The 286,774-nt window shown below is 44.9% G+C and overlaps 13 protein-coding genes and 1 long non-coding RNA gene across 30 annotated transcripts in view; 4 read left to right on the forward strand and 10 right to left on the reverse strand.

Annotated features, from left to right (window-relative positions):
- Positions 1 to 3,287, reverse strand: part of ZBTB45 (zinc finger and BTB domain containing 45) — a 15,221-nt gene extending 11,934 nt beyond the window's left edge. For 2 of the 5 annotated variants that reach the window (XR_008310379.1, XM_053265270.1), the window contains exons 1-3: positions 3,126 to 3,287; positions 1,933 to 2,073; positions 1 to 483 (exon numbers count right to left, since the gene is read on the reverse strand). The exon at positions 1 to 483 is cut by the window's left edge and continues 1,143 nt beyond it. Coding sequence is in view for 4 of the 5 variants with exons in the window: in XM_053265270.1 (XP_053121245.1) it covers positions 1 to 379 (379 nt within the window). In the remaining variant the exon portion in view is untranslated. Of the gene's footprint in view, positions 484 to 1,602; positions 1,752 to 1,822; positions 2,074 to 3,125 lie in introns of those variants that run through there. The other 3 variants (XM_053265274.1, XM_053265272.1, XM_053265273.1) reach the window with 3 other exon arrangements.
- Positions 3,288 to 39,150: 35,863 nt separating this feature from the next.
- On the forward strand, positions 39,151 to 75,802 carry LOC128330097 (long-chain fatty acid transport protein 2-like). 2 transcript variants are annotated; one of them, XM_053262407.1, is made up of 10 exons: positions 39,151 to 39,822; positions 47,865 to 48,074; positions 49,800 to 49,958; positions 51,034 to 51,158; positions 55,227 to 55,421; positions 58,857 to 58,947; positions 68,529 to 68,727; positions 71,241 to 71,338; positions 71,684 to 71,814; positions 72,817 to 75,802. In XM_053262407.1, exons 1-10 carry the CDS (start codon positions 39,345 to 39,347, stop codon positions 72,991 to 72,993), a joined length of 1,863 nt encoding a protein of 620 aa, XP_053118382.1. In that variant the 5' UTR covers positions 39,151 to 39,344; the 3' UTR covers positions 72,994 to 75,802. The 2 variants fall into 2 exon arrangements, with proteins under 2 accessions (XP_053118382.1, XP_053118383.1); XM_053262408.1 differs by lacking the exon at positions 39,151 to 39,822 and adding an exon at positions 46,286 to 46,304.
- Positions 75,803 to 80,769: 4,967 nt separating this feature from the next.
- LOC128330098 (long-chain fatty acid transport protein 2-like) lies at positions 80,770 to 117,780 on the forward strand. The gene is made up of 10 exons (XM_053262409.1): positions 80,770 to 81,247; positions 90,945 to 91,154; positions 91,645 to 91,800; positions 94,119 to 94,243; positions 99,544 to 99,738; positions 104,587 to 104,677; positions 109,431 to 109,629; positions 110,726 to 110,823; positions 115,336 to 115,466; positions 116,038 to 117,780. The coding sequence occupies exons 1-10, from the start codon at positions 80,770 to 80,772 to the stop codon at positions 116,212 to 116,214; spliced, it is 1,860 nt and encodes a 619-aa protein (XP_053118384.1). The 3' UTR covers positions 116,215 to 117,780.
- Positions 117,781 to 119,052: 1,272 nt separating this feature from the next.
- On the reverse strand, positions 119,053 to 134,326 carry LOC128330102 (olfactory receptor 6N2-like). 4 transcript variants are annotated; one of them, XM_053262414.1, is made up of 4 exons: positions 127,125 to 127,180; positions 125,095 to 125,141; positions 120,804 to 120,834; positions 119,053 to 120,624 (listed from the first exon to the last, which is right to left on the reverse strand). In XM_053262414.1, exon 4 carries the CDS (start codon positions 120,609 to 120,611, stop codon positions 119,700 to 119,702), a length of 912 nt encoding a protein of 303 aa, XP_053118389.1. In that variant the 5' UTR covers positions 120,612 to 120,624; positions 120,804 to 120,834; positions 125,095 to 125,141; positions 127,125 to 127,180; the 3' UTR covers positions 119,053 to 119,699. The 4 variants fall into 4 exon arrangements, with proteins under 4 accessions (XP_053118389.1, XP_053118391.1, XP_053118390.1 ...); XM_053262416.1 differs by lacking the exons at positions 120,804 to 120,834; positions 125,095 to 125,141; positions 127,125 to 127,180 and adding an exon at positions 134,247 to 134,326; XM_053262415.1 differs by lacking the exons at positions 120,804 to 120,834; positions 125,095 to 125,141; positions 127,125 to 127,180 and adding an exon at positions 131,872 to 131,991.
- On the reverse strand, positions 123,874 to 127,232 carry LOC128330099 (olfactory receptor 6N2-like). Its single transcript, XM_053262410.1, has 2 exons — positions 127,125 to 127,232; positions 123,874 to 125,141 (listed from the first exon to the last, which is right to left on the reverse strand). Exon 2 carries the CDS (start codon positions 125,116 to 125,118, stop codon positions 124,156 to 124,158), a length of 963 nt encoding a protein of 320 aa, XP_053118385.1. The 5' UTR covers positions 125,119 to 125,141; positions 127,125 to 127,232; the 3' UTR covers positions 123,874 to 124,155.
- A 337-nt stretch (positions 134,327 to 134,663) lies between the features above and the next one.
- LOC128330105 (uncharacterized) lies at positions 134,664 to 135,882 on the forward strand. Its single transcript, XR_008309954.1, has 2 exons — positions 134,664 to 134,770; positions 135,197 to 135,882. It is a non-coding gene; the product is annotated as an uncharacterized LOC128330105 (long non-coding RNA).
- Positions 135,883 to 138,227: 2,345 nt separating this feature from the next.
- LOC128330100 (olfactory receptor 5V1-like) lies at positions 138,228 to 139,242 on the reverse strand. Its single transcript, XM_053262411.1, has one exon. The coding sequence runs from the start codon at positions 139,240 to 139,242 to the stop codon at positions 138,301 to 138,303; it is 942 nt and encodes a 313-aa protein (XP_053118386.1). The 3' UTR covers positions 138,228 to 138,300.
- An 8,183-nt stretch (positions 139,243 to 147,425) lies between these two features.
- On the reverse strand, positions 147,426 to 148,361 carry LOC128330101 (olfactory receptor 5V1-like). The gene has a single exon (XM_053262412.1). The coding sequence runs from the start codon at positions 148,359 to 148,361 to the stop codon at positions 147,426 to 147,428; it is 936 nt and encodes a 311-aa protein (XP_053118387.1).
- A 10,320-nt stretch (positions 148,362 to 158,681) lies between these two features.
- LOC128330104 (olfactory receptor 2B2-like) lies at positions 158,682 to 159,278 on the forward strand. The gene has a single exon (XM_053262417.1). The coding sequence runs from the start codon at positions 158,682 to 158,684 to the stop codon at positions 159,276 to 159,278; it is 597 nt and encodes a 198-aa protein (XP_053118392.1).
- Positions 159,279 to 162,697: 3,419 nt separating this feature from the next.
- Positions 162,698 to 163,633, reverse strand: LOC128331306 (olfactory receptor 13H1-like). Its single transcript, XM_053264656.1, has one exon. The coding sequence runs from the start codon at positions 163,631 to 163,633 to the stop codon at positions 162,698 to 162,700; it is 936 nt and encodes a 311-aa protein (XP_053120631.1).
- Positions 163,634 to 174,544: 10,911 nt separating this feature from the next.
- On the reverse strand, positions 174,545 to 184,593 carry LOC128332088 (E3 ubiquitin-protein ligase TRIM39-like). Its single transcript, XM_053266355.1, has 4 exons — positions 184,496 to 184,593; positions 179,889 to 180,186; positions 177,234 to 177,287; positions 174,545 to 176,678 (listed from the first exon to the last, which is right to left on the reverse strand). Exons 1-4 carry the CDS (start codon positions 184,520 to 184,522, stop codon positions 176,158 to 176,160), a joined length of 900 nt encoding a protein of 299 aa, XP_053122330.1. The 5' UTR covers positions 184,523 to 184,593; the 3' UTR covers positions 174,545 to 176,157.
- Positions 184,594 to 188,761: 4,168 nt separating this feature from the next.
- LOC128331307 (olfactory receptor-like protein OLF3) lies at positions 188,762 to 189,691 on the reverse strand. Its single transcript, XM_053264657.1, has one exon. It carries the CDS (start codon positions 189,689 to 189,691, stop codon positions 188,762 to 188,764), a length of 930 nt encoding a protein of 309 aa, XP_053120632.1.
- An 8,841-nt stretch (positions 189,692 to 198,532) lies between these two features.
- Positions 198,533 to 276,551, reverse strand: LOC128328981 (RNA binding protein fox-1 homolog 1-like). Of its 5 annotated transcripts, none has more exons than XR_008309488.1 (13): positions 276,409 to 276,551; positions 262,084 to 262,305; positions 244,905 to 245,048; positions 244,021 to 244,074; positions 243,180 to 243,272; positions 242,866 to 242,926; positions 240,800 to 240,853; positions 237,033 to 237,168; positions 233,412 to 233,451; positions 232,576 to 232,646; positions 232,408 to 232,480; positions 229,314 to 229,417; positions 198,533 to 198,767 (listed from the first exon to the last, which is right to left on the reverse strand). XR_008309488.1 is itself a non-coding variant. In XM_053259299.1 (12 exons), exons 1-12 carry the CDS (start codon positions 276,493 to 276,495, stop codon positions 229,373 to 229,375), a joined length of 1,080 nt encoding a protein of 359 aa, XP_053115274.1. In that variant the 5' UTR covers positions 276,496 to 276,550; the 3' UTR covers positions 226,714 to 229,372. The 5 variants fall into 5 exon arrangements, 3 of the variants coding, with proteins under 3 accessions (XP_053115274.1, XP_053115275.1, XP_053115276.1); XR_008309489.1 differs by lacking the exon at positions 198,533 to 198,767 and adding an exon at positions 226,714 to 228,021; XM_053259299.1 differs by lacking the exon at positions 198,533 to 198,767 and having other exon boundaries at positions 226,714 to 229,417; positions 276,409 to 276,550.
- Positions 276,552 to 284,449: 7,898 nt separating this feature from the next.
- Positions 284,450 to 286,774, reverse strand: part of JOSD2 (Josephin domain containing 2) — a 16,201-nt gene continuing 13,876 nt past the window's right edge. For all 5 annotated transcript variants that reach the window (XM_053265553.1, XM_053265552.1, XM_053265557.1 and 2 more), the window contains one exon: positions 284,450 to 286,327. In XM_053265553.1, the coding sequence (XP_053121528.1) occupies positions 286,239 to 286,327 (89 nt within the window). In that variant the 3' untranslated portion in view covers positions 284,450 to 286,238. The remainder of the gene's footprint in view (positions 286,328 to 286,774) is intronic.

Consider the following 286,774-nt stretch of genomic DNA (forward strand, 5'->3'; position numbering starts at 1 on the left):
TGGGGCTGCGGCTCTGAGAGATGATCTGGGTGCATTCGTCAATCACGGTCTTGATCTGAAGGATGGAGGCAGCCGTCAGGATCTGGAGCGCCTCGGACTGTGCGACCACCAGCGAGCCGCTATACATGAACTCCACCAGCTGCCGCACCACCTGGCTAGGCACCACGGGCGGCACCTCGATCTCCGAATAGCCCAGCAGCAGCTTGTCGTGAAAGAAGGGACTGCCGGCTGCCAGCACGCACCGGTGGGCACGCAAGGTGGCCTCCTGGATATGCACCGTCACATCGCAGAAATGTCCCCCCAGGCGCTGCCCGTTCAGAGTCTCCAGAAGGGACTTGCTAAAGTTCTGCAGGTGGATGTAATGGACAGCTTCGGCCATGCTGTCCTTTGTCCAACACTAGGCTGTCCAGGATCCTGTATCTTCTAAAGGGTAATGTGCATCATGGGTTGGGTAGTCACGCAAGGAGCTCTGTTGCAGAAATGCTGAAACACAATGTTAGATGCATTTATTAGAGGGGGGAAATGCACAACCTGCCCAATCAGCGTGACTCTTGGGGAATCTATCAATTTGAAGCAATTAAAAAACAATAATAAAGCTAATGAAAGAAGAATCATCCACAGCATCATCAGCAGGGAAGATAAAACAGATAAGTGTGGTCCCCTGCTAACTTGGCAAAGAGGCAACTTTTAACATGGTGATTCTCTTTGTTTAGCAGGGGGAGAGTAACTGGCCCTACTCACCCCCAGCACAGTACCTCCAGTGACTGTTGATGGTGTCTATCTTACGATTCTTTTTAGACTGTGAGCCCTTTGGGGACAGGGAGCCATCTTATTTATTTATTATTTCTCTGTGTAAACCGCCCTGAGCCATTTTTGGAAGGGCGGTATAGAAATCGAATAAATAAATAAATAAATAAGTAATACAAGCCAAATTTCTCAAATGCCTGCTAGTGCCTGGAAAATACATCTTTTGTTTGTTTTTTTAAGATACTGCAACCACTTAGAAAAATGCAGAGACACACCACTTGATTCTGGTAGCAAAAAAGAGACAACCAAGTATTGTGCGTGCTGCATCCAATATTATATACTTCATGATATTGGATGCGACAATAATGGTTGGTGGGTGTCACAGAGAATGGACCCAGGGGTCTGCAGTCCAGTAAAAAGATCCTGAATTATTTGTCCACAGAAGGTTCTGGCTTTGGAAACTGCAGCTGGGCCTACCATCCTGTTTTATGGGATGCCACTTATCATAGCAATAAAATGCCTTTTCACTCAGTGGAATAGAACCCTACTACTATGAATATTTATATACCACATTTCAACAGAGGTTCCCAAAGCGGTTTACATAGATATGTGTGAACCCAAAGGGCTCATAATCTAAAAAAGAAACACAAGATAGACACCAGGAACAGCCACTGGAGGAATGCTATGCTGGGGTTGGATACGGCCAGTTGCTCTCCCCCTGCTCAATAAAGACAATCACCACTTTTAAAAGGTGCCTTTTGCGCCGTCAGCAGGGGAGCTTTCGGAGTAGAATCCTGAAGTTCTGATGTTCCGTGCCAGAGATTACTTCCCAAAAAGGAAGGGGCTTAGCCACACCTTTTGACCAGAAAGCCTTAATCCCAGGTACGCAGAGACTAGCGGCAGTGAAATATGGTCAGCACATGCGCAGAGGCACGCACTGTATATAAGTGCTGGATATATTGCTGAGCTGAGCCGCGCCCTTCCTCCTCCATAAGGAGCCCAATTACACTCTTGCACGCCCCCGCCTCCCGGGGCTCCTCAGGGAACCCTGTAGTCCCAGCCAGCCTCCACTTACCTGTACCGCATTGGACCCAACTACATACGGGAATCAGGCAGTCAAAGGGGCGTGACTAGGACGGGGTGGGCGTGGCTTATGTCCGGGGGGCGGGCCCCCCTCTCACCTACCTCCTCGGTTGCCCGTCAGGACTACCCACTGTTCCTGTGTCCCTCCCAGGCTGTGACCTCCTTCCGCACACGTTTCCTTCCGCCTGTCAGCTGAAGTCACTTCCGCACCCTGCTGCCACAGAAAGTCTCTAGAGTCACCTCCTAGCGATAACAAAATTTTAAAAAATGCTCTGGCCCCATAGACACAGGAAGTCTAGAGTCACCTCCTAGCTGACACCTGGAGGTGACTCTGAATCACAAAGGACAAAGCTCTGCGTCCGCACATCAAGACAGCCAACTACACAAGGCACTCTGGCAGGGTTCGAGACCTCTCTTTTACACTGATGGCGGGGAAAATGTTCAGTGTGTCTGCACGGAAGAGGAATGTAGTTGTCAATGCAGAAAAATTGTGCACAATAGAAGAAGAAAAAAGTTAAACATGCTCAGAGCAGATGAAACCCATACTTTAAAGAGCGAGCAAAATGGAATATATATATAAATATATAAAGTATGAAAAGAATGCATTACATATTATAAAAGAAAAGCCATCGCTCGGGAAGTTGCTCAAGGCACGTCTGCGTTCAGCTGAGCGCTGTTTTGGAGAGGGAGCTTTTGAGCGGACAATGATAGAGATGACATTTTAGAAAGAACCACTTTTGCTGCAACCTCTCGTTAGACTTGTGTGGGGAATTCCAGAAACCCACCACGGCCATTGACAGAAAGTGTCTGGCGGCTGATGGAGGAGGTGGTGAATGCTATAGCTCCCACTGCAGGGTTTTTGAGCACCATTTAACAACCTTGACTGGTGTATAAAAGGGTGGCTACGGTGCTTTAATCGATACTAAATAAATAATAGCACTGAGCTACATTGCAGGGTTGTTATAATGGTATCCCCTACCCCACATCTCTCCACATCTGCAATATGGGAATAACAACAGTGAACTGCAATATTGGGATAGCGCTGGACCAACTTGCAAGGGCTTCATGAATCGTTCTAAGTCTGAAATCTGGAAATAGTAACACTGGACTATATTGCGGAGTTGCTCTGAGCTACTTTCAGCCGCCCCCACCATAAGACCTGAGTTAGAAATATAATGAAGTCTTCGCTTCTACCTTGGTGAGGGCAGGGAGGAAGTTGCTAATGCTCCAGTAACAGCTATAATATCCCTGGTTTTCCTAACTGTTTTGCATAAAAAGCCATTACTTTTACCAACCTAACACGGGGAGATATAGCTTCAAAAATAACCCGGAAGTTCTGTCAGGAGACAAAAGAATAAGTCCTCTATTACTTTTAAAAGTCCACGTGCTCTCCTGCCACAGCCGTCTGGATTCGCCTAGCAAGAAAGCGACAGCATGTAAAATGGGACGGTCTCTCAGAGAAACCGGCTGGCACCGCCCAGAAGCGGAAGGACATAACCATAGAGAAAGAACGCCAGGAGGTTGTTTCATCAGCCTCTTCTAATCCTAGAAGGTAGAAACAAATACAGTAGACTCAAATGCAGTGGTAGAAAGACCAACTCCAATCGGTGGGGACGGGGGGCTTTAAAAACATGGACATACAAGGAAGGATGATAAAATTCAGTTTCTAATAGCTGAAGTGTGTGTTTGAGGTGGGGAATACAGAGACAGGAGGAGAGAGTGACACAAACTCAGGGTTTGTAGCCCAGACCTCATTTTCTCTCTTTATTGAGTGGGCGGGGAGTCTTAGGATAGCCCTACAGTCTATTTCTTAACCGTAAATGGTGCAGCTTAGAGATGGGCCTGACGCTAGTTTGGATTTCCAACCTAAACTCATCCTATAACACATCCTTCAGGTTGCAACAAATATCAGTCTTCTTAAATTGCTCCTTCCAGTCCCTTCCTTCCAGGCCAAACTCGGCATGAAGCTGCATGCAGGAGGAGATTCGTGCATTGATTCTGGAGCTGCGTTGTGTTTAAAAAAGAACACCCTTTCCTGTCTCGGAATTGACCTGCGTTAGAAAGAGCAGAAACTTCTGTCTTGTTTCTGGATGAATACGCGATTCCTCAATCACACACACACACACGCTTAAGTTGTGGGTTTCTCCGTTCATGTTTGTGAGCAGCTCTTGCTTCCTCATTGAGGAAAGGAAAAGGTTCTATTAACCCGGAAGTTGAGTACCTCTGTGAGTCTAGTAATTTCAAGTCTATTCATTAAAAGAGGGGTTGTTTTAGCGGCGGTATGGAGGAAAACCATAGAGTTTAAGACGTCTTTGAAACCACAGAGAGTATCTGCTAGATGATATTTGTGACTAGAGTGACATGATTGCTAAGCTTTCTTACAGGTGAAACTCGGAAAATTAGAATATCGTGCAAAAGTCCATTAATTTCAGTAATGCAAATTAAAAGGTGAAACTGATATATGAGACAGACGCATTACATGCAAAGCGAGATAAGTCAAGCCTTAATTTGTTATAATTGTGATGATCATGGCGTACAGCTCATGAAAACCCCAAATCCACAATCTCAGAAAATTAGAATATTACATGGAACCAAGAAGACAAGGATTGAAGAATAGAACAATATCAGACCTCTGAAAAGTATAAGCATGCATATGTATTCAGTACTTGGTTTGAGCCCCTTTTGCAGCAATTACTGCCTCAATGCGGCGTGGCATGGATGCTATCAGCCTGTGGCACTGATGAGGTGTTATGGAAGACCAGGATGCTTCATTAGCGGCCTTCAGCTCTTCTGCATTGTTTGGTCTCATGTCTCTCATCCTTCTCTTGGCAATGCCCCATAGATTCGCTATGGGGTCAGGTCAGGCGAGTTTGCTGGCCAGTCAAGCACAGTACACTGTATACTTTTCAGAGGTCCGATATTGTTCTATTCTTCAATCCTTGTCTTCTTGGTTCCATGTAATATTCTAATTTTCTGAGATTGTGGATTTGGGGTTTTCATGAGCTGTACGCCATGATCATCACAATTATAACAAATTAAGGCTTGACTTATCTCGTTTTGCATGTAATGCGTCTGTCTCATATCAGTTTCACCTTTTAATTTGCATTACTGAAATTAATGGACTTTTGCACGATATTCTAATTTTCCGAGTTTCACCTGTAGTTGTGTGTGTATCTTTCGGAAGAGTTTGTTTTTATATATTGAGGAATGTTCGGCCTTATTCTCAATAACATTTTAGCAAATTAAACAGAAACACTTTATGACAATAATAATACATTTTTCACTCTAACACAGCACTTTCATAGATTCCATATAATAAAACATTTAGTTGCTTTAGCAGAAGTGTACTATTAGATTTAAAAAAATCTACAAATACATTTCATTAAAAAAATTAAAATATGAGCGTTTTGGTCTTGGGAAGTTTGGACTGAGCTTGAGAACGTAACATTTGTGAGGAAAAGCTTGAAGCTAGGTGAAGGAAGTGATGGAGGAGAAAGCTGTTGAAAGTTTATTGGTTGTGTAGAAGAGGAATGAATCTATCACAGAAGCAGTTCATGATACAGGAGTGAGGAAAGCGGCACAAATACATTTTTCTACTATATAAATTATTAGTAGGTAAGGCCCAGACAGCACTGAACAGCGAAGTCATTTTTGTGTAAACTGCATATACAGGAAGGTTCAAGAAATTAAATATATAATAGAATTCTATCTAATAGAATATTTATTATTTATTTTTCTATGTAAATGGTTTTGAGGACTTGTTGAAAAGTGCAGGGGTGTCAGGAGGGGAGGGGAGGGGATGTGGGGGAGGGTAGTGGCTGTGAAAGAGGAGAGCTGGTCTTCTGGTAGCAAGCATGACTTGTTCCCCTAGCTGAGCAGGGTCCGCCCTGGTTGCATTTGAATGGGTGACTTGATGTGTGAACACTGTAAGATATTCCCCTCAGGGGATGGAGCCGACCAGGGGCGTAGCAAGGTTGGAGTGGGCCCAGAGACAAGATTTTAAAATGGCCCCCCCTCACTGAAGCTCAGCTCATGAAGTAAAGAAAACTTAAATGAGGCTGAATAGTGGTAATAAAAAGCATATATATATATATATATATATATATATATATATATATATATATATATACACACACACACACACACACACACAACAATAGAACATCATCCTAAATTTTTTAAAAAAAGGTTTTGTACTGTGGACGATGCAAGTCATTTAATGGTACTAGAGAAAGATGGTACACTGTTCTGGTGGCTCCAGGTCTTAACACTCACATCAATTCTGGAGGATGAATACAACTGAAGGAAGCCTGGGTGGGTGTGTGGCTGGGGGAGTCAGTCATGTGACTTGCCTCTGCCCCCCACCCCCCCAAGGCAGTGGGTGCCCAGGCAACTGTCTTCCCTTGCCCTATTATAGTTATGACCCTGGAGCCGGCGGGAAGAGCAGAAGGTTCCAAGTTCCCTCCCTGGCTGAGAGAGATTCCTGCCTCCAACCTTGGAGAAGCTGCTGCCAGTCTGTGAAGACAATACTGAGCTAGATGGACCAATGTCTGACTCAGGATATGGCAGCTTCTTATGTTCCTGTGTTCGCCCTTCTACCCAGTGGCCCCTCAGAGTGAGGGAGATAAAGAAAATAGGGAGGGGTGGAGCTGGGGGCCCCTCAGTGTTACCCAAAACCCGGGTCTAAGCCTGGCAGTGCTAAGCCAATTGTTGACACAACCAGAGGGAGAGCATTTTAAAAAGATCTATTTTCTCTGCAGAGAAAAGACGCCTTCAGGAATAGGCTCACAAAGTAAAGTTGCTCTGAGCAAAAAGGCTTAGGGCTTATATACATCCAGTATTGTTCCAACAACCAACAAACAATCATGACCAGAGGCGTATCTAGGGAAAATAGCGCCTAGGGCAAGCACTGAAATTGCCGCCCCCTGTCCAAACATCTGACACCCATCTTTCAGACAACTTTACCATAATATCAGCTGAAAAATACAAGTCAAGCTCGTTAATCTTTTAATAGTTCAAAAACTATTTAGCAGTGGATGTAGACAGATGAAAAAATGCTGGAAAACTACAAATTTCAGTATGCTGGGGCTCATGAAATACCCAAATACTATGTGGAGGTGTACTTGGAAAACTAAACAGAACTGCCTGTCTAATTCTCTACTATGCATTGTCGCATCACTATTACATACGTTTTAAAAATGAGTGGAGAATTTGACTTTTCTCAGATCCTCTGAAAATAATTAAAGGATATGCAGAGTAAACTGTTGCACTGCTTGGAATATATTCTAGTATTTCAGAAAGACAGTTAAAATGAGAGAAAGAGAGCAAGAAACTCCCAGTGGGCCTTAATACAAAGGATTTCACAGATTCAAAGACAAACTCACCATTAATAGCCATATTATTAAGACATCACATTTAACTCACTTATCACAAGAAGCAAAGTAAGAGCAAATGAATACAATCCTAGCTTATAAGCTTCAGCTCAGTATTCACAGTGACTTATATTAATTTTTTTTACCTGTAGCCCCTTCGGGGGGCTTCCTAAAGGCCGTGGAGGGGTCTGCAAAGATTCCCCCTCCCCCCGCTGGCCTCTAGGGCCTCGCAGGGACCAATTGTGCATGTGCGGTGGCCATTTTAAAAAATATATTTTTTAAAATGTCTGCTGAAAACAAAATGGCTGCCGCGCATGCTCAAATGGCTTCTGTGTGGCCTGGCATGGCCTAGGGCCTCACATAGGCCATTTGAGCATGCACAGTGGCAATTTTTTTTTTTGGTGGCCATTTTTTAAATTTTTTAATTTAAAAAAACGGTACCCCCCTTCATGTGGCACCTGGGGCACGTGCCCTGTCCGCCCCACCCTAGATACGCCCCTGATAATGACAGGTAGGTCTTGCCTAATTAGCAACTTCAGAGACTTGAATTATTGCCACCATAAAATACTTTGGTCCTCCTTATCTATGCTCTCCTTGAAGCAGTCCAGCTTATTAGCTTGGTTTCTGCATCTGGGGGAGATTGTGTATGCATTCAGTAACTCAAGGTCTCCAGAAAGGGTGTAAGTAAGTTCAGGCTAAAAAGGGCCTCTAATACTATGATTCTACAAAATGGAATAACTTTAACTTTGGTTCATTAGTTAGATATATAAAATGGTGCTGCTTTGGTTAACATCAGCAGCTGGCTCTTTGAATCCTTCTGCTCAATTATAGCTATGCTCTTGGAAAAGCAGTATATAAATAGTAGTAGTAGTATAATTGATGTCCTTGCAAAAGGCAAATAACAGTTTGAAATTTGTAGGATTTCAACATTATTATTTTTTAAATAATGGACATATATGGTAAATTTAAATCATGTAATCTGAGAAAGATCTGTTTTTCTTGTGCATGTTGTCGTTTTGGAATGATTGATTATTGAGTGTTAAAAATCTGTTGAGAACAATAACAGTTAACATATGTTGATTATATTTAGAATTCTAAAAAAATTCAAAAATTCAAAAAAACAAATCTTTCCCCAAGCACGTTCCAGTGTAAAAAAAGTAGTGCATTCAGCTAACTTAAGGGGTAGGAGTGTTCATGCAAAATTTGGTGTTTGTAGGTAATTGGGAAGTAGGATATCCAGAAATTCTTCAAAAACTGCAATAATAATAATAATAATAATAATTTTCCCTAAGCACATTCTAGTGTTAAAAGTAGTGCATTCAGCTAATTGCCAGGACATGATCGTGTATATAAAATTTGGTATCTGTAGGTCATTGGGAAGTATGACCTTATTTTGCACAAATTCTTCAAAGTATATAATAGATAGCAATATCAAAGAAAAAAACATGGTGTTGATCTAGTCCTACTGCATGTGCAGTATCTACATCTGGAGGGATCCCAAAGGGTATGAGTCCTGTGAAATCCTCCCCTACCCCCTTTGATGTGCATATATGGGCCCTCAGTGAAAGTTGTTATGGGGAATGTGAGGTCTATTCCCACTTCCAATATTCCCATTCAGCCTTCCTTCCTCATCTTCTTGATCAACGAACAGAAGGCATCCCTCCACCACCATTCCCTATGATGGCCTGACCTGCTGAGTGCCCATGTACGTATAGGGTAGGAGGCCAGAGAGAACAGGACTCTGTTTGGCCTTATGGATTCTCTCCAGCCCCAGGATCTTCACTTGTGGTGAACTGGATAGAACACTGTGTCTAAGTGATGCAGGAGAGACCTTTTTTGTGGTGACCAGGAGACTTTGTGGTGCCACAGGAGGCATATTGAACAGCCAATCTGCTTACCTACTAATGTTTAATGGCTTTTCCAGCAGACCTTTAATGAGTTTCTAAACTTGATTTGCTGGCTCTTGCTTGTGATGTAGGTTTCTGTACTACTTTATGCAGTTTAATTTTTGTTTTAAACGGTTGGTGAATTTATGATGACATTAATTCGTAAGCTGCCTGGGGCTTTTGAATAATTGGAAAGATGGGATATAACACTTTCTTAAATGAACAAATTAATGATTCTGTACAAAGACGGGATTTTAAGAGACAACACCTTCAGATTTAAAAATGTGCAGCTGCTTTCATATACAAAGTTTTTATATATACAAAGCATTTTTCTGGCAATTGCCCTTCAGCAGTTTTATGTACATTCCAGACTCATAATTATCATCTTACAACTCTATGGATATGTAGACAAAATTTTAAAGAGTCTGTTCCCCACAGCAAAACTACTGTGTTTTTTGTAGTTTTAATGTAGTTTTTTAAAGTGGCTGTCAGTGCAGCCACTGCGGTGTCAAAACACAGGAAGTGTGGAAGCACACTTAGTGGACCCATAGTGACAATGTTGCAGAGGGTAATCTGGAAAGCACCCTGGCCCTGCCTGTGAGGTCTTTTATTAGTTTACGGCAGACAGGAATTGCAAAAGGCTTCCTGTCTGAAGCAGCTCTTGTCTCAGTTTTAGGGTCTCCTTGTTGCTGGTGGCCTTTTCTTGTCTGCCTTGTAGTTCTAAATATAAAACTTATCACATACAAGTTGTTTGCTGCTGCTTCTTTGATCTTGTGTTATTTTAACTCAAATTTACTATCAGTCTCTTTCATGTAGGTTTAACTCTCTTCCCTAATCCTTTTCCTGTTTGGGAAACAGGAGCAAACTTAGATTAGCTTAACTTGAAGGTTTGGTTTACAAAATCTGCAACACAGACATGAAGTTTCAGGTGAAGAGGTAAATAAATAGAGATAAATAGGCCATCATTTTTCTACGCCAGAGCTGAATCAAATGAAATAAGGAAAGAAGGGGTGACTTTATTTCTAGTATCCATGGCACATGATCAGATTAGATCTTCTTTTCAGCTCCTGTACAAAGTCATTAAAGTACATTTTACTAAACTTGAAATATTAGATAGCTTAGTTCTAATGTCCTGCAAGTAGATGTTGGAAGACCTTAGCTCCTTAATCATCAAGCTAAACAGGACATGCCTAGGTTAGGGGCCTAAATAAAGAAATTCTCCTTTATGTAAAGACATACATTGGTTGATTAAATGCCGTCAAGTCAGTGTCGACTCTTAGCGACCACATAGATTGATTCTCTCCAGGATGATCTGTCTTCAACTTGGCCTTTAAGGTCTCTCAGTGGTGCATTCATTGCTGTCATAATTGAGTCCATCTACCTTGCTGCTGGTCATTTCCTTCTCTTTCTCTTATGTATGTTTTAAAGACATACATACATACAATAATAAAGATTTAAATAATCCATCTTCAAGTGTAAGAGTACAAAGCATCATTTTAGCATACCTTAGTCGTATGATCTGAATTCATGCAAATATTAAAATTAGTCCTCGTTTCTTTAATCCTGAATCAAATACTGGGGACAGAAGGTGAAGTTTTAAGAGTCAGTGGCAGAGACCCAAATCTTTCTGTTGGATTTTAAAATGTCATCCGGTATGGAGGTGGGTTGTGATGGAACTGGTTATGGTAAGTCCCCTCCTTCACCCCCCTTCCACTTTTTCAGGAAGCAGAGCAGTGGATGTGACCATCCATAAAGTCGGTTACACTTCTAGCAGACCTTTTAACTGTGCCCTGTTTCCTTGTCACATTTTGACCCACTCTAACCAAATACTAAATCCCTCCATCGCAACCTTGCTACCTCTCTGCCGCTTGATGTGTGACATACTTTATATGGATAGTCCTGGTGGTTTGATTCCAGGTTATGTCCTGTCTTGAACCCCAGAAGAAGTTTCTTTTATGCTTCTGCCTATTCACACTTCCTGCTTTCTGGCAGCAGCTATTTCCAAACCCTTTTCGTCCTGGAGCCTCTGACAAACAAAGGCACTCTGAGAGATTAATTGGGTTTTGGCACATGCTCCTTCCAGAGCCTTCCGGCCAAGCTCATTGAAACAAGAAGCCTGCTGTGCACACTCTTTAGAAGCCGGTGTGAGAAATAAAGATGACCCTTACAGGGCTGTATAAGGATATTTTGGAACTGATGGGGTGGGGATTCGGTCAGCTGGGACAACTTCTAGATCATTCATCTTGTCTTCTGGTTATCACCTGCTCTGTTGTTAAATTTTTCAAAGGCAGAGTTTCAGATTTTTCTTTCTCCCTCGTCTTCGGTGTATTTTACAATATTTGTATATTGCTTTTCACCTAGTTCTCAAAGTAGTTCACAATCATAAAATCAGATTTATATGTGGATGATATTACCCTCCCAGTGTCAGATTATTTGGTGGTGTTTTAGAGGGCTGCAGCAGCATGGATAAGCAGGACCACCTGTGGTATGCTGTGAGGCATGTTGACTACTTACTTTTATGCCCCCTTCAAATGGCTTTTGAGGAAATGAGTATCCAGTCCTGGAAGGGGTTGGTGGTGTCCTCCTTAGTGATGAATTTGGGTTTCTAAAGAGTCTGGAGACAGAGTCTGCCAAAACATTACGTAGGCAGCACCTGTAGGATTTGTCTTTTCTAACTAATAGGGCAGCTTCTCTAGGATATCACCATTTCATACCTGGTTTTCTTATGCTCCCTTGCTGTGCTATGTTGTTTTATATGGATTCAAAATTATAGAGAATGGATAGCTATAAGGTTCCACCTCCTCCTGTGTTCTAGACAGCCTCAGAATTATGGCCACTGAGGGAGTGCTATTCCACCACCTGGCAATCAGTTTCTTTCACAGACTGTCCCAGGGAATTGCTGCCTCCAGCTCTCCAAGGGAGTCACAGAGCACCTTCTCCTGGCAGCTCTCCTCCTGGACTGGCCCCTCATCACTGGCCAGCTCTGGTTTATATAACCCTTGGCAGGTGGGGCAAGTCTTGTGAGAACTCAGGCCAATATCTCACGTGAGTTGCCCCGATCCTGCGGTGACTTGTCATCTTCAAGTGACGGTGAGCTTCTACCCTATGGGGGCTAGGCAGACCATTATTTTCATTTTATGGTAGTTAAAATAATGGTCTTCACCAAACAGCCCAAAATTCACTCTTGGCTGCTAGATGGACACATGGTTGAGCAGGTCCCATGTTTTAAATATATGGGGGTAGATTTTCACTCTGGCAGCAATAGCACACGGGGAACATGTGGTGCAAAATGCCCAGAGGAGCTCCGCCACCATAATCAAATCCCTGCATACAAAAGGAGGACATTATGTGCCCGTGGCCCTCGACCTGTTCATTGCCAAACCACTAGCCCAGCTTCTTTATGGCGCACAATCAGGTCCCTTCCACAGCTTTGCCCCACTGGAATGTGTGCAATCCAAATTCCTGCGGGCAGTCCTTCAAGTTCCAAGTTGTGTCTCTAACACCACCCTGCGCTTGGAGACAGGCCTGACCGAATTGGAGGCCAGGGTGTGGGTAGCCATTCTCAGCTATTGGCTCAGACTATCCTTTCACCCCATTGGTTTTGCTCCCTTAACCTTATGTGACAACTACCGATCTAAATGGAAATGGTCAATTGAGACAAAAATAGCGTCCTTGGGCCTTTCCCCCTTGATTATACTTAATATGGGCTATGATCAGGCCAAAGCTTTTATCAAACAGCTTATAATGAATATAGAGTGCCAAACCAATTTAAACAAGGTCCCAAATTTTCTCATCCGTGGAAGTCTTACATATTTACCCTCCTTGGCATCATATCTTACTCAATTGGAAGTCCCCAACACAGGAAGGTATTCACCTTGGCATGTTGTCACTCCCTCCCTTCAGCTGTGCTTCAAGGCCATTTCAGAAAGATCCCACTCGCAGAGTGACAATGCCTCTGTGGTTCCGGGCTGATTGAAACAATTGAGCATGTACATTGCTATGCAAGTATCCAGGGCGTTTGAGCCATATCTGTGTCTCTATTCTGCTTTCTGACTCTGAGCCCACTATTACCTATAGCGTTGCCAGGTTCTGTGCAACAGCATCCAAAATCCATCGGACACTGGTAAGCGGTGTGTCCAAGCAGCCCTAGTCTGACCTTCTGCTGGCTCTTGCATGCTATAATGCATTCATCCAACAAAGCGCACCATCTGAAAGACTTCTGCTCCTCCCACATTTTTGCACTATAGCTTTGCACTTTTTATATATTTATATAGTCTCACTGTATTTATCACTTAGGCTTTTATGCAATTACACCTTTTTGAACCTTTTATCCTTTTTTATACCTTTATGTATTGTATGCCTTATGTTGTTTTATGCCCTTTTATGCATTTAAATGCTTTTTGATGTTTTCTTTTAACGTATTGTTAAGCATTATACCTTGTACTGTGTAATCATCCCTGCATTTTATGCTGGTCTATGATCGTAATAAAGATAATTGATTGATAGTAATACTTAATCCAATATCCGGTGGTGTGTCTGTCATATTTGCAGGGTAGCGTGCTTTGGTGGATCTCCTCGCAGGGACAAGGCATGAAGGCAGGGAAAAGAAGAGGCAAGCGTGTTACTCACAAGCCAGGAAACCAGGATAGCATCTGGTTTTAAGAAAAGTCCAATGGTGTCAGGTCTCTAGGGCCCAATTCTCTAGAGCAGACAAGTGTGGTGTGTGGTTTGGGTCTGGAGACAGGTCCAAATTGGAGGTGGGATCTGAGCTGGAATCAAGGCTGGAGCAAAGGCTGGAGCTGATGGTATAGCTAAAGCAAAAGCACAACATTGGTAGGCGTTTGGGCTAGAAATAGTCAAAATCATGCCTTCAGGTCACACCTCCTTGCTGTTGGGGCTGACAAAATAATTCATACTAGCTGGGCTGGGTGCAGAGCATCTGCGCCTCTAGTTTGCCCACCGCAGCTTTCTTCCCCCACCCCTGCAGATTTTTTGCCCACCCACCAGTCCCCCCACTAGCAGTCTTCTTCACTCGCCATCTGCCGTCTGTCTGCCATCTGTCTTCTTCCCCCCACACCCCATCGCTGTCACCTTCCCTCCCACCTGTCCCCGCTGCCGTTTGCTTTGGCCGACTGGTTGCCTGCTGGCATTTGCCGCTGTTTTGTTTGCCTGCCTGCCGGCCAGCTGCCACCACCACCATTTTCTCCTCTGTTCCCATCGCTATCTGGGCAGCTGCTCGTGAACTCTTGCAGGAGCTGCCACGTATGGGATTAGCGATAGGTATGCCATATATATATATATATATATGATTGCTGGATTCAATCACGGGTAGTTGTGATCTTGATGCACAATAAAGTGAAATGGTTTGAACAAATTGTATGGGCTGGAGTGAATGGGCGAGCTCAAGGCTTACCTGGCACACCAGGTACATGCCAGGTACACACATGCCAGACCTTCTAGGTGAGGAGATTATTATTCTTTTGATTCCAGCAACTGTTCCTCTTGGTCTATGCCAGGCCATTAGTGCAGTGATAGCGGGGTGGGAGTGCGCAGCCTTATCCAAGTTCCTGTGAAGACGATTAGTGAAACTAATCCTTTATGCCCAAAAGTTTTTCTATTCCCTTGAGAAATAGTCTCTCTCCTTAACTCGTGTTTGCTCAGCCATCTTCCTTCCCTGAATAGAGAGGGTCATAGGGTTATACCTTGCAGTCACTTGTTATACTGACCTTGGGTGGTAGTTACCCCCTGTTTGCTTGTGCAAAGTGATCAACTTGATAGTTATGCCAAATATGGGCATGTGCAGAGATCATGGTTCCATGAGCTCATAGCCAAGATAGAGACTGCAAACCTGCAGTTCCAAAGCACATAGTCGGGTACTCTTTGTAGCCCCCAAACAGGCTGTTCTAGGAGCAGCAGCCACCACTTTAGTGTAGGAGATCAGTCAGGTGATAAACCCTGATCATGCAGGTTTTTACTTTTCTCTCTCCCATGAAATGAGTTACATGTGTGATATGTCTGAAAAATTAATATGAGATTATCTTGATAGCTGTATTCTGGCACTCATTTTGTTAATGAGCAGATAATCACTCTGAGGGCTTGTCCCACTACCTGCCTGGACAGATCTTTGGAACAGTCAACAACAGGTGAAGACAACAGAAAGTTATTAAGTTCTCAGTTGTTTGGGGTGGCTTAGGGCAAAACTGCATGTGGCACTCAGTTATGTGCAGTCTACCTCCCTCAATATTTCTCATTTACAAAATGCAGCCAAGAGAACTACAATCCCCAGTGGAACACTGAAGGCGGGGGGAGGCTTCTTAACCCTCCCTCTCCCGTGTTTTGTTGGGAATACTCTCTGGTAAGAGATACCCTTCTATTACAGCAGAGTGCACAGAGGCAAAACACAGCGGAGTCTGCCCAGGCATGCGTGTCTGCTAAGAGCCAAAAGAAACTTGGAGCCAGTTCATAGTTTCAAATCAATATGAGGAGTCTTTATTGGTGAACTCCATTCTAGATAGGAAAGTGGAGAGATAGTATCTCTAATCTAATCTAGCTGGCTGGATGCAGACAGATGCTGTCTGTGCACACATGGTGCAGAGAGAGGCAAGTGTGTGTGTGTTAGGGAGAAGAAGAAGGAGGAGAGGAAGGCAGGCAGGCAGGCAGGCAGTCCCTGAGAGTAGCAATCTACTTACCAAAGGGATAGTGTCAGAGCAGTAGAGAGGAGGAATGACCGATGTCTTGACCCTTCTAGCCCTCTGACTTACTAGTCTGTCCCCCTCTGTCATTGAGACATGAGACAGTGCAGAGTCCTTCACTTCCCACATGTTTTACCACTAAAAACCACTCCTCCCAAAGCTGCTTTTCCCTCTGTGGTGGGAAGGGCCATTAAAATATATATATATTGCAGTGGGGGCAGGGGAACTGCATGATTGACCATCATGTATTCTTAGCTTTCAAAACACAAAAGCTGAAATTGTATGATTGAAGACTCTGGTAACTACTCTCAAGCAGATAACTGAGGGACCTCAGAAGGAGCATTTATGACATCAGTGCAAGGTGCAGTCTTGCTCAGAAGGATATTGTCCTAGCTGGCCCCAAATGTTGTCAAAATACCCCGAATAAAGGAGCAATAGACTGTCAGGTTGACGCCTCAGAAGAATAGAGGTCTCTGGGTATTTCCAAATAGCAGGCTCTTTTCTGTCCTGGCTTCTGTAGCTATTCAAACTGAAGTGTGTGTGTGTGTGTGTGTGTGTGTGTGTGTGTGTGTGAGAGAGAGAGAGAGAGCGAGAGAGAGCGCTTCCACACATAGCAATTCTTGTGAGCTTTTTTTGGTGTGCTCATGTTGCTATTTTTCATCCACACCAGGAGGCAGACCATCATCAGTTGCCTGTCTGTACTTTCTCTGTCTCCACTTTCTCACTGAGACAGTTTTTTGTTTTAAAAATTGTTGCACACTTCCAGTTCAGTGTCCTCCTGCAGCATTTCCCCTCCCCACTTCTGCTGAAGGTGGAATGAAAGAAACAATATTTGTGCTTTGAAGTGTCTCCTGGTTTTCTGGGCATTATTGCTGCTCACTTCATAAATCACGCCCTGAAATTGCACTGGGTTATTTATTTCCCTTGCCTCCTGCCTAGCCATCCGCTTTCAATCCCTTGGCTGCAATCCTATGCACATTTTCCTGGGTGTAAGACTAGTTGAACTTAGTGAAACTTACTTCTGAGTAAACATGGATATATTGTGCTATTGAGACTACTCAGCTGCCACTCTTCAGCTCTTTTGATTTCTTTGGGGGGTGAGGTGAGGAGAATAAGCAAAGTAGTGTAATTATATTGCTAATTATTTTTTCCAGAATTGAAATGTTTGGAGAACACAATAGGAGAGTGGAGGAGGAGGAGGATCAGTTAGGTATTGCAGTTTGAGGAGAAGGGTGCAAAGAGTGCCATCAGTGGCTGTGGCTGCTGTTGCTCTTAACTGTCTTTGCCTCTTTTCCTAATGCTTGAGCCATTGACTATAAAGGAAAATAACTAATATGCTTATAATTAGTCTGTTTCTTGTCAGAATGGAATGAAAATTGTTCACAGTAGACCCTTGTGGGGCCATTGTACCAGATGGATTTCATGCAGATTGGTGCAGGGATTGCTGTACGCACACAATGGAATTTTAAGGCTGGACATTTAACAATTTAAATTGCTGCAATGGGAGCAGTTGGAACAGGAATGTAGTGGATTAAAGCCTTTGTCTCAGAGGAAGCTCACCTGAGGGAAAGAAATGCGGAAACTTCCCTGTGGAGCTGCCTGGCTAGGCTTTTCCTAAAACTATTCTGTATTCCTGGTAGGTTCAAAAGGCTGCCGCCACCACCCCTCTTATTGACAGAGCTTGAACCTCTCTGGGCTTGGGGTTGAATCTCAGAGGAAACTCTATTTTGATATTGGATAAGTACAAAAATCTTCCATGTGCAAGTCTATATGTGGTGAGAAAACTGATAGCTGCTGAACACCCGAAGATGTGTTTGCACCAGATAAATCCCCCTTGCACCAGATAAAATCCCCCTTTTCTTGAGTTAAAAACCAACTCAGAGAGGCTTGTAAAAAGAAAAGAACTAAAAAAACCAGTTTTATTCAGTTACTACAGACTGCTTCTACATGAGGCTTTCTCAGCTTTTCGATACAGTTAAGAATACTTGGCAAGATTACAAAAATAGGTTGTCTTAATGCATGCTTAAAGGTTTATAGAGTCTTTTGCAATGCCCTAGGTAGGATGGGCATGGGCTATTGTTTCTTATTTTAGTTCTGTTACAGGTAAGCAATAATAGAACAGTATCAGGAATATGCAAAAGCATACACCAAGAAACAGAAATTCTAACGCAAACTCTTACTAAACCACTTTCTCCTGCCCTAAACTTCCAAAGCCACTAGCCTTGGCTTCCTTGTTCCTTGAACTCACCAAACTCTGGTTGAGAATCAAGCCCCTGCAGTTCTGTCTTCTAAGAGCTGCAGTTATCCTCCTGTGGCCAACCTCCATGACATGTCCTCCTCTGCACCTTCCCACCTAGCTTCTTCTAACAAAGAAGTCCCTTCTTCCTGGCAACAGCTTTCTAGGTCTCACCCACCTAGTATGCTGAGGGCTGATTGGCTGAGCCCTGGAGTTCATTAGCCTGTCAGTCAAGACAGGGTTCACTTCCAGTTAACTCTTTAAAGGGAAGGGAGGCTGGTCACTACAAGGAACATTTTTTCTGATGCCCCTTTGATGTGCTTTAGTGTGGCTCTTAGTTTTCTACAGCACTGAATAGGGAATAGCAACAATCATTTGAAGGGGCACACAGAGAGAGTGGAAGGTGAGGAAAGGAGAAGGTTTCTTTCCTTAAAGGTTAAATTTTTTAAAAAGAGAAAAATTGCTGGCTGTGAATGTTAATGTTTATTTTGAAGAGGTTATAGGCATTTTAGCGATTTCTTATTGCAGGCCTGCTCAACTTTGGCCCTCCTGCAAATGTTGGCCTACAACTCCCATAATCCCTGGCTAATGGCCACTGTGACTGGGGATTATGGGAGTTTTAGTCCAAAAACAGCTGGTGGGCCTAAGTTGAGCAGGCCTGCTCTAGAGAATATTTTTAATGGTGGTTTTATCACTATTATGATCACTCATTCTCTCCACCTCCCTGTAGTTGAAAGAGTGAACTCTTAGTCCTCTCACACCATAGTGCGAGCAAAGAAGGACAGGGGGAGTTGCGTGAAGGGTGCTGCCCCATTCTCGCAGACCCCACTTATATAGGAAGGAGAACTGGTCTTGTGGTAGCAAGCATGACTTGTCCCCTTAGCTAAGCAGGGTCTGCCCTGGTTGCATATGAATGGGAGACCAGAAGTGTGAGCACTGTAAGATATTCCCTTCAGGGGGGAGATATTCCCTTCAGGGGGAAGATATTCCCTTCAGGGGGGATGGAGCTGCTCAGGGAAGAGCAGAAAGTTCCAAGTTCCCTCCCTGGCAGCATCTCCAAGACAGGGCTGGGAGAGACTACTGCCTGTAACCTTGGAGAAGCCGCTGCCAGTCTGTGTAGACAATACTGAGCTTGATGGACCCATGATCTGACTCAGTATATGGCAGCTTCCTAGGAACATAGGAAACTGCCATATACTGAGTCAGACCATTGGTCTATCTAGCTCAGTATTGTCTTCTCAGACTGGTAGCAGCTTCTCCAAGGTTGCAGGCAGGAATCTCTCTCAGCCCTATCTTGGAGAAGTCAGGGAGGGAACTTGGAACCTAGATGCAATTCTCAGAGCAGTGGCTCCATCCCCTGAGGGGAATCTCTTACAGTGCTCACACATCAAGTCTCCCATTCATATGCAACCAGGGCAGACCCTGCTTAGCTATGGGGACAAGTCATGCTTGCTACCACAAGACCAGCTCTCCTCCTTCCTATGTTCCTATATGCACTTTGTTGGTTAAGATGTCAGCCATTGTTCTTACAAATGCCCTGTTCAAGCTAAAATTTGCCTGAGTGTAATATGAGAATTGACTCAGTATGCACATTAGGCTTAATGACCTTAGGAATTGCCCTCTAGTTCTACAATCCCAGTAGACAGCTTGTGGCTCTGATTGTTTCAGAGGGGATCCTACTGGTATTGTTCAGCGGCCATCAAATAGCAGCTCCTTGAGAGAGAGGAAGGCTGGTGTAGTCTTAACAGGGACAGGTAGGAAAGAAAGAAAGGAGAGAGAGGCTTCTGTCACTGCCATTTTCTCTACTCTTAACTGTCCCCTTCCAAATTGGCTTTTTCATAGAAGGCAGAGACATCAGGGTTCTGCTATTCACATTTGCATGTCATGTGATTTGGCCCTGGTTATTTATTTATTATTTATTTTATAGATTTACATTTCTGCACCAACCAACCCAGATGGCTCTAGGCAGTTCACATCAACAGTGGACTAGATGGACCAAAGGTTTGATTTGACGCAGCTTCATATAATTCAAAAGTGCTGAAGCGCAAATACAAGTTAAAGGGGAGAAATGTAGCATGTTTGAGAAGAAGCAGCGGAGCTTGGAATGCTTTTCTTTGTTTGCACAGAACACAGATCCTGGCGTTATGATTCACTTTGAGATTTTTTTGCCTCTGGATTCTCAGCCAGTTGCAGAGCCATAGAGCTGTAGAAGCCACTTAGTTGTGGATTTGTGTACATTCACTTAGAAATGTAGGTCAGGCGTGCTGTACAAGACAAAGAGTCCTGTGTGTTTGGTTCCCCTGGCGGTCCATACTGAATGGAAGTGAGACAGGCACACGGCAAAGAAGAAAGGCAGTCTATAATTTATCTTGGGAAAACTGGAACAATTTGTGCGCTGGCTCTGAAAAGCTTGGGAAGGGAGACGAAGCCCTGTTGTGGGGTGTGTGTATGTGCGCGTGCGTGCGTGCGTGCCTGGATTCACTTTTGAGCCCGGAGACAGCTTTCTTCTGAAAACACATTTCACAGTCAGGAGCTAGACTTCCTCCAAGAACTGCATTCCCCTCTGGGTACTGCAGTAAACAGGGCATGTTTCCCAAGAAGTACTTCTAATTGCAAACAATTGAAGGTTCTCGCCCCTTTGGGGAAACACAGCCCAGTGATATGTGTGCTTTGTGAAAACATCTCTGTACACAGAAACAGTTAGTCGGATGTTACATTAAACATAGCTGCAGTAGTTATCTATCTATCTATCTATCTATCTATCTATCTATCTATCTATCGTATTTCTATACCACCTGATATCAAAATCTCCAGGCAACGTACAAGTTAAAACACAGTTAAAATTCATTAAACAGATAAAAATCTCAATGAATAAAAACACATTCAAATTTCAAATTCAATTAAAAGCCTTGGAAAACAGGTATGTCTTCAGGGTCCTCCTGGCCCGTGTGGTAGCATTTAAGGAGGTTGAGCGGGGAGGCCTAGCCCTACCTGCCCTGCAACTGTATTTTGTAACTGAATTCATGTCCTACAATTTTGGAAACTGGATTTTCATGAATGTCCATAATATGTCCAACCTCCTGCAAAAAACCTGGGTCTCGCTTTTCGCTCTGCGTTGGCGCAAGTCAGCATGGGGCATAGCATGGTGGGGGAAAGGATCTTTCAATGGTAATATCACACAAGTATTAAAAAGAGAACACCCGGACTACTTGAGAGATTTGTTATTCACACTTAAAAAATGGAAGGTTGAACCGGATCTATTTAAAGGATCCTCCTCAATTAAGCAGCTAAGGAAAACAATTTATGGAGAGATTCTAGAAGTGGGTTTCTTAAAACCTGATTTAGAATGTAAACGCTACAAACACCGCACTTCACAGTACTTGTTGCAACCCAATCACCCTATCGCTCTCTTTAAAGAGAAAAAAGTCCCTTTCCATTTATGGGAAACAAGGTGGCGCTTATACCATCAAGTACTACCACTTAATGCGGCTAAGCCATGGCTCCCAGAGGACCAGCAAGAGTGCCCTAAAATCACCTGCAAACAGAAAGCTAGTGAGCTAGGCAAAACATTCAGGGAAACCCACTCACATTTCTTAAAAGAGTGTGTGGTAGCCAAAAGCGTGTGGCAGGGAGTAAGCAAGCTGTTAGAGTGGCCTGATTTGGAAAAACAGACTTGGGAAGAACTAACCTTGGGTTTGAGCGATAGAACCTCCTTTCGAGGTCCCAGAAAGAAACCTTCAAGGAAACGGGACGGAACGGGTGCCCCCATACTAGGGAATTGGAACGTTCCCCTTCTCGTAATCAGGTTAGTAAACTTGTATGTCATTTATGCAATGCTCGTGCATAGGAATAGGGAGGGAAGACGTGACCAAGAGGTTCACGCAGCTGAGACAGTAAATCTCTTCTGGAAAAGTTTGTATGGTTATGTGCAAAAAGACAAGAGTATCTCTTCTAAACAGCAATGGGACAAATTGTGGAAATGGATGTCGGACGTAAACCCCCCTCCCCGATCACCTGATGTGCCTTGTAATCCCCCACCCCCGAATTACAGTACTACCTGCATATACTTCATAACCTTGTGGGTTTCCAAATCCTTGTGTGTAAATCTTTTTAGATATATCATGTACAAACAACTACTTTGTATATAATTGTGCTTTGGCAACGTACTGTATGCTTTGGTAGTTTGTTGGTTCAATTAAAAAAAAATCTTGTCCTAAAAAAAATCTTGTCCTAAAAGCAAACAGAGAGGGAGAAGCTCTTATTTCAGCAGGAAGTGCATTCCAAAGCCCCAGGGTAACCACAGAGAAGGGACATATGCTCAGGTTCACCTTTAAAATGAAAGTAGATACAGTTATTCACACAAAAACATGTACAAGTGTACACATCTGAACACTTGTACAACATAATCTCTGAATAGGGGCTTTAGTCCCGTGGATTTGCTGCAACCCTCAAAAGACAGCAGCAGGGCCATCTGGGGGCTGGGGTGGAGACTTCTGTCAGCTTTGTCTCTTTTGCCTTTGTTTCACATTACTATTGTAATTCTTTTGCAAACATTGTTTTTATAAAACTTTGTAAGCTGCGAGCATCACTACTGGCTGAAAGATGGGATGTCAGTATTAATGAATTGACAGATGGGGTTGCAACCAGGGGTGTAGTTAGAAGAGAGGGGCCCCGTGTTCATCCCTCTCTCTGGTGGCCCCCAGAGTGCGGGAGATAATGAAGAAAATAGGGAGGGATCGAACTGGAGGGCCCTCAGGAGCTGGGGGCCCGTGTTCTTTGAACCCTTTTGCTCAATTATAGCTACGCCCCTGGTTGTAACCAAAGAAAGTGAATCCTCACTAAGGTAAAGGTAAAGGTGTGCGGTCAAGTTGGTGTCAGCTCCTGGCGATCACAGAGCCATGTGGTTTTCTTTGCTAGAATACAAAGGATGTATTCCAGGAGGGGTTTAGGATGCATTTCCTTTGCATACAACTCCTCTTTTTTCAAGGATGAAGGCAAATGTAACATATAACCCCTGCTATCTTGGTAAAGAGGCACCTTTTAATGTGGTGATTCTCTTTATGTAGCAGGGGGAGAATAACTGGCCCTATCCACCCCCAGCACAGTACCTCCAGTGACTGTTGCTGGTGTCTATCATGTTTCTTTATAGATTGTGAGCCCTTTGGGGACAGGGATCCTTATTTATTCATTCATTCATTCATTCATTCATTCATTCATTCTCTGTGTAAACTGCCCTGAGCCATTTTTGGAAGGGTTGTATAGAAATCGAATGAATTAATACAATACAATACAATACAATACAATACAATACAATACAATACAATACAATACAATACAATACAATACATGTGTTGAGACCATCACTGCTTTTAAAACTTTGTGTGTGTGCCCTAAGGTGAGCTAAGACTTTTTTCTCAGGAAAATGTTGTTGTTCTGCAGGTTTTTTTCATGCAGTTCAGGTTGAAATGAGGAAAAGGTGATTTTCAGGAAGAGATATAAATACTGATTCTGTTATGGCCATGGTAGAATCCGAGAATGTCAGAGGTGGATAGGACCTCAAAGGTATTCTAGTCCTATCCTGTAGTGGTTAGAGTGTTGGACTCGGACAGCAGAGAGCTGAGTTCAAATCCCCATTAAGCCATGGAACCCACTGGGTGACTCTGGGCCAGGCACGTGTATCTCAGCCTAACCTACCTCACGGGGTTGCTGTGAGGATAAACATAACCATGTATACTGCTCTGGGTTCCTTGGAGGAAGAGTGGGATATAAATGTAAAAATAATAAATAAATAAATCCCTGAGAGATGGCTTTTGTCTAGCTTCTGTTTGAAAACGTCTAGAGAAGGAGAGCCCACCATTGCATGAGGCAGGCTGTTCCACCGTTAAACAGCTGGTCAGGAAATTCCTCCTAATGTCTAGCCTGAATATGTTTCCTTGTCATTCCATTCCATTTTCCCAGTTCTGCTCTCAGGAACTAGGGCAGAACAAGTTAGAGAACAAATCCACTCCTCCTTCTATAGCGCTGCTCAGGCATTAGGCAAATTGGAGATACTGTGCTTGTGTACAGGAATGGGCTTGAAAGCCCCACTCCCAGTTTTTCTGCAGAAACAAATGCTGTGCTCATGGGGATATCTTCCCAGGAATCAGAACCCTGGGGCGCCCCAGCATTCCACATCATGAAGAAGAGCTTTGCACAACATCTCTGCTCTTCACAGTTGTAGCATTTGTCTGCAGAGGGGCAGGTTTTCACATGCATCATCATGTTGGGAGTGGGTGGGACTTCCAATCATGGTCTCGGGGATGCTGTACATGAGAGCAGGGGCCACAGTTTGTGTAATGGCTGACAGGGCTTACGTATGTGGCAGCTTTTCTAGCTATCTGAAAATGTTTGCTCCAGATTTAATAAGCATCTCCTCTACACCCTCCTCCATACAATTTATTAAAATGTTGAACAGGACAGGGCCCAGGACAGGGCTCAGCACCTCCCTCCAGGCTGATGTGGAGCCATTAATGAGCTTCTGGGTATGGTTGTTTAACCAGTTGTGAATCCACAACTGACTGAACAACCATTCTACCAGGTAGTGTTATTGCTTAGCAAGTGTGTCATTGCCCACATACACACCCTGGCATAATCCCCCAAGCAGTTTTGTAACAGGTTGAAAAGGGCTTTTGATTGTTGATAAGGTGAAGGCTGAGCTTATACATGCATTAAGACATGCCACTTTAAAAAAGAAAGAGGAAGTGGAATAAAGCTACCTATCTGGCCTCCCAGCATTGCTGCAGTATTTAAAGATTTAATGTTGCAAAAGGCAACATTAAACCCAAGAACAGATAGAATGAAATCAAAGTTCAACCGCTGGTGTAGAGGTTCCCAAGATTGGGTCTCCAGATGTTCTTACGTCCCCCAAACACGTAATTCAAGAGTAATCTGTGTTGTTATATGTATGTTATGTTGCCTTTAAAATGATGATGATGATTATTTTTTGAAGACATAGGCATTAGGGAAGGGCCAAACATGACACCAGGAGCATTTCCAAACGGAGACTGAATGCAGCTTAGTAACACTTAGGCTGGGCAGCAGTTCCTATGAGGGCACAATTTGCAGCATAGTTGAGATAGCAACAGGTGTCGTTCATACAGCTAACGGCATTGTTCAGCTTTGCTCCTGATGATTTGCAGCTATTGCGCATTATATGCATCCTAAAAAAGTAGCACTTTGGTGCGGTGTTCAAAATGGCTTAACTCTAGGGTACTTCCTGCCACAGTAAAGCTACCCATCTGGGAAAGCTCCAGGTGGGAGTTCTGTGAATAGAATTCTTTGCTCCCATGTCAGTTTCCCAATTTAAATTGATTCCTCTTTGTAGAACTTCCAAGAACAATTGACACTGAGAACCAGTGTGGTGTAGTGGTTAGAGTGTTGGACTGGGGAGACCTGAGTTCAAATCCCTATTCAACCATGAAACTCACTGGGTGTCTCTGGGCCAGTCATGTTTCCCTCAGCCTAACCTAACTCCCAGGGTTGTTGTGAGGATAAACATAACCATGTGCACCACTCTGGGCTCCTTGGAGGAAGAGCAGGATAGAAATGTTTTTGTTTTTAAAGTTCGTATCCTGGCTCTGTTAGAGAATGGAACTCTGCTCTGCTCTCATAAAGCTGTGGAGAATGCAAGCTACTAATCAATACCTGAACAAATAAAAATCCACAGTGCAATAAAAACAAAACCGCAGCATAAAATCACAGAGCCAGTAAAACAAACACACTCAAAAGCCAGGGAGAACTCTTAACATGTAAGGTAAAGCTTGTGTTACCCCCTCACACACACACACACCCCGCACACTGCAAAATGCACTTGCCTCTTTTGTACCTCCCCCCCTCCAGTTTTTCCTCTGGGACTGTCAGCGTGGATCTTGTTGCTCATTATCGCAAAGAAAGCAAGGTAAGCTGGAGGGAAGGTCAATGTATAACCAGAACATAAATAACCAGCACATAATTCAACCATAAAATAAATAATTTGGACTTTGGTTGAAGCCTGCTTGTAAAGTACTGGGTAGGCTTCAGGGAAGAGAATCTATCTACAAACTTCCCAGTCAGAAAACTATATTCACTTGCAGGCTGGAACAAGCCTTGGATTAAAACTCTCTAAGGCAGTCTGAGGGTATGTCTGCAGTTCATTACTGTCTTGGAACTTTGGAAGCTGCTGCCTACTTTTTGGTGATGCTACATCAAAGTGGTTAGCAGGATGCAACACGGGGCATTGCTTCATGGGTGCAGATCTATAAATCCAGTCCCATTTCAGGAAAAAATGGAAAACCTTGAATTCATGATCCTCAAAATAGGCAGTGTGTGGATGTTGGAGATGCTTGAAGATTAATACTAAAATGTAAAGAGAAATAAAATGAAAGACTGTCTGAGGGGATCGTATGTAGATGGGGACAGGGATCCATCTTATTTATTTGTTATTTCTCTCTGTAGACCACACCAAACCATTTTTGGAAGGGTGGTGCAGAAATCGAATTAATAATAATTCATTACTGTCTTCTGTTTTACACAGTACAGTACTATACTATAATTAAGTACAGTATTGTAGTGTAATGAGCTACCCCAAGCAGTAGTGTACTGGAGGGATGGGGTATAAATATTTTAAATGAATTAATAAAATAAATTATCAAGATTAATATTGAATTTTTAATTTGGATGTTTAATTAAAAAACAAAACTACATCAAAATTGAAATTAAATTTATTAAAGTGATAACCACATCCTACCAGGGTGGCGCAATGCAGCAGGAGGCTCCTCCAGAAAGCACCCCAGGAATGGCTCACCAAAGAACAGCTCCCAAAGGCTTCCAAGGGCTCCCACAGGCTTGCAAAGGCTCCACAGAAATCTCTCCAAAAAGGCTCCAAAAGCTATAGAGCAATGGCTCCTAAAGACTCCCAATGGCTCTCCAAGGAGACCAAACGCTACCCAAGGCTGCCAAATGCTCTTTAAAATGTCTTTTTGAGGCCCCCCAAACTATAAAAATGCAGACCAAAGCATTCCTCCGACCTCCTCCAAACTCCTCTCACAACCCACAAGCATGTGCAGGAAGAGCTCGACCAGATACGGCTGGAACCTGGAGAAGCCGCTGCCAGTCTGTGAAGACAATACTGGGCTAGATGGACCAAGGGTCTGACTCGGCTTCCTATGTTCCTAACCGCGTGTCACATACTGCGAATACACGAAACCGTGGATAACGGAACTGCCGATAATGAGGGCCACCTGTATATAAAATACATTTCCCCAATTATAATACCACCCACCCACCCCGCTCCAAGATATGTATAATACATAGAGAAATACATTTTATGGGGGCAGTGGACAAAAGAGGCAGGCGGTACATTCTCCAACCTGGAGATGCTAGGAATCTAACCGTCATACAAACAGATGCCATATTATTATTTCTTGTTTACACAGTCAGACAGGTGCTATTGACTGGTTTGTTTTATCCAGACATCGAGTCCTTCCCAAGGACCTGGGATGCCAGAATTTTATTGTCAATTGTTATAGATATCGTCGCAGAATATAGGCTGTTCCCAGTAAAGCTGCTTTTTGTAATTGGCTGAGGGTGATTTCTGTGGCCCCTATGGTGTTGAGGTGCTCTTCAAGGTCTTTTGGAACTGCACCCAGGGCGCCAATTACCACTGGGATTATTTTGGTCTTTTTATGCCACAGCCTTTCAATTTCAATTTGTAGATCATTGTATTTGGTGATTTTTTCTATTTCTTTTTCTTCTATTCTGCTATCCCCTGGTATTGCTATGTCGATTATTTTGACTTGTTTTTCTTTCTTCTCGACTACAGTTATATCTGGTGTATTGTGTGGCAGATGTTTGTCTGTTTGTAGTCGGAAGTCCCATAATATTTTTACATCATCATTTTCTTCAACTTTTTCAATTTTATGGTCCCACCAATTTTTGGCTACAGGTAGCTTGTATTTTTTGCAGATGTTCCAGTGTATCATCCCTGCTACTTTGTCATGCCTTTGTTTGTAGTCAGTCTGTGCGATCTTTTTACAACAGCTGATTAGATGGTCCACGGTTTCATCTGCTTCTTTACAAAGGTGGCACTTGCTGTTTGTGGTAGATTTTTCGACTTTTGCTCTTATTGCATTTGTCCTTAGTGCCTGTTCTTGTGCAGCCAGTATTAAACTCTCTGTTTCTTTCTTCAATTTGCCATTCTTAAGCCATTGCCAGGTCTTGGTGATGTCTGATTTCCCACTTATATTGTGCAAATATTGACCATGCAGTGGCTTATTATTATTATTATTATTATTATTATTATTATTATTAATTCAATTTCTATACCGCCCTTCCAAAAATGGCTCAGGGCGGTTTACACAGAGAAATAATAAATAAATAAATAAATAAGATGGATCCCTATCCCCAAAGGGCTCACAATCTAAAAGAAACATAAGATAGACAACAGTCACAGGAAGTATTGTGCTGGGGGTAGACAGGGCCAGTTACTCTCACCCTGCTAAATAAAGAGAATCACCACCTTAAAAGGTGCCTCTTTGCAAAATTAGCATGGGATTAGGGTTAGGGTTATTCTGGCAGGTTAACCAAGTGCAGCTGGGAGGGCAGGCTAATGGGAGATGACAAAGACCCGCTGGGAAACAAGCATGCTCTTTCTTCAGCTACTAATGTAGCATGCAGCCATAGCTAGACCACAGTAAAGTGTAAAGTGTGCTGTCAGGTTGTTATCGACTCATGGTACCCACAGAGCCCTGTGGTTGTCTTTGGTAGAATACAGGAGGGGTATACCACTGTAATCTCCTGCGCAGTATGAGATGATGCCTTTCAGCATTTTCCTGTACCACTGTACTGAGTGCATATTAGGCAAAAGTGAGTATTAAGAGTAGTAAAAGACAGTAGTACTTCTATCCTTCTATTTAGCAGGGGGAGAGTAACTGGCCCTATCCACCCCCAGCACAGTGCCTCCAGTGACTGTTGCTGGTGTCTATCTGATGTTTCTTTTTAGATTGTGAGCCCTTTGGGGACAGGGATCCATCTTATTTATTTATTGTTTCTCTGTGTAAACCACCCCAAGCCATTTTTGGAAGAGCTTGGAATTTATTATTATTATTATTATTATTATTATTATTATTATTATTATTATTATTAATAATAATAATAATAATATAAATTAATAATCCTCCTTATGCATATAATAATCTATTACACACAAGCACTGGAGTGCTGACTGTAATAATTATAGCCTCTTCCTTATAAGCTAAAATGCTCTTTCTTATATTTCTTATTTTATACAGCAAACTCTCATGAGTTCATTAAAAAGAAGTTAACATGTTAAACAAACAAAAAAAAGATGTCTATTTTATCTGAACTTTACATGAGCAGCACCTTACACAGTACTATTTCAGAGAAAGGGACTTATAAAAGAGCCTAGGGGAAACCTACATTTTTTTTCCTTGTTGGAGAAATGGGCCAAAAGGCACATTTGCCTATAATTACGAAATGAAAGGGTGGGGAGTAACAACTATGTACTGCCTAGAAAGGAAAGGATTAAAAAAAACAGTAACACTGTTTCTGGTGATGCCCTCCTCCTGGCCTCATGTGCTGGCACATTATCTGCAATGCTGAACATGCAGTTACTTCAGGGGTGGCACAAGGCTGTACCTTCGGCCATGTAACATTTCAGTGGTTTTTTATGGTTTTGTAACTTTCATGGACTTTCAACCAGCATCCAGCCACTCATTGGAGCAAGATACAGGCATGTACTTAATCTACTTGAACCTTTCCCCACTTCCCTGATTTTATTCTGTTATTTAATCAACCTTCAACAAAGATGGGAAGAGAGCCATGGCCATGGGAGTATCATGGAACAAACATACCCCAAGGTAGCGAGCTGTTGCAAGCAGGAATGGGCTGACCTAGCCTCTTGGATGCTAAAGGAGAACTTTTGCACAAGCAGAATTGCCACAGAGAAGCAGCCACATTTGGTATGAGAGATAGTGGAACAGGGTGCAGTTAAGTATGAGACACCAAGATCACACAAACAAAACCTTAACAAGAAAAAGAAAACCCCAAGTAGCATGTAGTAGCATGTACTGAAAATATTATTATTTTTTCCTTTGTAAAGAAAGCAACACAAATATGCTTTCCTACACATTTGTTAAGCTTGTTGGAAAGCTAACAATGTTTCGGTTCTTCAGGAAAAGAACTCCAAAGAACTCCAAACTTCAGTGTGAAACCACAAAGTAGAATTTAACAGTATGTTTGACTGTATTGGTTTAGGAATCAATCAAGACAATGGTTCGTTCTCCCACTAGAAGCATTAAATGGACACAGCAAAGCTAGGAAGATTGTGTCATAGCTAATAACTACTGTTGTGAATGGTCAGTGTGCTTTGTTTTGGCCCGTTTACATTTTCTTTCATTATGCCCCTTGGTATGTGTATATGTATATCTATATCTGCATTGTATTTATATAGTTGTATCTGCCAATTGAGGACAATGTCATGCATCTGAAGTGGACTCTAGTCCAATGTTTCTCAACGTTTTTGGTGTCATGGACTGGTACATTATTCATGCGCTGTTTCCTGGACCAGCAGTTAGTAAGGGGGTTGCCCCCCCCAGGCACCCCCACCCCAAACGATTTCAGGCAGCTCTCTGGAGCACATTTCCAGGCAGCCCATATAAAGAGAATCCCTGCTCTAGTCCATGGAAGCTAATGCTTCAATAACTCTGTCTTGAAGGTGCTACAAGACTCTTTGTTGTTTATGTGCATAGTGAGAAATGGCCACATTAATACTGTTCGATGCAATCATTTATTTTGTAATACTCATTTTAGTAATTTTATCAGAACAGAAATGATCATTTCTAAATCTTGCTATAGCACTTCTAAAATGTGAAGCATTTTAGTTTCTACATTTTGCAACCCTGTGATGACCCATCCTCTCATCATGACATGGTGTTGGTAACCATCTATCTTTATATTTTTCTTTCTTTCTTTCTTGCAATGAGATTACAAGAGTGCATAAACATGATCGAGGATAGTAATAATGTATGTGAGTATAACTGGAAAAGAAAAGAAAAATCCTTTAAACATAACTTAAACATAATAAGATACAACCAACTAGGGATGTGCACAGAACTAGTTTGTCCAGTTCATTTTCAATCTGGACTGGATTTAACCAACCCAGCCCGCTCCGGCTCCAGGCTTGGATGAACTGGGTCCGATCTGGCTTGGCCATTGAATTGGGGCAAACTAGTTTGCAGACTGGTTTGGGGGTATATTTGTGAAGGGAAATTCAGTAAAGGGGGGTTCCCTAACATAAGGCAAGGGGTGAACAAAAGTACCTTTAATTTAAAGCCCGTGGTGGCAGAGAGTCTCTGGAGGTGGTGGGCCCTGATGTGTAGAAGCAGCTGCAGCAGCTGCTGTGCAGGATACCGGACAGGGCACCTCTGCTTGCAGGTGCTGGCAGTATCACAGACAGTGACTTTTTAAAGGATACCTCTCGCCGCCCTCACCTCTAGAGAGAAGTTAGGCTGAGAGAGACGTGACTGGCCCAGAGTCACCCAGTGAGTTTCAGAGCTGAACAGACATTTGAACTCAGGCATTCCCAGTATTAGTCACTACACCACACTGGTTCTACAACACCATTGTAATTCTGAATATCCTACAACTGTTTAAAAAATTTATCAAATATAATGCAAACCACTGCATTATACTATAAAGTGTTCATTAGAACCAACACTAAATGTAACATTGGGAAGGGTACTGGATTGCCCACTCTGTAAAGATAAATTTCCTTTTCACAAACCACGGAAACTGGATAGTCAAAAAATCTGTCAGTTTAAGACCAGAGTTAAAGCTATCTCTCATGTTGGTTCAAGCTCTACAAAGCAGAGAAATTGGAACCTAAGTTCGATGCCTTTACAGACGTGCCATGTGACCACCATTGCTGTTGTACAATGTCACAAATTCTGCTCACTCACAACTTGCCTTTGATGCCTCCACATGGGCATCATAGGGCATCTTTGCTGGTGCCAGGCACTTCTTCCTCCCCATCTTGAGTTGGACCTCAAAGGCCAAGGAAAAATGGGATGCATGGAGGGAATTTGTAAGTGAGCACAATTTATGACATTGTGCAACATCAGTACTGATCACGTGGCACATCTGTTAAGGCATCAGCCTTTGGTTCCAATTTCCCCACTTTGTGAAGCATCAGCCAAAATGAGAGAGAGTCTTAAGTCTCGTCTTAAACTGGCAGGGTTTTTGGACTATCTAATACCATGTGGTTTCAGCGTTCTTCTGGGTAAAAGAAAAGACCAATTGTCTGCTACATGGCATGCTGCAAAAACTTTAAGGATTGGGTGACATCTGAGTCCTTCTCTTGACCTCAGAGCTGAGTTCAGAAGCAGGAATTCACCTATGAGGTCAAGAATTCACCTGCAGCTAGCTTGGATGCAGGAGATTACCAGAAGGTGTACAAACTCTCTGCCTACTATTTGCTGTCCAGTTGTGTATTTCTTGGTCAGGGTGTGTTTTCTTAGCTTTTCTCTTTCTCAAGATTAACCTGTGGTTGTGGGGGTCGTGGGGGGGGGGAATAGGCCTCTTTCTGGCCCCCCAGGTTCTGCTGCTGACCTGAAAGTCATCATTCATTCTGCAAAGGAGAGATTATCTTTCAAAGGGAAACTCCAACGTGAAACTACAGAACTAGAATTTATCAACATGTTTGATTGAGAGTCGCTACCAGCTATTTTCGGGAGCTGTAGTTGCCCCAATGTCCCCTACAATACACTGCACTAACTCACCCACTGTTAAAAAGTATTGCCTTACACTGAGATATTTTAGTTTTTAAAATATACAGCGGATTTCCTCAAAAACAGGATGGGCCAGATTAATGTAATTTTCTTGAATTTCAGAAACCACAAAAAGAAAGGAAGAAAGGAAGGAAGAGAAAGAAAGAAAATTAGGTGATGGTTGTGCAAATCTGGTCACAACCAGGTGAAAGCTGCAAAGGGTAATTTTAAAAGTGTTGTCTAAATTTCTGCCTGATCTTTTTGAAGTGTGGTCATCTTATTTACTAGAGACACGCTATGTAAAATTTCATAATTTGGGGGCACACTGTCTTGATTTAACTTTTATAATGGTAGAATATTGTTCGCTGTGCCTTAACTATACAAACACTCCCATGCCTGCCAGTTGAAACTAACCATGTATTTGATGAAGCTGGCTCTATTTCCAAAAGCATATGCTATAATAAATATCATCGTCTTTATGGTGCCTCAGCACCAGGTTTTGTGAGTGTTTGTTGTAACAGACTGATATGGCAGCTACTCTAGAATTAGATTAACAAGTATCTTTTATCTCTTAGGTAGAAAAGGCACCTCATCCTTTTCCTTCGTTCAATTTGAAGTAACCCATAACTGTTTTTCATGATAAAAAGAAGCCCTCAGGAAAAACAACCACAGAACTAGTTCTGCTTTTGGTCTTGATACAGATAAGAACAGCCCTGCTGGATCAGGCCCACAGCCTATCTAGTCCAGCATCCCATTTTACACAGTGGCCCACCAGATGCCTCTGAGAAGCCCACAGGCAAGAGGTGGGGGCATGGCCTCTCTTCTGCTGTTGCTCCCCTGCAACTGGTATTTAGAGGCATTTTGCCTCGGAGGCTGGAGGTGGCCTATAGCCCTCAAACAAGTATCCATTGACAGACTTGTCCTCCATGAATTTATCTAAGTCCTTGTTAAAACCATCCAAGCTGGAGGCTGTCACCACATCTTGTGACAGAGAATTCCATAGGTTAATTATGTGTTGTGTGAAAAAGTACTTCCTTTTGTTGGTCCTAAATTTCTTGGCAGTCAATTTCATGGGATGACTCCTGGTTCTAGTGTTATGCGAGATGGAGAAATTTCTCTCTCTATCAACTCTCCCAGGTCCCTCCAGATCCCTTTTTGAAAATTGGTGTTACATTGGCTATTTTCCAGTCCTCTAGTACAGAGCCTGATTGTAGGGATAAGTTACATATTTCTGCAAAGGGATCGGCAATTTCATGTTTGAGTTCTTTAAGGACTCTCAGGTGGATGCCATCTGGCCCAAGCAATTTGTTAATTTTTAATTTTTCCAGAGTTAAGAATGCCACCTTTTATCACCTCTGTCTGACTCAGTTCTTTAGCCTTTGTCCCTGAGAAGCTCAGTCCAGACACAGGTGTACGCTCAGTATCCTCTGCCATGAAGACAGATGCAAAGAACTCATTTAGCTTATCTGCAACCTCCATATCCTCCTTAATAATCCCTTTCACTCCCTCATCATCTAATGGACCAACCGCCTCCCTGGCAGGTTTCTGCTTCTGATGCATTTAAAGAAGTTTTTGTTATTCCTCTTTATGCCTTTAGCTACATGTTCCTCAAACTCTCTTTCTGCCTGCCTTATTGCCTTCTTGCATTTCTTTTGCCAGAGTTTGTGTTCCTTTGTGTTCTCTTCATTTGGGCAGGCCTTCCAGTTTCTGAAGGAATTCTTCTTCCCCTTTATAGCTTCCTTGATTTTTTTGTTGTTAACCATGCTGGCATCCTCCTGGACTTGGTGGTACCTTACCTCCCTTTGGGTATACATTCTAACTGGGCTTCTATTATTGTGGTTTTAAATAAACTCCACGTATTCTGGAACCAAGTGACTCAATTTTCTGGAACCAAATGACTCAACCAAGTGAACCAATTTTCCCTTTCAGTTTTCTTTTCACCAAACTCCTCATTTTAGAGAAGTTTCCTCTTCTGAAGTCCAAAGTATCTGTATTAGTCTTCCTTGGCGATTCTCTCCTCGTATATATGCTGAATTTGATGACACTATGGCCACACTTCCCTAAAGGTTCCACGATTCTGACATCTTGCACCAGGTCGTAAGCACCACTCAGGATTAAGTGCAAGGTCACCTCTTCTCTGATTGGTTCCATGACCCAGTTTTCTGGGGCACAATCATTCAGCGTATCTGGAAATGTGGCCTCTTTGACGTTATTTGAACGTGAATTTACACATACTGTGTGGGAGATGGCAATGGTAAAACCCTCCTGTATTCTAACAAAGACAACCACAGGGCTCTGTGGTCACCAAGAGCTGACACCGACTCACTGGCACACTTTACCTTTACCTATGTGTGGGTAATTGAAGTCACCAATTGTTACAGTGCTCTCTCTTTGACACCTCCCTGATCTTATTTTGCTACTCCCAGTCACTGTCCCTGTTTTGATCAGGAGGGCGATAGCACATTCCTAGAAGCACATACATTTCTTTTCAGGCCTTGTATTGTCACCTGCAGAGTTTCTGTGGAGGACTCCGGTCCTCCTAGGTTTTCCAGCTTGTTAGATTCTATCCTTCTTTAACATATAGTGCTACGCCACCCCAGTTCGCCCCTCCCTGTCCTTTCTATAAACTTTATATCTAGGAACTACAGTGTCCAACTGGTTCTCACTGTTCCACTATGTTTCCATTACGCCCACTATATCTATATTTTCATTCGCAACTGAGCACTCCAGCTTGCCCATCTTGGCTCAAAGGCTTCAGGCATTGGCGTATAAGCACCTCTATTCTGAGTCTCTTACCTGGTGTGTGCTACCTTTCTTATGGCCATTTGATCTCTCTGTCTGTCCCCTTTTGGTTTATCTGAATTTAAGATTCAGGATCTTCACAGACCTAAATTTTCTTGTCTTCCTCAAGGTATATATTCTTTGCACGAAGGGTGGGGGAAGTGGGTCAGAGATGCCCATCCCATATGAAGGGACAGCAAAGCTGCTGTTTGTTCTGTTCTTAACAAAATTTTAGTTAATTTGAGTTTTGCCATATCATTCCTTCTTTTGGGGGGCGGGGGGAGGCATACATCAACTGAATAAAGGCATGTGCTTCGTTCTTCCATAGAAATCCATGGGGTTTGAAAAAAATGGTCTGGACTGTGACCTAGGGGCTTTGTCCACACTAGGGTTGCCACATTAGTCAGACAGAATTCTTGGACACAACCGTCAAAGGTTGTATGTGCGAATTTTAGAACTCTACATTTTGACTCAGACTGGAAAGAGTGCTTGACAGTGGAGCTTGTCAGCTGTTTTGAGCATTCCTCCCTGTTGCATTCTTTGCACAGGAGGAGCGTTTCATTTCAACAGACCCAATCAAACACAATGCCAGTAAAGAACAACTTTTTCTGGTAAGAATGAGTCTGCCTGCTTTCCTTTCACTATAATCTTAATTGATAATTACCATCCTCACAAGTTAGTCCACGTCAGCCTTAAACGTTCACACGTCTGCCATCTTGAATTAGGGTGGATGACATAATCACAAACTATGCCATTGAGGTGTCCCTATGTGTCCCTACAACTGTACCAAATTTGGTCCATGATCCACAAGTTAGCCCACTTGCGTCTTAAACATTAATATGTCAGCCATTTTGAATTGGGGTAGATAACATCATTACAAACTACACCACTGAGGTGTCCCTTACACCTCCCACAGCTGTAGCAAATTTTGTTCAGATTGGTTAGTCCACTTGCGCTAACCAACATTTATTCAAACATTTACTCGTCCGCCATCTTGAATCGGGTGGATGACATCATCAAAAACTATGCCGTTGAAGTGCCCCTACGTATCCCTACAACTGTTCTGTATACTTCACAACTAAACCTAGAGGCCCTCACTAACTCTAGAGATGAGCTGGAAAGGTGAGGAAGGTGTTTATTGAGCCAGATAGAGAGAGCCATCCAACCTAGCCAGTCAATCGCACTGGTGCCAGCAAAAGAGTAAAAATATGGGGCTTTAAGATATTGACACTCTCTTGGTACATGTCTGGAGAGAAGCACCAGAAAGACTGGTAGAATTTGTTAAAGCAATCTTCCTGCTCAAATTCCTCAAAACCTTATATTCAGGCTTAGACTTTTCTTGCATCTTGGAAAGGACACATCTGATGCTTGGTCTATCCAGGCCAATCCTGGACATGTGGCAATCCTTGAACCCAGTTAGCAGAGAACACTAGTATAGTGGGTAAAGCTTCAGATAATACACAATTACTAGGGAGTAAAGCCCACTGAACCATTGAAGGCTGGGGCAGGGGGCATGGAGTGGAAGTGGAGTATACCTTTTACCTTAAAACTGGTGGCTTTACAGGCAGGGCTTCTACCCTGATTCTCCTTCAGAAGAGAGTGTGTGCATTCACACAACAGCCCAACTTACCCCGAAGTCCCTTCGAAATCCTTGGAAGCACTTCACACACAAATTGGGCTTTGTCTTGAAAACTCTAGCTTATCTGGACCTGAGACTGGTTTGGGGCGGTATAAAAATCCATTAAATAAATAATATCTGTGTATTTCTGGGTTTTTAAAATACTGGCTTTAAGCTACATTTTTTGAAAATACTGGCTTTAAGCTACATTTTCTGAAAACGCCAGAGCAAATAGGGAGAGTCACTGACGTAGAATCTTTAGCATGATAAGAGGAATACTCTCTTTAGAAATGCAGATATAGCTCTTTAGTAATCTCTCCATCTCTCTCTCTCTCCCCCGCCCCATTGGCTAGAAGGAAAACACGGAGGCATGCCATGTGAACTTGCATCAAAACAAAACCGGAGAGCAGAGGGGGGGGCTGCTTCCCTCAATGCCGCGAGTGTGATTCGAAGTGGCTTCGCTCAACATGTACCCTGCAGCATGAAGCCCTGTGCGAATAACTTCCTGGCAGCCTGAGAGGACATTGAGCTGCTCCCCCTCCCCCTGCTGCTTAGCCGGCTGATGCACCTGCATGGTGGCCATTTGAGGGGTCAGCATGGCAAAAGGCTTTCCGCATGCTCCAGACCAAAGTACTACACTGATGACTCCTGCCAGAGAAAAAAAAATCATGTAATATATGTATGAGGAGCTAAAGGCCTTTCTTGGGGGTCCTATAGGGTGACATTGAGGACCACAGCCCCATGTTTACTGTATTAAACAAGCCTCACCTACAATAGGGAGATATAATCTGACCCTGACCCACCAACGTTTCACAGATGAAAAGACAGAGTGTTAACAGCCAATTTCCACATCCACGATTACTGCCCAAGCTTGCATTAGGCTCTACTCCTCCTTCTAGATCTGCTCACTCTTGCTTGTTTACTTCCTATGCTGCTTCCAAGCAGTGTGTTTATTCTTTTGGTTAAAGATATACTAGAAAAGCACCACCCTACAATCTGTTAGCTAGAGTTCAAAATACTGTACACCTCAGCAGTTACAGTGGGTGAAAATGACCAGCTATGCATCGCCTATGCATGAGAGACAAAACTGCATTAAACTCCACTCCCTCTTCAGAGTTTTAGCATCTAGAGACATAGGAAGATAGGAACATAGAAAGCTGACATATTCTGAGTCAGATTATTGGTTGCTCAGTATTGTCTACACAGACTGGCATCGGCTTCTCCAAGGCTGCAGGCAGGAATCTCTCTCAGCCCTATCTTGGAGCTGCCAGGGAGCGACCTTGGAAACTTCTGCATGCAGATGCTCTTCCCAGAGCGGCCCCATCCCCTAAGGGGAATCTTACAGTGCTCACACATGTAGTCTCCCATTCATATGCAAACCAGGGCAGATCCTGTTTAGCAAAGGGGACAATTCATGCTTGCTACCACAAGACCAGCTCTTGTCCCAATGAAACCCTGAAAAGTATTACTGTTGCCATTTTATAACTGAGAAAAGCAACCCCGAAGCAAATAGGAGAAGGGATATGATTCTATTTTCCCAATTGCCCTTTGCTCTTCTGACACGACATCAGTTGATTATCTAGGCAGAACCCTAACTCATTCACAGCATCAGTGCTGAAACCTTTTCACAGGAGGGCATTTCAAGCATTTCCTTTGCTCCTTTATAGTCTCTTCTCTCAAGCAAAACTAATTTTTGGAACTCCCCAAACGGCCTTTCCCCTAGGGTCAGTGGCTTTCCTGATCATTCATTTTCAAGTTTTTCAAGCCAGCAATACTTTGAGTTGTGAACTTTGCGACTCCGCATGGAATGCCTCGGCTCATGAGTTGGCTGTGCCGTGTGCAAACTGCCTCCTCCTGCAGGCAACAGAGCCAATGTCACAGATGTGGGAGGCAGTGAAAGAAGAGAGCCTGGCAACTATCTCATGCCAGTTAAAGTTTACTCACACGGAGCCAAGAGCTGCCTCAAATCCGTCTGCAGGACGAATGGGAGGAGGGAGAGAGCATTCCATCCCATTTATTCTTGTTCTTTGATTTTTGCCTCCCACACTACACAGCGGTGCTTCAACGGAGCCTGAAACAAGTGGTGTGCCTGATCCCAGGGCAGTGGGTCTGAAGCCAGATCCCAGCCATGCCGGACCTGTACACAATTTTGCTGGGACTGCTGATCCTTCTGCCCCTCCTGGGAAATCTCTTCTTCCCCTATGCGTGGCAGGACCTGACCTTTTTTTTCTTCAGTGTGCGTTTGGGATACAGAAGCAAGAAGTGTCTTGAACGCAGGCCACCCTTTATTTTCCTGGATGTCTTCTTGGAAAAAGTCCAGAAACACCCAGAGAAGCCCCTGGTGCTCTTTGAAGATGAGGTCTATTCCTACCGGGACATTGACAGGCTCAGCAGCCAGGCGGCCAGAGTGTTCCAGAGCCACCTAGGGCTGAAAGAGGGGCAAACAGTGGCGGTTTTCTTGAAGAACATTCCTGCCTATCTCTGGATCTGGATGGGGCTAGAGAAGATTGGTTGTGCCATGGCTTGTGTCAACTATAACATCCGCTCGAAGTCTCTTTTGCATGTGCTCAGCTCCTGTGAGGTCAAAGTGCTTCTGACAACTCCAGGTGAGGAGCATCTTGCTGCTAAATCTAATGCAGAAACAGAGACATGCTTATTCTGTAGGCTTTATCCTGTTCGGTCAGCCGGAGCAAGGAGTCCTGTGGTCCTGACCCTCTCTGTTTTTTCAGAGCATCAAAGAGTGGGAGGGGGCTTTGTAGGTATCTAGCCCAACCTCCTGCTCAATGCAGGAAATCCAGAGTTAGAGCATCCTCAACAGATGGCCGTCCAGCCTCTGCTTGAGGACTTCCAATGAGGGGACCGCCCTGCCCCCAATGGAGGTAATTGGCTTCATTGTCAAACTGCTGTTACTATTAGGAGCAAGAAGTTGTTCCTAATATTCAATCAAAATGGATATTTTGAAACATATCCAGTTCCTTCAGCTGTAGGAATTTTGTCGGGGTTACCCCCCCTCCCCAAGAGGAGGAGGAATATCAAAGGAATGACAGGTCCTGCCATGCCTTTGGGCCATCAAGGAAAGGCAGGAGGAAGCATTGCATTGCATAAGAAAAACAATGCACCACCAGCTAACAAACCAATGCAATGTCTTTTTCAGCAGATGGTATCCTGGTTCGTGGTGTCACCCCACTATGGTCTTTCCCTTTTGACTGACTTGTTAGTTCATGACTGGGCACACCTTTGTTATCCTTGGCTTCCCATTTCCTGAGTGCACAGAGGTGTAATTCACCTAAATGTGGGAATTCATGTAATTACAGGCCCTTCCTCTCCTAACCACTCTGGGTCGGTTAGCTTCAGCAGATACAGTACCTGCAGCCTATACAGGTGACTCAGGCTGTCCCTCACCTTCATGCCCTCTGCCCGCAACGTCCCTGTGGTAGGTGTGCTGTCATGACATTGGGATAGTGTGAGAGTCTGCCAGTTCCCGCTGCCTGAGAACTTCCAATGCTGGGGCTGGTAACTGCAAGTACCCAGATGCTCCTCTCAACATTGGCACAGGGCTTACTGGCTTGTTTCCATCTTTGTAGCAGCCTCTGTGCCAATTTGTTCACACCCTTCTTAAAATGTGGCTCACAGTACTGAACACAGTGCTCCAGATGAGGTCTGACTTGTGCAAAATAAGATGGAGCGGTTACTTCTCATGACTTGCAAATGATGTCCTCTTAATGCAGCTTCAAATCACATTTGCCTTTTTTGCAGCTGCATTACACTGCTGACTCATGGTTCAGCTAGTGAACAAGTCACTGCAGTCTTCCGTGAATCAGAAAGAGAGTATTGAGAGCAGCTAAATCTCGCTGGTTAATTGCTCCTTTCCCCCAAAGTAAAACAAAAACAAAAAAACACACCTGTCAGGATTAAGGCTGCATATAGACCTTCTGCCACTTCTTCTCAGTCATTTTTCAGTTTTTGTTTTGAAGAAATGGGAACTGGTGTGAAAGCTTGGCTCTCTGCCTGACAGGAGACCCTGCTCCTTCCCTGGCAATGCTAGATGTTGGGGGTTGACAGAAGAGAGAAGCGGGGGAGATGGAGAGAGAAATGCTTGGTTAACTGGGGGTAGAAAAGGGACAAGAGTCATTAAGAGGGAGAGGAGGCTTCCTTCCCAATTTCCAGTTTCTTGGAGAAAGCAATGTAACTTATGCAGAACTGTTGTTACACATACACACCCCTGGTTGTGAGAGCAGGAAGGATGAATGACCTTATACTCTACCATCAGCCCTTCCCATCAGGTGGAGGATCCAGGCCATCTTGCAAGACTCTTATGACTTCCCCTTCCTGGATGACCTCTCAATCACTAGCTCTCATTAACCCTTGTTGGAAAACAGGGTCGAATGTACCCCATTTGAGAAGTTAAAAAATAATAATCTGCTCGGCAACCCCACAAAAGTCGTGCCGTCGAGTTGGTATTGACTGCTGGCGACCACAGAGCCCTGTGGTTGTCTTTGGTAGAATACAGGAGGGGTTTACCGTTGCCATCTCTTGCGCAGTATGAGATGTTGCCTTTCAGCATCTTCCTATATCGCTGCTGCCTTATATAGGTGTTTCCCATAGTCTGGGAAACACCTATATTGGGCAGCAGCAATATAGGTGTTTCTCATATTCCGGGAAACATACCAGTGGGGATTCAAACTGGCAACCTCTTGCTTGCTAGGCAAGTTACTTCCCCGCTACACCATTAGGTGGCCTACAGGCAACCCCACAACTCCCCCAATTTCTGCTCTAGTCCACGTCTCCATCTTCAGTCTCCTTTGGGCTTTTGTTTCCCAGCTTTCCCAGCAATCTGGATTCAGGTTGGATATTAATCCACAACATCAGACCCAAACCAAACACTCTGACTGTACTAATGATTAGTATCGGGAACAAAGGAAGTGCCTTTCTCTTCTCTTCTACCAGGCTGCTAGCCCTGATCCAACATTAGTAACTTGATAACAGCATAATAGTGGGCTGAGATAGCCTTACTATGGGACAGAAACAGAAAGCTTGTTCATTTTGTTTTCCTAATTGCACCTGCCCCTCTGATCCCATAGCAGTGAAATTCACTATAACAGAATGTAAGTAGCTTCTGGACTTGGCAGTTTGACTTTTTCTTTTTAAAGGGCTACATGAATGCTTGTGAGGATATTTGGATAAGCACTTCCCATCATGAAGTTAAAAATGCAAAAAACCCAAAACAAAAATAAAAAGATCCAAGCCCCAGAACAGAACAAAAACCCTTTGAAAACAGACCCAGAACTGGTCTAGACACAGGAACTGATAGGATGGGGGAAGCTGTGTTGATTGACAGAGCTGCTATGCAATAGGTGCCTGCAACAACAACAACGATCACACCAAAATGTGTAGATAATTATTGCAGCAAAGCTGGCCACACTTCTGGGATCTAGTTTCAGGATCTTTGATCTACAACATGCGAAGCACCACTGAAATCTGCAAAACTAGTTTAACAAGACCACAGCAGAATATTAGGTAGCAGAGGCAGTGACTTACTGCCTCTAAAGCTAGATGAGAAGTGATGGTGCAATCCGGTGCTCTTCCGAAAGGTGATTGAACACAGCTTCATGACACTTAGGCTGGTGGCAAGTTCATACGAAGGAACCAATACAGCAACACCAGAACAGTGACAGAAGGTGCCATTCATATAGCCATTGGCACTATTGAGCTTTGTTCCTGATGACTTGCAGTTACTGTGCATTATATGCATCCTAAAAAGGTAGCCGCCACCTAATGGCACAGCGGGGAAGTGAATTGCCTAGTGAGCAAGATGTTGCTGGTTCGAATCCCCACTGGTATATCAGGCAGCAGTGATATAGGAAGGCGCTGAAAGGCATCAACTCATACTGCATGGGAGGAAGCAATGGTAAACCCCTCCTGTAGTCTACCAAAGCAAACCACATGGCTTTGTGGTTGCCAGGAGTTGACATCCAGTCAAGGGCACAAGTAAACCTTTTACTTTACTTTTAAAAGGTAGCATGTTGGTACAGTGCTCAGAATGGCTTAACTTTAGGCACTTCCTGCCACAGTAAAACCACCCATCTGAGAAAACTCCAGGGCTGTTTTCAGCTGGAGAAACCCTTTCTTTTAAAACATAAGTTTTTAGTTCCTGTTTATTTGGGATCCAGATTTTCATTGTGGGTTGGCAGCAAATAGCCAGCAGATGGAGCTGTGAAATTGTGCAACAGCCAAGAACATCACCTGGATTCTGAGTAGAAAAATGGCAAGACATTCCATTTTAAAATGGAGTATTTCTACATATGGAAACACCTGAGGTGTATTTTATCCATGTGTCTAATGCATTCACATATAATATTTATATATATTTTTAATCTGATCAGTTATCTACAATAACCACTGTTTCGGCCATTGGCCGTAAATAAAGTATCTATCTATCTACAATACCCAGTAAAGTAAGATATTTTGCTACATAATAAAGACCGTTTAGTATAAAGCAGGGTTGGGAGGGGTCTAAATGCAAATGAGCATGTGGTGAAGGGAGCCACCCTCTCTTCTGCTTTACCTCTCTATGCTTTGTTACTTTAAGCCATTTTATCCCAGCCTGATTCACTTGCAGTCTTGGATATGATTAGCATCTGATCAAGATAGAGTGACAGTTGTTCCACAGCAGCCTGACAGCTCTAATTGCCTGCACTTGTATACAGCTGAAAAGATATTCTCTCTTCACAGCCCAGCCTACGGGACTAGGGGTGTGCGCAGACAGCCTGCATGGTTCGGTCCAAATTCAGACCGGATCACAGTTCGTGGACAGGTTCGTTTGAACCGGCCAGCGGGTCCAGTCCGTCTGTCTGAACTGACTCGCTAGTTCTTACTTTACTTTATTAAATTTATGGTCATGGACCAAGACGTACAGCATAAAATCTAATAAACAATAAAACATACAATTTAAAAACGCATAGATCTTCTACAACTGATAATGATATAACAGAATTTAGCTGTAACATAAGATACTACATCATCCAGATCCAACAAAAGAAAATTTACAAGAGCCTCATCAGATGACCCACCCAATCAGTGTATCAACGGAGAGATCAATCGTTGTCTAACCTCATGATAGAGCTTGCAGTGGAGCAAAATATGCACTCTAGTTTCTATGTCACCGCAGGGACATTTTCTATCTTGTAAAGAGCTGAAGGAATAGCATTAAAGCGAGCTCTCAAAAAGGTCCACGTATATTTATTAACAGATATAGAATAAAAATAACAAGCTGGGGCAAACCCTTCTCTCATTTTTAACGGTGAATAATAGTTAGGCAAAAAAGCCTTTTCAGATTGCAGTTCAATATCTTCAAATCTTCTCCGTACTGCCTTCTTAGACTCGCTAGTTTGAGTGCCAGGAAAGAGGAATCTGGTGAGGATTCCCCTTTGCTTCCAAAGGTAATAAAAGGCGGTGGGTGGGGGCAGCGGCAGTGAGAGAGAGGTCCCTTGAAAACAGAAAGAAAAGGCACTTACTGGCAGGCCTGCCCAGTGCTCCTGCCACCCTCTCAGCGGCAGTGTTGGCATGCAAATGGCCTCTGCACATGCGTGGAGACCATTTGTGTGGTCAGCATGTTGCTTCCCCACTTCTCCAGCATGTCGCTTTCTCACTGCTTCCCCACTAGGGGTATGCATAAACCATTTGATATTGACACAGTTCGCATCTAACTGGGCTGGCTTGGTGGATCGATTTTGAACCGAACCAGGGTTGGTTTGGTCCGCGATTGAACCGAACCAAGCCCAGTTTGAGTGGCCTGGTTAGACTTCGAAGGACGGTGAGGGGCCAGTGAGAAAGGTAATTTAAGGTGCTTAGTAGCCAGAGTGGCTGCCGGCACCGCTGTTTGCTGCCCCCCTATGCAGCCCAAGCACCAGGGATCCATTTTTAAGCAGGACACCTACCTGGATGCATGGAGGCTGGAACTGTGTTGCTGAAGCACAGGCAGCCCGCTTAAAGAGAGATAGCTGGCACTTGGGCTACACTGGGGGACAGGGTGGTGATCGGTGGTGCTGGCAGCCACACCAGGCCAGCTGAGCCAGTAAGCACGTTAAACTACTTTTCTTGCCCTCCTGCCACCCTTCTGTGGATTCTCCCACCCCTTTATTCTTCGGATTCCCCTTTACAAGTATTGCTGCTTGAACGCTGACAGTGAGTTGAAGAAGGAAATCAGGGCGGCGTCAAGGAGAGGCAGGGCAGTAATAATGAGTGACTTCAATTACCCACACATAGACTAGGTAAATTCACAGTCAGGTAAAGACAAAGAGGACAAATTTCTAGATATGCTGAATGACTGTGCCGTAGAACAGTTGGTCATGGAACCAACCAGAGAGAAGATGACCTTGGACTTAATCCTGAATGGTACACAGGACCTGGTGTGTGATGTCAGTGTCCTGGACCCCTTAGGGAACAATGACCATAGTGTGATCAAATTCAGCCTACGTGCGGGGAGAGAATCAGCAAGGAAGTCTAACACAGATACTTTGAATTTCAGAAGAAGAAACTCCTCCAAAATGGGGAGTAAGGTGAAAAGAAAGCTGAAAGAGAAAATCAGGAGAGTCACTTCGCTCCAGAATGCATGGAGTTTACTCAAAACCACAATACTAGAAGCCCAATTAGAGTGTATACGCAAAAGGAGGAAAGGTACCACTAAGTCCAGAAGGATTCCAGCATGGCTAACAGAAGTCAAGAAAGCCATAAAGGGGAAGAAGACTTCTTTCCAAAATTGGAAGGCCTGCCCAAATGAGGAGAACAGAAAGGAACACAAACTCTGGCAAAAGAAATGCAAGGTGATAATAAGGGAGGTGAAAAGAGAGTTTGAAGAACATTTAGCTAAAAGCATCAAGGGGAATAACAAAAACTTCTTTAAATACATCAGAAGCAGGAAACCTGCCAGGGAGACGGTTGGACCATTAGACAATGAGTATACCTGGACTTCCAAAAACCTTTCGACAAAGTTCTTCATCAAAGACTCTTGAGAAAACTTAGCAGTCATGGGATAAGGGGACAAGTACATGTTTGGATTGCTAACTGGTTGAAAGACAGGAAACAGAGGGTAGGTATAAAAAGAGAGTTTTCACAACGGAGGGAAGTAAGAAGTGGATCTGTACTGGTGCTTTTTAACTATTTAGGGTAGTGAAATCCAAAACAGATTGTGAGGAGCTCCAAAAGGAGCTTACTCTGCAAACTGGGTGAGTGGGTGACAAAATGGCAAATGCAGTTCATTTTGGCAAGTGTAAAGTGATGCACATTGGGATGAAAACCCCCAACTTCAAGTATACACTGATGGGACCTGAGCTGTCAGTGACTGACCAGGGGAGGGATCTTTGGTTTGTGGTGGACAGCTTGTTGAAAGTGTCAACTCTATGTGCAGCAGCTGTGAAAAAGGCCAATTCCATGCTAGGGATCATTAGGAAGGGGATTGAAAATAAAACTGCAATTATTATAATAATGCCCTTATACAAAACTATGGTGTGGCCACCACCTGGAGTACTGCATACGATTCTGGTCACCACATCTAAAAAAGGACATTGTAGAACTGGAAAGGGTGCAGAAGAGGTCAGCCAAGATGATCAGGGGCCTAGAGCACTTTCCTTATGAGGCAAGGCTACAACTCCTGATGCTTTTTAGTTTAGAAAAAAGACAACTGCAGGAAGACATGATAGAGATCTATAAATTCATGCATGGTGTGGAGAAAGTGGATAGAGAGAAATTTCTCTCTCACACACATAACACTAGAACCAGGGATCATCCCATGAAATTGATTGCCAAGAAATTTAGGACCAACAAACAGAAGTACTTTTTCACACAACGCCTAATCAACTTGTGAATCAGAATCAGAATCATTTTATTTGCAACCATAAGCCAAACAAAATCAACTTGTGGAATTCTCTGCCACAAGATGTGGTGTTGGCTTCTAGTTTGGATGTCTTTAAGAGGGGTTTGGATAACTTCATGGAGGAGAGGTCTATCAATGGATACTAGTCTGAGGGCTACAGGCCGCCTCCAGCCTCAGAGGCAGGATGCCTCTGAATACCAGTTGCAGGGGAGTAACAGCAGGAAAGAGGGCATGCCCGCAGCTCCTGCCTGTAGGCTTCCAGCGGCATCTGGTAGGCCACTGTGTGAAACAGGATGCTGGATTAGATGGGCTTGGGCCTGATCCAGCAGGGCTGTTCTTATATTCTTATGTTAACTGCTTAACTGGTTCGGTCAAGTGGACAAGACTGGTTGGTCGAGTCAACTGAACCAGTTAGGTTTCATGTGGTCTGGTTCAAATTTGATCCGAATTCAAACTGTGCTGTGATTTTGGGTTCATGCACACCCCATTCCCCACCACCTTTTATAAGCTTTGGAAGCAGGTGATCAAACTGGTGAACTGGTCCATGGACAAATTTTGTTCAGTCCAGTTCGATCGTGGACCGGACCCTTTCGCCCAGTTCATTGCAGACTGGTTTGGTATATACTGGACTGCCCTGGCTGATTGTTCACAATCAAGCTGCATCATTTTCGATTGTGGAATTTAAGGGGTTGCCTTGCAGTACAATGGGGTTCCCAAAAATAAGATAAAGAAGTAAGGTTCAGTCCAGGATTTTACCTCTTTCTTCCTCTCTTTAAGATTTCAAAGCTGCTATTGAGGATATCCTGCCCACACTAATGAATGAAGGAGTACGGGTTTTCTACCTCAGTGACAACTCCCCAACTGAAGGTGTGGAAGCTTTGCTAGGAAAGATCAAATCCAGCTCAGCTGAACCGGTGCCTGTTTCCTTCAGAGCCAATGTAACTACCAAATCCACATCTCTGTATATTTTCACCTCTGGGACCACAGGTAAGGAGGAAGGATTTTGTAGTGAGTGAGGGGAGAAAATGAGGAACATGCTGTTCTGCCTGCAAATCTATTTCTGCCTGCCCTCTCCCTGGTCAGTTCTGGGAAGGAACAGATATTCAGGAAGAGTCATAGCTTAGTGACTGAGATATGGTTGACATACAGAAGGCCCCAAGTTCAGTCTGTGGCACCTGCAGTTGAAAAAGGATCTTGGGTAGCAAAATTGCAATTGAACATCATAGAAAGTACTGGGCTTAACTGACCAATGGTCTGACTCAGCACAAGACAGCGTCACATCTAAGCTGGATTCAGCCCTCACTGTCCACACAAGCTTGGGCTGGTTCCCAACCTGCTCCCTCCCAGGGGCACTGCACATGGTGGTGACTGTGGCCATTATTTCTTATTCAGCCTGCTAGCAACAACCAGTTTTACAACCTGCAATTCAGTGTGCCTGTTGGTCCTAGGCCACACAATCAAGCTCCTGGGATACGTGATTCTTCTAGCTCTGTACAGCCTAAGGAGTAGGCTGTAGGTTACAGATGTTCAAAATGATTTGAGCTTGAATCGATTTGAGCTAAAAATGGACCATTTTGAGTGTTTCAAGCTCAAAATAAAGTACTGTTAAAATAAAGCTCGAGCTCGAGATGAAACAGCCCCATGTTGGCTTGAAACATTTTGAGTGTTTCAAGCGCCATTTTGAGGCCCGGTTTTTGGGGGAGAGCAGGTTTACTAATTGGGGTTAGCATTTAGACCAGTCCTCTGAGGCGGGCCAATGCACTAAGTCTAGGGTGGAAGCCTTGTCTATCTACCTCATGTGGCGGGTAGACCAGGACTCCACCTAGTCAGGGCATCAGCCCACCTCGGAGGACTGGTCTGTCCACCAACTCCAATTTGTAGACCAGCTCTTCCTGGAAAAACAGGCCTCAAAATGTGTTGAGGTTGATTTGTTGAAACAGCCAACTTGGCTGGTGTTTCAACAAATCAATTTGAGGATTTTGCGATTCATTTAGAGTTCAAAATAAATCACAACATACATCTTGTGCAGATCTCTACTGTAGGTTTCATCTAAAACATGATAGAAATAGACTTTTCAGATCTCCTGTGTATAGTTATAGCTCTGTGAATATTGCTGTATTTGTGGGTATGAGGAAAAAAGGAAAGCAACATCTGGGAGTTATGTGCACATGGCTTCATGCTTCGGGGTAAATGTTGAGTGAAACCACTTTGAACTACACTCGCGGCATTGAGGGAAGCAACCCCTCCCCTCTGCTCTTGGGTTTTTGTTTTTCACATGGCATGCTTCTGTGTTTTCCTTCTAGCCGATGGGGGCGGGGGGGGGGGAGCTTCCTAGAGAGCTACATCTGCATTTGTAAAGAGAGCATTCCTCTTATCATGCTAATGATTCTGCTTCAGTGCCTCTCCCTATTTGTTCTGGCATTTTCAGAAAAAGTAGCTTAAAACCAGCATTTTAAAAATCCAGAAATACTTCAAGATAAGCTAGAATTCTCAACACAAGGCCTGATTTGTGCTGTGGACTCACTTGGGTCCAAGAATCTTGAAGGGACTTCCGGGTAAGTTTGGCTGGTGTGTGAACGCACATAGTCTCTTCTGAAGGAGATTCGAGGCAGAAGCCCTGTGTGTAAAGTCTCCAGCTAATTCTTGTTTCTTACTAGAGGGAGTCACTTACGGTTGTTAAATGAGCCCTTTCCTTTCTCTACCTGTCTCAAGGGTTACCAAAAGCTGCTGTCATCACCCAGAGGAGGATGTTTCTCGTTTCCAACATGTTCCGCTTGTGTGGGGCCCTTGCCAAGGACATCATCTACATCCCACTTCCTCTGTACCACTCAGCAGCTCTTCTCCTTGGGATTGGAGGATGCTTGGAGGTTGGTATGTATAGAATGCTCATGAGAATCTAAACACACATCCACTGTAGGTGTGTGATAGACAGACAGAAGGGTTAAAATACTGATATTTTGGATAGACTGATAAGCACAGTGACCATGTTTTCAGTGAACTGATATTGCTTTTAATAGCCTGTTCAAATATTCCTATTCCAAATATTGCTATGTTTCCATTCCAAATATTGCTTTCCAAACTTTGATGGTTCTCTCATTCTTCAAAATCACCTAAAAACTTTCAACCAAAAAACACAAAACAAGTAGTTCTAAGAAGAAATAATGAGCCTACTTTTCACTTAAAAAAAAAAAAAGACAATTCTTACATAGGACTCCCTCCCATGTGATGTGAATTGGGTTTGTATCTGGCCTTCAGCACATGGGTTACATAGAAGTGTTGTCTATATTTTGTGTGGCCACATAATGAAACAACATGGTGGACTGGCCAAAAAACAACAACAACAACAACAACAACACCCCTGTCAGAGTCCTCTAGGATCAGTTTCCATACGCTGTGAATTTGGTTTGCATCCAACGGTCAGCATGTGAGCTACAAACGGGTGTTGTCTGTACTTTGAGTGGCCACCATTTTGAACCACCATGGCAGATCGGCAAAAGAATATCCTGCCAGGCTCCCTTGGACCCTCTCTCATGTTCTATGAGTTTGGTTTGCATTTGACTTGTAAGCCAGCTATGCCCAGAGTTGATTGGCTGGAACCCCTCGTTGAGTTACCAAAACACAACCCCAACCACTGCTCCAGAAGCAGCTTATTCTTTTTTTAAAAAAGTTTTTTAAATTAATAAGACAATCAGTGGACAGTGAATACTCATATGGTACTTTGAAAAGTAATAAGAGGAAGCCAGCTTTCCTAACACATGGGGATAGGGTGGGAGAAAAGCTGATGGCTGAACAAGTGTTTAACTGGATGGTATTTGATTTAGTTGCCAAGCTTGGAACATCTCAATGCTGAAGAATGTGCTACAAACACTACTTTTTTAATTGCATCCTACCAATCTTCACCATTGCACCACTCCAATGCAACTTTCCGTCTCTTTATTTTTATAAGGAGCTACATGTGTCTTGAGGTCTAAGTTCTCTGTTACCCAGTTCTGGGATGATTGCAGGCGATACCACATTTCTGTGATTCAGTATGTGGGAGAAATGATGCGCTACCTCTGTAATGCACCAAAGGTAACTATTATTATTATTATTATTATTATTATTATTATTATTATTATTATATCATTTTTCAACAAAAGTTCCCCAAACCATTTATATAACAAGGTACGAGAAAATGATTCCTTGCTTGAATGGGTTCACAATCTAAACAAAAAACTACAACAGAGACAGCAGCAACAACAGCTACTGGGGAGATTTTGTCCTGGGCTGAAAAGGGATAATTGCTTCTGCCTGCTAAATATGTGAGCCCCCACTTTATAAAGTACATCATTGCCCAGTTAGCAGTGAGATAGCAGGGAATAGTAGAGTCAAAGTATGTTGGGGATAACATGTTGCAAATAACTTAAATAGGCTCCATTTGCACACAACGGGAAACCAGAGTTGAAGGGTTGAATTTTTAGTAAGTTCTAATGTGTGCAACCATGGTTCAGACAGAAAAGCGACCCAAGGTTTCCCTCCTGGAACTCCAGTTTTAACCTTCGGGTTGTAGTGGGTTTCGCCACTCCTACCTGAGGTTGCAAAGTCCAAGCATTACATACAAACAGTTCACTTAGCTGAAACCAGAATTAAGGGAGGAAGCTCCTCCTTTGCTCCATCTGTGATTGGCTGCTGAGGCTTTCCTTCTTCCCAGAAGGAACCCCTCACAGCCAGTTCCTCCTCCCTCTGCAGTCTCCCTGACTGCAGTAGGGGTCCTGCTGGTTACGTCTGAATGTGGACAGTTAACAGAGCCAGGGGTGGGTGGGAAGGGTTTAACCGCGGGTCCATTGGACCCATGGTTCCATGTTATGTGCGAATGTGACCATAGATTGTTCTACTGAATTTTTCACAACAGAGTCCAAGAAAAATAGACAGGGGACTTAGAAAACTACAGGACCTAGATTATGCTATGACAATGTTCTTCATTACGAGGCCTGGGAACTAGTGATGGCTCCCATCAAACCCAAGTGCAGCTCCCTAACTCATTGTAAAGCAGAATACTCAGTGCAGCCCGCTGGCACAGTGCGGAAGTGACTGTTCCCAGTGAGCACTGCTATGCTTTGCCTACCACTGGTAGGGCTCCTTTAAGGGAAATGGAGCCCTCTCAAACCCCAGTGCCATCTTGGAAGGCTCACATTGGACACTGGGAAGTGAAGTTCTTTCCAGCATTCTCCCCACAGACCCATAGCACTGGGAAGGATTACACTTATCACAGAGCTCCAGGTGTATTTTCCAAGATGGTGCTGGGGTTTGACCGGGCTTTATTTCTCTTCAAGCTCTCCCCCACCCTGGTGCAAATGGGTGGATGTTAGCACAGCATGGATGTTAGCTTGGTGGAGATGGTTCTCACATTGGAAGGTTTTGCCAAAGCGGCCCCCACCTGAAAAATAGTGAGGATCACTGTGCTATGGAGTCATAAGCCTGGTTCTGGCAAAATGGCCAAACCATGGTACATCCAGGCTAAGGGTGGGAACAGATTGGGTGTGGCCCAACATACTACAGCACCCAAGGTAAAGTGCCAACAACTGCCTTGCCCCACAGCGCTGGTGAAGGCCAGTCCCCTTTCAAAACTGACCTAGGCCATAGGGCTGGGGAGGAGGGACGGTTGCCAGCAGTCTCCTCTTCTCTCCCCCTGCTGTTTGCAAACTTTGTGAGGAGCGGCATTTCGGCCCCAAAGAGTTGCTCCAATGGTACTGGCAGCAGCAGATATCTTGCCAGAATATAAAAAAAAGAATCCAAATATTATATACGAATATTTTAACAGAATAGTAATAAAACTGTAGGGTGTGAAAAACTGCCCAACTATGCAAGATATAATAAACCTGAATCAATTAAAAAAATATAAATATATGTCTCAATAAGACTATTACAAAATGAGTATCGAGAGAGTATCTGTTTCCAACGGGAAAGTCCAATAGTTCCGAGGCGTAGCTAGGGGAGACGAGGCATGTGTTGGCCCCTCTCCCCAGTGGCCCCTCGGAGTGAGGGAGATAATGAAGGAAATAGGGAGGGGTGGAGCTGGGGGGCCCCTCCGGAGCTGGGGGCCTTGGGTTCTTTGAACCCATACGCTTAATTATAGCTGCACCCCTGCAATAGTTCACTTCAAAATTGCCGATGAAATGGGAGCACAGATGAATGTTTCCAGTATCATGTTTTAATTAGAAGATGAAGTATCATGTCGTAGTTTTGCCCAGATCTGATCAATCTTGTGTTGTTGCCAGACACATTTTGACTATTCCAAGTCTTTGTATATAATATTTGGATTCTTTCTTTCTTTTTTTTTTTGATGTTCTGATATCCTGCCTCCTTACTGGCGCCCCAGGATTCTGCTGCCTAAGGCAACTGCTTCAGCTGGCCTCTGCCCAAGGCCAAGCCCTTGGGCAGAGGAGGAGGCACAGCTTGGGAGGATGCCTCCCTCTTCCTCCTCCTCACAGCAACTCTCAAGCGAAGAAACTGCTGCTGGAGCTTTGCATCTTTGAATCCCCCGAGAGTGACCACCTAATGGCTCAGCGGGGAAATGACTTGACTAGCAAGCCAGAGGTTGCCGGTTTGAATCCCCGCTGGTATGTTTCCCAGACTATGGGAAACACCTGTATTGGGCGGCAGCGATATAGGAAGGTGCTGAAAGGCATCATCTCATAATGCACGGGAGGAGGCAATGGCAAACCCCTCCTGTATTCTTCCAAAGACAACCACGGGACTCTGTGGTCGCCAGGAGTCGACACCGACTCGATGGCACACTTTACCTTAATCTCCAGAGAATGCTGCCCCTGCATCAGCCCACTGCCCTCAGTCTGTCAGTCTGTCTTCCTTCCTTCCTTTTCTTCACAGGGTTTGAACTCTAGCAGGTCAGGTTGCAAGAAGACTGGGGACCACATCAGTCATACTGTGTCTGGGCATTAAGGGCCCTGCAGGAGCTCTTCCCTCTCCCAGCTCCGTGGCCAGCGGTGGCGTACCCGTGACTAGGCATGGGAATGCCTTAGAGAATTAAATATATAGATTGAAATATCAGCCAGCAGCAGTGCAAGAGCTCCACTTGCACGGCTGATGCCTAGAAGCCATCAAAGTAGGCACCTGGAGGTTTTCCACACATGGCTCTGTACCTCGGTACCGCCATCAGCATCTCCTTCACATAGCCATCAGCACCTCCATCAACACCTTCAGAGAAAACAGAAGCCCTGGAGTCTCCCCCCCACCCAAAAGCTGCTGGAAATGGAGGATTTTTTTTACCCTGGACATAACTTGGGCTAGCCAGAATTTGCAGCCTCCCTTTGGAGAAAAACAAAGCCCTGTCTGCCCTGGTCCCTGATAGCCCGCAGGGAGGTTGGGTTAAATCCAGCAAATATGTGGACTGGCACACTCCAATCAGGAGTGGATTTGGCGGGGTGGGGTGGGGTGGGGGGAAGCCCTGTCTGTAAAACCTCCAGGTGAGCAGAGAGAGGAAGGTGTTATGCATAGAAACCTCCTCTATTTCCAGCAGCTTTTGGGGAAAAAATCCGGGGCCTTCTGCTTTCTCCGAGGGTGTTGATGGAGGTGCTGATGGCTATGTGAAGGAGGTGCTGATGGCGATGCGAATGGTCCATCTAATCCCTTGAATTAAAATGCTTCGAATCTGCTGTGAAGCATATTCGCTCTTCAGATACTCCCGAGGCATAGAGCCATGTGTGAAAAACCTCCAGCTGAGCAGAGATAGGAAGGTGTTATGCATAGAGAAGGTGTTATCTCTGGTAGCCACTCATCTCATCTCAGGAGGTGAAGGCAATTGAGCCTCCAATAAAGATCCTAACACTGGGACAGGTTCATGTGGGAGCAAGTAGTCCTTCAGATACCCCAGACCCATACTGATTAGGGCTTTATTGATCACTATGTCCCCCGCAAAAGCCAACAGCTTCACAGCTGAATTCTCAACTAGCTGAAGTTTCTAAAACGTCTCCACTGCAATAATCTAACTTGGATGTGTTATCTGAGCATGCATAACTTTTGTAAAAGTTTTCTGCCTGATCACTGGGAGTTGACTTTTATTCAGCACAGCTGACCAGGTGTTTAGCTTTTAATAAAACTTCTTTAGTAGAGCAATAATCATCTCGATATGTTGTCTTGCAGAAGGACAGTGACCGTGACCACAGTGTACGGCTGGCAATAGGTAATGGCATGCGTATGGAGGTCTGGAAACAGTTCCTGCACCGATTTGGACTCATCCAAATCTATGAGTTCTATGGAGCCACCGAAGGGAATATTGGGTTTATTAACTACATAGGAAAAATTGGAGCTGTGGGAAGGACCAACTTCCTCTTCAAGGTAATGAGTGCCCCCAGGCATCAGCAGTCAGAGTCCGATTGTCCTCCCTGGATATATGATAGCTACACCCCCCGTACAATTGCGTCAAGTTCACTCTTGGGGTGAGTGTTCATACATGCATACAAGTGAACATGTACATTGATAAAACACTGTGCAAAAAGTACAAAAAGGCATCGTGAAACAGTCCAGAATGTTGTTGTTGCTGGGTTTTGGGGGCAATGTTTTATCAAGCTACACAGAGAGGGAGAAAAGACATAAAGGAACTGAAAGAACTGAAAGTTTGAGCAAACCCTGCACAAGGTGTACAAAATGCAGATATAAACAAGCAGTTCAGGTAAGACCTAATCTGCCTATTTTCCGTTTGGCACCAACTTGGATCAGGGTGCATGGAATCACTGAGCACGCCGTTCAGGTGTCCCTATCTGGCGCAAGATCTATACCGAATGTGGCACAAATCAGTGCAGGCATTGTGAAGTTGATGCGGGTACACATACAGACGGACAGACGCACAGACACAGACATAGATAGCATGGCTATCTCATAAGGATACTTTCCATGCAGAAAGAAGGCTAAAAACAGAATAATTGGGAAACCTAATGGTGCAGCAGGGAAGTAATTTGCCTAGGGAGCAAGAGGTTGCTGGTTCGAATCCCCGCTGGTATGCTCCTATATCGGGCAGCAGCGATATAAGAAGATGCTGAAAGGCATCATCTCATACTGCGTGGAAGATGGCAATGGTAAACTCTTCCTGTATTCTACCAAGAAAACCACATGGCTCTGTGGTCACCAGAAGTCAACACCGACTTGACGGCACAACTTTAATTTACTTTTACTTTACTTTTACTTTACTTTTACTTTACTTTTACTTTACTTTTACTTTACTTTTACTTTACGTAATACATTCCTAATTCAATTTTGGAAACAAGGCCAGGTAATTAGGATCTCTAGAATCTAGGGAGAAGTTAGGATGAGAAAAATTTCAGAAACATCCCTGCTGTTGAACTACCAAAGACTCTTGAATTACCAACTACTCTTAAAGGGTTTTTTGCCTTTAAAAGCTATGTGAGAAGCAGAAATTCTGGATGTGAAGCTTTCTCCTGGCATTCAGAAGTGATGGGGAAAGGTTCGTCTGCTGAAATATACTAACCTAAATCATTGGGACCTGGATATCTGAAAGCATGTCTCCTCCCACATGAACCTGCCTGTATGCTGTAGTCATCAGGAAATGCATTCCTCCACTCTGTGAGTGGGTTCCAACGGCTGCCTGTAAGTACTTACCAAGTAGGAAGAAGAGGAACTGGAGGGTACGGGGAGCACGTGTTCCCATCGGGCATGTCCAAATCTGTGCAAATTTGGTTACTGAAATTCTCCACCAACATTTTACCAACTTCTGTCACCCAAGATCTGGAAGGTGGGTGGAGAATCTCCGTAAAATTTTGAGCATAAAATCTCGATAATTGAGTTTGGCAGGTCCAGACAGCATTTATGACAGGAGCACATGCTCCCCTCAAGCTCCAGTTCCTCTTCTTCCTACTTCTATTCTCTACTTGGAAAGTACTTACAGGTGATTGTTGGAACCCACTCTGTGAAATGGGGTCCCTGTCCCTGGAGGATGGGAGGATGGGGTTGGGCTGTTTTAGCAAGAGCACCCAGGTTCCAGAAATCTGTCCCCCAGAAAACCCAGTCATTCACTTCTTTGGGCATAATCAGATGGTAACATAAATGTAAAGTTGCGCCATCGAGTCGGTGTTGACTCCTGGTGACCAAAGAGCCATGTGATTGTCTTTGGTAGAATACAGGAAGGTTTCACCCTTGCCATCTTCCATGCAGTATGAGATGATGCTTTTGAGCATCTTCCTATATTTCTGCTGCCTGATATAGGAGTTTCCCATAGTCTGGGAAACAAACATACCAGAGGGGATTCGAACCAGTAACCTCTTGCTCCCTAGGCAAGTTATTTCTCTGTTTACTTCCTAGCCATTAGGTGGCTAGCTAATCAAATAGTATTATAGGTTAAAAACAACTCTCTTTGAGTGCCCATTTTATGGTATTGCTCACTAATGCTTTTGCTGCTGGGTGGATGCTGTTGCTGTGGAGTGTTGTTGATTTATTGTTTTAATACTGTTTTATGATGTTAGTTGTAAATTGTTCTGAGGGCCTATTTGGGAAGAAGATATGGGAGACAAGCCATTTCATAAGCAAACAGATCTCTGCCAATTCAGGTCAAGTCAGGAAACAGAGAGCACGCAAGTTGAAGTCCTCTCTCCTGTTTACTCAAAGCAAAAAGCAGGTTCTAAAATTCAGGATAAATGACAAAGAATCTGCTGACACCCACAAAAAAGGCATATAAAACTAAGGAAGGCAACACAAGTGTTGCTCCAGAGTGGGAGGTGTCAGTCTGCCCTGAACTTTAAACTATTTTCAACTGAAAGTTACAAACCTTGTGCATATTTACTCAGAAGAGAGCCCGACTATTTTCAATGGGACTGATGCCAAATAAGTGAGTAAAAGGCTTTAACCTTAAATTGGTTTAACAATCACCCCTCACTTCTGGGAACTATAGTTTTGTTTTGTTTTTTAACTATAGTTTTGTGAGGGGTCAAGGAATATCTAACAGAAAATTTTCAGCATGCTTACCAAACTACATTTCCCAAGAGGTAGGAAAGTCATGGTAGTTAAATATGTATAGGTTTGTAGTGCAGAAAGAGCAAAGAGCTTGTCTATGAGTCTGGCTTGACTAGTTATGGAGGTCATCCACACAATCAAAAAACGTGTTCTACTCGGGTTTGGGGGCTGTGTGTGCTCCCAATTTTTGGTTGTGTGGAAGCAAGGTAGGAGGAAAACCTGGGTAGAAGTGATTGTGTGGAAGCAAGGCAGGAGGAAAAGCTACCCAGGTTTTGTCCGACTTGGCTTCCACCCAATCACGTCTTCCCAGGTTTTCCTCCTACCTTGCTTTCACACAACTGAAAATTGAGAGCACATACAGCTCCCAAACCCGGGTAGAACACTTTTTTTGTTGTTGTTGTTTTAACTGTGTGAATGATCTCATGGTTTAGGTGATCTTTGAAAGCAATGGGAAAGTGCCAATTGTGTTCATACTTGAAGGTTTTCTCCAAGAGGAGAATATGCTGCTGCTAAATGTGGTTTTGTTGGGCAGAGCTCCTAGACAAAAACTACAAGCCTCCAGTTCCTCTAGGGCAGGGATTCTCAACCTTGGGTCCCCAGATGTTATTGGACTTCAGCTCCCATAATCCTCAGCCCCAATGGCCTTTGGTTGGGGATTATGGGAGTTGAAGTCCATCAACATCTGGGGACCCAAGGTTGAGAATCCCTGCTCTAGGGTATTCATACAATCTGATCCATGTACAATTCAGCTGCATTGTACATGTCTGCCTTTTGGGCTCACTTTTCCACTTCTCATCTGTTCCTTTTCAGAAAGTGGCACAGTTTGAGCTTATTCAATATGATATTGACCAGGATGAGCCCATCAGGAATGAGAAAGGGTATTGCATCCCGGTGGCTCCAGGTAAGCTACAGATTAAACATTCAGACACAGAGTGGGCTTTGCATCATCAGGATTTAGATTTCTTTTCCGGTATTCTTGGATGCAGTATGGTATTTGAGTACTGATTGTGAGTAGGGATGAGCCCAAATCATTTCAGCTCCTCTCGGTGCGGGACACAGGTTTTAACAGGAGGCAGGCAGGTCCTACCTGCCCCTCCTAGAAGCCTCCAATGCCCTGCCCTGCCCTCTCATACAGTGTCAGCACACCGAAGCCATTTGCATGCTGACGCTACACAAGAGATGCTGAGGGAAGCATCCTGTTGGCGTGGCGGTTTAAAGGAGATAGCACAGGCTGCTGCTTTCACAGGATGCTTTTCAGAGAACAGCGCCACAATGGGGCAGCGTGGGGAAGTGGATGCCGGTAGGATCTGCCGCCTCTTTTAAAAGGAACCCCTCACTGCCCTTGGGATGGTGCTGAAGTAATTCGGTGCACATCCATAATGGTGAGTTCAGATGCCCCAGGGACTTTTACACACAGCAGGCTTTACCGCAAGTTTACTGGGTAGCTTTACTGTGAACTCAAAGTTGTCCCCAAACCCCGACATAAATCGTGGATTTTTAAACACCAGAATTAAATTGGGCTACACTCTAACGCGCAGTGAGAAACCTGAATTGTTTGTGGAGTGCTCCCCGATAACTTGCAGGGACTTTGGGGTAAATCTGGACAATATGTGAATGCACCCCCTCCATTCTGGAGGAGATGCGAGTTAAAGGGCTTTAAAAGCCCTGTGTGAAAAATGTCCAGGGCATGTTGGTACATTATAGATAATTTATTACTTTTTTAGTATAATATATATTGAATTTCCAGGCTCACTTTTCAGCTGTATAGCATTCAAGCGGCCTTTTTCAGATTTCATAAGATCTAAAAAAAAGAAAGAAAGAAAAAAGTATTTTGGAGAGAGTGATGGCATCATATTGATGGGCTCTGCCCCAATATATACATTTATTAGAATGTGTACCGATGGAGACCTCCAGCAAAAATGTTAGACTTTATTCCCAGCCCCTAAACAACCTGCAAAAGGGACGTTGTAGCATTTTTGTAGAACCTTCATGAAACCTTTTCCCATTGTCTACAGGAGTGCTAAAGTTCTCAAGAACACCGGAACATAGGAAGCTGCCATATGCTTAGTCATAGCATAGGTCCATCTCGCTCAGTATTGTCTACACAGACTGGCAGTGGCTTCTCCGAGGTTGCAGGCAGGAATCTCTCTCAGCCCTATCTTGATGCCAAGGGAAAAACTTGGAACCTCTTCCCAGAGCGGCTCCGTCCCCTAAGGGAAATATCTAGCCTGAATACCAGCCCTGAATGCAAATTGCTTTATTGCTATATCATTTATTAATATACTAGTATTTTTAAGCCCGTTAAAATAATGGGCGCTAGTTGCTGCCGCACCACCACGGAGACCACCCGCCCTCGCTGTGGCTGCGGCCGCCGGCTCCCCTTCCCCGCTTCGTCCGCTGGCTCGCCTCGTCCGCTAGCTGGCCTGCACCGCCGATGCGGCCGTCAGCTCGTCTCCGCCGCCGCTGCAGCCGCCGGCTCGCCTCTGCCGACTTCCCCTCCTGGCCCCTCCTGGCCCCCTCCCGGTTCCCACATGTTGGCATTTGAGCTTCTTGCGGCCACTTCAGTGGCAGGGCCGGCCCCACCGCTGCTGCATCCGCCCTCCCCGGTCCTCGCTTCTCCTCCTTTCGTGCGGAGAGGCAACATGGCCGCCTGGTGCCTGCTGCAGTATCTTTCTCGGACGTTCTGGGCATGCGCTCTGTGCATGCCCAGAACGGCCGAGAAAGACACGGGCGCAGAGACACGGGCGCACACCCAAGCTTTTATTAGAGAGAATAAAATATATATTTCCCCAGGGGAAAGCCCTGAGAGGAACTACAGTCCCCAGGCATCTCCGCGATCCTTCCCAGACTCCCCTGCATGTCTCACTCCCTTCCCCACGTACCCTCCTGGCATTCTCTCCAGGGGCTCAGCCTCCCTTGCACCAGTGCTGGGTCAGAAATTAAAGGCTCCCCTGCTCTGCAACCAGCACCACTACCTGGCAATGATTGCCCTGGAAAAGGTCTGATAGCTCAGGTCTGTCTTTTACCACCTTATGAAGACGCATGTGGTCAGAGATGGGGACCACTATTCAGGAATTGGCAGTGGGCCATCAGTAGCTGTCCAAAGATGCCAATCCCTCGATGTTGGGCTTATCTCTGTGCCCTCAAAATTTTGTAGGTCTTGGAAGCTCATGCTGCCATTTAAAAAATTTTAATTTACAAACTTTACTTTTACCTAGGGAGTTATCTGAATCTGTAGAAAACACTGCCTTCTTTATGGATAGCCATGTTTCACTTCAAATTATAGCCCACTAAAAAACCGGTCTGGTGGAGCAGCAGCGTATATCCCTGCCGCCCCGTCCTCTCCTTGGACTGGAAGTAAGCAGAAATAGCCTGTGCATATGTGCATGTCAGTGCGCCTGCGTGCACGCCATGCATGCCCAATGTGTGCGAAAGCCAGACCAAAGTGCACGTGCACACTCCCAACATGCATATACTGTACACACGAGCAACTTCCGCTTACTTCTGGTCCAAGGAGAGGATGGGGCGGCAGGGTCTGCGAAGAGAGGGGTCATGAGGGAGGAAAGAGCCCCTTCAGGAGAAGGAGGATGCCGTTGTGTGAATTAGATGAGAAAACAAGATGAACAAGATCAGTTAACTCAGGAAGGGAGAGACAGAGAGAGAGAGAGAAAGACAGAGAGAGAAAAGGGGGAGGGGAAGAAAGACAGAGGGGAACAGCAAGTGGAGGAGAGAGAAAGAAAGAAAAAGAAGGGGGGGGAGAGAAAAAGAAGGAAGGGCGAGGGATGGGCCTGAGCCTGTCAGTGGCCTGAGGGGAATGAGCAGTCATGGCCGCACCTACTGGCAGCAAGGAAGGGCCCAGTCAACCACTGCTGCTGTTTGGGGCTACCAAGGCCATTGGTGGAGGGAGGCAGGCAAGGGACAGGCCCGGGCCTGTCAGCAGCCTGAGGGGAACGAGCTGACATGGCAGTAGCAGCAGAGAGCAGGGCCTGGCCAACCGCTGCTGCTGCTGCTGCTCCTGAGGGGAGGAGGAGGAGTGGGGCTTGGGTGAGGGTGGGGAGGTCTCTGGGGATAGGGGGCTGCAGCGTGGCCAATAGGCACCAGCAACGCTGCAGCCACGACCATGAAGGGTGAGGGGGATGGAGTAAAGGGATGGAGGAGTGATGAAGAGGGGTGAGGGGGGTGGAAGCAACCGGAAGGAGGAGCAGGAGTGTGGCTCAGGTGAGGGTGGAGAGTTCTCTTGAGGTGAAGTGGGTTTTGGCAGGGGATGAGGGGAGTAATCGAGTACTAGCACGCAGATGCTCTGCACGCGTTAAGCTAGTTGTTTTTTTAAAACACCAAGGGAAGGCGCTTGGCAGAGCTCTTCGGGTAGAGCATTCCAAAGTTCAGTGGCCACAACCGAAAAGCACCTTTAATGAATGTTTAAGACCTGACCAGACCTGAGCTCTTCTTCTCAGCCCTACCTGGAGGTGCCAGGGATTGAACCTGGGACCTTTTGCATGCAGAGTAGATGCTTTACCACCGAACTACGGCCCCATCCCCAGTTACATTTCTAGCAACGGCAAGGAATGTATGATATAACAATCATGGAGTAAAAGCACTAATCAGAAACAGGGGTATTTTGTGAGACCTTAGAGACTAACACAATTATTGTGCATATGGTTTTGTGGGACAGGGCCCAATTCATCAGATGCATCTTTGGCCCATGGGCGCTTATGCCACAATACTTTGTCAGTCTTTTCAGGTGCCACACAACTTTGTTTGGGTTGCTGCAACAGGCGAACACAGCTACCTTTCTAGAATCTATATTTCAGCTGTCCTCATATACCCTGCCAACAATTGGGCAAAGAGGCACACTTTAAAAAAGTGGTTCTTGTATAAGTGGCTCTCTTAAATGGCGCAGTGGGAAATGACTTGACTAGCAAGCCAGTGGTTGCCGGTTTGAATCTCTGCTGAACACCTATATCAGGCAGCAGCAATATAGGTAGATGCTGAAAGGGATCATCTCATACTTCCAGGGGGCGGGGGTGAGTAGGTTCCCCCTAGGCTGTTTTACAAGTTCCTTTCTCCGAAATAGTACTGTGTAAGGTGCTGCTCAGGTAAAGTTCAGGTAAAATAAAGATCTTTTTTTGTTTAACGTGTTAACTTCTTTTTAATGAACTCATGGGAGTTAGCTGTATAAAATAAGAGCAATAAGAAAGAGCATTTTAGCTTATAAGGAAGAGGCTATAATGATTACAGTCAGTGCTCGTGTGTGTGTGTGTGTGTGTGTGAGTGTGTGTGATAGATTGTTATATGCGTAAGGAGGATAGAAGTGCTACTGTCTTTTACTAATTTTAATACTTTTGCATAATATGCACTTAGGAAGATGCTGAAAGGCATCATCTCACACTGCACGGGAGATGGCAATGGTAAATCCATCCTGTATTTTGCCAAAGACAACCACAGGATTCTGTGGTCACCAGGAGTCAACACTGACTCGACAGTACACTTTACCTCTTAAATTTAGGAGGGGGAAGCCACTGTCCCTTTTCATCCCAACAGAGTGTCCTTCCCAGTGGCTGTTACAGGTGTATCCTTTGTGTTTCTTTTTAGATTGTGAGCAGTTTAAATTGGGACAGGCAATCACTTTATCATTCATTTCCCTGTGTAACTCACCATGAGAACTGTTGGGTTGAAAAGCAGTATATAAATATTATTATTATTATTATTATTATTATTATTATTATTGAAAAATTCCTATAACAACCAATCAATTTATTTATTATTTTATTATTATTTTATTTATTATTAAAACTTTTATACCGCCCTTCCAAAAGGCTCAGGGCGGTTTACATTAAAACACCATTAAAATCAGTTAATAATTAAAACAAAAATTATAAAGCATAAAACAATGATTAACCATTAAAAACATAATAAAACAACAATTAAATAATCAGAACAATTTAAAAACAAGTATTAAAAAGCTGAGAAAGCCTGGTTGAAGAGATGTGTTTTCAGGTGTTTTGAAAATTGCCAGAGATGGGGAGGATCGTATCTCAGCAGAGGCGCATTCCACAGTCTCGGGGCAGCAACCGAGAAGGCCCGTCTCTGTGTAGCCACCAAACGAGTTGGTGGCAACTGGAGACGGACCTCCTCAAGTGACCTCAACGGATGGTGGGGCTCATAGCGAAGAAGACACTCTCTTAAATACCCAGGGCCTAAGCCATTTAGGGCTTTATAAGTTATAACTAGCACTTTGTATTTTGCCTGGAAACCTACTGGCAGCCAGTGTAACTCCATCAACAAAGGAGTAATGTGGTCTCTCTGAGATGACCCAGAGACCAACCTGGCTGCCGCATTCTGAACCAACTGAAGTTTCCGGACTACATACAAAGGCAGCCCCACGTAGAGCGCATTACAGAAGTCCAGTCTGGAGGTTACCAACAAATGTACCACTGTTTTGAGGTCATTGATCTCGAGAAACGGACGCAGCTGGCGTATCAGCCGGAGCTGATAGAAAGCACCCCTGGCCACTGCCTCAACCTGAGAAACCAAGGAGAGACGTTGATCCAGAAGTACTCCCAGACTGCGAACCTGTTCCTTTTGGGGAAGTGTGACCCCATCTAGAACAGGTAGATCAAAATCGTCTCTAGAGTTCCGACCCCGCACAATAAGTACCTCCGTCTTATCTGGATTCAGCTTCAGTTTATTCTCCCTCATCCAGCCCATTACTGCTTCCAGGTAGGCATTTAGGGAGGATATGCCAACTCCTGAAGAAGTTGACATGGAGAAGTAGATCTGGGTGTCATCAGCATACTGGTAACACCAAGCTCCAAATCCCCTGATGATCTCTCCCAGCGGTTTCATGTAGATATTAAAAAGCATTGGAGAGAGTATGGAGCCTTGAGGAACACCATACTTAAGCTCAGATTTTGAAGAGCAACAATCTCCAATCGACACCATCTGGAATCTGTCCGAGAGGTAGGAGCGGAACCACTGTAAAACAGTGCCTCCCACCCCCAACCCCCTCAGACGTTCCAGAAGGATACTATGGTCGATAGTATCGAAAGCCGCTGAGAGATCCAAGAGGACCAACAGAGTCACACTTCCTCTGTCCATTGCCAATTGGAGATCATCCATCAGGCCGACCAAGGCAGTCTCCACCCCATAGCCCGCTCGAAAACCAGTTTGAAATGGGTCTAGACAATCAGTTTCCTCCAAGACCGCCTGGAGCTGAGAGGCCACCACCCTCTCAATTACCTTGCAAAGCCATGGGAGATTGGAAACTGGCCTATAATTGCTCAACTCTGAGGGATCTAACGCAGGCTTCTTTAGAAGAGGTCTAATAATTGCCTCCTTAAAACAAGGAGGCATCCTGCCCTCCCTCAGAGAAGCATTTATGATTTCTACCAGGCCACCTACAACAGCCTCCCTGCTAGATAAAACAAGCCACGTTGGACAAGGATCAAGAGGACAAGTGGTAGGCCTCACCGCTCCAAGCAGCTTGTCCACATCATGAGGAGTCACAAACTGAAATTGATCCAGTCGAATCGTATAAGAGGAGTTGTCGGACACCTCCAGTATTATGTATTTTTTAAAATCCTTGTTCCTTGATTCTAGACCTTCTCTTGGGACTATGAATGATTTAAAAAAATTCTCTCCCTTTGGAGGCTAGTTGTATTAATTGGTCATCCTTCCTAGTTTTCCTGGGATATGATTTTCCTCAGGAAAACATGGGACTTGATGATGAACCTCTGCCCCCCTCTGGTGGACTATACATGACATCACAGGTGAACTAGAGATGTATAAAGGGTGCCGTTGTGTCGATTTCGATTCCTGGCACCCACAGAGTCCTGTGGTTGTCTTTGGTAGAATACAGGAGGGTTTTACCATTGCCTCCTTCCGCAAAGTATGAGATGATGCCTTTCAGCATCTTCCTATATCGCTGCTGCCCGATATACCACCAGTGGGGATTCGAACCGGCAACCTTCTCCTTGTTAGTCAAGTACATTTGCCTATATTTTTTGCCCCAGTTGTCTGGAGCTAACCGACAGAAAATTGACAAAAAAAATTTCCACTCTGGTAACCAAGATACTTGACCAAGACATCTAGTCCTTTCTCCAAATACAAAATTTTGTTTGCCCCCAAATTCAACTGCATAGCTTTCATTAGATGATTGTGAGAAATTAATTTCTCAAAACCTTTTTAATTCTAGGAACGTGATGACAAGTCATAGAGATTAACTCACTTCTATCATTTCAACAGCAGGATGTTTTAAGGAATTATCTCCTATAGGAAAACTGGAAAGCTATAGGTCTTGCATGCTTAATAACAAAAGAAAAAGTGTGACCTATGCTTTTCTCATGCCCCTGCAGAGAGATTCAGGAACAACTTTTACCTCAGACTCATGGAAGAAACAGAAGTCATTGCAGTAAAAGAACTTATCAGTAATTATTTTAGGACTGAACACTGAACAGATGTTATCTTATTAACCAGTAATCTCCACAACATATTAATAACAACAAAATGGAAAGCTTGAGATTAAAAACTACTGAAAAGTCACTTTTTCTATCTTCTCCCCTGCCGCCCCACTAACTACCCTTTCTCCCCATACTGCTTCTCATTGGCCTTATTTGCACATAATGGCAAACTGCGGGTAGACAAACCTGAGGGTAATTTTTGAAACTGTGAATCGCATTGCAGACGTTTGTCCAATCATAGCCCGGCAACCTCCGGTTTCAGTGTAAGGGAGCCACTCCCTCTTCGTGGTCTGCTGAGTCCACATCCCAGCAAGCTCCATAGCGCTCACCTTGCCAGACTGTGGGCCAGGCGTCAGAATGTCTGCAGGGTGGCAGCCACTGGCCACAATCTTCAAGGGAGTGTGCTGAGCACAATTGTGTCTTTTCGGAATGGACCGCCTGCCTTTGGCAGGGAAAGGGCATTTAAGTCCCTTCAAATGGCATTTAAGCCCTTATTCTGACTGCAATTGCACCTCTGCCCTCATAAGAGTCCCGGACCAAAACAGTCTCACACAAGCACAATTTCTGGCAGCGGGGGGATGCTAAGGGGCACTATTTTTCTGTTACGCCAGGAAAGAGATTATGATGAGTTCCTAGGAGGGTACATGTATATGAAGGACGGCAAAGGATCCTGGGTCTGGTCCACTGTCACCAAGGATGCTCTTATTTATTTATTGATTTATTTATTTGATTTCTATACTGCCCTTCCAAAAATGGCTCAGGGCAGTTTACATAGGGAAATAATAAATAAATAAGAGGGATCCCTGTCTCCAAACGGCTCACAATCGAAAAAGGAACACAAGATAGACACCAGTAACAGTCACTGGAGGTACTGTGCTGGGGGTGGATAGGGCCAGTTACTCTCCCCCTGCTAAATAAAGAGAATCACCACATTAAAAGTTTTAGTGGCTTGTTTTAATTGTAAACCGCCCTGAGCCATTTTGGAAGGGCGGTATATAAATCAAATAAATAAATAAATAAATAAAATAAAAGGTGCCTCTTTGCCAAGTTAGCAGGGGTTCAATCTCTTGCGATGGCAGACCCCAGCAAAGCGGTTCAGGAACACCTGTGCACACTCCTGCCCCTGTGCCGGCTTGCTGCCCAGGGATTAATTATGATGATGATTATTAATATTATTATTATTTACATTTTATATCCCACTCTTCCTCCAAGGAGCCCAGAGCGGTGTACTACATACTTAGGTTTCTCCTCACAACAACCCTGTGAAGTAGGTTAGGCTGAGAGAGAAGTGACTGGCCCAGAGTCACCCAGCAAGTCTCATGGCTGAATGGGGATTTGAACTCGGGTTTCCCCAGTCCTAGTCCAGCACTCTAACCACTACACCACGCTGATTAATCCGGGTAGAATAAAAGCCTGATTAAGCAGGTATATCTTCAAATTTTTCTTTTAAAAATCCAGAGAAGGGGAGGCCCCCGATTTTCTTCTGGAGTGCATTCCAAAGTTCTGGGGTGCTCCTAGAAAAGGCCTAATTTTGAGTTGCCACCAATCGAGCTGTTGGAATCCACAACTGGATCTCCTTTGATGATCTTAATACAAAATATACAATGTTAATTATGTGTTGGTTGCTTTCGCTGGTCATTCCTGACAAAACTGCTCATCGATTTCATTGGGTGACCCAGTTGTGTTCAGAGTTCTGCCATGACTGTACAGACACTACTGAAGAGGTCAGATGTTCTAATATGCTTCAGGTGATCAAGGCTTTCTATGCTGAGAGAGCGTATCTGAATTCTGAATTAGAGCTCTTCCAGAATACTGTGCATTCTGGAAAGCTGGTAGGGGCAGCAAGTATGCTGGTCATGACAGCTGGAAAGGATAGTGGTGCCAGCGATAGGGGGAATGATTCCCATTGATACTGATCTACTCCCACTTGAAGCACTGGAGTTGGCAGTCATGCCCTTGGGCTCTTTGCTGGAGGACATGTGCTAGTTGATCAATTCCATTTCCTTTTGCTTTCGCTTCCCAGGTGAGACAGGTTTGCTGGTATGCCGGATCACAGAGAACTCCCCATTCAGTGGCTATGCTGGAGACCGCCAGAAGTCGGAGAAGAAGATTCTCCGAGATGTCCTCAAGAAAGGTGACTACTACTTCAACAGTGGTGACCTCCTGATGCAAGACCACGAGGGCTTTTTATACTTCCGGGACCGTGTGGGAGACACTTTCCGGTGAGTCCCACCACATTATGTTTCCGCTGCTTTGTCCTTGGCAAGTGAGATGTTTGGGGTTGATTGCTGCACACTGCTCTGAAAGCAACATACAAAAGAGTGATATATAAGTCTAATCAGTAAAACAAAATAAAAGTTGTTGTTGCTGTTTCGATACATATCAGATGTACAGCCAGGAATCTGAATTCAATGGAACTGCCTTGTATTCATAAATGTAGGCTGCTATTAGTGATCACGCAGAGAGCTAGTGTAGCAAAGGGACTCTGAAAATTTCCCTGATTTGAAAATGTTCCCTGTCATGAATTCTCTGGGCAAGTCACAATCCTTCTACCTCAGCTTGCAAAATGGGGACAGTAATACTGTCCTGCCTTACAAGGCTGCTGTAAGGATTACAACAACATACTAAGGCTATTCATACAGATTGCAAAAATCAGGCTAAGGGAGCCTGGCCTCATGAGGAGACCTCCGACTGGGAGACTTAAAAGCAGCTTAGCTCTCCCCGCAAACCCTATAGAGGCGGGTCTCTGTGATCGTGAGACCCGCCTCACTGTATGGGAGTACCTTACAACAAGATACACCTATACAGTATCCGAGAGTCCCAACCATGTGCTTAACTTTTGAATACTGCTTTTGAAAAAAGTGAACACTAAACACACACACACACACACCACACAAAAACTGAACACTCAAAAGCACTGAAATAAAAATAATTAAAAAAAAAACAAAACCTCAAAAATTAAGCACTGAACTGGCCACTCACTATCGGGTGTGGTGAGGCAGCAGATTGCTGGAGGCAGTGATGGCAGGCACTCTGCTGGGCACCTCACTGCTCTGTGAGCCAGCTGGTTGCCTCCTACCCCACCCTACCCTACCCACCCACCCGTACCGTACTGTATCTAGACCACCACTCTACACTTCCACAATTCCTTCTGCTCTGTTGTACACCTTCTGCCTTTAGAAAGGGCAGGGAGCAGGATGAGTAGGAGTAGGAGAAGCAACAGTGACAACCAGGCAAGTGGAGATGTGGGGAGATCAGCATGCACCGGGGGCAGGGGGGGATTGTGTGTGTGAGAGGTGGGAGGATCAGTATGGAGTAAGCTCTATGGGTGGGGAACTTTGACATATAGAGTGAACCACAGGGGTGAGGGGTGGGGTTCACTATGATACATCAGATGCTGGAAGGGTTTGGGCCAGGACTAAGTAATATTACTTAGGCTGCAATCTTTAAGCTACAGACTTATTTTTAGCCTACTTTCCTCATGGAAAGTAACCTTATGAGATCAGCTTGCTGTCCGAGTGTCTGCCCATCCAACCTTGTATGTGTGTCCCCCAACAAGTTTGCAATGCCTGGACCGATTTGGACCAAATTTGGTACAGTTGTAGTGCCCCACAGGGAGACCTCGAGGGCGTGTTTTGTGATGACACCATCCACCCCAGTTCAAGTGTATGAACATTTGAGGCAGAAGTGAGCTAATTTGTGAACCACTGAACTGATTCGCAGCAAACTTGGTATACATGTTAAGATGTACAGAGGACATTAACCCGTGATATTCCATACATGGTTTCCAGAACCCATTTCAAGATGGCACTGCCTGTGTTTTCCCCCTTAACAACTTTGCAATGTCTGCAGCACTTTGCAACAAAGTTAGTACAGTTGTAGTGCCCCATAGGGACATTTCCATGGCATGTTTTTAGCTTACTTTCCTCATGGAAAATAGCTCTATGAGATCACCGTGCTGTCTGTTTGTGTGTGTCCATGTGTGTTTTCCCCCTTTGCAATGACTAGACCACTTTGCAACAAAGTTAGTACAGTTGTAGTGCCACATACGGACATTTCAATGGCATGTTTTTCAGAATGACATCATTATCTCATTACCACCCTCCACCTATGTGTGGTCACCATGTTCTTACAGACTGGGCTCTGGTGGCCACTGTTTTACTGTACTCTGCATATTGTATTTGGTATTTAACAACAAAAAGTGCATGAAGATGGTAATTATCAAAGAAAGATGGTAAAGATAAATAAAAAAAATTGTGAAAGGTAGGTAGGTGGATTAGTTCTTACCAGACATTCTTGTTGAAACTTCTGGTTGACTAAGTAGGTGCCCTGACTAATCAGGTAGCAGATTTCCATGCTCTGCTACAAGTAAAAGTATTATTTTTAATACTTGCACTTAACAGAGCTGCAGAAGAGAAGCTCTTTTGTAAAAGAGGCGTTCTCTCTACTCTCTCATGTAGAAGGAAAAGTCTCTTCTGTGATGACGCCTTCTATAATACACACGCATCACAGAAAAATAAATAAATCATTCTTTTTGTTTGGGAACAATTGCTTTTACTCATAAACAAATTTGTGTAAATTACATTGCTTAATGAATCAGTTCATCAACTAAAACTCATGTGATTAATTAACGGAGATATCTTTGATTGGATGATTAGCAAAATAATGGACATTCACTCCTACCAAATCCAACACAGAAAGTGACCCACTGGGAATAATGCATCTCTCATTGCAGCTGGAAAGGGGAAAACGTGGCCACTACAGAGGTTGAGGCAACCTTGTCAACACTGGAATTTATTCAGGAAATCAACGTATATGGGGTACCTGTGCCAGGTGGGTCTGTAATGCTCTTTTAGCTAATTCAAAAAACCCTCCAACTGCTTTCTCCCATGTGGGTTTTGAGATGCGTTTACCTCAAAGAATGCCATTTGGACCTCCATGGGGGAAAGGACTTTGTGAGTAGGAAGTTACAAGGGAAAAGCGAGGCGGGGGGAGAGGGCTAAGCATCCGCTCCCTCCCCTTTTCTGCTTCTGCAGTTCTCGGTTCTGGCTGCTTCTGCAATTCTCCCGCCCCTGATGCTGTTTGCTGCTTGAAGCAGCAGCCATCAGGATTCCATTATGCTTGTTTCTGCTTAATGTGTCATTTCACCCTTAAGGACCATATTTTGGATTGTTCCAGGGCATGAAGGAAAGATCGGGATGGCAGCCCTGTGTCTGAAGAAGGGGCTGCCCTTCAATGGAGGGAAGCTGTACACCCATGCCAAGAATTACTTGCCAAGCTATGCCATTCCTCGTTTCGTCCGCATCCGGGTGAGATCCCCCTCTCTGTGGCTTTGTTTTTCCCTCCCTGAGCTGCACATCTTGGGGAACAAGTTGGGCCAACCTTTGCCTAGGAAGCATTAGGAGACATTTGGGCTCCTGGCAGAAAAGGGAGCGTTGGAAGGAATAAAGGAATAAAGCCATGGCTTCAAAGGGGATTTGGGGATGAGGAACAGTAGAGGCTGGTGGAGGCCCTTTAATCAGGCCTTAAAACTGGAACTTATTTGAGGACCAAGGCTCAGCCCTGGGATAAGTAATAAAGTAGGACTTCTGAGCATAAGCAGAGTGCCTTTTTATTCCAGCAGTACTTCTCCCAAGTAGAAGGCTTAATTCACACCTTTGTTGCTGAGACACTTTCTGTGATGTGCCAGCTTCTCCCTGTGGTTGTTTGTTTGTATAAAAGGAGTTCAGTTTTTTCCCCATACAGCTGAAGACGTTTGTTCCTTCCAGATGAAAGAGAAATTGTTTTAGAGCAGGGCTGCACAACATTGGTCCTCCTGCAGATGTTGGTCTACAACTCACATAGACCAACTGGGACATGACTGTGGATGATGGGAGTTCTAGTCCCCAAACCAGCATATGGCTGTAGATTATGGGAGTTGTAGTCCCCAAACAGCATGTGACTGAGGATAATGGGAGTTGTAGTCCTAAAACAGCTGGAGGGCCAAATTTGTGCAGCCCTATTTTAGGGGCTCCCTTTTGCCCAAAGGCCATGCCATTCTTCCATGACGGTTCATGGTATGTTTTGCCACTAGATGCTGATATTGTGCAAGAACTGCTAGATGTGGAATGGGTGCTCAGGAATAACCCTCTCAAACAGTTCTTCTTGCACAAGCCCAGTGACCCTCCCACCCTCAACCCTTTGGAGTCACACAGCAATCCATTCCCAAGAAAGCTCACCGCCCTGACTCTTAGCTTGCTCTCACTTTTATGTCGGAATGACTCAAGCTCATTCTCGCTGCTGTACTCACTGCCATGTTGTTTCTCATGCAGGAGGCCCTGGAGATCACAGGAACTTTCAAGCAATGCAAAAGTCAGCTGGTGAAGGAAGGATTTGATCTAGCTGCCGTCAGTGACCCCCTCTTCTTCCTGGAAGATTCAGAGAAATCTTATATACCAATGACTCAGCAAATCTACAACTCCATTGCAGAGATGAAAATGAAGCTCTGAAGGGGCTGCAAGGCACATCCCACAATTGTCTTCTTAATGCTGTTAATGGCACAGAAAACCCAAAGACACCTGTAGCTTTGAGGTTCTTGGCTAGGGATTACCTCACATTCATTCCTAATCTGGGGCCAGTCTGGGGCATCTATTTGTGTGTGTGTTCTAGAGTCCTGCAGAACAAGTTGGCAGATTTTATTTGGAAAAAAGTGTCTTTTGTTTTGCATTTTTCCTGTTCACCCAGGATGGGTGCTCTTGTGCAACATCACTGGAATGCCTTTGCTTCCTATCTCACATGTGTTCATGGTTGTGCCCAGATGTACAGATGTGGTCATGGGAGCTGGAAGGCAAAGTGGGAAGAAAGGAGAGCTGGATTTTATTTTCAGGAAATAGTGGGGGCCTGATTCTTTCGTGATCATCATGTTCATGTTTACTGCACAGAGACCCAGCCATTTATTTCAGGGAGAATGAGGAAAGGTTCTGTCATTCACAACTGATGGCACTGCCTGTGAATTTTGCCACTTTAAACCCAGATGGAGTTGCTTCCAATCTTAGAAAAAACATAGTGGGATATGCAGGAACCTAGTCAAGTACCTCCTGAGCTCCCACTAGATTATCCTGTGTGTGGGGAAATATAACATTAGTGAGCAGAAGCAGCTGGTGGTTCCTGGGAGTGGCGGGGGGGGGGGGGGCGTGCTAGGCAGGGAGGCGATGGGTGGAGCCACAGGTAGTGAGAGGTAGAGCCAATTGTGGGCAGTTGCGGAGTTGGGGCCAGGACTAGGCGGGTGCCTTAGCAATATCTGGCAAAGTGCTCTTGTGCAACAGCTAGCGAGTGGGATCAAAACACAATCACACACACCAGCACGCAAATCTCAATTGCTCACCAGCAGATACAGAGATTTCTTTATTTATTGAATGAATATACCGCCCAATATCGAAATGTCTAGGCGGTGTACAGAATTAAAACAGAATATAAAATATAAAACATTTAAAATTCATAAAAAGATAAAAATAATCAGAGATAAAAACACATTAAAAATTAGATTTTGGTTAAAAGCCTACAAAATTAGGTATGTCTTCAGGGTCCTCCTAAAAACAAACAGAGAAGGAGATGCTCTTATTTCAGCAGGGAGCGAGTTCCAAAGCCCTGGGGCAGCCACAGAGAAGGCTCAGTCCCGAGTTCCCACCAAATGAGTTGGTGGCAACCATGTGTAAATAACTCCCAGATGATCTTAATAGGTGACAGGGTTCATGATAGAGAAGACAGAATATGAAAAACATCAGTTGCTTTATAGTGCTTAACAGGCCTACAGTAGTGTGTAGATCTGTATCTAACACAGTAGGATCAAACACCACACACAGGGAAAAGAAAAACAAACAAACAAGTAAAGCCCAGACCAGCTACAAAAGGCTGCTTCTGTGGAGAGCAAATGCATTCCAAAGACATCAGGGCAGCTCTGTCTGCCTGATTATTTAAATAATGAATACTACTAATAATAGATAACAACAACAAGAAAGAACACTGAGCCAGAGTGGTACAGCGGTTAGTGTGCTGGACTAGACTGGGGAAATCCAAGTTCAAATCTCCATTCAGCCATGAAACTCACTGGGTGATTCTGAGACAGTCACTTATCTCTCAGCATAATCTTCCTCATAGGGCTATTGGGAGGATAAATGTAACCACTCTGGACTACTTGAAGGAAGCACGGGCTATGCCTGTAAAAGCAAATAAATCTATATAAGCCACAGGTAAATCAGAGACCAGCTACAAAAGTGAAGAAGAAATGCATTTATAGCACTGCCTGCCTGTTTCAAAAATGCAGACATAATAGAAAAATCACAGGTTTTTCAATCATTCTTGCTGCAGCTATAAACCATCTCCTGTAAGTTCAGAGGACACCTTGGGAAGCAAAGATGCACGGGGACACCCTCTCCTTACTTCATGCCTGCTGAACAGCTGCGTGCCACTTTCTGCCCACCTCAAGTGCCCACCATTTAGTCTGGGTGTCCATCCTAGCAAGAAACAAATGTTATTTTTAGTAGAGATAACTTCCTTAATTCTTGCCCAATGACCCATAACCTCCAGTGGACATATTAATATTACAGATACTGGACACAATCCAGAGGAAACTATGGTGAGCTCTCTGCATAGCAAATTGATTTTTAAAATTATTTTCCTTCCAACAGAATCCATTCCTTCTCTATAACACTTCCACATAGAAAACAACTTCTACAATTATTTTAAAGCAGTTTGGGCTCAAAATTCCATACATATGCCCTAAGAGAACTTTCTCAGTTTCTAATCTAATTAGTCCAGTCTTACGTTCCTTCCAATGTTTTATGGCATGTCATTTTGGGAATGGGCCATAATGCTTTGCATACAGATCATGTCAGAGAATAAGGGACAGAAAGCAGAAGTTGCACTCCTCTCTGCCAAACAAACACAAGCAAAGGAGCTAGCAAAATATCAGACTTACCAACAGCTAGCCAGGCTGCCTGCTCTCTAACAAAAATGGTGATTAGATTCTTCTGAGTAGCTAAAAGAAAAAGGCTTCCCCACCCTCTGGGCACACTGATGGGCTGCCTGAGGAGTCAATTGATAATGATGAATATATACCACTTTTCATCAAAAGCTCCCAAAGCGGTTTACATAGAGAAATAAAAACAAAGATGGATCCCTATCCCCAAAGGGCTCACAGCGACCTAGTCCCTCTCTGATTGGTTTATAGAATGGTCTTAGGACTGCCCACTTTGCAAAAACAAAAGTGAGCATGCTTATTGGCTCCTGCCTTATCAATATTAATAATTTTTAAAACCTGGTGCTTTTCATTTGTTCTTTGCTACCATTGTGCACCTCACAACTCTTAAAGCAGCAGCAGGCTGCAGGCAAGAGCAGCTGGGAACAAATGAGGGAGGCAGTAGGCACACAAAATGGAGGCAGAGACAACATGGCTGACTGAGAAACTTAAGGTGAGCACCACACACTTTGCCCATAGATAAAAGATCCACCCCTGTTAGTGAGGTTGATATGGCCAGGGTATATTTTTACAGTTAGAACATTAGATCCAGAGACTGGGTTCTTCCACATGCTGATATAGTTCAACATCTGCTCAAATTAACAAGAAAAATTAAACCGGGAATCCACGCTAGGAAGGAGGAGGTCACGTTATATTCTTAGTGCCATCTGCTGGCAATATGTGGCAGTCAGGAAAACAATCATCTTTTTTTCACACACCTTTTATTCTAACTTGAAATAAGATGGTTGTTTCCCTGATTCTCACATATTGTCAGCAGATGGCGCTAAGAATATAATGTGACCTCCTCCTTCCTAGTATGGACCCCTGTTTTAGTTTTCACAGTAATTTGAGCAGACATTGGCGTATATTAACATCTGGAAGAACCCCCTGTGATTAATTTCATCAGGGGTTTCTAATTTTTGCCCCAGATCTGACTGACCCAGCAAAAATGGTGGTTAGCATCATTGAACACCTAATGAGGCCCATGTCCCAGTAGAGATGTGTGAGTCAGCTTGAGGTTGAGCCCAACTCACACTCGAACCAGCCTGCTCTGAGGGCTTGTCTTTGAGCTGGACTGGGCCTGGTTCGGCTTGGGGTCAAGCCTGATCCTCCGGGCTTGTTTGGGGCTGTTACGGGGCTGGTTCAGGGTTTTTAAAAATCGAGGTCTTACCACCTCCAAGGGCTTCTGCAGCCATGGGGGGGGGCGTATCTTAAGTGGTTCCCCTTCCCCCCGCTGGCCTCCCTCTGTTCTCCCAAAGGCCATTTGGACCATTTCAAGGCCATTTGGGCTCTCTCTGAGTTTGTGGTGGCCATTTTGGAGGCAGCCACACATGCACATGGCCCCCTTCCACGGCCAGTGGGGGATGGGAGAACCACTGGAGATCACCTGTGCCTGCAGCAGCACCCCCTGTTCCATGGAAGCCCTCAGAGGCGTTATGTACAGTCCCCCCCTGATTTGGATGTCCCTGGCACCCCCGAACCAGGCCCAAACCAGTTCAAATTCAAACTGGGCCAGGCCCCTCATTCAGGGAGCCAAAACCGAATACCGAACATGCCTGGTCCTGTTTGAGTCTGGATCAGACGTGAAACAAACTGGTTTTGTGTACATCTCTATGTCCCACCATGTGGTCTGTGGCCAAACAGAAATGCTGCAATATATCACTTAGGGCTACTTCCCAGGTAAGTGCACAATGACTGCAGCCCCATCTAGTGACTAGAGCACACCAGCAATCAGTGGAAGGAGGAGCAGGAGGAAAAGAGGGAGACATTGCCCTAAGGGGAATGTTTTTTTCTATGAATAGGGATGGAGCAGTAGCCCTGGCCAACACACCTGCTGTGATAGAAACACTGCCACCTGAAGAAGCTTCTTCCAGGCCCCATGAACAGGAGGGTCTAGCAAGGCAAGGAAGGGCAGTTAGCAGGACCTTTAAGCAGAATGACATGAAGTGTGGCCTTCTGTTTTAGCAAAATGTTTTAGGTGGGTATAGCAAAAGATGGTAGGGGATCTACCAAGATATTTCTGGGAACATCGCAAGATCTGACTAACACGATATGGCCAGGGTTTACATCAAGATATGGGGGTGGGGGTGGTAACATGCAGGGCTGTCTCCAGCTTTTGTGTGGTCCAGGGTGAGAATAGTTTGTGTAGCTCCTCTATGATGAAGCAATATTGTTATTTTAACATATGCCAGCCCACCTTGACAATGTTTGGGTTGACTTAGAAACAACAACTACATATCCAGATCCAGACAAAGAACCGTGTTACTGGCTAGAGACAACAAGAATGCTAGTGAATTGGTGGTTCATGACAGCAAGGCAGTCAGAAAATCATTTATTTTGTTTTGGTAATGTACCATTTAATAGGGGTGTGCATGGGACCGGTTTGGTCGGTTTGGTTCTGTGTCTGGCTGAACCAGGTCCAGTCCGGTTCGACCACTGAACTGGGCTGAGCCAGTTTGGGGGATATACTTGTAAAGGGGAATCTGGCGAGAATGCCCCTTTACAAGTAAAGAGGTGGCAGCGGTGGCGGGGGGGAGGGGAAAGCTGCTAACTCCAGCCACTCATTGCTGCTCGCCCTGCTGGCGTGGCACGCACCCCCCCCCCCTTTATCAGGCCAGTGGCTCGGCGGGAGCTTGGTAAAGGAGTGGGGAGCACATTTGCCAGGCTGGGAGTGTAAGCGGTGGTGATTGGCCAGGGTAAGTAGCTTCTCGCCACCCCCATTACCTGCACCACCTTGGGAATGCGACTTACTGTCTCAAACACTTACTGTCTCTATCCGGGTCCGGTTCAATCAGTAAAGAAAAATATTTTCTCTCATGCATCTAACTAACTTGGTCCTAACTTATAGGCCTTTCCATCTCCCCAGCAGTTCTCAGCCTGCCTGCTGCTTCCTCAGGGCCCTCCTGGGACAGAGTAAACAGCAGACAAAAGCTTTCTCCTCTCCAGTAGGTGGCTGAGTGTGTATTTCCCATCCAGTCCTCTAGATTGGTCCCTTTGACTTGAACTTCCCGGGCTTTTTAGCCTACTTTCCAGTAGGTTTATGAAATTACCCGACATGCTGTGTGTGTGTGTGTCCATGTGCTTGTTCCCACCACAACTTCACAGTGTCTGGACCAATATGAACCAAATCGGGTACAATTGTAGGGATACATACGAACACCTTAATGGTGTATGTGATTATGTCATCCACCCAATTCAAGATGGCAGTTTGAGGCACGTGGGCTAACTTGTGAACTGCCTAACCGATTTGAACCAAATTTGCTATAGCTGTAGGGACACACAGGGATGCCCCAATGGCGTAGTTTGTGGTGATGTCATACACCACAATTCAAGATGGTGGACGCATGAACATTTGATGTGCAAGTGGGCTAACTTGTGGACTGCATAACTGATTTTAACCAAATTAGGTACAGTTGTAGTGAGTAACACACAGGGACATTTCAATAGTGTAGGTTGTGATGACGTCTTCCAACCCAATTCAAGATGGCAGACATGTAAACTGTTGAGGCACAAGTGGGCTTACTTGTGAACCTTCTAGCCAATTTGAACCAAATTTGCTACAGCTGTAGGGACACAAAGGGATGCCGCAATGGCGTAGTTTCTGATGATGTCATCCACCCCTTTCCAAGATGGCAGATGTGTGAAATTTTGAGGAGCAAATGGGCTAATCTGTAGATTGTCTTAACTGATTTGAAGCAAATTTGGTACAGTTGTAGGGATAGTGAAAGGAAAGTAGGCAGATATGTTCTTACTAGAACAACTTGTTTGCTTTTTAGGAAAGGCCCACCCGCCCAGCAGTTGCCCTAAGAGAGGCCTAGTCTTCCCTCCAAACCTTATTATCACTACACATTCAAAAGCTGTGTTAGTGATTTGGTCGCTACCTCAGAATATCCATAATAATGGATGCTGCAAAATTGAGGGGAACTGGAGATACTCTAGTGAAAAACTGTTGTTTGGTGCCAGAGAATGGGGACACACTAACCCTCACTTAGCCCTAGAAAGTAATGCTGTGACTACCTTAGAACTGAGAAATCGCATGGTGGACAGCTATGCAAAACTGGAGAAAACAAGCAGAAAAGGGTCACAGATCCACCCTCCCAGTTAGCTGTTCTACTTTGCCAGGGATTGTAATAAAAACTAATTTGCCAGGGATTGTAATTTGCCAGGGATTGTAATAAAAACTGCTAATATAGATGTCAGGAGGCCCCAGGCCCCCTCTTCTACTGGCGAGTCTAAGGCAGCTCAGCTGGAAGACTTCAACCAGCCTTCCTGGAGCACGTTCTGCCACCAGAACCGTGTGGAGGTCAAATGTGGCAGAGTGGAGGTCAAATGTGGCAGCAGAAGGGGACAGGCAGGAGGCCAGCATGACTGGTAGGCAGGGCCAGGGAGGAGAGACAGTGAAAGCTCAGCGGAAGGGGCCGGGGAGCATGTCCAAGGAAGGCACGAAGAAGCCTGCAGGCAACAGCACAGCTGGACAGAGAAGGGGAAATAAACAGTTAACAGGGTAACGAGGGACTGAAATAAGGGAGGAAGCAGGAAGGGAGGGACAGAAACAGGAAGAGCAGGAGAAGGAACAAGGAGGTGGGGTCTTGAATGGTACCTTGTGAGCAATGGGTTCTAAACTAATCCATTCCATTGTTTTGGCAAAACTAACCCATCCATCCTCCCTGCAGCTCTGAGGCCAAGACACTGAGCAATAATACACTGACTAGACAGAGACATAACTTGTTCACACCAGTGGTGCTGCCTGAAACTGTTTCCAAGGTCCCAAATATGATGGGCATTCAAAGAATTTCTTTTGCTTGTTCATGCTCCCTTAACCGAAGCAAGACTAATTTAGAGATCTCAAAGGTCATCTGTTCCACAAGGCCTTTCTCGATTTCCCTTCTGTATGTTTTAAAGTCAGCACTGCTGATGAAAGTGGCATGGGTTCAATGGTTTACACTTAAATGTAAACTCTGAGGTCACGAGTGGGCTCTGCTGGGTGTGTGAATCTCGCCTCTTGCTGCAGGCAAAAGCCAGTTTCACAGATGAGGGAGACAGTGAGAGGAGAGAGCCGGGCATCTAACTACCTGTAACTCTAGCTGGTTAAAGATTATTGATACTGAACCAAGGCTTCCACAAATCAGCCTGCAGGGCAAAATGGGAGGAGACAGTGGCAGTGTCATTCTGTGCATTTTGGTCTTTGCTTTTCACCTTCCATGCAACACAAAAGTGCTTGGACCAGAGGCTGCTCCCAAGGCACTGGGTCTGAAGCCAAATCCCAGCCATGCTCAGCCTGTACACCGTTCTGCTGGGACTGCTGATCCTTCTGCCCCTCCTGGGAAACCTCTTCTTCCCCTATGCTTGGCAGGACCTGACCTTTATTTTCCTCAATGTGCGTTTGGGATACAGAAGCAAGAAGTGTCTCGAACGCAGCCCACCCTTTATTTTCCTGGATGTCTTCTTGGAAAAAGTCCAGAAACACCCAGAGAAGCCCCTGGTGCTCTTTGAAGATGAGGTCTATTCCTACCGGGACATTGACAGGCTCAGCAGCCAGGCGGCCAGAGTGTTCCAGAGCCACCTAGGGCTGAAAGAGGGGCAAACAGTGGCGGTTTTCTTGAAGAACATCCCTGCCTATCTCTGGGTCTGGATGGGACTAGAGAAGATTGGTTGTGCCATGGCATGCATCAACTATAACATCCGCTCGAAGTCTCTTTTGCATGTGCTCAGCTCTTGTGAGGCCAAAGTGCTACTGACAACTCCAGGTAAGGAAGACCCTGTACAAGTGGGTAGTGATCGCACTAGGGCATTTTCCAGATTAAACGCTGCCACAGATTCGCAACGTGCCCCATAAGTGCCCCTCCATATTGCTAGTGTTTTGACTTCGCACTCGCTGTGCTGTCAGCAGGGTGCCATTCATATTTCCCAGGCCCTGTTTTGGATTTTATTGCTGCATTGCACCCCCCCAACGCTGTAAATGCATTGCAGGAAAGTAGCTGTATTTTTCTCCCTTGTAGAAGGCTTGCCCCATTTTTTAATGTGTTGCAATGAAGTGTTGTTTGGATGGTTCAAAGATCAGGTAGTAGAGAGGAAGAGGGGAAACAGCAACCTGGAAAACTGGCAAGAGAAAGTGGGACCGCTTGGGACACCCACTCGGATCTCCACACAGACAAAAACACCAAAACATCTGTCTCTGGGGGGAACCACCTGTCTGATCCTGCACCTGTTCCATGTGCCAGTTTGCGAGGGAGAGGGAAAGAGCTGCCTGCGAGGGGGGAGTCCCAGTGTACTACAAAGCCAGCTTCCTATTAGTGGCACTGAAAAGGGGTGAGGGTGGAGATTGTCCCAGTTCTTTTGCCCAAGGGGTCTGTGGAGGCTCGGCACAGAGAAGATCAGACCTTGCCGAGGCCGTTTGAGAGACGCTGGGGAAACCCACAAGTCTGCAATGGGGTGCAGGGGGAGGGGCGAGGCTGAGGCTGTGCTCCCTGCAGGCTTAACTGGGAATCAAGCCTGCTGGCTCCAAAAGGACTTACTCATGAGTAAAGCGAAGAGCCAGGAACCAGGCTAGGAGTCTTATGGCAAGTTGGAGAGCTGAGACCTCTGCTTTAAATCACCACCTTCACTCACAGTAAAGCTGTGGGCAGCTACTGGGGGGGGGGATGAAAAAGGGGGATGCGATGTGGGGGGAGAGGAGAAGCAGATCCTTTCATGCTCCCCAGCATGAAACCCCCTTTTGTCCCACCCCCCTTTTGTCCCTCCACATGTCTGAAAGAGCCATTTTAGGGAAAGCAAACAAGGGATTCTCTAAAGGCACAGCGATTGTCTTTTGCACATTCGCAAGCCACATGAAGCGCTCTCTCTCTCTCTCTCTCTCTCTCTCTCTCGTAGTCCCATTGACCGTTACTGGGGCATTCTGGAAGCTGTAGTTTGCAGCTTACACACCACATGCACTCCATTGAGATCCCCGCTTTAGATTTATTTGGTTCTTTACTCCTTAATGATGTGCAATTCAGGGGGCTCTGCCAGGAAGGGCATCATTGCCAAGACACCTTCCTCTGGTGCTTCTCTGTCCAGTGGGAGGCCTGCTTGGTTGTCAGCCTGCCTCCTTACCTGCAGAGGAGGACGGAGACGGACCAATGAGGATTTGGGTGTGTTTGTGAACGCTTCCCCCACTTCCGCAGGTATTGATCAGGGGATTAAACCCTGCCCTGGAGGGTCCAGCCTCAGTCCTTCTGAGCGTCTGATCACTCCCCGCCATTTTTTAATTTTTCCACGGTTAATGTTTGCACAAAACTGTAATGGTACAAGACAAAGATAGATTTTTGTTTTGGAATGGCCCTTCCCTCTGCTGGCGGATTGGCGCAAGTTACCAAAAAACTTTTCACGTCACCCCCCTGCGACCCCATTGGCCCAAACAGAGCAGGAGGAGGGGCAGATAAATGCGTTTCAAGGAGAATATGGACAGTCCTGCCTTGAAAACACATTGCAATGGACAGAAAATATGAATGGCCACAAGCCTACAACGAAGCATTGAATAACGCTTTACTCTTGGTTTTAAACTGTTTCACTATTCCGTCACACTTTGCAATGCTTTACCTGTTGCAAATCTTGTAGTCTGGAAAACTCCCTAAGGAGGGAATCAAGGCATGCTTAAACCACTTTTTGTCATCTCTCTCCTCACTTCAAGGAGACCTGGGGAATCCTGTTTTCCCACCTCCCCCTTTTTATGAGTCTCAGCACATCTTTCTAAGCCCTGAGAAGAAGCCTTGATCACAAGCTTTTGTACACTGCAAAAAATAGAGACTATTTAACCATTTCCCATGTGTACAACGTCCTCCTGTATTTCAAATTGTATTGAAAGCTTGCAGATTAATTTGATATCCCAGTGCCCCTTCACCTGTTCTGATTTTGTATGATCTTCATTACCTGCTGATTTGTTCTGGTGCTAAAGTCAATATGCTAATGCTTACCTTTAAAGGTCTTTACAGTTTTGATCCTGAATATCTGTGTCCTCTTTCATGTAAAGAATTATGTTTCTCTTTGAAAGGTTTATTTTCAGGGTTGGGGCTCAGTCTAGGGATGTTCATGAACCTGTTCAGAGGCACTTTTACAGGCCTTCGAACAGGTTCGAAAGACCAGCGTTTTGGCCAGTGTGAAGGCGGGGGGATACATTTAAGGGTCCTTCGATGTGCACGCAAGCAAGTGCGACATGCATGCACATGTGCCCAAAATACGCACAAGTGCCGGATACTTCCAGTCACTTCCGGTCCAACGAGGTAGCGGGGCATCAGGGAGATACGCTGCCGCCCTGCTGGACCCATTTTAAGGTGCAGTGCTGGCAGGGGAAACACGGAGGGAGGGTTTAGAGCACTCTCCCCTGAACTTAAAGGTACCCCCCCCGCCTTCAAACCGCCCCCTGCCAGTTCCATGCATATCCCTAGCTCAGACACAGTGCCTTCTCAGGTGGTACTGCTGGCCTTTCTGGTCAAACTAGATTCTTCTCCTCAGCCTTTGAGTTGTGCTGCCCCTCAAGGCAAGGTCATGAGATTAATCTTTCCTTTTAGGGAAGATGCACCAGCCTGCTGATGATTTTGGTCGCCGTATACTGCACTTTTCTAGATTTATAATGGGATGATCAGAATTGGGCATAATAGCTGTTGCTTTTTGGAAAACGGGGGTCTGTGTAGCAGAATGCACTTAATTCCTACAATTTTGATTTCTCTATCAGTGTGATGTATGCTTTGCTTCTACAGTTCTCCTACTTTGTTGAGCTGAACTCAGCGAGGGTTACTTAAGTTCTAAGTGAATATATACAGGATCATTTCTTATATTGATATTTTGTACATTAGCAAGGGCATAGCAATATTGTATACATAAAATAGATAATTTCGACTTTTTTTGCAAGTGAATAGGAAGCATTCCCAAACACAAGATTACAGTTTAAAAGCTTTATTGAAGGATAATGATTACATCTAAGCAATTAAGCAACAAGCAAAACCAATCATATTTTTCATTATAGTGTAGAGGTCCAACAGCAGTTAAAATCATTTCTTTCACCAAGACCGAATAGCATTAGGAAGCAAACTCTCTCTTTTCTCTGACCAGAACTCAGCTAACAGCCTTTTCCCCCTCTCTGGCTACAAATGAACACATTCCTATCTCACTTAAGTCTGCTGGCAAGCTCTGTTGCCTAGGGCAACGTTTAACTGTTATCTCTTTTCCCCAGCATAGAATGAAAATATTGCAGCTAACATTCTCAGTCAAAGTTCACAGGGGTGCAACTATAATAGGGCAAGGGGAGACAGTTGTTTGGGGCCCCACTGCCTTGGGGGGCCCCCCAAGGCAAGTCACATGACCAACTCCCCCAGCCGTGCACCCGCCCGGGCTTCTTTCAGTTGTATTCATCCTCCAAAATTGATGTGAGTGTTAAGACCTGGAGCTATCAGAACAGCATGTCTTTCTCTAGTACCATTCAATGACTTGCATCGTCCACAATTTACAAAACCTTTAAAAAAATAATTTAGGATGATGTAGTGAGGGGGAGGCATTTTAAAATCTTGTCTCTGGGCACACTACAACCTTGCTACGCCCCTGCATGAGCGCAGGAAGGAGGGAGAGAGAGAAATAGAGCCCAGCCCATCGTTTATGGAGTGAAACGGGAAGGGCTGAGAGATGGAATGGGGAGGGAGGCTGGTTACGTATTAGATGAGCCAAAATAAAGGGGATGAGAGGAGTAGGGAATGGAGGGGGAGGAAAAATGGCGACCCTGATAGCAAGCCGAGGCAGGATGTTGCTAGGCCAGCTAACAGAGGCAGAGAGCAACCCTGCTAGGAAGCAGAGAAAGAAGAGATGGAAAGAAGGCGAGAGAAGATGAAGAAGGTAAATTTGTTCTGGAGGAAGACATTGTTGTTGATCATATTTACTGGTCAGCACTGGCTGTATCTCCAGGAAGCCTTGGGATCCACAGTAGAAACATTCCTGTATATGCCTGGGCTCGACCGGCTTGTGGTTAGCTCTCAGACCCTGATTGTCGCCTTCAGTTCTAAGAAATGTTATTTAGACATAGCATGCAAAGAATTGTTATTAGGAAATAGCATATAAGAAATGTTATCGGGAGATATCATGTAAAAGCAATTCAGCAGTTACTGTGTGAAAATATTTATTTATTTATTTATTAGAGACATTTAATATACCGCCCACTTGGAAGACTCTGGGCGTTGTACAACAACAGGCAAACAGGCAACAATCAAAAATTACATTACATTAATAATTAAAAATTATTAAAGAACTAAAGTAACTACCAAAGAACAGAAAAATAAACTACAGGGCAAAAGCCTAGCAAAAAAGAAAAGTCTTCAATAGAGATTTGAAGATCGGTAATGAAGGGGCTAGCTGGATCTGTAGGGGAAGAGAGTTCCAGAGGAGCAGGGCAGCAACTGAAAAGGCTCTTTCATGGGTCCTAGAGCCCCAAACATCTCGGAAATCAGGGACCGACAGAAGGGCCACCTGAGATGATCTAACCGGATGGGATGTAAGTGGATGGGAGAGGCGGGTCTGTAGGTAGACAGGCGCCAGGCCCCACAAGGCTTTGAAGGTCAGAACCAGGACCTTAAATTGAGCTTGGAAGCAAATAGGCAACCAGTGCAATGACTGTAGGAGAGGTGTTAGCCTGTCATATTTTCTGGCACCCATGAGTAGGCGAGCCACTGCATTCTGGACCTGCTGCAGCTTCCCAATTGTCCTCAAAGGTAATCCTAGATAGAGAGTGTTACAATAATCTAAACGGGAGATAACAAGGGCATGGGTCACTGTCAGTAATGCCTGCCGATCAAGGTAAGGGCATAATTGGTGAACCAGATGAAGCTCGACAAAAGCACTTCTGGCCGCAGCCTCCACCTGCTGCTCAAATATGTACTCCAGTACATACATGTACTGATATCTAAAATGTGGTTTTCTAAGACCTTCTAAATATGATAAACATAGCAAGTTTCAAGCTAGTTCTCATGACTGGCATCAGCGTAGCACAATGCATAAACAAAATACAAGGCAGAACGGAGTAAATTTCTCTTCTCCTCAGGCTTTGACTACTGAATAAACAATCAGTTTCAGTTACTTTGGCTCACAGAACCAAAGTTCACACTTCAGTTTCTTGCAAACCAACCACCCCAGAGACAGGCTTGAGCTTCGCTTTTTGAGCCAGCAAGGCTGGTGGTCCCAATCCCCATGCGCTCACCACAGGGACATTTCCGGTGTTGAAAGAACTACACTGGCTGCCGATACGTTTCCAGGCAAAATACAAGGTGCTGGTCATTACCTATAAAGTCCTAAACAGCTTAGGCCCTGGGTATTTAAGAGAACGTCTTCTTCACCATGAGCCCCACCGCCTGTTAAGTTAACCTGGAGAGGTTTGTCTGAAGCTGCCGCCAACTCGCTTGGTGGCTATTCTGGAACGGGCCTTCTCTGTTGCTGCCCCTGGACTTTGGAATGCGTTCCCTGTTGAAATAAGAGCTTCCCCACCTCTGGCAACTTTTTAAAAGGCACTGAGGACACATTTATTCACCCAGGCTTTTAATTAGATGTATGGTTTTATATTTCATAAATCCATTCATAAATCTGTATGATCATAAATCAGATCATAAATCTGTATGATCCCTGCCGTACGTTAAGGTCATATGAGGAGGTCCGTCTCCAGTTACCACTGGTACGTCTGGTGGCAACTCAGAGGCAGGCCTTCTTGGTAGCCGCTCCTGGGCTGTGGAATGCGCTCCTGCAGAAATCCGTAATTTGAACTCTTTATTGACCTTCAGGAGAGCCCTTAAGACTTATCTGTTTGGCCTGGCCTTCCAGGGTTTTTAAATTGTTGTAAGGGGTTTTTAATGTACTGGGTTTTTTTTAGGGTTTTAAAATTGTTTTTAAATTGATTGTTTTATGGTATTTTAAGATTTTTGTTTTTATTGCTGACTGATTTTAACAGTTTTTTGTTTTGCTTGTAAACCACTATGAGCCAAATTAGGAAGGGTGGTATAAAAAATTCAACAAACAAACAAACAAACAAACAAACAAATAAAGTTGGTTTTTAAAGGATTTTAATGTTAATGGTTTTAATGTTTAAATGATTTTAATTGTTTAGTTGGTTTAGTTTTGATTTTAATTGATTTTAATTGATTTTGTTTTGATGTAAACTACCCTGAACCATTTTTGGAAGGGCAGTATATCAACCAACCAACCGACCAACCATCCAACCAACCAACCAATCAAATAATAAATAAATAAAAATTTGCAATGTGTATATTACCCCATATTTATCAAATCTTCTGGGCTGTTCTGATGATTTTTATATAAGTTCCCTTTAACAGACCATGGTGATATGATTTCTTATGTAGTCGCCAAGGTCTGCCTAATTGTCATTAGAATTTATAAGATTATGTTATGTAGTTGAATAATTGAGTATTATTATCTGCTGAAGACAGTTATAAACTGAGTTGAAGGGTTTTTTCTTTTTCTTTTTTTTAATGTTTTTATGAATCTTATGTATTTGTCTCTCTATTTTTGCTGGCCAGTGATCAAAAATAAACTACTCCTACTACAACTACAATTCACAAGAAAAAAAATGATCATGTGATTACTGTCAGACTAAAGATATGAGATGTGTTCCCCAACTGGATTCCATAAGGGTTCTAGGGTTTTTAATTTGATGGGGCCATAGCTCAGTGGTAGAGTATCTGCTTTGCATGCAGAAGGTCCCAGGTTCAATCCTCAGCATCTTCTTGTAGGACTGGGAAAGACTCCTGCCTGCAGCATTGGAGAGCCGCTGCCAGTCAGTGTAGACAATCCTGAGCGAGATTATTTGATTTGATTGACTGATTGATTGATTGTATTTTTACACTTATATCCTGTTCTTCTTCCGAGGAGCAAAGGGCAGTGTTTCATTCATTCATTCATTTGATTTCTATACCGCCCTTCCAAAAATGGCTCAGGGCAGTTTACACAGAGAAACAATAAATATATAAGATGGATCCCTGTCCCCAAAGGGCACACAATCTAAAAAGAAACACAAGATAGACACCAGCAACAGTCACTGGAGATACTGTGCTGTGGGTGGATAAGACCAGTTATTCTCCCTCGCTAAATAAAGAGAATCATCACGTTAAAAGGTGCCTCTTTGCCAAGTTAGCAGGGTTTGCTGATTCAGTTCAAGATGGCAGATGCGTAAACTGTTGAATTAAAGTGGATATTTAAACTTTACACCCCTCAAATCAGCCTGCATGCAGGGGCGTAACTATAATAGGGCAGGGGGAGACAGTTGTCTGGGGGCCCACTGCCTTGGGGGGGGGCCCCAGAGGCAAGTCACATGACTGACTCCCCCAGCCGCACACCCACCCGGGCTTCCTTCAGATGTATTCATCCTCCGAAATTGATTTGAGTGTTAAGACCTGGAGCTACTAGAACAGCAGGGGGGGCCCATTTTAAAATCTTGTCTCTGGGCCCACTCCAACCTTGCTACGCCCCTGCCTGCACGCTTCTCAGTGTGTGCACATGCTGCTCCAGGAGGTTTAAATTTTAAATACCCAGCCCCCCACCAGCTGAGAAGAAACCTAACTCTGTTTTTTGGGTTAGGTGTGATACTTGAATCTTGCGGTTTCTATATTCACGGAACTTGCCTTGAATGTTATCCCTCTGATATTCAAAGGTCTTCTGTATACTGCTTTTCAACAAAAAATTCTCAAAGCAGTTTACATAGCAAAAGAAAATAGAAGACACCTGCATTGGGCGACAAAGTGGGGTGCTTGTACTTGCCACCCAGTGGTGCTTTTGCTGCATGAGACCATCACCTCACCTTTCCTCAGGGGAGATCTGTCTCTTCAAGGGGTTAAAAGGATTGCTGAAGGCAGGTAGAGGTCTTGCAGAGCAGCTGAATGAATTCTCTGTGCTTTTCTTCACCGTAGAAAATGTAAAACAAATACCTGTATCTCAACTTTTTCCAGAGGGACTGTGAATAATTTAGTCCATAGAAATGATAGGTACTTGGCACCATTCAGGATCAGGTCTAGAGTCATTTCCCCTTTCGTTCTATGAACAGCAAGATCATTCATTCATTCATTCGATTTCTATACCGCCCTTCCAGAAATGGCTCAGGGAAGTAGACACGGAGAAATAACAAATAAATAAGATGGAACCCTGTCCCCAAAGGGCTCACAATCTAAAAAGAAACATAAGATAGACACCAGCAATAGTCACGGGAAGTACTGTGCTGGGGGTGAACAGGGCCAGTTACTCTCCCCCTGCTAAATTAAGAGAATCGCCACGTTAAAAGGTGCCTCTTTGCCAAGTAAGCAGGGGTTGCATTATCTGCGTAAGCATTTGTTCAGCTCTCTGAATTTTTTAAAAAATTCTTTCTTTTTTGATCCTCTGAGGAGAGGAGGGGTGGAAGCATTATCTTACAAGCTTCCAGCCCACCTAGCTTCGCTACTTTTAAAGTGGGAGCCACATTGGCAAGGATTTGAATGTGAGAGCCACCATGTCAGAGACCTCAGTGCTGTGCTATTTCCAGTACCAGGGGAGGGGTGCTTTAAGAGAAATGGAGCCTCATCAGTCCTCAGCACCTTCTTGGAAGGCACACATGGAGTGCTGGGAAGTGTAGTCCTTCCACCCATAGAATGTTATGGAGAAAGCACTGGGAAGGATGACATTGCCTAGTGCTTTGTGCACACATTCCAAGATGGCGCTGCAGCTTAATGGGGCTCTGTTTCTCAAAGGAGACCCACCAGTGCTGGGAAAAGCACAGCATTGCACAGTGGGAATAGTTGTCTCCAAGCAGTGCTGGCAGGGCTACTCAACTTCGGCCCCCCCTTGCAGATGTTGGCCTACAACTCCCATAATCCCTGACTATTGGCCACTGTGGCTGGGGATTATGGGAGTTGTAGTCCAAAACCAGGGGCAGGGGATCTGAGCAGGTCTGGTCTTCAGATTTGGCTGAAGCTCACACAGACCTTATAAACAATTAGTCAGGGAGCTGCAATTAGGGTCAATGGGGGACACCACTGTCTTTTGGCCTTGCAAATGAAGAACACTGCCCTTGTCAATCAGCATTGGGTATAGCTGCATCCACTGGGACTATCAAAATCCGTTTCCCCTGAACTCAGTGTTGGCAACTATCTTGTACGTCTGATGAAACAAGGTAACAGCAGTTCCATAGCAGCTTAACAGATGTAATTATGAACTGATCAATGGTCGTAATAAAGCTACTCAGATGTAATTATGTATACATACATATGCAGCTCAGAAGCCATTATCTGTTCACAGCCCCTGCCTACTAAACTACACTGGTTGTTCACAGCTGACTCACACCTTTCTTCATGACTCACAACACCTTGGGGTGTTGTCTTAGCATAGTGAATTTTCCAGAAATAAGGTTAGGCAGTAAGATTCAGCCAAAGAAGTTATCTCTTTTCTTTATTTAAGATTTCAAAGCTGCCCTTGAGGATATCCTGCCCACCCTAAAGAATGAAGGAGTACAAGTTTTCTACCTCAGTGATGACTCCCCCACTAAGGGTACGGAAGCTTTGCTAGAGAAGATCAAGTCCAGTTCTGCTGAACCAGTGCCTGTTTCCTTCAGAGCCAATGTAACCTCCAAATCCACATCCCTGTATATTTTCACCTCTGGAACCACAGGTGAGCAGGAAGAATTTCAGGACAGTAGGCAAGGGCATGAAACGAAGAAACAGTTGTGACTGCAGATCTCTATTTCTGCCTGCCATCCACTTGGACAGTTTTGGGAAGGGATGGAGGTGCATTTAGAAAGGGCCTTAGCTCAGTATATTAAAAAAGGAAAGATTGTGCCATCAAGTCGGTGTCGACTCCTAGCGATCACATTCCATGTGATTTTCTTTGTAGAATACAAGAGTGGTTTACCATTGTGTCCTCCTACGCAGTATGAGTTGATGCCTTTCAGCACCTCCCTTTATTGCTGCTGCCCAATATAGGTGACTAGAGTCCCAAAAATCACAGATCTGCTGCATTTACTCTTAGCAATTCAGTTATGAGTATGTGAATAGCTACATTTGGGAAGGAGAGGAAAAAGAGATCTGCCAATTTCTATTTCTTGCTTGGATGCACTTACGATTGTTAAATAAGCTTCCTCCTGTACTCTGCTTGCCTCAAGGGCTACCAAAAGCTGCTGTCATCACCCAGATGAAAGTGTTCAGTGGGCCTATTTTGTTCAACTGGTGTAGAGTCCATTCCAAGGATATCGTTTACATCCCACTCCCGCTATACCATGCGGCTGCGCTTCTTGGGGTTGTAGGATGCATGGATATTGGTATGTATGTGATGTCCATGAGGATCTAAACACATATTACCTGTAATTGTGTGATAGTCAGAGACCATTTTGTATACTAATATTATAGCTCACAAATGGTTATTTTTATTTTTGTTTGTTGGTTTAAGACTATAATAAAATTAATCTAATCTAATCTAATAGATCAGGGCTACTCAACTGCCCTCCAGTTGTTTTTGGATTACCACTCCCAGCATCCCAAGCCACAGTGGCCAATAGTCAGGGATGATGGGAGTTGTAGGCCAACATCTGCAGGAAGGCTAAAGTTGAGTAGCCCTTTTATAGATTGATACATATATACAGTGAGGTGTTTTCCGTGAATTGATATGCATTTAACTACAGCCTTAAGAACAGCTTATTTCTCCAGGGCTGAGCTAAGGAAAAAACGATTCTGCACATTTGAAGCAGAAGTTGGCTGTGCACATTGCTGATCTGCTGGTTCTCGAAGCTTGGCAGAGCATTCTTTGCTCCCCAAGCAGCTTTGGTGGTTTCTGAACTCCAGTCAGTCTTGGAAGAAGTAGATTATCTGGACCTATTTCAAACTGGCTTTCGGGCAGGCTATGGGTTGGAGAGAGTGTTCATAGTGTTCCCTCTAACACGGATCCCCAGATGTTGTTCACTACAACTCCCAACATCCCCAGCGGCAATGGCCTTTGGCTGGGGATTATGGGAGTTGTAGTCAACAACATCTGGGAATCCCTGTTAGAGGAAACACTGGTTGGAGACTGCCTTGGTTGGCCTGATGGATGATCTCCACTTGAGAATCAAAAGGGGAAGCGTAACCCTTTTGGTCCTCTTCAATCTCTTGGCAGCTTTCAATACCATTGACCAGGATATGCTTCCAGACGGCATGAGGGGAATGGGTTTAGGAGGCACCACTATGCAGTGGTTCCACTCCCACCTCTCGGGTAGATTCCAGATGGTGACGCTTGGAGACTGTTGCTCTTCAAATTGAGAGCTACCATATGGAATCCCACAGGGCTCCATTCTATCTCCGATGCTTTTTAACATCTACATGAAACTGCTAGGAGAGATCATTAGGAGATTTGGTGCTGGGTGCTATTAATATGCTGATGTCACCCAGTTCTATTTCTCCATATCAACAGTCAGGAGGTGGCTTAACCTCTCTAAATGCCTGCTTGGAATCCATAATGGGCTTGATGAGGGAGAACAAACTGAAGCTGAATCCAAACAAGACAGAGGTGCTTGTGGGAGGCTGGAAGTGGTTTAGATCTGCTTGTTCTGGATGGGGTTACACTCCCTCTGAAAAATCTGGTACGTAGCTTTGGAGTACTTCTCGACCCAAACCTCTCCCTGATATCTCAGGTTGTAGCAATGGTCAGGAGTCCTTTTTATCAGCTTTGGCTGATACTCCAGCTACGTCCATTGGTTTCCAATTAGTTGTCAATTAGTTTATTGCCATTAGCTGCCATTTAGTTTCCAGGCAAAATACAAAGTGCTAGTACTTACCTATAAAGCCCTGAATGGCTTGGGAGGAGGGTATTTAAGACAGCGCCTTCATGAACTGCCTATTAAGATAATCAGGGGAGGTCTGGTTATGGTTGCCACCGGCATGCTAGGTGGCGACCCCAAACCAGACCCCAAACCAAGGCAAACCAAGTTGCCTTGAGGCTCTGGAACACACTCCCAAATGAAATGAGAATCTCCCCATCTCTGGTTGTTTTTAAACAACTTTTGAAAACATACCTGCTTCATCAGGCCATTAGTTTATGATGTTTTATTTATTTTATTATTTATTTCTTACATTTCTATACCACCCCATACAAAAAAGTCCCATGGTGGTTGACAAGTATTAAAGTTTTATTTATGGTAATTTTAATCTGTTTTATATGATTTTTAGGTTTTAGCTGCTGTTTGTTTAAACTGTAAACCATCCTGAGACTTTCTATAGGGCGGTATATAAATGCGTCAAACAAACAAACAAACAAAATTTTTAATTAATAACAAATGTATTGATAAATGCATTAATGTTCATATGGTGTTTTGAGGAATAAAAAAGGAGGGGGTTATTCTTGAGACATCATGGGGTGGGGTGGAGGGAAGGGAAGTGGCAGAACTGATGGCTGAGACAGTGTTCTTTTTGGTGGTGGTCATATCTTTGTTTTGAGGCTGGGCTCAGCACATAGCTAAAACCATCTTAGGAGCAGTATTTTTCTCTTGCCATTGTTTTCACCCTATTTATGTATATCTATTTATTTATCATATTTATATACCACCTGATATATGTATCTCTACACAACGACATCACCCCTAAGCAATCTTCTCTCTGTTTTCATAAGGAGCCACATTTGTCCTGAAGTCCAAGTTCTCTGTTTCCCAGTTCTGGGATGATTGCAGGCGATACCACGTCTCTGTGATTCAGTATGTGGGAGAAATGATGCGCTACCTCTGTAATGCACCAAAGGTAACTGATAGGAGAGGCCAAAAATGTGGAAACAGAAAGCTGCTGTTTTTTTAGTTTTTTAAAAGTATTTATAATCTTACAGGATAACAATAAAATAAAACGAAAGCAATACACAAAAGGATCTAATATGCATGCACAGCATAACAGGAGAGATTGCAACTGCCAAAACAATCACTGAAGACAATCTAAATACGAATACCATGAATATTTATATCCCACTTTTCAACAAAAGTTCCCAAAGTGGTTTACATAGATATAAGTAAATAAATAAATAAATAAAATGGCTCCCTGTCCCCAAAGGACTCATAATCTAAAAAAGAAGCATAAGATAGACACCAGCAACAGATACTGAAGAGATGCTGTGCTGGGGTTGGATAGGGCCAGCTGCTCTCCCCCTGCTAAATAAAGATCACCACCACTTTAAAAAGGGGCCTCTTTGCTCAGTTAGCAGGGACCTCAGGTAGCATGTCAGCCACTATTTAAAGACAGTGGCTGACATGATGTGCAACGTTATAGAGACCCTATGTGCTGCTGATAGGGGCTGCTGCTGCAGACACTGTAGAAAACATGCGGTTGCACAAGCAGCACTGCACAAGGTTTCTCCCATGGTTATGAATGGGAGAAACTGCAGCAACCCTGCTTATGCCCCCGTGCATTCTCTACAATGCCAGGGCTGACTTACAGGTCTGCAGCAGTCTTGACACAGTGTGCAGCATCTCTGGAACTCTGTGCATGGCTCCAGCCGCTAGGTTAAACAGGCTCAGGTCATCCAAGGACACTGTTGGTTAGCCCATGGGCAAAGAAGGCCCTCATGGTTATTAATGAAGTTAACAAAATTATATTGATTTTTATTTATTTATTTATTTAACATATGTATACCAAGTGATTTACAACAAAACAATAAAAACAACAAATAAAAAGGTTAAAACATTACAACAATTTTAAATTTAAAACGTTAAAGCTATTAAAAACCATCAAACTATTAAAACAGTATCTAATTATCCCTGCTAACTTGGCAAAGAGGCACATTTTAATGTGGTGATTCTCTTTATTTAGCAGGGGGAGAGTAACTGGCCCTATCCACCCCCAGCACAGTACTTCCAGTGACTGTTGCTGGTGTCTATCTTATGTTTCCTTTTAGATTGTGAACCCTTTGGGGACAGAGATCCATCTTATTTATTTATTATTTCTCTGTGTAAACTGCCCTGAGCCATTTTAATCAAATCAAATCAAATCAATCAATCAAACAAACAAACAATAAATAAATAAATGCCTGGGTGAACAAATGTGTCTGGACTGCCTTTTTAAAAGCTGTAAGAGATGGGAAGGCTCTTATTTCAGCAGGGAATGTATTCCAAAGCCTCGGGGCAGCAATGGAGAAGGCCTGTCCCCGAGTAGCCACCAGACAAGTTGGTAGAAACTGCAGACAAAACTCTCCTGATTATCTTAGTGGGCGGTGTGGTTCATAGTGAAGAAGACATTCTCTTAAAGACCCAGGGCCCAATCTGTTTGGGCTTTATAGGTTATAACCAAGAACTTGAGTTTTGCCTGGAAACTTATCAGCAACCAGTGTAGATCTTTTAAGATAGGAGTGATATGGTCTCTCTGAGATGACCCAGAGACCAACCTGGCTGCAGCATTCTGGACCAACTGCAGTTTCCGGTCTACGTACAAAGGCAGCCCCACATAGAATGCATTGCAGTAGTCAGGTCTGGAGGTGACCAGCAGATATACTACTATTCTGAGGTCATTTATCTCAAGAAACAGATGCAGCCGGCATATCAGCTGCAGCTGATAGAAAGCACCTCTGGCCATTGCCTCAACCAGGGAGAGATGTATGTCCCCTAAAGCAGGGATCCTCAATGTTGGGCCCCCAGATGTTATTGGATTTCAACTCCCATAATCCCCAGGCCCAGTGGCCTTTGGCTGGGGATTATGGGAGTTGAAGTCCAAGAACATCTGGGGGCCCAACGTTGAGGATCCCTGCCCTAAAGAATGAACCAGAATTGTACCCTGTCCTGACTGACAGGCTAGTGATCAACCAATCAGCCACCAGGTGGGTGGGACCTTGAGGGCCATGAGGCAGGAAGAGAGGGGTTTCTTTGTTCAGTTGAAGCCAGCCATGGAGTTGGCTATAAAAGAACTGCAGATCTTTGAGACAGGATTGCAGGATGCTTGAATCTCAACAGGTGAGGGAAGAGTTTTCAAGGAAAAGGGGATCAGCCTAGGGAACAGTTTGCTAGTCAGTTTGCGTCAGAAACTTATCTTTCTTTTGTATGCTCTGCATTTCCCTGATATTGTTCTAAGTTTGTCTATCAGTAATGCAACAAAGCTAAGAAACAATAGCCTGCACACAACTCTGCAACTAGTGAGTTGTAAAAGTCTCTGTAAACTCTTAAAGGTGCTTTTTTGTATTTTCTTACATCTATGTTCTTTGCAACTGGGTAACCACGATTTTTAAAGTGTGCTGCCCCAATATCATCTGAGGGTGCTTTTTGATGTATTCTTTTAGCTACTGAGTGTTCCTTTTACCTGTAAGTAAAAGCTGAGAAAGCCTTAGATGGAAGCTGTCTGTAGTATTTTGAAAAAAGTTTATTTTTATTTTTGTTCTTTGCAAGTTTAACCAGCCTCCTGAGTGGATTTTTAACTCAGGAAAGGGGGGCTGGGAAAGGGCTTGCTCTGGTGTAACACATACAGGTGAAACCAAGAAGACAAGGATTGTAGAATAGAACAATATCGGACCTCTGAAAAGTATAAGCATGCATATGTATTCAGTACTTGGTTTGGGCCCCTTTTGCAGCAATTACTGCCTCAATGCGGCATGGCATGGATGCTATCAGCCTGTGGCACTGATGAGGTATTATGGAAGACTAGGATGCTTCATTAGCAGCCTTCAGCTCTTCTGCATTGTTTGGTCTCATGTCTCTCATCCTTCTCTTGGCAATGCCCCATAGATTCTCTATGGGGTCAGGTCAGGCGAGTTTGCTGGCCAATCAAGCACAGTACACTGTATACTTTTCAGAGGTCTGATATTGTTCTATTCTACAATCCTTGTCTTCTTGGTTCCATGTAATATTCTAATTTTCTGGGATTGTGGATTTGGGGTTTTCATGAGCTGTATGCCATGATCATCACAATTATAACAAATTAAGGCTTGACTTATCTCGCTTTGCATGTAATGCGTCTGTCTCATATATCAGTTTCACCTTTTAATTTGCATTACTGAAATTAATGGACTTTTGCACAATATTCTATTTTTCCGAGTTTCACCTGTATCTCAATTTGATTGTTCAGCAACTCGCCCAAGTTTCTCACCACGTTTATGCTGCACATGGAAGGTTTTTGTATTTTTCCAATAGTAAGAGAACGAGAGTTTCCCTGGAAATTCACCCAAGCCGGGGGGCGAGGGAGAAACCCTTGATAGGTGGGTGTGGTGGCAGCATATTATCTACCAGGAAAGTTTTGGGGAACAGCCTTTGTGGGTGAAAGCATAGAGAGGTGATTCAGCATTTTTCCTTCGCCTCATGTGAGCTTGCTTTGAAACAAAGGCTGGGTTAAATCTGCTACAAGCCCATAGTTGTCATGGCTGCTGTGAACCCCTGAGCCACCCCAGACAAATTAGTCCCAAAGTGGACATTGAAGTCCCCCAACACCACAAGCACCACAAAGTGGACATGGAAGTCTCCCAGCACCCCCAGCATAACAATCCAATGCCAAAGCTGAGACCAAGTCCATCAAATCATTTAGGGAATCCATTGGGCAGTGGGGCGATCGGTACACCAACAGAAGTCCCAGTCTATCTCTGGTCCCCATACTTAGGTACACACATTCAGTATGGTCAGACACTTCAATAGGGATTCAGATATTATGTTGCAAAGGCAGTGTCTTCTTTACATACCCTTTTCATGTCTACTTAGCGAAGTAAGTTTTTCATTTAATGCATTTAGCCAAACTATCAAATCTCTCATAGTTGAGTCCAAACAATGTGGACAGGGGATCTAGAAAACAATAGGGCCAAGATCAAACCATAGGTCCAGAGTCAGAAACTGGCTTTATGCTCATGTGACCCAATTCTCTCCCTCATTTCCTTAATTGTAGTGACTACAGTTTACTGTGACTTCCAGATCAGGTAAACCATGGCTGGCACAAATCATAAGCCCCATTCATACATTTTGTTCAACACTCGGCCATTCTTTGTATAATGTATAGCCAGTGATTTTGTGCTGAGGAGGACTTTTTGGATTTTATTGGGTGCTACTGATCCCATAGAATGCTGATTATCTTCTCTTTTATATTTGTTCTGACTTCACGCTGGTCTCCGACCGAAACAAAGTGTCTGACTGTGTCCTTTTTAGCTTATATGTATTTTAGCTACTCTGTTTGTGCTTTATAGCATATTTTAAACATTTTGTAATTTTTAGATTCCTCCCTTCTCAGCCTTATTTGCTATATCAATCTTATTCTCCGTAATACTGTAACATTCCCCCCCCCCTTTTATATAGCATTTATTGTATAATATTACTGTTTTATAACCTGTGCTGGTCTATGACCGTAATAAAGATTGAGTGAGTATAGTGTATAGAGCTACAGCTCTGTATGCAGGTACAGTTATTCATTTGTTATGTTGAATGCTGGCACAGCAGTACACTTTGTACCTGTATCCTGTATTTTCAGAAGGCTTGTATGCAGGTTCAGTTTTAAAATGAACGCAGGTACAGTCATTCACACAAACACATCTACATGTGTACAAACATCTGAACACAGATACAACATAATATCTGAATAGGGCTAGAATTTGTCTCAAAATCTGTATTGGAAGTTGCAGGTTGGAAACCACTGATGAGGCATGTTCTTTCCTACCTTTACTGATTAACAGCCTTGCAGCTTTAGTTTCGGAACAGTCTTCATAGGCAGCCCTTCATAATAATTAGCAGTAATCTAACTTGAATGTTATCAGCCCTGGCCCTATTCAATCACAGCACAGTGTCCTTTCAGTGGCTGTTGCTGGTGTCCACTTTGTGTGCCCTTTTAAACTGTGAGCCCACTGGGGACAAAGAATCATCTTATTAAAAAAAAAATCTATATAAACCACTTTGAGAACTTTTTGTTGTTGAAAAGTGGAATAACAATGCTGTGAACCCCTGAGCCATAACAATAATAATCAGGGCATAAATGTTTGCAACAGTTCCTTGCCTGAACATCTGGAGATGATTCTTATTCACCTACAAGTGACCAGGTGAGTGCCTATTTTTGAAGCATCTTTAATACAGCAGTGTTCCTCTTGATATGTTGCTTTGCAGAAGGACAGTGACCGTGATCACAGTGTGCGACTGGCATTGGGCAATGGCATGCGAGTGGAGGTTTGGAAGCAGTTCCTATGCCGATTTGGATCCATAAAAATCTGGGAGTTCTATGGAGCTACAGAGGCGAACATTGGGTTCATTAACTACACAGGAAAACTTGGAGCTGTGGGAAAGACCAGCTTCCTCCACAAGGTGAAGAGCGTTAAACTGGAAGGGATGTGTGTTCATGAATGGCAAAGGCTTCATGAAGGTATGAATGGTTTTGGCAGTGACTGACATACTACACAATGTTCTGCCTGCCTTGTAACTGGAAAATTGGAAATAATGGCCGTTCATAGTGCAACTGTATTGCAGTTCTTGAGTCTTGTGCATGAGCTCTCTTGCACAGCATTCCATTACAGATGGAACATTGTGCAGTATGTCAGCTGGTGAGCCCACTGTGGAAAAGTTATCACCAGTGGTGAAGCTAATCAGGTGGAACTGGGGAGGCAGAAAATTAAAATTATGTAGGAAAAACAAATCAGAAAAAAGGCAAATCACCTTAAACTTTCTGGAAGACTTGTAATCCTCTTGATGTAGTGAATAGCTAGCATTTATAAGCAAACAGTGTAAAAATAATGAAAATAGTTTTTTCCCCCAGAGCTGGAGTGTGGGTATGACAGTAGATCTGTATCTGATGACATTTAGGCAATACTGCAGGCCACAATACATTTGATGTTTTTAATCCAAAATTACACAATTTGGTTAAGCCATTTTTGGAAGGGTGGTATATAATTTAAATAAATAAAATAAAATAAAATCCTGATTTACCTGCACTATTGCTGGTCACTGACTGTAGTAATGACATTCATTCATTCATTTTGTACCACTCTTTGTGGTACATCTGAGGTTTAGCTTAGTCTGATGACCAGCCACTGACTACCAAGGCAATGCTTTGGGCTGTGAGAGTCTTGCCTGACCCTGCCCAGTTATTCATGCCAAAGGTGTCCCAAATGTCCTAATAATCTGATATGTTAACATATAGCAGCTTCGTTGCATCATCTGGCAAAAGGGAAAGCTTGAGCGGAAATGGACGTTATGAGCACTGTTGGGGTTTAGCGCCTAACAGAGGCTAGCCTCAGATTGTGCTAGGCTAAAGTAGTCCCGCTTCAACCCTACCCTACCCTTTCCCAGAGCGTGCCACGCTGTCGCTGTATGGAGTCAAAGAGGCTCGATTTCTTCAGCCTCTCATGAGCGAGCACACGGCAGTGTTAGATGAACTGGGAAATATAATGAACATATTTCGTGATTGGTTGTTGGCTTCTAGGACTGGGAGATGATTTATTTTATTTTATTTTATTTATTTTGGCATAGGCTCAGCATACACTACTCTCAGCCTCAAAGCCTCATAGGATACTTCGCTACTGGTTCTCACCACTGTTAGGACACACGGACAGCTTTCGCTCTTGGACTGGGCCAGGGGCATAACAAGGCTGGAGTGGGCCCAGAGACAAAATTTTAAAATGGGCCCCTCACTGATACACACACACTCACTGCACATGTGACTTGCCTCTGGGGGGGCCCCGAGGCGTGGGGGCCCCCAGGCAGCCGCCTCCCCTTGCCTAATGGTAGTTACACCCCTGGACTGGGCTCAAAGGGAAACTTGTTCTTTGAATTATCAGCAAAAGCAAGTTACACACCACTGACTGGCCAGCCCTTATGTCTATCACTAAGTTACATCCCCCAGCCTTTTCAGAGCAGGGCTCTGCACAGTGCCGATTGACCAGCTCAAAAGTTAGTTATGAAGACAAATTCCTCCCGTCTCCAAACTGTTTCTAAAATATTTGATAGGAGAGTGAGAAAATACAAGCAGTGGTTGATATCCAGACAAATGTGTTGCGCCAGCACAAGAATGTTGCACTTGCTAGTTCTGCTGTGAAGTCTGTACTCCAGGCTAATGTTGCATTAGCACAAACAACTGAAGTGCACAACCTGTGGTGTGCCTCCTGCTAGGCAACTTCTTCCTCCACCTGCTAACAATGCAGGGAACTTTTGTGCAATAGTGCAAGAGCTCAATGTTGGGATTTTGGACAGTTTTGTAATTTTCTTGCACATGTGCAACTTTGCTGTACATGCACTTGGTTAGTCGGGATGTCCGCTGATATATAATGGTGAGGTCTGTTGGGGTTTGTGATTATTTAGTAAAGCACCAAGGAAACTACCACTCCAGTTAGAGTGCTGAGTTTAGTTGTTGCAGCTATTTCAGGAACACTCATGGAGATCACTGTAGAGTCTAAACTAAATTGATTTACTGGTGAAGTACATTTGAGATAGGAAAAACTTATCCTATCTATCAGCTACATAATGAATAGGTAGGTAGAGAGAGAGAGAGAGAGATGTTTCCATCTTCTGTCTAGGAGGAAAGGAAGCGGACTGACTCACTACAGGAAGTACCTGAGGAGTCAAGGCAGGGGTCATAAAGTAGAGGCAAGCAGGGACAGGTAAGGAGACCCTCACTAGTACGTTTATTGTGGTTACAGACCAGATTAACAATTAATAACATTAATAAGAAAATTCAAGAAATTTCAAAGTTTACAAAATCACAAACTGTTCAAATTACTAATACAGTCTTTACGGAGCTTCGACGCCATGAACCAGAACTTTGCCACATTATCTGAAATTACAGGTTTAAAACTGGTCAGCATAATTTCCAAATAAAATTGGTCTGGGTGACCAGGATAAATGGCTAAAATAGGAGCAATAAATTTGGTGTGAGCGTCCTTATAAAAATGTCAATTAAAAATAACATGGGTGATAGACTCTGTATCCCTGAGCTGCAGGGGCAACAGCGCCGATCATAAGGAAGTTGTTTGAATTTATCATCAAGTACTGCCGAAGGGAGAACGTTCAATCGCACAAGGGTCAAAAATCTCCTAAAGAGACCCTCACTAACTACCTCTATTCCCAATGCCCCTAGTGGTCATTAGGATAGTTGGTGCAAAAGGTCGATGCACTGGAATTCCATCTCCAAGTTCAATATAATTTATGGGTAAAATTAAGAAGCAGATTCAAAGTAAAGAAATAAGTGGTCCCAAAAGTACAATGTAAACAAATTAAACAGTGACCTACATGAATTTGGTTTCCCCCATTTCCAGAGGTGCCTCTGCCCATAGTCCTACAAAACCCCTTTGCAACTGCAGTCAGATCTGACTCTTTAAACGCTGATCTCTGCTGCTCAGGATTGTCTCTCTCGTTCAAGAGAGGAGAGCTGTTCTTGTGGTAGCAAGCATGACTTGAACCCTTAGCTAAGCAGGGTCCACCCTGGTTGCATCAGAATGGGGGACTAAAAGTGTGAGCACTGAAAAATATTCCCCTCGGGATGGAGCTGCTCTGGGAAGAGCAGAAGGTTCCAAGTTGCCTCCCTGACGGCATCTCCAAGATAGGGCTGAGAGAGATTCCTGCTGTAATCTTGGAGAAGCCACTGCCAGTCTGTGTAGACCATACTGAGCTAGATAGAATAATAGTATACAGCAGCTTCCTATGTTCCTATGTAAGTCTTTGCTTCTTCTCTTCTTTTGTAGCCTATTCTTCTCCTTAGCAGCTCTCTTCTGTCTTCCCTCTTCTAGTTCCTTGTTTTTAATAAATACTTTATTCTATTGTTTTTATTGTCATTTATTTTAATTTAAATATTTTAAATTTTAATTTAAAATTAAAGTATACATACTAGTATACTTTATACTGCCTGATGTATACTAGAGATGTATACATCAGGCAGTATAAAACTATGATAGATAGATAGATAGATAGATAGATAGATAGAAAGTTTCTCTCTCACACTATTAGCTCTAGCAGCAACAGGTCAAGTCCTCCTTCTGGTTACCTAAGTAACTTGCCTCCACCCCCACTGCTTTCTCCTAGGCCAAGGCTGCACAACTTTGGCCCTCCTGTTGTTTTAGGACTACAACTCCCATCACCCCTAACCATAGTGGCCAATAATCAGGGATTATGGGAGTTGTAGTCCAACATCTGCAAAAGGGCTGAAGTTGAGCAGCTCTGTCCTAGGCATTGCATGCTAGACTACACTATTTCCTCTAAAAACAATATCACACAAGAGAGACAATGTGGCATAGTAGCTAGAGTTTGGGCAATATACAGGGGAGATCTGGGTTCAAATCTCTCTGCAAATCTCAGCTGCAAAGGGTGGCCAGTCACTGTGGGACATCCAGACTAAATTACTCATGAGTAGTTCCATTGAAATTGGAACAAGCTAGTCATGACTAACTTGTTCTATTCATGTCAATGGAACTACTTGTATAATTTAGTCTGACTGTCAGCCACTGGCTCTCAGCTCAGGCTCTCAACTCAGCCTACCTCCAAGGGGCTTGTGAGGATCTTAAGCTCTTTGGAGTAATGGTGGGATGAAAATGAACTTTAAAATAGTCAGGCAGCCCAATCCCATGCATATTTATTCAGGAGAGAAGCCCACTGAGTTCAATGGGGCGGACTTCCAAACAAGTGAGTATAGGGCTATAACCTTAAATTGGTTTAATGCTCATTCCTCATCTCTGGGAACTCTGGGATCTATAGTTCTGTGAGGGGAGGCTAGGAATCTTTAACAGAACTCTCAGCATCCTTACCAAACTACAGTTCCCAGGGAGGTGGGGAAACCATGAGAGTGAAACTGACACGTAGCATAGAAAAAGAGTCCAGAGCTTACCTGCGCTACTATGGTTTGGGTGATGTTTCAGGGAAATGGGGAAAATGCAAATTGTGTTCATACTTGAAGGTTCATACATTGAAGCAGTATGCTTCTGCTAAATGTGTTTTGTTGGGCAGATATGTCACTGTGTAAAGCCTGGGAAGGTTTGCTACAGGTCCTAGACAAGAACGTCAAACCTCCCTTTGGAGCATTCACTCAATCTGAACCATGTACAATACAGCTGCATTGTATATGCCTGCCTTTTGGACTCATTCATTTATTTATCATATCTATATACCACCTGATATGTGTATCTCTAGGCATTGTACACACTGTCTCACTTCCCATCTGTTTTTCTTCAGAAAATGACACAGTTTGAACTTCTTCAATATGATGTTGACCAGGATGAGCCCATGAGGAATGAGAAAGGGTATTGCATCCCAGTGGCTGCAGGTAAGCTAACACACTAAGCATTCAGAAACAGAGTGGACTTTGCATCATCAGGGTCTGGATTTCACTTTAGTGAGGTTCTTGGATCCAGTGTGATATTTGAACACTGACTATAAATGCTATGCTCTGAACCTCAAACCCTTTTTGTACATTTGATACCTGCTAACTGTACTGATCATGCCAAGAGGCACCTTTTGAGGTGTTGGTTGTCTTGTAATTAGTGGGGAAAGAGCAACTGCCCCTATTCATCCTAGCGTAGTGTTCCCCATTGAGTTTTGCTGATGTTTTTCCTTTTAGACTGTGAGCCCGTCTTCTAGTTTCCTATTTAAACTGCTTTGAGAATCTTTTTGTAGTATATACATGATTGATTGATTGATTAAGTGCCATCAAGTCAGTGTCGACTCTTAGCAACCACATAGATAGATTATCTCCAGGATGATGTGTCTTCAACTTGGCATCTCAGTGGTGCATTTATTGCTGTCGTAATTGAGTCCATCCACCTTGCTTCTTCTTATCTTTCCTTCAACTTTCTCCAGCATTATGGAGACTACTCAAGGGAGCTGGGTTTTCACATAATGTGTCCGAAGTATGATAGTTTGAGCCTGGTCATTTGTGCCTTGAGTAAAAATTCTGGATTGATTTGTTCAATGATCCATTTGTTTGTTTTGTTGGCTGTCCATGGTATCCTCAAAAATCTTCTCCAGCACCAGAGTTCAAAAGCGTCAATGCTTTTTCTTTCTTGCTTCTTCAAAGACCAGCTTTGCATCCATAGAGCATCATGGGAAAAACCATGGTCCAAACGATTCTAATCTTTGTAGGTGTAGACATGTCATGGCATCTAAATATCCTTTCCAAGGCCTTCATTGCCTTATATATTGGGCAGCAGTGATATAGGAAGGTGCTGGAGGCAGACGATCACTTCAGTGACAACGACAAAGGCATCATTTCATACTGTGCAGAAGAAGGCAATGGTAAACCACTCCTCTATTTTACCAAGAAAACCACATGGAAAACCACAGTATATACATATTTCCCCATTAAAAACTTATAGGCAGATTAGTATTGCTTTCCTATCCTAACCACATTTAGTAGAACAAATATAAAGTCCCCAAACATTCTGCTGTACTCCAGGCTCAGTGCCCAAACCAAGATGTGTTTAGGTGCTCTAGATGTAAACTGACATAACTGGGTAATCTTTGTGGATAAAATAAGGCAAGGAGGAGATGTTGTGAGACACTAGAACATTTAAAAGTCAGCATCGAGAAAGATGGCATTAGAACTGGTGCATGCTGTGATGGTTCCTCAATCTGCTGCCTCAGTCTGCTGTATGCTCTTCAACTGTTTTCTTCCATTATATTATTATTTAAAATAATATTTTAAAGATATATAATATATTTCTTTATATACTATATGTTTATATTTTAAAGATAAATAGGGATGTGCCTGAATCGTTTTGGGCAGATGTGGAGGTGGGGGTGGGTAGGAGTGGCAGCAGAGAGTGATAGCTTTAAGAATGAGGCAGGCAGGTGCTTACCTGCTCCTCCACCTACTGTTCTGGTCACAGTGTAGGGTTGCACATTTTGTATTTTTTCTGTTTCAATTTGTACCAAATCCGAATCAACCTCATTTTGTATTTTGTCCAAAATTAAGCCTTCTGAATCACCCAAGTTTTGCTTTGTATCCAAATTAATTCGGATTTAAAAATGGGTCACATGGCCAAAAGAGTGGGTGGGGTTATAGTGCCCAATGAGTGGAAGCGACCACAAAAATTTCAAAGGAATTGGGCAAACGGCTGATTTTTGGTGAATTTTTCAAGTTTGCGCATCTTTCAGATTTTCCCCATGGGGTATAATGAGGTTTCAGGAAAAATATATCTTCACACGGCAGGGAAAAGGGTGGCCCATAGTGGAGGGTGGTTGGTGGTAGTGCCCAGTTGGTGCAAGGAAGCTACCACATTTTTTCCAGAGGAATTTGGCAATGGGCTGATTTTTAAAGAATTAATGAAGTTACGCATCTTTCAGATTTTCCTCATAGGGTATAATGGAGGTTTCTGCAGTTCCATAACTCCACTTGAGGGGCACTGGGGTGGCCCAGAGCAAATGGTGGTGTAGTGCACATAGGGTGCCAACCACCCACATGGGTTGCCAACCTATGAAGTACAAAGTTTTGTTGTTTTAGAGGTGTTCTGAGAGTAGATTCTCTGGTAGCATATAAGACTGGATTCACGAGTTTTAATTAAAAATCTCATTTGTTACCAGAGAATCTAAACTCAACACCTCAGAAACAACAAAGCCCGGTACCCCAATGGGTTAGCAATCCAGGGGGCTGGTTAGCACCCTCTGTGCACTACACCACCACTCACTCAGCACCACACCAGTGCCCCCCAAGTGCAGTTATGGGGCTGCTGAAACCACCATTATTCCCTATGGGGGAAAAGCTTAAAGACACTCAAATGTCCCCAAATCACAAAAAATCAACCCTTTGATCAATTTCTTTGAAATCTGGGTGGTGGCAGGCACCACCTTGGAGCACTTCCTCCCAACCCACTGTTTTGCCCCAGCAGACCTCTTTCTGCCCCAAATCTGCCACAAACACACACACTTAAAAATCAGCCCTTAGGCCAATTCCATTGGAGTCTGGGGTGTGGCAGGCACCCCTTGGGGCACTTCCACACAACCCACTGTTCTGCCCCAGCAGACCCCTTTCTGCCCCAAATCTGCCCCAAAGACACTGCAACTTCGACAATACCTAAGAAAGCAGCCCTTAGGCCAATTCCATGGGAGTCTGGGAGATGCAGCAGGCTGGTCAGCGAGGCTAAGCAAGGGCATAAATCCTGGAGAATGGCAGCTCCCCTGGGAAAGTGGAGTCAATGGTGGAGGATAGGGGCAAAGGATGATGGAACAGGCAATGAATGGAGCTCTCTCTTCACCCACACATGCAGCAGAAAGGAGGAAATGGTGCCCTACACCAGCATATATATTCCTGGTGCAAACTCAGTTCTCTCTTTCTGGAAACGGGAAATAGAACCATCAATTCAATAAAGGCAGCTCAGTCTAAACTCCAACTAGTTTCCTTTCCAATGCAAATCTGAAATTTAAAAATCTGCCAATTGGGATGTCTTCCTGTATCATGTTATCTCCCAAACCCTTCCCCTCCCCATATTCCACTTATAAACCAGTGTGTTAATAATAACCCAGCAAGTGTATGCTTTTTGCTTTAACCAAGCACAATAGCTTGTGCCTTCCATATACCTTGAAAGAGGCTTGCAGGCAGTGTCCTTGCAGGCATTTTGTTTTGTTTTCTGCAAGGGCTTAAATATTTTAAATGCAAACAGGACAGGGCATGTGGAGTCTTAATCATTACACATAAAATAATAAAGAGGGAGGAAAGGGAGGGCAAAGCTATAAGAAGTCTCAGCAAGAAGTCTTACAGCAAATCTGTAAGAAGTCTCTCCAGGCGCTCCCAGGAGCCCCCTAGACAGAGTGGGAAGCACTGGACATTGTTACTTAGAGTTGACAATGGATTGGCTGCTCTCAGCTTAATCATTTCATTCTCAGCACACAATCGCACCACAACACATCTCATTTTCTTAACTAAATATCATTCATGCCATTGCCCAAGGAAATGTCATCAGAAGCTGTGTCCCTTTTTGCATATCTTATCTTCTGCTATGCTAATCCTTCTGACAAACACACAGTCAGTTGCTGCTGGAGTGTGAAGAGACAAAAAGGACAATTTGCTATGCAGTGCTGATGGAGCTCCGAAGTGTTTTCCGAAGTAAACAAAATTCGGATCTGAGAGGAGGTCATTTCGGATTGTAAACGAAAATTATCGGAGGTCTAATTCTGGTTTCGATTTGTAGACAAATCATCCGAAATTGCCATTTTCGGGCACAAACTGATTTGTGCCCAAATCGAAATGCACAAGCCTATCACAGTGCTGTCCTTCTCAAAAGGCTGTGTGCAGCTGTGTCATGGTGGTGGCCATTTGCGTGGTCAGCAACATCAGGCTGACCACACTAATGGCCACCACACATGCATGGTAGTCATGTGCATGCTGCTGCCATGACACAGCCATGTGTGGCTTTTTGGGAAGGACAATGCCATGAAAGGAACAGAGGTGAGGCAGTGGAGGAGCAGGTAAGGACCTGCATGCCCCATTCTTAAAGCTATCATTCCACTCTGCCCCCCAAGGCTTCCCAAAATGATTCAGATGCAGCTGCCCAAATTATTTTGGTGCCTCTCTGAGGAGCCGAAATGATTCGAGCACATCCCTAAAGATAGAGATCTATTGTTTCAAAAGTTGTAAGAGCCATGCGTGTGGAAATGTTGTTGTAATATGTCCAACCAGTAGGTGGCGCTAGCATTTGCTAGTAGTGATCTCAGTTAGAGGCAGAATCCCTTCTTTCTTCCTGCCTGTACTTCTGGTTGAACTTGTCTCTTCCTGTAACACAATAAAGTAGTCTTAGCCTATAATGGCTGCCTTCCTCTGAGCTCTCATGACACCATGTACACAGTAAGAGCCATGTACATGGGCAATGGCCCCTTTTCATTTGGTCCTTCTAGTAATTCTGGCTCTTACCATCACCCCACTCCGTTGGGCCCGCAGCAGCCAGGGCAGGCAAAACCCTAGCTCTCATTGTAACTGAAGTATTCATTCCCACAAGAAGTATTGGAGCTGGCAACTCTGACCTTGACTCTTTGACAGAAGAAGATATGCATTTGTTCATTCCACTTGATTCCCTTTCATTTCTCAGGTGAGACAGGCTTGCTGGTGGGCAAGATCACAAAGGGCAGCCCATTCTGTGGCTATGCTGGAGACCCCCAGAAGACAGAGAAAAAGATTCTCCGGGATGTCCTGAAGAAAGGAGACTGCTACTTCAATAGTGGTGACCTCCTGATGAAAGACCATGAGGGCTTTATATACTTCCAGGACCGTGTGGGAGACACTTTCCGGTGAGTTCTGCCACATTATGTTTTTGCTGCCTTGCCCTTTCGGAGTGAGATGCTGTGGATGACTGCTGGTTTTGGTGGTACTGTAAATATAAGACATATAGAGCTCTTCCAGATGGTGATGTATTCCAACTTCTAGCAAATTATAAAAGGAAATAAAATGAGGAATCAACATGAGGTAAAGAATGTCGATAATATTCTCAGCGCCATCTGCTGGCAATCTGCAGCAATCCATGAAAAAAGTTTGTCTTTGCAAAGTCCTTTTATTCTAACTTGGACAGGGGTGGGGATGGGGAAGGAAGCAAGGATTTTTCACAGAATGCCACAGATTGCCAGCACTTTGTGCTAAGAACACTGTATGATAGTCCTTATACATTGTATGTATTCCTCGTATTATTCCACATCATAATTTGTCCTGAAGTTGAAGTATATGACCATCTGGAAGAGCCTGCAGGAATCTAGGTTACACTGACTCAGAAACCTTCACAAATGTTAAATACCTGCCTCTGCTAACTTGGCAAAGAGGCACCTTTTAACGTGGTGATTCTCTTTATTTAGCAGGGGGAGAGTAACTGGCCCTATCCACCCCCAGCACAGTACCTCAATGACTGTTGCTGGTGTCTATCTTATGTTTCTTTTAGATTGTGAGCCCTTTGGGGACAGGGATCCATCTTATTTATTTATTATTTCTCTGTGTAAATTGCCCTGAGCCATTTTTGGAAGGGCGGTATAGAAATAGAATAAATCGAATAAATAGATCCTGGTGATCACTCAGAGATCTAGTGCAGCATAGTGCCTAAGAGAATGAGTTAGGCAACAGAAAAGCCTCTGGGTTGAATCATTGCTCTGTTCTGAAGTCACTGGGTTGTCTTAGGCAAGCCTCAGTTTCAGTTCCCCATCTTTCATATGGGGACAATAATATTAAACAAAATATTGTTGTAAGAACTGCAACAAGATAATGTATGTGAAGTGCTTTGAACATTCGATACTGGTATACAAATGCTAAATATTATTATTTTTAACGCATGTGCGTTTATTCACTTCTACCAAATCCAATACAGAAAATGATCCAGTGGGAATAATTCACCTCTCATTGCAGCTGGAAAGGAGAGAATGTGGCCACTACGGAAGTTGAAACAACCCTGACAACACTTGAGTTTATCCAGGAAATCAATGTATATGGGGTACCAGTGCCAGGTTAGTCTGAAATATTCTTTTTAGCTCATCATTGTTATACCACTCTTAAGTACAATATTATCTTAAAAGAAGAGCTTCTCAGTATTCACTATCTGTCATGCTGTCATCTGATGTGCCATTTCTAGGCACAATTTGAAGGACATGTTTAGAGATGAACATGAATGAATGAATAAATGGATTTTATTATTACAGTCAGTGACCAGCAATCAAAAAATAAAATTGAAAATAAAAGTAGAGTAAAATCAAATCAAAAACAGGGTTGGGCGATAGAGTATCAAAACATATACATACAGAGGTCTCAATTACAATTAATCGATTGCTCCCGTCTCAGTTTGCATGCTGTGGCACAGAATTTTTCTACACCAGCTGTAACTGCTGTATACTGGTTTGCCAGAAGAAAGGAAGTGTAATACTCTTCTAATTGACCACACGTGCTTTTTATAAGTGGTTCAGTCGAGGCAATATGAATGTCCCTGTAATATAAATAATATAAAAACATATGTGAGATGGACTCAATATTGCCCCAACCGCATGGACATAGCTGGTTCCTTAAATCTGCCATCCAGAATGACAGAAGGCAGGGCATTAAACCACGCCAGCAAGAACGCTCTCCTCTGGTTTAGAGTGGTCAAATTGGTAAGGTATGCAGCTGGCCGAGGGGAGTATGAGAAGCCACCTGGAATGCTACTAAGGTTAACAAGACTTACATCAGATTGCTTCTCCATAGCCATAATATGTTGTTTAATAATTTTTTTGGTGGCATCATGTCCCAGTGAAGGTAGATATTGTGGAAAGAGGCCATCTCTGCCCAATTTGTCATGAAGGCTCTTACACCAGTTGGAATGGAACTCATCTTTCACTACCCGGGGGGCCATGTCCTGATGGCAAAAAAATATAATTTGAGCCAGTAATTAAATGTGTGAAGCTACCCCTGAGCCTTGACTCTGGTTAGACCCACCTTTAAGCATAGGATGGCATTTGAAACACATCTAGGCACCTGGAATATGGCATGAAGGAATCTAGAATGAATGACTTCCATGGGTTTGAAGTTGCAGGTGGAATAGATCTGGACCCTGTATACTATTTGTGCCAATGTTTTGCCATCTATACCTTGGCAGCTGCTGGGATAAAATAGCCCCGCTCTAATATGGAAGAATTTTAATATAGCAGATGCACTCTTCTGTGCACTTCCTACAGCATGTTCGCATCGTGTACCCGTTGTACCATTTGCGTGCCCAAGAACTTATAGCTCCTAACCTGCTCAACCCTACATCTGTTAATTTGCTGTTTGTGTTCTTTCGGTTTTTTGGCAAATACCACAACCTTAGTCTTTTGGGTATTTATTACTAGGGACTTATCTTTGCAGAACTGTGTAAGTCATTGTAGTGTCCTCCTCATGCCAACCAATGACCTCGATAGTATAGCTGCATCATCGGCATAAAGTAGGATTGAGATGGGTCTGCCTGCTAGTTTAGGCGGGTGAAGGTTGGGATTATCCAGAAGGGGAATTAAAAAATCAATATAGAAATTAAACAGAATTATATTTTTATTAATATAGAAATTTAATATAGAAATTAAACAGAAATAAAACATATACAGCCTTGCTTAACCCCCTTCAGCGTGGCTACAGGTTTGGACAGATGACCTTTATTATTGCACTTCACTCTCAGTGAGGTGTTTTCATATAGCATACGAATGAGCAGGAGTAATCATGGCTCTATAGAGGTGTTGGCCAGTTTGCTCCAGAGTTGCAATCTAGGGATGGAGTCGAAAGTGACATTAAAATCAATAAATGCCACATATAGAGAGGAGGAGGGTTTACCAGCATACTTTTGAGTTAGATGCCGTAAAACCAAGGCATGGTCCAATGTGGACTGCCCAACTCAGAACCCAGCCTGTCCATCCCTAAGGATATTCTCCTGCTCCTCCCAATCAATACGCTTGTTACAGAGCTGTCTGGTATACATTTTACTAACTGTGCTCAGGAAGCTTATTGGGCGATAGTTAGATGGATTGGAGGGTTGACCTTTCTTATAGATAGGGACAATAACTGCAGTACCCCATTCTTCCGGTATGCAAGCTACCCGCTCAATATAAGAGAAAAGATTTGCCAGTACTGGGGCCCACCACTCAATGTTTGCTTTTAATAGCTGCACAGGGATCAGATCTAGTCCAGGTGCTTTGCCTGGTTTTAACTGGGACACTAAGCTAACAATTTCTTGGGTGGTGACAGGAGACCAAGCAGGGAGAGAGTCTAAATGAAGCAAAAGGGATGTATCCCTGGTATAATCGGCCAAGTAAAGGGTCTTAAAATGTGCCACCTATTGTAACACCCCAGCCTGGAGGAGTTCCCACTAGAACTGGCCAACACAATAGTCCAGAATGCTCTTGAGTCTTTCACTCTGGAGGCTGCATATAGCCATTCCCAGGATTCCCTAATTGCAATTCTCTTTTTCTTTCTTATTAATAGTTTATATTGCTTCCTCTGTTCTAATATTTCTTGGGCTTTCACTACATCCATGTTAGCCCTGTACATTTTGAATTTTGTGGCCAGGTCCTTTTTTGCTGCAATGCAATCTTGGTCAAACCAACTATAGGATTTACATCTCCCACTGGGGCCAGTTTTAGTGCCTTGACCTAGACGTTGCTGGATCTTCTGGACAAGGGTTTGACAGTGAGTGAGGACACCCACATTCAGGGGCTCTGACAAGAGGAGTGCACCAAGTTGCAAGAATTCATCTGTGGACAGAAGATCCCTGACTTGCTTTTCTAATTGTGAAGACCATTTGGCCCTTATTGATCTAGAACTTTCACAAAGGTCAAACTGAGGAGGGGGGGCTCTTCAATTCTCTCCCCTAGGATCTCTAGGATAAGGGACAGTGGGAGATGGTCACTGACCATTCGTCCTTCTATGTTAAATTAAATCAGAGAGCACAGTACATTTCATGAAACAAATAATATATAATCCAAAACACTTGGTCTTAGCCCAGACCAGCAGGTGAACTCGCCCACAGTATCCTTATCCATTGCCCCATTTAGCCCAATGCATTCATTGTACAAGCCAAGTAAAGGCCTGTTAGGCTGCAGACTTGATCTTTAGACTGATATCTCTGGAGTGGGGGTGGACAGTCCCTTTCCGGTGGGTAACTTTGATAAGTTCTGTACAAGTGATCACCATTTGGACCCATTCTAGCATTAAAGTCATTTCCTATTATGATATTAAATGTGGGAATTGTACCAAAAGTTTGTCAATATAATTTTTAAGGCCATCCCAAATCATCCTTATGCTAGCATGAGATTTCTGGGGCGATATATACACATTTATGACCAGCATATTATATTCTTCCAACTTGATTGATTGATTGATTATGTGCCGTCAAGTCAGTGTTGACTCTTAGTGACCACATAGATAGATTCTCTCCAGGATGATCTGTCTTCAACTTGGCCTTTCAGGTCTCTCAGTGGTGCATTCATGGCTGCAGTAATCGAGTCCATCCACCTTGCTGCTGGTCATCCTCTTCTTCTCTTTCCTTCAACTTTCCCCAGCATTATGGATTTCTCAAGGGAGCTGGGTTTTCACATAATGTGTCCAAAATATGATAGTTTGAGCCTGGTCATTTGTGCCTCCAACTTGATGACAACTGATTTAGCGAAATGAAGAAAAAGGGTCAGCTCATCCATCTCCACCCGCAGTTTAGTGGAAATAAATAATCCCAACCCCCCTTTGACTCTGCCCTGATAAGTCCCAAAATTGGCTTTCAGTCCATAAAAACATAGCCCTCGAGTTGTATATCCGCCATCATCCAGGTCTCTTGAATCAATATAATGTCAAATTTAGACAAGTAATCTAAGAAGGAGCCACCATTCTTCTTCGCAGTCCATCCAGCCACATTCCAGGACAGGATTTTGATGTTTGGATGATTTAAGAGTCATTTGGGGTCCTCATCCACCAGTGATCCCTTGGGAATGGCCTCTAGATTAGGGCTGTGTTGCAATCGGGGTGATGTCTGCTCCTTCCCCACTGTTGTGTCCCGTTGGGCTTTCTCCCCATGCCCAGAGGTTTCTGATGCTAACATGGGGGATATATGCCCAGGAATTTCAAATATGGACGGGGAGGTGCTGACATGACTATTATTTTCATTCATAAGTGGCACTGCCGGGGCACTAACCTCTTACATGGCATCATGAAATTCCTGCTCCAGGAATTTCAGAAACATCCTCCTCAGGGGTGCTAGCCTGACTCTATCCTCAATGAACTTTAGGTTGCCAATTTAAGCCTTTGTAGTTGTACTTTTTATTATTCTGGTTTCTTTTTTAATAGCTATTAATTTTTCTTCTTGTTGTGTTTTATTGTAAGCCAATGCCATTTTTAATTCACTTCTCCACTCCAGACCTCCCTTTCTTCAAGCTGTTTTGCCCAGAATGAGTGGTTTTACAGGTTTTATTACATTTCTTTGTATGTGACGCATAACTCCAGCTTTAAATACTCCATTCTGGTCTGGTTTGTTCCAGGTCATGAAGGAAAGATCGGGATGGCAGCCATAAGTCTGATGAAAGGGTTATCCTTTGATGGAAGGCAGCTGTACAGACATGCCAAGGATTACTTGCCCAACTATGCCATACCTCACTTCATCCGCATCCGGGTGAGAAATCTCTCTATTGCTTTGTTCTGTTTTCTGCTTCTGCTTGCATGAGCTAAACATCTTATAGAAAAACATGGAGTCTCCATAAGTGAATCCGTCTCTACCTCTTAAGCTGAACAAGAAATTGGGTGGCTGATACAAAAAGAAACTGAAAGAGGAAAAGGATTAATAGACTCATAAGCTGTGACCAAGTTTATAAAAAGCACCTAGTGGCAGAATTAAAGAATTGCAACACAGCAGTGTAATGTACCAGCTGAAAGGGAGGAGATGTAATGTTTTAGGGGACCACAAATATAGACAAGAGGAATGTTGGTGTCAGTGGAAGCTTGCATAGCAGGGCTTATAGCAGGTTTAGGAGAGGCCATTTTCATCAGAATCATGGCACACGGGCAAAGAGTTAAATGCCACTGTGTGTACTGTAGTCCTGATCTTGACTGAAGCTTCCTGCAGCTGCTAGTTGACTTAAGAAAAAGGAAGATGGACACTCTGATGACATGTTTACCATCTGTCCGGTTGGACGCTTAGGCTCATTCCTGCTGCTGTACTCACTGTCATAGTGTTTCTCACACAGGAGGCCTTGGAGATCACAGAAACTTTCAAGCAGTGCAAAAGCCAACTGGTGAAAGAAGGCTTCGATCCTGCTGCCATCAGTGATCCCCTCTTCTTCCTGGATGACTCAGAAAAATGTTACATACCGATGACTCTGCAGATTTACAATGCCATCGCAGAGATGAAAGTGAAACTGTAAAGGGGACTTCCAGGCATGGTGGTTCTCCTTAATTATTCTTAGGGACACCCAGGAGACCCCAAGGACACCTACAGTTTGTTTGGTTTTTTGCTTCTTGACTCCTGACTGGGAATGGAGGAATCACTTCAAATTATTATTTGATTTTTTAAAATAGTGTATAAGAAGAAATTATATTAATTTTAAAAATAACCAGATACAGATCATCACAATAAAACTATATTTTTTCATTAAATTAAGGAGGAGAGCTCCTTAATGTAAATTAAATTTAAATTAAGGAGAGGAGATTTGGTCTTGTGGTAGCAAGCATGACTTGTCCCCTTAGCTAAGCAGGGTCCACCCTTTTGCATATGAATGGAAGACTTGATGTCTGCACACTGTAAGATATTCCCCTTGAGGATGGGCCAGCTCTGGGAAGGGCATCCCTCCCTGGCATCTCCAAGATAGGGCTGAGAGAGACTTCTGCCTGCAACCTTGGAGAAGCTGCTGCCAGTCTATTTAGACAATACTGAGCTAGATGGACCTATAGTCTGACTCAGTATATGGCAGCTTCCTATGTTCTTAAATCTCTGCATGACAGAGTGTATTTAGCAATAAAGATAAAAGGAGACAAAAAAGAATTTGAACACATGATAAATCTATTAACTGCCTAAAGAGTTAATATTGTAAATGGTATTGGTTAAAGTGCACATTTCGTAAACAAATCAGTGCATTCCAGTTTTTATAATGAGTTTTAACATTACTTATCCCTTCCTTTCCGGTACCTCAACAAATGAGTAAGTTTTACCAAGTATAAAGTATGCCAGAGCCAGTGCAGCCAATCTGGTATACTTGGATTCTCAGTCTCTTTCCATTTGCTAATAACCTCAGCTCCTACAGCTACTTAAAGATTAACTACTACTTCTGTGATATTCTCCTTGTGTATCCTAAAAGATATATTGTTTGAGTGGGATTTTAAATGAGGACACAAGTCTTACAATAACAGGTGCCCTGGTTATAAATTGTCTTTTTTGGGTGGCTTCTCCATGAAGCTGGGTGAGGCAATGGCCTGGTTCATACATAACCTGTGGTTCCATGACCCTACCCCACTCTTCTGCCTGTGTTTGGATGTACTGGAGAGCAGTCTCTCTGCAGTCAGCGAGACTGCAGAGAGGTGAGGGAGCTTCCTTCTTGACAGAAGGACAGCCTGCACAGCCAATCGGGTCAGAGTTCCTCCCTCAGCTGTGACGAGCACAAACTGTGGTGCCAGCGTTTCTACATAACGCTGGCACTGCAGAAATGGAGTTTGCGGTGGTCAAAATCCACTCTGACTGAAGGTTCAGAGTGGAGTTTGGCGAGGGAAAACGCAGGACGCTTTCCCCCAGTTCAGGCATTCAGATTTGGGAACTGGAGGTGAAGGGACCTATGGTTTCCCATTACGTATGAATGGGGCTAATGTCACACAGGACCAGGTTTAACTGAGGTTCTGAAGTACCTCTCTGCATCAGTTCAGTATTGAAATTTAATAAATAAATGAATAAAATAAATTAATAAAAAACAAATTGAAATAAATAAATAATGTACAGTATATATTTGTGTGTGTTCTTCAGAATCCTGCGTGAGAAGTTGGTTTGTATAACAAAAAAGAAATACATTGGCTGATATCCAGACAAATACTGCAATGAACAAAGATGCGCGCGCGCGCGTGCACACACACACACACACACACACACACGGTTCAGGCAGATGCCCAGGGTTGCATCATTGCATGAGCCAGTGGTGTAGCCAGGTTGAAGGTGGCCTGGCTGCAAAATCTGGAGCATGCCCACCTCCCCTTCACTCACTGCTCCCCGCCGTGACTCACCACCCATGATTTGTTTCTCGCTGCACTGCAAAACCAAGCTGAGTTTTCCTTCTTTCCTGTGGCTTCCTGGCATCCCATGTGGCTGCCCCACTACTGGCCTTCGTGCACACACAGCACCATGTGAACACCATGGCAAAAACCTGCTGATCCCTTCAAATGGGGTCTTGCCTGCTGTCTCCTCAAATGGCTCTGCATGTGCACATTTGCCAGCTCGTGCTGAGAGGGGGCTAGTGTGGCAGTGGAAGGGGCATGAAGGTTGGGGGTGAGCAGGTGCAGTCCTCCACAGCCCTGTGGCCTGTGTTCCGTGCATACACTTGCCCAATGGTGGCCACGTCTCTGTTATGAGCTCTCACTCCAGAGCAAGTGTCGCAAAAAGGATGATAGCTTTGTACAATGGCCTGCAGCTCCCTGCAACATATATAAGGACGGAGGTTTCACACCACTGGTTGTGCAAGCCCATCCAGCACAACACTAGTCTAGAATGCAAGCTTCTGACTTAGCAGAACTGGCTAGCACAACACACTTGCAGACAGTAGCTCAATAGGTTCACACTAGCACAACATTCGTCTGCATTTCAGCCACTGATTTTTTTAAAACCTTTCTGGTTTTAAGCTTGATAGATTTTCTTTCATTACGTTAGTGAAAGTAGCTTTCAATGGCAGGAGAGTCAGGAGGGAAAACTGCTTAAAATAAATCCATCAGTTTTAAAATGTGGGTCTTCTGAATGCTTACAATTGCTGGAACATTGCTCTAAGAAGGCATATCATTTGTCACCATGGATGCTTTAAAAAAATGTACAAGATGGGAGATCCAAGATGCTTCCCCCCACCCTTGGTAGCTATGTAAGAGAGCTATGGGATTTTGGAGGATGCTAATATCCAGCATACTCTGAATGAGATGTTCCTGTAGCAGCTGCTTCCCGAGTCAAGACTAGGCCTATCGAATTAAGTAAAAATTGAAAAAAACCTAAAACATACAAAACAAACAAGCAAGCAATATTCATGAGCCACAATTTTATTTGTGTACAGCAACCAGTCAAGTATTTGGTGAATATCAGGAAGCATTGACAGCTATTACAAAGACTGAATAGTTAAGAAGGAGGGAGAATTTGATTAAGCCTGATCAATTAACCACCTATTTAAGAACAAATAATGAATTCTGGAAGTACACACTGCTTGGAATCCTGTAATTAATTATATTTCAAGAACCTCTGTTAACATAATTATGAATTATGACTCACGTAGCACAATCCTAAATAAGTTCCACTGTGTTTAGTGAGGCTTATTCTGTAGTATTTTTGTTTATTTTTACGTTTATATCCTGCTCTTCCTCCAAGAAGCCCAGAGTGTTGTACATTCTCACAACAACCCTGTGTGGTAGATTAGGCTGACTGGCTCAGTTTCACCCAGTGAGTTTCATGGCTGAATGAGGATTTCATCTTGGATGTCCAACATAGTAAATCTGATTGGTGTCTCAATGGGAGACCATTGGGTGCTTTTCAGAGATTTCTAAAGGAAGGGTGAGATAATAAATCATAACTGTGTGAGCAGGACCTTTGTTAACTGAACAACAGCTGTGTTTCAAGAAGTTCAACAGCCAGAGCATCTCATGTCCCGACGTGCCAGACCAGAGGAACAAATTTTTTTTAAATCACATCCCTGATGTCTTTGTTTCTCAAGCTATAGATCACAGGATTGAACAGAGGGATAAGGAAGGCATAGACAACGGCTATGATCCGATCACAATGCAGTGATCCAATCCATGTCAAGCGCATGTACATGAAAGTAATGGTTCCAAAAAAGGCAAGAACCACAATGAGGTGTGAAGCACAGGTGGAAAAAGCCTTCTGGCGGCCTTCTGAGCTCTTGATCTTCATAACAACCGTCAATATCTTTGTGTATGAGAGAAGGATAAGAAAGATGGGGCAGAGGATGACCACAGAGTGGAGCGAGAAGTCTATCATAATGTTGGTTTTTATGTCTGTACAGGCAAGGCTGATCAGTGGGGGGAAATCACAGAAAATATGATTTATACGACCTTGCTGACAGAACGGTAATCTGGAAGTCAGGATGATTTCTGGCAAGGGAAGCACAAAGCCACAAGCACAGCATCCAAACACCAGCTGGAAGCACAGTTTGGTCGTCATAACAGTTGTATAATTTAATGGAGTACAGATGACTAAGTATCGGTCATAAGCCATTGCTGTGAGCAAACAGGCCTCGGTGATCCCTAGGCTGTGGAAGAAATAGATTTGCAGAAGACAGCCATGGAAGGAGATGGATTTCTTGCTTCCCAGAAGGTCCACCAGCATCTTGGGCATAGTGACTGTGGTGTAGAAGACCTCCAGGACAGCCAATATGGCAATAAAGAAATACATGGGGATGTGAAGGCGGGGGGTGGCACAGATGATGGTGAAGATGGTGATATTGGCACTCAGGATCAGCAGGTAGATCACAAGCAAGATCACAAAGAGGAGGGTGTGGTAGTTCTGCAGGTCCAGGAATCCAAGCAGCTCAAAGTCAGGTGCCAGTGTATAATTGGTGGACTCCATGACCATCTCCCCAGACTGGCTGATTTAGAAAAGAAGAAAGAAATAGATCGGCAATGATGGAAAACTGGTAAATGACAGACATTAATTTCATGCGTTCATCTCATTTTTCAAACATTGTCATTTATTCTGGACTGAGTATATATGTATGCAGTTTATTCTTTGTGGCAAAATATTGGATATTTGGAAAGATTGTCTTACCAACAAGGGTTGCCAGATCCTTCTCATAAGACTGTAAATACAGAGGAAAATAAATCATGCAAAGCCTTCAGAATTATCCCTCTTTTGTCTACACTGGCACTCCATATCTGTGACTGAAATGGATTATTTTTTCTATCTCTCCATTCTTCAAAAGGGGATTTGGTACCTGGGATGGAAATGAATTAATGTTTCTCCTTCTTCCAATGAAGAATTGAACCCTTTCATCTAAGAAGGGAGAATAAAGCTTCTTTCCCTCATGGGAACATAATTTTTTCAGCTCTATTGCTCACCAGTGGGAGTTTGCCTCAGAGAGAAAGCAAAACAACAACCTTGATCCTCAGGGGAAATGAAATAGCTGATTTTCAATTTAAACAGGTTTGTGGAGCTTTTCTAGAAGGAACATAATCCCAGCTTGTTTGTAAATGATGACATTTCTGTTACAGGCTGGGAAAGATTGCACTGGAAAATCAGGATCTTGAAGTGAGTTGCTTGCAACATGGCCTTCCACTTTGTCTGGTTTACAGGTAATACAGAACAGGAAGGCAGCAATAACTTTCCCAAGCCTAGAAAGGTTCTGCGTAACTCAAAAGCTTGCTTAACCCTCATGCTGCATGAATTAAAAATACCATTTAATCTGTTTTGCCTAACAGTCTTACGGAATTAATATAGCAGCAACTATTGATATGTAAAACTGGACTCTTACATGACCAGGATACATTCAGGGACCATCAGTACAACCTCTTTTGGACTTTAAAACAACACTTTTTTTTGTCCCCGCCCTCACCCAAATAACAAGATACAGATCTAAACGGAGTCTCCAAAACCAATGATTACGAAAAGACAAATGAAGCAAAAGTGGTACATAGTTCCGAGACACTGTTTGTTTGTTTGTTTGTTTGTTTATTATTCTGTGTAAGCCAGTGTTCTACATTATAAGGCCCAGCTCCCATCAATCCTATATGTGGCTCTCTGACTAATGGTTTATGGGGCCGGTGTGAAGCACCAGCTGAATGCTCTGCACAGCCCCCTCTAACCATGTGGAAGTGAACATTCCCACTGTGCAGTGCTGCACTTTGCCCAGCAGCAGTGGGGCTCCTTTAAGGGAAGTGGAGCCCTTCTGAGGCCCTGCACCATCTTGGAAGCCATACATGGAATGCTGGGAAATGTAGTGCTTCCCAGTGCTTTCCCCATAGAGCTCTTAAGAGAGGGCTCTGTTGCTCTTAAAGGGCCCTCCCAGCACTGAGAAAAGCACTGTGCAGTGCAGAGGTCAGGACAGTGGGAAATGGCTCTCACATCAAAGGGTGTTTTGTTTTTGTTTTGCTAAAGTGGCCCCCCACTAGAAAAAAGTGAAGACTACCAGTATAAGTAAAGATCAACATCCAGTCTAATGCTGTGCTTGCACAAAAAGCAAAGTTGTACACCATAAAAATATTGTGTAACTGTGCAAAATCCCAAAGTCCCTTGCATTCATGTTCCCTGCAATGTATACAGCCTGAGCAACAGGTTGCCCAGCAGGAGGCACACTGCAGGTTTTGCATGTTGTGCAAGCACAAGGACTTTTGCACTATCACTCTGCTAGTCTGGAATGGAAGCTCCCAATGCAGTGGAATAAGCTAGTGCAATATCCTTACGCTTTCACGATAGGTTTTGTTAAAGCTAGCACTCCGACTCACAAAGTGGCAACATGGCTGGTTCTTTATTAGAATGTTCAAACAAGCAAGAGAGGACAGCAAGTGAACTCACTGTTCAATTCTGAGTAGCATCTACAAGACAACATTATATAGGGCAAAACTACACACATCTCTTTATATAAAAGGCTTAGGTGGTCCGTGGCAAACGGTGTGTGGCAAGCCCCACCCACACAGTGCTTAACCAATCAGAGGTAACAGAGCAGGAGCACTGTAATGATTGGGCAGAGGGAATTCCATATGCAGATAGGGAAGAGGAGCCTGTGACGGTTAAAATTGGTTGGAATGCAGCTGTTACTGGTGGTAGGATTGTAGCGGAGAGAAGAATCTCTCTCTATAAAAGGATAGTGGGCAGTGGTCTGCAAAGAGAGGGGATGTGAGGGAGGAAAGAGCCCCTTCGTGGAGCAATCAAGTACTAGCACAGAGATGCTCTGCGTGGGTTAAGCTAGTTCTATAGATTCCTTTTACCATACTTGTTTTTCACTTTGTTACTCCTCTCTCCTTACTCAGTAATGCTTTAGACACAGATATAAAGAATACATTTTGAGAATGTAAGTAATATATCTGTCACACATTCCAAGGGGCAATAAAACCATGAACAACTGCACCAGCTGTACCAAGGGGAGAAACAAGACAACAAAACAATAAACATTCCAGGGCTGCATCTTGCTGGTCAATTTTCCCAGAGCCTAACCAGTTCACTACAAGTTCAATACATCTTGGATTCAGGAATCTCTTGCTGGTAACTTAGCATAGAAGCTATGGCAAAAAGACATAGAAAAGACAATTCACACAATTCTAATTAGAGTAGGTGGAATCTCCTACTTTAGCCCAGGAGCTGTGTGCACACCTGTTCTGTGAGTTAAAGACAAAGTTGGAGGCACTGGCAATTATCTTGTGCTAAACAGCACCTGTGTCAGAGGACTTTTTCTCCTGTTAAAGACCTAGGTGTAACTGCTGGGTTGGAGGGACCCTCTGACCTAGCTGCTGCTTAGCACATGATCACTGCCGACATCTCTGACCTTGTTTCTAATTCAAATACAATCACAAACAGAATCATGCACAGCCCCTGAACCAGGGTAGGAGGCTACCTGTGTGAACTGCCTTCTCGCCTATTAGCAATCCTGGTGCTCATAGTGTTTAATGTAACTTCCTTTGCAAAAGCACCCACAACGGTGACCATACAGTCATCCCTCACCAACCGTGGGTTTCCCAATCATGGTTTTAAGTATCTCCATGACTGGGAAATTGTAGCAGGTCTTGCCAACTATGACCTGAGTATCCATGGTTGGTGATATTTTTTAACAATTTGGGTTCCCCCCCCCTGCAATTTCCGGGAGTCAGGGGATGATTTCTGGGGGTCAGGGGATGATTTCCAGGGGTTCAGTTTTGGGGGATCAGGGGATAATTTCCGGGGTTCCCCTTCACTCCTCTTACTGACGCATGGCAATTTGGAGGGATCATTTCCTATTTTTAACTGTATTTTGCAGTCTTTTAACGACTGCGATTCCCCTAACCCCATTTGCCATTGATTTCAATGGCTCGCCAACTGCTAATTCACCAACTGCGAGGTTTTCCTGGGACAGAACCCTCTCAGTTTGTGAGGGATGACTGTACTTTAAAAAACCCAAAAAACCTATGATGAATCTAGTGGTCAAAATGCATCAGTATCCAATATGTCTCCAAGCCTGCAATGGCACATCTGGAAGTTTAATCATTTTTCTAATCTCTTCTTGAATGTCTTTGTTTCTCAAAGTATAGACAATGGGGTTGAAGAGTGGGGTGAGGACAGCATAGATCACAGCTATGATCCTCTCATAAAATAATGACCTGGCTTGAGACAAGCGGACATACATGAACCCTGTGGTTCCAAAAAAGGCAAAGACCACAATGAGATGGGAAGCACAAGTTGAAAAAGCCTTCTGACGCCCTTCAAGGCTCTGGATCTTGGATACCACAGCCAATATCTTTATGTAAGAGAGGACTATAAGAAATACTGGGCCAAGGATGACAAAGGAATGGATGATGAAGTCTATCATGATGATGGTGGATGTGTCGAAGCATATGAGACTAAATACAGGAGGGAAATCACAGAATATATGCTTGATGTGAGTGGTCCCACAGAATGGCAGTCTGGAAAGCAGGATGATTTCTGGCAAGGGACAGGCAAATCCACAAGCATAACATCCAACCACCAGCTTGAAGCAGTGTTTGGTGGTCATGGTGGTTGGATAATTTAATGGAGTACAGATGGCTAAGTACCGATCATAAGCCATGACTGTGAGCAAGCAGGCTTCTGTAATTCCCAGGGCATGGAAGAAATAGATTTGCAGAAGGCAGCCACTGAAGGAGATGCGGTTCTTCCTTTGCAGCACGTCTGCCAACATCTTGGGGATGGTGACAGTGGTGTAGCACATTTCTAGAACAGCCAACACAGCAATAAAAAAATACATGGGGATGTGAAAACGAGGGCAGGTCTGAATTAGGCTGAGGATGATGGTGTTGCCACTAAGAATGAACAAGTAAATTAGTAACAAAATGACAAACAGCAATGTGTGGAAATTCTGCAGGTCTCGGAACCCAACTAATTCAAATTCAGTCACCATAGTCTCATTGGTGGCTTCCATCTCTCCTGGATTGGACTAATGGGCTAGAAAAACAAAAGAATGAATGATGCATTAACAAGGGAAGATTGAAAAAGGAGTGTTCCATGTGTACAACATATTTTGATTAACAGGGAAAACGATAGAAGAAAGAATTGGATTAGCAGAATGCTATCGGCAGAGCTGGGCACAATCAATTGTTGGCCTCCAGATCAATATTTAGCAATAAGTTGCCCAACCTTAGTTTTCACGGCCACAGCTCGACCCAAAAGCTTAACCTAGCTTCCCATTCCAGCCACAACCTACACAGCAATTGCTTAAGAAGACCTGAAATAAAAAGTCCTTTAGCAAACACCACCACACCGAAAATAACAATAACAACAAAAACCAGCCTTCCTGAAAGTGAGCTTATTATCAAATCATTTTAAAAAGTTTTGGTTAAGAAATGGACACTGAAAAGGGCTCAGAAACACTGGCCCCTGAGTTATGTGGAAACATTTCCATTGGGTTTTCCCACTGGAAGCTGTCAATTTCTTTCTTACAGGTTTGCAATTAAAGACAGTTTGGTTTGTGTAACTGAGGGGTTGCTGATCAGATTCTAAATCATTTTCACACCTCTTGACAAGCTTAATTCATCATTGTGCAGGCAACATCCTTTGAATTGAGTGAAAGGGCTCTTAATGGGTTCTTTGAAAATAAAATCTCCTGCAGTGTTAGGTTGGATCAGTTTCAATCTGTGACTCTTGAGGATGTGGACAAGCTGCTTGGAGTGGTGTGGCCTACCACTTGTTCTCTGGATCCTTGCCCGACTTGGCTGCTTCTATCTAGCAGGGAGATTGTTGGAGGTGGCCTAGTTAATATCATGATTGCATTGCTTAGGGAAGGAAGGATGCCCCCATGTTTGAAGGAGGCAATGGTTAGACCTCTCCTTAAGAAGCCTTCACTGGATCCCTTAGCGATGGATGAGTTATAGGCCAATCTCCAATCTCCCTTGGTTGGGCAAGGTGATCGAGGTGGTGGCGACCAACCAGCTCCAGGTGGTTGAAGAGGAAACTGATTATCTAGACCCATTTCAAACTGGTTTTAGAACTGGCTATGGGGTTGAGACAGTCTTGGTCGGCCTGAGGGATGACCTCTACCGGAGAATCAGTGGAGGGAGTGTGACTCTGTTGGTTCTTTTGGATCTCTCGGAGGCGTTCGATACCATCAACCATGGTATCCTTCTGGATCGCCTGGGGGAGTTGGGGATAGGGGGCACTGCTTTGCATCTGGAATCTACTTGAGTGGCTCTTGGGTAGATTCCAGATGGTGGAGCTTGATGACAGTTGCTCCTCAAAACAGGAGCTGTTATATGGAGTCCCTCAGGGCTCCATTCTGTCACCAATGCTTTTTAATATCTGCATGAAACCGCTGGTTGAGGTCATCAGGAGGTTTTGTGCTGGGTGTTATCAGTATGCTGATGACACCCAAATCTACTTCTCCTTTGCATCCGCATTGTCAGGAAATTGTGTTCATTCCCTAAATGCCTGCCTACAGACAGTAATGGGCTGGATGAGGGATAACAAACTGAGAATGAATCCAAGCAAGATGGAGGTGCTCATTGTAGGGACTCAGAATCTGAGGGATGAGTTAGATCTCCCTGTGCTGGATGGGGTTACACTCCCCTGGAAGGAGCAGATGTGCAGCTTGCGAGTACCCCTGGACCCAGGCCTCACCCCGGTATCTCAGGTGGAGGCTATGGCCAGGAGTGCTTTCTATCAGCTTCGGCTGATTCAACAGCTGCATCCATTTCTTGAGGACTATGACCTCAAAACAGTGGTGCACCAGCTGGTGACCTCCAGGCTTGACTATTGCAATGCATTGTATACGGGGCTGCCTTTGTACGTAGTTCGGAAACTTCAGTTAGTTCAAAATGCAGCAGCCAGATTGGTCTCTGTGCTAACCTGGAGAGACCATATTATGCCTGTTTTGAAACAGCTACACTGGCTGCTGATATGTTTCCGGGCAAAATACGAAGTGCTGGTTATTACCTTTAAAGCCCTGAACAGCTTAGGTTCAGGTTACCTCAGAGAGTGCCTTCTTCTGCTTGATCCCCACTGCATGTTAAGGTCATCTGAAGAGGTCCATATCCAGCTACCACCGGTGCGTCTGGTGGTGACTCAGAGGCGGGCCTTCTCTGTAGCTGCTCCTGGACTGTGGAATGCATTCCCTGCAGAAACCCGCAATTTGAATTCTCTATTCGCCTTCAGGAGAGCCCTCAAAACCTATCTGTTTGGCCTGGCCTTCCAGGGTTTTTAAACAGTTGTAATTGGTGTTAATATTGTAACCTGGTTTCAGGGTTTTTAAATTGTTCTGATTGTTTAATTGATGTTTTATGATGTTTTAATTGTTAATTGTTGTTGTTTTATGCTGTTTTATAATTTCTGTTTTAATTGTTAACTGATTTTAATAGGCTTGTTTTAATTGTAGACCGCCCTGAGCCATTTTGGAAGGGTGGTATAAAAACTGAATGAATGAATGAAAGGTGAGCAATAGTGGGATGGTGCCGCCCCAGGAAATCCACTCAGTTAAAGAAATGAGCATCTTATTCAGCAAATAGGAACACAGGAAGCTGCCTTATGCTGAGTCAGTCCATTGGTCTATCTAGCTCAGTATTATTTATACAGACTGGCAGCGGTGTCTCCAAGGTTGCTCTCTCAGCCCTATCCTGGAGATGTTAGAGAGGGAACTTGAAACCTAGATCCTCTTCCCAGAGCAGCCTCATCCCCTGAGGGGAATATCTTACAGTGCTCACATGTAGTCTCCCATTGAAATGCAATCAGGGCGTACCCTGCTTAGCTAAGGGGACAAGTCATGCTTGCTACCACAAGACCAGCTCTCCTCGACTAGATCAGTTTAAATGATCAGTTCAGAAAATCAGAAATGATTTTCGCTTTGGAAAGAAAATGTGCTAAAGCTTCTCATACTAACAAACAAGCAAATAACACCTCCCTTCAAATCACATTCCATTTCTGTAGAAGCAGTCTGGATTTCAGCATTCCTTGGATGTTTCCTTGGATGACGAAATGTTAGTACACGCGCTGGGACTGACAATGTGGAGGACCAGAACAAAGTCCTTTATTTGTCTGTTCAGTTCAGTGCTCAGTATCTAATACCAAATAACACAGTAGTGGAGATGGCCACTTGTTGGCCCACAAGATCATTGTTCATTTCTTGAGGGGCAAAGTACATACTATCCACAAATAGGTGTGAAGAAGCTCAGGGGTGTAGTAGAGAGGGATACACAGGGACGGAGTGCTGGTAAGTCTTGCCTTCTCTGGCTGTCAGGGTGGACATGGCCATGGAGCCTATCATGGAGAGTGCCTGCACTTCTGAATTTGCAACTACATTGCTACACACACACACACACACACACACACACACACACACACACACACACACACACTGTTGATTAACTAAGTAGAAATATAATGGGCAAGACATTTTGGCTTCCGCCTTCTTCAGTTGCTTTGATGTTATAGGCAAGGTGCAGCAGCAGCAGCAGCAGCAGCAGCAACAGTTATGGGATGTCTGTGATGTAGTGTTCAGCAGTCTAGGATTGGCAGCTGCTGAGATGCCATATAACTGTCTAAAACGGTTACTGCAACTATTCTTAGGGCAACACCTGACAGCTCAGAAGCAGCCAATCCTAGACTGCTGAACACTACATCACAGACATTCCATCACTGTTGCTGCAGCCACCGAACTTTGCCTCTATCTGAGCAACTGAAGAAGGAGGAAGCCAAAACATCTTGCCCATTATATTCCTGTTCAGTCCATCAACAATGCATATGTACACAGACACTCTCAAGAAGCAAAAGGAAGAGCAATATGCCTTTGCCTTTCCATCTAGCTACACATACCTGCGATAAAAAGGAGATCTTTTCTTGGAGTTTTCAGAAGATATATCAACGGCCTCATCAAGGAAGAGAGAATATATTTCTTTCCCAAATTCCCAATGCATATCCATTTGTTAATTATTTCGGAGACTATTGTTGTTCAGAGCAAAATGTTTCCCCAGGGAAACAGCCTATACTACTGAGTGTAAAAATAGACCTTTTATAATCCAAATACGCTGAAGGATCTTTATTTGGAAGAAACTGGATCCAAGTCAGCAAGCACTAAATATTAAGGTGACCATCTATTTCACATCATAAATACATTTAACACTGATATAAGAACATTGTGTTAAGAGAGGATCTTCCATCACAAAAGACTGTTCACATAAAAAGCATGGGGGAGGAGGGTTTGATATCTGTTCACAGGCTAACCTGAAAGACTGGGTTAAAAACCGTAGAAAACAACCATGAACAGAATATCAGCTCTGAATAATACAACCAGATTTCAAAAGAGAAAGATTGCAACTAACTTCCTCATGCCACAACATATAGTACAGATCCACAGGTATGGCCCCTCACCAGTTATGATATTTATGTTGTTAATAAAAATATGACATAGGGTAGAAAACTACCCCAAAATGAATGGACTTTCTATGGTGGAGTAGTTTCTATCCTCTGCCTGTGTTAAGCCTTTTGGGATGGGGAAGAACACCCCCTTTCCCTTTGGAAACTTCAGTTTTGGATTATTACATGGAATTTGTCAGTTATGGAATCATGTTATTTGCAAGATAAAACCGGGTTTCAGATAACAAAAAAACCTATCAAATACCGGGATTAACCTAACTGGTAATAATAAAGATCTGTTTAAGAACAACTATTTGCCAGCATGGAAATCTGTTTTAACAGACCTAGACAGGTGGAAAAAATTAAATATTTCTTGGTTAGGAAAGATAGCATCAGTTAAAATGAATATTCTACCAAAAATGAAATTTCTATTTCAAATGATTCTGGACAGAATTGAAGACAAAATGCTGAATTTATGGCAGAGATACCTAAATTCTTTTATCTGGGCTTATAAGAAACAAAGAGTTAAATTCAAGATCATGCAAGATGTTAAGAAACAGGGAGGATTGGCCATTCCCAACCTGAAATTATACTACCATGCTAGCTGCCTGACATGGATTTCAGATTGGATTACAATACCATATGGTTCGTTCATGGACATGGAGGGATCAGATCTATCAGAAGGGTTACATAAATATTTAGGGATAAATACGATAAGGAATAATCCAGAGATAAAATCCCACTCAATTAGAAACAGTTTGCTGTATGTTTGGAATAAACACAAGAAAAGGATCAGCCCGAATATATTGCCTCTTGCATCTATTCCAAATATTTTTTTTCATGAAGAAGAAAATTCTAACAAATATGATCCTTGGAAAGAGAAAGCATACAGCTTGCAAAACTTAACCATTGGGAATCTGAAACCTAAATCATTTCAAACTCTTACACAAGAACAGTCTGAGGAACCTCCATAGTTCCAATATTTACAAATTAGCTCGACTGTGAAGACAATGATAAAAAAACAAGGGGGTGGGGGAATCTTAGAGATTTAATAGAATTTGAGGTATTAATAACTAAAAGTGTTGACCACTTACTGGGGCGAATATACAAGCTGTTGTTAAAATACGATACAGAAAGAGAACAGGTTAAAGACTGTATGATTAAATGGATGTGAAACCTGAATAAAACAACTGATATGCAAAACTGGGAATACCAGTGGAAAGTGAATATTAAATTCACCGCAAATAGTCTTTTAAGAGAAAACTGGTATAAGATGTATTTCCATTGGTATATTACTTCTATAACTATTAGTAAGATTCGATAGTAATTATCCAGGGAATTGTTGGAAATGTAAGCAGCATCCTGGGGACATTTTCTCATATGTGGTGGACCTGCACTAAGGCAGAATTCTGCGGGGGGGGGGGGAATCCACCTTAAGATGCAGCAAATTCTAAACATAAATTTCCCCTATTCACCTTAACTCTTTTTGTTAAATATGATTAAGTCCAGTATACCTACTAAATATACGGAGCTATCATTATATATGATTACTACTGCCAGGATTCTCTATGCTGTTAACTGGCGATTACAGGAAATTCCGACTTTGGATGATTGGTTATTAAAACTATGGGAATTTGCTTCAATGGCCAAGGTGACAGTTTATTTGTGGAATAACTTGGAAGAATCATTTACATTAGCTTGGGAACCTTTTATAAACTTTAACATAACACGAGGTTTGCATCCAGCCCAAAGGTTTGGCTTTTCTTAACAATGAGGGTGAGTTTATTCATTACTTACATTGGTTTGTAATTTTTATTACAGGACGAGAAGGGTGGAAGGGGAATTTTGGATTGTTATTTTTATTAATTCATACTAGCTGAACCCGCACAAAGCATCTGTGCGGTAGTACACTGAGCATCCCCCCTCTCCGCCCCCCAACTTGCCCTCTCGCTCGCGCTCTCCCTCCACTTGCCCTCTCGCTTGTGCTCTCCACCCCCGACTTGCCCTCTCGCTCACGCTCTCCCCCCAACTTGCCCTCTCGCTCTCCCCCAACTTGCCCTCTCGCTCATGCTCCCCCGACTTGCCCTCTCGCTCGCGCTTCCCCCCACATCCCTCCTGATCCCACTCTCCCCCCACATCCCTCTCGCTCCCGTTCTCCCCCCACATCCCTCTTGCTCCCGCTTTCCCCCCACAACTCAGCCCTCAGCCTTGGCCCATCGGTGGCCACTTCCACCCCACATCCCTCTTGCTCCCGCTCTCCCCCACATCCCTCTCGCTCGTACTCTCCCCCCCACAACTTGCTTCACTTGCTCCCCCGCCACAACTCGGCTCTCACCCTTGGCCCGCTGGCGGCCGCTTTCCTTCAGTATTCTGGCAGCCACTCCCCTTCAGCCCGCTGGTGGCCCAGCAGCAGCCGCTTCTCCTCAGGCCACCGGCTGGCTTGGCAACAGCTGCCTCCTTAACCAGGGCCTGCCACTGCCTCCTCCCACCTCCTCCTCCTAAGCCCATTGTCTGTCCCGGCCTGAGCAGCAGCTCCACCCCCGCCTTTTCATTGGTCGTGGCTCCAGAGGGGCGGGGCTTGCCAAACATCCCCACGAATCCCCACATAGTTCTCTCCTCGGTCGGCCGTAAGAGAATTAAATATATAGATATAATTATTATATTGGGAAGCTCAAGAGATGATTATGTAATCATTTTCTTTCTTTTTTAAAATGTTAAATAAAATTGAATAAACACTAAAAAAGAGAGAAAAAAGAGGAAACTTCAGTTTTGTTTCCCCTGATGATGATAGTGTGGCCAAATTCAGATATAACGTGAAACCAGAGCTAAAACAAGGCAGCGATTGGAACTCCATTACGTCCAAATTCATGCAATTGCGGTTTGACGGCAAAAGCAACCTGCAGTTTGCCTCGCCAAACTCCAATTGAACCTTCGATTTGCAGTACGGTTTGCTGCTGAGTCCTGAGGTTTGGCTGCCGACGCATTATGTCCAAAAGCGGACGCCACCATAACTGTAGTTTCATGCTGTTTTAGAAACTGAAATCATAGAGATGGCAGCAAAGACCCCATTAGAGTGCTGGGGCAGAAAAATATAGCGTGTGTTGGTTGGTTCCTGGGATCAGGATTAAAAGGCAGCCCCAACCAGGGATTCTGGAACAGCCAGTTTCTATTTTTTTGTACAATGATGTTGGGGAAGAGGGGTCCAGCCTCTTCTCCTTGTGGGACCATGTGCGGTCCCTAGGCTTACTCATGAAAAGGGCTGGGCAGCAGGATCAGCACTGCCTCAGTAAAAGGAATGATTCCTCATATGTGACGAGGGTGGATGCTGTTCCCGAGCAGACTGCTCACTCATGAAAGTGTGAGTCCATGGCGATACCCCTTCAACTCATGAGAAGAACTGTCTGTGGGGACAGGAGTCTCAGGCAGAATAGCTGGTCTTGTGGTAGCAAGCATGACTTGTCCCCTTAGCTTATCAGAGTCCACCCTGGTTGCATATGAATGGGAGACTAGAAGTGTGAGCACTGTAAGATATTCCCCTTAGGGGATGGAGCCACTCTGGGAACAGCAGAAGGTTCTGAGTTCCCTCCCTGGCAGCATCTCCAAGATAGGGGTGAGAGAGATTCCTGCCTGCAACCTTGGAGAAGCTGCTGCCAGTCTGTGAAGACAATACTGAGCTTGATAGACCAATGGTCTGACTCAGTATATGGCAGCTTCCTAAGTTCTTATGAGTGATGTCATCTCATCTCCCACGGACCGCTCTCTCATGAGAGTGTCAAGCCATGGCTGCTAGAAAGCAAATGCTGGTCAGCCAGGTTGCTCTATACAAGCAAGCTGCAATAGCTCCCCCTGTCTTGGTGACTGCCTCGAAGAAGCTGTCAAGGCTTGCCCTCTGCCATCCCATCTGCCCATCTGAACTTGTCTATCTTTATTTTTTCCTAGGACAGCATCCTCACCCTCCTGGGTTCGCTGGAAATCAGGGCTCCCCTCTCCCACAGTTCCCCATGGCAGCAGATCTCCATACGGTGCAACGTCTGTCTGAACCCTGGAAATTTGAATGAGAGGAAAGGTCTGTCCCCGGTCCTGGTGTTTCCTCAGTCTGCTCAACCGGCTAAGCCCAGACACACAGAGCATCAAAATCTCCTTTGGGTGTGTGAAAGGAGAGGAGCGGGTCACTATGCAAAAGTTTTATCATTAGCCAGAGAGCGCGGTGGTCCCACACAAGCAGGGCCCCCTTTGTTGGGTTAGCTCAATGCATGAGCGCACAGTCCAGCAGTAGACCAAATGTTTTTGTAAACCTAAGGTCCTCCCTCGTAGACTGGCCCTCTCAGGAGAGTGCTAGTCCCCTGGAGGCAAGCTGCCACGGGGACAGGTGTGTGGTTTGTGCTCCATGGACTGCTTTGCTGGGGTGAGCCCTCGCAAAAGCATCCTTGATCACAGCAGGCCAGACTCCAGGATCCTTTGCCCTCCCTCATATACATATCCCCTCCTAGGAAGTAATCATATTCCCTTCCCTTTCCTGAGCAACAGGAAAATAGTGCTCCCCCCAAGATCCCCCCCCCCGCCAGAAATAGTGCTTGTGCGAGACAGTTTTGTTTTGGGGCTCTTAAAGGGGAAGAAGGGCTTGCATTAGGGGTGTGCACGGAACCGCGGAGCTGCGGTCCGGCACTGGGGTGGGGGGTTCCATTAAGGGCGGGGGGGGGCTTTACTTACCCCTCCCGCGCTTTCCACACACTGCCGCCGTAATTATTGAAGAAATTGCTCCTCCGATGGCTGTTCCTATTTTAAAAAATGGCTGCCCCCTTGAAGCCCTGGCCCCCTGCTGCTGCCTTGAAGCCCCCTCCCACCCCCTTAAATCTCGCCCCGGGCCCTTAAATCATGCCCCGATAACATTAAGAGGCGGGCGGCAGGGAGATGTCCTCCCGCCCCCTTCCCTGCTAGGCTGCAAAAGACTTTAGGAAGGCTTCTGCGCGCACACGCGCAGAAGCCTTCCTAAAGTCTTTTGCAGCCTAGCAGGGAAGGGGGCGGGAGGACATCTCCCTGCCGCCCGCCTCTTAATGTTATCGGGGCATGATTTAAGGGCCCGGGGCGAGATTTAAGGGGGTGGGAGGGCGCTTCAAGGCAGCAGCAGGGGGCCAGGGCTTCAAGGGGGCAGCCATTTTTTAAAATAGGAACAGCCATCGGAGGAGCAATTTCTTCAATAATTACGGCGGCAGTGTGTGGAAAGCGCGGGAGGGGTAAGTAAAGCCCCCCCCCGCCCTTAATGGAAGCCCCCAAACTCCCCACCCGAACCAAAACCACCCAGTGACCGGACCGGTCTGGAGGCCTTTAGAATGGCCTCCGAACCGGTCTGTGCACATTCCTAGCTTGCATGGCATGGCATTTAAAGGGATTTAAATGCCTTTTCTCTGCTAAGGGCGGGCGGCGGACCATTCCAAAAAGGCACAATTGTGCTTGAAGATTGTGGCTAATGGCTGCCGCCCTGGAGATGTGCTGATGCCATGCCTACAGTCTAGCCACACAAGTGTTACAGAACTTGCTAGGATGCAGCCTCAGCAGACCAGGAAGAGGGAGGGGTTCCCCTGCCCTGAAAACGGAGGTTGCCAGACCATGGTTGGATGAACGTTTGCGATGTGATTCATGCTTTGAAAAATTAATTGCAGGTCTGGCAACCTCTGGTTTCACATTACGTGTGAATGCAGCCTATATGTGACTATCTCTGGTGAAGATAGAAGGCAGGAGGACTGAGAGTTACCTCAGAAGGAGCAGCCTAGGAGAGCAGGAAGCTCCAAAGTGGCAGCTGACTGGGACTGCTAGATGGTGAGAGGGAGAAGAAGCTCCTAGATCAAGAAAGGCTGTGCTTAATCCTAACCAAGACCCAGAAGGAACAGCTAGAGGAAGAGTGTGGAAGGCCCTCAAGAAATGCAAACCTTCAGCTGTGTCCTGTGAGGGGAGTGTCATATTGTGAATGACCTCTAGGGGCATTATTCCATAGACTTTGTTTATTGTTAATTTTGTCCTGTTGGGACTTTCTTAGTTTGTTCAGAAGTGTACTACCTTACCATGACTCAACCAAAAACTGTGTTCTACCCAGGTTTGGGAGCTGTGTGTACTCCCAATTTTTGATTGTGTGAAAGCAAGGTAGGAGGAAAATCTGGGTAGCTTTTCCTCCTACCTTGCTTCCACACAATCACTTCTACCCAGATTTTCCTTCTACCTTGCTTCCACACAATTGAAAATTGGGAGCACACTCACTCCCAAACCCGGGAAGAACACAGTTTTTGATTGTGTGAATAACCTCCGTGTCTTTTGCGTTGGGTGCTTGGAGAATAAAGCTTGTTCTGTGGAACCTTGTTTGCAGTTCTCTTTGCTAAGATATCACAGGGGTCAGTTCAAGAAGGCTGTGGGAGAGAAATCCTTAAGGTTCTGTGAGCTGAACTGAGGTAAAGTCCTAGAACTCCCACCCCACCCTTGCAAACACACACACACACACACACACACACACACACACACACACACACTTACTTCAATACCAGGGTTAAAAAATATATATTATTTTTCTTTCTGTCCTAAGATAGGTAGAGGATGGCAGCAAGTTATTGGAGAGAGATCTTGTAATGATCAAGTGGCAGGGGTGGAGTAGGGTGGGGTGGAATACAAAATCTCTAGCTGTCCTAGCTAGGCTATCAATATCCACTTTTTAATAGGAGCAGATTCACCTTTCCAAGGGAATATTCTGGGAGATTAAAGTGGAAAACACCTCCCTTCACGAAAGGCTTGAGCAGTCTTAGTCCTTAAAGAGTGGGTGACTAGGGCAGGACTCAAAAAAGAGGGACACACTATAACAACAACAAGGATTTATTGATAATTGTATGATAAGGAAAACTATAGAGGCATCAACAATCGCTGCGTCCATTCAAGTGAAACCCTTCCCCAGGAACTACAAGAACCATGCAGTTGGATCCAAGCACTTAAACAAAAATAAATTCCATGATGTGTCTAAATTGGTCCCTATCCTTCCTACTTACAGTACTTCCAGATAAGGAACTCCCAGTTGATTTCTAACCCAAGGCTGTTAGACTCCCTTTGTCCCACAGTAGTTGCTGATCAGACCTCCTTCAGAGGCTTCTAGGGGAGAACTGAACTCTCCACATCTTTCCCCTACTTCTCTATAAGCTGGTGTCCAGTAAACCCTGCCCCTCACTCTGGATTCGGCCACAAAGGTTCAGTTTTTCCAGGTTTTCTTCCTTATTTGGGAAGGTGCACCTTTCAAGCAGTTACTATAATTGAGGCCTAGTCCTCCCTCAAGCCTGACCATCACTACTGGTCTTTTAGGGAATGATTGCCCCACAATAGTCATAGGACCGGGTCTCACGATCAGTGAGACCCAGTTCCTAGTGGTGAGTGGGCTAAGCTCGCTCTCCCCGCTCACGAGCGGGCAGGGAGCCCTGGGTGGCTGGATTGGCTGCCCACACGATGGTCGGCTCCGAGATGGAGCCAGCGGGGGCTGGGGGGCTGCGCAGCCCCCGGAAGCCCCAGTAAGCCCTGTGTGAGCACGCAGGGCATACTGGGGAGACCCCTGAGCCGGGAGGCTGCTTTTAAGCCTCCCGGCCGGGGGTCTACTCATGAGTAGCCGCAGCGCGGAGCCACGCCGCAGCTACTCATGAGCAGATAGCCCGGGTTTGCGGAGTGCTCGCTCCGCAAACCCGGGCTAAGGGGCGGGCTACAGTAGCGGGTTAGCTGCTCCAGAACCACTGGGCTCGGCTGCAAGCCCGGTGGTTCTGACGGTCACAAAAATCGGGCTAGGATTTTCCTAGCCCAATTTTTGTGATCGTAACAATAGCCCCATATTTTGGTAGGGAAAAGGAGGTTCCTAAAGGCCATCCATCACAAAGTTCTAATGTAAATCGCCCTGAGCCTTTTGGAAGGGCAGTATAAAAGTTTTAATAATAAATAATAAATAAATAATAATTACATAATTGTCTGGTATTTAGTAGGACAGTGTTGTTTGACTGGCAAGGGGCTTTCAGAGAGAGAAAACCTCACACCACATTCTGGGAGAACTTGGTAGGAACATGTCTGTCAAAAGGGAAATGATTCCGTAACTGATTCCCTTGGTCCTGATGTAACATCTCAACAGGAGTGTTTGGCACATCCCTTGTAAAAGGTGAGAGGAGAAATTCTGTCTTTTCTCAACATGATCAAGACATTCCTGAAAGACTCTTCCTGTCCATAGCGCTCTCTGTCCTCAGTGGGATTGTGCTGTCTGGTTGGGATGTGAATTTTTCGTTAATTTTTTTAAAAAAACAATTTCACCTCTTCTTCACATAGTTTGGTGTTCATCTCCTTCCAATGAAAACAAGGTGGAATATCTATGCAGAATGACACTTTCAGAGGTGCCTGCTGTGATATATCCTGCCTCCACACCTTTATTTAGACAACTGCTGGAATCTGTTGCAATTTCTGGGAACAACCAGCTAAGTAACCAGCATCCAGAGAAGGGATGCTATCTGGTAATTTATATTGTGAACTGTCCAGGGACTTTTTGGTATGGGGTCGTATATAAATGTATCAACTAACTAAATAAATAAATTAATTTCAACGAACACAGTGTAGTATGGTTTGAAGTATTTCAGCTTGGTTAAATTTGTTTGACTTGGCTGAAATATAGGCACTTGAAGTCTTTTTGGTGGAGACCTCAGGTGTCTATAAATTGTTCCTGAGATGTAAGCTTGAGACCTTTTGTGTGTGATGGCCAGTTCCAGGGCTAAAGGGAGGATGGTACCTTAGGGTTGAGAACACGTTTCAAGGCATCCTTCATCTCTTTGTTCCTCAGGCAATATATGATGGGGTTCAACATTGGAGTCACAGCATTGTAGAGTACCGATGCCAGGGTATCTATGTACACAGGGTGTTTGGAGCTGGGCCTGTTATAGTTGAACATGCAGGTTGTGTAGAACAAGGTGACTACTATGAGGTGTGAGGCACAGGTGGAGAATGCTTTGTGGCGGCCATGGGTGGTGCGGATCCTCAAGATTGCCGCTACAATATGGACATAGGAAACTAGGATGCAAAGGAAAGGACTGACACCAAGCAGCAGAGTTACCACCAAGAGTGTCATCTGGTTGGGGAAGGTATCCATGCAAGCCAGCTTGAGTAGCTGGGGGACATCGCAGAACAAATGGTCAAGGCTGCGAGAGGCACAGAAGGGCAGTAGGGCAGTCATGGTGGTGTGCATTATTGAGTTGAGGAGGCCACAGGCCCAGGATGCTGCCACCAGCTGTGTGCAGACCTTCCTGTTCATGAAGAGGGAGTACGAAAGTGGATGGCAGATGGCAACGTATCGGTCATATGCCATCACGGCCAGTAGAAGGCATTCGATCCCAACAAATGCCACTAGAAAGTAAATCTGGATGAGACAGCCATGGAAGGAAATAGTCTTTGTTTCTGCCATCAGGTTCCTAAGCATGTGGGGCAGCGTGACTGATGTATAGCAGATGTCCAGGAATGACAGGTGCCGGATGAAATAGTACATGGGCATGTGGAGGCCAGAATCCAGCCATGCAGTGGCCAGGATAAGCCCATTTCCAAGTACGGTGGTGATGTACATAGTCAGGAACAGGAGAAAGAAGAGCGAGTGGGGCTCAGGGAAGCTGGAGAAGCCCAGGAAGACAAATTCTGTGTCTGCACTTTGATTTCCCATCAGCATTCACAATGACTATGTCCTGTATCTGAAATGTGGAAGCAGAAGAAAACAGAGGGACAATTCCCATGAATGAAACTTGAATTAATTTCAGCCTATGCAATTGCTTGGGGTTACCCACCGGGTTGAATCTGGATTGGGTCTTTGGCCTGGGAGGAGGACCCGACTGTCCCTTCCCTAACTGCTGTTGTCCCAGATGGAAAAGGTATGGGTACCCAAAGCTTCATCTGTACATTTCTTCCATCGGGAAATGACAACTTATGATGACGAGGAATATGATTATGATCTCACTGCCTTCAGGTGTGAGATGCAATGTTAGTGAGGGGGAAGGGGAAGTCAAACTTCTCTTCCCCGAGCCACAGTCGTGATCCAGGTCAGGGCTCCTGCTGCTTCTCTTAGTGAAAGAAAAAGAGTCACCAGGAGGCTTTACAGACAGGGCTTCTATCCCGAATCTCCTTCTGGAGAGAGAGTGTGCATTCATACACCAGCCAAACTTACCCCCAAGTCCCTTCAAGATCCTTGGACCCACTCCACACACAAGTCGGGGTTTGTCCTGCGAATTCTAGCTTCTCTCAAGGTATTTCCGGGTTTTAAAAATGTTGGTTTTAAGCTACTTTTTCTGAAAATGCCAGAGTAAATAGGGAGAGGCACTGACGTAGAATCATTAGCATGATAAGAAGGTTACTCTTTTTACAAATGCAGATGTAGCTCTTCAGTACTCTCTCCCCACCCACCCCCAAAATTGGCTAGAAGCAAAACACAAAGGAAAACACCTGAACTTGCATCAAAAACAAACCCGAGAGCAGAGGGGAGGGGCTGCTTCCCTCAATGCCGCGAGTGTACTTCGAAGTGGCTTCGCTCAACATTTACCCCACAGCATGAAGCCATGTGCGAATAACTCCCAGGAGCCCTAAAGGGAGAACAGTGAGAACTCTCTCTCTCTCTCTCTCTCTCTCTCTCTCTCTCTCTCTCTCTCTCTCATATGACATCTCTAGAGGGCAGGACCACTTAAATGAGGCAAACCTTTAAGAGCCCATTCCCAGTTCTTCTGGACTTTTAAGTGAAAGAGGCAGCCTGAAACACAGAGACTCTGAGCATCAAGAAGAAATACACCACAGAAAATGTAGCCCAGCCCCGGGTGATGAGACAGACATATGACACGTATGAAGTGCCCTGGATGATTTTCTAGTCCTGGGTAGTTCACAAAAAAATCAAAAATAAACACTGTAAAAGATCTTCAAATACAACAGTCACAAAAAGGGAACTGGGGGTAATTCACTAGCCAAAAGTCTGCATGAAAATGGCAGTCTTAAGCTTAGCCCCATTGACTTGACTGGTTTCTCTTTATTTAACAGTGGGAGAGCAACTGGCCCTATCCATCCCCTGCACAGCATCCCTCCAGTGGCTGTTGCTGGTGTTTACCTTATGTTTCTTTTTTTAGATTGTGAGCCCGTTGGGGACAGGGAGCCATGTTATGTATTTACTTATATCTATGTAAACTGCTTTGGGAACTTTTATTCAAAAGTGTTATATAAATATTTGTCATATTCAACTGGTTCCAACTGTCTTCTAGTTAATAAGCACACTAAAATGTGAAGCTGCCTTATACCATTGGTCAGACCATTGGTCCACCTCAGCCTAATATTGTCTACTCAGCTGTCTCAGGCAGGGAGGGATCCTTCCCAGCTCTGCTTCTTGAAATCTCTTTAAATGGAAGCACTAGGGACAGAACCTGGGACCTTCTGCATTCAAGGCTGCTGAACAAAGTTTGCAATACCCTGTGATAAACGTATGAGTGATAGCAGCACTGCTATAGCTCTGTCCAATAACATGTAAGGGATAGGTAGGCTAGAAGTTCATCACACCCATCTACAGGATATTTACGAGACTCAAAACATTGCGATAGCAATGCCACTTTAAATTATTGTGGTCAGAAGTGGCATAACACTAGGATTTTATTCTAGCATACCTGTACATGCATTTTAAGCATGTGAAGAGAGCCCTCACACACAGAGCTGTATGCACAGGGCCCTCTACGCATGTTTTAATAAAGATTTATCGGTTGAGGGGAGGAGGAGCCTGCTGCCACAAATGCCCCATCCCCAATGCACATTCATTTAAGGCTGCGTTAATGTCTGAAAGTAGCTAACATTATGCTCCCATTCTAAGCATTTCTGCTAGCATACCCACTGGTGCTGTGACTCTTTGTTTTATTTATCGTTAAATTCCTATACCTCCTTTCATTAAAATAATCTCAAGGCAGTTCACACAAAAGTTAAAACAAGACTATAAAAATTACACAATTAAAACATTAAGCTAAAATATAAAGATATAAATCTGATTACAAGATTAAAAACAAGCATAATATAACCATAAAAAATACAAAGCAGCAGCAACAGGAACAATTATATAAAAGCCTGGGTAAAAGCCAAGATTTCACTCACTTTCTAAAAACTGTGATGGAGACTGAGGAGCGGATGTCCACCAGGAGAGCATTCCAGAGTATGGGGGCAACAACTGAGAAGGCCCTGTCCCGCGTTCACGACCGCTGAGGCTCCCTCATTGTCGGCACACGGAGCAGAGTCCACCCCCCATGACCTCGTCAAGTGGGCAGCAATCCTTGGGAGCAGTCCCTCAGATATCCAGGGCCCAAACTATTAAGGGCTTTAAAGGTCAAAACCAGCACCTTGAATTGGACCCGGAAACAGTTTGGCAGCATAGTCAGGTTTTGAGGCTGTGCATGCAGAGATGTCAGTGCATTCCATCTTAAACAGAGACAGCAAAACAAAGATGCAAAGTGAGAGAGAGCAAGAGGATGAGGAATAGGTAGCTAGACAGACAGACATGGGGAAGGAAAGTAAGTTGCGTAAGTATATTTTCCAGCAGTGCTTCACAGTGACGGCCACAAGTATCCCTTTTATATTTTCTACAATTCATATCCAAGACACTGAATCACAATGAATGAATACACCCATATGTATTTCAATTTTTATTTTGTATCCAAATTGCTACAAAACCTTTTTTAAAAAAAAAAATGTTTTCCCACGTGTTTGCTGAAGATCTGAATATATGCCCTTGGGACTGATTCACACTTAGGGATCATTGTTCTTATAGAATTCCCAACCCAGTAATTAGTTTTGCTTTGTTTTTAAAGATGAATTTCCTTGACTAGACCCAGAAGAGTCAGCCAAGCCCAGCTCAGCCATATTATGTACACTGATGGACTCTACCCAGGTTCAACTCACAGAACCTGGAAGATTCTTCTCCCACACAGTTTCTTGAGCTCACCCCCTCATAGGAACATAGGAAACTGCCATATACTGAGTCAGACCAGTGGTCTATCTAGCTCAGTATTGTCTTCACAGACTGGCAGCGGCTTCTCCAAGGTTGCAGGCAGGAATCTCTCTCAGCCCTATCTTGGAGAAGCCAGGGAGGGAACTTGAGACCTTATGCTGTTCCCAGAGCGGCTTCATCCCCTGAGGGGAATATCTTGCAGTGCTCACACATCAAGTCTCCCATTCATATGCAATCAGGGCAGACCCTGCTTAGCTATGGGGACAAGTCATGCTTGCTACCACAAGACCAGCTCTCCTCACAGCTCACAGGACATAGCTGAAGGGAGCTGGCTAGGAGTGGCTCATTCTGTCCAGCAGCTGTATCCAGCTGCTGATTGAGGTAGGACGGAAACCTCTCCTACTTGGCCTCATCTTACTACATGATCACTTCCTCCTCCTCTGATCTTGGTTTGAAGTTGCAGACGATCGGCAAATGGGAATACGCTCAGCTCGCAGATTAGAATAGGAGACTTCTCCTATCCTAGTTATAATTGTGTGAGCTGCCCTCCATGCTACCAAATGTCCAGTTGGTGGAGACCTCTCTTTTCTGGTGAGCGTGTGCAGCACAAACTGGTACATTAGCTCATTTCATGTTGTCTCAACTCAACAACCTCCACTTCCCAAGCACCACTTCCTCCATCACCTGACATCAAATGTGGGTTACAAGTTTGGGTCGTAGAGGGAAGTAATGCTCAGGAAGTGGAGGTTGGTGAGTTTGGATGACACAAAATGAGCAGCAGGACCAGCTTGCACCAGAAATGCACGCTTATTGGGAACCAGAGGTTCCCAACAACCAGACTTCCTGGCAGTTGTGTGAAGCCACTCTTACTGAAGTAACATCTCAACAGGAACGCTTGCTAGACCAATCTAATGTGGAAATACTCCTTACCCCTCTTGTAAAGGGGGAGGAGAAATTCTGGCTTTTCTCAAAGTGATCATTCCTGAAAGACACAGCCTAACCATAGCACTCTATGGTCTTCAGTGCAATAATGCTGTCTGGTTGAGATGTGACTTTTGCAGGGCAGGGGGAGACATCTCGTTTCACATAGTTTGGTGTGCACTTTCTTCCAAACAAACCTAGGGGAAATGTCTATCCAGAAATATACATTCAGAGGTGCCTGCACTGATATATCCTGCCCCCCCCCCCCCACACGTGGACAACTGCTGGGACCTATTTCACTTTTCAGGAACAACCAGCTAAGTAACAGCATACAAACAGGGAGTGTTCTCTGGTAATGCCACAGTGGGCCAGTTGCCTTGATACTTTTAAACACAAAATTAGTATATCCATGGTTTTTTATACTCACTTGGAAAACAGATTCAAATGAACAGACCAACGTGGGTAGACTATATTCTTCCAATCACATGTTTAGAGCCTTTCTTTCACAGATGTAGGCCTAGCTCTGCCCTCTCTCTATGGGTCCCAAGGTTTCCTTTGCTGTATTTCCAGTTTCAAACACAGCCCCCCCCCTTCCCATAGATATAAGTACAACAACTGGAAGAGTCATGCACAGTGATCAGCTGTTGAGATGAAATTCTTTTCCAAAGCAGAATTGAGAACTTTGGCTTCTTTGTCTTCTATGGAGACAAACCTACCTGCCTCTTAGCTTGTAGTACACTAATTAAATTGGCATGTTTGGCGATCTCAGGGAGCACTCCAGCAGGGGAGGCTCATCACTAAGGGCAGAGTGGGTGGCACCCTCCTAAAATATCAGCTCAGCCACCATTTTAAATTGCTCACTGCCTTCCTGTGTATGGCTGCCCTTCCCTGCCTGCAGATTGCATGTTTACACAGACTGGGCACCAGTAGCACTCTTCTTTTGAAAACACTGAACAAGGTTTCTCCCTTAATTTAAATATTAATGAGGCAGCACCCAATTAGAAGGCTTGGTTTTATTTTCAAAAGGTGGGCAGAGCTTGGAACGCCCAGAGAACCAATGGAACCAATGAGAATTCAGCATTTTGATTGACAGCTTTGCCAGCCAATCAGAGTGGCCAGAGTGGGGGGATCGTTTATGTTGAGAGGGAAGGAAAACAGAAAGGGGATCACTATTTTGGTTAGCAGTGCTTGGATGCTGGAGCAGCAGCTCAATCACACACTGTCTGTGTGAATATTAAAAAATAAAAAATAAAAACTTATATACTTTTTCAAATACGAGCTTCAGTTTTCAGGAGAAACAGAATATTGGACTCCATCCTGCTGCTGCAGCCATTGTTGTGCCAGCCCGCTTGCTCTGCTTTAAGGAAGCCCATTTCCAAAGCTGCCCCTGCAGCTGGTAACAACTCTAGCAAGGCAGCAAGAGCAGCTGAGTGTTGTGTTGCTGCCAGCTCCGGAGACTGGTTGCAGGGGACTCTCTCAAGCATATTTGAGGGTTTTTCTTATGTTCGGGAAGCAACATAAGGCAGTGGCTGTGATTCCAATATGTTCCTAAAGTAAACATCAATTTAAACATCAATTGCATTAATCCTTTTCAAAACCTCCTTCTGTCCCTATGAATAAATATGCCAGCTTCTAACAGCTTCAAGTCTGTATGTTGCTTTCCCCCACCCCCAATGAATCATTTCCATCTTCTTAAAATGGTGGGTGGCTAGCTTTTATTTTATTTTAATAACTGCAATCAAAGTATATATCATTTAGCAACTGTTGGTCTTGAGACTGCAGCTTTTCAAGAAGATGTAAGGGACATATGACATCTTATCTCTCTCTGTGGCTCTAGTCTTTCCTATCTCTGAGGCTATTCACACGATTGAAGAAAATTGGGCTAGCCTCCACTAGCCTGATTTTCTTCAGTCGTGAGAACCACCGGGCTTGGCTGCAAGCCCAGTGGTTCTTGAACGGCTAACCCGCTCAAGTAGCCCGCCCCTTAGCCCGGGTTTGCGGAGCGAGTGCTCTGCAAACCCAGGCTATCGGATCGTGAGTAGCTGCAGTGCAGCTCCGTGCCATGGCTACTCGTGAGGAGACCCCCGGAGGGGAGGCGAAAAGCCACCTCCCAGCTCCGGGTGTCTCACCAGCCCCCGCCGGCTCCGTCACGGAGCCGGCAATCGTGTGGGCAGCTGATCCGGCCGCCCAGGGCTCCCTCCCTGCTCACCGCCCCAAACCTTGAGACCTGGCTCACTATGATCGTGAGACCTGGCTCACTATGTGGTTTCATTCGCCATGCCTTTCAATGGGAGAGTTTCCCCACATTTTTGGGAAATCAATGTATCTTTGTGGGATTTGGGATTTTTTGGGTAGTTTGGGCGAGATCTGGAACCTACCTGCAAAAATGAGATAGATGTTTCTATCTTTTGTGCATTGTTCTGGGAGTTTCATGTCATTGTCTGAGTGAGGCCCAAGTAGCTTTAGATAGATAGATAGATAGATAGATAGATAGATAGATAGATAGATAGATAGATAGATAGATGATAGTGAGCAATATAGTGAGCTCCAAGCTGGGAAAACCCCTTCTACAGGAAAGGAGCCTCACAGTTTTCAAGCCCACAACCCCAGATTTCTGCTGAAGAATGAAAAGACACAGTTTTACAGCTGTGAGGTGGGATTCTGGAAGAGAAGGCAAGGGACCAGGAATGACCCCAATACCTTAAGGGACCTGCCTGGGGGTCTGGCTTCCCCCACCCTACCTTGGGCTCTCTCCTCTTGCTACCGCTCTGTATCAATCCTTCACCCCCAACCTAATTGATATCTTCCCGGACACAATGTTCTGTCAGATCCTAGCAGGAAAAAATGCGGGGGTGGGAGGCAGAGGAGTGACTGAAGAGACTGTAAGTGGGGCTCTGAAAGTTGAGGGAATGAAGTCAAGGGACCAGGAGTGACCCTTAAGGCTTTTTCTTGGTGGGTATGATTGCACATTTTTTTCCTGTTACGAGAGGGGGAGGATCATGTTTGAAATGGAAACATAGGCTCACATACAGTTTTCCACATTTATTTCATACCAGAAAGTGGGTGAAACTTGTAAACAGCACACTTGTCTTGTTAAACAGCATACTTCCCACCCAGGGATGGAGGGAGGCCAGTGGTGGCCCGGGACCAGCCCACTGCCATGGCCTCCTGGCCCCACCCGCTGCATCTGCCGCCAGACGCTAAGCCCTGTCCCCTGCATCTGATGTCAGATGCAGGGGGTGGGGCTTGCTTGCCAATGGGGCTGTGCAGCCCCGCGGCCCTGCTTGCAAGCAAAATCCCCCGGCCAGCGCCGCGTTCACAGCGGGAGAGTCACTCACAGCCATGCTGCAAATGCGGCACTGGTTTGGCTCGCAAATGGGGCCATGCGGCCCCGTTTGCGAGCACAATCCCCATCCAGTGCTGGGTTTGCAGCGTGGCCGGGAGCAACTCTCCCTGCTTTTAGGTGGCTCCGCCCCTGCTCCCAACTGTGTCAGAGATTTAAAGAACTCTCTCACAAGTCCCCACCTCAGGCAGGGAGAAAAATATTGTGCCAAAACTAAGCCCCGCCTAAATAACTGGATGATCCTTCCCTGGGCTCTGTCCTGTTTACAATTTAAAATCTGTGGTTATGGGGGGGAAACACCATATTGCGATACGGATGATAAGCTAATCACATGATAGTGACCACCCCACATTCTAAATCCTACATTACCTCTAGTATTTAAATTGAGTAGAGAATGTACAGTTTTTCATTCAGATGATCATTTGTACACAGGTAGAGGAATCTAATCACATGTTGAAAGTATCATCTGAACTGTCCCAGTGTCACATAGTTTGAATGGTATTGCTTGATGGACAGTTCAGGTTCCTACAAATTGTTCTTGAGGTTGTGAGCTTGAAACCTCTGGCATGTGACTGCAGCAAGCATAGATGGCTATTCTCCAAGAAACTGGGTATTTGGGCAATTGCAGGTGCTAAAGGGAAGATGGTACTTTAAGAGTGAGCAGACGTTTCAGGACTTCCTTCATCTCTTTGTTCCTCAGGCAATATATGATGGGGTTCAACATTGGAGTCACAGTGTTGAAGAGTACGGATGCCAGGGTATCTATGTACACAGGGTACTTGGAGTTGGGCCTGTTATAACTGAACATGCCTGTGGTATAGAACAAGGTGACCACTGTGAGGTGTGATGCACAAGTGGAGAATGCTTTGTGGCGGCCATGGGTGGTGCGGATCCTCAAGATTGCCGCTACAATATGGACATAGGAAACTAGGATGCAAAGGAAAGGACTGACGCCAAGCAGCAGAGTTACCACCAAGAGTGTCATCTGGTTGGGGAAGGTATCCGTGCAAGCCAGCTTGAGTAGCTGGGGGACATCGCAGAACAAATGGTCAAGGCTGCGAGAGGCACAGAAGGGCAGAAGGGCAGTCATGGTGGTGTGCATTACTGAGTTGAGGAGGCCACAGGCCCAGGATGCTGCCACCAGCTGTGTGCAGACCTTCCTGTTCATGAAGAGGGAGTACGAAAGTGGATGGCAGATGGCAACGTATCGGTCATATGCCATCACTGCCAGTAGGAGGCACTCAACCCCAACAAACACCACTAAAAAGTAAAGCTGGATGAGACAGCCATGGAAGGAAATAGTCTTTGTTTCTGCCATCAGGTTCCTAAGCATGTGGGGCAGCGTGACTGATGTATAGCAGATGTCCAGGAATGACAGGTGCCGGATGAAATAGTACATGGGCATGTGGAGGCCAGAATCCAGCCATGCAGTGGCCAGGATAAGCCCATTTCCAAGTATGGTGGTGATGTACATAGTCAGGAACAGGAGAAAGAAGAGCGAGTGGGGATCAGGGAAGCTGGAGAAGCCCAGGAAGACAAATTCTGTGTATGCAGTTTGATTTTCCATCAGCGTTCACAATGACTATGTCCTGTATCTGAAATGTGGAAGAAGTTTAGAAGAAAACAGGGGGACAATTCACACGAATGAAACATTAATTACAGCCTATGCAATTGATTGGGGTTACCAACCCCATTCCACTCTTCGCCTGCTTATTTTTATCTTATTTGTGATTTTGGTCTTGTGAATTGGTCACCTGTGACTTTTACATACAGTAGGCTTTACCGCAAGTTTACTGCGAACTCAAAGTTGTCCCCCAAACCTCACACAAATAGTGGATTTTTTAAACTCTGGATAAAAATCGGGCTACACTCTAATGCTCTGTAAAAAACCCGGATTGTGTGTGTACTGCTCACCGATAACTCACAGGAACTTCGGGGTAAATCTGGCCGATATGTAAACGCACTCCCTCCATTAAAGGGCTTTAAAAGCCCTGTGTGAAAACCTTCCAGGGCATGATTCTCTCCAACCACCTCACAGTACTGGTGGGGAATTTAATCAATCTCATTTGATTCATATACATAACATCCTCCTTGTGGTTGTATAAGGCTGCTCAAAACACATTGTGTAATGTCATTAGCACTAGTAACAATAGCATGTAATGCTTTTCATTGCACCACATGTTATTTCAAATATCATTAAAACAGCCTAGAAAAATAGGTAAATATTACTATAATCTATAATATTACTATAATCAGCAATGTGTGGCGTGGAGGGATCAATTGAATCAAGATTGGCTTGCCTAAATATGTGAACCAGGAGAGACATGAAACGGAGATTTCTTGGCTCACCGCTCTCTTAGCTCCTATGTTGTATTAGCTCCAGCATGCTAGTGGGCAAGTCAAAACAGATGTGGCACCATTGTTTTCTTTCATTGGTCCAGTTCTTTACCTAAAACATAAGAACGGCCCCGATGGATCAGGCTCAAGGCCCATCAAGTTCAGCATCCTGTTGCACACTGTGGCCTACCAGATGAAGGCATGCCCTCTCTCCTACTGTTGCTCCCCTGCAAATGGTATCCAGAGGCAACCTGCCTCCAAGCCTAGAGGTATCCTATAACCATCAGGACTAGTAGCTATTGATAGACCTGTCCTCCATTAATTTGTCTAAGCCCCTTTTAAAGGCATCCAAGTTGGTGGCCATCTCCACATCCCATGGCAGAGAATCCCATAGTTTCATTGTGCACTGTGTGAAAAAGTCCTTCCCTTTGTCGGCCCTAAATTTCCTGGCAGTCAAATTCATGGGATGACACCTGGTTCTAGTGCTGTGAGAGAGGGAGAAAAATTTCCACACCATGCATAATTTTACAGACCTGTATCATGTCTCCCCTTAATTGTCTTTATTCTGAACTAAAACATGTTTAGAAAAACATTTCTAAATGTTTCTAGATGTTGTAGCCTTGCCTCATAAGGGAGGTACTCTAGGCCCCTGATCATTGTGGTTGCCCTCTTCTGAACCCTTTCCAGTTCTATAACATCCTTTTTGAGATATGGTGACCAAAACTGTACAGAACTCTCTAAATATGACTGCACCACAGATTTGTATAAGGACATTATAATATTAGCAGTTTTATTTTTAGTCCCTAATGATCCCAAGCATGGAATTTGCCTTTTTCACAGCTGCTGCACACTAAGTTGGCACTTGCAATGAGCTGTCCACCACAGCCCCAAGTTCCCTGTCCTGGTCCGTCACTGACAGCTCAGATCCCACCAGTGTATATGTGAGGTTGGGTTATTTTGCCCAAATATGCATCACTTTACACTTGCTAACATTGAACCACATTTGCCATTTTGTTGCCCACTCACCTAGTCTGCTAACTGAGCAAAGAGGCACCTTTATTAAAGTGGTGATTCTCTTTATTTAGCGGGGGAGAGCAACTGGCCCTATCCACCCCCAGCACAGCATTCCTCCAGTGGCTGTTGCTGGTGAAACCTTTATGTTTCCTTTATGCTTCTTTGGTTGAAGAGTGGTATATAAATATTTGTTGTTGTAGTAGTAGTAGTAGTAGTAAGTTGGAGAGATCCTTCTGGAGTTTCTCACAGTCTATTTTGGATTTCACTACCCTAAATAGTTTAGTGTCATCTGCAATTGTGACCATCTTGCTGCTTACACTAATATCTAGATCATTTGTGAATAAATTAAAAAGCACTGGTCCAGTGGGGACCCTACTTCTTACTTCCCTAGATTGTGAAAACTGTCCATTTATTCTTACCCTCTGTTCCCTGTCCTTCAACCAGTTACCAGTCCACACACAAACCTGCTCCCTTGTCTCATGGCTGCTAAGTTTGCTCAAGAGGGTTTGATGAGGAACTTTGTCAAAAGCATCTTCCTTTGACAAACTCTTGCACACAACATCTACTGTGGTTCACATTCTGAAATCACTTCACTGGCCCGATTATGATCCATATGAAGTGCCCTGGATGGATAATCTTCTGGTACTAGTGATTCAAAGTGATTCAGTGGGCTCTTCCAGACAGTGATAAATTCCAACTTCAGCACATATTATGACAAGTAAAATGAGAAATCCACACTTCATACAAGGACATCATGTATTATTATGATTGTAATGTCCTGGCAGTCTACAGCAATCTTTGAATAAACTATGTTTCCCCCAACACCTTTGTTTCTAATCTGAAAAAGCAGGTTTTTCACAGATTGCCAGCAGATGCTGCTGAGAATATTATGCAATGGTCTCATACTTAGTTAGTGTGGATCTCTTACTCTATTTGTCATTGTGATGTGCACTGAATTTGGAATGTATCAGGAACTGGAATAGCCCAATGTCTGCTCATCCCAAAACCACTTAAGCTGAAAGTTTTATATATAAGCTTAGGCCCACTGACTTGACTGGTTTCAACTGCCTTCAGGCGGATATGCAAAGAGACATGCAAAGCTGCTTTAGACTGAGTCAGACCATTGTTCCACTTTAGTCTTATATTGTCTACTCTGAATGGAAAGCTTTCTGAGGTCTCAGGCAGGGAAGGATCTTTCCCAGCCCTGCTGCCTCACACTGTTTTAATTGGAAGTGCCAGGGACAAAATCTGGGATTCTAAATTCAAGACATGTACACTGCTGCTGAGCTAAGTTTGTATTACTCAGGGGCAAACCTATGGGCAATAATAGCACTTGTACAACTCTGCCTAAGACATGATTAAATGACAGAAAGGTTAGAAGAAGCTCACCATGCCCACCTACAGGATATTTATGAGTCTCAAAATGATCAGATGTCAATGCCACATTAAATTATCATTTCTGAATAACTGGATTACCCTTTCAGAAATTGTCATTTCTGAATTACTGATGTGTTTCGCACATTTTGGACACTATTTGTAATATTTAAAGGTTTTGTAAGAAATATGGTCTTATATATCTTTCTAGTACGTATATATAATATGAGCTTGAAAGTTTCCTTAAAGCTACAATCATTGAAAGAGTGGTAACAACCCTGATCCTGTTACCCTTGGAATTTCCCAATGGCAACATAGTTAGGTTTTGCAACTGTGCATGCAGTAATGACCATACATTTCATCTTAAGATAACAAAATGAAGATGCAAAATGAGAGAGAACAAGAGGGTGAGGGCTAAGTGGCTAAATGAATAGAAGGAAAGTATATTGCATATTTACCAGTGAAGCTCACAATGATACTCACATCCCTCCCTGCCCCATAGTTCCTATCCAAGAAACTGAATCACACTGTGAATATATCCATATATATATCAATTATTATTTTCTATCCAAATTGCTGCAAAGCATTTTACACACACACACACACACACACACACACACACACACACACACACAATATACCCATGAGTTTATTAAAGACTTGAATAGAAACATGGATTTCACCACCCTAAATAATTTAGTGTCTTCTGCAAATGTGACCAACTTGCTGCTTCCATCTAGATCATTTATGAATAAATAAAAAGCACTGGTCCCAGTACAACACCCTGGGGTACTCCACTTTTTACTTCCCTACACTGTGAAAACTATCCATTTATTCTTACCCTCTGTTTCCTGTCCTTCAACCAGTTACCAATCCATATATGAACCTGTTCCCTTGTCCCATGGCTGCTAAGTTTGCTCAAGAGGCTTTGAAGAGGAACTTTGTCAATAGCATCTTCTTTTGACAAACATTTACATAAAACATCTACTTTGCTTCAAATTCTGGAAATCACTTCACTGGTCCAGTAACAATCCATATGAAGTGCCCTGGATTGCCTCTGGGATTATTGGTTCACGCAGGAGGATAATTACTCTCATAGAATTTCCAACCCAGAAATTAGTTTTGTTTTTAAAGATGAATTTCCTTGACTGGACCCTGAAGAGTCAGCCAAGCCTAGCTCAGCCTGGTCTCCCAGGGATTCATATTATGTATGTTGATAGATGTAATGAGTTGTTTTGTAGCAATAGCCCCTCCAAAGAGTTGGTTTGAGGACTAATTTATGTTGTTGGAAACTTTCTAGCCCAGTCTTGAATATGTTTAGGCAGAAGCTAAGTCCCATTGAGTTCAAGGGGACTTACTTCTTGGGAAGCATTCTGAGGGTAAACTAGATATGATGAGAAATCAGTGCATTTCCACTTTTATTATTTTTATTATTTAAAAAAAATCAGGAGTCTTAATCTGAGTTGGAACCATGCCACGGTGTGGGGGAAGACAAGGTGTTTAACCATTGTCCGTGATGGTGTTCTCTCAACAAAATTTGCTCCCCACCCCTGCTGAAGCTGCTATTTGCACCCATATTTCACCCCCACCCTGTAAGGGCAGATCATAGTGCAGAGAGGATGGAAGAGAAGGATTACCCCTCTGCCATATTCCCAATTGGGGGCCCCTGAAGCTGCTTTTAAAAGGCAGTGGAGGGGGATAGAATAATGTATTTTTGATCATATATACTTTGACTCTTGGATTGCAATGTCTGAGATTTGTTACAATCATTTTAGACATGTTATTCACACATTGTACACTACAATAGTATAGTAGAATGATTGTATCTGGCATTACTGCAGTCACAAATTTGTGTTGTGAATGCACCAAAAGTAGCCTAGGTATTCTGAAGACCTGGAAGATATTCACCTGGAAATCAAAATCCATAAGTCTGGTGATCCATTTGGCTATTCTTGGAGCTGCTCGACTTGATCCCCAAGTAGAGTTTATAGTCTGACAGTAAAATGAATTTTCTGCCTGACAAGTAAGTCCTGAAGTACCTCACCACCCAGAAACATGCTAGAGCTTATTTTTCAGTGACAGAATACAACTTCTCTGGTACAGTAAGAACTCTGGAAACAAAGGCAACTGTTATGTACCTGTTCCCTTTTTGCTGGGTTGAGACAGCACCTAAACATATTCAGAAGCATCAATGGTTACAACAGTGTACCTGCTGGAATCAAAAGAAGTAAGAGCAGGGCTTTCAGCAATGGCCGATCTGATAGTCTCAAAACTAACCTTGCAGGATGCACCCCAGTTCAATCAACCATTCTTTTAAAAAAGAAGATGCAATGGAGCATCTTTTGAGACAAATTGTCTAACAAATTTAGAGTAACACAGAATCCTAAAAATGACCAAAATGCATTCTTGTTGTGTGGCTCTGGTGCTTCCTGAATAGCTTTCACCAAGTCTGTTTTGGGATGTATACCACCCTGAGATATCATGTGTCCCAAGTACGTCACCAAGTGTGTGCAAAACTGACACTTCTCTGCAGATATAGTAAGTCCATGTTGTCGGAGTTTTCTTAAGATTTCTGTCAGTTAAGCATCATTCTCCTCAGTAGTTTTGCCACACACTAAAATGCCATCCTGAAAGTAAGTGATGCCATCCATAGTCCCAAAAATTGCATACATCATTCTTGGAAATACTGAAGCTGCAGAAGCTAATCCAAAGTGCAGTCTCAAGAATTGAAAAAAGACTCTGGGGGGTAATGGAGGTTGTGTATTTGTGAGAACTTTCAAGCAGAGGAATTTGATGATAGGCTGAAGAAAAGTCCAAAGTTGTGAACACAGAGGCCGCTTTCAGAGTAAGCAGCATTTCACTAATGACATTGATGTGTTGGAGTTCACATCTCTTAAATCTATACACATTCAAAGTGTGATTTCTGTACAAGAACAATGAGATAGACTCATTCTGATGAATCAACAGCTTCTATGATCTCAGCATGCTGTAGTCTTGAAAGCTCCTCTTTAAGTTAAGGTTGGCGCTATGTTATGGGTAAATTCCTCACTTTGTGTTGTGCAGGTGCAGCATTTGCCTTCATCTGAATTTTATGTTTGAAAAGTATGGTAGTGCCAGGAGTATCAGCAAAAGCATCCAAGAAATCAGCAGTCATATCAGCATATGGATGCTCCATCATCTGTAATACGGGTTCCATGCTATTTGTGTCTAACATTATTCGTAGATCTTTCTGATGTTTCCAGCCCAATACTGAGACTCCTTTTTGTGACACATACACTTTCCCTTCTGCAGTACGTCCTTTGTATTCCTGGACAGCTTCAAGTATCCATTTATGGCAACAGGGGAACCTCCATATCCCCATGGGTGGATGTCTGAAGGCTGCAGGTGCAGATCTGATGTAGTAAGGAGTTACTTGTAAAGTAGATGGAAAATAATAGTATACAGAGAACCAGAATCAGCCAGCATCTGCACCTCATGGTCATTAAGTTTTACTTGACAATGTGGAGAAGCAATCACACTTAAAATGCTGTCAAGAACTGCCTTATCCTCATCATATCATGATCAGTAATGGACTGCAGACTTACAAACCTTAGCAAAGCATACCTTTTTCTTGCATCTGTTGCAAGTGACCTTCTGTGCAGAACAGTGAGCAAAATCGGCTTTGTGGGCAGATTCTCTGCATTGATAGCATTGGTAGCTCTTCCTTTCTTGTGCTACCACTTTCTGGGGCAGTGCCAGATGAGAAGATTGTGTTTGGAAGGATTTAGACTGAACAGCCTGGATTTCAGGAGGTTGGGTTTCGGAGAAAGCGATTTGGCACAGTGAAGAGCATTTTCCACTTGCCTAGCCATCTCTATAACTTTATTCAAGGTAGGTTTCTGATCCAGTAGCAGTTTTTCTTGCAGTTTGTAGCAGTTTGGTTTCATAATCTTACAGTATTTCATCAATAAAGCTGGCAAACTCACAGGTTACACAATGGCACACAATGTTGTGACATACTGATGGATAAATTCACCGTGCAGCTGGGATCTAGAATAGAACTTGTAATGCAATCACATTCAAAGTAGGGTTGGAATGATCATCTAAGGCTTGAAGAGAAGCTTCAAAAGGGATGACATCCCCTTTCAAGTTGGAAGGAAACAGTAAATGAGAATATATTCTTTGACCTTCAGGGCCCAGGCAGTGAAGCAAATATAGGACCGGGTATCATGATCCGTGAGACCCAGTTTTGGGAAGTGAGAGGGAAGAGTGGGCTAAGCCTGCTCTCCCTGCTCACAAGCGGGGAGGGAGCCCTGGGAGGCCAGATCGGCTGCCCACACGATAGCCGGCTCCAAGACGAAGCCGGCGGGGGCTGGGGAGCTTGGGGCCAGCGCGGCCCCCGGAAGCCCCGGTATGCCCTGCACGAGCACGCAGGGCATACTGGGGAGATCCCTGAGCCGGGAGGCTGCTTTTAAGCCTCCCGGCCGGGGGTCTACTCACGAATAGCCGCGCCGCAGAGCCGCACCACAGCTACTTACGAGCAGATAGCCTGGGTTTGTGGAGAACTTGCTCTGCAAACCCGGGCTAAGTGGTGGGCTACAGCAGTGGGTTAGCCACTCCAGAACCACCGGGCTCGGCTGCGAGCGCGGTGGTTCTTACGATCACAAAAACCGGGCTAGGATTAGCCCAATTTTTGTGATCGTAAGAATAGCCCCATAGTCTTCTGCTTTGATGGAGTAAAAACAAGGGTCTGTATAGTGAGAAGGTTTTTGCAGAAATTGGACCTCCATTGTTTCCAGGGAAGAGCATGTTCTCCTGGGGTGGACAAGAAAAAAGGTAGTGGTGGGATTGGAGCCATGCTGCAGTGGATATCCAATGAACAACAGAGTCCAAGATTGATAAGGATAAAGTACCTTTAGGGGTTATGCAGGTCAGGAAACAGGAGAAACAATCAGCAGCTGTAATAGTAGAATGCAGCAGTTCAGGAATGTAGGCCCAGTAATGCAATAAAGGGAAGATGCAGGAACCTTCACCAACTTTGCAGGCTCACTCACATAGATGGTTCAAAATCTCGTTGCTAAATGTTTTATAGCTGCTTCCCACATAATCACAAGGAAATCTTATGTTTGTTTAAAGCTTTATTCAAAAACAATTCAAATTTTCTCCTCTTTTCGCTCCCTTTACCTTTCTGATGCCACCTGCCATCCTCTCTGCAGGATCCCCACAAGGACAAACTTCTAATTTTTAAAAAAGAAAGATTGTTAAATAGAATACAACACTACTCTGAGCTGGCTGACTTGGACAAGATATCTTTACCCAGATCTGATCTCTCCACATAGTGGGGGATGAGAGCAAGCACCCTTCCCTCCCCACCTAGATGATCTGTCTGTTTTGCCTCTGACAGAACAGGCGCACCAGATGGCATCTGGTGGACCATTGTGTGAAACAGGATGTTGGACTAGATAGGTCTTGGGCCTGATCTAGTAAGGCATGAGAATGCAAGGTAGATAAAATACTGATAAAGATATTGTCTAATTGGGCAGAAGAAAGATGGAGATTCAAGGGCTGACATGATGAAGATAATTACTCAAAGTAGTCCCACTGAAATTAAAAGGAGAAGTTCGGTACTGCCCATAAGAACCCTGATAAAAGCTGCAAAGTGCCCCAAAGCAACCTAGAGTTGATACTGATATAATGAGGCTGGCTTCTGCAAATTGGCCTGGTCCCATAGGAAGTGGTAGCACTTTTCCTTCTGAGGATAAGATGGAAGGCTTCTGGCAGTCCCCATAGGCATGCTTATTTTCTTTTATTATAACAGTAATATTGACTTCTGCATCTCATACTGTAGATGCTTGGTCAGAATACTAGGCCTTCTTCACAGACATCCTTATTCCCTGGGCTTACTCGTGCTTCGAGGGCAGCAGGGCAGCAGCAGAGCAGATAAAGACCTGCTTACCTGCTTCTTAAGAGAACCACTCCCGAGCTGGTTTGGTGCTTCCCTAAGGAGGCTCTGAACTGGTTCATGCACATCCCTACTAACAATGCAGGAAAACTCATGGGGCATGTCTATGAATGCAAACTAGTTTCAAATCTGTTTAATAGTCATGGCTCCCAAGAAATTACCCTGGGAGCTGATAGGTAATAGGGATGGTGATAGGGATGTCTATAATAATTTTCAGAACTCTCCCGGACTAAAGTACCCATGGTTATTTGGAGAAGGCTGTAACATTTAACTTGGTTGAAGTTTGTGGCATATATTTGCTCATGATCTCCTAGCTAATTTAGCTATTATTGGTTCATAGTCTTCCCAAGAGAACATAGAAAGCTGCCGTACACCAAGTCAGACCATTGATCCATCTGTACTGACTGGCAGTGGTCTGCCCTGCTGCTTTTCCAGGTGTGGTGTTTGCGCTACCAAAGGCCGCGCATGGCTGCGGTGGCACTGTTCCCTGCAGCCTGAGCATGGCATCAGCATGCACATGGCTGCTGAACATGGGCGGTGGCCATGTGTGTGCCGATGCTGCACGCAGGCTGCAGGGAACAGTGCTGCAGCAGCATGCAGCTTTTGGTAGAGTGAGCGGAGTGCCCAGAAAAGTGACAGGGTGGCAGCAAAGCAGGTAAGAATGTGCTCACCTGCTTCTTACGGGAACTACACCCTGCCCCGCCCACGGCTGCCTGAGCCCGTTTGGGCACATCCCTAATTGCTACTAGAACTGGTGTTATCCAGTAGTAGGGAGAGAAAATATCATGCCATGTTTTCCCTGATAGGGCAGCATCATCTAAGAGAGCATTTCTACTTCCCTATGTTGTACAGGTAGTATGCAGTATATGTTCCTATTATTTGCTTTGCTGTCAAGGACATCATGTTACTGGGCGTTGTTGATCTATGAAGTGTGTAAGTACCATGAAGGCTGTGTGTTGTTACTAAGTCTCCATAACATCCTCTCTTGTTCTCCATAGCACTGAAATCATGGCAGACACTGGAAACAGGACAGTAGTGAAGGAATTCATCCTGCTGGGCTTCGCAAGTGTCCCCCATACCAAGATCCTTCTCTTCACACTCTTTCTGACCATCTATGTGGTGACCTTAACAGGGAACAGTCTCTTCATTTGCATCACCAGCATAGATTCTCAGCTGGCCACATCCATGTACTACTTCCTCCGCAACCTTGCAGTCATCGACATGTGCTATATCTCCAGCACAGTGCCGCAGCTGCTGGTCCATTTCCTGAGTCGTACCCAGACAATCCCGCTGCTGGCCTGTGCCACCCAGAACTACGCCTTCTTTGCCTTTGGTGTTACTGAATGTTTCCTGCTGGCTGTCATGGCTTATGACTGCTATGTTGCCATCTGCTGCCTCCTCAACTATACCTTGGTAATGGGGCATGGAATATGTGCTAAGATGGCTGGTGCCTCCTGGATCTGTGGCATCCTGCACTCAGTAGTGTTCACTGTTTATACCTTCCATGTACCCTTCTGCAGGTCCAACCACATGGATCACTTCTTCTGTGAGGCCCCTCAGCTGCTCAAGTTGTTCTGTGCTGACACGTACATTAACGAACTGGTCATCTTTGGCGTGGCTGTCCTGTTTCTCATTATCCCCTTCTCCCTAGTCTTTGTCTCCTACACTCGCATTGTAGCAAGTATCTTGCATATAAGCTCAGCAGCTGGGCGCCGGAAGACTTTCTCTAGCTGTGCTTCACACTTCACGGTTGTCTCCCTTTTCTATGGAGCAGCCATTTTCATGTACATGAGACCTCGTTCTACCCACTCAGTGTAGCAGGACAAGATGATCTCCCTCTTCTGCTCTGTCATTACCCCTTTTGGCAGTCCCATGATCTACAGTCTCAGGAATAAGGAAGTGAAGGGGGCAGTGATGAGAATCCTAGGAAAGAAAGCAGGTTCTTAGGCCATGGATTTATAACTCCAACTCATTTAGCTTAACACTCAGAAGTTGTCTTCCCCTAGTGGCCGTTCTAGGTAGTTCTTAATGGAACAACTCTTCTTAAAGACAAACCTAGAAACTTTGAGATTTTTGCCCTGAGACAGACTGACAAACTATGAGGACTGAGGTGCTTGTGGACTTGCATTCACCCTTTTTTGGATGGATGAGCAAACTTTTGACATGAATTGAGCCCGGGATCAATCGGTTCCTTATATTTAAAGGAGATGCTGGCTCTGCAAATTGCTGATTGATTAGTTCATGACAATAATGAGTCCCCTTGCCCCTCACTTCCCCATATGACTCTGCAGAGTACTGGTAGAATGGTTGTTGTTGTATTAATCACAAAGTCACTACCCCTACACTTGTTTTTTAAAAGTATCTTAAAGCTCCAAATGGATTGGCTTTAGGAAGAAAAGGCATTGAATAAGCAATGAAATGGGTAATGCATGTCAGATGAATAAAATAAGAATCCTTAAATTATTATTACTAAGAATATTTATATGCCACTGTTCAATAACAAAAAAAATGCATACAGTAGTTTATATAGCAAAAGGTATGAGGAAATTGTTCCCTGCCCCCAAAGGGATCAAAAACTAAAAGGAATCACATAGGAGACAGCAGCAACAGACACTGGGAGGGACACTTTAATGGGACAATTAGGGACAGTTGATATGTCCCTAATTTAAAAAAGTATCCCTTTGTCCAGTTAGCAGGGGTTTGAACAAAGCCTGCTCAAAGCATGGGGGTGGAGGAACAGTCCACCCTAAAATAAGAGCATCAGTACCAGAGGTGAAAGTGCGGGACACCTCAATAGGAAAAAAAAAGTACCTGCTCCAAGAGGAAGAGGGTATCCATTCTGTTTTGGGCCTCAGTGCAACAACTCTTTCTTTAGAAGGGTAATATCCAATCTTGTTTGCTTGAAACTTGCCATAGGGCCCACCAGACATGGTAATCACCTGAGGGAAGAGCCATAACTCAAGACAAAAACCAGCCATCATAGTATGTCGGCAAGGTGCTGGCATAAGGAGGCATGTTGAAGTTTTGTACTTATATCTTCTTTGCAAAAGGAGTGACAGCAACTAAGGGGTGATGACATGCTATGGTAGGGCATGCTTACTGGCAATTAGTAGTGTGACTGATTCTTTGTGATACATTCTTGGCTGCCACTGGGGTGTTTTGCCTCTGCTCTGTAAATATTAAGGCACTTCACATGATCCTTAACTGGGTAGGACAAGCATCCTACCCAAATTCAAAAGCTATGCTTGCTCCCAAATCTCGATCATGTATAACTATTGTATTTACCTGAATCCAAGACTAAGGTTTCCCCACCTGTAGATTTTTTGATATTAGAAAGCCATCCTAAATTCAGAGACCTCTTCCTTTTGAGTAAATGCAGGTAGGTAGGTGGAGGGGAGAGTGATCATGTGTGAGAGAGGAGTTAGGTAGGATGGTATAGTCCTACCCAGCTCTCATTCCCAGCATTTTAATGATAGGAGGAAAAGCTATCCTACCCAGCTCCTCTCTCACACACGATCATGCCCCCCCCACCTAGTAGTTTGCTCACATATGATCCAAAATTGGGGGTGTGCAGAGCTTCTAAAGCTGAGTAGGAGGATGCTTCACATGGTACATCTATTTAGGTGTGGTATTTAAAGATTTTCTTTTTTATGGTGTGTGCTTGAGACAATAAAAGATGATCACATCTGATTTTTAATGAGATTCAGAAAAGTCTACGGGGACTGAAGGAATAAGGTTTATAATAATAATAATAATAATAATAATAATAATTCAATTTCTATACCGCCCTTCCAAAAATGGCTCAGGGCAGTTTACAAAGAGAAATAACAAATAAGATGGCTTGATGATCAAGGTTTACTCAGTGTTTGAGGAATCCCCACTGAATACAGAATGCTCTTTCCCATTCCATCACAAACTGATAATGCAATCAAATATCGGCAATAAAACCCAAAACTTCTATATCCCAAAACAAACCAGAAAAAGCAATGTATAATCCACACATTTATGTAAATTGAATAATTTATTTCAGAGACAGAAATTAGAATGTTAATTTTAATTCAGAGTTCTAATACATGCAAGCCACATATTATGAACCTTTAAAGATCAATGGGACAAAAATTCTAATGCAAATATATTGGACAAATGGATAAGTCCTAAAAAGTTTCTGTGCATCTGTGAAACTCAATTATGCTTTTGCTAAACTGCGGTTCGAAGTGATTTCTAGGCTTCCCACAAACCAGGGGAACTGCTGCTGAATTCAAACCAAAGAGCATAATCTAGAGCAGGGATTCTCAATGTTGGGTCCCCAGATGTTATTGGACTTCAACTCCCATAATCCCCGGGTCCAGTGGCCTTTGGTTGGGGATTATGGGAGTTGAAGTCCAATAATATCTGGGGACCCAACGCTGAGGATCCCTGATCTAGAGGGATCAGACCCATGTCTTACTTCATACTAGTCACTGCAGTTTAACCAATGAAACATACAAAGGCCCGGTTCATATGTAGTAGGGAACTGGAGGTCCCTTCATCTCCGGTTCCCAAACTTGAACATAAGGACCAGGGAATTACGGTGGATGTTTTCTTAAAAGGACCTGTCATCTGCCTCCCCAAACTGCATTTTGTCACCTTCGGTTTTCTCAAAGTTTCATTTGCTCAGCCTTTGGTTTGCCAATGCCAGCATTACATATGAATGGTAGCACACAGTTCCACCACTCTAAAAACAGAGTTAAAGAAAGAAGCTTCTCCTTTGCCCTGGTTCCAATTGGCTGTGCAGGCTATCCTTCAGGAGAGAAGGAAACCTGCACAGCCAGCACCATCACCTCTATGCAGTCTCACTGACTGCAGACAGACTGCTCTCCTGGACATACAAATGTGTACAGGAGAGCAGGGGGATGGGGCACAGGACCACTAGACCCGTGGTTCCACATTATGTATGACCCAGACCACTGACTTGAATCCTTTGCTAAATGACAATCTTTAAACCCATCTGACATCAATCAATAGCCTGAGATTTTGCGAAGCAAATTATTCATAAGGCAAACTAGGCTGATAATTGGCCCTATCCAGCCCCAGCACAGTACCTCCAATGACTGTTGCTGGTGTCTATCTTATGTTTCGACAAGGATCCATCTTATTTATTTATTGTTTCTCTGTGTAAACTGCCCTGAGCCATTTTTGGAAGGGCAGTATAGAAATCTAATAAATAAATAAATAAATAAATAAAATCCTGATACCTATCAGAGGTACCTCTTTTTCCAAGCCAATTTCCAAAAGGCATGCTTCACATCCTTGTTCCTTAGGCTGTAAATCAGGGGATTCAGCATTGGAGTGATGGTACCATAGAATACAGCAACAAACTTGTCATGATTTGAGGAGGCCTTGGTCTGAGGCTGCAGGTACATGGACATGGCTGTCCCATAGAATATGGCCACCACCATGAGGTGGGAACTACAGGTGGAGAAGACTTTGCTCCTGTTCTCAGCAGAATGCATTTTCAGCACAGCAGCAATAATGCGGGCATACGTGATGAGGATGAAGCCAAAGGGCAGAAGCAGGGTAAGGATGCTGGTGGCAAACATGACAATTTGGTTGATGCGAGTATACGAGCAGAACAATTTAAGCATGACTTGTACTTCACATGCAAAGTGATCAAGGATGTTGTGCCCACACAGGGATTTTTGTGAGGTGAGGGAAGGGATCATGACCAGGAGGAGAGAGCTGCCCCATGAAAAGCTTGCCATAGCAATGCAGACCTTCTTGCTCATGATGAGTGTGTAGCGCAGTGGGTTGCAGACAGCCACCCAACGGTCATAGGACATCATTGCCAGTAGAAGGCACTCTGTCATCCCCAAGAAAAGTGAGATGTACATTTGGGCAAAACACCTTGCGTAGGAGATGGTGGACTTGGCAGAAAGACAGTGAGTCAACATCTGGGGGATGCTGCTGGTTGTATAGCAAATGTCAAGGACAGACAAGTTGCCAAGGAAAAAGTACATGGGAGTGTGAAGCCGGGGATCCACCATGGCAAGCAGTACGAGTAGACCATTGCCCAACACAGTGATGAGGTAAACAATGAGAAAGAGGCCAAAGAGAGCAATCTTTATGCGTGGGTTGCTGGAGAGGCCCAGCAGGATGAATTCTGTCACTGTGGTCTCGTTATCTCTTCTTCCCATGGTGTCTCCTGTAAGGGGTTACCTGGCAATAATGTTACACAGAACAATTGACAGATTGAACAGAAGCAGTAAGACCGGAGCTGAGCTGCAATGAGCAATTGTGAACGATAGACAGGCCTCTCAAGCTGGTGTCTGAAACTAGCCTTTATTGAAAGTATATCCTTTGAGTACATTATTTTAACTGGAATAAAACACTTTAAGACCCTTTAATCCTGAGGAAGATCATTGACTGAAATGCATTGGGTACTCTTCAGATAATAAATGGCTACTTCCAAGCACCAGCGTGAACCCCGTCTCTGGCTTTGTTGCCCCCCTTCTTTTTAGCGGACGTCAGTCAATGCCAGCTAGTTCCCATCTATATTTTCTCCTTTCTGAAGTGCACATTTGTAGAAGTGACATTTACCATCCAAACTCAATTGTCAAAGCAAGAGGATGCAGACATTTGCCTTCAATAGACAAATGGGCAAACAAGAGGTAGGAGTATGCTTAGGAACATAGGAAGCTGCCATATACTGAGTCAGACCATTGGTCTATCTAGCTCAGTTTTGCCTTCACAGACTGGCAGCGGCCTCTCCAAGGTTGCAGGCAAGAACCTCTCTTAGCCCTATCTTGGAGAAGTCAGGGAGGGAACTTGGAACCTAGATGCTCTTCCCAGAGCGGTTCCATCCCCCAAGGGGAATATCTTACAGTGCTCACACTTCTAGTCTCCCATTCAAATGCAAACCAGGGCAGGCCCTGCTTAACTAACGGGACAAGTCATGCTTGCTACCACAAGACCAGCTCTCCTCCCCTGTTAAGGCTAAATGCTGTTAAGGCTAAATGAATGCGAACAGAAATGGAGGAGCAGAGAGCTGCAACCCTGGACAGAGGAACATAAAGAAAAATAAAGGTGAGTTAGTTAGGTTTGCCATTTGAGCTGGTCTCCAAAGAAGCCAGCTGTTCCCTCGAAAAGGATTTAATTCTGAACACTCAGAGAGAATCAATAAAGAGGCTAACCAGTCTCAACAACTGTTCTGCTTCCTGGTAAAGTAAAAATAATGCTTAAAGAACTTAAATTCTTAAAGAACTTAAGAGGTCAGATAGGAGTCAAATCTGTTTAGGGAAAATTGGCAATTGTTGATTGCTTATTTGAGGAGTAAGGTGCATGCTTTTGCAAATGCTGATGATATCTTTCATTTATTGTAATCTATCATCACAGGTTTCAATCAATAGTCAGCAATGAGGCTTTATAATTCTATAATTAAAAAAATAAAAGTGGATTCCTTGTCCAAATATTTGTTTTGTTGAATTCATACAAACACTGGCAAGCTTAATGTAAAGCAGTTATGATGTAAGCAAAGAAGAATTTGAAGATCAAATGATGAATGAGATATCACGATTCATAAACTTTTCTCTGATTAAATCAAAGGTAAGAGACTAAGAGGCACTGGGAATGTTGGACTGTAATATAAGATGTGGAGATTAGAACTCAAGGAAGACAAGGGAAACCGCTGTGAAGCCAATCTATCTAGACTGCTTTGCCTGAGTCTCTGCTGTAAAAGATGTTAGAGAGATATTCAGATCCAAACCATTGTTTTTGGTTAGTGCATTTGCAGAATGATGTCAAATACAGATGACAGAGAATTTTTTTTTAGAACTAATTAGCAAATTAAAAGCATGTGGAAAAAAGCAAATTGCATGTTAGGAATCTTTAAGAAAGCAACTGAAGATAAAACAGTGTATCTTGAAATGCCACTATATTGTTTATGTTATTGTGAAAAAAGTATTTTAAAAGGTGGGATAAATAAAACAAAATATATACATCTATGGTGTGTCCCAAATAGCACTATTGTGTGCCTGCTTGATAATCCCATCTCTGAAAGGTTGCCATAGAGAGGGCGCAGGAATGGAAGAGAACAATTATAATGCACACAAGGATCTTTTCTATGAAATCTCAGCCTTTTGAGGTTGAGGCTTTTGGTTTCCAAAAAAGATGATTAAGGAAAGGCATGATTGAGATGTATAACATTTATTAACTGTGTGAAGAGAGTGAAAATAAATATCTGTCTTTCTCTCTGCATTTCCCCTTTCTAATAAAATGCTAGAAACTGGAAGTCATCCAATAATATGGATAAAAAATAGGTACGGGACACAGAATATGAAGCACTTCCTTATACTACACATGTTGGAATACCTTGCCATAAAGTGTAGTCATTACTGGACAACTTTAAAATGGGATTGGAGATATGTTGGGGCGATAGGCCTACCAAAGAATATTCTCCATCACAACTAAGAGTAGAACCTTAATGTGATTGATTGATTGGTTGATTGATTAAGTGCCATCAAGTCGGTGTCAACTCTTAGCGACCACATAGATAGATTCTCTCCAGGATGATCTGTCTTCAACTTGGCCATTAATGTCTCTCAGTGGTGCATTCATTGCTGCTGTGATTGAGTCCATCCACGTTGCTGCTGGTCATCCTCTTCTCTTTCCTTCAACTTTCCCCAGCATTCCCCCCAGCAACTTTCACCTTAATGTACAGAGGCCTTAATGTCCCTCTCAAAATATGAGATGGTGGGGTCAGAAAACAAGGAAAATAGTACCATCACTTACATGCTCTGCTTTTTTGAACTTCCCAAGGCATCTGGTGGCAACAGATTCTTGGATTAGATGGGCCATTAGACTGAGGTAGCCATGCAATTATGATCTTACAGTAATTAAACCAGCTATAAGATGGGGATAACAACAGGCATCAGTAGAAACTGGAAGACAGAAACTCACCATAGCAATGCCTTTTCCTTCCAAATTAATGGTATAATCTCATGAAATTTCCCAGTCTTGTGCAAACTAAGACGTCCTAGTCAGCCAGGCATTTTCAGATTTAAAAAAAAATATCTAACCATCCTATGGAAATTAAAACCAGGAATTATCTGGGGGAAAATTCATCTGTATCTCTTAATACCAGCAGCAATGGGACATGTTTGCAGCATTTTTCATTGTCAGCAAAGATACTAGTTCATTTAGATATGTTTAGTTCTTTAACTAAGTACATCTTTTGACTTTAACCTTTTTAAGGTGGATCATCTCAGCCACAGGGAGATAGTTCACTCTGTAATTCATCAGGGAGCCTGTCCAATTAGCAATTAGTTGCACAGGTTTTTTGCCCACAAGTTTAACATAGAGACACATGAAGAGTGGAGTTTGCAAAGAGAAGAGGTATATGAGTCATTTTTAAGGAAAACATTAAGGTTGTTCACATGACTGTTTTACCTTGTTTGGGGGGTGGGCTGGCGTGGAGGCAGGATCCTACCTGCCTCCCCACAGATGATCACCATTCTGTAGGGCTTTAAGTAGGTTTATTTTAAATGAACAAAAATGAAGAACTTTGATTTCATTTCATTGGGCTGTACCCAAATAAAATGATTCCTGATGCAAATTCCTGAGATCAATGGGACTTCAGTGGTGTTTGGTCAGGATTCACTTTATTTGCAGATATTGACTTAGCATGTCCACATTTTTACACACACACACACACACACACACACACACATTTTTGGTGCTTGACACTCACTTTGATATTAACCCCCCAAAGGGGGTGGGGACTGGTTAAAATGGATGAATGCTCTTTAATTCTAACTACAGCAATAGCCAAGAGCTTTGCTTTTACAATGGCTGACATCCAGACTAAAACTGTGCTTGTCCAACAAATAAAGTTGTGCACATGCAAGAATTTTGCATAGCTATGCAAAGTGATGGGGATGCTAGAAGGTGGAATCTTGTGCTCTTGATGTCCTGCACAAGTGTTTCCTGCAACATATATGGACTGATGAAGAGATTTCAAAGCAGGAAGCTCACCACAGATTGCACACCATGTTGTGCAAGATCAAGGATGTTTGTGCTAGTGCAACACTAATCTGGAATACAAGCTCCTGACTTCGTGGAACTAGCTAGTGCAACATCCTTGCACCAGTGCAGTATATTAGTGCAAGCACAGTGTTGCGAGCCAAGCCTGATTTGTATATTAGGTATGCACCAGAGCTAGCATAGGAAATTTTCACCAGTGTCACAAAGGGACCAGTTCTTTATACGGTGACCATATATAGTCTGGGTTCGAAGGCAGAAGGAAGATCAAACACTCTCACATAATTCAATGGGCTTTATTGAGTATAAAAGATTGTCAGAGCAACAGCATCAATCTAACTGATCAGACAACAAAGCAATCAACTACAGGTACTAGTAATAGCAAATCCTCTGTGTGTGGATGCCTGTCATCTCAGTAAATACTTCTAACTAGCAAGAGATAGAGAAACTGGAAAGGAGCAGGGGGAGGGAGTTGCTTGAAATGGGGGATGGCAGAGTGCCAGGGGAGGGGAGGCGGAGGCAAAGGCTGGTTCTTGAGAGAGGCATTTCACCAGATCTTGTCGTGGGACAGCAAGCTTTGGTCCAGTGCTGGAGAGTGTTGCAAACAGGGCTTCTGGTGGACTGCTGGTGCTTGGGTTCACAGACAGAGTTAGCCCTTGGTTCTTCACCCCGTAGCAAGAATCACTAAGCAGTCTCTTGTCTGCAGGTCCCAGGCCTCTGCTAGCTCCGCAGCTAGACAGCAGGCACTTGGGGTGCACATATGAGCAAGTATTGGTTGTTAGGTAAAGCTGGCTGGCTGGCCATGTCTGAGGTGGCCTCTTTTATACAAGTTGGTCCTTTTTGATCTGTCATGAATCTCAGAAGTGTCAATTGCTATTATCCTCTAGATCCTGTCTCCTGACAATAATTGATCAGTTCAGGATATTAGGTCAGTCCAGGATAACAGGATCTGAATTTAATCTCCTGTTAGCTGTTATCAGAAAACATTGTATTCTTGTGTTCTGAAAACAATGCATTTCTGAACTTTGCAGATGAGCATTTGTCCACAGACTTCTGGCGTCTGGCCACAAAGTGATAAAAGTCAAAGGTGTTGCTTAAGAAGTTCAGTTCTTAAACTGAAGTTCAGTAAAGAAGCTAAGGTATACGTGTGAGACAGCAATTAAATCACTTCTTGTGTACATCTACCTAGTGTGTAATTCTAAAAAAATTCAAAAGTAACAGCAAGAGGATGTATGTGTGGGACTAGTGATCAATGTATCTAATTCAAGATTGCAAATCTTCTGCCAGAGGAAATGCAAGATTACCTTCTAGACTTCCCCAAAGCCATTACCTGAGAGCAAAGTCCAAACAATTTGGCTTGTCTCTTAAGAGTTAATGCCAGAGTTCAGGCATTAATTGATCTCTTAATAAAATAGAATCAGACACAGGCCTTGATTTCACATAATTTTGGATTGGTAACTCTGGGTCCAATGTGGTAGTCAGGGTGACTACCACAACAGCCTTAGACTGGATGTTTTGTCTCCAGTTTCCACATTATGCAAAATTCCAGCTTCCTGCCTATGGAAAGCTAGCAAGTCAAGAAGAGTAGTGTTAGCATGGCCACTAGGGATGTGCACAAAACTGGTTCACCTGGTTCAGTTCGAATTTGAACCAGGTTCATACTGGGAGGCGGTGGTTTGGTTTTGGTTTTGCTCGAACTCCCCTGGATCGGTTCAAATTTGAAACTTTTTGAACCGGCTCGAACTGGTTCGAACCAGTCATTGTTGCCCATAATTCCCTATGTGGAGTACTTAGGGGCAAAAAAACCCTGGGGTGGGTGGTAGGCAACCAGGGATGCCCCCACCCACCAATTCCCAAGGCAATTGGGTGCTCCTAGTATTAATGGTGAATTTTTAAAAATCCCCATAGGATATAATGGAGATTTGGGGCAGCCTTGAGCCCCTCCTCTGGGAGGTGGAAGGGCACCCCAAAGTGGGTCTGGGGCCATGGCAGAAATGGCCTCAATCCATCCCAGACATCCTCAAATTGATAGGAGTGATTGCTCTTTATTTATGAATTTCTACAGATTTTTAAATAATATCTCATTGGAAAGCATTGAATGTGTGTCACTGGGTGAAAGGTTATAGCCATTAATCCCAATGAGTGCAAGATTCATTCTGGCCAATCACAGGATCAATAGCCCTGTCAATGCAAAGTCTGCAAATTAAGCACAACAAGACTCACAAAATGGAGGACAGAAGGGAGCTAAACAATGACACACAAAATGGAGGACAGACACAGCAGAGACACAAACAGACCCTAGAGAGTCCATGGCATCTTCGAACCGAACTGGTCCAGATTTGGTTCAGACCAGAAGGGCAAAACCAGAGCCCTGTCTGGTTTGAGTTCAAACTTTCGAACCGAACCTGTTCAGACCCAAACTGGTTCGATTTCGAACCGTCTGCACATCTCTAGAAGCTGCCATATACCGCATCAGACCCTTGGTCCATCTAGCTCAGTATTGTCTTCACAGACTGGCAGCGGCTTCTCCAAGGTTGTAGGCAGGAGTCTCTCTCAGCTCTATCTTGGAAATGCTGCCAGGGAGGGGACTTTGAAACTCCTGCATGTCTTCCTAGATACACATTTATATCCCCTCCAAATGTAAACCAAGGAGGACCCTGCTTAGCAAATGGGGCGATTCATGCTTGCTGCTGAACCTCAGTCGATCGCCTCTCTCTGCCCTGGACTGCAAGGATGGACGTGACCCTGGAGGCTTCAGTGGTTCTCCTGGTTGCTGTTGTTGTCTTCTTATCTCCAGCTCAGGCCCAAGGTGAGATTTGCAGGACTGCCTCCTCACAGCCTCTTCTTTCTCTGCAGCTCATCATGGCCATTGCCCTTTGTAACTGTAGAGAAGGGTTCACACAACCCATGTGTCCCAAACAGGGCCAGCCCATCCACTAGGCAGAGGTAGGTGGTCGCCTAGGGTGCCAGTTCCTGAGGGGGAAAAATAAAATATAGCCCTGCGCATTATTCGTTCTCTCCCTCTTGCATCCCTGAAGGACCGCTCAGTGGCAGAAGAATGGGCGGTGCAATCTTGCCTCTGCTCCAATAAGGGCCTGCATATTCTGCACCCCAAAACACACAACCATTTTTGCTTATTGTCCCTCAGCCCCAATAAACAGCTCGTCCCATCAGCTGCGCTCCCTCCCTGGAAGACGAATCGCCTGCCTCAGCATTCATTTCCAGAAAGAAATGGCCTCAGGCTGGGTTTCTACATTCACAGCAGCCTCTTTCCATCTCGGAAGTGCTGAGCTTTTGCCCCCAGCATTGACTTGGGAACTCTCTGCCACTAGATCCCCAAAGCAGTGTGGGCTAGCCATTCACGGCCCCTCTGCTCTGGCTGATGCGTCCTTGTGACAGAGTAGTGTGTAATCTGGAAAGCGCCCTGGAGACATGTCGGAGCAGCCCCTCCTCGGAAGTGGGCTCTTCTGGGGCTGCAGGTTTCTTGGTGGGGACGCCGACTGTGTTGACGTGAATATAATCAGCCCAAGCCCCCTCCCCCCGCCGAAAGTGCCACAATATTGTTGGATGCTGAAATTGCCTTGTAATTAACTACCTTCTAAAAAACGTATTGTACTATTTGGGGGTTGAACAACAACCACCCAGCTTGAACAATCCTCTCGCCCGCCTCTGTCTGTCTGTCTCTTGCCTCCTTCAAGGGGCATGGAGGGCTGCCCAGAGTCCAGGGAGGGGCCCTTCTTGGCAAAGGAGACCACTGGTGCTCACTGCCACGACTCCAGCTCTCCTCCCTGCAACTCCAGCTCTCCTCCTCCGTGACTCTAGCTCTCCTGAATGGCTGCAGCTCTCCAAGTATCCAGACAGCGCTCTTTCTCAGCCCTACCTGAAGATGCTGCCAGGGACTGAACCTGGGAGCTTCTGCGTGCAAAGCTGATATTTTACCCCTGAGTTACGGCCCCATTCCCAGCCATAGAAGGAACATAGGAAGCTGCTGCCTACTGAGTCAGACCATCAGTCCGACTAGCTCAGACTTGTCTACATTGACTGGCAGCAGCTCTCCAAAGTTTCAGGCAGGAATCTTTCCCAGCCCTACCTGGGGATACTGCCAGGGATTGAACCTGGGATCTTTGATGTGCAAAGCAGATGCCCTTCTACTGAGCTACCACCCCATCTCCTAAGGGGAATATCTTACCCCAGTCACCCATCCAAATGCAAACCAGAGTAGACCCTGCTTAAGAAAGAGGACAATTCCTGTTTGTTATTGCAAGACTGGGTCTCCTGTAATGAAGCTCTACGTAGTTCTGTCAGTATGTTTCCCCTGCTTCTGGCTTCATTTATTTGACGTGCGTAGTGTGGTTTTCTGGGCTACCGCCAGGTTCATTTTTTCCATCATTAATTGTCTGTGCAAATAATCTCCCCCAGCCAGCCACCAGTGTGTGCACTTTGTACAATGCGAAGGAAACCTAAGCTTTAAATCAAGACTTCCCTAGTTCCTCCAACACAGACCCGATTCAAAAACCACCACTTTAAGATATGAGTTAGGGTGCTCTCAGTTTCAATTGGGCTCTAAAAACTGTGGAAATTGCAAGTTAAGGTGCCCGGCTTAATATCCGAGCCATATGAACTGTAAAAATTTTGTAAAGGTAAAGTGTGCCGTCGACTCCTGATGACCACTGAGCCCTGTGGTTGTCTTGGGTAGAATACAGAAGCGGCTGACCATTGCCTCCTCCCTCGCAGTATGAGATGATGCCTTTCAGCATCTTCCTATATCGCTGCTGCCTGATAGAGGTGTTTCCCATAGTCTGGGAAACATACCAGCAGGAATTCAAACTGGCAACCTCTGGCTTGATAACCAAGAGACATTGTGAAAGGTAATGTGTGCTGTCGAGTCGATTTTGACTCCTGGCACCCACAGAGCCCTGTGGTTGTCTTTGGTAGAATACAGGAGGGGTTGACCAATGTCTCCTCCCGCGCAGTATGAGATGATGCCTTTCAGCATCTTCCTATATCGCTGCAGCCCAAAATAGGTGTTTCCCATAGTCTAGGAAACAGACCAGCAGGGATTTGAACCGGCAACCTTCTGCTTGTTAGTCAAACATTTCCCTACTGCACCCACATATATCATATTCTCTCCCTGACATTTTATCAAGGGTGGATCAAAAGCCATCTTACTCAGCAACCAGCTCCTGCATGATCACTCTCCCCTCCTTGATCTTTGCAAACACACCACCACCAACTGAGAACAGGCACAGCTCCTATTCTGGCTGGGCCATCCCACTGCTCTTTTTCAGATTATAGGTATTCCCTGGGAAGGCCTACGGGTTTCTGGAATCGGTGCGAGGCCATACACATTTCAAAGCACCGACGTATTGGAGGTTTCGTAGGGGAGTCTTGATGAGGTTGAGGATGGAAGAACCGGCTGTTTCAACACGTTTCGACCAGGTTTGATAAGGTGCTTGCGAGGAAGCAAGTGAGGTTGTTCAGGATAACACCAGCCCTGAGCAGGTGTGATGACAATGTAGCGAATTGCCTTTTATTGGGCTTCAGACTGGGCACTAAAAGCACACTTCTCCTTTCCAGATTTATTACGAATAATGATAAGCAGTTCTGTGCTGATCCCAGGCTTAAATGGGTCAAGGAGAGAATCCACTCCTTCTTAGAAAAATAACCATGTCCCGTCTCCGCCTCCTGTACCCCTAGAAGGGAAGATAAATGATAAACTGGAGCTACCAGCTTGTGGAGGAGAGGAGAAAGCTATACAAGGTTGAATGCTAGGCCATCCATCTTCATGAATAGCTTCAAAGGGGATGCCCGCCTTGAATTTTTATTTTTTATTATTTTGAATAATAAAACACACTTTGCTTGTTCATTTATTCTTCACATCGTAAAAAAATAAATAAAACAGAAGCATTTTGAAAAGTTGCCTGACTTCTTTGGGGATTAGTGGTAGGGTGGCATCCTGGGGACATCAAGAGTGTTAACCAATTGGTGCTGCCCAGAGCTGATTTGGAGATGTCACAGGTACTAGCCATTTGGTACTATCCTCAACTTGCTTATTGGTGTAATTCGGCACTAGTCAATTGTTACTGCCCAGAGCTGGCTGGGTACCATCATGGGTACTCACCATTTGGTACCTCTATAAGTAGTTTAGTGGTGACACGGGTGCTAGCCAATTAGTGCTGCCCACAGCTGGTTCAGATGAACATTTGTTCAGCAGGGTCCACCTTCTGGTCATATCTGGAAGACGAGGGCAATGGGGGCGGCAGAGAGGTACACTGCCGCCCCGATGAGGATTGAGAAACATGGACGCCGGTGGGGGGAAAGCAGCAGGAGGGGTAAGTGCACCCTCCCCCGCCCTTAAAGGGAGACCTGTGCCACCTTCGAGCCTCCCTACCGCACTTCTGTACACATCCCTATTGGGAGCATGCCCAGCTCCTGAAACTGGGTAGGACTTGTCTACTTGTCCTGAGACTGGGTAGACTGGTCTCCTAGCCAGCATATGGTTGTGTGAACTGCTCTAATGGCTTGCAAGAATGGCAGAGATATAGGTGGCGGAATGAATAAATACCAGACTAATCTAGTTCCTGAACCCTGGAACGTCTGGTTTTCAAAAGGTCTTATTGAGAGTTTGACCTGCTCAGTCACTGCGAATTAGTGGTCAAAGACCAGAGGAAAGAACATTAATGTTTCTTCCTGCCTATGGATGATGTCCTGAATGGGTAATTTAGCTGCATGGGTAGGGTTGAGCATACACCAATGCTCTGCAGGATGGGATTCCATGAGAGAGAGAAAGATAGTTTGCAATAAGAATTCATAGCCAAACTACATGCAAAAATTTGGGATATCATGGATCAAATTTCTCAGCCTTTCCATTTTTACTGAAAAGCACGTGTGGAGGGAAAGGTTCACCCATTTTGGTCAGGGTAGTGGGGGAGTGGATTAACTCCGTCCCTGTGCGCTTTTGCCAATATAACTCTGCCAAAGCTTCTATCATTAGCCTCACATACTTTTTTATGCGCCAAAGGGAATGAAGCTGTCTTTAAACCCAGTTTTTCACAAGAATTTCCAAACACTGTTTACCCACATCTTTATTCAGTTTTTCTTTTTCCAATAATTCACATTTCCCCCCCAGTTTTGGTCCACAGTAACTTCTCACAAGTTCTTCCCCCACTGGTATCAAGGGGAGCTTTTTTTTTTTTTTTTTTTTGGTCTTGTTAGCCAGTGTGCAACATGGGACTCTGCCCACAGGCAGGGGCAGTCCAAGACATTTTGCTGTCTGAGGCAAAGGACATATTTATTTATTTGTTTGATTTGATTTGTATACTGCCCTTCCAAAATGGCTCAGGGAGGTTTACAATTAAAAACAGAAAACATTAAAACCAATAACAATTAAAACAGAAATATAAATATGAACACCAATTAAAAACATCTTTAAAACAAACAAACAATTAAAACCCTGAAAACCAGGTTAGCATTAAAATAATTAAAACTAATTAAAACCCTGAAAGGCCAGGCCAAACAGATGGGTTTTAAGGGCTCTCTTGAAGGTCAGTAAGGAATTAAGATGGCGAATTTCTGCTGGGAGTGCATTCCACAGCCCGGGAGCAGCTACAGAGAAGGCCCGCCTCTGAGTTGCCATCAAACGAACCGGTGGTAACTGGAGACGGACCTCCTCAGATGACCGTAACGTGCGGTGGGGGTCATGTAAAAGAAGGCGCTCTCTAAGATATCTCAGAACCAAGCCATTCAGGGCTTTAAAGGTAATAACCAGCACTTTGTATTTTGCCCGGAATATGACACAATATGACACACACACCCATCTGTGGGTGGGTGCTCAGCGTTCTCAGGCCCGGCTGCTGAGGTGGCAGTGATGGCAAATGAGTACTCTCAGCCTAGGCCAGCAAACCAGACAATGGTGTCATTTCTAGCTTGCATTGGGGGTGAGGGAGAGAAGAAAGAAGAGACATATGCCATTGGGGTGAGGAAGGATGGTGGCAGGGAGGCCCATGGGGTGATGCCTATGTGACAGTGCGATGCCTGCTACCTCCTGTATCCCTCCTCGTGCCCATGCCTAAGGCAACAACCTCATCCTGCCTCATGGAAGGGCCGCCCCTGCCCACAGTCTGTCTAAAAGGAAAGAAAGGGAAAGGGAAGAAGGGTGAATTGGGAAAAGCCAGGATGAATAGCTGTGTCTCAACTTAAAGGCGTCTGAATGTAATTCAGGGGAAGAGAGTCTGATGTTGGTGGAAGGATATCCTCATGGTAGGGAGCTGCATGGCCAGGAGAATTTGGATAGAGAATACAGAGGGTGATCTTAAATTTAACTAGAAAATTGGTACTTGTAAAGTGAAGGTTCTGACAAGGAGCACACTCCTGAATGTCCAAAATATCATTTGTTGGTTCTGAACTCACAATGGCCCCTCTCACATATAACACTAATGACATGAGAGCGGCATCCCATGTCACCAAAGTAAGAAGCGAAATACTGGGACCATGTAGATGGGGCAGTGAAAGAAGGCCTGAGAACCATCAGTTCACTCAGAAGAGAAACACGTTAAAAAGTGGAGGCAAATAAACCCTTATGTTACTCTTAAGTCATCCTGATTTGAAATACAGCAGGGTGGTCAGGAGTGCTGGGAAGAGGAATGGTGATTAATCTTCATTAAGTTATTTTGAAAATGTGCCCCTATGAATCACAGGAGATGATTTGCAAGGGGATCTCTGTGTCCCAGACTTGAAAAAAGGGAAATATCCGTCCAGAGAAAGGATAGTTGAAGCTGAAGATAAGCTCCATGGAGTCAGCATCAGAGAAGGTGAGGATGCCATAGTTATACTCCAGGCGTACCTTGATCCGTCGTGGTGATTTCCACAGGGAAAGAGTGGTGGAAGGGGTGGTAGAAGCCTCATATTCTCCTTCTGTCAACCGTAGCACCCAAAATCCTTGATTGACTGTAATGTAGAGGTTCCATTTTCTATCTATTGATTCGCGTACAACACCAATGGCCCATCCTTTGGCAATGCCCACGTCCACCACCCACTCCAAAATCCCAGAGGTGACACCCTCCACCCCCAGGACACATGGTGAAAAATTGAAGCGTTCGGGGTTGTCAGGAAGAGGCTTGGCTTGGCTTCCCAGATACACACTTTTCCGATCTTCAGAAAGGACGAGGGTAGGGAAGGCTGTCTTGGGATCCAGCGTCACTTGCACTAAAAATGGAGTTACAGAAAGGGTTAGTGTAATGGTTTACAAGTTCACCAATGTATTATCAGCTGAAGAAATGATAATCTATATTTCAGAGCAGTGTGATCTCAAGGTGAAGTGTGGAATTTTAAGAGTTCTGAAGTGGTTTGATAGTGCCTTCTGCTAATCCTAAAACTTATGTACATTTTTTTTCATACCTGGAGTTAAGTTCTAAAAAAACTGATTCTGCAGATTTGGCATATGGTTTCTGGTTGCACTAGGGAAAATGGAATCCTCTTGCTGATGCTCTTTTTGTTATTGCTGTAAAGGGTGCCTATTGGCTAGTGTAAGTAACATCACCAATGCACACACTCCATCTGTAAATCAGATTTTCTATGAAATCAATTTTGTAGAATGAAGGATGAATCTATATATACATAAATGCATATGCACCACTTTTAAAAAAACAAAAAACCCAAAGCTACCCTGATGCATGAGAGGAGGGGCAAAGAGTTAAAGTTGACTCACTCAGTGATCTAGGATTTGATTTGCTGGTGCCTACATTTGTACCAACAACTAACCTTTTCTTTTTTCTTCCTTGGTCAAGTCTACTGGTTTTGCAGGCTGAAAGAAAACTGTCAGAAACAAATGGTCATTCTTCAAAATAAATTAAAGGGGGGAAAATAAGCTTTATTTCACTTCGTGCTTCTAGAATAATCACGGGGGGGAAATGGTGTTCCTTGTAATAGTCTCATCAATAAACTGAAGCAATTAAGATCCAAAGTCATTCTCAACAGGGGCATGCGTGAACCCAAAAATGTGGTTCAGTTCAAATTTGAATGGAACCGCGTCCCACTGAACTGGTTCAAGTCAAACTGACCGAACGGTCTGAATCGTTCAATCGGACCAGTTCAGCGGTAATACTTGTAAAAGGGAATCTGGTGAAGATTCCCCCTTACAAGTAAAGGGGCAGGGAGTGTGCATCCCTGGGGGCTGGAACTGCGCTGCTGCCATGCAGGTGCCCTGTTTTTAAAGAGCAATATGGCTGGAACAAGCGGCAGGAAGCCAGGTAAGAGCCTTAAACAACCTTTCTTGCCACTCCCCCGCTGCTGGACTGCTCCCCTCTATATAGAACCCGTTTGCATTGAACTGGGCTTGGCCCGGTTCGATCGCGGACCGAACCAGCCCTGGTTCAGTTCAAAATTCAACTGCCGGACCAACGCGGTTCAATGCAAACCAGTTTTTCATTGAACGGTTCATGCACACCCCTAGTTCTCGAGATTAAAAGCAGGCTTTGAGTAGTAAGAATAAAATACATGTTTATGTATTGGATAGACACTATGATTTGGTGTGGTTTCAATTGGACAAATATAATTGTATTATGTAACATAAGGCCATATTCACTCGTAGCATGGTACTGGGAGCATGTGCCACCCCACTTCTGGCGTAGGTTCTGATATGCCAAGATTGGTTGTGCGAAACCACCGATCTCAGCATACCTTACTCATTTCAAGGAACCGGACATCTGTAATTTAGATTTGAAGTGAGTGGCAGATATCGGTTCCCTGCAGCAATCAGAGCAAGATATGCCAAGCCTGGTGGGTCCGCACGACATAACTGATTTCAGCACATCAGCATCTAAACTGGAAGTGGAGGCAGTGTGTGCTCTGAGGGCTGCAGGACTTCACACAAACCTGAGGTGCTGTGTTATGTGTGAACCTGGCTTAGGTGTGACTATTCTGTGGGCCGATTTCCACTGCCACCAGTAATCTACCCTTGCAGGAATATCACGGCAAAGAGGCAAACTGTTGCTGCAAGCCCCGTTAGAACAGAATGCAGTTAGAATAGCCAGGCAGTTGTCAGTGCCCATGTAACAGCCACTGGGTGCCAAACACCACCATCCTTTTTTAATCCCCTGTCCATGATTGGACTTATGCACAAGGCAATTAGAACATCCTGCAACTCTCAGGCTCTCTTATCCCATATGGAGCAGGGGACAGAGCGTGGTGCAAAGGCGGCAACCATTCTGAACACTGAAGGCTGGCCTGACCACTAAACCCCAACCAGATGCTTTCAGCAGCAGTGGCACTGCCACTGTTGATGTGGGGAGAGGCAGCCACTGCTAACAAGGTGGCAAGAGAAGTAGGCATGGGACTGTAGCTCTGTGGTAGAGCAACTGCTCTGCATGCAGAAGGTCCCATGTTCAATCCTGGGCATCTCTAGATAGGGCTGGGAAAGACTCCTGCTTGAAATCTTGGAGAGCTGAGCTAGAGGGACCAGTGGTTTGACTTGGTATAAAGCAGCTTCCTATGCTCCTAAGTAAATATGAGCCTGAAGCATGAGGGGAGGTGGGAGCTCCCTAGGGGAAAGTGGGGGGTCCACTGCAGGTCTCTTTCCTGGAGCCTCCAAAAATAGCTGCATAGGAAGGAAGGAAGGGTCTCTCTCCAGACACAGCCACTATTGCCTGTACTGTCTCTCCCTCTCTTCCACTGCTGGAGAGTTTGGTGGCTGACATCCAGACTAAAACTGTGCTTGTGCATGGTGGTTGCACCAGCACAGGACTGTTGCATTAGCTAGCTGCGCTAAGTCTGGAGCTTGCATTCCAAACCAATGTCACACTAGTGCAAATGTGTTTGTGCTTGTGCAACAACATGCACAACCTGTGGCATGTCTCATATGTTTCATAGGGCACTTTTGTGCAATAATGCAGTTCTGAAAATCTCCGTGATTTAGTGCAGCTAAGCAATCTTCTTGCACGTGTGCAAGTTTGTTTTAATTGTATGTTTTATTCCATTGTTGTTTTATTGTTTTATTTTGCGAGCTGCACAGAGAACAATTGTTATGGTGTGGCCAAGAAGTAAAGTTATTTATTAGTAGTAGTTATTGTTATTAGTTATTATTGTTAATAAAATAAAAAAAATAAAAATAATATTGTTCATTATGCAAGTGCAGTGTTACTTAGCATGGGGACTGAAAATAGAACATCTAGGTCAGGGCTGCTCAACTTCAGCCCTCCTGCAGATGTTGGTCTACAATGCCCATAATCCCTGGCTACTGGCCACTGTGGCTGGGGATTATGGGAGTTGAAGTCCAAAAACAGCTGGGGGGGCCAAAGCTGAGCAGGCCTGATCTAGGTGCATTTCTCAAGCACGTGATGTACATTCATGGATGAAAAACAGAAGCCACAGCAAACTGGTATGGAAGCCTAAGAAAGCAGCAGGGCTCCTTCCCCTTACATGCTGGCATCTCCTGCCTGACTCTTGTTGACAGATTCTTCTTGTTTATTCTGTCAAAAATCTTGACTGTCATCTGTAGTGCTTTGGCTTCCTCATATGCCTTGACCATGAGATCGGCTATGTCAATGTGGTCAGCCTTCTCGGTCTTGCAACGCCGAATGCGCTTGTAGCCTTCCTCGAGTGAGTAGTTTTCAAGGTGCAGCTTAAATCTCTTGAATTCCTCCTCGGTCAGCTCATCGAAAAAGTCAACCAGTCTGCAGCAGATGCTGTCGGACATCTTGGCCCCAGTCGGAAGTTTCTGGAAAAGGATAAAGCAGCTCTGAGGGCTCAATCAGAAGAAAGTGAGGTTCTGATTGGAGTAAAGGAGTAAAGGCAGGGCTGTTAAGCTGCACATTGTACACTGAGGGTCAACACTCAAAGTTCTGGGTCTTGGACATTAGCAGTAAGGTAGTGCCCAGAACCAGTTCAGAGGCCCTTTATGGGCCTCCAAACCGTTTCGATCGGCGGGCGGTTTCGCCGGTTCAATGGCAGAGATGTGGTGCATCTTTAAGGGCAGGGGAAGGTGCACTTACCCCTCCTGCTGCATTTCCTTCCATGGGCAGACCGTTTTGTTAAAGCCCCTCGGGGCAGCAGTGTACATCTCCCAGTGTACGTCAGTGTACGTCTCCCAGAAGTGACCAGAAGTAACAGACGCACCTGCACACGCCAGGCACACACACACCATGTGCACGCCCGGCCGCAATATTTGTGCGGGCCCATGCCCGGCGCATGCAGGCGTGCCTGTTATGTCCGGACACTTCCAGGAGACATAGCGGCAGGGAGGTATGCTGCCGCCCCCATGAGCTTTAACAAAACGGAGCGCCAGCGGGGGAAATGCGGCAGGAGGGGTAAGTGCACACACACACACACACACACACCCTGCCGTCGAACCACCCCCCGCCTGGTTCTGTGCACATCCCTAATTAGCAGCCTCTTCTGTACAGATCACAGAAATAGTTCAAAGTCCAGAATCCAAACAATAACAGCAAAAAAAGAGAGAATTCCCAAGGCACAACAACAATTTTTGTAAACCACCATGAGACATTGGTATGAGGTGGTATATAAAGGAAATAAATAAATATAAAATAAAATAAAATAACGTGTACAGTGGCCAGGGCTCTTTTTCGTCTTCTCTGTTCTAGCAGTTACCTGCTGCTACTTTCACCACTCTGAAGTGATTAAGTCTTTTTTAGGTTTCCTGTTCCTCCTTTTCACTTGTGCTAGTAGGCCTCACCTGTTGGAGTCTAGTGGGTACAGCTAAACAATTCTTATTTAATTGCCTACATTAAATCAGTGTTCTTCATTGTAAGGCCCAGAAGCATTGGTGGCTCCGGTCAACCCTAAGTGCAGCCCTCTGACTATGTGAAGCTTCAGTACTATGTGGAAGTTGAGCCAGCGTGGTGTAGTGGTTAGAGTGCTGGACTAGGACCGGGGAGACCCGCGTTCAAATCCCCATTCAGCCATGAGACTTGCTGGGTGACTCTGGGCCAGTCACTTCTCTCTCACCCTAACCTACTTCACAGGGCTGTTGTGAGGAGAAACTTCAGTATGCAGTACACTGCTCTGGGCTCCTTGGAGGAAGAGCGGGATATAAATGTAAAAATAAATACATAAATAAAATAAAGTGTTATCCATGGACAACTGAAAACACAGCTACTATAGTTCCTGGTGCAAGGGAACTATAATAGCTGTGCCTTCTGTGGGAAGAATGCTGTCATATGAGAGCAGGATTGGATTTTACAGAAGTGAAATGTGCATCTGTGGCCATCTGGTTTAAAAGGAACTGAGGGAATCCAACCTAGGCCAAAGAAACAAGCACTTGTGGTCACTTTCTCTTTTAAAGAGCTATAGAGAAGACTTTGATACAATCAGAAGACAAGCTTGAAGGGTTTGAGAGACGGAGAGTTTATATATATATATATATATATAAAAATATATATAAATAAATAGTTTGTGTGAAATAGTCATACTTCCTGATCACCTACAGATACCAAATTTTTCATACACAATCTTGCTACCTAAATTAGCTGGATGCACTACTGTTTACACCAGAATATGCACAGTGAAAATTTTAATTTGTTGGGGTAGTTTTTTGAAGCAATTCTGAATATTATATTTCCCAATTACCAACAGATAATCAGGAACAAATTTTGCATGAACAGAAAACAAGTTTTGCATGAACACTCCTACCACTTAATTAATTAATTAGCTAAATGCATTACTTTTTACACCAGAAAATGCTCAGGGAAAGATCCATTTTATTTTTTGAAAGAATTCTGAATATAATCATATTTTAACTGTAATTGTTCTCATCAGATTTTTAACACTCAATAATCAGATCAATAATTCCAAACAACATCATGCCCAAGAAAAGCAGATCTTTCTCAGATTCAAATTTACTGTGATTTAAATTTACCACAAATGGTTATTATTCAATAAAATGAATGATGTTTGAGGTTGAAATTCTTCCAATTTCAAATTGTTCTTTTCCCAGTTGCAGGGGAACAGGAGAGAGGGCATGCCCCCCACTCTTGCCTATGGGTTTCCCAGAGACATCTGGTGGACCACTGTGTGAAACAGGATGCTGGACTAGATGGGCCTTGGGCCTGATCCAGCAGGGCTGTTCTTATGTTCTTATGTACTTCCCTTTGGCAAGCACATTAATTAAAAATTCTACTACAGCTATTTAATTTCTTGAACTTTCCCATAAGTGCAATCTACACAAAAATGACTTTGCCCTGTCAATGATAGGCCTTACCTACTAGTTGCTGTATAAGAAGCAATCAACTAGAACAGGCAGGAGGAGATGGATTTTAGGTATTTCTCCTGTGAGTGGGACTGTTCCCAGATGTTATTCTGTTTGTCCAGGCAGTTCTAAATGCTGTGAAAACCAGGTGGTGTGTGTGTGTGTGTGTGTGAGGAGGCCACTTCCTGGAAGCTGTTAGCAAGAACCGTAGCAGCAAGAAAAACTAGTAGCTTTGACTAAAGCAGCCACTCATTAACTCTACCCATGTCCGGAAATGTGTGGAGAAAGGGGCCGTGAATAGCAAAGGGGAGGTCTGAAGAACAGATTTACAGAAAAGGCAAAAAGAAACATATGAGCAAAGCAGTTTTTTGGAGGGGGGCGGTAACAGAAAAAGTAAGAGCTGCTATCAAGATTCAGGAAACTATTTTCTGACTGCTGTAAAGAGGATAAAGGGTTGGAGGGGAGTTATTCTAAAATCTTCCAGCCAGCCCCCCTTCTATGAGGAGCAAACTACATGTTACCTTAAGTGTATCACTGAAAGACACATGCTTAAGTCTGCAAACATCTTTTTCGGCAAAAGCAGACGAAGGCCAGCCTAGATCAGAAAGCAGTGCAGGGAGGGGGATAAACCTTTCCCCCTGGGCTCATCCCCCCAGAGTGACTTTTTGCAGCAAACCCCAGCAGACAGAAACTGCCAACGTCCTCTCTCCTAACATTGCTCTTTTCAAAGCCAGACCCATATTTTTGGCTCCAGAGGGGAAGATTCCATCTGGTGCTTTCCCTTTCCTGCCACAGGGTGCACCTGGCCGTGGACAGCCATCCATGTGTTACCCATTGTTGTAACAAAGCATACTATTAAAAGGCATGTATTAGATTTCAGGGAGACAGCATGGTGTGATGGTTTTAGGGCCAGACTAGGACTTGGGACACTCAGCTTGAAATCCTTTCTCAGCCATGAAGCGCACTCACTGGGTGACTTTGGCCCAGTCATTGAGATTATTCACACAAGCGAAAACTGTGTCCTACACAGGTTGGGAACTGTGTGTGCTCCCAATTTTCAGTTGTGTGGGTGCAAGCAACTAGGTAGGAGGAGGAGAAGTGATTGTATAGAAGCAAGGTAGGAGCTTTTCTTTCTATCTTGCTTCCACACAATCCCTTCTCCCTCCTCCTACCTAGTTGTTCGCACCCACACAACCAAAAATTGGGAGTACACACAGCTCCCAACCCGTGTAGGACACAGTTTTCACTGTTGTGTGAATGACCTTATTCTCTTTAAGTCTAACTTACCAGGGTTGTTTTGAAACACGTGTGTGTGTGTGTGTGTGTGCGTGCGCTGCCCTGAGATCCTTGGGAGAAGGGTGGGAAAAAATGTAATAAACACATGTTTTTTGTTTGGCTTCCTCTCCAGAAGGTCAGTTTTCGAATTCCAAAGGATCACTATAAAATACAAATAAAATAAGTAACACTAATACTTAAATACCTCCATGCCTCCACAAAACCAGATAGAAAAATTGCCCTGAGCGTCCATATTGCAACACAGATACTAAAAAGAGCAGAGTACACCATGATAAACATATGTTGCATAAATGTTTGCACAGGACCATGTTTACAAGGCTAAACAAATATTAAAAAGCAACAGCCTGACAGCCAGCACAAACATTCTCCATTTGTTTCAACCAGAACGAACTACAGCGAAAGAACAAATAAAGGAAATGAAAGGCTGTTGAAAGGCTGGGAGAAGAAGAGGCCGGCTTGCAGAGGAGGAGGAGAAGAAAAGTGGAAGGAAAGAAGGGGAGAAGACATTTTGGAGGAAAGTATTTGCCTTGCTGCTCATATTGTGTGTGCTCATCCCACTTTTGGCTCCTCGAGCAAAACGACCTTCTTTCTGTCTGCAGCTCAAGTTCAGAAGAACCGGGAGGGGGGCGGGAAGAGACTCACCACTCTCCTGTTAGGATCCTTCTCCTTCTTTATCTCCCGCAGGAAATGAAACCGAAAGTGACCTGCTGCCAGTGAAAGAAGGAGGGTTGTTTTCCTCGCCCCTCCCCGCCCTCTCAGCGAGTGTATGAAGACGATAAAGTTTTCAGAAAGCTGAAGGTGGTGTGATTGGGTGCCTGTCGTGGTGTGCTGCCGATGCGTCCTCCTCCCACTGGTGCATTGGTTTTGCACATATAATTGGTAGGTTAGTGGCTCAAAGTTTGAGCGTCCATATTGCAACAAACCCACTGTTGATATTGAGCCTCAAACCCACTGCAAAAAAACTGAGGGGTCGGGGTGGGTGTGGAGGAAACGCGTATGTCGCAGACAAGGACGGATCTTCTCTTCTCTTCTCTTCTTTATTTGTTTATTTGATTGATTTCTATACCGCCCTTCCAAAAATGGCTCGGGGCGGTTTACAAAGAGAAATAATAAATAAATAAGATGGCTCCCTGTCCCCAAAGGGCTCACAGTCTAAAAAGAATCTTAAGATAGACACCAGCAACAGTCACTGGAGGTACTGTGCTGGGGGTGGATAGGGCCAGTTACTCTCCCCCTGCTAAATAAAGAGAATCACCACGGTAAAAGGTGCTATCTTTAAAAGGAGAGTCTTGGATCTAGCCAAGACTAAAAGCTTAGGAGAGGGAGTCAGCCGGGAGCTCTTCAGCTGTTGCTGGATTACAAGCCTAGTCACCCCCCAGGCGCAGTTTATTGATGCTGGTTGTGAATGGCTCAACTTGGCCACCCCAGCCCCGACTTAGAAAATGCCTCCAGCCTGTGGGTACGTGTGCCAAACTCGCCATGGCATTGGAGTCTTAATTATGGAAATTGTGGTTGTGTATTTTTCCAAAAAACAGGTGCACGTCATGTGTGATTTGAACTGGGGAAATGGCATGTGGGAACAGCAGGGAAATGCTTGACTAACAAGCAGAAGGTTGCCAGTTTGAATCCCCGCTGGTCTGTTTCCCACCTATATTGGGCAGCAGCGATGTAGGAAGATGCTGAAAGGCATCATCTCATACTTCGCGGGAGGAGGCAATGGTAAAACCCTCCTGTATTCTACCAAAGACAACCACAGGACTCTGTGGGTGCCAGGAATCGAAATCGACTTGGCGGCACACTTTACCTTTACCTTCACCATGGGGGAAGGAGAATTGAACGCTATCATGGGGTTGTTGGCAGATTATGGGGAAATTGGCACATTTGTGTGCTTTAAATGGCTTGAGAAAGTGAAGTTTTTATAAGAGTACTATTGACTGCGAATGGCGCAGCAGATTAAATGGCAAAGGTACAGGAGCAAGGGCCTATAGAAGAAGTTGGCAACCCTAACCTCAGAGGATTGCTGAGAATGGATGTCACTGCTTATTAGTTCTCTATCCCACCTTTTCTCCAAGGCACCCAGGGCAGTGTGCAAGGTTACCCCTCCTTTATACAGACAACAACCCTGTGAGGTAAGTTAGGCTGAGAGATAGTGATTGGCCCAGGACTGACAGCTGAGTGGGAATTTGAACCAGGCTCTCCCTGCTCTAAGCCTGATGCTCTAATCATTAAACCACACTGGCTTCCACCACATCAGCACCACATCCTTCCACTTCTGCTTTCCTCCCCCCATATGTAGAGCCAGCGTGGTGTAGTGGTTAGAGTGCTGGACTAGGACCGGGGAGACTTGAGTTCAAATCCCCATGCAGCCATGAAACTAGCTGGGTGACTCTAGGCCAGTCACTTCTCTCTCAGCCTAACCTACTTCACAGGGTTGTTGTGAAAGAGAAACTCAAGTATGTAGTACACCGCTCTGGGCTCCTTGGAGGAAGAGCGGGATATAAAATGTAAAAATAATATAATAATGTACATTAATGTGTTTTCCAGATTTCTCTAGCTTTGCATGCTCATCTCGTCTCCCATCTGAGAAGACTATGATTTGATCTGCTCTGTGTTGCCAAAGGAATGAGACAAGAATAAAGAGAATATGGGAGGGAGAGGGGCTGTTATGCAAAAAGAAAAATACAGTGTAAGGCAATGTTAAAAAAATATAATGCAACAGGACAAAAGAGGTGCCTTTTATAGTCGTGGCACTTTACTACGTTAGCGAGAAAGCCACAGCCCCAGTCCAGCACAGCATCTTTCCAGTGGCAGCTACTGGCTTCTAACTTGTCTTGCTTTTTTAGATTGGGCACATTTTGGCATAATGTATCGAATTGCCTTATTAAAAGGCAATTCCATAGTTGCTTAAAAGGCACCTCTTTTGTCCTGTTTTGTTGTTTTTTTTACATTGCCTTACACTGTATTTTTCTATGTAAACTACTTTGAGAAATTTTGCTGAAATGCAGTATATGAATATTATCTGCCTATTTATTTATTTATTTATTTATTTATTTATTTATTATGGTGATTATTATTTTAAGAATGTATGCCTGTACTCTGTGTTCTTGTAAAAGGCACTGTTAGCAAATTTATTGAGAATTGGGGAAACTTGTAGACACAATTTTTCTGCTTCTTCAAACAGTTTTCTCCCTGTCTCCATCATTTCCCATTTTTGGCTCTGCATTTTCTTTGCAGTACACTTCTCTCTTCTTTCCCTGCTCCTTCCATTCCTTTTTGTGTCAGCACAGAAATTGTCTATGTCCACCAATGCTGGTTTTCCTTGAATGAAGAAATTTCAGTGTAATCCTCTCCTTTTCAGTGAGCTATAACATTCCATTTCTTGAACTGTACTTCTGTGGCCTTTCTTTTCATGCTTAACCTAGTTTTTTTGGTTTTGTTTTGTTTTTTCAACTCTTCCAACACATTAGCTTTTTAAATTCCCACTATTTTCCTTTATGGTTGTCCACCTTTTTTGTTCCGAGCCAGCGTGGTGTAGTAGTTAGAGTGCTGGACTAGGACCGGGGAGACCCGAGTTCAAATCCCCATTCAGCCATGATACTAGCTGGGTGACTCTAGGCCAGTCACTTCTCTCTCAGCCTAACCTACTTCACAGGGTTGTTGTGAGGAGAAACCTAAGTATGTAGTACACTGCTCTGGGCTCCTTGGAGGAAGAGCGGGATATAAATGTAAATAATAATAATAATAATAATAATAATAAGAAGAAGAAGAAGAAGAAGAAGGCGGCAAAACAAGAAACTCACTCCCCCCCCCGGAGAGGGGGTGAGTGAGTCAGCAAGTGAACAGGGAGGGGGCGAGTTAGTGAGCGAGCGGCAGGGAGGGGGCAAGTGAGAGAGCGGCAGGGAGGGGACGAGTGAAAGTGGGTGGCTGACACTGAGCAATAAAGCAGGGGCTCTGGCAGGGGGCAAAGACAGCAAAAACATCCTAGCGCACAGATCCTCTGTGTGGGTTCAGCTAGTTTTAAAAAATATTTTTTTTAAAAAATCGCGTCGCACGCACTCCACGACTCCATTGACCCAAATAGAGCAGGAGGAGGGGCAGAAAAATGTGTTTTAATGAGAATTTGGACAGCCCTGCCTAGAAAATAACATCTCAGCGGACGGAAAATATGAATGGTCACCAGCTTACAATGAAACATTAAACAACCCTTTACTCTCGTTTTGAAACTGTTTCACTATTCCGTCACAGTTTGCAACACATTAAGCATTGCAATTCTCATAGTCCGGAAAACACCCTATATCTTTTCAAAGCTTTGTAGGAGTCATAATCCTGTTTCCTTTTTTTGTCTTTTTGCAGTCAAAGCATACTAAAAGTAAACTAAAAAAATGAGCTTGCCTAAAATAAACTTCCATTTAATTTTTTAACTTTCACAACAGTACAATTGCATAATTTTTTAAAAATAAAAATGATATTTTATTTCTTTTATTTCATTTCCTCCTCCAGGTTTGGGCACATACGCACAGTCCACTCTGACATTCCAGAACCTGGAAGTTCTGATGCAATTCAACTGGAGTGAAACCAAAGGAGTGTCAGAATTGCATTGAAATTAGGGAATCCATTTATCCCTTGTTGTCTCCATGTTGCCAGGAACATGAGTATTTTCTTGGTTGGGGAGATGTGAAGGCTGGATTATGGATTTGACATCCTTATTGGGGAACAGGAAGCACATCCAGTTCCCACTCAGCAAATTTCCAAAATAATTCTAAACTCTTCAAAGAAGCAAAAGGTGTAGCTTTTAGCTGCCTTCCGTTCCCCCCAACACTTTAAGCATGGCCCCTTTGACATCCTTGTTCCTGAGACTATATATCATAGGATTGAGCATGGGTGTGACCACAGCATAGAGCACTGAGAACTTCTTGTCCTGTTCCAATGAGCGGCTGGAGCGGGGACGCATGTACATGAAGCTTATGGTGCCATAGAACAGAGACACCACGGCCAGGTGAGAGGCACAGGTGGAGAAAGCCCTGTGCCGGCTGGCAGTAGAATGGACCACAGTAGCCAGGATCTGGAGGTAGGAGACCAAGATGAGGCCAAAAGGGATCATGAGGATGATCACGCCCGATACATAGATGACCGCTTCAGTGGGTGCCGTGTCGGCACAGGCCAGCTGGAGCACGGCAGGAGCCTCACAGAAGAAATGGTTAATCTGGTTTGGCCCACAGTATGGTGGGAGGAAAGTGACAGTGGTCAGAACCACAGCATTGAAGAAGCCACTAACCCAGCAGGCACCTGCCAGGCGGCGGCAGAGGTCTGGTGCCATGGCAGCCCCATAGTGCAGAGGGTAGCACACCGCTACGTAGCGGTCGTAAGACATCACAGCCAGCAGGAAGCATTCTGCTACCCCCATGGCCACGTTGATGTAGAGCTGACCCACACAGCCCACAAAGGAGATAGTGCCACGATCCGAGAGCAGGTTTACCAGCATCTGGGGTAGGGCGCTGGTGGTGTAGCAGATATCAATAAGAGACAAGTGGGTTACAAAGTAGTACATGGGGGTGTGGAGGCGGGAATCCACCCGGATCAGCACCACAATGGTCAGGTTCCCACACAGAGTGATCATGTAGGCTGCTGAGCAGAGCACAAAAAGGAGAAGCTTCATCCGGGGTTGGCTGGTGAGTCCCAACAAAATGAATTCTGTCACCGCTGTGCCATTTTTCACAGCCATCTCACTTTTCCAGCACCATCTGTAATAAAATAAAACCCGTAGCATGGGGGGCAGGTAGGTTTTGGAGCATGGCCACAGACCATTGTGGCCCATGACGATAATAGGACATGTTAAACTGAGAAGTCTCTCTTTGATCCTGGTAACTGTGGTGGTGATGGTGCCGCTCCCCTCCCCACTTCTCAGTTCTTGGGTCTGACTCACCCATACAATCTTAATATTGTTTTGTATCAAAACAATATCAACAATTCAATATCAATTGAAACTAGTTTCCAATCTGTAAGAAATCCTGTAAATTGTAGATGAGGTTGGGGGCTCTCTGAGAAAGAATGATCAGTGCTGCTTCAAACCACCCCCGCCCCCAGATTTCTTTGCGAGAAAGAGTTATGCAGGTTTCAAGCTGGTTTAAATTTATAGTCCAGAGACCAGAAACCCCAAAACCAGTTCAGAGAGACTTTTTCATTGAACCAGAACTTAAAATATCTTTATTGCTTTGAATCTGAACCTGACAACCAAACTCCTGAACACCAAAAGTGATAATCCATTAAGAATAAGATCGTCTCCTGAAGCAGTTTAGAACTAAAACCCATCACAAGATAGAATAGAAACACATTGGAGAGAGTATGAAAGGGAGAGGGTAGTTCTACAGCTACCTTATACTGAGTCACCATTGGTCCATCTGGCTCAGTTTTGTCTACATTGATTGGCATCAGTGCTCCAGGATTTCCAGGCTTCAGCCCTACCTGAAGATGCCAGAGACTGCACCTGAGACCTAGGTGTTCCACACCCTTCCTCATATTTTGAGTGTCATGCTTTATATTGTCTTGTATTTTGAATTGTTCTCACGATAGCCTCGTTGGTTAGCTTATGCTTTCTGTGCATTCATTTTAATTAAAGCCTATTTTTGAACTTCCAAAAGCCCCAGTGAGTATTCTGATGATTGCAGAGAGATGCAGAGCTCTGCTTTTTTCCTGTATGGTGAAAGAAGTTCCACCATATACTGTACTCCAACAGACCTGTGTTGTTCCGAGTTTGCAGCTAGCTGGCCTCCTCTTTTGTTAGGCAGATAGTCCAGTGTCAACTCCTGGAGAGCACCATGCAAGGGGAAGTCATAAGAATTTTGCAAGGTGGCCTTTCCATGCCTCCACCTGGTGAGAGGGTGACTGGTGTGTGAGTGTGAAAAAAGAAGCCCCTTGGGATGGAGAGGAAGCTTGGGAGTGAGACAGAGAGCAAAAGACTGAGTTTTAGAGAAGCTGGGAGAAAGTGAGTGACCAGCTGACATACCTTGGGGTAAAGGCGTTCTCTCTCTGGGGACCTGATGAAGCTTGTTGCCACTTGTAGGAATGTTCCATTTCAATTACATCTAATGCTCTATGTGTATATTTGTAAATGGGCCAAATACTACAATGACAGCATAAGTCTCCAGTGATCTCTCCTCCCAAGAAAGCCAGAATCCAAGTAGCTCTGCACCCTGGGAACTTCTCCTCACTCGGAGTGGATGTAACAGTATTTCATAGTTTTGGAACCAAGAGGAGAGCTGGTCTTGAGGTAGCAAGCATGACTTGTCCCCTTAGCTAAGCAGGGTCTGCCCTGGTTGCATTTGAATGGGAGACTAGAAATGTGAGCACTGTAAGATATTCCCCTCAGGGGATGGAGCCGCTCTGCGAAGAGCAGAAGAAGGTTTCAAGTTCCCTCCCTGGCTTCTCCAAGACAGGGCTGAGAGAGATTCCTGCCTGCAACCTTGGGAGAAGCTGCTGCCAGTCTGTGAAGACAATACTGAGCTAGATGGACCAATGGTCTGACTCAGTATATGGCAGCTTCCTATGTTGCTATGAGTTATTGTGAAACTGAAGCCCAGACTTTTATAAGGCATCTCATTGTAGGCATGTCAAAGCCCTCTCTTTAAAGCATCCTTTGTCTTTCCATAGGGAGCATGAAGACTGATGTGTCCTCAAAATGGGGAACTTGGTAAGATAAACCTCAACACTGACTAAAGCCTCACAGCAAACTGGTCTCCAATGCATTGCTCCAGATATATGGATCCTGAAGCATCACTAATTTTAAAGAGTGGCAAATGTTCACTTACCCTCTTTGTTAGCCTCTGGAAGGAAAGGGTTACAGGAAGTGGAAGTGCTACCACTGCCACAAGGATCTCTGAAAGCCTCTCTGAACAATGGAGCATGTTTTCATTAATGTCAGACAAGTGTTTTAGCCTCAGTGGGGAAGGGGGCACGAGTGGTTGAACTCTGTTGTTTCTCTCTACTGAATTCTGGGGCACCAACAGAAAGGTGCCCACTAGCATCCATGGAGGTCTTAATTGTGTAGTCATAGCTTCCAGTAGATTCTGGGGAAAGAAATCTGCCTCATTGTTGGAGACTGTAGGTAGCAGGAGCCCAAACGAGCAGAGAGAAGTAATTCTTATATGAATCCTCCCTGAATGATTCCATCTTCTACCGGCACCTATGGGCATTGTGGGGCTTTAAATAGAGATGATCAAAAGGTTTCTGGGGAAATGGAAGAAGCTCGCTGTCTCCATATCCAATCCCAGAGGGCAACCACTCCCTATCTGAAGCACAAAAGAAGGGATTTGTTGCCTCTGTTGCCCTGGAATGCCTTTCATCATGTGAAAAAACATCTCTGTTTTAATTGTGAAAAGTTCTGAGCCATTTTGGAAAGGTGATATAGAAATTAAATAAATAAATAAATAATATGGCGGCAGCCTTTGGAGACTCGGATTCCTTTGCTTCTGCGACAAATTTTCCCCAAGGGTCATTAAAACCACCACTTTGGGCTGTAAAGTCAAGACACAACCCAGCTCAGAATAGGAGGAAGATCTGACTATATTTGTCTGACATGCACATGCACTTTTTAGCCAAGATTGGTTCCCAAAGCAGCATCATTAATAATTCTTTTAAAGTTTAATAATAATAATAATAATAATAATAATAATAATAATAATAATAAAGCCATTCACACATTCATTGTGAAATGTGAAAACAGGGTAGGACAAATGTCCTACCCAGGTTTGGGAGCTGTGTGTGCTCCCAATTTTTGGTTGTGTGAGTGCAAACAACTAGGTGGGAAGAGGGAGAAGTGACTGTGTGGAATCAAGATAGGAGAAAAAGCTGCAGTGCAGATGCTCTTCCCAGAGTGGCCCCATATCTTTCAGTGCTCACATGTAGTATCCCTTTCAAATACAAACCAGGGCAGACCCTTCTTAGCAAATGGAATAATTCATGCTTGCTGCCGCCTTAAGTGGCACAGCAGGGAAATGCTTGACTAACAAGCAGAAAGTTGCCCATTCAAATCCCCGCTACTATGTTTCCCAGACTATGGGAAACACCGATATTAGGCAGCAGGGATATAGGAAGATGCTGAAAGGCATCATCTCATGCTGCATGGGAGAGGCAATGGTAAACCCTTCCTGTATTCTACCAAAGAAAACCACAGGGCTCTGTGGGCACCCGGAGTTGAAATCAACTCGACGGCACACTTTACCTTACCACAAGACTAGGTCTCCTCCCAGAAGCAGCCTTTACATTTGACCAAGAGAACCTTCTGGTCCCTGGCCATTGATACCAAATAATTTGAAAATGGCCTTAAGTCCAGGGTTCAAAATTACTCAGCTGCACCTCTGTCCTCCAGGGCAAAAAAGATTTGGGCTTCCCCTGCACCTTTTCTCTGTAGCTAATTTGATTACAATAGGCAGGATTCACACTCTAACTTCCTTTCCTTGTGCCCAATTGACACTCCACTGAGATTCTAGGAAAGATATTGCATGTTCAGGTTGTATTGCTCTTCCACAAGTCATGGAAGGAACAGACTTTGATCTAAGAATCTGCAGAGGTGAAGAATGCTTGCAGTATTATGGCAGCAAACCCCTGCTAACTTGGCAAAGTGGCACCTTTTAATGTGGTGATTCTCTTTATTTAGCAGGGGGAGAGTAACTGGCCCTACTCACCCCCAGCACAGTACCTCCAGTGACTGTTGATGGTGTCTATCTTACGATTCTTTTTAGACTGTGAGCCCTTTGGGGACAGGGAGCCATCTTATTTATTTATTATTTCTCTGTGTAAACCACCATGAGCCATTTTTGGAGGGGTGATATAGAAATCAAAACAAACAAACAAACAAATAAATGTTGACCCACCTAGTGGTGTAAGTTGTGCGTAGTTCCTTTAGTTAACGGAGTCAGTCCAACAGAAGTTACCGCTACCGCACTACCCATTTTAATAAAAAGGGCACTTTTAGACAAATTAAGAGGGGGTAGTGGATAAAAAACCACAGAGCACTGTTGTATTCTGTCCGGTTTATTTTGTTGTTTAGATGTTTGTCCCAGTGGGGATCCAGTAGAGAGTGGGGGTGGGGGTGGAGTCAGAAAGGAAAAGGGATGAAAAGGAGGAGGAGAAAATGGAGTTGTTTCTGAATAAACTCTAGTTAAATCTATATTAGCTTTGATCCTGACCTGAAATACAGAGTTGCAGAACACAACGTTTTATGAATTTTTAACAACTCAGTTGGGATAGATTTAACACGGAGGCGCTTCACACGATTGCTGTGAAGCGCCTCAATGAGGTCTGCAGGGAGAGCGGGCTTAGCAGTGCTGGAGCCCTTTGCGGCCAGATCAGCCGCCCACACGACTGCCAGCAACACTACACGGCCAGAAGGGTCAGCAGGGATTGGAGGCCAGCTGGCCCCTGGAAATTCCAAGGCCCCACGCCAGTGCGTGGGGCATTCTGGAAGGATCCCCAGCAGGGGTCTCCTCATGTGTTGGCGCAGAGCCACGCCACGGCAGCACACAATCAACTAAACAGGGTTAGCGGAGCTCTAGTTCGGCTCACTTCATTTAAGGGGAGGGGTACTTTGGGTGCTTTGCTGCCAGGAGCCGTGTGGCTCCGGCAGCAGACAACCAGGAGGAATCGGGCTAGTCTCCCTTAGCCCGATTTCTCCTGGTCGTGAGAATTGCTTCCCTGTTTTCTACCAGGCTGGTTTAAGCTAGATGACTCCTTTTCCCTTGGAGATTGATGGAATTGGAACCACCCAAGTTTGGTATTTGAGGAATTAAGAGGGATCCTACTAAAAATGTTGCAGAGCATCCCCCAAACGTTTACAAAGTGTTCCTGTTTGGGGTTCTAGCCAGCCTAGAACAGGAACCTTTTGATGTTTTTCAGGGCAAGGGGTTACAGGAAGGTGTTACAAAGAAAGGGACTTTTCTTTTCCACCCTCTTGAACTTTCCCTTGCTGTGCTATATAGAGGCTACAGTATCTGGAACTAGATATGGAGCCGGGTCTCACGATCAGTGAGACCCGGTTTGCGAAGTTGAGCGGGGAGAGTGGGCTAAGCCCGCTCTCCCCGCACACGAGCAAGCAGGAGCCCTGGGCAGCCAGATCGGCCGCCCACTATCGCCGGCTCCATGATGGAGCCGACGGGGGCTGGGGAGTTTGGGGACCGCACGGCTTCCGGAAGCTCCAGTATGCCCTGCGTGAGCAAGCAGGGCATACTGGAGAGATCCCCAGAGCTGGGAGGCAGATTTTTGCCTCCCCTCCGGGGGTCTCCTCGTGAGTAGGCGTGGTGCAGAGCCATGCCGCGGCTACTCACGATCTTGGAAACCGGGTTTGCGGAGCGCTCCGCAAACCCGGTTCTAGGGGAGGGGTACTTGAGCGAGTTACCTGCTCTAGAACCACCAGGCTTGCAGCCGAGCCTGGTGGTTCTCACGATTACAGAAAATTGGGCTAGCAGAGGCTAGCCCTGTTTTCTGCAATCGTGAGAATAGCCTCACTATTTTTAATTTTTTTTTATTTTTACATTTTATATCCCGCTTTTCCTCCAAGGAGCCCTTTAACCTGAGTGCTTTATTGCTATATGGCAGTGAGGAAAGAGGGTTTTCCCCTGATATAATTGCAGGTATCGCCATGTCTTCAATAACCTCCTTCAGGATGCATTCAGCTATTGGGGGCTCAAGCAAGGCAATGGCCTCCATTTCTTTTCTTTTTTATCAGCAGATACTCTCAACAAATTAAAACAAGACAAGAAGTATATATGAAGAAATTAAGACCACTAAAATTAGAAATAGAACAGCATGAGTAAATAAAGTTCAGCAAAAACAAATCCTGTTAAACGTGTCAGCAGACAAAACAGCTGGTACCTGAATATATACTGAGATTAGTGGCTGACATTCTGTGCAACGTTCTGTGCATGTGATAATGCAACGTGCATGCAACTGTACAAGTGTGCTCTTGTGCAAATGCACAAATTGCACAGAGTTGGATGATAGCACAGCTATTGGAAAGAGTGTCCATATTATTGTGCAGCTGCATTTCTGCAATTTCATGCATGTTGCTTGCTTGCTTGCTTGCTTTATTTATTTATTTATTTAACATATTTTTATACTGCCCAAAACTTGCATTAGAATGTGCACAGAATGTTGCTCAGTAAGTCAGCCAGTGGATGCCAGGGACATGTCTTTGAGGAAACTATCTCAAGGTTAGGGCGCCACAGAAGGAAAAAGAGAGGCTGACATCCAGACTAATGAAGCCCTGGTGCTACAGGACAAGTGCCTGTGCTTCTAAAGAGTTTGACTAACTCAGTTCTACTGCTTGTGTAGGGGCAGATTTCAAAAACAACTCCCTCTTCCAAAGAGCGCTCTATGTCAGATGAAACTAGATGTCCCTGAGGGTGGCTCTGCTCCAGGGGCGTAACAAGGCTGGAGTGGGCCCAGACACAAAATTTTAAAATGGGCCCCTCGCGGATACACACACACACACACAGACACTTCACAATATATAGTCATGTGACTTGCCTCTGGGGTCCCCCTCGAGGCGTGGGGCCCCCCAGGCAGCCTCCTCCCCTTGCCTAATGGTAGTTACGCCCCTGCTCTGCTCTCAGGGACATATTTTCAGGTGGCGCAGTGTGTGCCTATGGGAAAGGGGGGGGTCATCAAATTTACCCCTGACCTGCACGAGCAGCAGAGCAGCATTAGTCCGGAACTGTTCAGAAGCACCATCGGTCCTCCAATAGCAAAAGGACTTTGTTAGTCTGGTTGTCGGCCAGGACATTGAGTTCATTAGTTGTGTTAAGTCTGGAGTGGCTTTCCCACAAACATATTTGTGCTTGTGCAACAAGGTGCACAATCCATGAGACGCTCATAGGTATGAGCTTTATTTTTTTTTGCAGAATAGCACAAGATGACAATTCCAAAAATCTCAGTAATTTATTGCATCTACAAGGTCTTCCTGCTTTGTCTGTTTCACAAGCACAGCATTCGGATGTTGCCTTCGATGTCTGATATTCGCCCACCTAATTTCCAAATCTGGAGCACAAGGATCAAGGCTTCAGCTGATGATCTTAATATACGTGGAGTCAGAGAAGACTTTAAAGCACAGAGTTATCCCCTGTAGGAACTCTTGTATTTTTTCTGAAAGAGAAAGGCAGGAGACGTTGTACACTAGCTAGACAGGGGGGCGGGCAGTCCTAACCTCAGTCCAGCAGCAGGAGGCTTTGTCAAGCTCCATCAGAGAAAACCCTAAGTGGAGGCTTCCATTCCTAGGCATTGACCAGCACTTGGAAGATGCTTTACCAGCAGTGCCAGTACATTTATTCACTTCTCAGAAGCACTCATCAGACAACAAGAATTGCTTGGACATTAGGAATGGAAAAGGCATGTCTCAGTGGCCCAGCTTTCTTCTACCACCATCTTACCTTTCCTCTTTCCATCACACCCTCTCATCATTTAGTGCAATAGAAATTTGCATGAGGATTTCTGGGCCTAGGTTTTAAATAGCTATACTCAGCCTATGTGAAAACAATTCTGTTTCTGTAAGGAAAGATGTTTGAAATTTAAATAATGTTCTCTCATTTCTGGCTTTTCTTTCAATACACCTTTCTGTGACATGTCTCAAGAAACAACAGTGCTTGAGAAACAGTGGGGTTGTTGTTGTTGTTGTTGTTGTTTTACGAGAACAGGGAATCAGAAGCAGGATTTGATGTTAACAATTTGGTTGCATTTCCCAATGACTTCTTCATGAGAGTCAAAGTTAGAAGGATGGATTTGTAGGCTCTTCCAGGCAAAGAATTTCTTGCCGGTGAGGACAAAATGGCGTGGCACAAAAGCTTTAGCCAGGTGAGGTGAGATTCCCACAGGAAAATGGATAATTGCAGAGTGTCTCTGAAACCAAATGCGATTAATTTCTTTTTGGAAATATTATTCAAGTTTCAATCCATTAACACATATACAAAAAACCCCAAGTTGTTAGGAATGGCTGACACCATGATACAATCCAAGCATTCAGGTATGGTAAAGATACAAATTCGGCTAAAAGTCAGCCTGTATCAGATCTTCCAAAGAGTCTGGTCGTTTCCCCACCACCACCACCACCAGGTTGGCAACTACATCTGGTTTGTTTCAAGGGACAATCCGTGAATGGAGCAGAGAAGTAGCAGCTTGTATTTAAACATACACACACCTGCACCTCTGAAACTATTTTTAACTGTAGTCTAAAACTCATTCACATTTTATGGGAAATGTATTTTCCCATAATGGCCAATGCAACTGCAGCCTGGCATGTATCTTCAGTAGTTTTTGTCAGGCTTAAAGCTGGCTCTGCTTGAATGTTGCCACTCTATAGTAGCCCAAATGTTTAGAAGGGTCTAAACCTGTCCATTATCAGGGTTCTAGGATGTATGGGTTGAGGGTGAGGTTCTTAGGCTAGGATCTGGATTTGAAATGTATGGTCCCTGTTTGGGGGCTGACTATATTTTGGCTGTGTTTACAATGGACCAATGTTGGTTTAAGTGTCTTGGAAAGAGTGACAGCATTTCTGTCTGTCTAGAGTTCTTCCCTTCACCTGTTGGCTGGAGGTATCGTCCTCCTCCTCAGACCAAGCTGACTTGACGGGGGGCAAGGGATCCCTTCTTTCACCACCTGTTCCCCTGGGAGGACCGCCATCATGAGTGGATTCATTCTCTGTGCTGGAGTCGTCACATTCCCCATCAGTCAGGTTCAGAAGTAAAACATTTGTGACGGCAGAAGAACGTTTCAAGTTGAGGTTGGAGTTTTCATTGGTCATGTGGGGCTCAACCCTGAGGTGGGAAAATGGCACATACATTACATTAGCCACAGAAACAAGATGGCATCCCTTTGAACAACACATTTCAGAAGGGCAGTCACGCAAGTCGGTTGCAGTAAAACCAACCAAGAGTCTTGTAGTACCTTTGGGCCATATTTCACATGACATTGCGTTTCAGAGGTTCTCAAGCTTGGGTCCTTAGATGTTATTGGATTACAACTCCTATCCTCTCCAGCCACAGCAGTCTTTGTGGCTGGGAATGATGGGAGCCATAGTTTAACAACATCCAAGGACCCAGGTTTGAGAATCCGTGAGGCTATTCCCACAATCAGTGGGAAGCAGGCTAAGGGAGCTTAGCCCGCTTCCCAGGGATCGTGGGAACCACCGGGCTCACAGGCAACACATGAGTAGATCCCTGACCAGGAGGCTGCAGCCAGCTTTCCAGGCTCGGGGGTCTCTCCAGGATGCCCCACGCGCTCAGTCAACTGTGTGACAGAGTCAGCAGTTGTGTGAGTGGCCAAACCAGCCGCCCAGGGCTGCTCTTTGATCATCTGCGGGGAGAGCGGGCTAAGCCCACTCTCCCTGCAGACCCAACAGCAGCTCTTCTCACGGATCATGAGAAGAGCTTCCCTGTGTTAGGTTATAAAATGAGCTTAGAAGAAGAGTCCCTTTTTCCCAACAGGCAGCTGTGAGGGAGAGCAGTCCCCAATATGCACTAGAACTATACTGCACAGGGAGCGGGGATTAATGTTTTCCCCTCAGCCATTTTCTTGAAATCCTCCCTGAAGCAGCAGCTATTTTCCACTTAAGCAGCTATTTGCAGCAAATAACCTCTTTGGGGAGGGAGAGATTTTCGATAGGAAATGGTGCAGGGGTGGGAGTGTTAACCTCCCCTCTATTCTTTGAGAGGAATGGCCACCTCTTGATGATTTGCCTAATGTAGTAGGGTGGCTGTTCTCACGATTATTATCTGCTCAACTTTGCCCCCCCCGCCCCTGCGCTGCTTTTGGACTAAACGAAAGTCGTGCCGTCAAGTCGGATTCGACTCCTGATGACCACAGAATCATGTGGTTTTCTTTGGTAGAATACAGGAGGGGTTTACCATTGCCATTCCCACACAGTCTGAGATGATGCCTTTCAGCATCTTCCTACATCACTGCTGTCCAATATAAGCGTTTCCCATAGTCTGGGAAACACAGCAGCGGGGATTCGAACCAACAGCCTCCTGCTCTCTAGGCAAGTTGCTTCTCCACTGCACCATTAGGTGGCTACAGTTCCCATAATTTCCAGCCACAGTGGCCAATAGCCAGAGATTTTGGGAGTTTTAGGCCAACATCTGCAGGAGGGCCATAGTTGAGGAGGCTTGGGATAGGAGAAACCTCCTTCCCTTGATTGGGACGTGTGTGCGCTCTCAATATTTGATCGTGTGTTAGAAAAAAGCAAGGTCAGAGGTGGGGAGTTTTCTCATCTATTAAGCTCTAGCTAGATTCCCCCCTCCTTCCTTGTTCTGAAGCTGGGGATGGAATCTTAGTAGGGTCAAGATTCCTTGCTTTTATCCTTGTTCCTTGCTTTTATCTCACACATGGTGAAATATCAGGAGTGTGTACAGCTCCCAAACTAGGGTTGGAGGTTTCTCCTGTCCTACTTTTGATAATGAAGACAGCCCCTAATGTGTAGTGTGGCGTTAGGCTAAGAGATGTGTTGTGGCACTAACATTTGTGGCCACCAGGTAACAAAGCCTTTGCTTCCCGGCTAGTCACAATTTGCCTCTCTGAACTACAGTCTCCACTTATCAAGCCCCTTTCTGTGCCAACTAGATGCTGATACTCCAAGGTAGAGAATGAATAGCCCTATTCAGGCAATAGGTTGTACGAGTGTACAGATGCCTGTTCACTCCTACGTATTTTTGTGTGAATGACTGTACCTGCATTCATTTTAAACATGAACCTGAGTATCAGTTCCTTGAATGCATGGCACATGTAGGAAGTGTATTGCTATACCTGTATCCAGCGTTATGCGAATAACTGTACCTGTGTACAGATATGTACTTGTGCACACCATACAATCGAATGTGTGTTAAACGTAATGTGTGAATAGGGCTTATAGCCCTATCCAGACATTATGGAGTGCTCCCATGCTCACAACTTGAAAAGCAGAGAAGTCCTGCCCCACCCTGTCACTCACCCCCTCGATCCTGGCATTCACACATCACATTGTTTGTTTGAAAAGGGAAGCACAGTAAGTGTGATGGTCAGTGTTCCTGAGGCTGCTGTTCGTGGAAACACCAGCCATCACGCTTAGGGAGCTTCCCTCTTCAGACAAACCATGTGGTAGGTTGTGAACTTGGGAGTTGTAAGCCTGTTGCAAGCATGAGTGCTCTATACCATCTGAATAGGGCTATTGAGAATCAAGAATCCTGGGTCTCCAGAACAAACCTAGTTGGTTAAAGTAGCAGAGGAGGCAATCAAGAAGCCAGGGTTCTCAGGGACAACTGCCTAGGGCTGCAATCCTATGCACTTCTGTGGGAGTTAACCCTACTGAATACAGGGGGATTTAATCAAAAATGCATGTGATTAGGATGCTACTTTGTTATTTCTGCTTCTTTCCCTTGATTTGTATGGGCAGGAATCAAAGGCAAGCAGATTTGTATGGGCAGGAAGCAAAGGCAAGAACCCCTGCATCTATTTGCTAGGGGGTGGGAGATGCAAGTCAGATCACCTCAGTCAACTTTGGTGTGACAGTCAGGTACCCACCCCAGGCAGAGTTGTTTCCCACAGGTCCCTCCCAGAGTTGTAAACAATCATTTCTCTGTGTCTGACATCCTGATTAAATTTACTCAAGGACATCCTATTGAAGTTAAAAGAACAAGTTAGGCATGCCTAATATATCCTTTACATTTCAATGGGACTCCCTTGAGAAAATGTAGTCAGGATGTCAGCCAGTATGTCCGAAGCAGTGCACCAAACTCCACCTCCCCACCCCACCACCTTCCCAAGGCTCTCACCCATGGAAAGAGATGGCTTTCTTTTGGGGGGGGAAGCCCTTGTTGTCACTGCTCGACTTTCGCAGCTGCTCCTTGCTGCCCTGAGCCCGACTCTCCGCTCCTAAAGCTTCTTTAATTTCCTTGGATTGCCAGATGGTCTTCACCACAATGTCGGCCATTGTTGATTTGGGTATCATTTTCTGGCTGAAGCGCATATTTTCTCTTCTGCACCACACCAGAGAATATTGGCCACCTTCTTGCCAACCAGCTCTCCAAGAAGGGTGGGGATCTCCCAGCTGCTCCCTATGACCACACAACAGTTGCCATAGAATCGATGGTCACATGATCCTACTCTTCCATCCTTGGCCTGTGCCTCCAACATTCTGTAATGTCGGTACAGTCTTCATGGGACAGGAGAATCTAAGGCCATAGGGCTGAAAGGGGAAGGGACTCCATCTTCTGGGATCATCAACAACCATTTTATTCCTCTCCTCAGTCCTAGCCTCTTTCTTCCTGAAACCTCCAGGCTCTTCTAAGGAATCTAACATGTTCAATCACTCTTCTTTGCTTATTGGCTAATAACACTGCATTTTAATTTAATACTCCCTCTTTCTTCTGTGCCATTCAAATGCATCTTCAGGTTTCTTTACATGTCTGTTTTTTGTTTTGCTTTAATCGTTGGTGCAGAATGCAGTGGCTAGAGTTCTATCTGGAACCCCTCGTCGGAACATATTACACCTATTTGGAATGAGCTACAGCGGCTCCCAATCTGTTTCCGGATCAAATTTAAGGTGCTGGTTATTACCTTTAAAGACCTTAACGGTTTTGGCCATGGATATCTGAAGGACCACCTGATTCCAAGGGTTTCTTCCTGCCCAACTAGGTCATTGGAGGGGGCTTTGCTTCATGTGCTTACATTGAAGGAGGCTCAATGGTTGAGCACGCAGGGCAGGACCTTCTCTGTTGTTGCCCCTAAGCTCTGGAATGTTCTCCCAATGGGTGTCCATTCTCTGGTGTCTACCACAGACACTTTTAAAAAAACAGCTAAAGCCTCTTTTATTTTTTCAGTCTTTTGCCCCTTAGGAATTACCAGTCTCTCCTTTCAAGCCACTCTGTTTTTGTTTTTATAGCCGTTGCTTTTTGATGTTTGTATGGACTTAATTGATTTGAATATTTATGGAATTTTATTGCATTATGTTTTGTAAACCGCTTTGGGATACGTTTTATGAAAGGTGTTATATAAATTGAATAATAAATAAATTTCTATATTAGGGGATTCTTCATGATTAATGAGTGTGTAATATCTGACTGGTGTGGCACTTTATGTAAACACTAGGGATGTGCACGGAACCGGCCAGTTCAGTTCAAATCCGGGCCAGACTGGAACTGACCCAGCCTGGTACACTCTCAGACTCAGCCGAACTAGGTCCAGTCCAGTTCAGCCATTGAACCAGGCCAAGCTGGTTTGCGCGCCAACTCAGCAGGTATACTTGCAAAGCGGAATCCAGCAAGGATTTCCCTTTACAAGTAAAGGGGGATTCCCTAGCCTAAGGGTGTGTGTGGGGTGGGGGGGAGAGAAAATGGAATCCCTACCTATAATGTCCATGTGGCAGAGGCAGCCATGGCGACAGAAGCAGCAGCGGGGGCTCTCCCAACCTGCCCCCCCCAGCCTCCCAAATGACAGCCTGGGGTGGCTGCGGCCCAGTTTGGGCCTCTGTGCATGCTTGGGGGCCATTTTGGGGAGCTCCGTGCATGTTCAGTGGCCATTTGTGCCATCATACAAATTGTGTGGTGATGCAAATGGCCTTTGAGCTCGCACGGAGGTCACAAAAATGGCCTCCACACATGTGCAGAGGCCCAAACCAGGCTTCAGTTGGCCCGGGTTGTCATATGGGAGGCCGGTGGGGGGGGGGTATTAGAGGAGATCCCCTCACCGCCATCCCTGCCTGGAAATTAAAGTTAGAGATTCCTCTTTCACTTGCCCCCCCCCTTAGGCTAGGGAATCCCCCTTTACTTGTAAAGGAGAATTCTCGCTGGATTCCCCTTTACAACGATACCCCCAAATCGGCCCGTGAGCCAGTTCTTAGAAACAGGGGTTGGTCCGGTCTGAACTTGGATTGGTGTCCCCCCCGTGGGGGGGGGCAGGCCCATTCTAACTTGACTGCCCAAGCCAGGCCAGTTCGATGTCAAGCCCATCTTGCATCAAGCAGACTCGCAGATCCCTAGTAAACACCGCAGTTTCACAATCTGCATGTGAATTTGTTTTTATATTTAGAACACTCTGAATTTGGAAAATGTGTACTTAAAAATGTTCTGCATTATGTAATATTCCTATTGTATTGCTTTCTTGTATTCATAATTTATTATTCTCCATTTCATAAAGTCACTTTGTGTGACTTAAAAAACTAGGGCATGTATCAAATGCCTAAGGTAAAGTGGAAGGAGTCAGATTACTTGTCATTGATCACTGTGATCACTGAAGCCCATCACCTTGAGGTTCTCCAGGAGACCAGCTGTGCCCATTTGTAGACCTTGTTGGGTACCTTAACCCACAAATAACACTGAGTGAAATGGTTACTGTTTTTCCTGTTGGTTTTGATCCGATCAGTCATCATTAATGCCTTCACAGATCTTTATGGGACTTCCCTTGACAATGACTGAGAAGTTGCAGTTGGGACAGAATGATGTAGGCCTATCGTGTCACTACTTTTAATGTTTCATGTAATGTTTGTTAGAGATTAGAATACAACAGCCTTCAGCACTATTTACAATCCTCTCTAATAAAACGCTTGGTGTCTGTCCGTGGACGGACACCAAGCGTGTGTTCGTGCCTCCCTCGGCCGTTCTGCGCATGCGCGGAGCGCATGCGCAGAACGGCCGAGTCAGAAATGGACAAAGGGAACAGGCGGCCATGTTGGTTCCTTGCCGGGCTGCGGAAAGGGCAGAGGCGGCCGCAGGGAGGCGGCGGTGGCGGCTCCAGGCCAGCCGCAGACAACTGAGAGGCAGGCCGGGTCTGGCCCGCCCGCCAAAGACAGCAGAGGCGGCGACAAAAGGACCTGCCGCAAGGAAGAGAGATAGGCTGGATAGCCGGCCTGTGAAGGCCAGAGACGGCGGCGGTGGGTCCGGCCCGGCCGAGAAGGGAGACCGGGCTGCAAATGTGAGGCGGAGGCGTTCCAGTGGCGTGTCAGGCCATGAGGCGGCGGCCGGCCCTGGCCAACCAAGGCAGCCCGGCCCCAGATGTGAGGCGGGGGCGGGAGCAGGCCAGACCGGCAGCGTGGCCATCGAGTTGGCCCCGCTGGCAGCAGCGGCCACAGCGGGAGAACTAGCCCTGCTGGTGGCCGCAGCAGGCAGACTGAGCCCGCTGGCAGGGGCGGGAGCGCCCCGGCAGTGTGGCGGAGGCGGGGGAAGGCTGGCCCAAACAACTCACCCAGCTCCAATCTGGAGGAGGCGGCGTAGGGAAAAAGCAAAACGAACGCTGGGCCCCGGGTGGATCCGGGTCAACTGGCCCCCGTGCTCTCGCCTCTCAGCACTCGCCTCTCAGTCGCTCCCCTCTCAGCCACCACCAGCATGAGTGTTCATGCAGCAGAATTTACATCCAGTGAGTGAAGTTGCCTAGGGGCGGCGGTGCAGGCGACCATACCATCTGGGACAGACTAAGGCGGACTTAGGGGAGTCCCAGGGGCTGTGGAGGCCCTGGACTTCGGGCCAGAAGTCCAGGGGTAAAGGCAACTCTGAGTACACCTCTCTATGCTATCTACAATGGAGCATATGCGAGGGAGGCGTTGTTTCATGCCACATCTAACTGATCTCCATTGAAACAGCATGTTGGAGTAAACAAATATTTGATCTGATCCAAACGGTTCTTCTTATGGTCTTATGTTACTAACTAAGGCAGGCATAGGCAACAGCGGTTCTCCAGCTGTTGCTGAATTACAACTCCTATCATCCCCAGCTACAGAATTGTGGACAGGGATGATGGGAGTTGTAGTTTAACAACAGTGGGAGAGCCATCATTGCCTACCCCTAGGGGGTATGGAGGCTGGCGTCGGCGGGAGGGGGAATGGCGGCGGGGGGACCACAGAGAGGAAAAAGACGGAGGGGGGAGCCCGCCGGGTGGGCGGAAAAGGAAGGCGAATGGCGGAACTCTCCCCTACTAGCGCCCGTTTTTAAAACGGGCTTGAAAACACTAGTAGTTATATAATGTTATGCAGGGAAGGGGATAAGCTTCTCTGTCATGGTTCTACATAGAGCAGCAGCAGCCTAGATGTAGTTGTTGGGGAGGTGGATGATAGTGGCTACCCCCCTAATCACTCCCATCCAGCAGTTGTTCAGTTTCAAGTTTGTGCATCTGAAAGTGCACATGCAGAACACAATAGGAATACTGTTGATGTGTACTGCCCATCCTACTGCCTAGAACCTTCCCGGCTCAAGTATGTGCCCAAGGACAAAACCAACGTCTTCTGTCCATCCAAGCCAAACACAGATGACAGTTGTTCCCTTTGCGAATGTGGTCGCATATCTGGGAATATGTCTGCCTTGTCGCATCACATAGGTCAACTCCTTGCTCAAGAGAGCCTTTGCCAGCTGTACACAGGGGAAATAGTTATCCCCCACTACAGTCCTCCAATGGCCAATTCAGATGTTCACAGCCCTCCATGTTCATAGGAACATAGGAAATTGCCATATACTGAGTCAGACCATTGGTCTATCTAGCTCAGTATTGTCTTCACAGACTGCAGGGGCTTCTCCAAGGTTACAGGCAGGAATCTCTCTCAGCCCTGTCTTGGAGAAGCCAGGGAGGGAACTTGGAACCTAGATGCTCTTCCCAGAGTGGCTCCATCTCCTGAGGGGAATATCTTGCAGTGCTCACACATCAAGTCTCCCATTCATATGCAACCAGAGCAGACCCTGCTTAGCTATGGGGACAAGTCATGCTTGCTACCACAAGACCAGCTCTCCTCTATGTTCAATAACATCAGGGCTTCAGTGAGAACATGCTCACCCTGAAGTTACTGCTGGACATGCTGATACACTCTCAATGCACCCTTCAATGTCATGAGAGGGGTGTTCGTTTGAAGAGCTACTCTACATGTGCCTCAGCCAGGTTTTGGAACATGTGTACAGGGGTGATTTGGATGAAGACTGCTCCTCCTCAGCACCGTCTGCCTCATCATTGACTTCAGAGTGCCTAAATACCTTTCTATTATCCCTTCCTTCAAAGGCCTACCACTTCCTCCTCCACTCTCAGCACCCCTGCTTATCCAATTAACCTCCATGTCCAGCCACCCTTTGGCATTTCCTGAACTTTGGTCCTCATATCATAAGGCCATCTCAGGCATCAGAAGCCCTGCCTCACCACCATTGCTCACACCAGCTGCTACCCCAATGTCTGTTGGCCACTGCTGTTGCCCATCTTCTCCCCCATAGCTTGGCCAGCAGCACCACACATTCTGGCCAGACCTTTCCTGGCTTCAGGGTGGACCTGAGCAGCATGTCAAGACCCCGCACCACACCAATCTCTCTGTGTTTTCCCCCTTTCCAGGTGAGTCAGGCAGAGGGTGTGGTGTGAGGCACTGATGGGCTCTCTGATTTTTCCACACCCTGCCTCTGTGTGTTCACGCGTGATGTCTGCATTGGGACAGTGATGGACAGGTTGTGATGTTGGACCATCTTCTGCCATTCCTGCCGGTCATGTACCACAAATGCACTCTTGCGTAAACTCAAAAGTTGGACATAGTGGTACAATAGAATAGCTCTTGGATATAATGGCCATACCATTGGACAAGTTCAAGCCGGCTCAGCTCAAAGCGTTCCAGTCGAACTTGACTGGACCCAGTTCAGTCTGAGATTGAACTGATCCATGCCCTGTTTGACCCCGGCTGTCTCAGATACTCCTTTACTAGTAAAGTGAGGGCAGGGGAGCTTCCGTAAAAGTACAGCGGGCGGGGGGAGTAAAAATGTACCTTAGAAGTGCCACCAACTGGCAGTTGCAGCCACGGGGTGGGGAGTGGGGGCGGGGAGCGGGGGCGGCTCCCCCCATTGGCCTCCCCCTGAGTAGTCCGGGCTAGTTTGGGCCCGGTTCAGGACTCTGCGCAAGCGTGTAAGTCACTAAAATGGCCCCCATGCATGTGAAGAGGCCATTTGTGTGACCACGGCCTCTGTGCATGTGCTGATAAAACACGAAACACACATGATTAATCACTAAGACCTAATAGGCTTAAACAACCATAAAATCACTCATCAGTCAACTCCTAAAGAAATGTTGGGACATTAGGGATGGAAAAGGCAAATTTCAGTGGTCCATCCTTCTTCTACTAGCAAATAACCTCTCATCTTTCCATCTCACCCTCTCTTGATCCAGTCCAATATGTTTGCACGAGAATTTTCTCAATCTAGGTTTTAAATAGTGACCTTTATAGACTTGCCCCGCCTCTGTGGAAATAATTTAGTTCCTGTGGGGAAAGATGTTTGAGTTTTAAATAATTTCTCCCTTGTTTCTGTTTTTCTTTTAATACAGCTCCAACCATTTCTTAGGAGTGTCTCATTTAACAACAGTGCTGGAGAGGCAGTGTTTTTTGGAGAGAACAGGGAATCAGAAACAGGATTTGATATTACCAACTTGGTCACATTTCCAAATAACTCCTTCAGGAGTGTCAAGGTTGGAAGGATGGATTGGCAGGCTCTTCCAGGCAAAGATTTTGTCATAGATGAGGACAAAATGGTGCGGCACAGAAGCTTTAGCCAAGGGAAGTTGGATTCCCACAGGAAAATGGATTATTGCACAGTGTGTCTGAGACGAAATGTGATTGTGTATTTTTAAAACATATTGTTCCGTTTTTAATCCATTTGCACATATACTTTAAAACCAAAATACTTAACGATGGCTGACATTCTGATTAAATTCAGAACTGATAAAGCTACCAATTCAGCAAAAAGTCAGTCCTTATTGGGTATCTATCTCAAAGGGTTTAAAGTCTTTCCCACTGTAGACTTATTGTGAATCAGGTTGGCACCTAGATTGGTTCTGTTTCAAGAGACAAACAGTGAATGGATCTGAGAATTAGCAGTCTGTAATTAGAAAAAAAAAAATAGACACACAACTGCACTCCTGAAACTGTTGTTTTTAATTGTAGTCTAAAACTTAGCAAAGAGGCACCTTTTAAAAGTGGTGATTTTCTTTATTTAGCAGGGGGAGAGCAACTGACCCTATGCATCCCCAGCCCAGCATCCCTCAGCCCAGCATAATGTTGCTATTGTATTTTTTTCTTGTAGCCCCGTTTAGAATTGATTATTTGTTCTATATTTCATAAGTTACTTTGTCAGAGAAGCGGAGCATATCCGCACATTTTTAAAACCTCAGTGCTAAATTGATCTTATGTTTAATTCAAATGGGCAGGTGCCACCCCTTTCTTTATGTAACAAAAATTGCCCACCTGGTTCCAGCAAGAAAAAGAAGGAAGGGGAGAAATTCTGCTGCTACGATTGTGCTTCCTGTCCCCAAGGCAAGATTTCATCCCAGAAGTGTAAGCAACTCCATTAATAACCTTCCAACATATGCCATAGTAGATGTGTAGAATGATTGTGGTGGAAGGAGTCAGAGTATGAGCCCTTTCTCATGGTCAATGAGAAAGGGTTTGCGGCACGAGGGGAGCAAGTCTGTAAAAACTTTCCTCCCCTGCAGACCATAGCCCCATCCGTGCTGGTCAGACAAATCGCACCCCCACATGGAAACCAGCTTTCCTCAGCAGTGCAGAGGGTGAGGTGCATTGTGAGTATCCTCCTGCATTCTCCCAGACCTGGCTGCAAGCAGACGATTAAGGAAAACGGTGTAAGGGAGCTCTCATTCCCTTAACCCTGTTTAAGAGCCTCTCTTCTTTGGTGGTTTTGCTGCTGAACCGCCACCGGCTCGCAGCGGTTCTTACAATCAGCCAAGACCGGTCTTGGCTCTCTTAGCCTGGTTTTGGCTGATCATAAGAACAGCCACTACCTCTTATTGATGCAGTTCTGTCACCACCTTGGGATTCACCAGGGGAATAGTTGTGCCCTTTTGCAGAGCTTATTGGGTATCTATCCACAAATAACATTGGGTAAAATGTCTGCTGTTTTTCCTATTAGCCATCATTAATGCCTTTGTACATCTTTATGGGACTTCCATCAACAATGAGAAGTTGCAGGTGGTACAGAATGATGTATACCTATTTTCAGTGCTTTAATTGTACAATGTTTGTTAGATTAAAATATTACAGCCTTCAGCACCATTTAAAATCATTATATTATGTTTCACCTTCTCTGCCATGGTTCTACACAGAACAGGACCAGGCAAGATGTGGTGGTTGGGGAGGTGGGTGACAGTGGTCTACCATGATTCCACCCCCCTAGTTGGATGCCCCATCCAGCTGTTCAGTTTCTAGTGTGCGCTTCTGAAGGTGCATAGGCAGAACATAATAGGGATTATGTTGATGTTCTGCCCATCCTGCTGCCCAGCACTCTACCAGCTCAGGCTAACTCAGCTGACCGTCATCCTGGTGCTGGAGTCACCCACATTGGTTCTGAGAGATTTCAGTTTCCAAATAAAGGTTGTCTTGGTGGTGGCTCAGAATGTCATGGCTTCCAAAGCAATGATTGGTCTCCTTCTCCGAGAAGAAGGGAACCATTTGGACACCCAATATGACCTGTTTGGAAGGCACTTTGCATAAAGAATTGCTCGGATCCAACTTGGACACCACAGTTAGATACTTTATGTGAGAGTAAAAGAATGCTTTGGACAAAACTTAACACCTCATAGATTTGGATGAGGTCCTCAAGCATCAGACTATATATAATGTGAATACCTTTGGTACTTCCAGCTGAATGCTAGAAAGACATGGTGAAAGTATTAGTAACTCCTCTCCAATATGTCTGCATCTGTTTCTTTTTCCAGACCAGGATAATTGTGTTGGATGTCCAGAAGATCACTATCCAAACAAGGATCAAACATAATGCATTCCAAAGACAATAAACTTCCTGTCTTTTAGAGAACCTCTGGGAATGAGCTTGGCTTTTCTGGCTCTTTCGTTTTTTTTACTCACAATGTTGGTTCTAGCCATCCTTATTAAGCACCAGGATACCGCAATTGTCAGAGCCAACAATCAGAGCCTCACCTACACTCTCCTTACTTCCCTCCTGCTCTGCTTTCTCTGTTCTTTCCTCTTCCTCAGCCGACCTGAGAAAGTCAACTGCCTTCTCTGACAAGTCGCTTTTGGTGTCATCTTCACAGTGACTGTATCCTGTGTGTTGGCTAAAACCATCACTGTGGTTTTAGTGTTCATGGCCACCAATCCAGGATCCACAATGAGGAAATGGGTGGGGAAAAGACTAGCAAGCTCCATTGTCTTTTGTTGCTCCTTTCTTCAAGCAGGGATTTGTACTGTGTGGCTAGGAACCTCTCCACCAGTCCAAGCTTTTGACATGCACGCTGTGAGGGAAGAAATCATCCTAGAATGTAATGAAGGGTCAGTCGCCATATTTTATTCTGTCCTGGGCTACATGGGCTTCTTGGCCATGCTGAGCTTTGTTGTGGCTTTTCTAGCCAGGAAATTGCCTGACAGTTTTAATGAGGCCCAATTTATCACCTTCAGCATGTTAGTGTTCTGCAGCGTTTGGGTCTCCTTTGTTCCAGTCTACCTGAGCACAAAAGGGAGGTACATGGTGGCTGTGGAGATCTTCTCCATTTTGGCCTCCAGTGCTGGGTTACTCTTTTATATTTTTCTCCCCAAGTGCTACATTATTGTTCTCAGGCCTAGTTTAAACACCAAAGAGCAGTTAATAAAGAGGAAGTACTAAAATGTTCTAGTGTGTGTGTCTTCTGTTACACCAGGATACAGGTCATATATTCTCATGATACAATTCTGTAGAACTGCTAAGCGCAGTTTTTATTTGTTGGTGTCCCCCTTTGAGCTCTGAGGGTCAGTAGGGATTATTTATAGGTTAACCTCAACTGCATATTACCATCTCCCAGCTCCCCAACTCCAAACAACTAAAGCAAAAGCTTGATTGGTTTTTTAAAAGAACATAAAGAAGCACCAAGGATTTGGGTTTTTTAAAAAAGTGTTGCTGTATAAACTCACTGGGCTGACATCCAGAATAAATTACTCATAAGAGTTCCCATTGAATTAATGAGACTTTTTTCTGTGTGGTATTTGTTGTTGTTTTATTTGTCTGAAATAAAAGGGGGGGGAGGAGGAGGAGAAATTAATAATAATAATAATAATAATAATAATAATAATAATAATAATAATTATTATTATTATTATTATTATTATTATTATTATTATTATTATGTCAAGTTAGTCATGAATATTTTCCCCATTAATTTCAATGGGACTACTTATCCCTCTACAGGGTTGGGGCTGGTAAAACATCTGCTTTGCATGCAGAAGATCCAAGGGTAAACCCCTGACATCTCCAGGTAGGCCTGGTAAGATTCCTGCCCGAAACATTGCAGACCCACTGCTAATCAATGTATACTGAGCTAGACAGATGAATAGTCTGAGCTTCATGTGTTCTTTATTTAGTCTGGGTGTCAGCCAACATGTTTTAGTCATGTACTTTTGGCAATAACTTTCCTTACATAAACTCAGGTCTCTCTCTAAGTAACTAAGGGCAACCTAGTGCTCCGGAAGTCAGGAAGCATTCTTATTCCTTCTCACATTTTTAGGGTGTATTCTTTAGGGCTTATTCTTATTCCTATTAAGGAAGGATGAAAAGAACTTGCTTTGGTCTCAGCCTTAGCAAGCTAGGAGTGGGTGGGGTGGGGGGAAGAGACCAGAAATGAAGGTTTCGGAGATTAGCTGGAGCCCTCACTGCTCTCTTGGTACCAATCAGGCCCATGTCATTTGTGACTCTGTCCCAAGGCTTACGTTTTATCCTAGCAAAGTAAACAACAGAAAGAGCCACAAAGGAAACTTGACATAAATGGTGGTGTTTCTCCCAGTCTTCAAGATCATCCTGGTGCAACAGGGATGAAAGGAAATTTCATGTTCCCTAACATATGTTTAGGGATCATATGAAATTCACCTGTAGTTGTTATATACAACAGATGGGATGTTGCATGAATTATCTTTAATGAACAAGAATAAGAGGTGCTTCACATGACTAGTGTGAAGCGCCATTTGGGTTAGTGCAGGGAGAGTGGGTTTAGCCCGCACTCCCCGCACACGGGCAAGGAGCAGTCCCTGGGTGGCCAGATAGGCCACCCACACAACTGCCGGCTCCATCACGGGGCTGCAGGGATTAGGGGCCAGCCAGCCCCAGAAGTTCCAGGATGCCCCACATGAGTGCATGGGGCATTCTGGAGAGACCTCCAGCGGGGGTCTCCTCGTGTGTTGCTACGGCACGGAGCTGCACCGCGGCAGCACACAATCAACCAAATGGGGTTAGCAGAGCACTCGCTCTGCTAACCTCGTTTAAGGGGAGGGGTATTTTTGGTAGTTTGCTGCCAGGAGCCACGCGACTCCCGTGGCAGCAGACAGCCAGGGGCAATTGGGCTAGGCTCCCTTACCCCGATTTCTCCTGGTCATGAGAATAGCTTCTTAGTGAGGTGAGAGGGTTTGGTGGTTGATTATAGCATTGCTCCTTTGTTACATACAGGTCCACTTTCTTCCCAGCTCTGGCCCAAGGAAATAAGACACACACACACACACACACACACACACACACACACGTTGGCTTTCCAGTTTGCTGCAGGAGTTCTTCTGGTGAATTTGAACACCTGAATACTATGATATGTTGTTTTTCTCCTCAGCTTTTTATTAGATACATCTTTGCTATCCCGCAAGGAACAAATACCATTTGTGATTAGATATGACAAACATGCTTCTCCCCCCTCCGCCCCCACATTTTTCAGATGTATCTATGTAGTGTTACCTGGAACCCATTTATGATCTCCCCTGTAATTCTTAGACTTGTGGTGAATGAATCTCCTTTGGATAAGACCTCTGTAGCTTTCCAGAGAACACCAATGCATTCTAAACACAAGTATAAAAGCCCTCACCATTTGCAGCAAGAGTCAGAGCAAAGGAAAAAGCTGGTTCCAGCAGCCTGGTCTTAGCTTTTCTCTCAAAGAGCTGCAAACCAGAATTCCAGGCTCTGTATTGGTAGAATCGAGTGCCATTCAAGCCAGGATATTGGAATGAGGCTGATTCTGATGCTAATGGTAATAGTGTGGGTGGAAACATGTGTCTAAAAAAAGATCTGCCCCTAGTCTAGTATTGTTTATGGTGTTGTACCCTTGCTGTGTTGCCACACACAGTATACAATTCTCACACCATCAACAATATGCTTAGCATTCCTCATGATTTCTACCAACCAGGTGACCTTATCATTGATGGGCTTGCTTTGCCTCTCTTGTCAATGAAACCTTCAATAAATACCTCTCTGTCAATCAAATGCTTGATCTTTGGTAAGGATGCATGTTTCTTTTCAATCACATGCTGCTGGCCAGGGCGCTTTCCAGATTACTCACTAAAATTGTGGTAAGATGCTTCAGCTTGGCAGGATCGAATTGAAAACGATCCCCAGAATCTACAACGGAAACATTTCCATACAATGGGAAAATACATCTACTTTTTTGCAACGGACATACAATGTTATAGTACTAAATCACAGTGATAAAATCCAAAACAAGGCATCTGAAATGTGAACGGCGCCCTGCTGACAGAGTAGAGACTGCGGTGTCACAACACAGGAAGTACGGAAGCACACTTAGCAGATACATTGTGACACTGTTGTAGGGGTTAATCTGGAAAGCGCCCATGTGATAATATGTAATACTCCATCCTAACTAGTTTTAATATTATCCTGTTGGTTTTAATAGGATTCATTTCCACGTAAGAATGATTAGGATTAAGAAAAGCAGCCATGGTGGTTATCTTTTTTCCCTTAGAAAAGATAAGGTGGGACAAAATATACATGAATGGCTGATTTGGGGGGCGGGGGCAGGAATTGAACATGGGTAAAATGAAATTCAATTTTATTAGGAAATACAGTGTCATCACACATTATTTGGAAATTTGTCAAGTCAAATGTGATCTGTACATGAAAACTAGCATTGTGAATTATATTCCCTGACCTACTCCAGGTACTAAATACAACCAAGAAATTGTCAGTTTTCCTCTTCCTTTTGAGAGAGTGTTAATCGTCATTTTCTTGGTATTTGCAATCCCAAGATGTTTTTTCTATCAGGAACGTGAATTGTTACCTTGTAACACACAACTCCAATTGGGAAAATAAAGACAGAACTGAAGCTGCAAAAAAACCTCTGAATGTTTTCATACAGTGGGATGAACATTGCAAATACAAATACACAGCTTAGCTGTGTGGTGCAGTGGTTAGGCTACTGGACATGGATCAAGAAAACCTGAGTTCAAAACTCTGATCAATGAAGCTCAGAGGGGTTTTTTGGGCAAGTCACTACAGCTGCCTACAGACAGGATGATGAATAGGTAAAGGTTTTTCTTCACTCCCTAAAGGACACATATCTGGCCTCAAATTGATTGCTGACTAGTTCCACTCATTCAAGCACTTCGTATGCTTCTCATTAAACATTTTTTGGCACTTAAGTCTTTTAAAAGCCATTTTACATAATTTTGTACAGCTTCTTTTCCTGTTGAAAAACAGCTCTAGGAAATGGAGGGAGTGGGAGGTGGCTTTGGAATTGGCATAAGAACTGACCAATCAGTGCTTGCAAATCTAAGAGGCTATTCTCAGGACTGCAGAAAACCGAGCTAAGGAAGTCCAGCCCGATTTTCCACAGTCGTGGGCAGCAACGGGAGCCACGTTGCTCCTGGCGGCTAGCCCACCTCATCCCCCTCCCCTAAAATAAGGTTTCCCCATTTCCCTGACCCTGAGTCCGTGTGGCTCCATGCTGCGGCAACTCACAAGAGGACCCTCAACCGGGAGGCTACGACAAGCATCCTGGCATTGGGGCGGGGGCTCCTCAGAATGCCCTGCACACTCATGTGGGGCATTCTGGGACTTTCAAGGGCCAGGTAGCCCCCAATCCCCGCTGCCCCAACCGACTCCATGATGAAGCTGGTAATCATGCGGGCAGCTGATTCGGTTGCCCAGGGAGGAGGCAGTGATCATCTAAGGGGAGGTAAATGCTTTCTGGCTTCCTCCTCGCAGAAGAGGGTAGCCTCCTGCAGCGATCGCAAGGATCACTTCTATGTGTAGAGTAAAAACCAGAACAGGAGTTTCTCCCCAAACCCAATCTGCAGAAGAATGTTGCATGTGTGTCAGATATTTTATTTATTTATTTATTTGATTTCTATACCTTTCTATATGTGATAACTGTGCTTCCAAATTATGGAGGTGTGCATTCTAACTCTGTGAGTTAAAATGTAAGAACCTCACAAGTGAATGGACATAACTCCATAACTGCCTTCTGGGGGTGGACATGTGATAAAAACAGAAAAATTAATCACTCAAGCAACTGACCTTGAGTGAATGCTTAAGAGGTGTTTTACAGGAACAAGATTATTAGAAGTTGGTTGTGTGAAACAGCAATACTAGAGGTAGCTCTCATTACATGAGGTGCATCTTATTATTTGATAATCACTCGGCAAATACCACTTCAACAGACTGGCCACAACAGAGCAAGTTGCATAGAAGTACAATGAGTAAACAACACGGGGAAGGGTAAGACAGATCAAGTAAGCATGGAAGTGAGAAGGGAGGGGGACAGAGAGAGAGAGAGAGAGAGAGAGAGAGCGCACAATGTAAGAAAAACCAGGAGAGTACAAGAGACAGCAGAAGTAAGATGTAAGAAAGAATGATTGAAGGCAGACTCACATTATAACAGTGACCAGATGAGCTGTGCACATTGGTTCACCACCTGTGGAGACTGGATTATGTGCAGATACCACCACAAACAACATTAGGCACTCATATTCAGGATGATTTGGCGGGTGGGCGGGGGAGAGTGCACCACTCTCTTTGTGGTTACCCCTGCTAGCTGAGCAAAAAAGGAACCTTTCAAAGTGGTGGTTCTCATATATTTAGAAGGGGGAGGGCAACTGTCCCTGTCCATTCCCAACCCAGCATTCCTGCAGTGGTTGTTACTGATGTCTACCTTGTTTTTTTTCAGTTTGTGAACCCTTTGGGGACAGGAAAGCATCTGATTTCTTACACAAACCACTTTGAGAACTTAAAAAAAGGTATATAAATTTACATATTAATTGTAGTAGTTGTATTCCTGCAGTAATTTCAAGCAGATTCCCAGTAACCAACACACACCAAGCAGAGAGAGAGAGAGAGAGAAAGAGAGAGAGAGAGAGAGAACGAACAAAGAGGGTGTGTGCATGTAGACAGGATTTGTAGATCAAAAAGCTCAAGAAAGGAAAAGAGCTAATCTTGACAGAAGGTGAAAAAGACAGAACAGCATGGGCTCCACAAAGGCACAAATAAAAAGAATGGGTAAGCAGCAAGGGCAGTGGAGGAAGAGTCAGCAGAAAGGCTGGAAGAAAAAGGGATAAGAGAGCAGATGAGTGAAGTGAAAGCAGGCAAGTAAGCATTCAAAAAAGGAAGAGAGAATAAGTGAAAAGCGATGAGGTCATTCACACAACCAAAAACTGTGTTCTACCTAGGTTTGGGAGCTGTGTGCGCTCCCAATTTTCGGTTGTGTGGAAGCAAGGTAGGAGGAAACCCTGGCTAGAAGTGATTGTATGGAAGCAAGGTAGGAGGCAAAGCTACCCAGGTTTTCCTCCTGCCTTGCTTCCACACAATCAGTTCTACCCAGGTTTTTCCTCCAACCTTGCTTCCACACAACCGAAAATTGGGAGTACACACAGCTCCCAAACCCGGGTAGAACACAGTTTTTGGTTGTGTGAATGACCTCAATATGTGAAGAAGAGATAGAAAGTGAGAAGCAAAGCAAAAAGGTAAGAGAGAGCAAGAAGCAGAGTGACTCTACTATACTTCAGTTAACTGTGCCACAATATAATAGTGCCACTGAAGTATCCAAAACAAAGAGTCTTGTGGCACTCTAAAGACTAACCAATTTATAGTGCCATAATGTTCCATAAACTAAAGCTCACTTAGTCATGAAGAGTTCTCTCAGTCAGTTGTTTGTATGTATGCACACATGTACAGGTGGTAGGCTTGCCCCTGCTTACAGATAGCCCCTTAATCAAAAATACTATACACCAGCAACAGCGAATCACCTACCAGAGACACAAACCCAGGAACTAAGCCTGCCTCCAGCCCAGGGACCAATTCTGTCAGGCAAGCAAGAGTAGAAATCTGTTTGTCTATAATGGCAGCAACATCAAAAAGGCGTCTTGACTTATAGCACTTAGACACAAAAACAAAAGTTTCCAACCTTAGCTCCTCAGATGTTGTTGGCCTGCAACTCCCATGTTCTCCAGCCACAGTGGCTAAAGGGAATGATGGGAGTTGTAGTCCAACACCTGGGGCTTACACAACTACCCCTGACAGAATTATCCAGGCTGTCATCAAATGCTCATTCCTTGCTGTGCCACCATTCACCCTGTGAAGAAGTATCACAATAAAATGTAGTGAAGTGGGAGGGGCACACGCCAACGGAACGTAAGGGTGATGCAGCTGCAATGCTTCTGCACATGCTTAAATGAGATACTCAAACCACTAAGCCCACATGGCACCAGAATGGCCGTGCTGAAGCAGCCCTCAAGTTAGTAGAGCAATGAAGGTGAAAGGAGCTTATCTGCAAACAAAGTTGATAGAAAGCAGTGGAGAGAATGGAGGCCACAGTGAGGGAAAGAGCTGGGCGAAAGCAAGAAGGCAAAAGCCTACAAGTCCAAAGATGCGAGCAAGTGAATAAGGAGCAATTGCATATGGCAGGTAAAAGGGAGGAGAATGTGGGGACATCAGCTGAGGCAGCAAAATAAGAGCACTGATCTTCAGCTGGGCACTTTCCAGATTGGACACTAGAACAGTCACTATGTGTCCATTAAATGTGCTTCCGAACTGTCTAAGTTTTGACATAGCAGTCTCTGCTCTGTCAGCAAAGTGCCGTTCATATTTCTAATGCCCTCTTTCAGATTTTATTGCCATGTTTCAGATCTGTGATGTCTCATGTGCAGCACAAATAAATAGTTGTATTTTCCCATTGTGGAGTTTTCACAAGACTGACCCCCATGCTAGTGGCTTTGTGCAACAGCCTTTATTTACAGTTTCAATGCGCTCTGCCCACTCTGAAGCATTTTACCACTGTTGAACAGGTAATCGGGAAAGCACCCTGGTGGGCTGGGACTCACAACTGGCATATGCTCTGACTGAAGGCAAGTCATACACCAATGTCACACACACACTATTTTTGTTGAGTTTTTAAAGACTTGTTTGAGAGAGTGAGAGAGAGAGAGAGAGAGGCTAAGGAAAAGCAGAGAGAAGAAAAACAGAGAGATGGTAACAAAAGTAAGCCTTAATAAGTTGCAGCTAAAAGGGGATTCCCAGCTCTGAAAAGTTTGAAGACTGTTGAAGCAAAGGATGTGCAGAATTGCAAGTAAAGCAGAAGATCTGCAAAGTCACAAGTAAAGAGTGTAGACTGGTTGAGTGAACAATGAAAGAGAGAGAGAGAGAGAGAGAGAGAGAGAAGCACATCTCAGCCCCACTCATACTTCTGGTGTCATGTAAGATTGCTGTGAATTTGGGAGAAAATCTAAAAGAGAATTCAGACATACATCCCGGACAGATTTTACACTGTTGCAAGGAATGGATTCAAAACAGAAAGCAGTTTAAGCCTTGTGTAAAAAGAGTCAGTGGCTGAGCAAGGAAAATCTAGTACAAGGAAGCGAAGAGGAAGAGAAAAGGCGGGCAAGCTGGAGAAAAAGGGTCTGTGTACAGAAGATTGTTGTGAGAAGAAATGTAAGCAAATTCCCCCATACCACCAGCACTACACTAGACCTGATTCAATACTTCTATGGCTTGATGACTGTACTAATTTTGAATAGGGAAAGAAAGAGAAATAGACTGAGCTTATTGATTTGTATTGTCATTCCTAACTGAAACTGCTTTCTTTCCCATACAGAAATCAAGGTAGTCGTGAAACAGAAAGACCTGCATGCAAGCTGCACAATTCAATTTCAATCTTAGGGAAACTATAGAGAGAGAGAGAGAGAAAGAAAGAAAGAAAGAAAGAAAGAAAGAAAGAAAGAAAGAAAGAAAGAATTGTGAAAACTGAATGAGTAAGCAAAGGAAGACAGAATATAAGAAAGTAAGTGCTGACCAAGCAAGCAAAACCCTGTGGTGGAGATCCAGACTAAATTACTCTTGAGCAGTCATTTAGAGTAACTTCTGGAGTAGCACTACTGAGTAACTTTGTCTGAATGTCAGCCGGTAAAAGGGAACCAAGTGACTGAGAAAGTTACTTGTGTAGAGACAGTGGCAGACATCCAGATTAATGCTGCAACAGTCAAGTACAAACACGTTGCACTAGTGCAAGGATGTGGTGCTCGTTAGTTCTGCTAAGCCAGGAGCTTGTGCTCTGGACTAGGGTTGCACTGGTGCAACAGGGGGTGTCTACACCTGCGGTTTGGCTCCTGCTGTGAAACTTCCTCCTCAGTCCAGTTATGTTTCAGGGAATGTTGCAAGGCTATCCACCATCCTTGTTGTGCAGGCACAATGCCTGCATAAGTGGACCAAGAGTGCAGGAGACTGAGCAACTCTGAGCTTCTGCTAAGCTACATGACGTGGGTGTGTGTTCATTGCACTATTGCAGTGTTAGTATGGATGTCAGCTTGTAAAGGTGAGAGAAACAGAGAGAGAGAGGTAGAGCGAGAGAGGCAGAGCACGTAAATGTGACAAAAAGAGGGCAGAGGCACAAAGTAGTATAGAGCAATAATAGTGCATAAGAGCAAAAGATGGTGAAAGGTCACACAGCCCAATATGAGATAAAGAACAGAGAGCGAGCAGAGGATTTGAGCAAGTTGTTGAGGAAAGCAAGAAAAAAGCTGGAAAACAGAGAGGATGAAGACAGGAAAGGAACCAACAAGCAGTAATGTTAATGGAGGAAAAAAGGAGAAAGGAGTGTGAGCAAAGAGGCATGGCGAGTATGAATCATGGGCGCTTTCCAGATTACTCGCTACTACAAGGGTAAATAGCTTCGGATTGGCAGGATTGTATTCAAAACAATCCCCAGAATATCAAGTTCCTACAACGGGGGAAAAGAACTACTTTTTTGCGATGCACATGCAACGTTGTAGCACTATAGTGTAAAGATAAAACCCGAAAGAAGGCATCGGAAATGTGAACAGCACCTTGCTGTCAGCGCAGCAATTGCGGTGTCACAACACAGGAAGTACAGAAGCCCACTTAGCAGATCGGTAGTGACGCCATTGTAGGGTTTAATCTGGAAAGCGACATGGTTCCAGAGAGCCAGCATTCACTGAATGCATGGTCAGCATTCTCCAGACAAGGATAAAGCTGCTGCCTAATCAAGCATGCCACATCCCCCCATTCCACCACGCAGGACTCTACACTGTGCTGATTGGCTGGTCCTCCTCTTGTCACAAAGCTGCCACCCCCTTTGCAGAGCAAAGACAAACAGAAAAACTTTTAGGAAATAATAAAATGAAAAGTTTGGCACAAATATGCAAGGTGCTTGGAGGAAAACACAGAAATTCAGCAGACAGTGAGCCTTTTCTCACAATCCCGTGAGTGGGCTTGAGGATGGTTGGTGGGGAAGGCCGCAGCAGCTTACCTTGCTGGCACTGATCCCTCCAACAGTGATTCCCAGGTGTTGTTGACTACAACTCCCAGCATCCCCAGCTGCAGAGGCCTTTGGCTGGGAATTCTGGGAGTTGTAGTCAACAACATCTGGGAATCCCTGTTAGAGGAAACACTGGTTGCTGGGAGCGCGGATTGTGCACCCAGATCAGCCGCTGCTGCCCCAGGCAGTGCAAAGGTTCAGGGGCCAGAAATCCCACAATGCACCACACAAGTGCATGGTGCATTGTGGGGATCCCCCCAGAGACAGCCAGGAGCCTGCTTCGGCGCTGACACATGAGCAGTTAGCCCGGGTTAAGGGTGCTATTGTGTCCTTAACTTCAACTAACCAGCGGGCTCCTTAGGTGGGTTTGCTGCTTGGGGCCACACAGCTCCCAGCAGTTCTCACGGGCAGCCAAGCCTGGGTTTCGTTGCCCTAGCCTGGTCTTGGCTGCTCGTGAGAACAGTCTCAGTCTGTCTGATGCTGGACATGTGTGTGTTGGATTTTGAGGTCATATGAGTCCCACTAGAGCTCACCCCACAACAGAAAAACCCACACTCCCTCCTGTTTGAACAGACATCTCTCTTCAGCCTAACTGTACCAAATCCAATTGTTTAAGGTGTTCCTTTGCTCTCTTCCTCACCCATTCACAGCCTTCCCTTTGCTTCCAGACCTTGTGTTTTGAGAGATCTTCTCTAAGAGATAAATGGGCAAGCAAAAATCAGAGAGAGCTATGTAAAAGCAGCAGGCAAGCAAAATAAGAGAGAGCAAGGAAACCAAATGGTGCCCCCCAAAAAGCAAAAAAGCATGAAAATGAAGAAAGGGATACAGTGCAAGCAAGTGAAAAGCAGAAAGTGCCTGATCCTAATCAATAAGGCAGGCAAAGAGAGAAGAGAGGAAAAGACTGGGGATTTGCAGGTGGCAATTTATTCTAACAGGAACCCAAATTTTGCAGTTCCAGATGATGTCAAGGGACACCATGCCATTTCTTAGCACCATCTGCTGGCCATTTGCTGACAATTTGTGAAAATTCCTCTGAGAACCTTCAACTTTATAGCAGTATTGAAAAGGGACAGGTTTTCCCTTTCTCATCAGAATCTGTGTTGGTGTTAGAATAAATTGCTGTCTAGAAATCCTCAGGGGCCAAGCCAAGCCAAGAATGGAATTGCAAAGAAAAAGAGATGGGCCATAGCAGGAGAAAGGTGGTATGTGTGTGTGTGGGAGAGAGGGGGAGAAAGAAAGAAAGAAAGAAAGAAAGAAAGAAAGAAAGAAAGAAAGAAAGAAAGAAAGAAAGAAAGAAAGAAGCAGGTAGACAAATTGCAGTGATGGAGAACTCACGTTGGTCCCAGGGCACAGTCTGAAGGCACATGCCCCAGCAATAGAGTTGTCATGCTGTCCGAAATTCTGGGTTTCACCTGGATTTTAAGCATCTCACCCAGATTGCTTAGCCCACTCAGATTCACCCGGATCAGGGCTGAGAGAGATTCCTGCCTGAAACCTTGGAGAAGCCACTGCCAGTCTGTGAAGACAATACTGAGCTAGATAGACCAATGGTCTGACTCAGTATATGGCAGTTTCCTATGTTTCTTTCTTTCTTTTTTTTCAAAAAGCTAAGCTCTAGCCCTTGTAGAGGTGGAGTTATGGAACAAAATGTGCAGTCACTATTCCACTCAAAAATTATTTTCAAGCCAATTTACATAATATGCAAATTAGGCACCCAGATTTCGAAAGCCAGAATATGGCAACTCTACCCAGCAATCGTGCTGAAACTAATCAAGTCAGCTTCCTCTCTGGATGAGAGACTTCCTGGGAACTCTACATACACTGCCTTGAGTTCTATGATGGAAGAAAGGTTGGCTATAAATGTAACAGACAAACAGAAGCAAGCAAATACAACCCCAAACAGATGTGGCAACCAACAAGTACCTATAGCCTTTCCCTCACCCCGCACATAGCTAATAGCAGCTTGAGGGGTCCATTTAGATTTGGAAAATGGCCTAGGCACAAAGGGTTAAATATTCCTTCTGCTATCACCACTCCCAGTGACTGCCTTAAAGTTTAAATAGAACACATTTGGAGTGCCAATCAGGTCTGTTTAGAGGTCAAGCCAAGGAGGAGCAGAAATAGGACAAGAAAAGGAGGGGTTGCCTGGATGAGAGAAGCAGCAGAGAAGAGGCAAAGTAGCACAGGAGGCACAGAGATAGGAGGAGGCCTGCAGAGAAGGTAGTCAGATACAGTGCAAGGAAAGCAGGAGAAAGAAAGCAGCAGGAGAAAGCCTGGATTCCCATGTGAATTTGTGCTGTAAAATCGCAACATGGCGTCTTCTTCACATCATTTTCAATTGGTGACCCTTTTCTTCTGAATGTAGCCAGAATTGGGGAGATCTATATCTATATCTAGATACACACACACACCAAGATCTGGAGAACTTTGGCCATCAAAGGAGTGACCAACAAGAGCAGACTACAGGACTAGAACTAGAGTCAGTCCTCTCATGTTTCTATGCAATTGCTCCAATTATCCTGTGTGACGACGAACTTAACATGGGAACTCTTGCATCCAGCAAAAAGGAGGGAAAAAGAGAGCAATAGAGGGAAAGAAAGCTAGAGAGCACACAAGCAAGCATGAAAAAGAAAGGGCACAAAATTGGCAGAGGAGAAAGTAAGTGAGTGAGTCAAGGTCGAGGGGCAAGAGGGAGCAGGGACAGGCAACAGAATCAAGTGAAGTGACAAGAGGTGCTGAGGCCCACAGTAGAGCTGATACACAGTTCTGTATATCTTTGCTGCAAGATTGTTCTTTAAAAAGCCAAACACACACAGACTCAGGAGACTGTGCATTTAAATGGATGAATGGCTGAGAGGAGACAGGAGAGAGCGAGAGATATGGATGGACGACTGCTTAACCCTTTCCCCTCCATACAGTTTCCTGCTCAAAATCCACATCCTCCAGGCTGATTTTCTCTCAGTAGGAAAGAAGTATATTTTCCCCCATGGTCAAAAAAGAAGCCAGGGAGAGTGATCTGGAGCAGACAGATGATGATATGATGACATGATAGAACCATCTTGGTGAAGGCAAGCAGGTCTAGGATTGACCAGTGCCTGAATGGGTGACTGCCTGGGTACCCCCATGTACACTGCCTTGAGTTCAATGATAGAAGAAAGGCAAGAAAGGTACAAAAAATAAAGGGGACAAGGGCTAAGCAGTCCCTTTCTCTGCTGCCCCCATGCATCACATGATGTCAAATCTAATTTGGACCCAAAATAGGATTGCCATGTCCCCTGAAATTTAGGATTAGCCCTGGATTTTGGCTCCTCCACCCAGCTGCTAAGTTCCACCTGGATTTACATGGATTTCAAATGCACTGCCCGGATTGCCCGGATTTTACTCTGGATCCGATCACATGGGAGGGTAGAGAAGAAGGGAAAGTATATATATCTGTCAAATAAATACATAAATAAATGCAAATAAGTTGCCACAGAATTTGCATAATATGCAAATTAGGCCACCCGGATTTGGGAAGCTTGAATATGACAACCCTAACCTGAAATGGGGCGGGGAGGAGGGTGTATGAGCAAGAGGACGGCAAGAGCAAAAATGAAGAACGCGAGCAGGCATGCAAGCCAGAAAGCAAGTAGAAAGAGGAGTACAGGAAAGAGAACAACTGCAAAGAAAAGCAACAGGAGAGGAGAATGAAAAGAAGCATGGCAGCAAGCAAAGAAGAGAGGAGAGAAAGCAGATAAGCAAAGGAAAGATGAATGAGAGGAAGCAGCCGAGGAGGGAGCAAAGTTCATGCAAAGGGCAAGCCTGCCACCTATAAGTCTTCTTTGAGGAGCAAAAAGCCTCCCATTTTGATTCGTATCCACCTTCTTTCCTTCTGCTCAGTTTCATGTCCATTACTAGCAGGGTTTATAATTTAGAGCAGAGATCCAATACAAGCTCCTGCAAGTCAATCAAGACAAGCACTGCAAGAAGGTGCATGCAAGCCAGTTCAGACTACAACAGGCGCTCCCAACTCTGCGGTTCTCCAGAGGTTGCTGAACTACAACTCACATAATCCCCAGCCACAATACATTGTGGCTGGGGAAGATGCAACAACGTGAAGAATCTAAAACACACTTCTATGGAAGTACAGTCCAGGGATTAGAAAGTGACAGAGGCAGGTTCTAAGGAAGGTGCCTGCATCATTAACATCTTTAGAACATTGAGAGACACGTAAAGGAAAGATACAGTGACTGCTGCTGCTACTGCAAGGAAGAGACAGCGGGAGTGGGGGAGGATGTGTGTGATGGATGCGCAGAGAAAGAGCAAGCAATATGGAGTGAGACATGGCCAAACAGCATCCCCATCGACAGCCAGCTTGCACCAACAAAAGGCCATTTTTGTCAATTCCTCAAAGATAAGCCATGTTAGTTGAAGGCCTTCCCTATATAATCTGCATTATTTCAATACAGAACAACCATTCCACCTGAATATAGGCCTGTAGCGAGAGTAGATCTGACTGGGGGTGCAATGTGGACTTCGGAATGTGCATCCAAGGGTCCAACTATGTTAGATATCTCATTTTGTACTTAGAAGCTTGCCTTTACATTCCAGAAGCAGTTGTGCAGGGCTGTAATTTGAACTGGTACCATGGTGTGGAGGTAGGAAGTATTTAGCCTTGCCACGTCCCCCGGAATTTAGGGTAGCCCCTGGATTTTGGCTCCTCCACCCAGCTGCTAAAATCCACCCAGATTTACAAGGATTTCAAATGTGTTGTCCAGATTTAGGGCTGTAGCTCAGTGGTAGAGCGTCTGCTTTGCATGCAGAAGGTCACAGTTTCAATCTGTGGAATCTCCAGGTAGGGCTGAGAAGGACTCTTGCTTGAAAACCTGGAGAGGTCACTGCCAGTTAGTGTAGACCAGGGATTCTCAACATTGGGTCCCCAGATGTTATTGGACTTCAACTCCCATAATCCCCAACCAAAGGCCACTGGGGTGGGGGATTATGGGAGCTGAAGTCCAGTAACATCTGGGGACCCAACGTTGAGATTCCCTGGTGTAGACAATACTGAGCTAGAGGGACTAATGTTCTGCCTGAATATAAGACAGATTCCTTATGTTCCTATACCTGTTCCCCCACCACCAATTTCTGCCAACCAATGGTGGAGAGCTGGAAGCAAGCAAACATAAGGAGTTTGGGCAAGGAAAACAGAAAGTAGGCAGCAACAGAAAGGAAGAACAGGAGGAAAAAGAAGAAAAAGAGGCAGAGTAATAGGAGTTAGCCAGAATCAGGATTTTATTACAGTAACAAGGAAACAGTAAAAAGAAGAACAAGCATCTACTTGGAAGGATTTCCCTGAGATATTGCACCGTGAACTGAGCAGGCACTGCCAGATACTCAGGCCCACAAATACGTGAAGCAATTTCTTGCTAGGAACAGAAATGTCTTCAGCTTTGGGATCAGCATTTTTCAGAGGAAAATGAAATAGCTGGCTGGATGCTTTCCTTTTTTTTTTTTTTAAAGTTGCCTATTCAAAAGCCATAGACTAAAGACCTGCATAGAGTTATTTGCAAGAACTGCCACTTGCTTTATTGGGATCACCAGCATGTCAATGGGGGCTGTACTGCAGTTTCCAAGTATTCAAAAGGTTTTCTGTGGCTGATAATCCAGTGCTTGTAGAAGGATGTTGTGCTAGTTTAACTTGCGTTAAGTCTAGTGTTTGCATTCCAGACGGACGCTGTGCTACAGCAAGCGTGCTTGAGCAACAGTTTGCAACTGCGGCACAATTCATTTGTTTTAAATGGAACTTTTGCACAGTTGAGCACGACCTGAGGTTTTTCAGTGCAACTATACAGTCTTCTTGCACTAATGCAGTTTGCTTGTTACGCAAGCACTTTGTAACTCAGGATTTCAGCCAACGTTACTAATTTTCAGCTCTTGATTGTCCAATTAAACAAACCTCAAAACTTTTGGTGCTTTCAATCCAACTAAAATTAGACATCCCAGGTCTCACCGATCAAATAGAAGAGGGTTAAGCACACTAAAATCCCCTGGGCTTCAAAATGCCCAACTGCTTGGATTCCAGTCTAAGTTTTTATGGCTCTTGAAAATGTTGAATATTTGGATGCAATATTGGCTGTGATCATATGAGCAAATGTGCATGCACAGGTACGCCTGTGCTCTTCTCCATCCATAGATGTGCAAACCCTGGCACAACAGGACATGCAAAGGGGAGCTATGCTGAACAGCATCTACTTGTTGAATAGTTTCATATGGAATCAATTCCCTGGATGTGTTTTTAATTTCTCTTTACAGAAGGAGGACCTCTGCTATACCTGCATGCCAAGCTATTTCTCTGCATCACAGCCATTTCCCCCCCCAAAAACGAAAAGCTTAAATGTTCCTACAGTTTTTCACGTCATAATATAAAGCTGGGAAATCATATATTTAAAAAATATAAAGATCTTTCCCAGAGTTTAAAATGATAATTAAAAAACAAAACAAAACACGTTATGAAAGTTTTCACAGAAAAATCAGAGGCTGGCTTCAGCCAGTGCATATCCTGAACCAATACTCGAAGCAGATCTGAAATACAGAGGAACACACAAAGAATATAGTGGGAGCGCAGCATGAAGGAGAAACACAAAAGAGCAACCAAAGAGAAGGAAAAGGACAGGGAATGAGAGGAGGAAGGGGAGAACTCCAGAGAGAGCTACTGAGATTTCTGCACTAAACCACATGGCATATCTATAACAGAGACATTAACTGCGATAACAGTCATTCCTTTTCCTAGAGCACTCTGGGAACTATAGTCCCAAGAGGAGGGCTATGGATCAATTCTTTAACATAATTCTTAGTACCGTCATCCTACAATTCCCAGGATTCTTGGGAGGAAGCCACACAGTTAAACTGATGTACTAATAGTCCAGATGTTGCCTTCGACACTCCTATTTTGTGGCAAGGCAAGGCCAAACATTGCACCAAGATTTTGGCTTATTTGGGGGAAGTTTTGCTTGATTTCTTCTTCTGTATGCCATGCTCTGTGTACCAGCCAAAAGCGCCATACAGATCTATAGCAGTGCGTGCTACAAAGTTAAACAAAATTTAATGCTAATTTGAACCATATTTTAAAATATTCATGTTCCTTGCCTCCAAGAAGCCTAAGAACTGCAGTTTCATGCAGGCACTGAGAATTATTTGTTACCAGTGTCCCCTCTAAGGTGTGCGCATGTGCACACACTCACACATTTTTTGATGCCCACTCGTTCATTTTAGATCCTGCTCAGGTTGAATCAGGAAGGCCCCACTCTGAATCCATGTGCGTACATACTGCCTTAATCCTGCCGCTCAGAACAAAACTCATTCCACACACAGATGAGAAAAATTAGAGAGAACACGGTTAGAGACCCTAGTCCTTTCTTGAAATACAGTTCCCCTTGAGTTCCTTAGTTGGGAGCCGTACCTCTTAAACTTAAGGTTTGCAGCAGAGGTATGCAAAAAGGGTCAGAGACGACTGGGAGCCTCTCTGAGCATGCAGCAGAGCACAGAAAAGTTTCAAAGAAAAGGTCTCTGCTCTGAACGCCATCCCCTCCATATACTTTAATCCAGTGTACAAAGTCTGAAACCTAGCTGTGATGACATGTTGTCTGTTTCTCCTGCATTTTAATTTGATTTGCCACCCAACCTCTGGCCTCTGTCCAACAGCAAAAACAAAAACAAAAACAGGAGAAACCAGGATTCTGATGCCGAAGCTCACGAGAAGGCGAGAGGTTCAAGTAGGGAGGTATCTGTGCCACGTGTCTGCCTGTGCCTGTCTTTCTCTCTCTCTCATTTACACACACACAACCACACACGACTATCTCAGCGCCAGGTCCCACCATCTGTGCCGTCAAGCTCACAGGTGCCTCCTAGTTGTTCAGCACCAGCGCTTGGTCCCTCAGTACGGAGTGAAGCGGTTGCATCCTCCTCGGTACAAGCTGGCCTGCCAAAAAGAGAGGGGGCATGCATGTGAAGGGAGCTGCAGGAGGGAGGAAGGATCAAAATCACAACACTGGCGAGGATCCAAGAGGCCCTGAACCCTTCAATCCACATCCCCAAATGGAACAAAATGTGTAACTGCATTTGCTCCCATTGATCCTTCATTATCCTTGCCTCTCCCATCCTTCACTGTCTTGCACATTCGCACGTTTTAAATTGTAATCTCCTTGGGGCAGGGATCCATTTGTGTATATAACTCTGGAAAGTGCCACATACATTGATGGTGTAATAATAAAAACCAACCCTCTAATCAGAGATAGGGTCCCCATCTGCTCACATAATCCAGACTACGGCATGCACCGCAGAAAAAGAAGAGATGCATCGTAGAAAAAGTTGTCTGCAGGACCAATGAGGATCAAATAAGATGGTGACAGGAAGCACAAGTGCCTCATACTTCCTGTCTCTGTGCTTCTCTGCCATGTCCAAAATAGAACTTCCACATGCAGGAGGGCAGGCAGAAGGAAAACGTGAGGAGCAACTCCTCATTTGGATTTGGGGGGGGGGGTTGGGGGGGGAGACATGTGCGGAGGGCAGAAAAATATGTTTGGGGACTGAAGATATAGGTTGTTAGGTTTGGGACAGGGTGTTCAGTGGGGGAGGGGGGCTTTTCAAATTCTTAGGGAGGGACCTGCACCCCTGTCCTTATGTCACTCCTTTGGGTAAACTGCAGAGTTGTCCACACATCAGAGGTCTATCCAGACAATGATTTATTCCAATGTGAACATATAATCCCAATGGGAGAATTTGCAGGGCATTTTAAAACACATTTCCTAATTTCTTAGTGCCATCTGCTGGCCATTGACACAATCCATGAAAATCCCATGCCTTTTAAATACTAGTGATTCAAAAAGGGCACAGGTTTTTCACAGATCGTCAGCAGATGGTGCTAAGAAACATACATGACGTGTTTAAACATCATGTAGACACCCTATAAAACCTTCCAGCAGGATCTGTGTTCATGTTGGGGGGGAAACTGCCATCTCAATAGACCCCAGAATTGTGTTTTTTCCCATGAAGGGAAGATGTGAAGGGCCAGTTTCAGATGAGATGGAGAAGCTCAAGGCCTTTTTCTCTTTTCCATTGGAACATATTCAGGTACATTTCTGCAAAACGCCAAATACAGCAACTTTTTTTGGAATCCCACAGTGGATCAAAAGTGACCAGGTGGGGGGATCCATGGATTACCATTATGGAACAATGGGCAATCTTTAATGGACAGATAAACACCTCCATCTGCTGGGCATTCTGCAGTGATGCAGTGACACTAGACCTGATATTGTAGTGAAAGGGAAAGAAGGTTTATCAAAAAGAAAGCTAGTACCGTGTATGAACATATGTATTATTTTGATTTTAAAATATGATTGGCAACTATTGTATAATTAAATAGTTGAACAGCTATTTTCTGTTTTTTAAAAAATCCTTTGATGTTTTCATTTTGGTAAATGTTTTGTGCAATGACATTCTTCATACAATTGCAAGGGTAACCTATTGCAATTGTTGGGAACATTTGAACTCTCCTGGCGTGTTGCAGTGCAAGCTTCAGTCTCAGGACTGGAAAACAGAGCTGAGCCAAATGTTTTCCCATTTTGATTTTCAGGCTGAAAGTTGGGTTTTCAGTTTCCTGCTCCTCCAAAGAATACCCTAGTTTTATGATAATGTTCATCCTTTTTTGCCCCTGTTATTTCTCTTCTCTGATGCTACTCTGGTGTCATTTTTCTTCCCTACCCATTGCTGCACCATCTTCTTCCTCTTCTCTATTTAACAACAAAGTTGATCCCAAGCAATTAGAGATCATAGTTGCTAGAATGACACTACAATGCTACATTGCCAGATTTGTCAACATCACTTGAGAGCAAATGAAGTCAACTCAGAAAGCACGGGACTCATTTAAATACGGGATCATTTTTGTCCCCTTTTGAAATTATCCCCCTACAAAATGGCCAAAGGATGGATTTTTTTTCAACGGTACTGAAAACGTTTGTTGAAAGTACCTTCCTTTTTTCTTTCTCTGTGTGTTTATTTTTTCTTTCCTGCTAACTGGGCAAAGAGGCACCTTTTTAACGTGGTGATTCTCTTTATTTAGCAGGGAGAGAGTAACTGGCCCTTTCCATCCCCAGCACAGTACCTCCAGTGACTTTTGCTGGTGTCTATCTGTTTCTTTTTAGATTGTGAGCCCTTTGGGGACAGGAAGCCTTCTTATTTATTTATTATTTCTCTATGTAAAACACTTTGGGAACTTTTGTTGAAAAGCGGTGTATAAATATTTGTTGTGGTGGTGGTGGGGTGTGTGTTTGTTGTGTTTGGCTGATGCCAAGGAAACAAAATATTGCATCCAAGTAGTTTCTTACGTGAATGGAAGGAACTGCATTGGGTTTGCAGATCCTATCTCCCCCTGCAGCCCTACACACCCCATATCATCCTCTTCTGGAGGTCCCCTGACCCTCAAGATCAGATTTTCAAGGGGTGCAGGAAGGTTTACTTTCACAAGCTTCCTTCCACTCATGATCTTGAGCAGGCCTGCTCAACTTTGGCCCACAGCTATTTTTAGACTACAACTCCCATAATCCCTGGCTACAGTGGCCAATAACCAGGGATTATGGGAGTTATAGGCCAACATCTGCAGGAGGGCCGAAGCTGAGCAGCCCTGCTCCTGAGGATGCAACCCAATGCTTCAAGGGTGGGAGCTTTCCCTGTGGTTTGGCTCAGAAGATAATGTCAATTATATGGAGTGATCTGCTCTGTGAGCACCTTCTTTCATCTACCTGCTCAGTGCTTGGAACTCTGGGGCCTAGAATTCATAGACCAACCAATGGAAGGCTAATGAATGATCCTGCCTTGAAACAGAGGATTGGACAGGAAGGCCTTCTGTCCCCACCCAACTCTGATTCTATGACCAAGATGGGAGATGCCTGGCCCAATAATATGACAGCTCACCATGGCACCGACTCCATAGGCGGGGGTCATTGTGTGGTGATAGGGCTCAGCAGTAGTGTAGACCCGTCCATACCTGTGAAGGAAAGACCCAAGAAAACGTCAGCAGGCATCCTTTAGGGTCAACCAGTGGAACCAGACATACTATGGACTTTTCTACCTCAAACTTACCCATCACTATAAGCTGCTGTTGCTGTTGCAGCTGCTGGTGTCTGGGCCACCCTGTAAGCTGTGGGGTAACCCTGCAATGCAAAGAGTGGTGAAAATCAGACAATATGATAAAATACCTCTGCCCCACCCAAAAAACATTCTCAGATAGTTCCTGCATATATCAGATGTATCCCACAGCTCCTACCAACCTTAATGCCTTAATGATCAGCTCCTCTCAGAACAATTTTGCACAGTCTATTAACCAAGGCACACATATTCAGCTTCCTGGGAATTTGCTGGCCAAAAAACAGTCATATGTGGCCTGCCCTGCCCACAGAGCTATGGGGAATTCCAGCCTATAAATGGATTCTACCATCCATGCAAGAAACGTGTGATGTTATTTGCAAGAAAACCACATCGTTTCCCCCTAGGATGGATTCCAACACTTTCAGTTGTACATTAAGAGCACAAATCAAGATTTGATAGCAGTGTGGACATACCCACAGACTGCACATGACTTAGAGTCTTTTCTCCCAGGCCAGGCCCACCCTTTCCTCCCTGGTTTCTGGCCCAGGGAGATTCCAGTTACTGTTCATGTGCCATCTTATGAGAGCCTTCCAGAAAATCCCTTTACCCCTCCCAGCTTCATGTGGCACCCAAGTTTCACAGCACTACTCGTTATTCCACCCATCTGGTCCCCTGAGGACTGCCTCAGAGATCTACCCTTCACTGTTTTCATTGGCCCTGCCAAACCGACCAATTCAGTGGCCCTCCCCGTCCTTCACTCTTGGGCTGCTGATACTGACACACCCCCAGGACCCTTGAATCTTATTAAACCATGAAAGCTAAGGACTTACATAGAGGTCAGAACCATAGAGACCATCTGGATAGAGTACACTGGATGGAAAATGAGAGAAGAAAACAAAGATCAGTGGCATTCAACAACCTGGTGTCTACATCTTGCTGCCCTTCTTCATGCACCCCCATCATACCATTTCCATTTCCAAAAATCCACTCAACCCCTCTTCAGTCCAGAGGCTATTCTTAATATCAGGGCCAGTCCTGCACACGTATAAGGAAGGCCCTCGTGTGGCCATGCCAAATGAGATGAGGTGGGTGGCTACTCAGAGGGACATTTTGGTGGTGGCACCCCATTGTTCACTGCGTACATCAGGGGAGGCTTGTCTGTGGCTACCTTCATGTCGTCTGGTGGGACGGGCCTTCTCTGTTGTAGCCCCGAGACTTTGGAACACATTTCCCATGGGAATAAAAGTCTCCCTGTCTCTAGCGGCTTTTAAAAAGTATCTGAAGACTTCTCTTTTTACCCAGGCTTTTTACCTTTTTAACTTTAGATTGTTTATTGATTTGTTTTAAACTGTTTTTAGCATTTAATTGATTTTGATGTTTTGTTTAGTGTTTTGTTGTTGTGAACCGCCCTGAGACTTTGGTTTGGGGCAGTATACAAATATGTCAAATAAATAAATAAATAAATAAATAAATAAATAAATAAGATAAAATTTTATGAGCCCCTGGTGGCGCAGTGGTAAAACTGCCGCCCTGTAACCAGAAGGTGACAAGTTCGATCCTGACCAGGGGCTCAAGGTTGACTCAGCCTTCCATCCTTCCGAGGTCGGTAAAATGAGTACCCAGAATGTTGGGGGCAATATGCTAAATCATTGTAAACCGCTTAGAGAGCTCCGGCTATAAAGCGGTATATAAATGTAAGTGCTATTGCTATTGCTATAAAATTTATGAATTAGCCTCCCCAGTGAGGATCACTTGGCACCGTCACTTTCTTCTCATGGATATCAGGTGAAGACTTTGATATACAGCAAGGCCTTTTAAAATAGATTTTTTTAAAAAATGGTTTTTAAAATGTTTTGGCATTTTACTGTAATATTTTGTTTTAATTGTATGTTTTATTCCATTTTTTTATTGTTTTACTTTGTGAGTCGCCCAGAGACCAATCTGTTATGAGGCGGCCAACAAATGAAGTTGTTATTAGGAGAGAGAGTCTTTCAGAATGTGCAGAGTGACTTGCCTCACCATTCAGTAATAGCATCAGGGAGAGCCCTGCTGGATCGAACCAAAGGCCTTTTGGTGCTGAAAAATGTTTGTAGGAGCAATTTCAGCAAAATGTGAAGGTGCTCAAGGGTTGGGGGGCGGGGTGAAACTGTTTCAGGGGACAGAAGAAATGATCACAGAGCTTCTTATCCGGGTTCAAGGAGGTGGCTGATCACAGTTTGGTGGTAGCAACAGCGGGTATCATTCCCATCCATGGTGGAGCCACCATTGAGTGAACAGGTTCAAAGAACCTGGGCCGCCACCCCTCAGGGACTCTGCCTTGCGCCCCAGACACACACCCCATGTCTGACGACAGACCGGGGTGTGTGTGTGTGCGTGGTTTAGTTCCCAAATGGGCCCCAGGGCCCAATTTGGGAGCTAAACGACACCTCCCTGCATCTGACATAGGACACAGGGGCATGGCTAACCGCTCCCTGTGTCTGATGTCAGATACTGACACAGAGATCCGGGGGGGGGGCACCAATGGCCTTCCTCCACACCTGTTTCCATGCCTGCTTTTTTGAACAATTTATGCCATGCCTCTGCAGGCAGTGGTAGCTGCACTAGTCACGACATAGGCTAGATTCACACATAGCCACAGTTGGAAACCTGAATCCCAAATCTCAAGGTTTAAATTTTAAGATTTGGCTTTTTGAACATTGATTTTGAGCAGGGCTGCTCAACTTCGGCCCTCCTGCAGATGTTGGCCTACTACTCCCATAATCCTTGGCTATTGGCCACTGTGGCTGGGGATTATGGGAGTTGTAGTTCAAAAACAGCTGGGGGGCCTAAGTTGAGCAGGCCTGATTTTGAGGAACATTTTAAAACAAACCTAATGTTCTTTAGGTCACCTTAAGTGGCACAGCAGGGAAATGCTTGACTAACAAGCAGAAGGTTGCCGGTTCGAATCTCCACTGGTTCTATATCGGGCAGCAGCGATATAGGAAGATGCTGAAAGGCAACAGCTCATACTGTGTGGAGGAGGCAATGAGAAACCCCTCCTGTGTTCTACCAAAGAAAACCACAGGGCTCTGTGGGCGCCAGGAGTCGAAATTGACTTGACGGCACACTTTACCTTTAACATTCTTTAACATCTGCATGAAACCACTGGGAGAGATCATCGGGTGTTACTAATATGCCAATGACACCCAAATCTATTTCTCCATATGAACTTCAAAGGAAATGGCATAACTTCCCTAAATGACTGCCTGGATGCAGTAATGGGCTGGATGAGGGATAACAAGCTGATGTTGAATCCAAGTAAGATGGAGGTACTGATTGTTTGGGTCAAGACCTGAGAGATTATTGAGAACTGCCTGTTCTGAATGGGGTTACACTCCCCACAAAAGAACAAGTATGTAGCTTGGGAGTGCTCTTGGATCCAAAACTCTCTCTAGTTTTCTCAGGTAGGTTGAGGCAGTGGCCAGGAGTGCTTTTTATCAAGCTGATACGTCAACTAAGCCCATTACTGGAGGTAAATGACCTTTAAATAGTGGTGTATATGCTGGTAACATAGGAACACAGGAAGCTGCCATATACTGAGTCAGATCATAGGTCCATCTAGGTCATTAATGACTACACAGACTGACAGCAGCTTCTCCAAGGCTATAGATAGGAATCTCTCTCAGCCCTATTTTGGAGATGCCAGGGAGGGAACCTGGAACCTTCTGCTCTTCCCGGAGCAGCTCCATCCCCTAAGGGGAATATCTTACAGTGCTCACACATCAAGTCTCCCATTCATATGCAACCAGGGCAGACCCTGCTTAGCTAAGGGGACAAGTCATGCTTGCTACCATGGGACCAGCTCTCTTCTCCAAGGTAACCTCCAGGCTTGGCTACTGTAATGTATTCTCTGTGGGGCTGCCTTTGAATGTAGTTTGGAAACTACAATAGGTTATTAACTATTGAGCCCTGAATGGCTTGAGTCCCGGGGACTTAAGAGAGCACCTCCTTTCTCATGAACACTGTCACCTATTAAGATCATCTGGGGAGGCCCAACTATAGTTGCCACCGGCTCATTTGGTGGCGACTTGGAACCAGGACTTCTCTGTGGCTGCCCTGGGCTTTGGAATGCACTCCCTGTCAAAATAAGAGCTTCTCCCTCTCCAATTGCTTTTTAAAAGACCCTTAAGACACCCCTGTTTTCTCAGGCCTTTAATTAAAACTAACTGTAAACTGTTTTATTGTTTCAATTCTGTGAGATTGTTTTAATTGCTTTCATTCTATTTTGTATCTGTTGTGCTTGGATTGTGTTCACTGCCTAGAGATCCATGTACCAGCTGGTCTATAAACATTATTGATAAATAGAGATATAAAGCTAAAGACCTATGGACACATTTTCAAGCAAATAATATTAAGTACGGATGCCATGCAATAAGCAATCGTCTCTGTTTTGCTCTTCCTGTAATGCTCACCTGCCATAGGCTGGAACTGGGGAGGGGGCAGGTGCTGCTCGGATGGGATTGTAGATGGTGGCTCGGCCACGACCTCGCAGGGCCCCTCGGTATGCCAGGGCAGCTGGAGCCATCATGGGGTATGGGATGCTGGCCACTGGGTGGAGAAGAACAGAACAGAACGGAAGGCACACAAACCATCAGGGGTTGCAGGGGCGTAACTATAATAGGGCAAGGGGAGAGAGTTGTCTGGGGGCCCACAGCCTTGGGGGGGCCCCCCAGAGGCAAGTCACATGACTGAATCCCCCAGCCGCGGACTCGCCCGGGCTTCCTTCAGTGGTATTCATCCTCCGAAATTGATGTGAGTGTTAAGATCTGGAGCTACCAGAACAGCATGTCGTTCTCTAGGACCATTAAATGACAGTTTACAAAACCTTTAAAAAAATAATTTAGGATGATGTTCTATTGTGGCGCATAGGTTATATATATATAAATTTCACTATGCTTTTTGTTACCACTATTCAGCTTCGTTTAAGATTTCTTTACTTCATGAGCTGAGCTTCAGTGAGCGGGGGGTGGGGGACATTTTAAAATCTTGTCTCTGGGCCCACTCTAACCTTGCTAAGCCCCTGAGGGGTCGAAATGGTGGCAACAAACATGAACATATGGGAAGCAATACTGGTGGGAAACCGAAGGAAAGGAATATAGGAAGCTGTTTTATACCGAGTCAGACCATTGTTCCCTTTGGCTCAGTATTGTCTCTACTAGCTGGCAACCAGGGGCACTCTTAGGTAATTTTGGAGCCCGGACCTGAAGGGCCTCAGAGCCACCCCCCACTCCCACCATGTGCTTGGGCTGGTGGTGGTGGGGGGGAAGTCAAATCTTTTTTAAAAAAACACAACTTTTTTTAAGCACCGCTGTGCGGCAGGAACAGGGACTGCCAGTGGGTGTGCGGGCACTTGGGGGAGGGAGGTGGCAGCAAGAGCTCCTTCTCTGAACCCGCCTGCGGACAAAGGAAAGTGGGCAGGTTCCCAACGGCCGCCTCAAGCTCGGTGCAGTCTGAGGAGACGGTCTGCTCCAGAATCCTGATAAGATCCATGGAGGCCTGAGGTGAAGCCAGGAAGGGAGGGAGGGAGGGAGGGAGGGAAGTGAAAAGGGAAAGAGAGAGCCGCCCTCTCTGCTTGCTCGCTCTTTCAGTCGGCTGGGCTCTCCCTTCACACTCTTTACTTCTGCCTCAGCTGTGGGGCAGCCCCACCCCTGGTGGTAGTGGCTCTCCTCTGCTATTTCCCTCCCCCCTCCCCCTCCCCCTACCCCACCCACCCACAACTCCTTGTAGCAGTGGGCATGCCCTCACCCCCTGCCTGTGGGCTTCTCGGAGGCATCTGGTGGGCCACTGTTTGAAACAGGATGCTGGATTAGATGGGCCTTGGGCCTGATCCAGCAGGGCTGTTCTTATGTTCTAGAGGAGGGGAGGAAGGAAAAAGAGAAGAGGGGCTAAAAGAAAAAGAGAGAGCACGCACGGAGAGGTGAAATGAAGTGATTTAGTGAGCTCGTGTCGGGGTGGGGACTCAGAGAAAGCGCTCTTGCAACCGCCTCCCTCCCCTGAGTGTCTGCACACCTGCTTCCAGCCCCCATCCCCACTTTTTAAAAAAGTTTAAAAAAAAAAAGATTTGACTTGCCTGGCAGGCGTGGGCAGCAGCAAGGCTCTGGGGAGCCCCCCCCCCGAACATTTGGAGCTCCCCCCCACAGAAGACTGGAGGCCACAGACCAAATCTCCACGGTCCATGATTAAGTGTGCCTCGGCCAACAGTAGCTCTCCAAAGTTTCAGGCAGGAGTCTTTCCCAGTCCTACCTGGAGATGGCAGGGGTTGAACCTGGGACCTTCTGCATGCAAGCAGATGTTCTACCACTGAACTACAGCCCCATCCCCTAAGGGGAATATCTTACAGTGCTCATATGTAGTCACCCATCCAAATGAAAACCAAGGCAGACCTTGCTTAGCAAAGGGGACAATTCACCCCCACTGCCACAAAACCAGCTCTCCTCCAAATAGGATCACTGATATTTGACATGTGCTGTCCAAATCACTTGCCAAATATCAGTGATTGTCTCTCACCCCAGTGCATGACAGAGAAGCCACTGAAAACACAGATTACAGCCAGGGTGTAGTCACCTGGAAAAAAATATATAAATATAAGCCCCAATATGCCTCCAGCCTAGAATAACTGTATATTTTCAAAAGCCCAATTTTGGGATGCTCCAGTTGGCTACTCCAAACAGAAGACATGCCGTAGGGTCCTGTATAAGCTTGATAACACTGGCAGCTCCACCACGACTGAAGAGCAGCCTCTTGGGAGGTGCCATCAGTAGCAGAAAAGCGTTATGCAGGTGACAGAGCCAAACAACTCTCTGCCGCCCAGCTTATCCAAATTTTGCCTGCCACTTGAACACTGCACAAACCGTTCCCCCGAGGACCTTATCTATAAGCAGGAATGCTAATTCTCAGTCAGGCCAGGATGCTTTCCAGATTACACCCTCCAATGGGGTCACAACGTATCTCTGAAGTGTGCTTCCATACTTCCTGTGTTGTGCCACCGCAATCCCTATGCTGACAGCAGGGTGCTGTTCATATTTCCAATGCCTTGTTTCGAATTTAATCGCTGCAATATAGTGCTATAACATCGTATATCTGGTATTAAAAAGTTGCTGAGTTTATGGGTTGCTAGTTTCTGCGAGACTACGCCCCCTGCTGTGTGCTTTGCTATTTATATTTTGAATGCGATTTGCCTGAATGGAAGCATTTTGCTGCTGTTGAGCAGCTAATCTGGAAAGCGCCCAGGAGTGGTCCAACAGCAGTCTGCCCTGGGTGTGTGTGGGGGGGGGGGGCTGTCAGACCTTCTGAACAGGATCAGAGCCAACCCATAACATTTTGACCGCTGAGGCAATGACTGACATACTGCTGTTAGGGACGTCAGTCTAATAACATTGCATGCATGTGCAAAAATTGTGCAAACAGTGTCACAGAAGAGTAAGCCCATTGGAAATAATGGGCGTGATAGTGTATAATGTCATTTGTGCATTTTTTGCATTTGCACAACTTGCATGCCTGAACTTTTACTAAGCTGGCGTACCATTGCACAGTATGCCAGTCAATTTAGCCAACGCATGTACTGAATAGTCAACACACACACACGAACGAAACACAGGAGAGGAGAGCTGTTCTTTGTGGTAGCAAGCATGACTTGTCCTCTTAGCTAAGCAGGGTCTGCCCTGGTTGCATATGAAAGAGAGACTAGAAGTGTGAGCACTGCAAGATATTCCCCTCAGGGGATGGAGCTGCTCTCAGAAGAGCAGAAGCAGAAGATTTCAAGTTCCCTCCTGGCTTCTCCAAGGTAGGGCTGAGAGAGATTCCTGTCTGCAGCCTTGGAGAAGCCGCTGCCATTCTGTGAAGACAAGACTGAGCTAGATAGACCAATGGTCTGACTCAGTATAAGGCAGCTTCCTATGTTCCTATGACACCATAAAAATAAAATAGATGTGACATTTATTGTTGTCTTTTAATCATGGCAGAGATCTCACTCGGCCTTACAGTACAGTCAGGCCTGGGCAGAACTGTTAGTAAAAAACGGAATTTGAGCATAGATCTTAAACATTGTTGGACTCTACCTGAAGCATCTGCAAGCATCAAGGACTACTTTAAGTGGTATGCAAAGGTGGAGAAAAGAGGACAGATGAGACTTCATGGGGAGACTGAAAAGGGAAATAAGTCACAAGAATGGGCCACTCACCTGTGTACAGGTCAGGGGCATAGACAGCACCCATCACAGGATTGATCTTCCATCCTTAAAAAAAAGGGGGGGGGGACAGGCAGATGTGGGCAGGAGAATTGAAGAGAAACTTGTCCCACACACTTCGTTATTGTCCTGCCCACCCCCATATAACCATATTGGGACAGTCAGTCCAGCTCCACACTTAAAAACCTCCCCAGAGCACACTAAAACCTTCATGCAATGCTGTCCTCTGGCACCATACTTCAGACGCAAAGAATCAACTGAAGATTACGTAAACTCTTTCTCTTTATTTATAGAATGCTTCCGCAACTAATACAGCTACTGCCTGCTCTTTCTCTAAATCTTCTGAACATTCACTCCACCCCTTCGCTTCCTGTTCCTCCTCTAAACTCCACATCCCTGTTGCTGCTTCAAATACTGTACAGCATGTTGTTACAGACTGAATGGTCTGAATGAATGGTCCCCTTCATTCACCACCATCCTGCAAGTTCTGCATGGTGCCATCCCGTGTAGTTGTATTTAGGGATGTGCATGGTCCGGCAGGGTACCTTTAAGGAGCAGGGACGAGATGCGTGTGTGCACTGGCCACTTCCTGTACAACGCTGACCGGGGCAGCAAGGAGGTACGCTGCAGCTCCGTGCCAGCTATTTTGGCAACAGCGTCAGCAGGGGGGAAGTGGGGGCGGGGAGGGTAAGGTCACCCTCCCTGCTCCTTAAAGGTAACCCCTTCCCGCTGCTGAGCTGGCCGAATGCTGGACCTCCAAAACGGTTTGGAGGTCTGGAAAATGACCACCAAACCAGTTCGTGCACATCCCTAGTTGTGTTATGTGGACAATTACCACAGCCACCTGAGTGGAACCAAACACATAGGTCTTTCCCACCCATTCATATGGTGTTCACCAGCATTCAGTTCTCACAGACATACCACAGAACCCTTCAGGGTGGCGGCTTCTAGTGTGCATGGGGAGGATGAGGTGGCTGTGTCTGGCAGGCTAAGGCTGCAATCCTGAACATGCTTACTAGGGAGTAAGTCGCATCAGATGCAGTGCGAGTTCCTTGTAATACACAAGCATAGGATCGTGCAGTGAGATTCCAATATGGAGCCTACTATCCTTTGGTTTAAGGCAGGGCTGTACAACTTCAGTCCACCAGCTGTTCTGGGACTAGAACTCCCACAGTCTCCAGCCACAGTAGCCAATAGGGATGATGGGAGTTGTAGTCCAAAATCTGTAGAAGGGCTGAAGTTGTGCAACCCGGGTTTAGGGTCTTCTACATTCCTCTCAAAGCAAGCTGACTGAAGGGCTGGAGGAAGCATGGACTCAGCCAGGCAGCAGCCGGATAGGGTTAGGGTTAGCTATTGCTGCATCATGTCTGCATAGTGGGGCCAGGTGGCACAGGGCAGAGAAACAGCATTTTATTTAAGCCAAAGTTTACCAGGGTAGACCTTACCCCCCAGACTTGTTTCAGCATCAGTGTTGGAAGTGAAGGACTCCACGCTGCCTCATGCCTCAATGACAGAGGGGGATAGATTAGTGAGTCAGAGGGCTAGAGGGATCAAGACATTGGTCATCCCTCCTCTCTACTGCTCTGACACTATCCCTTTGAAATCCAGATTCCTACTCTCAGGGACTTTCTTCCTTTCTGCCTCTCTCTCTCTCTCTCTCTCTCTCTCCTTCCTTCCTTCCCTCCCTCTATCACACACACTCGCCTCTCTCTCTGCACCATGTGTGCAGAGATGCAGACAGCATCTCTCTGCATCCAGCTAGCTAGATAAATTAGAGATTCTATCTCCACTTTCCTATCTAGAATAGAGTTCTCCAATAAAGACTCCTTATATTGATTTGAAACTACTTTCTTTGGCTCTTAGCAAACATGCATGCCTGGGCAGACTCCGCTGTGTTTTGCCTCTGTGCACACTGCTGTAATAGAAGGGTATCTCTTACCAGAGAGAATTCCCAACAGTCAGGACTGCTCAGGTATGTGGCATGAACTCAAGTTTGAGCCAAACACCTTTCTTTTTAGGAACAATATGTTGAAAAGGAACTAATTCCTACCACTACATACCATTCACCACAGGTGCTGCTGGGGGCTTCTTGGTGACTAAACGGGCCGTGGCATTGTTGACCTGAATCAGAAAGGGAAACAGGAAGAGAAGTTGCATGCAAGACTGGTGGCAATGGCTTAGAGGATAGTGAGCAAACAAGAGACATATGCTTCTCCTGATATCACCCCCACCCAGTAACTTCCATATTAATTAACTACTTCTTCAGCATCCATGCACTAGGATTGTGCACCTGACACCTGCATGCCTATGGGAACTTCCCTTCCGTAGCTTGCGCACACACACACACACACACACACACAGAATAAATTCTCACCTCAATTTTCCTCCCTTCCACAATACTGCTGTTCAGCTTCTCTCGTGCCCGGTCAGCATCCTGGCTGTTTTCAAAGGTGACAAAGCCAAAACCCTAAAAGAAACAGAGACTTACAAGTTTGGAAGTTGGAAAGATGTTATTATGACAGAGAACTCACAATAAGCACGTTATGCTGTCAATACTGAATGCCTTTGAATGTAGCTGTGGTACATCTATAACATTCTGCTGCGTTAGGAACTCATTTGCTCTTTTCAAATGTCTTCCCAGTGGCACTGCATTGAAAAAAGAGCCGAATGCATTAAAAGCCTCTGCGAGTTTGCACTACACTGTCAACTTTCTGCAAAAACTTGCCCCCAAACACCCCCCCCCAACAATACTGGGGTATTTTAAATAACTGATTCTGTTCTACTAGCAAGGAAATGGGGGAAGAACGAAGGTCTCTCTTCTTTAGATTGGAAATTCTTCTCTGCCTTCTCCCTTTGGCTTCTAAGGGAGCTCCTCTGTTTCTGGGGCTCTCTGGATTAGAACTACATGCGGAAGAGAAACTGAGCTTCTCCATGAAGCGGTTCTTACAGATTTATTTTGCAATTTTGAGCGGGGCGTAGCTATAATTGAGTGGATGGGTTCAAAGAACCCGGGGCCCCAAGCTCCAGAGGGTCCCCCCCCCAGCTCCACCCCTCCTCCCTATTTCCTTCATTATCTCCCTCACTGAGGGGCCACCTGGGAGAGGGGTGATGAACATGGGCCCCCTCTCTTCTAGCTACACCCCTGGTGCAGACTATGCACAGTGCTGCCTGGAAGGCCCTCTCACCCCACTCTTTAGCTGCTGATAGCCCCATACCTTAGAGCCACGCTCATTAAAGATGATCTCCACATCCAGGATTTTCCCAAATTGCTAGGGGGAAAAAAGAGTAATGCCAGTCATTTACTCGGACAATTAGGGCGTTATTTGATCAGAAAAGCTGTCTGCCGGGAAACAGTTGATACTATTTCCTCTAGCATTGTTGCTATGATCAATTTCACAGCCCCCATCCTTATGTGGCATGGGGATTGGCCAGGTCGGGCATTGTCCAGCAGCCCAGAATTATCCTGCATTTTCAAGGCTACATGTGAAAATGATGGGAAAGATGTTGTCCATTATAATTAGTGGTGCTTTTGCTCCAGCTCACCCTACATTGCCAACCAGTGTTCCGTCTAACAGGGATTTCCAGATGTTGTTGACTACAACACCCAGAACCCCCAGCAGCAATGGCTTTGGCTTGGGGATTATGGGAGTAGTAGTCAACAACATCTGGGACTCCCTGTTCGAGGGAATACTGTTGTCTTCTTCCATCTCACCCAAAAAATGGCCACTTGTATCCATCCTCCAATGTGGGTATATGATGCTTAATTCATCTCAAGTCCTTCAGGCCTATCCTGAAGGATTTAATTCATCTCAAGTCCTTCAGGCCTACATGCAGAACCTACTCCCATTTGCCTCAAGTAGGGCCAAGCTCCAGGTCTCTAACCCACTGGATTTAGCATGAGAGCACCAACCTCCAGCAGCACTGCTAGACATTTGCTTTAAGAGTCCCACCAAGCTGAGCCTTGGGCCTGGCACCTTCCCTACTCTGAAGGCCAATGGAGAATGTGGATAAAGGGTCACAGAAATGAAAGAGCAACACTCTCTCTTGCTGGAGGACAAGCACTACTTTTTGGTGTGAATATCCAGCCCTCTCAACTCACCCCAAACATCTGTCGCAGGTCTGGGTCGCGGAAGCGGAAGGGGATGTTGGAGACATGTAGGCGTTTGGGCTGGGCTTTGTTCTCACTGTTTTCTGCTTCCTCGGCTTCAGGTGACAGCTCAGGCGCAGGGACCTCTTCTGGTTGCTGGGGAAGGGTGGGAGAAGAAACGAAGCAGGATCACACACACTACTGAGTCAGCCCTGCCATGCACCACTGCACAGAAGGCGTGTGGTACAACACAGCATGGAGCCTAGCAGGCTGGCATTCAAGTCCCTGTTCAGCCATAGAGGAACAAGATGACCGAACTTATGCAACTCCGAACAAAAGGGTATTATCCAAACCAGATCCCAGGCAGTTATGAGAGAAGGCACAGAAACTCAGAACATCATGACGTTAATCTGTGGGTCCAAATTTTGCAATGAGGCGGAAGAGTGAAGAGTTAAGCTGCCAATGGGAGCCCATTTTCTACAACATCCTCATGACAAACATACTGTGCGCTCCTCTGGCCCTTCTACTGGAGAAAGGGAGCAGGTTTCAAATCAGCAGAGGCTCTATACTGTGCTCTGCTCTATACTGTACATGTGTGCAGGGGTCTGTACACAGGCACATGTGCTTGTGTGAATAGCTGTACATGTGTTCATTTTAAGAGCGAACCCGGGGACATGCCCCTGAAAGGCAAGATATAGAGAGGAAGCATACTAGGATATAGAGAGGATGGCTTTAAAAGGGACAGGCAAATTCATGGAGGCCAGGTCTATCAGTGGCTACTAGTCGGGTGGCTGTGGGGCCTTCTCCAGCCTCAGAGGCACGATGCAACAGCAGGAGAGAGGGCATGCACCAGTGGCGGGGCCAGACTGCGAGTGGCCCGTGCCCGGCCGCCATCGTGGCCCGGACCGCTCCCCATGTCTGACATCAGACGCGGGGGCTAGCCATGTGGATGTGGGGGTGTGTGGTCTGGCTCCCGAACAGGGCTGCGCGGCCCCATTCGGGAGTTAGAGCCAGGCTGGCGCTGCATTTGCAGCACGGCCAAGAGCAGCTCTACCCTGTCTTAAAGTCAGGGAAGAGCCACTCCTGGCTGCACCGTGAATGCAGCACCGGCCATTTAACTCCCGAACGGGGCCGCGCAGCCCTGCTCGGGAGCTAAACCAGCACCCTCCGCATCTGACATCAGACGCGGAGGGAGGGTGCCTGGGCAGCAGCCTGGGTTCTTTGAACCCGTTCGCCCAATTGTGGCTCTGCCCCTGGCATGCACATACCTCTTGCCTGCGGGCAGAGGCGTAACTATAGGGGGGGCAGGGGGGCACGTGCCCCAGGCGCCATCTTTTCTGGTCACGTGGGGGGCGCCGCCATGACCAATTTTTTTAAATTTTTTAAATTTTTTTTGTTAATACAAATGTTTCCTGCTCAGTGCAGCAGCGTTGCAGCAGTCAAGGGAGCGCGTCGGTGCCCCCTTCCCCACGAGCGGTCCCTTCCGCGCCGCCTGCGCCCCCCCATTGCTTTGCTGGCGCCTGGCGGCCAGTCAGTGGCCTGGCTTGGCGGCGGCGGCGGGCGCTTGTGAGGAAAAACCTAAGTATAATGTAGTATGTGGGGGGGGGCGCGGGGGGGGCACCATTTCAGTGCTTGCCCCGGGCGCCGTTTTCCCTAGTTACGCCTCTGCCTGCGGGCTCCCCAGAGGCATCTGGTGGGCCACTGTGTGAAACAGGATGCTGGGCTAGATGGGCTTCCTTGGGCCTGATCCGGCAGGGCTATTCTTCTGTTCTGTTCTAATATACGTGCTCCACCCCAGTGCTGAGCACTTAAAGCTGCCCTATATTGCATCAGACCATTGGACTAGCAAGCTGAATATTGTGTTTTGACTGACAACAGAGTTTCAGGCAGAGACGTATGTCAGCACCTGTAATCCTTTTAAATGGAGAAGCCAGGGACCACCTACCAGTGAACTGTGGCCCTTCCCCATGTTGCCAGGGCTATGACTTTTGAGTGGACTTTCACATTGTGGTTATCATTCACATCACAGGGAACTTTATTGCCAACTTCAGTCATTGGTGGTTTGCCGACCGGCATAGTAGCCCCAGACTAAGTGGGACACAGCACATGTCTTTGCTCTGCCACATGGAGCTTGCTGGGTAACCTAGGGAAACCATTAGTTCAGGCATTCCTAGCCTTGGGTCCCCAGATGATTCCCATCACCCAGCTACCACAGTCTACAGCCACTGAGGCTCGGGATGATGGGAATTGTAGTCCAACAATATCTGGGGACTTAAGGCTGGGAACCCCTGTCTGAGCTAATCAGCCTCACAGGAATATATGCCTTGAAGAAGCTTGGGGATAAGACAAGGAAAAGATAGAAAAAATAAAGATTCAGTTCTTTTTGTGGAGATTAGGAGTAGGTAGCATGTGGCTCTCCAGATGTTGCTGAACTACAACTCCCATCACCCCCAGCCACAATTTATTACAGCTGAGGAGGATGGGGGATGTAGTCCAGCAGCATCTAGGGAGTCACATGTTGCCTGCACAGGCCTGTGGTTTTTGCATAGGGTTTCAGTTGTCACAGGATGGCTAGACTTTGGAAGCTTTCATTGCACGTGGCTCTTTCTATGGTTGCTTCCACACTAGAGCCCAGTAGTACAGCTATTCTACAATGCTGGAAGGAAAAATTACGATGGTAGTTCCACACACGGCACTCAGTACAGCACTATATTGCCCAGCAATGCCTGTCTCCATGGCCAAGATTGTTCTATAATGCTTACTGGTAAGTAAGCCCCATTCAAAGGCCCCCCTGCAATGTTATTTAGCAGCTTCTTTGCTTCCAGCTTCTGCTTATTTTGTTACTTCCTGATGAGCAGGGCAGCATTATGGATGAATGGCCTCTTAATTGCACCTTACTCCGTTCCTGTTCTCTGCAAGAACGAATCCCAGACTAAACAGCTGGTGTGAAAATGACCTGCAATCGCCTTTTCGCCGTGTGCATGGACTCAAAGACACCGTTTACTACCCAGATGAGCTGTCAGTCTTAAGTTACCCAGTTTCAGCTAGCAGACTGCTGCCCAATGCACTGAAGAGCGCAAATCACACCGATATATTATGGCTGAGATCCTCTGCATGGATGATGCTGATGTGACACAACGGTATTTGACTTTTCTGATGAATTTTGCTCACCACGGTCAAATTCCTTTAGAAAAGAAACCCAGTGGAGACAACACAGTCCTGAAATGGGTCCTTTGGGACCAAACAAATGCCAATCCACATGTGCAGAAAAATCTTAGGAGGGGGAGGCAAGACAGATCAGCTGGGACCAACTGCCATTTTAGCTCCTCCCCTCCCAGAATTGCCACCATCAGCAGACGGTTAACATGGCTGCCTCAGAGCCAAGGGAGTGGTGATGACGCCCAGGGACAGATCCGCAATTGAGCAGATGTGTACAGAGCACACGGACTGCCAAGTGGGACTGAGGGGGGCCACCAAGTTCATCCGCTGCTCACCTTTGTGGCCCCCCGCTTGGTCACTCACCCAACACTACCCTCTCTGACTTGCCTCCCTAGCAATGTGGCCCTACTGATGTCACCATCCGCCGGTGCCTGTTCTCACTGGGATGGGCTCACGCCGGGATGGTGACATCACTAGACTGCACCTATGGCAAGTGAGTGAGTGGCCAAGTGGGGCCCATGGAGACCAGTGGTGAGGGAGCCACCAAAAACATCTAGCAGTGGGACTTTACCAAGGTGAGGCCCCCTCCACCAGCTCAGCTGGAATCAACAGCCATCTGATTAATCCTTTTCAAGGACTGCCTTCATCAGTGGTCATCCTGGTCCTGATGTAACTGAAAAGGAATGTGTGTATTTCCTTCTTCCCTCTCTATTCCTTTTGTATCACGCCTCTTGGATTATAAACTATTATTTTAAACTGTAAACTACTTAGAACACTTTGGCAAAGTGGCATTGTACAAATATGGTAACTACCTAACATCTAGCACAAACTTTCTGGAATTGTGCTGCCTCTGTTGGAGGATCCCATGTGTCCACTCTCAGGGTGTGTGTGTGTCTTCACTGAACACAGAAAAGTAGCATGACAAAAATGTTTTCTGATCCAGGCTTCTGTCTGATAGGCTAGATTTCCATAACTATGAATATTTTTGTATGTAGAGAAACTTTTTTTAATTAAAAAAATTACATTTATATCCCACTCATACTCCAAGGAGCCCAGAGCGGTGTACATGGTTATGTTTCTCCTCACAACGACCCTTTGAGGGTTAAGCTGAGAGATATGTGACTGGCCCAAAGCCACCCAGTGAGTTTCATGGCTGAATGGGGATTTGAGCATGGGGATTTGAACTCAGGTCTCCCTGGTCCTAGTCCAACACTCTAACTACTACACCACACTATACCAGATTCAAATATGCACCTCTCCACTTGTGGTCTGAAGTGGTACTGAGAACTAGTGTAGTGGTTAAGATTTTAGCTACAAAACAGAACTTCCCTGGTTCAAAATCTCACCATGAACTCACTAGATGGCCTTAGGTAAACCTCTCAGCCTCAGCTGCATTATGGGGATAGTAATCCTTACCTTAGAGGGTTGTTGTAAGGAATCCAAGATAATGGATTCCTTACAACCGCCCTGAGCCATTTTTGGAAGGGCGGTATAGAAATCGAATGAATGAATGAACGAACATGAAGCACTTTGAACATCTGAAAGTGCTGTATAAATTCTGCATAGGATTATTGACCAGCAAGAATTGCACTGCAGGATTTCTCTACATGGGTAGATCAGCCACAAGAAAATGGCTGATGTACTATGCAACAGTCTGTCTGCGTTTTAACACAGGGGTTCCCAACCTATGGTACTCCAGATGTTGCTGAACTACAACTCCCATCATCCCCAGCCACAATAAATTATAGCTGGGGACGATGGTAGCTATAGCTCAGCAACATCAGGGGTATCACAGGTTGGGAATCTCTGTTTTAACAGAACATGTGCACAATTGTGCAAGAGCGCTCTTGTGCAAAATGCAAGAATTGTAAAAACTCAGCTGCACAATGGATAGCACAATTATTTACACATGCACATTCTATTAAAAGGGAGATGGAACATTGCACAGTACATCAGCCACTGGGTTTATTTTCTAAAGCTGATGTGACAGCCCCAAAGAAAAGGGACCGAGAACCTTATTTTCACCAAATTCCATAACCCAAACCAGATCAACTTGCTTTTCAAGGAAAGCCAGGCTTTCTTCTTCCCAACCTTGCCCCACCATCCAGAAAAGGAGACGTTCCAATGCACCAGCAAACATTCTGCCTTGGGTTAATGAACAGGACAGATACACACGAGCACGCAAAAGAACATTAGTGGAGAGAAGCAGGATTGGGTGCGAGAGGGCTCAAGTGGTGGGAATGTCTGTGGAGAAGATCGGGGATCAGGTGACGCAAAGAATCACCCCAAACTGGCACCTCTCTCTGCCTCTCCATGCAGATGGCTAGATTGAACTCACAATGCAATCACCACGATGCAACATTCCGAGGGCGAGGTGTGGGTGACCCTCTCTTGCAATGTCTGAAGTGCCGAGACTAGGGAGGGAGCCTGAGAAGCAATTAATCCAGCAGCCGGAAGGGGAAAGTTGAACTTGTCTTTTAATTTCCTGCTGCAGCCTAGCAATGAAGGAAGGGCCTGTTTGGGACATGTGCTTGTGCATATTTATTTAACACAAGGATGATATCCTATTTTTCCATTAACAACGACAAAAGTTCCACATAAAACAAAATGTGGTCCTGAAAAGACCACAGCAGATGATGAATGCGACAGACAAGAATGTACAAAGAAGCTTGCTGGGGCAGAATCAAATGTGGGAGAGTTTCAGTGTGTCTGAAGCAGCAGCACACGAACAGTTGCCACCACACAGAAGGTTAAACACGCAGCCTTGTTCTCCCAAACAACAGATAAGGTGGTAAGGCTGGATCTGGATGGTACCTCTTTAGATTGCAGGCTGGGCCTCACATAAGGGAAACTTATGCACATAGAAAACTAAGAGAAAAGGCTAGATCAGGCCATCTCCATGACAGTTGCCTTTCTATGTACAGATAATTATTTGTGTGTGGAGAAATATTTAATATATGCAAGCCGCACAACTGCAATCTGAAGTTGTACAATCCAGAGGCAAGTTTCACTAGCTCATCCGCCATTTATGAGAACCAGGCTTATATGGGGCTGTCAACCCTCCAGGATTGGCCTGAAGTCTCCAGGAGTCAGAAACAAGCTCCAGGAAACTATTGAAAGCAATGATGGAGATTTCAGCGGTTTGGTATTGTGAAAAAATATTGGAGGGAAAAATTATCTGGGAATAGCGTTAGTCAGAGCTGGCAACCCTAGGCCTATGTTAACCACACTGGGTGAAATGTATTACACTGCCCAACTGACCTAACTGGATATGTGTATTAACCACTGACAAAATACCGTATCTTGCTTCAGAGGCGCTCTTACCCCTGGACTTCTGGGTGGATGTCCAGGGCCTCCATACCCCCTGGGGGCACCCAAATCTGCTTTAGTCTATCCTGTGTGGTGTGGTGACCACACTGTCGGCCTGTGCTGCACTGGGCAGCCCAGTGTTTCTGTGACCTGTGCCGGGCGGCCAAGCATGACCTCTGCTTTGGAGATAGAGTGGGGTATGGGGAAAGAAATATGTGGGAAGGGAATATGTTATGTTGCATGTTGAATGGTTTCTGTTAATGCATATTTGCATAAATATACCCCTTTTGGAGTCCTATATCCATGTGAGCTCAGTTGCTGTTTGTGCCCTCAAGAATCCACATGTTAAAAATAGTGTGTGTGTGTGTGTGTGTGTGTGTGTGTGTGTGTGTGTGTGTAGTGGGATGATGCTTAATTTGCAGCTGGGGGCTGGAGGGAGGCTTTGAGTTTCAAAATTCTGACAATTCGTAATAGGTTTTGTTGTAACAATGGCAGGATTAAAGGTTATGGCATCTCCCCATCTGAAAGTCTGCCAACGTTTGCCAGGAAATCTACATTCAGAAGGCCAAATGGAAAGGATTCATTTGGGGCCAAACTAGACAATTCACAGCAAACATTTAACATAATTATTTCCCTATATATTAAATGAAAATCAGCTTTGGGAGGCATCAGGTTTGCTTAGATGAGAACAGGCTGCTTTAATCCAGGGATGGCCCTTCTGTGAGGCAAGGTGAGGCGATTGCCTCAGTAGCAGATTATTGGGGCACCAATGAGGTAGCAAGATGCCCTCCTCCTGCCCCCTGCTTTAAAAAAAGGTTTAGAGGGGGAGATGGGTGTGTGCAAGGCATTTGGCATCCTGCCTCGGGCACGTAGTGGGCTTGAGCCACTACTGGCTTAACCCATTTCCCCCAGCTGGCCCTCCCCTCTCAAAATCACCCTCCCTCAACTGCTTTTCCACTTACTGAGCCCAATCCCTTTCCTGTGAATCACTGGGTTGGGAGAGGGAATTGAGCTTTATCAATCAAGGTTGGAAGGAAATGAATTCTTAGACAACACACCAAAGGGATATTCTCCAGCAGCATGAACAACATTTGCCCAGGACCAATTTGGGCAGGGAGGTGAGGGTGGGAGATGAATAGGACTACCAACCTTCCAGGATTGGCCTGAGTTTCCAGGAATCAACATCCATCTGCAGATGACTATTAAAAGCAAGCCTGGAGATCTTAATGGTTGAATATTGTGACAAATATTGGTGTGTGTGTGTGTGTATAAATAATTATCCAGAAATAATTTCAGAGTTGGCAACCCTAGGGAAGATGTCATGCTGACACCCTGCCATTTTTATGAAAGGCATCTGCCAGTAGAGGTCCTCCATCCTCATTTAGGCCTTGGGCATGTCTGCAGCCAAACATTCCATTTTAATGTAGGGAGTGATACCTTGTGAGCTATTAAGCTCCACAATGAACGCAGCGAATGCACGCTTGCTGATAGGCTTGGAGGCTGTGCCACAAGAATGCCTGCCTGAACACACCGGGTCTACAGCAAGGAGCTCCAAAACGTTGCCATTAACACAACACACAAATTCCAGCCACTCACAAATGCAAACAATCCACCAGGCAGTAGCCAATCCCCTTTGCCCTTCAAATGTCCCACCCCCTGTCCCGTTGCATCACCCCACCCCAGTCTGGATGCATCCCTCAAATATAGGGTTGCCAACCCTCAAGACTGACCTGGAGTCTCAGGCAGTGAGCATCAATCTCCAGGAAAGATTAAAAAGCAGTCCTAGAGATATTAGTGGCTTGATATTGTGAACAATATTGGGGGCGGGGGGAGAAATCTCCAGGAATAGCTTTCCTCAGAGTTGGCAACCCTACCCTCAAATGCTATAGACTCTTTGCTCATAAAGACAAGTTCAACGGGGACTAAACTCCCCGCCAGGCCCAACATTTGCTAGGAGGATAAAATGCACAGAAGGGTGGGGTGGAGGAGGGAGGTGTCAGGCTGAGAAGACAGGCAGGAGCAGTTGCGCAGTGAGTAAGGGGTTAAACTACTCATGTATTAATGAGACTAGAACAAGAGAAACGTGATGGAGTCCAAGATGCCTGGGAGAAAACCTGAGCTTGATGGGAAGTCCACGAACGCCGCTGTTAACACCCCAGGGAAGGCCCTAGTCCAGGAAAGACACAGTCATTGGGAGGGGATTGGCTACAAACCAGGTGTTCTTTTGCGGCTGGTTCCTGGCAGCAGCCTTCCAGATGGAGAGAGAGAGAGAGAAAGAGAGAGAAAGGAAAAGGGGACACACATTACAGACGTGCTACTCTTCCCAACAGCCCCTGCTTTGTCCTCAGCGTCAGCAGAGATACCTGGAGCTACAGAAAGGACCACTAGACAGAGGGTTATAAAGCTGGACCCCCTATACATGGGATGCAGGTAACAGACTTTCAGGACCTCTGCAGATCTGGGCACAGAATGCAATACAAATTAAACATTCAGTGTACACAATATGGTCCAAGAGACAGGTAATCTCAGGGTGAACAGCAATGTAATGTAGGGTTGGCAATGTTTTTTTCTTGTCAGTTTCTTTACTGTGCCTATAACAGCAGCTTGATGCACCCATAGTAAGTGGTGAAAACTCAACTTAGAAGTTTCCTCTGCTTGCTGCCCATTCTTGAACACCAAGCTACTCTTCAAGAGGCACGGGAGCAAGCTGGATTTTTTTATTTTTTATTTTGTTCTTACCTGGAAAAGAGATCAAGGGTTAGGAAGAGCTTCCATTGCTAATGTATACATGTTAGGCTTCTCTTCAAGGCACAGGTGCAGGGCCAGGGTGGGGGGGAGAGGCAGCAATCCTAATTATAGTTGGAGGCAGATAGCCAAGCAGGCTTAAAATAGTTTCTCTGAGGAGGCATTTTGTATTCTGGTTTGTGTGAGGAAATCATAGATCAGATGATGTCGAATAGGCACTCACAGAATCAGGGATCTGATTTGGGGATGCCATTGAAAAAGAGCCAATTATTTAGCAGAATATAAACATAGGAAGCAGCCTTCTATCGAGTCAGAGGCTCTGTCCATCTAGCTCAATACTGTCTACGTTGACTGGCAGCAGCGTTAGCTCCGTAGGATTTCTGACAGAGGGGTGGCCTTTCCCAGCCCTGCCAGAAAATGCCAGAAATTGAACCTGAGGCCTTTTGCATGCAAAGCTGTCACAGAGCTGAGGTACCATTCCACCACCACTCCTATAGCTTACTATATTTTTACCACTGGAGAGCAGTGGCATTTGGATTTTCTGCCTCAGGCACCAGAGTGTCTTGGCCTTCCCTTATTTACTGTCTCACAGAGGACACAGTGTCCTTCAGATGGGGCTATCAGCAACACACCACTTATCCCATGTGGAGATAAACAGCTGCCAGTGAAGATGATGAAATGGTGGGGCGGGGGGGAGGGAGAGAGAGAACAGGACATTTGATAGGGGTGCAGCTGTCTTGGCTGAAGAAAAAGAGTTACCCAATATGGACACAGAGGCCAACTCCTCAAAGTCACTGGCTCCAGGGAGAAGGAGAGTAAATCAATTGCCCTGAAGGGCCAAAAGAAAGAGAGGAGAGAGAGCAATCCTGTGATGCTGAAGAAATGAGCCTCTGTTTCCTATTCCTTCTTACCAAGAATTCGGAGTTGCCTTTTATGGGGTGTAAAATGCAGGAGTCCTAATTAAAAACCTTCCAACTGTACTTGGCTCTTTCCATATTAAACTCTACAGCAATGTCACTACCAATCTGCTAAGTGTGCTTCCATACTTCCTGTGTTTCGACACCGCAGTCCCTGCACTGACAGCAAGGTGCTGTTCACATTTCCAATGCCTTCTTTTGGAGTTTATCTTTGCAATATGGTACTACAAAGTTGCATGTGCAGCACAAATTCCAGATTAGACCCTTCAACGGGGTCACGGCGTATCTCTGAAGTGTGCTTCCACCAGTGTTCCCTCTAACAGGGATTCCCAGATGTTGTTGACTACAACTCCCATAATCCCAAAGCAAAGGCTGTTGCAGCTGGGGATGCTGGGAGTTGTAGTCAGCAACATCTGGGGATCCCTGTTAGAGGGAACACTGGCTTCCACATTTCCTGTGTTGTGACACCACAGTCCCAACACGGACAGCAGGGTGCCACTCACATTTCCAATGCCTTGTTTCGAATTTAATCAATGCGATATAGAACTAGGACGCCATATATCCGGCATAAGAAAGTTGCTGTTTTTTCAGGTTGTTAGTTTCCACGAGACTGCTCCCCCTGCTGTTTATGTTTTGATTGTGACGTGCCTGAATGGAGGCATTTTGCTGCTGTTGAGCAGCTCGGCAGGAAAGTGCCCTGTTGTAGAAGTTTGTGATGGGGATTGTTTTCAATACAATCCTGCCAAGCCAAAGATTTTGCCTCTGTTGTAGCGTGTAATCTGGAAAGCACCCTGGTTCTTTATTTACTTGAATCCAAGACTAGGTTTTTCCCCAGGTTCTTTTATGTTAGAAATCAGGGGGTCATCTTAAATACAGAGTCCTCTTCCTTTTGGGTAAATAAGGATATTTTAACGTGTATTTAACCTCTACGTTTAAAGGGGCTCATCTTAAATTCAAAGTAGTCTTGTATTTGGGTAAATACAGTATAAAATACTATTTCCCCCATCAGGCTGGGGCTGGGAAACCAATTAAGAGAGTTGAAGGTGATAACATGCAGAATTGTAAATAGCCATCCACACAGAACATAAGTGTGGCCAACAGGCAACTAGCTAGAGAAGTTTTGTTCACCCTCTGTTAAACTAAAATGACTGTCAGATGTGTGTGAGAGAGGATTGTATAGTAAAATATTGTTATGGACTAGGAACTTTTAGAATTGGAATACCACCACCACCAGCTTTATATGTACACTTTAGAGTGTCCAAAGTGGTTCACATACATTATCTCAGTAATCCTTGCAAAACCTTTGCCAGGTAGATCAGCAGAGGCACGGTTACCCACAAGATACTCATTCAGCCCCCTGCTGTCGCTGGTGACCATGTTTGCATAGCACTTTAAAAAACTCGACCCATAAGAAGAAGACAACACCACGACAAGATTTAATATATGCACTATGGGCAATGCACAACTGTAGCTCCTTCAGGCCAGATGTGGCCTGTACAGATGCCAGGTCTGATCCTCTCAGGGTTGCCAAACTGGTAGAAAATAAAGACCAGCCTCCTGTGCTCCTGTCCCTTTAACAGAAGAAGTTTGATCTGCAGAAGTCAGCAAGCAAAACTAGTCATGATATGGAGCTAAATATGATCACCAGATAATTGCTGCAGAAGAAACTGCTGTAAAGGGACAGCAAGAAGGCTGGTTCAGAAGTTCTAGTCTGGGGGTGTGCCAGAAAGATCAGCACTGCAATAGTTATACTGAACCAAACAGCCCCATTTTCTTTGAAGTCACCATTAGCAGTTCACTCCAGTCTGGAGGAGCTGTAATTTGAAAGAGCTCAAATGCTGGAACTACTGTATCTACGCTACAGACATTTAGCCCCAAGGAATCTTCGGAATAGTTTAATGATGATGCTGAGAATTCTGAGTGATCTGAATGCTGTGATCACTCTCAAAACTACAGTTCCCAAAATTCCCTTGAGAAAAGGCATTATTAGCAAACCACTAAATGGTGTTATAGTTATGCACTAATGATTCCTCAGTGGCAAGCAGAATGCTAGATTTTTATTATTAGCTTCTTTTTGTGTATACAGATATTTGAAATTCACTCAACTTGGGGAAGCTGAGTTTGAAAGATAATTTACACTAACCAAGTGCAAAAATACAAAGCTGGCTCAATATTTCACCTTCTGCTTTGCAAGATATGGTTGGGCGTCACAGAATTGATCAAGTGTATATCCTTGAATTCCCTGTAATAGTACATATGATTCTGGGCTGCATTTTCAGTTTGCATGGGCAGCAGGCTATTCTCTGCTCTGCTTCTCCTGGAGCATTTCCAGATGGGGCTTTTAGCTCGGAGTGGAGGGTGTTCACTTGCACATCGGCCAGATTTGCGCCAAAGTCCGTGTGAGATATTGGGGAGCACTTCACACACAATTTGAGTTTCCCCTCCATGTTAGAGCCTAGCCTGATTTATTTATTTTGCATTTATATATTGCTTTTCAGGTGAACCTTCCAAAGTGGTTTACAAAAAACTTTAATAAAGGACAATACATCAAGCTGCACATTTACATGTTTACATGGGTCTTAGTCTCACTTCCTCTCTCCTCCCCTCAGAGCAAGAAGGTCCCTGGCTGCTCTGTGGTGGCAGTTATGTCCCCGGATTTATTTCCGGAGTAAAAAACAACAACACTTTTTGCCGGATTTATTTCCGGGGTATAAAAAAAAACAATCAACTTTTTGCATTTTGTCCAAATATTTTGGACAAATTCAAACTTGCAGTAAAACCTTGCAGTAAATCTGTGGTAAAGCCTGCTGTCTGGGAAAGCTCCTAGCACAGTGACTCAGAATCTCCTGCAATGTTGCAGAGCATTCAGAGATGGCTACTAGGTTCCTATAGGGCAGGCGTTCCCAACTTTAGGTCCCCAGATGTTGGACTACATCATCATCCCCAGCGACAGTGGCCAAAGCCCACTGGGAGCTGGTCCAACAACATCTGGGGACCCGAGGTTGGGAACGCCTGCTGCAGGTAATGAGCTATGCCAGAAACAGACATGAGAGTCCAGGTTTGCGTGATGCCCCTGGGACTGTGGGACTGTGCCAGCATTGTTGAAACTGATCCTGTAAACACAGAGAAATAGATGTAGCTAGGAACATAGGAAGCTGTCATATGCTGAGTCAGACCATTGGTCCATCTAGCTCAGTATTGTCTGCACAGACTGGCAGCGGTGGCTTCTCCAAGGTTGCAGGCAGGAGTCTCTCTCAGCCCTATCTGGAGATGCCAGGGAGGGAACTTGGAACTTTCTGCATGCTATATGCTAGACTGACTGATTTCATTACATCCTGCATTTTCTAGGTGGTAGACTGAAGTGGTAAGACAAAGTCCCACTTTGAATCTCACCTCAACTCCAAACTCAAACCAAGGTTGTGATCTTATGCATAGTTACTTGGAAATAAATCCTAAAGAGTCAAACAAGACAGACTTTTGATAAAATGTGTGTAGAATGGGCTGCCAAGTCGTCTTTGGCAAACCACTATTCTCTCAACTGGAACTCCTTGCCTCCAGCCTGCAATTAAAGTGTGCCATCAAGTCGATTTTGACTCCTGGCACTCACAGAGCCCTGTGATTTTCTTTTGGTAGAAAACAGGAGGGGTTTGTCATTGCCTCCTCCCGTGCAGTGTGAGATGATGCCTTTCAGCATCTTCCTATATAACTGCTGCCCGATACAGTACCAGTGGGGATTTGAACGGGCAACCTTCTGCTTGTTAGTCAAGCATTTCCCTGCTGCGCCAGTCTGCAATATTGGGGGGGAAAACACTAGCCAACTTTGCAGGGCTGTTGTAAGGTTAATGAGATAAAGTATATGAAGTACTATAGACACATTAGAAGTATTATTGGGGACACACACTCTCTGTGGCTGGCTAAAGTTTTTGAGATCTTCTTGGGGGGCATGCCAGCCACTAGACCCCATGAAAACATTTTTGTCTGTGAGAGTTGCTTTCTGCCCAAGTACTCAGACTGGGAGGACACAGACAGCAGAATGAGGTGGATAGCATCACTTCAGACTGGGGGTGGGTGGGCCGGGGAGGGAGAAACACAGACAAATCAAAATTCCCTGCCAGTAAAAAAGACTAGCACATCAGGGAGAGAGGTTCTAGCCCAGATTACTACCAGATACACTAGATTTATAGTTGCAGGGAGGTTTTAAAGAAGGATGTAGGCGAATATTTAAAAAGATCCTTCCCTATAGTCAGAAGTGGTATAGTCCATTCTACCAGCTCCTTCTGCTGGCTGTGTGTGCACTATGGACTCACATGGCATGTAATGAGTATGCCTTTCCCCATCTAATAAAGGTTTATGGCATGTGACTCCTGCTATCCCCCTGCCCAAAAATCACATGAAGTCCTCAAGAGAGAGCTTTTTGCTCTACCACTGGGGCTCCTATAGCAGCTGCCACACTTCCCTTTTGTTTGGGTAGCACATATGCCCAGTAGGGCTGCCAACTGGCCAAACCAGAAACAAAACCCAGAAGATAGTGGTTTGGACTGCTCTTGTCTCTTTAACAGGTGTGTGATTAGCAGAAATCAGCCAGTGATGTTTTTCCTTGGCAAAGAGTTAATTTACCATCTTCTCATTGCTGTATCTGGTCAAGGGACAGCTACGCAGGAATTGGGAAGAAGCGTCTGAGAAAGTTCTCCGATGTTTCTCCTTGAGAAGAACTCTGACATTCTCCTTTGAAATGCCATTTTGGAGAAATGCCAGTTCCAGCTCTGCAAAGGGGCTGGTTCAAAGTTTAGCACCCTAACATGCAGCACATCATTCTGGGAAGAAGCATGGCTGCTGGCACAGAGACATACAAGTTATCTTCACAAGAAGTAGGAACGTGAGAGAAGTGGCTACCCTACCAGCATGGCAGGCCACAGCCCATAACAAAGTTACATCATGGAATGATACTACTTTGCATAGTCATGGGGTCACCAGACCAACTAAATTTAGGAAGAATTTGGAGCTTCCTACAAAATTTCAAAAGCAAGACTTATAAGACAGATGACGTTTTTAAGGGACATTTCCCCACATCCATATAGACTCAGCACAGATGAACCAAACATTTGGACTTCTACTTCACTGCCAACCCAAAAGGGTTGTGCTCGAGGGCCAGGAGATCTCAAAGCATTTATACACACACACACACACACACACAGAGCTGTAACCCACTAGAGCCTCATCCTTTTGGGGGTGCATTCACACAGGAGCCCCCTATGTTTCCAGGCCAGTATTTTCATGCCAAATGCGGAATGCATAAACAAATCACCCTCCCTGCAACTAGGCAAGGGTGTGATACTGCCATTGCCACATTTTTAATTGAATGTTTTATGTTGTGGTGGTTTTATTGTTTGTGAACCTCTGTTTATGGGTGGCTGTATAAATGAAGTTTATTATTGTTGTTGCTATGCCCACCTGAAATACAAGCAGGCAGGAGAATACCAGCAGCCACAGCAGGGCTGGAAAGGAACTTGTGCACTGAACCCCTGTATCTGCCTGCCCTGCCGAGACCCCTGAAGAATGGAACCCATCTGAGATTTCAAGTGTTCTGGCTATTATTGCCTCATAATTTCAAAATATGTTTGCCTCAAACTGCATAGGGATTAGAGAGGAAGAGGGGAAGAGAAAGACACGCACACACACCGCTGCCCCCAGACCTCTGTTTGGTTAGCTCAGGGGCGGCCAACGTGCAATTATCCGGTTGTTGTTGGACTACAACTCCCATCATCCCCAGCCATGATAAATCGCTGCTGGGGATGATGGGAGTTGTAGTTCCACAACAGCTGGAGAGCCTCAGGTTGGCCACCCCTGGATTAGCTAGAGAGGAGAAGTATGTGCTAAACTGCTTGTGACATTAAATGCACCATTAGCCCTGATAGATTTTCTTTTTCTTTTTCTCAAAAGCAGCTGGGGGCGGGGCTGTCCAGAGTGGGACCATGCTGTGTGCGGTTGGGTTTTAACCCTTTGCCCCTCTACGGTTCTGATCCAGATCTCTCCCCTGCTCTCACAGCTGTTATTTACCTCAGGAAAAGAATTCCCATTGCTACCAATGGGAGCTTTCCTCCCTGGGAATAGCAGCCATAGGGTCCCTCCATAGGGTCCCTATGATCAGGCCAAAAGGTTAAAGCCCCCTCCCCCCATGTCACAGTCTCAGTCCTGATCACCTCATCTCCCCGCTCTCCTTGGGCTGATAGTGACAAAAGGAACTAAGCCTGTCTAGTTTGGCCCTTAGTGCCTATATATAATACATAGCCTATATCAGTAATATTGCAAAAGTGGCAAACGGGAACTTACCCCAGCTCGTTACCCCACCTCCCCCCAAGAAGAGAAGTCTTCATGCACAAAGTATCCCATGGGAATCGGGTTTTCACTCAGTGCTTACTTTCTAAAATGAATGCCAGAATTTGTTTCTGCCTCAGCAGGTGCACTTCCTTCCCTCTCTAACTCTACACATGTGGAATTGGGATTATTTTGCTGTGAGGCAAAAGGGTCTCTACACATGGTCAGAGGCACTCTTCTTACTTCACATTAGGGCTCAAACCTGACATTCCAAACAAATTCTGGGAGTGAAGAGCAATGGCTCAAACTAAGTCCTGTGTGCATGCGCACACACCCACACACACACACGGAGTAAGCTTTGCTTTAATCCACTTGTATCCTAAAATCCTTAGATCTGCCCACAAGACTCCCATAGATGTCACTCCGTTCCCAGAGAGCTTTGCTTACAATAAGAGCTTTGGTTACAATAAGAACCTACAAGACCCTACACTACACAACTCCTGTTTGGGACATAGGAAGTGCAAGGAAGAAGGGGAGGAAGTGAAACACAGGTCACTCTGTTCTCTGGGGTCAGTGATTTCTATGCCAGATGCTTGAGATTGCTCCAGAGTAATCTCAAAAACGCTACAGATTGGGTTGGGGCTTCTGGGACCCATAGCTCTGGCCCCCAGAAAAGAGGCCCTCATTCTCTTTTGAGGTCAGCGTCATTTGCCAGAGTGAGGCCAGCCCCTCAGCCAATCACTTACCGCAGGAGGTGGGGGCAAAGGCAGTGGTTCTGGTGCAGCGCTTCCCTGCTCGGGAAAGATGCGTAGGCCATGATCCGGCGCTGTTGGGGATGGGTACTCTGAAGACGTGCTGTGAAGGTGATACTGTGGAGGCAGCCGGGCCTGGGGTGGTGGCGGAGGATACTGGGCTGGGAACGTCTGTGTCATGGCATCAGCTGGTGGCACTGCAGCATCTGGGCTACCCTGCAGGGAGGAAAAGCAGAAAGGCAATGAAATTGGGAGCTGCAACCAGTGAACACATTTTCTAAAGTCAAGTAAAACTGAGAATAGAACAGGTCAAACAAGACCCCCTATTTATACCCCTCCTCAACCACCAGACACCAAATTGTTTCCCAAAGAATTCTGAACACCCTCACCCCGGCCCCTTCCCTCCAATATATTGACCTCCTCGTCAGGGAATAAGTCTCTCTTGCCCCCAAATGTGCCAGTATCACATTTTGTCGTGCAGCATCTCAGGAATCCTTTACAACACCCCTGAAAGGCAGGTTGGTATTTTCATTTCTATAGTGCAGATTTGAGACAGCGAGAAAGAGGCTTGCCTAAGGCCACCTCATGAGCTGGGCTATGGTAAGCGTTGGGAATGAGGGGAGAAATCCCCAGTTCAATACCCTAAGAACCAGAACTTCAACTCTCCACCCTCTTGCTCACAAAGAACCCGGGAGTCCAGCCCTCTATCTACATAACAATCCGAAAACACGATTACTAAGGAGGAAGCCTCATTGAGTTCAATGATTCCTAATTCTGAGTAAATGTGCTTATGATTGCACTGCAAGGAACCCTTGGAAACAGACAGGCTTCCAAGCCTTACCTTGTGTGCTAAAAAAACCTAGGCTCCCCTCTCAGAGGACCCAGAAGTCCTGTCTCAAAACCTCCCTTCCACTAGATACCTAGGCTCCCCCTTCCCCCAGACCCAGGAGTCCAGCCTTCTAGCCTCCAATCAATCAGAATGAGGAAACAGTCCCAAGTGAATTTCACCCACCTACTCCAACAGGCCCCATCCCCTGCCACCTTTCTGAATCTCTGCTTGGGTAGGATGCTCAGGAAAAAATGCACCCTTCTCTCCCGCTGGCCCAAGCCTATAAAGGCATCCCTTGTGCTGTTCCTTCAGCCAATGGGGAGGAATCAGAACAGTCACAGGCCTCGCCAATTGGCTACCCACTCCTCAGCCCCCCTCAGCCCTTATTTGGAGCTGCTCTGCCGTCTCTTTGTCTTTCAGCTGTTTGGGGCCTTTAAAACTGAACAGCGATAAAGGAGAGACAGCTGCAGATTTCCCTGGAATTCGCAGTTTGCCGGCAAGACTCAGCCCTGCGGCCCACACACCTGCCCCACCTGTCCAATGGCAGGGACAGGGATTAATGGGGGCCAAGGGCTTAGTCCGGCAAGGAGCCGGGTTCAGCCCAGGAGAATGCAGTTGTAGGAAGATAGTAGGAGTGTGCATAGATGCGTTGGCATCTTGGGCTAAAGAAGACAAATTTCAAGGCCTCTTTAAGAACTGATGCTGCCAGGGCACGACAGTAAAAGGAGTTTTAAACAGGGTTGCAAGCCTTAAGTGGCAGCTTAATTGGTGGGATTCATAATCTAAAGCCTTAGTTTAGGGGTTCACAATGGCCTTGGCCATTGTGGCTGATGGGACTTGTAGTCTAAAAACATTTGGAGACCCAGGTTTGAGAACCCCTGCTTCAGTTTATTATAACCAGAAAAGCTGAGAGCAGGGGCGTAGCAAGGTTGGAGTGGGCCCAGAGATAAGATTTTAAAATGCCTCCCCTCACTGAAGCTCAGCTCATGAAGTAAAGAAATCTTACATGAGGCTGAATAGTGGTAACAAAAAGCATAGTAAAATCTCTCTCTCTCTCTCTCTCTCTCCTATGTGCCACAACAGGACGTCGTTTTAAAAAATGTTTTGTAAATTGTGGACGCTGCAAGTCATTTAATGGTACTAGAGAAAGACATGCTGTTCTGGTAGCTCCAGGTCTTACCACTCACATCAATTTCGGAGGATGAATACAACGGAAAGAAGCCCGGGCGGGTGCATGGCTGGGGGAGTCAGTCATGTGACTTGCCTCTGGCCCCCCCCAAGGCTGTGGGCCCCCAGACAACTGTCTCCCCTTGCTCTATTATAGTTACCCCCGGCTGAGAGCTAAGGAACCATGTTTGCATTGACTTATATTTATAACATTTTCATCCTATCCTTCATCCAAGGAGCTCTAGGCAGCATACTCAGTGATTCCCCTTTTGTTATAGTAACTCAGAGAGAAGGTGACCAAGGTCACCCAGGGAGTTTCAGGGTTTGAACCTAGATCTCAGCAAGCTTAATAAAACACTCTGATCACAAAGGCTGACATTCAGAGCATGGAATCACTAGTACTGCGAAAAGAGCAGAGGTGTACTGTGGAAGAGGCAGTTTTTTATTATCTTCCCTTCTCCAGGAAGCCCTCTGTGCCACACAAAAATATGTCCCTGAGGGTTGTGCAGCTCCTTGGAACATATTTTCAGAGGGCTTCCTAGAAAAAGGGAAAATATCTAAAATTGCCCCTCTTTAGTGTGCTGGTGCAGATAGTCTAGAAGTGCTGTTAGGCTGATCCTTGCTCTCGCTTTACGAGTGCTTCCTTGCTCTGAATGACAGCCATGATTTTATAAGACAGACTTGGTTCCAATCTGGTAGTGTAATAGAGAATGGGAAAGGAACTCTTACAGATGGCCTTTATTTCTAACAGTGGGCAGTAGTTTCTGTAGGTCACCTCAGATTTCCTTCAGCATCTCGAAAAAGGCATCTATTCTGAGGTTTTGGAGATCAGGACAAATTTATTTCTACTGAATTAATTGGTTAAAAGTTAGAGGATTAATAAACAAACCATGTAATTGGTGGACAGCTCTGGTTCAGCGACGGGTCTCTGGCACCCTTGTTCAGAGCATCAACCCAGTCCCTGGAAGTCATACAACTCCTAGGCACAATCTGTACAGATATACACGCCCATGCTGTGAATTGTGGGCTGTGTGTGCCAAATGGATTTTGTACATCTCCTATGAAGGCTGATGCTTGAGGAGGTCTGAAGCTGAAAATCCCTGCACCAGATTGGACTTGATCTTCCAGGGCCTACTTCCCACACATCTTCTTTTATGCTAGAGCATGGAACAGATGGGATGTGAAGTTCTTACGTGGACATATCGCTGTTCGACAAGGATGTGCCAGAATGCAGGAGAGGATGAGGCCTGGTCTCCACAGGCAGCACAATGGGTGCTAAAGTGCGAAGGTGGTAGAATGGATTGTACCACTTCAGACTGAAGGTGGCAGATGCCATTTTTGAATGGTTCCCCCCATGTAAACAACAAAAAAGTCCCCCTGCAAAAAATAATTATTACTATCTTGTACACCCAAGAGAGAGGTTCTAGCTCCAGTCTGCTCCCTGATGCACTGGTTGCCTACCTGGAGGGAATTTTTACCAAAGGAAGCATTCAAATATGGTATCCTCCACCTGCAGCCTGAAGTGGTACAGTCCATTCTGCCAACTCAGTTCTGTTCCGCCACCTCAGTAACTGTTCTTACCGCCTCATACCCACCTCACTCAGCTGCCTGTGTGGGCCAAGCCCAAGCCTTAATGGTCACTGAGATGGGAAACCCATGTCTGGTCTGTACCACTTCAGTCGACAACTGGGGCTCACAGGGCTGAGCATACACAACAAAAATCTCTTCATATGGAAAAATAGTTCTTAGGAAGACGCTAGGGTTCTAGCCTCTCACAGATATAGTAATTTTATATGTATGGAATTTTGTGTGTGAAGGAATATACCATGTGAGCCTTCACCTGCAATATGAAAGACAAACTCCAACTTATGCTGGAGATCCATACAGGGGTGTAGCTAGAGGAGAGGCAGCCCATGTTCACCCCTCTCTCCAGCAGCCCCTTGGAGTGAGGGAGATAATGAATGAAATAGGGAGGTGGAACTGGGCGGCCCTCAGGACCTGGGGCCCCCGGGTTCTTTGAACCCATCCGCTCAATCATAGCTACATCCCTGGATCCATGATTCGACTGCCAAGCTCAGGGCTGCTCAACTTTGGCCCTGCACCAGATGCTGGCCTACCGCTCCCATAATCCCTGACTATTAGCCACAGTGGCTGGGGATTATGAGAGTTGTAGTTCAAAAACAGCTGTAGGGCCAAAGTTGAGCAGCTCCTGGCCTAGCTCTTTAAAAACCTGAAATGCAGCTGTGGGAAGGAGCTGTAACTCTGTTCACAGTGAGAAGGAAGCATTTAACCCTTTTCCTGGTGCCATTTCCCCCCATCAAAATCTCTACCTCACAGTTGCCCCATATAGAGAGGAATATCTATTTGCTTCTGTTGGTCTTAGCTACCCCAAGAGGACTTGGTCCTGAAGGACAAAGTATAAATATTTTAAATAAATAGTGTCATGTGCAAAAATTCCTCAGTGCTTTCTATGGCAATCCAAGATGTCTTTGTGCCTGCACCAAATGCTTCTCTTTTTTTCAAGTGATGGGGGCAAGAGACAGATGAGGCAGCCCAGGGGGCATTTTGTCACCCCACTGATGCCCCAATAATTTGCCCTTTGAGGCAACTGCTTCACCTCGCCTCATGGAAGGATTGTCTTAGATGCTATTAGTACGCAAGTGATATTAAATATACTTTTCAGGCCACTTTCACAAATAACACTTAAATATGCCTGTGCGGAAGATACACTTTTTGTATTAGAAGCCTTTCTCTTCTCGCCCCGGACACCCCTCCTGGTTGTAATTCCAAAATTAAGAAGATTAGTTTTGGTCCCCCACATATGTAACTCAAATGTTAAAAAGCAGCATTAGCTAGAATTTACTTTCAGTGGCTGACATCCAGACTGATGCTGCACCAGTGCAACAAATAAAGATGCACAGAGGCAAGATGGTTGCATAGCTGAGCAGATGCTCAAAGTTTCACAATCGCTTGTGGTCTTGAATAATTCCCTGCAACATATGGGGGCAGAGGAAAAGGCTTCATAGAAGGGGGTGCCCCACAGGCTGTGAAAGTGCACCCTGTTGCACCAGCACAACACTACTGTAGTTGGAACACAAGCTCCCACCTTAGCTATCTAGCACAACATCCATCAGCCACTATAGATGTTTCTCTTCTAATTTCCTTTCCACATCAACATTATTCGTTCGGACTAAAAAGGTGTTTATCATGTGTGAAAACACCCAGATTTGCCAGCACACCTTTGCAAACATTAATTTGGGATTCAGGTTGATGCTTTGACATATTCTTTACCCGTCTGAATGGATGGAAAATGGCCTAGCTTTTCAGGTGAGAGCCAACATAGTGTAGTGGTGAGAGTGTTGGACTAAGACCAGGAAGACCAGAGTTCAAATCCCCATTCAACCATGAAACTCACTGGGTGACTCTGGGCCATGTATCTTTTAGCCTAACCTACCTCACAGTGTTGTTGTGAGGATAAACATAACCATTGCCTTTGAGCAGGTCTCTGTACAGCTCTGCTGACCAGTTTTGCACCTAAGTTTCTGATATATAGTAACTTGGATGTAGGTTCATGCCTGTGCAGGTTATCCCAGCTTCTGGCTTTATGAAGTCCAGTCTAATCAGCCCCACCCCCTAAGCCACCATTTTGCATCTGGCTTAGCTTGTTGACTTTGGGGCTCTGGTAAAGAACAAAGTAGATCTAAAAAGCTTGAAGTTTCCCCATTTCTATTCTAGAAAAGCAGAACACAAGGGATTGCAGGAACAAAAGAGGCATCATAGCCACAAATTCTTCCCATTGAATGAATTTACAGGACCATATTGAAATTGACTATGGCACTACTCAGAACATTTTAACAATTGTCTTGAACAAACTTTCCAGAACTGGGTGTCCTTAGAATGTTAACAAAACATACATCTGAATGCAAACGAAAAACATTGTTGTTGTTGTTGTTGTTATTATTCTTCAATCATCCTACTTTATATTTATTTATCATATTTCTATACCACCTGATAGAGACATCTCTAGATGGTGAAAGATGCCTTATATAAAATCCCAAGGCCACTAACAAAAATTAAAATACTATTACAAAATACAGAATTATGGGGGGGGGGGAAGAGAGAGAGAACTGTATCTCACACCAAGAGAGAGAGGACAAGACAACAGTTTGATCTAGTCATATAACTAGATTTGCAGGAGAATGGAGTTGTTAAGAGGGGCTTATAGGGTCCTTCTGGTTGGAACAGGAGATTAAATTGCAGGGTGGGGTGGAGGTTGCTTTTGAGAGCCACCTGTTTCCCAAAAAGCTGTTTGCTCATTTAGGAAACAAAGCAAGTAAATACATTTCTGGCATTCCCCCCACTTTACAACTTTTCCCCAGTATTTCTGTATTGCTCTCCAGCTCCATCACCACCAGAGACACTGATAAACGCACACTCCTATCGCTGGATGGTTTGAAAATTAGCCCTGGGAGAACATTTCTTATCATGCTTGGCTCCACTTTCAGCCCTTATAAATAGCACCACTTCACTGCAGCACTTTCTTGTCCTTCACATAGCTCAAGAGGGGCCCACAGGGGGGGTGGGCAGGCATACAAGTTTGTAAATAGCCTGCCCCAGGTCCCAATTGGGGGCCTTCTCAGGCCCAGAGGCTGAGGAGGTGCCTTTGGCAAGAAGCCAGATTAGCCCTGTTTATCAGGACCATCTCCCCCCCCCCCCGCCACTTTTGCAGTCCTTTTCTGCCACCAACCCCCACTCCAAAGCACCAATTCCATTGAGTTCCATAAGGCTTCAGACTAAAGTCAAATTATAAGACTTTTAATAAAAATTATAAGGCATCTAAGACTTTTCTTGGACCTTCTGGATTATTCTAAGCTAAAGCAGTCCCGCCCCCACCATTTCCTGGGCAGCAGGAAGTTTTCTCGCTTTTGTACTAAAACTGAGCTGGATGGTGAGCAAAGATCTCCTGTATCCTCCAAGAACTGTCCACTATGTTTCTTACTTTGAAAACTGACAGAAAGTTGATGGCCATGGATCCAAGGAAAACCTCTCTCTCTCTCCCCCCACCCCTCTCTTTCTCTGAATCCAAATTGACTTTTGCAGTGGATTTGCACATATGGAGTTGGTCTTGCGAACAGACCAATACTTGGCCAGACTGAGACTGCCTGCATCCTCCTGACATGTGTTCTGATCCTGCACAGGAACATGCATGTAGGGAGAGGCTTTAATCAGCAGCAGAGCACCTGTTTTGCCTGCAGAAGGTCCTGAGTTCAATCTCTGGCATTTCCAGGTAGGGCAAGGAAAGATCCTTGTCTGAAACCCTGGAAACCACTGCCAGTCTGCGTTGCCAGTATAGAGCTAGATGAACCAGTAGTTAGTTAGTTAGTTAGTTAGTTAGTTAGTTAATTTATTTAACACATTTATATACCATCCAAAACCTGTGTCTCTGGGCAGTGTGCCGTAAAAAAAACAAAAACAAATTAAACAAAATTAAAATGATTAAAATATTACAATCATTTAGAGCCCAAAATTAAAAGAACTATTTTTTTATTTATAAAATTTGTACACCGTCCCAAACTTTCATCTCTGGGTGGTATAAATCTAATTAAACTAACTATAAATCTAATTAAAAGCCTGGGTGAACAAATGTGTCTTCAGTGCCTTTTTACAAGTTTCCAGAGATGGGGAGGCTCTTATTTCAACAGGGAGCCCATTCCAAAGGTCAGGGAAAGCAACAGAAAAGGCCCGCCACCCCACCCCACCCCACCCCCAGTATCCACCAGATGATCCGATGGCAACTGTAGAAGAACCTCTGCAGATTATCTGAACTGGCAATGGGGCTCCTGACAAAAAAGACATTGTCTTAAATACCCAGGGCCTAAGTTGTTTAGGGCTTTATAGGTAATAACTAGCACCTTGTATTTTGCCCGGAGACTTATTGCAGCCACTGTAGATCTTTTAGTATAGGAGTGATATGGTCTCCCCAAGATGACCCAGAGACCAACCTGGCTGCTGCATTCTGTACCAACTTCAGTTTCCGGACTACATACAAAGGCAGCTCCACAAAGAGCGCATTGCAGTAGTCCAGTCTAGAGGTTACCAGTGTATGTGCCACTGTTCTGAGGTCGTTCATCTCCAGAACCGGACACAGCTGGCATATCAGTCGAAGCTGATAGACAGTACTCTGGCCACCACTTCAACCTGGGACACCAGGGAGAGGTGTGGATCCAGAAGCAATCCCAGACTGCATACCTGTTCCTTCCGGGGGGTGGGTTGGATGACCCCATCCAGAACCGGGAGATCAAAATAGTCTCCTGAGTTCCCGCCCCGAACAACCTTATCTTATCTGGATTCAGCCTCAGTTTGTTATCCCTTAGTTTGACTCAATATAAGGCAGCTTCATCTGTTCATTTGGACAACTGCAATCAGAACAGATGCCAAATCATACTTGCTGTGTGCTGAAAATGTCAGTGATTTACTTTGGACTTTGAGAATGTTCCAAAGCTTCCCATAATGCCAAGAGCACATTGCAACAATGCTCCTGTGCACGCACTCCAGCTGTTGATGTTTACCAAAGCAAGTCTCTTTCTAATACCTGTCCCTGATAAAACAGTTCCCTCTATTTTGCCTTTTGACGTGGTATTGAAATGTAGTAAACACTTTCCCCAAGTCTCTAGAAGTTCAGAATCGGAGTGCTGTTGGTGAGTTGACTCTAATATGCATACACATGGCAACAACGTGCCAGCACATTACTTCCCAGAAATGCCTATCGAGATAGGAAATATTGCTCAGTATCTTGGATTTGCAACTATTTGTCCATAAGTACTACAACTCATTATGGGATTCTAAACTGCATTCTAAACTGTTGTAGTCAGTTTAGCAGCAGGGCAGGAAGCAGACAACAGTCCTCGTGCTTTGATTGTGGAAAGAATGTATTGTACTTCAGCTAATAAACCAATTCATCGGTTCAAGGCAAGCGAGTTTACTAGCTAAAAAGCTATCAGTTCAACTCTTGCTCCAGTAGCTCTTGCAAGGTTGTTCTTCCAGTGTTGACATAATGCATGCTGCATTTCTAGGGCCAAACCGCATATGACATGGGAGATTTGTGACTTTGTTCTATTTCTTTTTGCACCTGTTTTAAAATTTAGAGGGCTCCAAAATCAGAGCGGTGATGCTGGGAGAGGAAGTGTCTAACCCTTCCCCTCCTGCACTGTATCTCTGATCTAAATTCCCTCCCCACTGAATTTACTATTAATCCCACATGATTTTTAAAAATACAAGGTTCAGGAGAGTGATTCTGATGGGGCCAAGACACAGGCGGGTTACCAAGTGCAGAATCAGGCGGCAGCCAAGCTGAGGACAAGCCTGAAAGCACACAGCCAACCCCAGGCCCATAAAACGGGTGCTGAGAGGAGTCAGTGCCACCACAAGTCTCCTGCACCACTGCTGCCTTCATACCTATCTATCTCCACTCCTCCTCATATATATTACACACACACACACACACACACGTATGTATATATGTATGTATGTGTGTGTGTGTGTGTGTGTGTGTATATATATATATACATATGCATATATGCTGATGTCTATCTTATGTTTCTTTCAGATTGTGAGCCCTTTGAGGACAGGGATCCATCTTATTTATTTATTTATTATTTCTCTGTGTAAACCACCCTGAGCCATTTTTGGAAGGGTGGTATAGAAATTGAATAATAATAATAATAAATGTATATATGTGTGTCACATTTATATATAAACAAACCTCACCTGCTCCCCATCTGCACAGGGATTGCTTAGCCCACCCAGATTTCAGATTTCATTTAAATAATTAAAAAAAAAAAAGCTTGTAGAAGTGGAATTATGGAGCAAAACATGCAGTCACTATTCTACTGAAATATTATTTTCAAGCCAATGTACATAATAAGCAAATTAGGTGCCCAGATTTGGAAAGCCAGAATATGGTAACCCTAGAAATGTTCCCACCTCTGGAGGATATTTCCATTAGCCAATGGGAAAGTTGCTGGGAGAAGGTGGCAGCATTGCAAGAGACTCATGATGCTACCGCCTCTTCCCATCATCCCCATCAGCAAATTGACTTTCTCCCAGAAGCTCCTGCAATGACCCAGGGGCCTCTGGGAGGAAATCAACAGACATGGAGCTGGCCCCTGGATTAGATCACTGTTCCGTTGAAATTTGGATCCCCACCCCACCCCACATACCTGTTATAAAGTTTGGGTTTTTATTTAAATTTTTAAAGTCAGGAAAACAAAGCATAAATTTTCTGCCTCATGTGTGGTTTGGCCTAAAACAAGTTTATTTAGCCCTATTCAGATATTATGTTGTACACACATACATATTTTTGTGTGAATGACTGTATGTTCATTTTAAAAGTGAACCTGGGTGCTGACCTTGTCAATAACCACAACGGGCTTTCATCCCCCTGAGATGGTACCGACCACCCCAGTGCTATAGGGCTGGCTCAAGGATATAAGCAATTGCTTGAGGCAGTCAAGTTGCTCGTTCCATATTATTCATTTATTTCATTCCCAGCCTCTCTCTAAGGAACTCCAATTAAGAACAGCCTCTACTTTTATCCCACCTTTTCATTAAGAAGCTCAAGCAAGGTTGCCAACTCTGATTGAAGCTATTCGTTCTGGAGATTATTTTTTGCCCACTATTTTTTCATAGTTTGTCAATATTTTTCACTTAAATTTCCAAGGTTCTTTCCATATTTACCTAGAAATGGATGCAGATTCCTGGAAACTCCAGCCAGTCATGGGGGATTGGCAGCCCTAAATTTAGGATGGCATACATGGCTCTCCTTCCACTCGCATGTGATCATCACAACCACCCTGTGCAGTTGGTTAGTCTGAGAGATTGTGATTAGCACGCTGAACAGTATACCACACTGGCTGAAAGCACTCAAGTGTTAGACCATGGCAGGATCTTCTGAACCATGGTGAGACATATTAGAGTGCACTAGGGATGTCCACGAAGTGGTTCGTAGTACACTACCAGAAGGTGGGGTGGGGGGGCTTTAAGGGGCAGGGAGGGTGCCCTTACCCCCCGATTCCCCCCGCCAGCGCCGTTCCCAAAAGTATCGGTGAGGGGCTTCAGTGTGCCTGCTTGCAGCCCCAGCGAACGTTGTACTGGAAACAGCCGATACACGTGCGCGCCATGCACATGTGTGTCAGCCACTTCCGGCATGGCGTTTACAGGGGCTGCAAGCAGGCACGTTGCAGCCCCGCACCGACACTTTTGGCGCCGGTGCCAGCAGGGTGGGCAAGTGGCGGGGCAGGTAAGGGCACCCTCCCTGCCCTTTGAGGGGGCACCGCCTTAGAACCAGCTCGAATGCCAGACTTCCGAACCAGTTCAGCACTCCAGAAAAGGAGTGCCGAACCAGTTCATGAACATTCCTAGAGTGCACCTTTCATGGGAGTCCAGCCATCTGGAGCATCGGGAATAGTACACAAGCCAGCTGGGGTGGTTGGTACTATCTTGGGGGACAAAAGCTTCTTGTGATTTTTAACAAGGACTAGACCCCTAGAGATGGGAGAGAGGTGATAGCATTGCAATCCTTCCATCTTTCAATGTGTTATCATGTTTTTATTGTCCTGACCATCGGGCCTGCAGTGACCACATTTGCAAAAGGTGTTTTAAAGGCTTTAAAAAGTTTTAGAAACACACCAAACACACACACACTTCTAAAATGTTATCAGTGTCAGAGGAATGGAAAGGAAAATGGGCAGGCAAGTCCTTTAAAGATTATCTTTTCGGCAGAGGCGAAGCTAGGAGAGAGGGGGCCTGTAATCGTCCCTCTCCCCGGTGGCCCCTCGGAGTGAAGAAGATAATGAAGGAAATAGGGAGGGATGGAACTGGAGGGTCCTCAGGAGCTGGGGACCCGGGCTCTTTGAACTCATCCACTCTAAAGGGGGCCAGTTTGTTCCCATGGCACTCCAGGTATTTCGTGCTAAGATCATGGCCCAACTACTTTCTGGAGTCCCGCTATGGATCCAGGGTGTAACAGCTGAACTGGAGAGAGTACAGTCTATTTTTCTGAGAGCAATTTTTGCAGTGCCTAGATGTGTGCCTTATTCTGCTCTATGTTTGGAATCTGGGTCTTTCTCTATTGTCTGTAAAGCCTGGGAGCTTACTTTCGCTAGATGGAGTAAACTCTGTTTTGAGATTCAGGAATTTTCTTTTTTCCAACATCTATGGGTGGATTCTTATCCTAACCCTTGGCTAACATTTGTAAATAATAAAATTATTCAACTGGGCCTTTCTCCTTCAGAACTCCTCACTTGGGAATATAATAAGGTGAAGGAAATGTTATTTCTCCGGTTGCACGATATTGAACGGCAGGAACTTATGTCTTCGGCCAATAGGACTTGCTCCCCTTTACATTTTGGGATTTTTCCACCCTGGGGAGATAGAGGTGCTAGTTATTTGACAACGCTACATTTTTCCAAATTTCGGGCTGCATTTGCCCGGGCCCGGTTCAATGTTTCGCCCTCTTCTCTTTTGGATCGGAGGTTTGCAAAAGATAATCCTGTTGCAGTTTTCTGCCCTTGTGGCGTTGGCCTTCTGGAAACTGTCACCCATGTGTTGTTGTACTGCTCGTTGTATCGGGACGCTAGAGAAGAGCTCATCTCCCCTTTGTTACTTACATTTCCCAGAAGGTGTGATCTCTTTTATACTTATTACTTCCTTGCGGATTCGAGCCCTGGCACTACAGCAGTTGTGGCTAAATTTTTCTATATTGCCATTAGGTTGAGGTCCCTATTAAGTGCCTAACTGCGAGAGCTGTCTGTTGTTTTTAAATAATGTATTATTATTGATTATAATCTGTCATATTGTGTTTTAGCATTGTTTTATTGATGTTTTGTGTATATTTGTTACTACCATTTCTGCTGGCCAATGGCCGTAATAAAACTGATGATGATGATGAACTCATCCACTCAATTATAGCTACGCCCCCTCCAACAATGGAGTTGTAAGTACTCTCTCCATTGTAAGTACAAAATGTTACAATGTTGTACTCTCTTCACGTAAGTACCATGTACTTACAATTTGTTCATGGAAACCGTTACCCTAAAGTAAAGTTGTCCTGTCAAGTCGGTGTTGACTCTTGGCCACCACAGAGCCCTGTGGTTGTCTTTGGTAGAATACAGAAGGGGTTTACCATTGCCATCTCCCACACAGTGTGAGATTATGCCTTTCAGCATCTTCATATATTGCTGCCGCCCAATATAGGTGTTTCCCATAATCTGGGGAACATACCATCGGGGATTTGAACTGGCAACCTCTTTCTTCCTAGACAAGTTACTTCCCCAGTGCACCATTAGGTGTCAACCGTTACCCTACCCTAACCCTTTCCTCTGTTCAAAAATGACTGCAATTTTACTCTAATAGTTTGTGGGTAGGCATAAGTGCAACAATACTATCACCTATTTCCATCTCTAAGGGGGATGACATTGCCAAAAATCTTTATGAGTGTTTGTCCCCTGAGTTGTTACTGATGGCCAAGATTTGTGGATCTGGCTCATGGACTAAAATGCCACTTGTTAACCCTACAAACAGGAGTTTATTTGCCCACTGACATTTACTTACATGTATACCCCAACCTTCCTTCCAGGTAGTTCACAGAGCCTGTAAAGTAGATCAGGGTCCCTACAAGCCGCTTATAACAGAACCGTTTCTTAACTAAGGAGGACTCAAGTGTCCCATTCTAAAACAGTTGGACGCCACTACCAACTTAGGCCACTACCAGTATCCCCCTAAGGCACTTAGGGGACCAGAGTTGGTATGGTGTTACAGAAAAACTTGCCAGGGAGGGGGAATGAATCTCCAACACGGAGCTAGATCCCAGAGTCCGAGTAGCATGTGCCCTCTCTTCAACCACATACAAAGTCTTTCCCTTCTATCAAATTTGCCCTACAGTCTGTCCAAATCCAGACAAGCTTTGGGGTACCACCATTTTAACCATGGTGTGTAAGATCTTACAGGGGCTTTTTCGTGATATTTACAGGGTCTGCCTGTTGACAGACAGTATGTGCTGAAGAGAACCCGCAGAATCTTCAACAAAAAAGGATTGATCTCTACATTCCCACAGGAGCTGTAAATATCTCTCCCCTTACAAGGAAAAGACTTTCTCTCTCTCTGAGCAATTCTGTAAAAATAACTCAGGAATGAAGGGATTTATCTGTGGAGGAAGCTTTATCAGCTGTCCCCTCAAGACCACCAGTCAGTCGCAGCTGGGCCCTGTCAGTGACATGGAGACCACACATACACACACATACACATATACACACAAATGGTCATACCTGAACCAGCCCGGAGTAACATTGGGGTGCCGGTGGGTAGACAGGCAGGCTGTAGGGGTGCAGAACGACAGCTGGAGGGGAGAGCATGGCACATAATAAAGTCTGGGCCAGGCCACCCAGTCCCAAAAGGAGTCAAAAGCACCTCTGTCGGAGCAGCTTTGGCACCAGCTGAGGGAGTGTTGAATGGCAGATGGGACGGTGCCATTGAAGGATGTCAACAGCTGTTGAGAACACAAGCTCCTGTCACAGACGGCAAAAGCATCAGCATAGGGAGAGCCTTGTCAGGGGCACGTAATTTTATGAGTTACAAAGACGAGGCAAGCACGAAGGTAAATGTGCTGATGCTCATCATACACACATAGAGATGGTGTGAAGAAATGAGTCTGGCATGCATGTGTGTGTGTGTGTGTACACACATGTTCATGTATGTACATTATGAGAAGTTACTATTGGTAGCTTTTCTTGGGATTTGCCATTTAGGGCAAAGATTCTCAAACTTTTTGACACTGTAATCCCCTAAAATTATATTTAAAGTTAGGTGATTCCCCCACCCCTGATTAAATCTAGTGCCAATTTTTGAATATTTAGCTTTTACAAATAATACTCCTATTTTCAAATTATTCTTCTGAATGTTGGAATTTGATTTAACTCAGAAATAAGAGTTTCAACAATAGTCTTATTGACACCTTGTGTTCAACGTGAGTACAATGAGATCTGTTGTACATAGGTACAGATCTGTACACAGATACAGCGATTCACATGTTATGTTGAACACAGGTACAACAGTTGCTATCTGAACCATGCATTTAAGAGGCCTGTACCCACATTCACTTTTAAAATGAACACAGCTATTGTCATTCACACAAACACATGTACAAGTGTACAGATTTCTTAATGTCTGAATAGGGCTAATATATTCTGTTTTTGTGTCCATATCCATACAAAGCTGAGAGCAGGCACAGCAGTGGTCTTTTTTGACCAACAGGCCAGAATAGGGTTCCCTATCGAGAGAGGAGTTCCTGGGAGTAGTCTTGCAGCCTATCCGTCAAAGAAGTACCGCTCCTGTGCAGTGTTCCCTCTAACAGGGATTCCCAAATGTTGACTACAACTCCCAGAATCCCCAGCTTCAATGGCTTTTGCCAATTGTATACATGTGTGTATACAATTGTATACAACACATGTGTGGTGTTCTAACCAGTGTCAACCTTAAGCGAGCAGACTAATATTGTTTATAAAAAGTCAACTTGAGCAAACACAGGTTTTACTTTTGTAACTAGAACTTAAAGAGTCTGCTTTGCTTCCTGAAAACTGGTTTTTCCACTCTTTGCAGCTAGTCAAGCCAGCTCAGTTTGCATTTCTAAAGAGCTATATCTGCATTCCTAAAGAGTGTTTCCTTCTTATCATCTATATCAGGCCTGCTCAAATTCGGCCCTCCTGCAGATGTTGGCCTACAACCCCCATAATCCCTGGCTATTGGTCACTGTAGCTGGGGATTATGGGAGTCATAGTCCAAAAACTGCTGGGGGGCCAAAGTTGAGCAGGCCTGATCTATATATTTAATCCCCGTAGACATGCCTCTGTGGGGATGCATTCCAGCAACCCAGCGGATTGGCTGGGCGAAGCAGGCTCTCCGGATTGGCTGGCCAACAGGTTGCCGCTGGGGGAAGCGCATGGCTGTCGGTGGCTTGCTTGGGTTAGGTGCCAAGGCGGCTAGGCGCTTTGGGAAGTGAGCGGCTGGTGGCGGGTCGCTTGGGGAAGGTGTGGGGGCAAGGCGGCTGCAAATGAACAGCGGTGGCAAGGAGCCAGAAAACAGCTGCGGGTGGGCTGCTTGGGCAAGTTTGGCGGAGAGTAAAGCAAGCGGAGTGGACAAGCAGTAAGGAGTTATGCAGTGGGGAGTGAGAGTCATGGCTTGCAAACAAGAGTGGCAATTGTCCGCTTCAGGAATGGCCACAAGACACAGGTGGCGGTTGGGCAGACGAGGGCGGCAAGGTGTGAGACAGGAGATGACACTTATTTTGCAGTTGGTTGCCCACTGTACCTGATGCAGGAGAGATGGAGACTGATGGATGGATGGATGTGCTTTCAGAGTGCACAAAGCAGTGAGGGGTGGGGTGGGGTGGGGGGACAAAGCTTGGGAATGCAAGACCTCACACCAAAAACTGGGGGGAAACCCTTAGAGACTCTGAGGGCCAATAACTGCAAGACTCTCCCCTCCAAAACAACAACAAACAAATGGTGAGGTCCAACAGCTGCCAGAATCCCCTCCCCTACAAAAAAGGGGGGACTGTGAGAGCCAACAGCAGCCACTCTGCCCACACACAAAAAAAAGGAGAGATGGAGAGAGCATGAGGGAGTGTGGGATAACAACCAAACAAATTCTCACAACAAAACTCCAAAAATTAAGTAAACTACTGCACAGATACTCTGGGGCAGAAGGCGGGGGTGGTGGTGGTGGCAGGCGAGACACTGGGGCAGAAGGTGTGGGGGGGGTGGCAGGCGAGACACTGGGGCAGAAGGCGGGGTGGTGGTGGTGGCAGGCGGGACACTGGGGCAGAAGGCGAGGGGTGGTGGTGGCAGGCGGGACACTGGGGCAGACGGCGGGGGGGTGGCAGGCGGGACACTGGGGCAGACGGCGGGAGGGACTGAAGGGAAGACAATGGGGCAGAAGTTGGGGGTATGGAAGGTGAGACACTGGGGCAGAAGGTGGGTGGATGGAAGGCGGGACAAAAAAAGACAAAGCGGGGGCGGGCTTTTAAGGACAACACTGAGGCAAGAGGTGAGGTGGATGGAAACCAAAACATTGGACTGTGAGGGACAAGGGTAGCCAGTCTTACCACCACCACCAAAATTAAAAATAATTTTAAAAATGAAAATTAGAGGGCCTACAGTAGCCACACTCCCCACAAAAACAAATAATATCTAGCTACTACCTGACCCTGCTAAGAGGGGAGAAAAAACCCCCACAAAACAGGGACAAGAAAAAAAACCTAACCAAATACTTGAAACACCAACCTCCCCCAAAGAGTGCACTGATGCTCAGAAAGAACTGCAAAAAGACAACGAAGACACATGGGAAAATAAAGAAACAACAACCAGCAAAATTCTCACAACACAACTCCAAAAAGTAAGTAAACTACCGCACAGAAGCTCTGTGCGGGTTCAGCTAGTGTTATAATGATTCTCCCCATTTGCTCTGGTGTTTTCAGAAAAACTTGCTTAAAACCAGCATTTTAAAAACCCAGAAATACAATGGGACAAGCAAGCTAGAAATCAGAAGCGAAAGCCCAATTTGTGCGTGGGGTGCTTCCAAAGATCTCAAATGGATTTCGGGGTAAGTCTGTCCAGTTTGTGAACGCACAAACTTTCTTCCGGAGAAGATTCCGGGTAATAGCCCTGTCTGTAAAGGCTCCTGTGTATTTTTCACACAGGGCTTTGTGTGAATGCTCCCAGCAAGGAGCGGGCAGGGAGCAGGAATGGGGGCACCTTTAAGATGTGAGTCTAGCCCCATTTGTGTCAGTGCTCCATGTGGACAATATAACATTTACAAAGGCCCACTCATACATGTACACTATTCACATTTCCAGTATCATACCTTGTGCCACAGATCTCTGGCATGTTAACACTGTGCATGCATAGGCTAGTGCTTGTGCTAAGCACTTTTTAAAACATAATGCTGTCTGCCTGAAACATCTACACCAGTAAATACTGCCCCACAGCCAGGACAGCATCAGACAAATCTGGCCTAAACTACCAGCCTTTGTTTGTACACAGAGATGACTAAACAAGAACCTTTGGGTGTGATACATGATGAGGTATGGACAACATAACTTCTCACATTATTGTCATTAGCAAATTGAATATATGCCATAAATCTGGGCACTCTCTCCGACTCTGCATACATATGCCCTGCTGCTTATCTTCAGCCAATCCCCTTCCATATAAACCTTCCTACCTTTTAAGATCCAGTGATGAAAATCTCTTGGCAGTCCTACCACCATTACAAACATATTTTTTTTTGGAGGGGGGCACCTAAATTTGGAAACCAGCTTCCTACCACAGTTGCAGCAGATTCAAAAACTTTCCCACTTAGAAAAGGCAGTTCAAGACTTCACTTTTCAGAGAAGCTTTTTCGCTTACTTCCCTTAAGTAAGCTTATGAGATCATGCAGCATTCTTCGTGTGTGTCCATGTGGTCCCCCTGCTCCATCAACTTCACAGTGCCTGGACCAATTTGAAATTGAACCAAATTTGCTGTAGTGGGTGACACATAGGGACACTTCAATGGCATAGTTTGTAATGATGTCATGCACCCCAATTCAAGATGGTGGACCTGTGAGTGTGTAAGGCACAAGAGGGCTAACTTGTGAACCGCCTAACCAATTTGAACCAAATTTGCTACAGGTGTAGGGACACCTACACCTCAAGGGCGTAGGCGTAGGCTCAAGGGCGTAGTTTGCAATGTCATCCATCGTGATTCAAGATTGCAAATGCATGAATGTTTGAGGTGCAAATGGGCTAACTTCTGAGGATGGTAATTATCACTTAAGATAATAGTGAAAGGGAAACAGGCAGATTAGTTCTTACCAGAACTTTAGTTAGTATTTGATTGTAGTTTAATGCAGGCTCTGTGTTTGACCTGTGCTAGAATGGAAATTCTCCATTCAGAACTTTTTAGTCAGATTTGGGAGGTCTCGGGGTGAAAATTCCTAGTCTTTCACGTTTTCGGAGATGGAGACACAATTTTCAGGAACAGGAGTTTAGCAACCCTCCCAGCTGGTATCCACGCCCCCCCCCCCCATATTAAGTCATCACTGAAAAGCCCTGCCCGTGATGGTCTGTAAATGGAACTGCAATCAATTGATTTTATTTGTATTTTTGAATTTCAAACTATACCCGTTTGGGAATCTTTTGACTGAAAGGTGGACTCAGAGTTTCCAAAGCAAATAAAGGCTCAGGACAGCAAACACAATGGCTGCCCAGTTTCCTATCTGTTTTTTTTTTTTAAAGAGTGTTTTGTATCACCTCCCTTGTTCCTTCTCCAGGAGGTAGCTGTATATGTGGATGGGAAATCAATCAGCACAACACCCTGCTGCCCCCTAGAGTCTAATGCAGATTCTGCAACATTCATGACTTGCTTTTTTCCACATTTTAAAGTTACATATTTTATAAATCAAGAGCACTTTAAATTAAATTTAAATCCCAACTTGTTCCCTTTGGTAAAAAGCCATATAAGTCGCCAGATCTCCATTCAGAAACCACAGTCCTAAACACTTACTAGGGAATAAATGGGTGGCACTTGGGAGGTTTTTTCCAGTGCTGCACACAAGCGTTAGCTTGTGTACATCAGACACTAAGCTTGAAGCGGGGGAAGCACAATGGAGAGGTCATCTGAAGGCAGAGAGAATGAGAACATTCTCAAGTTAAGGGGACTTTGCTTAAGATATCTGCAATCGAATATTCATGTGCAAGGAAATCACAAGACCCGTCAATTTAGTTTATCAGTTCTTGCTCTGCTGTCTCATACTCCCTGTGTAAATAAATTAATGTCTCTTCAGGAACTTTAGAATGTTTCCATTCTATCTGCCTTTAACGGATCCTTTTATCATGCTTCCCCCAGTTCCAGTTTAGCCTCTGATGCTGTGGATAGTTGCCTATGAAAGCTAATGCCTTTTTGTAACAATAAGAAAAAAAAATCTAGCATCAGTCTCAGAGTGCCATCTATTTATTCTAGGACTAACACAGCTATCAACACGTTCATTTATTAGGAAGTAAGCCCTACTAATAGCAGGGCTTACTTCAGAGTAAACAAGCTTGCAATCCTACCCAGAGTTGGGCACACCTAGCACTCCACAGAACTGAGCTACAGATTAAAGAACTTTACAGAATTATATCCAAGCTTTACATGTGATATTAGAATACACACCCCTAGACAGTGAAAAATGTCACCTGTCCAGGTAATCACATTTGTGGCTCAACTCTTGGTGTTACAACACTGGGAATCCCCAAGGTCGGAGTCTTAGAGTTGGATAATAGTGAGGGAGCCGTTAGATCAAGCCAGCTCCAAACAGGCTATAGTCAGAGGGCTATAGGCCACCTCCAGCCTCAGATGCAGGATGCCTCTGAATACCAGTTGCAGGAGAGCAACAGCAGGAGAAAGGGCATACCCTCAACTCCTGCCTGTAGGCTTCCAGTGGCATCTGGCAGGCCACTGTGTTAAACAGGATGCTGGACAAGATGGGCTTTGGGCCTGATCCAGCAGAGCTGTTCTGTGTATGGTAAACAAGAAAGTGTTGTTTCAAGAAACGGCATGGCTCCGACTTCCTGGGGGGACTTGAGTTCAATTCCTCTTAGCTTGCATCAAAAACTTGGCCTTTTCTTTAAAATTCCCTACCCCTTTTTAGCCTTTCTGCATGCATGGAAAGTATCCTTATGAGATTGCCTTGCTGTTCATATTTCTGTCAGAGTGTGTGTGTCCCAACAAGATTGCAATGCCTGTGCTGATTTGTACCAAATTTGGCACAGATGTGCCACTTAGGGGGCACCTGGATGGTGTGGTTTGTGATGTCATGCACCTTGTTCCAAGATGACAGCTGCAGGAAAAGTAGTCAATTAGTTCTTACCTGAACTGCTTATTTCCCTTCTCTCTACTCTTTGCTCCGATTATGGGGGAGTGGAACAGGAGGTCAGGAAGGGGAAATATGGGGGGGGGGCTTGCTGTTGAGAAGTAACAGCTGTTAATCATAAGCCGTTGTTGCTGCCTTTGAGGATAAAATTAAAAGTGCACAATGGCTTACACATCCAGACTAAATGACTCCCGAGTATTCCTACTGAAATTAAGTTATCCTTTGGAGTAACACCTAACTAGTACTATTCAGTAACTCTGGATGTCAGCCCATATGCACCATAACATGAAAAAGCAGAAATCAAATTGCAAGAACTAGTAATTTTTTTAAAAAAATCTTAAGAACACCACTTGTGCTGCTTTTATGCGAAAGTCAAATCAGTGGATCTTTTAAAAAAGAAAACGATTGCCTGTTTCTTCTGCCTCGTTGGGGTTGTCCTAGGAGAGAAGGGAACTTTACCTTGCTTTTCTGAAAATTAAAGGGGAGTGTTTTTGTTTGGAAAGGCTGGCTGATGGCTACTCAAATGTGGTAAGCCTGCCTGGCTATACCTGTAAAGCCCCCACCGCCCACATTTGCCAGAACCTCAGGCCCACTTCCTGCAGGCAACAAAACAGGACAAACGGGCTCCATAGGTCTCTGAAGAAGGCCAAAGAGTCTCCAGAGCAGGCAGAGTCTGTTTGGCCCTTCTTGCTCTCGGGCTTGGGGCCATTCTGTGAAGAGGATGCAACTATGAATACATCCCAGTATGGCCACCTTTGTTCCTTAACCAACTAATCACACTCCCATGTGTCACAACTGCCTGTTTTCTGGTACTGGCCAGTATTGGCAAAAGCACCACAGTTCTCAGGTAGGAAATGTTGGAGGGGGATATACTCCTCCCCCTGCCCCAGTTGCCACTACAGCCCTGCTTTCCCACCTCACATGGAGAGCTCTGAACCCTCTCCTCGGGAAGGAGAGCTGGTTTTGCAGTAGTGAGCATCAATTGTCCCCTTTGCTAAAAAGGGCCCATCCTGGCTTGCATCTGGATGGGTGACTACATGCGAGTGCTGAGATAAATGCAGAAGTTCAATTCCTTGCATCTCCAGGTAGGGCTGGGAAAGACCCCTGCCTGAAACCTTGGACAGCCAATACTAGTCAGTGTAGGCAACACTGAACTAGACAGATCAATGGTGTGATTCGATATAAGGCAGCTTCCTTTGTTCCACCCCCCATTCACCACCTGATTTTTAGCGGGAGCAAGCCTTTCCTACCAATATATCACCTCTCCAGACGCTTGGATCTCTCTCTCTCTCTCACACACACACACTCCTGCCTCCCTTCAATCACATTCCACGCAAGAGAAACAAGAACTCCAGCATTCTTTTATTTGGTTTGCATAAATTTGTCCCCCCCCCCCCCGCTTTCAGGTTTTCAAAGAACTTCAAGACTGATTTTTATTTTCCCCTCCAGGGAGAGGGCAGCAAGGACAAGGATAGCACAGGAGGCAAAAAGGCATAGCAATGGAGTGACCAGTATGGGAGGATAAAAGGGTTGGGCTGTGCACTAGACTCCCATTGCATGTCCACTGCGGAAGGTCTGTTCAGCCCCGCTGTTCGTTTCTGATCTTTCAAGAACACCTCTCATACACTTCCAAGCATTTCTTCCTTGGACAGGAGGGCTGCCATCTTGCTTTCTTTTTAAAAAGGGGAAGGGACTAAAGCAGTGGAGATTTTCACTTACATGGTGGACTAAGGTTGCTCTCTCTTCCCCACTCCCTGCTATTCAACAGCTGAACAACAGGAAAAAATTGAACAGGTTAAGATTTCCCATAAGATACTTTGCTTCACATTCAGAGTTTTGACCACCCAGCTCTTAAGGGCACAGAAGCCCTGCAGAGTGCTTTCAGCCTTAGGCCTCCACTCAACAGAGCCATGGCATCAGCCTACATGCATGGCATCGACCTATGTCACTTCTTCCTAGTCCCCTACATGACGAGAATAGACCACTCTGCTTTTTCTCCATTCCTGACTTCACTCCTAGCTGCTCCAGAGACCTTGACTGTCACAGAAGATCTTTTTTTCCTGAAAACACCATTGTGGGCAGAGGGTAACAAGCCAGCTTTGAGAAGGCAGAGATAGGCTGTTGTCCCACTGATTAAACCCACATTGACCTTAGTTCACGGACTCCCAAGTGCCTCCTAAAGGTTCTTCTCAAACATCTTTGGCTCTTGAGTATGCACCATCTCCTGCAGCCTCCAACCACCTTCAGAGCAGCCTCTCTCTCAAGACACACAAGCATCAAGTGTGATGCTGGTCAGGAGAGATGGTCTTGCGGTAGCAAGCATGACTTGTCCCCTTAGCTAAGCAGGGTCCACCCTGGTTGCATATGAAAGGGAGACTAGAAGTGTGAGCCCTCTAAGATATCCCCCTCAGAGGATGGAGCCACTCTGGGAAGAGCAGAAGGTTTCAAGTTCCCTCCCTGGCTTCTCCAAGATATGGCTGGGAGAGATTCCTGCCTGCAACCTTGGAGAAGCTGCTGCCAGTCTGTGAAGACAATACTGAGCTAGACAGACCAATGGTCTGACTCAGTATATGGCAGCTTCCTATGTTTTTTATGTCATCCCCTGAAATGAAAAGGTAGCAGGTTTAAAGGCAAATAAGAGGACATGCTGGCTAAACTCGGGAAATTCCTTGAAACACATGAGCAGAAATGGCTTTTTTTGTGAGAATCACGGAAGTGCAGGGATTTGCTAGGACCTGCTAGCATAATGGAGGCTGTCCTCCTCACCACGTCCAGACACGTTTACACCACTGACTGCCACGTGCTGGGGATTAACAGGGGATGGATCTTTGCCATCATCAGGCCCTGCTTGTACTCTCTTCCCACTCTCCAAGAGGTCTGGTTGTTCACTAAGACCCAGCACGGCTCTTCTCATGGTCGAACTGGCCATGCCAGGAGCAGACCCTCCACCATTTTGTACCACAGCCTTTATTCCGTAGTGCCTGGGGACAGGTCAGGTCTTGAAAAGCAAGGGGAGAGCTGGGAACCCTTATTTCCTGGGGGAAGGAGGAGAACAGAGTTTTTAGCAAGTCAGTTCCAAGAACGGCACTGTCCATGGGAGTGCACCACTCCTTCCTCCCCACAGCGCATGCAGATGGCACAAGACGGGTGGCGCAGAGTGCTTGAGGCCCAGACGGGCTTCTCGGCCTCGTCCATCATTTGACAGGGCTTAGCCAGTTCCCAGCTTCTTCGGCTTCATGAGGCACCACCAGCAGCAATTCACAGGGGCCCTGAGACAGCACTCCTTGCAGGAATACCCTGTGGGGAAAGGAAAAAATAGGTCAGGGGATGGACAGGAGCTCCTACAGACAAGTACAGTTACAGGCTAGAGTGGGCTCCCATCTTTATTTCTAAAGTTCCGTCATCCAAACAGCTGAAACTCAGAGACAGAACACTTGCTTTGAATACAGAAGGTCTCGGGTTCAGTCCCTGGCATCTCCAGGCAGGGCTGGGAAAGACACCTGTCTGAAATCCCAGGAAGTTACTGCCAGCCAGCACAGGCAATGCTGAGCTAGATGAATAAGTAGTCAGTTTATGGCAGCTTCCAGTCTCCTCCCTAAATGGCTGCTGCTCTCTAGACTCTCTCATGGACACCACTCCCAGCTCCACCCCAAAGGAACTGGCCCAGTCCTCTCGGCACCAGGAAGGCATTATTTGGGGTGTGGCATTCCAAAAGCAGTTGCAAAATCCCAGGAGCTGCCAGGC

Source organism: Hemicordylus capensis, chromosome 6 (assembly GCF_027244095.1).
Source record: "Hemicordylus capensis ecotype Gifberg chromosome 6, rHemCap1.1.pri, whole genome shotgun sequence".
Taxonomy (NCBI): Eukaryota; Metazoa; Chordata; class Lepidosauria; order Squamata; family Cordylidae; genus Hemicordylus; species Hemicordylus capensis.

Bases quoted from the DNA above. Each gene is read 5' to 3' on its own strand.
- LOC128330097 (XM_053262407.1), top strand. From the start codon at position 39,345: ATGCCGGACCTGTACACAATTTTGCTGGGACTGCTGATCCTTCTGCCC. The intron at 68,728-71,240 runs GTGAGTCCCACC...CTCTCATTGCAG, and splicing joins CGTGTGGGAGACACTTTCCG to CTGGAAAGGGGAAAACGTGG. The intron at 71,815-72,816 runs GTGAGATCCCCC...TTTCTCATGCAG, and splicing joins CTCGTTTCGTCCGCATCCGG to GAGGCCCTGGAGATCACAGG.
- LOC128330098 (XM_053262409.1), top strand. From the start codon at position 80,770: ATGCTCAGCCTGTACACCGTTCTGCTGGGACTGCTGATCCTTCTGCCC. The intron at 91,155-91,644 runs GTGAGCAGGAAG...GCTTGCCTCAAG, and splicing joins TTTCACCTCTGGAACCACAG to GGCTACCAAAAGCTGCTGTC. The intron at 110,824-115,335 runs GTTAGTCTGAAA...GGTTTGTTCCAG, and splicing joins ATATGGGGTACCAGTGCCAG to GTCATGAAGGAAAGATCGGG.
- LOC128330102 (XM_053262416.1), bottom strand. From the start codon at position 120,611: ATGGTCATGGAGTCCACCAATTATACACTGGCACCTGACTTTGAGCTG.
- LOC128330099 (XM_053262410.1), bottom strand. From the start codon at position 125,118: ATGGAAGCCACCAATGAGACTATGGTGACTGAATTTGAATTAGTTGGG.
- LOC128330100 (XM_053262411.1), bottom strand. From the start codon at position 139,242: ATGCTGATGGGAAATCAAAGTGCAGACACAGAATTTGTCTTCCTGGGC.
- LOC128330101 (XM_053262412.1), bottom strand. From the start codon at position 148,361: ATGGAAAATCAAACTGCATACACAGAATTTGTCTTCCTGGGCTTCTCC.
- LOC128330104 (XM_053262417.1), top strand. From the start codon at position 158,682: ATGTGCTATATCTCCAGCACAGTGCCGCAGCTGCTGGTCCATTTCCTG.
- LOC128331306 (XM_053264656.1), bottom strand. From the start codon at position 163,633: ATGGGAAGAAGAGATAACGAGACCACAGTGACAGAATTCATCCTGCTG.
- LOC128332088 (XM_053266355.1), bottom strand. From the start codon at position 184,522: ATGAGCACACACAATATGAGCAGCAAG. The intron at 180,187-184,495 runs GCAAATACTTTC...ATCCTTTTCCAG, and splicing joins CACACAATATGAGCAGCAAG to AAACTTCCGACTGGGGCCAA. The intron at 176,679-177,233 runs GTTAGTTGTTGG...CTCCATTTTTAG, and splicing joins CAAGGAAGAAAAAAGAAAAG to TGCAAGTGACGCTGGATCCC.
- LOC128331307 (XM_053264657.1), bottom strand. From the start codon at position 189,691: ATGGCTGTGAAAAATGGCACAGCGGTGACAGAATTCATTTTGTTGGGA.
- LOC128328981 (XM_053259299.1), bottom strand. From the start codon at position 276,495: ATGCTCTCCCCTCCAGCTGTCGTTCTGCACCCCTACAGCCTGCCTGTC. The intron at 242,927-243,179 runs GTGAGAATTTAT...TTTCTGATTCAG, and splicing joins TGGAAGGGAGGAAAATTGAG to GTCAACAATGCCACGGCCCG. The intron at 229,418-232,407 runs GTGAGCTGTCAT...TCTTTTTGGCAG, and splicing joins CCTATGGAGTCGGTGCCATG to GCCAGCTTGTACCGAGGAGG.